General features: G+C 39.3%; 4 protein-coding genes across 9 annotated transcripts; 1 reads left to right on the forward strand and 3 right to left on the reverse strand.

Moving 5' to 3' along the window:
- Nucleotides 1-14,355: 14,355 nt before the first annotated feature.
- Nucleotides 14,356-48,293, reverse strand: nfyc (nuclear transcription factor Y, gamma). Of its 4 annotated transcripts, none has more exons than XM_063013915.1 (11): nt 48,206-48,293; nt 32,665-32,774; nt 29,391-29,462; nt 28,303-28,416; nt 25,607-25,702; nt 24,090-24,266; nt 19,621-19,692; nt 17,990-18,151; nt 17,621-17,683; nt 17,315-17,374; nt 14,356-15,593 (listed from the first exon to the last, which is right to left on the reverse strand). In XM_063013915.1, exons 2-11 carry the CDS (start codon nt 32,761-32,763, stop codon nt 15,471-15,473), a joined length of 1,038 nt encoding a protein of 345 aa, XP_062869985.1. In that variant the 5' UTR covers nt 32,764-32,774; nt 48,206-48,293; the 3' UTR covers nt 14,356-15,470. The 4 variants fall into 4 exon arrangements, with proteins under 4 accessions (XP_062869985.1, XP_062869993.1, XP_062869976.1 ...); XM_063013923.1 differs by lacking the exon at nt 48,206-48,293 and adding an exon at nt 47,806-47,875; XM_063013906.1 differs by lacking the exon at nt 48,206-48,293 and adding an exon at nt 41,374-41,549.
- Nucleotides 48,294-51,720: 3,427 nt separating this feature from the next.
- On the reverse strand, nt 51,721-65,792 carry si:ch211-13c6.2 (uncharacterized protein LOC100000125 homolog). Its single transcript, XM_062990661.1, has 13 exons — nt 65,584-65,792; nt 63,163-63,231; nt 61,419-61,443; nt 59,375-59,461; nt 58,473-58,621; nt 58,268-58,381; nt 57,197-57,239; nt 56,366-57,116; nt 56,176-56,206; nt 55,306-55,377; nt 55,105-55,206; nt 54,312-55,023; nt 51,721-52,258 (listed from the first exon to the last, which is right to left on the reverse strand). Exons 1-13 carry the CDS (start codon nt 65,638-65,640, stop codon nt 52,101-52,103), a joined length of 2,370 nt encoding a protein of 789 aa, XP_062846731.1. The 5' UTR covers nt 65,641-65,792; the 3' UTR covers nt 51,721-52,100.
- Nucleotides 65,793-72,235: 6,443 nt separating this feature from the next.
- Nucleotides 72,236-229,452, forward strand: trioa (trio Rho guanine nucleotide exchange factor a). Of its 3 annotated transcripts, XM_063013962.1 has the most exons (57): nt 72,236-72,414; nt 103,997-104,050; nt 132,625-132,699; nt 140,029-140,143; nt 145,754-145,946; nt 157,391-157,939; nt 160,184-160,306; nt 165,553-165,744; nt 168,921-169,052; nt 170,752-170,982; nt 173,335-173,457; nt 174,384-174,575; nt 174,756-174,925; nt 181,286-181,460; nt 182,261-182,456; nt 188,025-188,191; nt 196,249-196,368; nt 196,984-197,175; nt 198,334-198,483; nt 198,571-198,685; nt 199,923-200,038; nt 200,373-200,495; nt 202,263-202,457; nt 203,462-203,577; nt 204,104-204,170; nt 204,314-204,423; nt 204,971-205,040; nt 205,130-205,219; nt 205,315-205,407; nt 205,524-205,635; nt 206,870-207,060; nt 207,165-207,266; nt 209,121-209,260; nt 209,489-209,588; nt 210,722-210,965; nt 211,255-211,553; nt 211,650-211,820; nt 214,846-214,941; nt 216,665-216,813; nt 216,900-216,966; nt 217,047-217,150; nt 217,288-217,357; nt 218,450-218,539; nt 218,691-218,783; nt 218,876-218,926; nt 219,031-219,108; nt 219,213-219,404; nt 219,490-219,670; nt 220,180-220,952; nt 223,992-224,239; nt 224,354-224,492; nt 224,609-224,636; nt 224,746-224,908; nt 224,995-225,116; nt 225,203-225,482; nt 226,076-226,214; nt 226,917-229,452. In XM_063013962.1, exons 1-57 carry the CDS (start codon nt 72,345-72,347, stop codon nt 227,460-227,462), a joined length of 9,282 nt encoding a protein of 3,093 aa, XP_062870032.1. In that variant the 5' UTR covers nt 72,236-72,344; the 3' UTR covers nt 227,463-229,452. The 3 variants fall into 3 exon arrangements, with proteins under 3 accessions (XP_062870032.1, XP_062870014.1, XP_062870023.1); XM_063013944.1 differs by lacking the exons at nt 72,236-72,414; nt 103,997-104,050; nt 132,625-132,699; nt 140,029-140,143 and adding an exon at nt 208,989-209,018 and having other exon boundaries at nt 145,869-145,946; nt 209,121-209,272; nt 224,354-224,480; XM_063013953.1 differs by lacking the exons at nt 72,236-72,414; nt 103,997-104,050; nt 132,625-132,699; nt 140,029-140,143 and having other exon boundaries at nt 145,869-145,946; nt 209,121-209,272.
- Nucleotides 229,453-237,730: 8,278 nt separating this feature from the next.
- On the reverse strand, nt 237,731-265,271 carry tinagl1 (tubulointerstitial nephritis antigen-like 1). The gene is made up of 12 exons (XM_062990668.1): nt 265,034-265,271; nt 259,785-260,094; nt 257,987-258,053; nt 250,214-250,306; nt 249,226-249,340; nt 246,146-246,269; nt 245,899-246,049; nt 245,483-245,669; nt 244,913-244,958; nt 243,550-243,673; nt 241,307-241,352; nt 237,731-240,373 (listed from the first exon to the last, which is right to left on the reverse strand). The coding sequence occupies exons 2-12, from the start codon at nt 260,092-260,094 to the stop codon at nt 240,200-240,202; spliced, it is 1,437 nt and encodes a 478-aa protein (XP_062846738.1). The 5' UTR covers nt 265,034-265,271; the 3' UTR covers nt 237,731-240,199.
- Between the last annotated feature and the right edge of the window lie 19,603 nt (nt 265,272-284,874).

Genomic DNA, 284,874 nt, shown 5'->3' on the forward strand with positions numbered 1-284,874 from the left:
ACCTACTGAAAAGTTTGTTAGCAGCGTCCAGCGTCATGAGCACATGCATCACTAACTAAATACGGATAACGGAAGAGAGTCCATGCTACATGTAAACCATCTGCGCTCTAGTCCTCTAGTTTAATGCGCAGCGGTGCAGAGCAGTGAATCAAATTCAAAGGCAGCGCCGCTCCTGGGTTCCTACACACTCTTACGAGAATCAGAGAGACGCGCACTGAGTCTGCGCACAAACATCCGCTCACTTCTGCTCGCGCGCGTGTGCATGTACAACACAGCAGCAACAAACAAGCAGAGAGACACAACAGCACAGCAAGTACCCTAGTCTCACTGTTTACTGCTTCTAATCTACACTTAAGTCTCAAACTTGTTTGAAAGTAGCTTAGACTTCACTTAAAGAAGCTCAAAAAGAGATTGAGAGTGTAATGGACTGCCGCCTTGGACAGGCGTCTTTGGTTATAATCAAACAACCCCTTCAGTCTGTCTGTCTGTCGCCATGGGATTAAAGATGGCCGTGCTGAGAATCTATATTTTCCACTTTCCTGCTTCTAATCCACAACTACAGCAGTGTATTAGGGCAATTGTTTTTTTATTATTATTTTATTTTACTTTGATAATAAGGTCATAATATTTCAAGAACAAAGTGGGACTATTTACATCTCAAAAATAAAGTATAAATATTTCAAGAATGAAGTAGTAATAGGTCGAGAAGTAAGTTGTAATATTTCAAGAATAAAGTTGCAATACTTTGAGAATAAAGTCAAAATATTTTAGAAATAAAGTTGTAATACATCAAGAATACAGTCACAATTTTTCAAGAATAAAGTCATAATATTTTAAGAATAAAGTCATAATACATCAAGAATACAGTCATAATATTTCAAGAATACAGTCAATATTTCAAGAACAAAGTCAAAATACTTCAAGAATACAGTCAATATTTCAAGAACAAAGTCAAAATACTTCAAGAATACAGTCATAATATTTCAAGAATACAGTCATAATATTTCAAGAACAAAGTCATAATATTTCAAGAATACAGTCATAATATTTCAAGAATAAAGTCATAAAAACATCAAGAATACAGTCATAACATTTCAAGAATAAAGTCATAATATTTCAAGAACAAAGTCAAAATACTTCAAGAATACAGTCATAATATTTCAAGAATACAGTCATAGGCGCTTAGGTGGCGCAGCGGGATATTCCGCTAGCACACCAGCACAGAGTTTCTGAACTCCTCGGTTCGAAACTCGGTGTTGCCTCCGGTCGGCTGGGCGCCATCTAGCGGGCATAATTGGCAGTGCCTGCAGCAGATACTAATTGGCCACCGTATCTGCAGGGTGGGGGCCGGACTATGTGTGGGTGGGTGGGTCTTCATACGCTGTGTAAGGACCCTGATTGGCGGAAGAGACGCCTGTGCAGAAAGCAGGGGCGAGAAGAGGAGGGCTGTGCACGTATCAGAAGAGGCGTGTACAGCGACGTGCTCTCCTCGGATGCAGTCTGGTATCTCTGGTAGCAGCGGAAGACAAAATTGAGTGCGCCAAATCGAGAGGAAAATGCATTAAAAAAAGAAAGAAAAAAAAGAATACAGTCATAATATTTCAAGAATACAGTCATAATATTTCAAGAATAAAGTCAAAATATTTCAAGAACAAAGTCAAAATACTTCAAGAATACAGTCATAATATTTCAAGAATACAGTCATAATATTTCAAGAACAAAGTTATAATATTTCAAGAATACAGTCATAATATTTCAAGAATAAAGTCAAAATATTTCAAGAACAAAGTCAAAATACTTCAAGAATATAGTCATAATATTTCAAGAACAGTCATTATATTTCAAGAATAAAGTCAAAATACTTCAACAATACAGTCATAATATTTCAAGAATACAGTCATAATATTTCAAGAATAAAGTCATAATATTTAAAAAATAAAGTCAAAATATTTCAAGAATACAGTCATAATACTGTACATCAAGAATACAGTCATAATATTTCTAGAATAAAGTCGTAATATTTCAAGAATAAAGTCATAATATTTCTAGAATAAAGTCGTAATACATCAAGAATACAGTCATAATTTTACAAGAATAAAGTCATAAAATTTCTAGAATAAAGTCGTAATATTTCAAGCATAGTCATAATATTTCTAGAATAAAGTCATAATCCATCAAGAATACAGTCATAATTTTACAAGAATAAAGTCATAATATTTCAAGAATACAGTCATAATTTTTCAAGAATAAAGTCAATATTTCAAGAATAAAGTCATAATGTTTCAAGAATACAGTCATAATTTAAAAAAATAAAGTAATAATACATCAAGAATACAGTCATAATATTTCAAGAATACAGTCATAATACATCAAGAATACAGTCATAATTTTTCAAGAATAAAGTCATAATATTTCAAGAATAAAGTCATAATTTTTTTAAATAAAGTCATAATACATCAAGAATACAGTCATAATATTTCAAGAATACAGTCGTACTACAGTACATCAAGAATACAGTCATAATTTTTCAAGAATAAAGTCATAATATTTCAAGAATAAAGTCGTAATACATCAAGAATACAGTCATAATATTTAAAAAATAAAGTCATAATATTTCAAGAATAGTCATAATTTTTCAGGAATAAAGTCAATATTTCAAGAATAAAGTCATAATTTTTTTTAAATAAAGTCATAATACATCAAGAACAAGTCAAACTATTTACATTTTAAGAACACATTTGTAATATTTCAAGAATAATGTTGTAATATTTTAAAAATAAAGTCAAAATACATTGATAATTAATATGTAATATTTTAAGATTAAAGTGGTAATACTTCAAGAATAAAGTCATAATATGTCGAAAATGAAGTTGTAATACGTCATAGCACTATTTTGATTTTAAGACAGTTTTTCCTGCATTACATCTGGTCACCCGAGTGTTTTGGCAAAGAAAAGAAAACAACTAGGACAGGTTACTAAAATATCTAAACATAATTAAATATGCAGGCTAGAGTTTGTAAAATGAAAAAAAAAAAAGTTTTAACATGATTTAATAAACATTCAAAGAAGTGAGAACAATGTTGCTGAATGTTTTTATTATTTTATAAGAGACAAAAACAGACAGAACCACTAATTATTCCAATATTACATTATTTTATTAAACGGCCACTTCAAACTCTTCATTATTTAATATATAAAATGTCATGTTTTAGGTTAAAAAATCTGTGTGTCTAAAACATTTGAACTGTGAGTAAAATAAATACAAGTTGTTTATATCAATGTAAGACTTTCCCACTTGAACAGGTGCTGGAGATGTGCAGGGCAATAACCTGAATACTGTAAATAAAACAGGGTTGTAAATCAGTACATGCTAATGCTCTCTGCATTAGGGGTGCATAATCAATTCAATTGGCAGAATGTTACTCCACAAACACAACTGGCAGTCAACTGATTTATCACGTTAGTGCACTTGCTACACCTGTGCCAGAATGTCAGCTGTTTGGAAATATTACAGTGCAGTGTGTAGTGTTTGTAATTAAGAAGTCATTGAAGAAAACATTCAGGTTATTTAAACAAATCACATTTCTAATCTAAGAACTTAAACAAAAACATTTAACAGTAGTACAAAAATATTAAATTTAGCTTATATGTTATATGCCTTTATATTCTCTAAAGAAATTAAGGGAATGTCAATGCATCCTCAAAAATAAAAGAATTTAAACATTATGCTAAACACATAACCATTTTAAAAAGGAAGGGAGTGTATCATGACTCAAATTCATGCATTAATTTTGTGAATTAGCTTATTCTGATAATCTCTTGGCATTCATGACATTTGCAGTGTATTGGAGGAAGTCTGCAATTTCTTAATCACATTTGTTAAATGTACACTGGTCCCTATTTAATTGTTCTTAATAAAATACAAAAAATGTGAAAGTATCTGGTGAACATGATAAAAATGTTGAAACAATGTACCTAATAAAGGAAGTGTATTATAAGCCTAAGAAAACACAGATCTGGGCTGGCATCTTTTCTGCCAGTTACTAGACCTGCAAAATCCTTCTAGTCCACCCTCAGCTTTACTGCTTACAAATGCAAACATGACAAATGCTTCCACTAAAGGGTTTGTAGCTAAATATATAGTGCCATTGTTGAGGAAAAACCCTAATCTTCGAAAACCAATGATACTAAAAAAGATAAGACAACCCATGAGCTGAATTGGGTTTGAGATGTGGAAACTTACTGTGTGTAAAAACAATGAAGTCTAAGTGGAGGGACTTTGTGTACAGATGCATGGATGTAAGGTGTCTGAAAGTAAACAAATCTTATTAAATATTATAAGTAGCCTACCCTTAAACCACTAGAATCAAAAGTCTGTTCAATAACACCATTAAAAAGTGATTTGTCATCACGTCCTGAAAAAATACAGTTTTCCAGTTCAGCTTTTGAATTTCACCTGAGGATGTTTCAACTTGTTAAAGTATCATGCTCTGTCACTTCTTTAGTCCTGCTACTATAGTATTGCAAACACTAAACAGTGCACACATAGCTGCCAGCCTTTACCCCGAGACTCTGATGGCATACAACAGCTGGGACTAGTCACTCTCTAAACCCAAATGAAACATTCATCCTCAGACTAACATACACAGAGTAATGAACAGATGCATTTCTTTTAATGTAGCCGTCGGATTAGGTAAGCTCTGATGGGTTAAAGAAATTCTTAGAATTAAGAAAACCATTAAAATGTAACAATTTATTTATTTATTTATGAACTTGTATTCTGTTTAAAAGTTTTGAAGTGTTTCTTTCATTTACTTTGACTTTTATTTAATTGCAGACAGGATGAGCCTGAGATATTTCATGTTTTGCCTGACCAACTTCATTTCATGTATTAATAAACATCCATTCCTGCATTTCAGGTCTGCAACACATTCCAAAAAAAGTTTGGATGGTAAAGCATTTACCACTCTGTAATGTTGGCATTACTTCTCACAACACTTAAAAGACATTTTGGCACTAATGGTACCAAGCGTTTCAGATTTTAGATGTTATTTTGTCCCATTCTTCTTGTAAACAGAAGAAAACGAGAAACAAAATTCTAATTTCAAAATTCTTTACACAATCAGAACTCCAGACAGACCTGAAATGCAGGAATGGAGGTATATTAACAAATGAAATAAAGTTGACCAGACAAAACAGGAAATATATTGGGTTCATACTGTCTTCAGTGATATAACAGTAAACATGAAAAAAAAAACCATTTTTTATTTGCATTTATAATACTGTCCCATTGTTTTCTGATTCAGGCTTGTAGATGCATTATTATTTTTAATGAGACAAAATGAGAATTTTAAGATTTTTTGAGAGTGCTTCTCATTAGAATCATGTCATTCTCCAAATCCAAATGTTGCTGTCATCAAATGGAAAAGCTGTGTGAGAAAGGGTTAAGAGTCACACCTACTAAGTTGGACAGACACAGACATTTCCTACCTACAAGTGAAAGAGAGTCTTTCAGAGATCAGTAGTGTGTCTGCAAGTGTGCCAGGCTCAATTTCCAACTGAAAAGGTCTTTTGTACTCTGATATTTTCCCCCTACCTACAAGTGAGCTAAGCTTAGCCATGACCACCTTACATGTTACTTCAGCTATATCATAAGCTAAGCTATACATACTATTCATAAAATGTAGCTTAGCTACACTTACATTATTCTTCAGTGAAATGTAAATAGATTCACTACTGAACAGCCTGCACAACTCAAAGGCTAAACAACACTAAAGGTACACAGTATTGGTGGAGTTTTTTGCTAATTGCAAATATCTAAGTTGCCTGATATTATTATTATAATTCTTATTTTTATTATTATTATTATTAGTAGTAGTAGTAGTAGTAGAAAAAGTAGCAGTAGTAGTGTAGTAGTAGTAGTAGTTACTCTATTTTTTTTTTTTACATATTTATCTTACTCTATTTTTTTTTACATGATTAATAGTTATAGGCTATTATATACACCGATCAACCATAACATTAAATCCACCTCCTTGTTTCTACACTCACTGTCCATTTTATCAGCTCCACTTACCATATAAAAGCACTTTGTAGTTTTACAATTACTGACTGTATTCCATCTGTTTCTCTGCATGCTTTGTTAGCCCCCTTTCATGCTGTTCTTCAATGGTCAGGACTCTCCCAGGACCACTACAGAGCAGGTATTATTTGGGTGGTGGATCATTCTCAGCACTGCAGTGACACTGACATGGTGGTGGTGTGTTAGTGTGTGTTGTGCTGGTATGAGTGGATAAGACAGCAATGCTGATAGAGTTTTTAAACACCTCACTGTCCCTGCTGGACTGAAAATAGTCCACCAACCAAAAATATCCAGCCAACAGCGCCCCGTGGGCAGCGTCCTGTGACCACTGATGAATCAGAATCAGAATCAGAATCAGAATCTTTTTTATTCGCCAAGTAGCAGATGTACAAGGAATTTCTTTAGGTGCAGGTGTCAACATACATACAAGTTAAATAGTAAAAGGTACACTATATCTAAACGTATAATAAACAATAAACAATGGTATATATATACATAGAATAAAATAAACAATATAGTAGTGATAAAAAATTGTGCAATAGAGATTATTTACACATAAGGTGCATATGTGCATTAACTATTAAAATGCGGGAAGCTTGTGTGAAACCCAGGAACATTTATTAAAACGGAGGGATGTGGGAGTAGTCCTTGTTGAGTAAGCTGATTGCCTGGGGAAAGAAGCTGTGGAGGTGGCGGTTTGTACGAGTCTTTAATGCTCTCACTCTCTGTCTCCGCTGATATGAGAACCTCTGAAAAAATGAGTGACCGGGGTGAGAAGAGTCTAGAAGATGACCAACTCAAACAGCAGCAATAGATGAGCGACCGTCTCTGACTTTACATCTACAAGGTGGACCAACAGTGAGTGGACATGGTATTTAAAAACTCCAGCAGCGCTGCTGTGTCTGATCCACTCATACCAGCACAACACACCACCACCATGTCAGTGTCACTGCAGTGCTGAGAATGATCCACCACCTAAATAATACCTACTCTGTAGTGATCCTGTGGGGGTCCTGACCATTAAAGAACAGGGTGAAAGCAGGCTAAGAAGGTATGCAGAGAAACAGATGGACTACAGTCAGTAATTGTAGAACTTCAAAGTGCTTCTATATGGGAAGTGGAGCTGATAAAATGGACAGTGAGTGTAGAAACAAGGAGGTGGTTATAATGTTATGGCTGATCAGTGTATGTTATATAAAATCAGTGAGCAGATCTACTACAATAAATTCATTTATTATAAATACTAAACAGATTAAGGCAAAAAAATTTAGGCAAACTAATACATACTACAGATACTGCAAAACCACCATATGAATAACAATCATTCAATTTTAAAATGATGCTGTGTTTATTACCTACCTATAAGAAACATAATTTAAAATTAGTAAAATTACCTCATTTGTTTTGGAATACGTATTTGAACTAAATAGCCACTTCTACCAACACTCCTGTCTAACATTGGTAGAACTTAATACCTTTAAATTCAACATGGAGTCTAGTGATGATCCCACTCCAGCACAAGACTAAAGCAGAATATGCCATTTACTGTATATAATCAGTGATGTAGCAGGTAGTGTGCATTCCACACAGCACTTTATTCTGATCAAGATTTAAGGTGAATGATGAGTCAACATAGCACAAGTAATCCTACTGACTTATCCAGAAGTAAGTCATTGCTAATAAACCTAAGCCACTGATCAATACTTGGTAAATGATGCAGTGTACAGGCATATTTGCTTTTTAAGTGATTCCACAGCCGATTGCATCCTTTATGCATAGCCACACGGAATAAACAGCTGCTAGTGCTTGCTATAACCGCACGGAAACACTACACATACCGGAAAAAATGCTAAATGAGCACAACAGCACTGGCTTTGCATCAGTACTGGCAATGAAGTTTTCCTGATACACTCAGAATGTTATTTAGTTAATCATCCAACCATTTCCTACCAGGCCACAAGAAACAAAACGTATACTAGCATATTAAGAAGGGAGCAAAAATAACCATGGTTTGAATGCATGCAGCTTTGAAATACTATGTAGTACAACACCTCACATTTGTGGGCATAGCCACAAACACATTGATGTTTCTCAGTGTCCGGGCTCTTAATGAGGGCATTGTTCAGTGCGTAAAGGCGATTAGGAAGGAAGGAGGGAAAACAAAGAGGCAAACTGAACCTGAGCACTAGCTTACACGAATGGAAAATATCAGACCAGGGCTTTTGAGCTTCTCCTAAATTAAGAACCTATTTAAAATATTAAAAGTTAATGTAATACTCAACATTTTAACCTAATCTAAATTGCTAGCATCTATGCCACTACCACAGATAGTGTTTAAGGCAAAATTAGCTGTACTGAGGAAAATGTTAAACTTATTTTTTACATTTATAATAAAGGTCTAAGGGTAGTTATTAAAGCTTTTAAACAGTAAAGCAACAGTGTTTCTGTTACCTGAACATTTTGTAGTATGTATGCAGGATCCAACCAACACTACTATGTTGGTAATTCTAGACCATAATATTTTTTTCTCTAAGAATTTGACACATTTAGGCCTAAACTCATGGTTCATGTACATGTTTATTGACAGGGAATCATGCAGGGATGCAGGCTGCACGTGTGTTATTAAATGTAGGACTGGAAAATTTTGGAACTTTGTACAGGTGATGTCATGATTGTGTGAAAGGAACATTAATATGTGGCTTAGATGAGCAAAGATGTGGCAGGTTTTGCTGCTTTGTGAAAAACTTCGTGAGCAAATAGTCAAACAGTTTAAGAACATTTCTAGACCCGATTGCAAAGAATTAAAGAATTTCTTTATTAGTTGTACTGAAGAAAAATGTTAAACTTATTTACTTAAGGCACTGTCGCCTCACAGCAAGAAGGTCCTGGGTTCGATTCCCAGGTGGAGCAGTCCTGGTCCTTGCTGTGTGGAGTTTGCATGTTCTCCCCATGTCTGCGTGGGTTTTCTCTGGGAGTTCTGGTTTCCTCCAACACTCCAAAGACATGCAAGTGAGGTGAATTGGAGATACAGAATTGTCCATGACTGTGTTTGACATTAAACTTAAACTGATAAATCATCAAAATCGTAAAACATGACATTAAAATCCTAATAAATAAATAAAACGTTTAAACAATACATGTTTATTGAAATGTCAGGATTGTGTAAAAGGAACATCAACAAATGGCTTAGTTTAGCAAAGATGTGGCAAGGTTTCACTGTTTTGTGAAAACAAAATCTTTGCAAATCGTCAAACAGTTTAAACACGATTGACACGATTGCAAAGGGCAATATTAAATGCAATATTAACAGTATTAATTGCAAATGACTTTAAATCTCTCAGACAGCACTGCATTAAAAACCAGCTTAATTCAATAACATTCAGAAACACCACCAACCTCCCTGGGCTCAAGTTCATCCAAGATGGACTAACACAAAGTGGACATTTTCAGTTTCAGTCTTTTTTGGAAATAACATTGCGTTCTCTGGGTCATAGAAGAAAAAGAGCCAACCCAATTGTTACCAATGCAAAGTTTAATGGCCAGCATCTGTTGTGGTATGGGGGTTTGTTAGTGCCAGTGAGTTGAGTAACTTGCACATTTTAAAGGCACCATTAATCCTCAGGGTACACATACACATTCAGATGCAGCATATGTTGCTATTCAGACAACTTATTTTTCAGGAAGGTCTCTGCTTGTTTCAGCAAGATAATACTAAGCCACATTCTGCTGTTATTTATTATGTACGAATAGGTAAAATGATTAGTTATTTTCACAACTACAACACTTGGTGTCCCTTGTTTTTAAACGATTACTGAATGTTGATAAAAGGAATGGTTTTGTAACAGTGTTAAACATGCCCCTGTTTCTTTTTGGGTAATGTCTTTAGAACATGTTTCAGCTTTCAAATTTACAATATGTCAATATATACAAAAAACTATGAACTATTAAATAATTTTGTCATTGTATTGTTTTTATTGAATACAGGTCAGAATGGATTTGCAAATCATTGCTGTTTTTAAACTGGGGTTGTAATACTTGTTATCCTTATATATTTAAGCACAACTGGCTAGTCGATGCCAATGATATTCAGCAAAGGAAATCTTTTAAAATGATACCAATGATTGAGCATCTGATCATGTTTTTTATTTTTAATAGATTACGTTTTTAAAAATGTAATAAATGCAGATTTGAATCATTATTGCAGCTAAAAATCCAAGACTAAATAACTTCTATTGTGGATTTATTGCATTTTTACAAAAATAAAGAGACCTGTGGACACCTTTCAGCATCATGATATGTGGTGGATAAGGATTATGATTTTAAAAAAATGCATGCATATGTTTATCAGTCCTCCTTAGGTAAGACTGTCTAGAAGCTAAGAAAATTCAACATTGCTGAGGAGTAAGCATACTGTAACAAGAAAATAACCAGTACACAATACACAATTATTAGAAAAAGAGCAAACATCTGTAGACTTTTCTAAAATCTAATAAAGCACTTGAGTTGGTGTCCAATATAGGAAGAACACTTTAAAGCATTATTATAATAATTATTATATTATAATAATTATTAGTCGTAAAAAGCTTTAAAGCCTGGGCAGTTTGCAATTACTAAGTGAAGAATTAATTGAAATGGTATGAAATGATCTTACTAAGGATGGGAGTGTATCCGCCCATTCTCTGAGGTTTAACAAAAGTTGCATTATGCAACAAAGTAGTGATTTAAAACACATAAGTGAGTCAACCACAGGATGGTGTAAAAAGAAAATAATGATAAATTGTGTTTTGAAATGACCAGACTCCATACTCAAACCCAGTTGAGATGAAACCCAATATATGACCTACAGGGTTCTTAATGCAAACAAACCTAAGTCTAAAATTACATGCATTGTTATTGTTGCTGAATAGTTGTAGTTCTACATGCTATTAAATACTGTACAGTAAATAAAGGGGTGTTATTATTTTTAGGCAGAATGTACACACATAGGCAATTGACCATTAGCTTGTTTGACATCCCATGGCCATTTATATGTAGGAAACTGGAGTACTCAGAACCCTGGCATATGTGACACACTACATCTGCTCAACCATCAAGCAATATGTGGACAAGCTGTTAATTACAGTAAAAATCTGAGCTATCATGACATTTTTAGAGTGGAACATTTTCACAGGAATCCATTACTGGCCAGTGAAAATGAAATGAGCAAAAGCCCAACCAAAGAAACTGTTAATGTGATCAAAGTAAATTGCAATCATAATCTGAGGTTTTTATTGTTTACTAAAAGTAATATGCTTAGGTCATCGAAACACATGCTATAGCACATTCAATCAGTAACATAAATCACTATATAGCAACACACACATATATGGCCAAAAGTATGTGGACACCCCTCCTAATTCTTATTTTCAGGTGTATAGCAACACATATTGCTAAAGGGTGTATAAACCAATTACATAAAATGATTAATATATTTAACTTTCTGACAACAGTTTGGGAAAGACCTTTCTCTTTTCTAGCATGACTGTGCCACTGTGCACAAGGCAATTTTTCATAAAGGACATGAATTGACAAATTTGGTGTGAAGGACCTTAGGTGGTCTTCAAAGAGCCTTGATTACAACCCAGTTAATGACCTTCTCCATTCATAAATGTCAGTTCTCTTTTGACTGAATGGGCACAAACATTCCCACAGTCACTTTTCAATATTTACTAACTCAATATTAATGCAATGGTATTAGAATGGAATATCCACCAAGCTCATGATAAGCCAAAAACAGGCTTTTGACCATATTGTGTATGTTTTAACTACCAAGCCATATTCCTACATTTCATCTGGGCAAATTTTCTTTGTGATCTTTAAAAACAATGTGATGTCAATGTAAGGACCAAGCAGCTGTATTAATGGTCACAGTTGAGTGCAAGGTATGTTTTTTTGCATTATAAGCTGACTGCTGGACATTGGATAAGGCCAAATTCAATAATACACATCTCACAAAACTGAAAAATGTAAATTTTAGTAAATGGTAAAGGAAATTGTTTAATAATGATATAATTACATTTTTATTAAACGAATCATTAATGAGCGAGTAATGTCTTTCCAAAAACCACTAACAATTCTATCATTACAACTGTGTCAGTTAAAATAAGTCACAACAACAGAAAATCAGTTAGGTGCATGTGCTTGAATCCAGGAAAGAAAATTTAAACTTAGAACAAGGACAGGAAACACAACACCCACAGTTATAGTAAACATTACCAAATGCACCAGGGTTGCCAGATTTCAACTATGGAAAGATGTTCAAGAAGGCACAAGAACCTGTGGTTATGCCCCAGCATAGATGTAAGAAATTGATAACAGTAGTTTATCTAACTGGTGACTGTATGCTATATAAGACTTGATTAAAGTGCTACAACACATTCAACCATTAAATACATTTATCTTGGTTTATGTTTGTATGTGACATTAGCTTTTTGGATCATTTAAAGTTGATTTTTAATAGGGCCACAGGGCTCTGTTGTCGTGTAATTAATCTTTAAGAGAATTGAACTGAAATGTGTACGGAACAGTGAGCTTACTCTAATAAAACCATGCACTTGGGTTTTGAGAACTTAAGAGGTCTGAGGATTAAGATCACTGAAGGACTGTAGACTCATAAAGCTTAGCAGTCTGTGTGTAACTCGTGATTCAACTGCTCAACTCTTTCAACACACACACTTACACATACACACCTACCTGATAATCCAACAAACAGCTGAGGAACGACCCCAAATTCCACCAGAATCGTTCCAGCGCTGGTACGTTACTGGCGCTTTACATTATAGCTTATGGCGCTACCATGTGGTTAAAACATGCATAGTGTCCAGCAGTGCTCGAAAGTCAACATTGCTAAAAAGCTGCAATTGCGGCATTTAGCAGACGCTTTTTATTCAGAGCGTCTTACAGTTGTGACTTAATACACTTAAAGAAGCAAATGGGGGTCAAGGGCCTTGTCAGGGGCCAACATTGGCTCATTGGCGGAGGAGAAGCTCGAATCAGCGACCTTGTGATTACTAGTCATGTACCTTAAATACTGTTATGTAAATTTAAGTAGATTCGAACATTAAAAGTGTTAACAAGCATCGTATCGGACACAACACACTTTGTTTGGCCAAGAACCACCATTAATACATTAACTATTTTAAATTATCACAAAAAAAAAAACATTACAAACGAAACAAACTGGTACTACATCGACCAAATTACTTCTTATGTACTATTCCGCCCCAGCCTGTGAGCCTGCGCCGAACGATACCGAGCTGTGATAGTCAAAAATGAATTTGACTTGGTAAAACCTTTATCCTGTTCAGGGTCGCGGTTGGTCAAGCACTTTCCGTAAACGCTGGATGTAAGGCAGGAATGCACACTAGACAGTCGATCCATTTCAGCGCACCACACAATCACACAATATACCAATGTATTCACTTGCACAATTTAGAATAGACAATTCACTTTCAGTGTTTTGGAGATGGTAAAACCTAAATACAACCAAAACTCGGATGAGAAAACATGCCAAACTCCATGTAGAACGTAATCAGAGATCAAAACTAGGCCCTAAGAACACATCATCTTGAAAAGGCTGTCCCAAAAGTCAAATTTTAACCTTTTTAGCCCTTCTAAAATTAGTATGGTGTGTGCTTTTAGTCATTGCATCATTATTTTTATAGTAGCAGAGTATATCGTTTATTCTACTCTTTGGCAATTATTGAACCCCCACAAAATACCTTATTCAGTCAACCACTTTATCCTTGTCAAGGTTGCAGCAGGCACAGTTCCACAGGGAAACACTGGGCTCAAGGTTAGTGCGTCCATTGAGCTACTACTGTCGAACGTTCATTTCTTGGTACTGCTGTCAGTTTAATAAAGCATGTTTTTGTTTTATTACATTTTACAAAATGTCCCAACTTTTTCAGACACAGGGTTTGTATGTTTATTTAAAAAATAAGTGATTTAAGCTTATCATAATAGCTAGGGCTATTTGTGTAATAGGTAGCTCCTCGTGCTTTCATGTACATATTGATATTGATATATTGATAATATATGTCTAGATGTATTTCGGTTTGGTGATTCATTGGTGAAGCTTGGTGTGGTAGCTGCGCTGATAATGATTTTTAAGCCCTTAAAACATAGATCAATGTGTATTATGTGTCTAACATGCATATACAAAATAAGTTAAGGCATGGGCTGACAGAAAAACAATTTTCAGCCAAGGACAAAGAAAATCAGAGACAAAGTCTTTAAATCTAGTCCCAAGGGAGGCTTTAATGCACAGTATTAAACACTAGGGATACATACACAGTTCCACTCACACACCCTGTAGCAAACCACCCACAGATACACTTTGCATGTAGAAATTCCCTTCCCCCCCCATTCAAAGCCCTTTAAACAATCACATTTTCAAGTCTGAATCTATACAAGTAACTAATAAAAAAACTAATACAATTAAAATCAACTAGTTACACAAAACTACAAAAAGCACATACAGAATGTGTAGAATATGGCTTCATCATTACATTTTGAATTAAACACAACATGGCATGATCAACAAACTGCATGAATAAGGACTTAATAGAAATTTGAGCCAGGACAGAAGCAACACATTTTTTCTGTACCACACAATGTCCAGATAGACTGTTCTTTAGGCCTTGTACACAAGGTTTTTAAGGATCTGTGCCCAAAACAACAGGGAGCTTTCGATCTAAATATTCATCAGATGCAACCAAGACATGCTCTACCTACACCAAAACTGTTTTGAGGAAAAAAACATCAGAGACCATTAAAGATCTATAAATGGTTTTTGATGCTTGAGTGTTTAAAATTATGCTCACTACTATATAACCACACTAAACACTTAAACACAAGGTTTCTACCAGTCATTATGGGAAAAAAACATGTCAGCTATGCTGATTGGCCACATTAAGACCTTTGGAATTATGCATACACCTAATGACTTAGTTTGGCTGAAGATAGTGGAAATGTATAAATGTGTGTTGCCAGACATTTCAGTGCAATGGAATGGCAAAAACTACCCAGGATTGGTCCCAGTGGGGAAGAGTAATAAACGTCTGGCACAGTGTGATGATCCAAACTTTAACATTACAACTTCTGAAAAGACAAAGGTAAAATTTTGATAGAGGAAAAGTAATTTGGACAGTCAAAGCTTAGTGCAGATAGAGCATTGGGCCATACTGTAATTGCATATTGCTCTTACGCAAGAGGCCTAAATAACTGCGAGTTGTTTGATTGTGCCTTGTGGGTATTTATGGTGGTAATCCCTCTGATCGAGCTGGTTTGAAACAGTGTGGTTATTGCGCTGGCAGTGCCTGGGCATCAGAGAGAAGGTGAAGAGCATCAGTCAGCGCTGACCTGCGTGCTGACCTGGCCATCAGCCGTCTGGCTCGTTGACTGAATGAACATGGGCTGAGTCAGCTCCTGCCCCACTGGCATCGTTACCTGCTGGATCTGATACAACTGCTGCAAAGTCAAGAGACACAGACAGAGATGCAAAAATTGAGAATACAAATATGATGGGGGGTTTAATGTCTCACTTCCACAACTGCTAAATCTTTAAAGGTAATACATCAGAATTAGAATTACACATCTACCACAGAAAAAAAACTTGTTCTGTATCCAGGTAGCACAGCTTTATTGAATATGATGGCAGCTGGGACCAGACATACACATGGCACTTCATTGGTCTGGTGACATCTGCTGGTAACCGTATGACTGCTCCCTAAACTACATTTGCTTCATAAAATAAAAACATGAAGCTTATGATACAATCAAAAAAGAAATGCTGTTGCAAATTATGAAGAGAATAACTGTTTAAGATAATGTTTATTTCCTTTAAGAATGCTTTTAAAGTATCATTTGACCAATAATATATCTTTTGCACCATGTTGTACAAAATACTTATTTTGCTTTCATTTTACTTTGCAATCATGAAAAATCTGGAAAACGGCTCCATAGCTCCATTCTCTACTATGTACATAGATTGTCCTATATATAAATAATACAACCCATACATGTATTTAAAATGGTAAAAGCTTTCTATTCATCAAGGGGACCAGACAAATATCCACACAAGGCTAAAATTACATCTAAGTACGAAGTTTCCGCACTTTTTTTTAAAACTCTATTTATTAAGAATTTCAAACACACGACATCACTTTTCTACAGTCACTTTCCGATGCATTTTTTCCAGCATCGTACTAACTTTTAATGCCATCAGCAAATAATTTGAGTGCATAGCCACTGATGCACTGCTGATTTCACATCATCACATGAAAATCTTCTTCCTCTTAAAGCTTCTTTGAGCGATCCAAAAAGGTGGAAATCAGATGACACTAAATCCACACTATAAGCTCTCTCAGTCACGACCAATTACTACTCCTCCCACCCTCACCGTTTCCAACCAAAATATAAAAGTGCGGAAACTTTTTGAAGATCCCTCGTATTAATATTTGGACATTTAATCCCAATAAATAATGCACAGCAATGTTCAAACATAACTGCACGAAGAAAAAGGTTAATTTTTGTGCATCACATGCAGTTGCAAACGGAAATTCAACCCCAACAAAAGAATTAGGATTTATAATAGAAAATGTTTCTGCAGAGCAAGATGAAGTATGCTTTCTTGTTCTCAAATTTGCACTTAGAAAATCTTTAGTAGGGCTTACAGAAAGTGGCTACAGTACAAAAACCATCAAACCTCAATGAGCTGGAAGCTTTTACACAAGAAAAATTGGTTAAGATTTTACAAGAGAAGTTTCGGAAACTCAAAAAATTGCTCAATAGGGGTTATCAAAGCAAAAATAATAGTGCTCAAGGACATCCGTCAACAGAACTATGCTTTTCATTTAAACTCAAAATTAAGTTGTTTGCTTGTATGAATCTCTAAACATTCTGTTTACTGAGATGTCTTTTTATATCTTTTCATTTAATTCTATACACATCACCAGTTAAGGTGAGGAGAGAATATTTGATTTCAGCTGTAGATATAAAACAAATCATTTTACATTTTACAAATCATTTTACAAATAAAACATTTTACATTTAAATGGAATCATCAGTAAGGAGAAGTCAGGGACTAATAAACATTAAAAACTGCACAGGCCCAATAAGAATTGTGATTTTAAAAAGAAACAGAGAAATAATGAAGTAATGTGACCAAGTAATGTGAATGTGGTCCTTACCTGACCATCAGTGAACTGACTGAACTGCTGTTGTCCTTGCTGCACTTCTGTTTGTGATATCTGCCAACAGATTTAGCAAAATTATTCATATGTTCCTGTTCTGTGTGAAAGGTATCCTGATAAAAGCAATAATGTGGTCTAATTTTAAAAGGACTGTATGTACAGTAGACTGTATGCACTAGCAGTAGAACAAATACATCAAGTGAAACGATAGTTTTGGTGTATATACAATACATTTGTGCCTTAAAATCGATGCTTTACCTGCTGAGTGTTGGTTGCGAGTGTGTGTATTTGTCCTTGAACTACCTGTGTTCCTGAAATTGGCTGAGCTAGGCGGATGTACTGCAGCCCTCCTGTATTCAGCTGCACCTGCAAGATCACCATCAACAGGAGAAGAATGTAAGCACATACAATATCATTTAAATTTTTTCTTTAAGAGAAAGAGTCTAAACAATCTTAGCTGGGGTATTAATGTTTAGGGCAATGATAAAAATATACATGATGATATAATAAGTGTTGATAGTATTTTTTCCTGTCAAACAACATTCAAAAACTGCAGTAGCTCAAAAGACACAAATTAAGTAGCTGATTTAAAGTTTACAGAAAACATTAGAATAAAAAAAATCCTTTAGATAAAACCAGTGGCACTGAAAAGCATATTGGTGCTGCCCTTACAGGGATCTGCTGAATCTCTCCTGTGTTGGTGATGATCTGCTGCATGACTTGCATGGTCTGGCCGGTCGGCTGCACCGGCTGGGCCTGAGCCTGCCCCTGCGCAGCCGCCTGCACTATCTGCACCTGCTGGCCCTCACCCACCTGCATGGTCACTGGAGCGCTCTATGGCAGACAGACAGGACACAAGAAAGAAGCGGGACAGTGCGAGTGAGGCTTATGAGCGATAAGCTTGTCAGCACACCAAGCATACTTCATAGAACATTTTGCCCTGTGCAGCAGCACGCTGATTCAGCCTGCTCCTTTCCATGGTGATACTAAAGCTAACAGAACAACCTGTTTTGTACAGCACAGTGAAAAAGCACAGAAAAGGGATGCAAGAGATAGGATAGAGGAGTCAGGAAAGTTTGTGACACCTGTGCTCTTACAGCAAGTGAGGAAACCTAGACAGCAAATCACCCAACTGTGAAAGGTGATCAGTTAACCGTTCAGATAAGGACACCAGATACACAAGAGCAGTTTATCCAGCAGCCTGGCATGATCTGCTGCTGCAGCCTCATGCTGTATTAATTAAACAAAATATACAACATATAAAGGCTAATTTAAGTGAAAATTAACTGATCCGATCACGATTTACAAAACATTTAATGACCATTCAGTGCCACGACAGTGAAATGATAGTATGTGATGTATCAGGTGCAGCAGTGTTGTTGGAATTTTAAGCACCTTATTGTCAATGCAGGGAGAAGAATAGCGCTTTAAAAAAATTCAAAACCACCAGCATCCTGTGATTAGAACATCTTCACTGATAAACTATCAGAAAAAGATTAACACATGTTGTGCATGACAAAGTAGATAGCTCTTGTTTCCAACTGGACACTTAAAACGAGGTAACAGGGTATTTGTTTCTTATAACCAGACAAGTATTAACACTGCTGCTCTTGACACAGTTACTCCAGAACAAACACTACCTAAATGTGACAAGATGTACAGCGGAACATATGGGCTACAGTTGGTTTGTTTGTTTTTAGAATGCCATGTTTTCACATTTGTGATATTCATGGCAGAAATCTGTGTTTTGTGCTTGTTGTATATGTATTATTTATATGAACTTGTATTATATGTTTGCACTTAGTCCTACATTATTGAGCAATTTGAGGATTATTTCTGTATTATAGCAACAGTTGGTAACAGTATACCCACAAGGTTCATCTGCATGGTAAATGTAGCTTAATAATAATAAATGCAAGTACCAGACAGGTATACATAATAAAAAGCTCAGTAAGTGTATATAGTGATTAGAAAGCCATATTAATTTTTGTATAACCATTCTGCGGGCTACTAACTTAAAGAGCTAAAACCAAGCATGGACTTCTTTAGGCTGAGCCAGTCTTTGCCATCGCAATGTCATGCTTATACTCAGAAAAAAACAGGGTTAATAACGCTTTTTTTGACTCCCTGGCACAAATGGATAAACCATTAGACGGCCCTATTCCATATTGTATTAATATTAAAGTACTGGCGGTGTTACAGTTTGTTAGGGGTATAAAAGGAGCACAGGGCATAACCCTTAGAAAAGAGAAGGTGCAATATTAGGGACAGTTAAGGCACTGGTTGGGGTCTAAATAGTTTACCGTGATGGGAGTATCTTGTGACTGAGCTACCTGCACCTGCTGTAGCTGCTGCATGGTGGCCCCCTGCAACACCTAAGAATGAACACATGGCAAAGGGAAAACACATAGAGACAGAGCAATAAGCACATGCAAAGCAAACAGTAAGGGACTTCACTCAGAGACCAAACATGCAGAGAGTAACAGCAAAAAAATTGTCTTTATAACAAATAAACAGAGCGGAAGCTGGTTAAATGAGCCAAAGTATTTAGGCACAGGTGTTACTGGGAAAAAGATGCATGGGGATGAATGATAGCAGTACAGCCACACAAAAGAGTGACAATTTGCACCTTTTTCAAGATGTAAATTAAAAGAATTAACACTGACAAGCATTGTATCACATTGTATCACCTCTTATTGATCCTTAGGGGGAAAACATACACTGCAGTAGCCATTTTCAGTTTAAAAAACTATAGCACATGACTAGATTTTGAACTTTTTAGAGGAAGTGATGATCACTGATGGTCTGTAACGCGTTACTTAGTTACTCTAATCTGACCACATTTTTCAGTAACGAGTAATCTAACGCGTTACTATTTCCAATCCAGTAATCAGATTAAAGTTACTTATCCAACTTATTGTGCGTTACTATTTTTGTCATTTTCCTTAGTGAAAAGATATTTTTGCTTTCTTCTTGGCAGGGGCGGAGCCAGGGGGTGGCCAGTGGTTGCCATGGCCACCATAAAGTAATCTTCGGCCCCCCCCCAGCCCCCCACCACCGCTTTGCCGGCCATTTTTTTGCGGAAGCATTTCTGCAGGCAGGAGCAGCGCACCTCAGATGAGTAGTTCTTCACCAAAACAGTGCAGTAATACACTCAACATAAATGTCAACCACCAACACAATTGCAGAAGTAGTACTATTTAGTAGTATTCGTGGCGCGCTACGAGTAAAAGCGCAAGCTGGCTCTGCGCATTCCAGTGTTGCCAGATTGGGCGATTATCCGCCAAATTGGGCGGATTTAGTTGGAAAACAATTTAATAGCAGGTAAATAACACTTCTATTTAAAAGAAAATCTTCCGTTTTAAGAAGCTCCAGCATTGTAGAAGGCTATTAAAAGTAAAGTCAATTTTCAATGCTGATTTAGTGTAAGTGTTGGTCAGTCTGTATCATATTCTTGAAAGAAAATTTAAATTTGTTTTCCATGTATTCACACTAGCATGTTCTGGGATTCAATTGAGTCTCATCAGTACACACAAGTTGGCAGCCAAATGATAAAGTATTGCAAAGGAATATCTTTGAAATATTCCGCATTATATCACTAATAAAGTAACTTGTAATCTAACTTAGTTACTTTTAAAATCAAGTAATTCATAAAGTAACTAAGTTACTTTTTAAAGGAGTAATCAGTAATCAGATTACTTTTTCAAGGTAACTATGCCATCACTGGTGATGATATGGTATAACATAATTTAAACTGCATCATAACATTACTGAAACGATTTGATCTAGTTAAAGTAAATTACCGACACAGCTGCTGTAAATCCCATAGCCGTTCTCTACATATGCTAGGCTGAGGATTTTACCTGCCGAGTTAAATGTTTTTGGCACCATACAATATTAGATGCAATATGACTGCATAATGTAAAACATGATATTAAATTTTAATTCAGTTACATTTTGGATATAGCTGTTGGATATTGAATGACAGGTCAGAACCTGATTAGATTACACTAATCAATTCTGCACTAGAACTGCTGAGCTTAAGATGGACATGACTGATCTATAAAAAAATTACGTAAAGTATATTTTTGTATATTTTGTATATTTACATTTAATTTATGATTCAGCTTTTTACACCATTTTTAGTTTCTAGTTTGTAACCAGCATAACCAGATATGAAGTTAGCATAATCATATCTTTTCTAGCCTATACACAGCCTACTATTTAATAATTACAAACATTTGACAGTTTCTATGATGAATCATTCAGAATTTTTGCATGCATATGTAATAAAAATAAGTATTAATTTATAGTTAGGACAGAGTATCTAGTCTGAAAATACCAAAAATGTGATGTTGGGGTGGACTATGGATTAACAGTGACCTGATTAATTGGTGCCCTGACCAGGGTATTCTTGCCTTCTGCTTAGTGTCTCACAGTGGAACAGGACCAGCTGTGAACCTGACCAGGATAAAGCAGTTGATGAAAATGAAACGGGTAAAAAAATGACTGTATACTATTAATCATTTAAAAATGCTATGTAAACAAATGTTATTGAGAATTTTTAAATTAATATTTTATTGTTTATTAATATTATATTAATAATAAAATAAATTAATATCTTAATATTCTACCACTTATAATTTAATAATCAAGTAAATAATTAATAATAATAATAAATAGGCAATTAAATTATTGCTAAACCTATTATATTAGTAATTAAATTCCATCTAATTAATTTGCAAAGATTTTAGCACTTTAGCACAAAAAAGAAATGCATAATCATAACCGTCAAAAAAGCTTTTTCTTTCGTTTTAGATCACGAGCGTAAAAAGTCTTGATTTTGTTTAGAATCAGGCTTAATCTGGAGTGTGTGCTGTGCTTGATGGTTTAAAAAAGTAAACGCTTTGCAGGCATGCTTCTCTCTATTATTTTCTGTCCATCTATCCACTCATCTCATTGATCTTCCTGTGACCCCTCCCTTCCTCCCTCCCACCCTTCTCTTGTTCCATTGCTTGTTCTTGGATGTCCCAAGTGCTTTAGAAGGTGACTGCAGCAGCACTGTGTCCAGGTCTGACAAGTCAGCGAATTACAGACCTGCTGAAGCAGCACTGACCCTCAGACGGAATGAGGTCCAGCACTAAAGGAGCAGATTGAGTAGTGGTTGAATGAAGCTGAATTAGAATAAAGACAAGGGCCGAGGGATTGGGAGACAGAAAGACTGAAAGTGAAAGGGCTCTGTAAAAGGTAGAAGAAACTGTGAGTGAATCAAAAGGCTGTGTAAGTGAGAATGGAGAAAGAGGATTGGGTGTGATGGAGACGGGGATGCACTGCCAAACAGAAAGTGAATACAACTGAAGAGAATAGAGAAAGAAGCCAGAGGAGCAGGGGCGCAGAGTTCACACTCCAAGACTGGGCTGACATTACACCGAGGAGAAAGGAAGTGACTGAATTCTGTACTGGTACTTGATAAGAAAGTGTAAACCACACGTCTCATCATCCACAGTTAAAGCATGGATCGAATGATTAAACGGGGATGAAACTATCCTTGCTTGGTTTAACAAAGTCTAAAGTACTGTATGATACAACAATCATAAATACGTGGATTTGAATACAGCCAGAAAGCGCATGTTTGTGCAGTCAAAGTCATGCGACTTGTGCCCTGACAACTGGCCACAAAATTTGAAAACTAAACGCAGATAATGGTGCGGTGCCTCTGCTGTTCACTAATGATACGAGCAGTCAAAGTAAGTTCATGCTGTATGCTTTATGTTATCTGTCAGCTATAGTTTTGAGAACTTGAAAACTATAATTTACAATGAACTCCCAAGAATCCTATTTTTTTTCTTTTGGCGCCATAGCAGACCTGATACACATACCAGACTTAACACAGGTTCCTGGCACAACCCTCCGAAAGCACCCTGACAAGTGCACCTCTCACTGGCTAGGCTGTTTCGGCCTCTACCTTAGACGCCATCCAATCATGTCCGTGCAGATGCCTGACAGACCCGCTGGCAGCGTATCTGAGATTTAAACCCTGGATTCCTTGATCTGTGTCGTAGTGGGCTAGTGTACTTTACCGCTACGCCACCCAAGCGACCCGCTGTCACTTATGAGAAATAATACAAATGTAAATAATGTTAATTTATCTATTTATTTATTATTATTTTAACGCCATGTTTTACACACTTTGGTTACATTAATGACAGGACAGGTAATTACTGTTTACAGAAGATTCATCAGTTCAAGTCATGGACAATTTTGTATCTCCAATTCACCTCACTTGCACGTCTTTGGACTGTGGGAGGAAACCGGAGCTCCTGGAGGAAACACAAGAAGACGCAGGGAGAACATGCAGACTCCACACAGAAAAGACCCTGACCACTCCACCTGGGAATCAAACCCAGGACCTTTTTGTTGTGAGGTGACAGTGCTACCCATGTGCCACCCAAATAATGTAAATAATGCCAAAGCCTATTTACATTATTTACATACCTTTTAAAAGACACTTTTACTAATGCTTGAGAGAGTGTTTCTGTTAAAGCCAATGTTAAAACAAGAGTGCTGGCATAGCACACTATTTTGGTGTAATTCATAGCCAACTTCTTGTTGGAGATCTTCCCTGGCCCTAAGACTAGTTCTTTTGTCACTACGCCATGATAATTTACACTGCAAGTGTGAGACTATTTTTTTCTGTAACGGTTCACTGTGTGTACTGTAAGTTTAACAAGGCCCATCAAAAAATAATAATTATAATAAAAAATTTAATTACCTGGCCTTGCTGGGGCTGGGCGATAATTATTTGGCCTGGTTGAATAGTGGTGGCGGTGGGTGTTGCCACCTGCTGGCCTTGTTGCTGGCCTTGCACCTGTACGGCTCCAGGCTGCTGTGCCAGCGTGAAGTAGTACTGCACTGGCTCTGTTGAGGCTACAGTCTGACGAACCTCCTCCTACACACACACACACACACACACACAGAATAAAGCTATCACTGGCTTACATCTCCATGAATTATTTTAACACTGTAATACTAGAGGAGGAACTTGAATAAATAACTAATAGGAATGGCTAGGCAGAGTAATGTGAGAGTAGAACACACACATTCATGATGTAGACCAAGTCTGAGAATTGATGAGCCTTGCACTGAGTAAGTTCTTTTAAGTTCCTCAGTACATGTCATTTAGATTAAGAAGGAATTGCTTAGGAATTGATTAGCTGATGAGGTGTGTCAGTTATGTTGAACACTTGAACATCTGCAGGGTAGTGGACCTCCAGGACTAGAGTTAAGAAACCCCAGGTTAGATATGCAGGTTTTCATGTTATTTTTTAAATTAAGCTCTTCAATGTTCACCATGTAGCTAAACTTTTACTAAATGCTGAAACATTGCAAAACTTGCTCTGCTTTATATATTTTACATAACAGTCATGGTTCCCAAAGTGCAGAGGAAATGCTATACTAGAGCTCCTCCAGTAGCAGTCAAGTTCTTGTGCTGAATAATTTCGGTTCATTTTGTTTCTTTACTGTAATATTCATGTAATATGGACAGTGGTAGCCTAGTGGGTACATCTTTGGGCTAGTAAATGAACAATTGAGAGTTCATATCCCAGTTCCACCATGCAGTCACTGTTGGGCCCTTAACCCTCTCTGCTCCAGGGGCGTCGTGCAACGGCTGACCCTGTGCTCTGACCAGCTTCCTAACAAGCTGAGATATGCGAAGAAAAAATTTCGTTGTTCTGTACACGTACTGTATAAGTGACAAATAAAATTCAAAATAACTCTGGCCACTTACTGCTTCAAACAGTATTTTATATAATAGATAGTATCATTCATTTTTATGCAAACATAAAAGGTACCATAAAAGGTTTGCTGAAAAAAACCCCAAAATAAAACGTAGATTCATTTGTGACAAGGAGCGTAAACACCCCTCTCCCAGCTTTGCCATTTTACAGCTGAGAGTGTAGGATGTTTACACACCTGCTCACACATGCAACCGCACAAACAGGACCTCAGTACCATGATCCGTGTCCTGTGACCTGACGAGTAACACTTCTGTGTAACAAATGTGGATCCAGCCTCTGCAGTTCAGGGGAAGCTGGACGTTGCAAACATCCGACTGAAAGCCTTCTCTGTGCCTACCACCAGCTTCCAGTCAAGGATGTTTACAGCACCTTCAAGCTACCAGCAGCGGTGTTGCATAAAGCTCTTCTTCTTGAGCGACCTTTCTATCTTTCAGCCAGTTTACACTATTTAATTAATGAACATCTGTCACCAACGCTAAATTTACCACACCTGTCGTTTAGGCGGCTTAAGGTCGTCTCTTGGAACAATGTCGATTAGGAAGTCAAACTGGTCAAACTTGGTGATGGCCATGGCTATGTCATTTCTCTGCAAAAGAAAAAGGAATGAGAGTTTAAAAAAGGCACAATCATGTCTGGCATTTTGCATAACTTGCTTACAGTATCTGCTTAGTTACTGTGAAATTAAAATCATCTCTTTTTTTCTTTGAACTGGATATGAACAAACAAGCCTTTTGATATACTATAAGTTTGTGTATTTAGTTTTGCACTGGAGCTATAAACTAAACGTCACCAACGTGAAATGGAAATCTGCCACCCAATCATTGTGATGGATGAGAAACTTCCCTCAAAACAAGATTACTACAGAGCTCTGACAGACCACCAACAGCATTCATGTGGTACTTTCCACATGATATCAGCTTCCAAGAGCTTCCACCCCTTCTAATTGTCACCCCTTACATGAAGAGATATTTTTAGCCTTGTGATTAATTTTTGGTGGCTAGGGCTCACGTCTTCCCACTTGTTCTAGTGGTGAGTGTTGTCAGGACGACCCTAATGGCTGCTAGGCCTTAACAATGGTATTGGCTGCAAACACAGTGCCTTAGCAACATGATTTACCTCATGACAAAATGTACATGCACCTGATGCCTCGTATTCCCTTAAACTCATAATACTGCAGGCATACTTGTATCTGCAATAAGCAACCATATACACACCAGAGCATCTATCTGGTACCTGAATTCATTGATTATTATATTAGCTACACCTACTGTACAGATGAGTTTGTGGGTATACAATTACTGACTGAAGCACATCTGTTGGTTTGTACACTTTCTTACCAGCCAACTGTATATACAGCCATAGCCAAAATATTGGCCTTTCAGAAAAGTGTTGCAATTTTTTTTGCACTAGAACACACAAAAGGCTGATATAGTGTCACATAGAATCCCAGAAATGGGCTGGACAAAATTATTGGCACCCCCAACTTAATATGTGATAAAACACCCTTTGAAAACAACAACAGAAAATCACTTACTCCAACCATGAATGAGTTATATGCACCTTTGTATTAGAATTTTGCATTCTTGCCAAATACTCCAGGTCTCTCAGATTTGAAGGGTACCTTTACCAAACTGCTGTTTTGGGATCTCTCCATGGTTGTTTGACTGTATTTGAATCTGGACTTGCTGGTCACCTCTGAATTCTCCAGTGCTTTGTCTTAAGTATGTTTTGGGTCACTGTTCAGATGGAAGAACCTCTGACCTTCGACAGAGACCTGGCTTTCTAACACTGTACTTTATATTGTGCTCCAAAATTATTTTGTAGTCTTGAGATTTTGGTTCAGTTAGTCAGCACAGCATAGGCAACATTTATGCACTATGCACCTCAGCACTCGTTCTTTCACAAATGTTTGTAACGGCAGACTGCACGGCTAGGTGCTTAATTTTATACACCTGTGGCAATTGGACTGAATGAAACACCTGAATTTAATGATTAAGAGGTGTGTCCCAATACATTTCTCCATATAATGTCAATATATTCTGATATGTCTGTCATTTTAAACAGCATGGCTATTTTTGTTTTTATAAATTACAAATAAAACTAATACATTTTAAAATATTAAATCTATGAAAAGCTTTAATATACATCCATGTCCAGGCAAAATGGCATTGTGGAAGTGGGTCAGATGAGACACACTTTTAAAAGAGTTAGAATGGGGGAGAAACATGCTCTGAAGCATTCAAGGGTGGCACCGCCATATTTTTCTTAGGGTAACGTAGAACAAGTTACGTGTTTTTAAATAACAAGCCTTGCTAGTTTGCACAAAGTTCATAAATTATAAAGAGTTTGGCCACATTTCACCCAGGGTCAGTGGTGTAGCTGGCAATGAGTCTTGTTCTTAATCTTATCACATAAGTACATAAGTCCATGGGGTATATTCCAGAAACAGCTCCTGCAGACTATTTGGAGAATCTTGTGTATGTGAACATTGCTTTAAGAGCTTGCACTGAGCCAAGATATGATTACTGAAGTTTCTACTAGAGATGGAACATTAAGGTTCACAAAAGTCTAAATTTTGTGACAGTTTTGTTTTAACTTAATCGGCAAACGCTCAAGTGACCACAGAAAAGTATTTACTTTTTTATTCGGAGGTTGCAAGTTTAAGTACTGACCCAGAGATGGCCCTGCTCACTGTTTAAGAATGATCACATTCCTCTTTTCCCCAAGTATTTCACATGGATGAGGGAAAGGAACTAACTGTCTTTGCCTATACTGAAGCTCATAGAGGACCACCAACAAAGTGCAGTGAACTGTCCAATGTTATTGCATGAATCACACCTTCTAAAGGGCTAACAAAATAAGCTAACTATTTAATGATAATTTAACAAGGGTTCACAAGAAATCAGAATTTGGTCACTGCTGCCTGTATCTTCCACCACTAGTGTGATAACTGGACCAGCAGTCTCAGCATCCGTCCCAACTCAAATATCAAAACTAGAACATATCTTATATATTTGGGTCATTCCATACAGTGCAGCGAACATGTATTCAAACAACTGATCAAAAACTGTCTAACTGTCGTTCACAAAGCCCTAAAATTCCTCAAAATTGCATCCCAAACCTAAGGTTAGTGGAGTTGTGAGTATAGTGTTCAGCTGATAATCAAATAAAATGTAAATATCCAACCTGTAGTGTGCGGCGTTTGTTGTCCTCAGTGTGAATCCACGCTCTGAGAGTAAGCTCTGTGATGAAGATCTGAGCTGCTTTGGCAAAAAGCACTGGTGCCTCAGCGCTGATCATCTACAAAAAATTGGCACTGAGAGGGTTAAACACATAGCTGGTACATACACACAAACACAAAGTCTCATAACTAAAGCACAGAGGGCAGAGCAATCCTGCTTTCACTTACACATACACGAATGTGGCTGAACCACAGCATGCCCAAGGGTCTCTGCTCATGTCAGTGTTGCTGAGCTCTTAATTGTCTTGGCTTTCCGCTCCAGTTTACCCTGCTCTAAGCTGTAGGTTATTTTAGGTGTGTGAACAGCCTTCTGACCCACTGTATGCTGCGTACACAGGTCTGTCCCTAAATACACACAAACTTTACTGTCCACGCTACCCCACTCCCAACTGTTCACCAAGACAAACCAATCAGTCAAGATTGCTGACTGCAAAAATGCTGGGTTCCCATTTAGGTCCTACACAGGGATATATGCCAATATTACAGGTAAATGGTGGGCTGCAGGGTATAGGAATCCGGGTATGACTGTCACAAATGCATGGGACAGAATGATCTAAGCAAACTAATCACAGTCACTCTTTGTGGTGGCCAGTGCCTCTTTTTTGCTGTGGTGTACTGGGGTGGGGGTATCAAGACTGGAGAAACCAACAAACTAAATAAGCTGGTGAGGAAGGCCAGCTCTGGTGGGTTTGGACTGGGCAGTCTGGAGACAGAGCATGAGAAGAGGATAAAGGACAAAATCAGAGCCATCCTGGACAATCCCGCTCACCCTCTGAATAGGGAACTATGGCGGCTGGGCAGTTAATTTAGTCATAGGCTAATTACATACTACATATGTAAATATATAGTATATATAGTGTTTCCTGTATAGTGTAATGTGTCATACTGCTGTATAATAGCATTGCATAGTCAATACTTTTGTTTTATTCTACTCTATTCTATTTACTCTAACTGCATTTACTCTGTGCTGGAGCTGCTGTAACACTCGAATTTCCCCCATGGGGATCAATAAAGGAATCTTATTCTATCTTACCTTCACATCCTCATCCAACTTCATGATTTTCTTGATGCGAGCGAGTGGAAGCTCCTGCACACGAAAATCCTTCTGAAACAAGAGTAACAGCATGTCACAGCATAATAATCCACATTTAATCCTACCAAAACAGGCCATAATACAAAGATAGGTACACAGCAGCAATGATTTACGGACTGAAGTGTTATTGTTGAACTATCTAGGGTGAGGGTAGGTGTAAATCATAGCTTCATGTGTTGGTTTTTGTATGGCAATACTGCTTTTGTAAACCAAATCAATCAGTGTTTTAAGCTAGATCTCGGTTGAAAAAAATAAACATCAAATGTTGTAAAAAAAAATCTCTGTGTCCATGTACACTATTATTCAACTTCTAGTCTCAGTACTTGGTTGAACATTCTTTTGCCTTGATAACCTCTATTGGGGAATTTTGCTGGGGAAAAAGTGCTAACAAGCTTCTGACACCTCTATTGTAGAATCTTCATTCATTATTCTCATGCAAAAGCTTCCAGCTCATTGATGCTATTGATGCTTGATGGTTTTCATGCTTCAACCTCTATTATGAATCTAAAAACTGAGAAGGCCACTCCAGGATATTCCAAGACTGATTATTTAACCAAGCTTAGGTTGACTTGGAAGTGTGCTTTGGATCATTGTCTTGCTAGAAGGTTTTATTATCACCAAGGTTCAATTTCAGCACAGAAGACATGACACTCCTTTTCAAAATGCCCTGGTAAATACTGCCAGTTCCTGCAGCAAAAACACATCCCCACATCATCAATGACCCACATCCATGCTTGACCATGGGGAAAGTATTCTCCTGATCATAAGCCTTGCTTTTCTTGAGCCAGACAAACTGCTGATGGCAAAACATTTTCAGTTTTTATTGTCATGCTTTGTAGAGTTTGGCCACAAAGTCCTTGGTTCCTAATTGATGATCTTATGGTTGCCACTGACATATTTCTGACATATCCCTTCATCAGGCCATCCTGTGAGACAGTAAAAAAAAAAAAACCTCGTTTTTCCTGACACTGCTAAGGCCTCTGGACAAAATTGTAGGCTTTCTTCCATGGCCAGGTAGGTTTGTCGTTTGTTTGTTTGTTTATTAAGAGTTTAACGTCATGTTTTACACTTTTGGTTACATTTAGAGATGGGGCGATCGATCGACTTTAAATCGATATCGGCCGATTTTCAATCAAAATATGCTATCGACGATCGGACGATATTTCCCAAATGTAGCCGATCCGATCACTTGATATATAAAGATCATGTTAAGCTTAACAGCTCAGTGAATTGATCCAGACTTTGAGCTACAAAACACGAACCATCACATCACCATTCATCAACCATCGTACAGAAACCACAGTGAAAGCTCTTCACGACCTAAAATAACAGAATTAACGTTGTGCATCATACATACGATGCAATTTTGCTGACTGAAATATTTACTTTAAAAAGATAATTCAACCCGGTCACATCTGAGCCGATTCTATCAGCACGTTATTCAAACTCGTGTTCAGTTTGGTAAATCGTGAGCGGTTCTTGCTTTTGATGTAAATGAGAACAAAAACGTTACAGAGCCAATCAGAGGCAAAAGTTTATTCATTACCAAATTCGTTAGTTCAGGATCATCTGCTAAACTTTTAGGGTAATCAGAACTTTTAGCTCCACAGACGGAACGAGTCTGACTCGGTGACCGCTCTGTGGTAATAGCGGTTTAATTAAGCTTTTTAATTAAGCTTTTTAATGTAAGAAAGTCACACAAAATGTTCTGTAGTAGCTGGTGTTTATTTAAAACCACAGCATTTATTAACAACAGTAAAAACGGAGAGAGAAACTTACGCGTCACATTCGACTCCTGAATCAGAATCATTTAAAGCGACACTGTGAACAAAGCGTTTTTTTAAAGAAACACACACACGCTGTTGCTTTCGGTTTATCTTCACTGTGAGGCTCTTTTTAAGTTTTTTTCAGACTAAACTGGATAACATTAAACCTGTGTGTGTGTGGTCAGTTAGACTAATAAGATATGTCTCCTGTGGGTGAAAAAAATAATTGTTTGGTTACTTTATTATTTACTGCTGATTTTGTGCTAAAAATTGCATGTCACACCCCCCCCGCCCCCCCACCCCACCCCCGATCGAAATCGACTATTGGCCGATTGCCCTGAAAGGAGATCGGAGATCGCAATCGATGCCAAAAAACCCGATCGGTCCATCTCTAGTTACATTCATGACAGGAACGGTAGTTACTCATTACACACAAGGTTCATCAGTTTACAAGGTTATATCAAACACAGTCATGGACAATTTAGTAACTCCAATTCACCTCACTTGTATGTCTTTGCACTGTGGGAGGAAACCGGAGAACCCAGAGGAAACTCACGCGGACATGGGGAGAACATGCATACTCCACACAGAAAGGACCCGGGCCTCCCCACCTGGGGATCGAACCCAGGACCTTCTTGCTGTGAGGCGACAGTGCTACCCACTTAGCCACCGTGGGTAGGTTTGTTGTTGCACCAAAAGTTTGGAACTGCTGGACAGTACTCCCAATGGTGTCTCTAGGCACACCCCTTGAACACGGTCGGACCTTGGACGACGATTATAAAACACATTACACATTTAAGGGTTGCTGTTGAGTCTCATTGGTTTAATCATGTTGTAACCTAACTTATACAGACTAGCTCATACAGACTAGTAGTAGGTTTTCTAATCAACAATACTATGTGGGGTTGAATAATTGTGACATAGTAGTAGCAACAAAATATCCTGCTACTCTAAAATACATCATTTATTTGCTGCATCATTCAACTGATAGACAATTTAAAGGAAAATCTAGCTCTACATAAATGTTTAGCATAAGTGAATATAAGTGGCCTGAGTATGTCTAATTGCAACTGTATCAACAATATAGATAATGATGCATGTAAGCCAGGGTGGGTTAATAGTGAGTAAGGAAAGCACAAAAATCTTTGTATATATTAAAATGCCTAAGTCAATCAAAGCAAAAGAACATCTTATGTAACAGCAAGTGTGTTAGTCTTGTATAGCATTGTGTTGTATGTCTTTTCATTATGAATGAGAGCATGAAAACTTAATCCTATTGAACAAAGACAAACAAGTTGTAAACTGCTCCAAAAAAGCAAGTGAATAAAAGTCTATTCACCAAAGAAAGAAAAAGGAAAAAAAAAAACTCGCACACATAAATAAAACTTGCGCGTGCTCAAACGCACTGTGTGTGTGTGTGTGTGTGTGTGTGTGTGTGTGTTTCATACCTGGGTGAGGTTCCTGATCTCCTCCATGACTCTGGGCCAAAAGGACTGCAGGTTCTGCTGGGCATCGCTTCCCCCTGCACCAAAAGAGTCCGCTGACATTTTCAGGTTTGCTGTAAAAACGAGAGAGAACAAGAAATTCTATTTTAAAGTCTATACTTAACATTTCTTAGGCTTCTTAGGTATAATGTTCATTCTTGTTCAGTTTAGACCCCAAGGAGATAACTATCTAAGTAGATACAAAAAGTACAAACCAGAAACTCAAGTGTAACTCGTTAGTGAAGCTATGTCAGCAGTGGAAATCCAAAATTGCTTCACATACACTGCAAATGTCACTACATAGTGTACAAAAGTCAGTACTGCGTAAAGTGGAAAACCATTTGGAAAGCATTCAACTCAATTTGGCTTCTGCATCAAAAACAACAGAGGCAGAAATGACAATGATACATTATGGCACAGACTTCTGTAGATGTCCAAGATACATTTTCTATTGTTTTAGATCCCTTTAGTGGGCAGGAAACTTTTGGAAGACTGATAAGGCTAGTGTGGTTTAAAAAAAAACACAAGCACACACACAAAAAAGCTCTCTTAATAAATCAGTGCTATTAATAAATGGGTAGAAAACAGTTCCTTTAAAAAATCCTGTCAAGCCCTTCTTTACGTAATCCACAAACATCTAAACATCTTCCACATATTTAACTTAAATGTTGTAGTGTTCATTTATTTTAAGATGTGTATTCCAGCTAAACTTCCATTCCATGAAATTCACACAGTAGCTACCAACAGTAAAGAAGTGATCAGGCTTAAGCAACAAAAGTGGCTGCTACTCTGTGTATATCTCTAGAAGTAGCCCTGACAAACACTAATGCCACACATTTAAGCACACACACATTTAAATCAATTGCAAAATTGGTGGGCCTGGGCTTTCATGCCAGGCACTCAGAGTAACGCTGGCAGGTTACTATGGCATGAGTGGAATTCTTCTTAGAAGTTTAGCCAACTTGCCTGAGCATGTGTTCGCGAGAAGCTCAATGTTGCTTGCTCCCCCCCGCCCCTTTTTTTTTGCTCTCTGGAAGAAAAAAAGTCAGCCAAAAATAGCTGGGTGGGGTGCCACTGGTGCAGGAGCACAAGAGTGAAGACAAGTATTGCCTTGTGCAATACAACTATAATCCAAAGCAGGACAATACGCCAAGGGCTTAGACTGAGGAGCTGCAGACAACAGCAATCAGACTGCTGTGTGGCATCATTATATGGGTCAAACATGAAGAAATAAGCACAAGCACAGACAACAGAGACCTCTCCTTTCATTTTGGTGGATTCATTGCTTTTAGTATGCGAATCTGAATCAATAGCATTAGGGCAGAAGCAATACTAATAAATAAATCATGGGCATCGACTGGGATAGCTGTATGCAGTAAACTTCGGTGTCATTTCAGAGTTGAAAGAAAGGTGTAGCTGCAGCAATCCTGGTACAATGAAAAAGAGATGAATGGATTTGGAGTAACAACAAATTTAATGAAAAAGGAAAATGACTTTGATCACAAGTGGTCTTTTATGATTGTGTGTGTCAGAGGTAAAAAAGACCAAAGGCATTGGTTATATAATTCAAAGCCATGAAACAGGTGCACAGGTGTTCCTAATAAAGTGGTCAGGGAGTGTATTTAAAAAAAAATTTATGTAATAATAATTGCATTTAGTAACAGACCCAGATGTTTATTTATTTATTTATTAGGATTTTAACGTCATGTTTTACACACTTTGGTTACAGGTAATTTACCTCTCTAAAAAACCTCTTTACCCAAGATTCTTTAGTTCAAGTCAAACACAGGCATGGACAATTTTGTATCTCCAGTTCAACTAACTTGCATGTCTTTGGACTATGGGAGGAAACCGGAGCTACTGGAAAAAACCCACGCAAACACGGGAAGAACATGCAAACTCCACACAAAAAGGACCCTGACCACTCCACCTGGCGATCAAACCCAGGACCCTCTTGCTGGAAGGCGACAGTGCTACCCACCAAACCAGCGTGCCACCCCAGACGTAGCCATACCTTTTATACAGTGTATAAAGCTGCACCTGATAATCATTCTATTCCACACAACAAAAGTTTGAATACATAATTAAACTCCTGTTGATTAGATGTTGGATTTCAAGAGAAAAGAACTAATTTCATACAGGCATGAGAAAGGTGTTGCTCTTCATAGCAGACCTTGAGAGTAAGCAAGGGGTTGACCAGGGTTATGGACTGGTATCCACTTTGGGCAGAAATGCTGGGGACACTGGTGCGAAACCGGTGTACCAGTAAGCTTATAACATTTAACCTTAATATATACTTCTTTTATTAGCATTGTAGGTCTTTATCCATTTAAACCCACTCTGAAATCCAAGTGTTATTGGGTCTGTTATTAATTACACAGTAACGTTGAATCTCCTTATACCTATATAATGTGCTGATGATAAACTGGCTGTTAATAACACAGCAGGGGAAATCATAATGAACACTCAGTGTACCCTTCTCTTCCTGAATAGAGAGCTAGCCAAGCTGCCTGCTTTTTTGAGCTCATGAGCGTTGATTGCTCTTGCCCTTCAGCAAGTTGGGCAGCAATGGTGGTGATGGATTTCTCCTGACCTGTGCGGCTGCCTCATACGCGGTTACCGCTGCTCCTCTGCATCTTAGAAAGTCAATGCTGCAAGCAAGAGCTAAGTCAGCAAAAATTCCACCAGCGGCCTAAGTCTGCTCCATGCAGGTTGGCATTTAGATTTCATCAGCACCTCAGTAAAGGTGTGTGCCGCCATTTCACACGGCCGACTTGAAAATGGTGGACTGAGGTGAACCGGTTGAAAAAGCTTAATTACGTGCTGCTGTCTTAAGTAATAATGTTCGGGTGCATTCACTAAGACAGATGTTCAAATCACAATGATGCTATATATGTTAATGAGAATGTCTTGAATCGCCCATTAGGAATTAAGCAGCTTTCAACTTTTGACCGAATGTACATCGTCATAATCATGTGCCCATCTATCAAAGACAAAGCTTTATTTCACAGCAGTGAAGGAGTGTCCAACACTGTCAGTTGCATCACATTATCACATATCATGCAATAAAACATTCAGGAGAAGTCCACTGCTTCCCGCTGAAGCCACAAAAATGTTCATGTAATTGCAGCTTTTTTGTTGCTGTATTTTTAATGTTTGTATAATGCAAGAAGACAAACCTCAAGAAAAGAAAGTCGTCTTAGGTCATTATATGTTCCAAGACTTACTACCTCAGTAGTAAAATAACCCTTATAAAACGGATAGTTCCGGTCCTAAAATCTGATTGGCTGAGCCGCGTTCGAAGCCGTTGTAAAATCCCCGATAAACGCACACCTAGGACCACCTCACATCATTCCATATTAATACGCCACTGAATAGAAAAAGTTAATGTTATTTTCGCCCTCATGTTGCCTAGCAACACTGTTAATCGAACTATTTTGCGTCGCGGAAGAATGCTTTATTGTAAGTTTATACACAATAAATACATTTATGAATTGTGTATTTGTTGTATTGTTGTATTTATTATATTTTATGTTGACCGCCGTTTTATAAAAGCAATAAGCCACTCGAGACCGTGCGTTACTGTTATGATAATGTACAAACAACAAAAAAATACTTGTACCAGATGGGTGACAGTGACAAATAATAAAGTCACAAATTCAATGCAAACGAGACACTGCAAATAACATCTACACAAACAAGTTATTGAATAAATTGCAAATGACCCAGCGTCGTCACAAGGTGAAATGCTGGAACTATTGGTATGGCATGTAAATAAGACAATGTAGTGTATAAAATCATGGAAAAGCTTAAAAAATATATATTATTTTATATATTTTAACATTATTTTTTATCTGATTAAAGCGATTATATTTTTATGGGTTTTAAATAATGTTTGTTTTTTTTGCTGACCAACAAAAAGTTGCAGTAGTTAAATTTTACTTTTCCTTATTTTTATCAAAAAAAAAAAAAAAAAAAAAAAAATTGACAAGTTTAAATGACAAAAGTTTTAAATTTAAAAGTGGAGGTATTACTGTACAATAAGAGAGTCCCTGCTTAAAACTAAACCACTAACCCCTTTAAGTTACACCTACAGAACGTTAATGCACACCAAGTCATAACACAGATGCTGCGGTAATGAAATACTGAAATGCTGGAGGTGTACCATTTAAAGTAGGAATGGCAATCTTTAAGCAATTAACCGTTAAAGGTCTGGTGCCACTGGAAAACACTTGGCACAAGGAAGAAAAACCCTCGACAGGAGGTAATCATGCCTGTGCAGAAGCCTGGCTGGCCGATAGCATTGCTGACTTTCGAAGCTGGATCTCGGCAGTGGTGGGCTAACGTAACAGACCTCTGCACCACCCGAGCACCACAAACAAGTACTTTTTTGATTATTTCAATTCATTTCCAGAAGCTGACAGCTGAGGTACAGATCTTGCATGCAAGTTGTAAATAGTACTGATTTGTGTTGCATTCTACATGCTCCATCCTTAAGTGCACATGCTCCAGTTGTTTCTAACTGTGCTAAAAAGTGTTGTAGTTGAAACCTGAACAGAGAAACTTCTGTGCATTTATGTTATTTAAACCATGATTGACAGAACTACTGTGCAACATATTTAATGGCTGACAGCATTTAAACTCTGATCATGTGGATTCATGTTTAGCTTTATTTTTAAAAATAATGTGGATATTGTGCATCATACCCAGTATAAAGGCTGATTATCTGTTAATAACTAAGCTTCTCAGTAAAAGCTTTAATAGGCTTAAATATCTTAATTATTTTTTCCTGATTATCATGCTTACCTGGCTTTTGTTTAAAATGTACATGCTATGTGGTGTATAATCTACAGTCACTGCTACACTGGTTTTTATTTAATAAAAGCATTATTGTTACAATACTCAATGATGCGGTTACCCGACGACTAATTGTCGGTTAATGGTTAAAAGAAACTGGATAAAACTGCATCCCTAACCTAAACTACAATTCTAGGACACACTAGCAAAAAAGAAAAAGGCAAAAACAGTTTGAGAGGTAGAAAATTTGAGGCTCAGCTTCGGGCTGTTATTGAATGTTAAGCTACAGCAATTTCCTTTATACCATGCTTACCTGCTACAGCTAAAGTAAGCCTTTGTAATTAGAAGGAATCACAAAGCCAGGATAACTGGGCATTACCCAGTGTTATTAAGAAAAGTTTGATCCTTCAGGATGTTCACACTTCACACGCACTAACACATTAGCACACATGGGACAGACTGGGGGTATGGAATTGTGCTAAAAGAGCATGAAAATATTTGAGCTAATTGTTTTAACTTTTAAGTACAAACTGCTTATTTACTTTTGTCACTCTACCTTCAGCTGTTAGGTCTACAGTCCTTGGACCATGCCAGTGCTACGCTGATAAATCAACAACCTCGGCTCTGCTGCCAAAAAAGTACATTTGTAAACTCTCTCCCTGCATCAGAAAAACTCACGAGCCCAACACATCAGTTAAGAAGTTTCCATTATGATGATATAAGGTTGAATTTTTACTAATTATTAGAGCATTAAATCTAGCATTTTAACAAAGCGGAGATAAAGAGCAGTCTCTCAAACAAAATCCATTAACATGATGCAAAAAGAGTCAAGTGACTATGTTCAGACAACATGGAGTCATTTCTTCTATTTTTAAATGTCCAGCAAATTTCAGTAACAGTTAAGAACTGTAATGATTAACTAATTGCCCGACAGTTGCTGGTTGAAATTTCTCAGCACCCCCTTGGCACTCATGCGTAACACGTTATCCAGCAGTGGGGTCATGCGCTCAGAAGAATGTACAGCCAATGTAATTACGTAATACACGTCATTTCAGTATTTTGTCTAATGCCTGACTTTGTTGCAATAAATAATATTGAGATGTTGAATTCTGCTTTGCTCTCCATATAGTTAATGTTGACAGTCTTTGTGTAAAAGCTGTCGTTTTGTAATGTCAATCAATACGTTTAATATGACTTCATAGAAAATTCAAAATCAAATAAACCAAAAGCATTTATATGCACAGACATACACCTGATAAGAGTAGTGTAGGGGGAGAGCTTTTAAAACTTCTGTACCTGTAATGATCAGTCTGTAGCAGCAAGTGGCACTCAGCAGTTCTTAAATGCTTGGGTGTTATCAGAACATTTCTACAACATTCATCTCCTGTTATATTTACTAAAATGAAAGAGTGGTTTAACTTTTGATTTGGACAAGTTTGAATTTAAATTATTGTTTTATTAAAAAAAAAAAAAAAAGAAAGTTCCTAGTTTAAGTGAGACAAAGAGAAAATGTTTAATCATAATGCCAACTGTTGTTCAACCTTTCATTACAGAGCAAAAACCATGTGAAAAATTAGGCATAAGTCCTTGAAAACAAAAAAGCATGGAAGCAAATGTGTCTACTAGACCAGACAGTTATTAGGAAATGTACAGTCCTTTCAATATTTGGTCTAATACCTGATCGTGTTGCAATAAATAACACTGAGATGTTCAATTTAGCTTTGCTCTGTTTGACTGTCATACCTCTTGTCTGTCTCTCTAAAATAATGTTTGTGTTTTACTCCAGTCAACTACCATCATCTGTGCCTGTGCAAGGACTTAGACCCATACACTTATCAATTACAAAAGCGGAACTAAAAATTGGCATCCGGCTGACCTTTCAAATTCATAAAATAAGCAATCATTTCGACCTTCAAAACGCTAACCAGTGATGTCTATACTGTATCATAATTTCTCATCCTGCTCCTCTCCTCCCTTGTTCTTGCTCTCTGTACAGGAGAACAGAGAGCTGATGAAGATGTAGATATGACAGTAGTAATACAACCTAATCTGACATCTAAGCGCTGAAAAGGAGGGGGATGTGCACAGCAGAATGGGTGAAGAACTGTGACACAACTACACTTTGTGTTCAGTCGAGTTAAACGATAAATTTTACATAGGATTTGCACTCTTAATGACATTGTATGGCATTTCCTCTCAAGCATTCCAAAGTGCCCTTGACTATGCAAACTGTTGGATGTGATAACTCAAAATAAACAGGGTGTTGAATTTCATGCTACCAATCTGCCTTTACTAAGCAAGAAAAAAACTGCAGATGGTTTGAAATGGAAACAAATCAATCTGATACGTAAAGGTCAGCTCAAGGGTACCAAACGAACGAGTCTTGCTACGTTTAGGACTCATTAACCACTGTGACATTGTCACACAGAGGACAGTGAGGGAAACGCAATGCTGCTGCTGTTTCTGGTTAATCATCAACTCAAGCAAAACAAAAAAACACAAACCAGCACGGAGCAATGCATTACGAATTAACCACCAAAAAACACCAGACACGGCTGCACTGACCTATGAATAACAGTACACCTATAACTCAAGCGTGCTAAACATGCCCTTGGTTCAGCATTACACCAACTCCAGGAAGCTGTGACTGAGCTCTCAAGGTCATTTCAAAGCACAGAGGGAGAGAGAATGGTAACGTAAGCAGGGATAAAGAATAGCAGTCACACTAACAGAAGGGATACAGGACTTGAGCTGGGGCGCTTGATGACCCCGCGTGAAACCCAAAAAGGCAGTATGTGTGTCGCCGTCCCCAGAGGGCAAGCCGATGAATGAGCTTCTGTTGTGTAGGGGACTGCAAAGCATCCAATGTCCTCTCGGCCTGTCTGCGTCGAGAGTGGCAGTGGGAGCCGCTCTCACGTTTTTGTGACCTTCATCCGCCAACAGGCCCCACTAGCACAGTGAGATACGAGCTAGAGCTTGCTCCCAAGTGTACGCTTGGTAAGCTTGCCAGCGAAATTTCTAAAGCTCCTGTGTGAAAAGTGCACCAGCTGAGTTAAAACTGCTGGGTCAACAGAACGAACGTGCAAAAGGTCACCTTAACCTGGAGCAGCAAGATGCCGCTCAATCATTTCTTTAATGTCTTGATCGCATTCTTCCAAATCTGTATTGCCAACATGCCACAAATTATATTCAAATCCAATGCAAACAAATCATGGAGAGAATTGGCAGTGACGGCTTCAACTAGTGGCTATTTTTAGTTCACCCTCCCTACATCAGGACACCGTCAGAGGCACCAATGGAAACTTTCAATTAGAGAGGGGAGCAAGGTATTATTTAAGGGTTATTGAGTGAGGGGAAAGTACCCTTCCAGACATACTGACACATGAGACGAGAAAAGACAAGTATCTGCCAAGCATCGCTCCCAAAGCACAAGCTCTCAGGCTTATCACTGGACCGTGTCAAGTTTGTCCCCTTAACGCTACCACTATATTTACTTTCTGCTCTACATCACTGTCAGGTAAATGTAAACACCCCTCGAGAGATTAAGCCTCGAAGGTAAAGCAGAAGTTGTGCAGGATGGATTATTACCTTACATTACTTAAATCAGAAGAGAAACACTGCAGACCTTTCCAGCTTTAACAGGTCAAGAATCAAACTTGCATGCAAGAACAAGGACAAAGCTCTATATAAAAAAGCAGGCAGCAAAGTCAAAGGATGAAAACATTTTTAAGGACAGAAAAGCATTTAAGCATTTAAGCTATTTAAGCTATTTAAGACTGACAGTGACAGAGAGACGGAAAAACAATCAGAAACAGAAAGACCACCAAAACAGGTTGCTTTGTAAAACTATTGTCCAAATGTAGTTGTCAGACTTACCCCGTGCTCTTCATAGCGCTCAGCCGGATTGAGAAGGATCGCAGTCTCCTTGAGAGGCGGACACAGAAAGTCCACAGGCTCTGTCCCAGAAGCAAACAAAGGCTGTGTGGGGCAGGCAGTCACCAACGCACTCCGAGCGCAAAGCAAAAGGGAATGCAATACCCCCACCCTTTTCAAACCCCTCCGCTTTCAATACCCTATCAACTCCAAATCCCCCCTTGTCTAAACACACAGCCCCCTTCCATCCTTTCTCTTAGTAAGTTTAAAAAAATAAAAAAATAAAAAGGCAGAGGAGTTTGTTTCAGCCTTGCCACTCTTTCGTTTGTCCACGCTGAGCAGGTGGGATGAAAACAGTGGAGAAAAGAGACAGAGAGAATGCATGACTTAGGATCACTAAAGCAAGTCCTGGACAAAAATCTCCAGCCTGCTTTCCCTTTAACACTTGAAAGTAAGCAATCAAGCCTGCTACATGATACTTTTGATCCGCCTCTCTTCCAGATCCCACCCATTTCTTCTCTTATCTTCAAATCCGCATGAGCCCGCTTTGCGTCTACTGGCTCAGCCGACTGTCCTTCCACTGACTAATTCCACCCCCTTCCTCACCCTTTTTCAGCTCCACCTCTTTTCAGAGAGTCAACTTCCTGTTTTAAGTTACCTTGAGAAGTGGAGTAGGGGTCAGGAAAGAAAAAAAGAAAAGAAAAAAACAGACAAATGCAAAGAGTGAAAAAAGAGCTGAAGGATAGTCTCGGTCCACGAGCCTCAAACTGTTTTCTTCCTGCTCAGCGAGTTCTCTGCTGGAGCTGCAATGAACAACTGGCTCCTCACTAACAACTGTCCCTTGCTTATTTACAATGTCAAACAAAATGTCTCTAGGGCCCACCCCTAAAGATAGCACAATGGCTGCCCATACGGTGACGTGAGTCAGATCAAAGCCACTGATTGGTTGCAAGGGGTGTCAAAGAGGATGCTGCATGCCGCTGCCGGATGATTTAAAGTGGAATGTCATCCAGGGCAGATCCATCACATACGCGTGCAAGGACATCTGTGCACCAGTACTGCACAGAATGTGCAAGTTGTTAGCAAATTTACACTTTATGATGCATACTGCACTATTTAAATGTAAAGAAATCAATGATTTTACAGGTGACCTTAAGACTAATTTAATCTCAGGTATAAGCAAACTTATTTATCCAGAAAAGATACAAGATTGTGACATAAAAAAGAATATATAATCATCTAGTAGTTGGTTAAATTATGTCATACGTGTAATATTCAACATCTCATGCAATTATTAGTATTTGATTAAGTGCAGCATTCTATTCATGCACAAATAGCATTTATTTGTAATTAAAAAAACATTCATGGTTGACTAATGCCTTGCTTAAGGAGGTTTATAATTATATCATAATCACAAAAACCCAAAAGAATACTTAGCAGCAATTAATATTTCCAACAAACATAAATGCAATCTAAACCATCTCACTAATAAGAAATAAGACCGTGCAGCAACCTTTTAGGATGCTGAAGATAGACCTTGAATGACCTCAAGGTTTATCCCTGTCATTACAGCAAATGTCCACTGTTTAGAGGAACCAGGCAGAAAAGCAAAACAGAGCAACATGATGGGAGGAGGAGAAGAGACAAAGAGTACAGATAGATTTACGCATACAAGTACAGAAATGCATAACGGAAAAACAGAAAAGAGCTAAAAAAAGAGGCAAAGTATCGCTGCACATAGTGTGCTGTTAGCAGCCGCTGCAGTGTGATAAACGACCATACAGCTGCTGAGCACATGGGATGGATTATAACAACAGCTGGCCAGGGTGGCATTGCAGCTTTCTGTGTGTGCTACAATGCTACCATTACCACTGTGCTCAATGAGGGTATTTTGTTTCCTTACCCAGTGCTACAAAAATTTACATGATGTCTACACTTGTACCTACAGCTCAGCTCTGTGTAGGGTATTTTGTTTGTTTGAGTTTATTGCCATATCCGCAACATACTGGCTATTTTATGGCATAGACAACTGTAAATCATTATATGTTTAGATCATTTGTTTTATATCAATACTTTTCAAAAAGTTAAGAATTTTAACTGGAGGAATCTTCTCAAACAATTCTTTTATGTTCTAAAAATTGTCTCTGATGGCTGAAACTATAAGACATTCTAATAAAATATGTTTGATTGTTAAAGGTGTAGCACAATTTGACAGGTTGGTGCCTGCTCGCCAACCAGGAGGTGTCAGTGGGTGAAGGCAGTATGACCAATTCGGCACCTGGTTATAATTGTCTGGTCTTCTGTGTAGGGTATAGTAGTTACTTAGTCCCATCACAAATCTATTGAATCGGATTGTTTTTTGGATTCGCATAAAAAAGACAAATTTAACTTGCATTTTAATTATAAATAACTAAAGAATATTATTTATCTATTAGGATTTTAACCTCATGTTTTACACACTTTTGTTACATACATGACAGGACAGGTAGTTACTGGATTCATCAGTTCACAAGTTTAATGTCAAACACAGTCAGGGACAATTTTGTATCTCCAATTCACCTCACTTGCAAGTCTTTGGACTGTGGAAGGAAACCGGAGCTCCTGGAGGAAACCCACACAGAAACAGGGAGAACATGCAAACTCCACACAGAAACACCCTGGAATCGCTTCACTTGGGAGTCAAACCCAGGACCCAGGAGGCGACAGTGCTACCCACCAAGCCACCGTGCCACCCCATAAGAATTAAAAGAAAACTGTTGCCCGTGGTCTCAAACAAAAACAACATTCAATATGTTAAACTAAAATCATCAAAACTAAATACTCAATACTCATTTGTTGCACTGTCAAGTTGTTGTTTTGTCTTGGCAGCAGTAAAACACACTAGCACACCAGAGCTGACATCTCAAATTTGAGAGTTTGAATCTGAGCTCTGCTACCGGCAGGTTGGCCTCCTATACAGACAGTGATTGGCTCATCTGTCGAGTCAGATGGCAGAGGGGATTCCTCATAACTGATGCAATCATGAGACTGGGGATAATGGAGATCAGTTCGGGACTCTCCATGCACCATAGACTGAGCCCCATATTAACCCACCTCCTGTGGATGAAAAAATGCAGTCGGCTAAAGCACACGTGCTGAAGGAGCAGTGTGGTAATTCAGGCTCTCCTCAGTCAGGAGTGGAAGTCAGCAGCAGTAGAGAGGAAGCAAAAAGCAATAAGGTAATTGGATATGACTAAACTGGGAGGAAAATTTAGGGAGGAAAAAAATCTACACATATATATATATATATACAGTGTATCACAAAAGTGAGTACACCCCTCACATTTCTGCAAATATTTCATTATATCTTTTCATGGGACAACACTATAGAAATAAAACTTGGATATAACTTGGAGTAGTCAGTGTACAACTTGTATAGCAGTGTAGATTTACTGTCTTCTGAAAATAACTCAACACACAGCCATTAATGTCTAAATGGCTGGCAACATAAGTGAGTACACCCCACAGTGAACATGTCCAAATTGTGCCCAAATGTGTCGTTGTCCCTCCCTGGTGTCATGTGTCAAGGTCCCAGGTGTAAATGGGGAGCAGGGCTGTTAAATTTGGTGTTTTGGGAACAATTCTCTCATACTGACCACTGGATATTCAACATGGCACCTCATGGCAAAGAACTCTCTGAGGATGTGAGAAATAGAATTGTTGCTCTCCACAAAGATGGCCTGGGCTATAAGAAGATTGCTAACACCCTGAAACTGAGCTACAGCATGGTGGCCAAGGTCATACAGCGGTTTTCCAGGACAGGTTCCACTCGGAACAGGCTTCGCCAGGGTCGACCAAAGAAGTTGAGTCCACGTGTTCGGCGTCATATCCAGAGGTTGGCTTTAAAAAATAGACACATGAGTGCTGCCAGCATTGCTGCAGAGGTTGAAGACGTGGGAGGTCAGCCTGTCAGTGCTCAGACCATACGCCGCACACTGCATCAACTCGGTCTGCATGGTCGTCATCCCAGAAGGAAGCTGACGCACAAGAAAGCCCGCAAACAGTTTGCTGAAGACAAGCAGTCCAAGAACATGGATTACTGGAATGCCCTGTGGTCTGACGAGACCAAGATAAACTTGTTTGGCTCAGATGGTGTCCAGCATGTGTGGCGGCGCCCTGGTGAGAAGTACCAAGACAACTGTATCTTGCCTACAGTCAAGCATGGTGGTGGTAGCATCATGGTCTTGGGCTGCATGAGTGTTGCTGGCACTGGGGAGCTGCAGTTCATTGAGGGAAACATGAATTCCAACATGTACTGTGACATTCTGAAACAGAGCATGATCCCCTCCCTTCGAAAACTGGGCCTCATGGCAGTTTTCCAAAAGGATAACGACCCCAAACACAACCTCCAAGATGACAACTGCCTTGCTGAGGAAGCTGAAGGTAAAGGTGATGGACTAAACCCAATTGAGCACCTGTGGCGCATCCTCAAGTGGAAGGTGGAGGAGTTCAAGGTGTCTAACATCCACCAGCTCCGTGATGTCATCATGGAGGAGTGGAAGAGGATTCCAGTAGCAACCTGTGCAGCTCTGGTGAATTCCATGCCCAGGAGGGTTAAGGCAGTGCTGGATAATAATGGTGGTCACACAAAATATTGACACTTTGGGCACAATTTGGACATGTTCACTGTGGGGTGTACTCACTTATGTTGCCAGCCATTTAGACATTAATGGCTGTGTGTTGAGTTATTTTCAGAAGACAGTAAATCTACACTGCTATACAAGTTGAACACTGACTACTCTAAGTTATATCCAAGTGTCATGTCTATAGTGTTGTCCCATGAAAAGATATAATGAAATATTTGCAGAAATGTGAGGGGTGTACTCACTTTTGTGATACACTGTATATATATATATATATATACAGCTTGGCACTGGTTACTTAGATTACCCACATAGTAGAAATAATAAAAATTACCCAAGTAGTAATAATAATAATAACAATAATAAATGTGTACACTGTAATGTATGCGAAAACTTGTACTGAGACAATGACAAATGTAAGGGGATTAGCAATACAAACGAACACGTTCATTTGTCAAACTGGACACACAAATATACTCAAGTTGACTAAAAGTTACTTATTATGTTTTTTTTACTATTTACTGTCCAAATAATACACTGCCAATTTCCAAGCTTTTCCATTTTGAGCTGTGACAATAAAAAATAAAAAACTATTGTTACAAGACTTAGGTCACTGCTCCTCTCAGGCTTGATTACAGGTAAACAAAGTGATTTTACTCTCTGTTAACAAAACTGCATTATGTATCCTGGTGCCATTTTTCACGAGTAAAAGTTGCACCTGTGTCTGGCTGTCCACATGAAACAAGATTCATTAGACCAGTCAACCTTCTTACATTGGTCCAGACTTTAGTTCCAGTGCTATGGTGCTCAGTATAGATGCTTTTAACAGCAGACAGAAGTATTTCATTTATTCATTTATTAGAATTTTAACCTCATGTTTTACACTCTTTGGTTACATTCATGACATGACCAGCAGTTACTCATTACACGTGATTATCAGGTCACAAGTTTTATGTCAAACACAGTCATGGACAATTTGTATCCCCAATTAACCTGACTGCATGTCTTTGGCCTGGTGGGAGGGAAGCTGAGCTCTCAGAGGAAACCCACGCAGACACTGGGAGAACATGCAAACTCCACACAGAAAAGACCACAGACAGAAGTAAGAATGGCCATTTCACTGGCCTGCAACTATGCAGCCCCATACACAGGTTTGATGCACTGTGTGTTGTGACACATTCACCTCATCACCACTATTAAAATGATCTGCAATTTGAGTCACAGTAGCCCTTCTAAAGTTCTGGAAAAATAACGCTTTACCAGATCGTTAAGATATATTGGTACTACATTATTTTTAGCAAAAAGAAAGTGAAAGATTTGATTTATTTTTAATGGTGACACTGGGTTATATGTTTTCTGTTTAAAGGAGATTGTTATGCTACAGTAGATAACAAAGATATTTTACATTTGAAGTTATAGGAAATCCTTTTTGTGATGTCAGGCAAATGATACAGTTCATCAGCCAGAAAAGGCATTGAGTTTACCAGCGGAAAATAACGATAACGCTGCATAGTGTTTAGTATAAAACGATGCTTGTTTTATAAACCGTTATCAAATAAAGTGTTTGAAATTGCGGTAAACAAAGTGGTTTTTGGATTATAAGTAGCTCGTCTTCAAAAAAGGTAGAAGCTTAACTAAAAGAGTGGCTAAACATGCGTAAAATGGACACAAGGTTAAAAGTTTCAAAACAATGCTCACAAGGCCCAAACATTTCTCGTATTGGTTAAAAGTGAAACAAGACTTAAAGACAAACAGCGTGCAAAGAGCACAAGTTTCCTAAAATGTTTGTACCGTGGTGTAAAGGAATACTAACCAATAAAGAGAACGTTTGGATCTGTCCTTCAGACCAATCAAACCTCGGACTAGATTCCCACCAATCAAGCTTTTTACGAGCTAAGGATAGTTCAGCAACTAACGCCATTGGGGCTCAACAAGGTCCTTAGCCAGAATAGTGCCCTATTAGTGAACAGAACCAAAATGGCGTAGCTTGTTACGCAGTTTCTGACTGCCTCCACTCCTTTCCACTAGCCACCAATAAGCGGCTCAGGGAGCGAGGAGGGAAATGGCGCCTGTATTCATCCTCCAAAACAATCTTCCATTGGACGAGAACGTTCATTGGACAAGCGGTCTCGCATGACCTCTACTTCATTTAAACTTTACACATGATAACAAGCCATTATAACGAAGTCAAACGTATTGAAATATCTACTTACTTTTGATGCAGAAATCGTACAGTAGTCTGGTTCTGCCTTGTTTATAATTTAATTCAGTGTGCTACAAGAGCCAAGATGGCCGCCGCTTTGACAACTTGTTTTAAAACCGGAAGTAGTGTGACGTACCTCGCGACGTCCTGATCAATTTTCTTATTATTTTGACACTTAAATTATATTGACACTTAATATATGTGACATAAATAAGATTTTATGGGTCAGATGCAAAATATAATCGCCCAGTTTTCAAAAACAACTTTAATTATCCTGGTCAGGGTCGTGATGGGTTCAGTACCGCCTACAAACACTGAGCGCGAAGTAAAAACGTACTGAAACACGGTGCACAAGAATTGACTTACTTACACGAAGGGCTGGGCGGTATGACCAAAAATTTGTATCACGATATTTGTTAAGATTCTGACGGTTTCACGGTATATCACAGTATGTTTGTATGACGGGGACTTTTTATATGCCTGTGGCTTATTCTTCTGTCATAAGTACATAGAATATAAAACTATTTAATTTCACCATGTATATAATGAAGGTTTTGAGTACTAGAAGCATTGCTTAGCCCCACAAAATGACACAATATACAGTGTATCACAAAAGTGAGTACACCCCTCACATTTCTGCAAATATTTCATTATATCTTTTCATGGGACAACACTATAGACATGAAACTTGGATATAACTTAGAGTAGTCAGTGTACAGCTTGTATAGCAGTGTAGATTTACTGTCTTCTGAAAATAACTCAACACACAGCCATTAATGTCTAAATAGCTGGCAACATAAGTGAGTACACCCCACAGTGAACATGTCCAAATTGTGCCCAAATGTGTCGTTGTCCCTTCCTGGTGTCATGTGTCAAGGTCCCAGGTGTAAATGGGGAGCAGGGCTGTTAAATTTGGTGTTTTGGGTACAATTCTCTCATACTGGCCACTGGATATTCAACATGGCACCTCATGGCAAAGAACTCTCTGAGGATGTGAGAAATAGAATTGTTGCTCTCTACAAAGATGGCCTGGGCTATAAGAAGATTGCTAACACCCTGAAACTGAGCTACAGCATGGTGGCCAAGGTCATACAGCGGTTTTCCAGGACAGGTTCCACTCAGAACAGGCTTCGCCAGGGTCGACCAAAGAAGTTGAGTCCACGTGTTCGGCGTCATATCCAGAGGTTGGCTTTAAAAAATAGACACATGAGTGCTGCCAGCATTGCTGCAGAGGTTGAAGACGTGGGAGGTCAGCCTGTCAGTGCTCAGACCATACGCCGCACACTGCATCAACTCGGTCTGCATGGTCGTCATCCCAGAAGGAAGCTGACGCACAAGAAAGCCCGCAAACAGTTTGCTGAAGACAGGCAGTCCAAGAACATGGATTACTGGAATGCCCTGTGGTCTGACGAGACCAAGATAAACTTGTTTGGCTCAGATGGTGTCCAGCATGTGTGGCGGCGCCCTGGTGAGAAGTACCAAGACAACTGTATCTTGCCTACAGTCAAGCATGGTGGTGGTAGCATCATGGTCTTGGGCTGCATGAGTGTTGCTGGCACTGGGGAGCTGCAGTTCATTGAGGGAAACATGAATTCTAACATGTACTGTGACATTCTGAAACAGAGCATGATCCCCTCCCTTCGAAAACTGGGCCTCATGGCAGTTTTCCAACAGGATAACGACCCCAAACACAACCTCCAAGATGACAACTGCCTTGCTGAGGAAGCTGAAGGTAAAGGTGATGGACTAAACCCAATTGAGCACCTGTGGCGCATCCTCAAGTGGAAGGTGGAGGAGTTCAAGGTGTCTAACATCCACCAGCTCCGTGATGTCATCATGGAGGAGTGGAAGAGGATTCCAGTAGCAACCTGTGCAGCTCTGGTGAATTCCATGCCCAGGAGGGTTAAGGCAGTGCTGGATAATAATGGTGGTCACACAAAATATTGACACTTTGGGCACAATTTGGACATGTTCACTGTGGGGTGTACTCACTTATGTTGCCAGCCATTTAGACATTAATGGCTGTGTGTTGAGTTATTTTCAGAAGACAGTAAATCTACACTGCTATACAAGTTGTACACTGACTACTCTAAGTTATATCCAAGTTTTATTTCTATAGTGTTGTCCCATGAAAAGATATAATAAAATATTTGCAGAAATGTGAGGGGTGTACTCACTTTTGTGATACACTGTATAACTGAATGAGTACGTGTGAAACAGGTGCAATAAATTAATTTTTTATTGTTTATTTAATATTTAAGTATTATACAATTACCCCTAGCTCTCCCTTTAACAAATAAAACAACGTTTGCAATCTCCACTGTACAACTTGACCACAGGTTTGTTGTAATATATAAAGTGGATGACTTTAAATATCTCTGCTTCCAGTTCGCTTATAACATTGGGTTAGCAACTGACCTAAAGAATTTCCGGCCCATAAGACATACCTGGAATCCACTGTTTTTATTATTGCTTTGAATCGTGTCCTTGCATATGTGGATTGTTACTGCGTTCATAATGTTGTTGTTTGCAACAGCCTTGGCTCTACAAACCAAACAGTATATAGTGTTTTAGTCTGTTCTAAACTGCCAACACACCTCATTATATGAAAAAAAATAGTTTGATGTAATTTCTATATGATTCCAATTCATTTTTTAGTCACAATCGCTGAATTTGCACATTTCTTGTTCAACTCAAGAAAGAGACATCATGTGAGGCAGCGACCAGATGAACTTATTCTGAATTGCACAATCCCTCAAACTGCGTAATTGCTGTGACTGTTGCTATCTTTTTGTGTATCAGCAATATAATGTTTGTAGACACTTTTGTTATACACTGATAAGCCATAACATTAAAACCACCTCCTTGTTTCTACACTCACTGTCCATTTTATCAGCTCCACTTACCATATAGAAGCACTTTGTAGTTCTGCAATTACTGAATGTAGTCCATCTGTTTCTCTGCATGCTTCGTTATCCCCCTTTCATGCTGTTCTTCAATGGTCAGGACCCCCCACAGGACCACCAGAGAGTAGGTATTATTGGGGTAGTAGGTCATTCTCAGCACTGCAGTGACACTGACATGGTGGTGGTGTGTTAGTGTGTGTTGTGCTGGTATGAGTGCTGGAGTTTATAAACACCTCACTGTCACTGCTGGACTGAGAATAGTCCACCAACCAAAAATATCCAACCAACAGCACCTGTGACCACTGATGAAGGTCTAGATGATGACCAACTCAAACTCCACTGAAGAACAGGGTAAAAGCAGGTCAAAAAAGACTGTAGAGAAACAGATGGACTACAGTCAGTAATTGTAGAACTACAAAGTGCTTCTATATGGTAAGTGAAGCTGATAAAATGGAGTGTAGAAACAAGGAGGTGGTTTTAATGTTATGGCTGATCAGTGTATGTCCTCACTTTGCATAATGTAGGTAATGTATTTCACGTATGTGTATAACATAGTTTATTTGTATTACAGATTTAAAATGTTTGGTCCAATAGAATATTTATTCCAAATATCCTAACAAAAAAAGTCCACACTATCAAGAAATGTTGCATACAAAAATCATTGAAAACATCTGCAATTCTTAATTTTTTTTAGTTCAACACAAGTCATTTATTTAAATAACTTGAAAAAAATCACATGCTTCTTTCAAAAAGCTTTAGACTCAGAACTCAATTTGAATCAAGTGATCCCTGAAGCTAAAAGAACTTTTAAAGATATGGGGTTTTTAATAGCAAGTGAATTTCATTCTGTTAAAAAAGATAAACAAACAAACAAACAAACATGACATCTAAACGTGGGCAGTTGTTGTTAAACTAAAAACACAGCCAATATAATCCTTTAATTGTTAATCACTAAACAGTTACAGTGCCACTGATTCTAAACTAAATCAAAGTGAACTTTTAATTCGTTTTGCGTGCCACAAGCTGCAGAAGAGTGGAAGCGAGATTATTGAGAGAGGAGGAGTGCCCCGCTTCCTTGTGTGATGATGAGGACTCAAACGTGTCAGAGACGTCTCCGGCAGATCCATAGTCATGCTGATAATGTTGTCTCCAGCGTTCTGGAAAAGACAAGAAACATAAAAAAAACAGGTTACTGCAAGCCGATTACATTTATTTCCTCAGAAATCTGACCTGCATTTACTTTTAGCTCTTACTATTAGGTAAGCATCCAGCTGAGCATTAAGGATTGTATAATTGTTTTATAATGCATGTTTACCCCTAAAGCCATAAACCAACTAGATTATCTGCTGGCCCATTCATCAATGGCTATGAGATGTCCATTCAGAACTTACAGTATAATATAAATAGATACTGTACTTCAAAGAAACTGGTGCCCCCCACAAGAGCGCAGACCAGTCCCGAAGTTCACATTTCACAGCAGCAGTGTGAAAAGACCCCATCCAACCTTCCAACTCTCAAAACATACAGTGTATCACAAAAGTGAGTACACCCCTCACATTTCTGCAAATATTTCATTATATCTTTTCATGGGACAACACTATAGACATGAAACTTGGATATAACTTAGAGTAGTCAGTGTACAGCTTGTATAGCAGTGTAGATTTACTGTCTTCTGAAAATAACTCAACACACAGCCATTAATGTCTAAATAGCTGACAACATAAGTGAGTACACCCCACAGTGAACATGTCCAAATTGTGCCCAAATGTGTCGTTGTCCCTCCCTGGTGTCATGTGTCAAGGTCCCAGGTGTAAATGGGGAGCAGGGCTGTTAAATTTGGTGTTTTGGGTACAATTCTCTCATACTGGCCACTGGATATTCAACATGGCACCTCATGGCAAAGAACTCTCTGAGGATGTGAGAAATAGAATTGTTGCTCTCCACAAAGATGGCCTGGGCTATAAGAAGATTGCTAACACCCTGAAACTGAGCTACAGCATGGTGGCCAAGGTCATACAGCGGTTTTCCAGGACAGGTTCCACTCGGAACAGGCTTCGCCAGGGTCGACCAAAGAAGTCGAGTCCACGTGTTCGGCGTCATATCCAGAGGTTGGCTTTAAAAAATAGACACATGAGTGCTGCCAGCATTGCTGCAGAGGTTGAAGACGTGGGAGGTCAGCCTGTCAGTGCTCAGACCATACGCCGCACACTGCATCAACTCGGTCTGCATGGTCGTCATCCCAGAAGGAAGCTGACGCACAAGAAAGCCCGCAAACAGTTTGCTGAAGACAAGCAGTCCAAGAACATGGATTACTGGAATGCCCTGTGGTCTGACGAGACCAAGATAAACTTGTTTGGCTCAGATGGTGTCCAGCATGTGTGGCGGCGCCCTGGTGAGAAGTACCAAGACAACTGTATCTTGCCTACAGTCAAGCATGGTGGTGGTAGCATCATGGTCTTGGGCTGCATGAGTGTTGCTGGCACTGGGGAGCTGCAGTTCATTGAGGGAAACATGAATTCCAACATGTACTGTGACATTCTGAAACAGAGCATGATCCCCTCCCTTCGAAAACTGGGCCTCATGGCAGTTTTCCAACAGGATAACGACCCCAAACACAACCTCCAAGATGACAACTGCCTTGCTGAGGAAGCTGAAGGTAAAGGTGATGGACTAAACCCAATTGAGCACCTGTGGCGCATCCTCAAGTGGAAGGTGGAGGAGTTCAAGGTGTCTAACATCCACCAGCTCCGTGATGTCATCATGGAGGAGTGGAAGAGGATTCCAGTAGCAACCTGTGCAGCTCTGGTGAATTCCATGCCCAGGAGGGTTAAGGCAGTGCTGGATAATAATGGTGGTCACACAAAATATTGACACTTTGGGCACAATTTGGACATGTTCACTGTGGGGTGTACTCACTTATGTTGCCAGATATTTAGACATTAATGGCTGTGTGTTGAGTTATTTGCAGAAGACAGTAAATCTACACTGCTATACAAGCTGTACACTGACTACTCTAAGTTATGTCCAAGTTTCATGTCTATAGTGTTGTCCCATGAAAAGATATAATAAAATATTTGCAGAAATGTGAGGGGTGTACTCACTTTTGTGATACACTGTATATATATATAAATATTTCTGCAGTAATTCTATGAAAAAGCTCATAAACCAAACCCTTGAAATAAAGAAGGGTACAAACAGAGACCACTTTACCTTGGTAACTTTTTTCATCAGCTGGATGACAAGCCGTGTAATCTTCAGGTTGCTCAGCTGTGCCAGTTCTGCTGACATCCCAGTGACATTTCCCATGCTCCTTTTTAAAGTTAGTTTGAGAGGAGGACCCGAGATCCCTTTGTGATGCCTTTGAGTGAGACCATGAATCTGTAAACATTTGATCATAATCTCCATGTCTAGATTTTTCTGAACCTCTGTTCTTCCTCCTGGGGTCTTCTTTACTTCCATATTCAAAATCCTGAGACCTGTCAGTAAATGCTTGTCTGTCCTCTATATAATGCCTTGTATGTAAATAGTCTTTGGTGCTGTCTCCAAATCCTCTTGTCTGCTGAAAGCTGGTTGGATTATCTTTAAATTTAAATTGAAAATCACTATAGTCACTTTTGTACCTCCCCGATTCCTGAAGTGTGCCGTTTTCATAAGACATCATGTCTGGAAACTGTCTGCGCTCCTCCTTAAAATGTTTTGCCTCTGGAAAATCTCTGGGGTTTATCTCGAACTGCTTCTGCTCCTGCAGACCGTTGAAATTGTCCTCAAAACGTCTTGAATCATGACCGTATCTTGCAGACTCTTGAAATTCTTGATGACTTGAACGTCTTTGCTCCAGCATATCTTTGAGCTGATCAATGTAGTTACTGCCCATGTTACTGTAGTCTGTAAAAGTGCTAGAACTCTGTAAAACCTGGCTCTTCTGGTAAGGAAGAAATAAAAATGTTAACAACACAATACAAATGTTATTTCTAAGACTGCAAATGACTGCTTGACTTCTTACCTGAGCTTGTAGAGCTTTATTTGATTGGAATTCTTTGATAAGAGTACATAACCTCTCCTTTAAGAAGTTGGCCTCTTGCACATTTTCAATTTCAATGTTATTCTACAATTAAATAAAGATTAAGATATTTAAAGATTGTTGGAAGATCCATAAACAGAATACAAGAATATGTTTGTCATATATCTGATTGTTAGCATTTACCAGTACGTCTAAAACATTTTCCATCTTTGGAGTAAACTGTGTTACACCCCAGTCCACATTCTTTCCAGTCACCTGTTAAACACAAGATTACGATAGAGTAATTAACCAAACTTTCTGTAAAACAGTGCTTTACTGATAATCACTTGAAACTCACAAAGTAAAGCATTATAAAAATGTTAAAGAATCCTTTCTTTAGTAAATGCTTTACATTGGTCTAACAAGAAGAGGGAGATTATACGCAAAGCTGAAGTGCTTGCATGGCCTAGCTGATCTCCTTACTTGAATCCCATTAAATATATATATATATGCACACTTTGGTTACATTCATGACAGAAACAATAGTTACTTGTTACACAAGATCTATCAGTTCACATATTTAATGTCGAACACAGTCACGGACAATTTAGTATCTTCAATTCACCTCAACCGCATGTCTTTGGACTTTGGGAGGATACCAGAGCTCCCGGAAGAAACCCACGCAGACAAACAAATATCCAGTCAGAGGAAGCCTTTGTATTGTGAATTCTGTCTTGTGCTAAGCTTCCTTTCCGTGACTTAGCTTAACATCTAAGGCCACAGGTCAACAGGACGCAAGGACATGAGTTAAATGTGACTAAATGTGACTAAAAACATGCAAACTCCACACAGAAAGGACCAGGCCCGCCCCACCTGGGGATCGAACTCAGGACCTTCTTGCTGTGAGGCAACAGTGCTACCCTTTGAGCCACCGTGCCATCCAATATACAGTTCCTATGGCAAAAAATGCAGGCTTTTTATATTACTGTATCAAAAACGAATCATACAGTGCTGAAAAAAATACAACAAAAACTATAATTACAATTTTCTACTTTTCTACTATTATTGACTTACTGTGTTGTCAGGAATTATTGCTTCAGTGGACCTAAAAAAAACACATTTTGGAAAAGTTAATAGCTTGCTGAACCTCTATTTTAAGATTTAAATTTAAGGTTCCTTTATCGATCCCCATGGGAAAATTTGAGAAATTTCATCCCTTATAGACTTGTTTAGTCATAGAACACATCCTAGGGTCAATCCTTACCTCTTATGTGCAAAGTCCATCTCTAGTGGTGAATCATCAGAAAACCTGCTTGTCCTGGGCTTTTTGGCAGGAATATCCTCATCTGGGAAGTAACGCTGTCCTTGTCTATAGCCTCGCATTTCAAAAGACCCCGCCCTTGCTGATCTTTCCATGGCTGGGAAATGTTCTCTTTCATCTTTGCTATACTGAAAGTTTTTGCCATGAATCTGCATTTCATCCATGCTAGATCCTCTTTCCTGATAAGATCCATACACGTCTGTGTGTAGAGCTGAACCAAACTCTCCATATCTGTTTTTAGAAATGCTGTCACGGTAGAAATCATGTTTCCTTCCGCTGGGCTTTATTTCTGGGCAATATTTGTCCTGACGCTCATCAGAATAAGACTGTGGAACGGCTTCATCAATGTAACGTCTTTCACGAGATGCAGGTCCTGAATAAGACCCCATGTTAGTATCCTCTTCTCCGTAAGGAGCTTCCCTGCGATAGTTATCGTCATAAGACCTCTTGTGTCTGCCATCTCGAGTATAAAATGTGTCATATTTGTCATCTTTCAAATTGGACCGCCGTCGAACTTTGGAATCTCTATAAGACTCATCATACAAGTTATCATCACAATAAGACAACGACCTCCCATGTGTATCGTCTGTTAAGTATGACCGTCTGTAAAAGTCTTCACCCCGACGGGATCGCTCTCGCTCAGTAGAGACTCTTCGACGTGCAGAAGGTCGGCTGCCTTGTTCTTTTTTATTGCCTGAAAAAATTAAAGATTAAACACAACTTATTTAAGAAACCGAGTTAAAAAGGTAAGTTTATATATAGTAATCCTTTTACCTTGATTTCTTTTATGTTTTGCCTTTTCTGGTCTGGGCAGTGGCTGAAAAAAAGAAAGTAATTTCAGAAACAGAACTCAGACATACTACATCTTGGACGTACACCGAGACCACTTATGAGGAAACATAAAAGACAAAGTCCAGGTTTTCAGGAAATTAAACCAAATTTTAAAGAATTGTACTCAATTGTTTTTCCCCCAGAGCCGCTCAGGTGGCGCAGCGGTAAAAACACAGGCTGGAACACCAGAGCTGGGATCTTGAATACATCGTATCGAGACTCAGCTCTGCTTGAAACATGTTGTTCAGATATGGGTGGGATATTAAAAGCCAGATAGGGACTCTCTCATAACTAATGCAATTCTGACCTCTGCTGGCTACAAGATGGCGACTGCACAGAGATGGGAAAAGAGTGCTGTCAGGGGTGTGTCTCTCCATACAGAGTGCTGATCCGCATTGCACTCGTCAAAGTGTAGGTGACAAAATGCATACGGCTGCTGCCCACGTGCCAGGTGGTGGGGGTTAGCTTCGTTCTCCTCAATCAGAGCAGGGATCGGCATTGATGGAGAGGAAGCATGATGCAATCGGGCAAATGGACACGCTAAAAAGGGAGAAAAAGGGGAGAGAAATTTTTGGGCACTACCTTCGTTAAGACAATAATAGTCCTTGAACACCCATGGCCAAGTTTAGTGTTTTGATCATTTTCCAAGTACTGTCATCTGGAAAATTGACAAGTCTATCCCACAATTTCTATTTATTTGGTAAAAAGATTATTATAAGATATTAAATGTGCCATAACAGTTGGCATTTATAGCTGCAGAAGGTTATTTCCTATAGAAGATATGGAAAACCTTTGCATAGGGCTGTACCTGCTATATTAGACTAAGGGTGGTTTCTTATTTTAAAACCAGTGAATTATATCAGACACTTCTCTACTAGCAGTCGCTATTAATAAAAAGCAAATGAGAACATAAACAAGATGCTAATGTTGCCAAACACGGCTGTATTAACTAATAGACATATTCATTAGCTATGCATAACACAAAGGTATCATAGTAACAGTATTTAGGTGTACCCCTGGCTCGCCCCATCCTTCTTGCTCTTCCACCACTGCAGCCGTAGCTTTTAAAAGTTCAGGTTGTTTTGGTGAATTCTTTGTCCAAGTCAGCAAGTCTGGCCTCTTTTGTTCCTAAAAAAAGATGCATCATGAGGCCAGTTACTGCCACTAAAAATAGAACACTAACCTTCAAATGTCTAAAATAAAAGTATTTCAGCCTTACCAGGTACTTCTGACGATGCTTGCGACCCACCACATGAATGACTGTGCAATACAAGTCTGTCTCTACTTCACATAGTGTACACCTGTACTTCAACAGGACTCTGCTATTGTCTGTGACCAAATCCTTAACTTGTTCCAAGGCACTAAGTCCTAAACAGATACAGCACAAATGTTCAATATCTCTGTACTTGATTAGCATTTAATTTTATTACAAAACATCGATTTTACCATATTTGTGTTGCAGTTATAATTACCAGTAATTTGTAAGTTGCAAGAAGACAGTTTGTTTCTCTTTAGATTGACTTACACATATGTTAATGGTTGGCAGGCAAAATGCAACTTATGAAAAAAACACTATACCTTTAACATTGTTGATGATGATGATACTCTCATCATGATACTCTTATAATTAAGTCTGGATCTTACTAGGGCTTTGTATATTCTTAATAGCAGTTGCTGGCCTGCTCCCCATTTGGTTCTCGCTAGGACTTTTATTACGTCCAAGCTATTTAGACATCTATTTTTTAATAGTTTAATATGTGGAATGATGAACAATTTATTGTCTAGCATGAGTAAATGTGCAATGTAACCCAAAAGATCTGGTTCAAGGTTATTTCCAGCTTCGGTTCCTAAACAGACTTTTCACTCATTCAAGTTTAAAGTTTAAGCCAGTGATCAAAGGCTGCAAATATAATGCATGCAGTGCACACTGATAATACCACACTGTGGCTCATTTGCACAATGAAAACACTTAATGACAGACAATGTGACTCAAAAAAGCGCAAGCGCGCGCACACACACTCACAAAATCTGCTTTCATGGTCATCACTACTGTTTCACTGTAATAGCACCATTTATCAATGACCTTATATTACATTATGTATTATATTTCAGAACTCTTACCAATAATTGGTTCATCCAGATTCAGGTACTTCAAGTACTGTGTGATATCGGTCCATTCTGGCAGTAGTGGTGGACTAGGGATGAGGCCTAACAAATCATTAAAAATTATTAAAACAACTATTAGGAAGGAAATTTTGTAACAGTACTGTTTCAGTGGATATATACATTTAGTTTAAGTATATCCCACTGACGTCTTTTATTACAAAAGCATCACTGACCCTGCTCTCCATTTAGGAGAAATGGACCAGTTAACACTGCACTTATGTAAACAGAATTATACAGTCCTCGCTGCAAGTTAAGCTGGCATACAACACTGCATGGGTAGAAGTTCAAGAATTTGCAGTGTCTGGCTTTGTATGTTGTGAAGTAAGCACAACTGTTACTCCCTCTTTACACTCATGATAGGTGTTGTGTAATAATGGTAAACTTAACAACACGGTGGAAACCGATTGTCACAATATTAAAAGAATATCTTGTTAAAAAGTACACTGGGCACTTAAATTAGGCACCCGTCCAAAATGCTGGCCCATTATTTTGGAGAGTTCAAGCTCCTGAGTTTGAGTCTCAGTGATGCTCCTGGCCTGGACACAGTTGGCGTTGTCTGAGGAAGGGAAGGTCAGCAGGGGTTTCTCCTTGTTGTTACTGCAACACCTTCTGATGTCTGGCTGAGGTAAGGTACGTTGAGAAAGAATACATGGTTCTCTGAGCTTGCTGCCAGAGCAAGGGTGTCAAGCAGCCAGCAAAGGTCGCCGAAGTGCCCAATGAAGACTTTTTCCAAAAATGGACTGCAAGAAGGAGGGACGGTTGAGTTCAGGCTAGCAAAAGATACTTTGAGAAATAAAATACCTCAATCATCAAATGCTTCCATCACTCATGTCTTGAACAGCAGAACAGCATGAATGAGATACCACCGTTTTAAGAACTGCATCAGGTTCCAAGCAAAAACAGTTGTGTGCAGGAGAGCAACTGAATCTGAATGTTCTGTTGATGCATATCCACTTAAAAACTTGGGTTCTTGGGGACATCAGTGTAGAACATGGTCTGAATTTGATGTCCAAAATCAGATTTAATAGCTGTTAAACAGAAAACTGTTCAACTAGCAGGAGTCCAGGTGCTTTGTAGGGGCAGACCTAAGCTGGTGATTGTCATGCGATCATAATTTGGTAGTTAAAAGGAAAATTAATAAAGCCCAGCTTGTTCCAGTATTAGTTTTGTGCATCCAGATGGCATTTCATTACCAGGACTTCAAGACTGGAGCAGACCAAACAGAGACTTTAGACAAGTAAATTGTGATGTCAGAGCATGTTACAAGCTGCTCAAAGACATCACTGGCTCTTGTCTTCGCTGGTGAATAAAACGCACCATACTCAATTATGTCATGGCTTTCACCTTCAGTGTTGCTGGATGCAACAACAGTACCATTTCAGCTGGTGGATCATACTCTTAAAAAACATGCCTCTTGAATGTGACAAACCTCTCACAAGTCCAGCACCTAGGTCTGCTTAAGTGTTAAAAGAGATTTTGGAAGTAGCACACCAGTGCTGGGATTCTGAACTCCCAGAGTCCGAACCTCAGCTGGGTGCCCCCTAGCAGGCACAATTGGCAGCGCCTGTAGGAGACAAAATCGGTCTGCTGGGTGTAAGGACCCTTGTTGCCCAAGGCGCCTGTACAGAAGTGGAGGAGCGCGGAGATCGGTCTGTGTGCAAAACCAACCTTACACTCAAATCCACCGAAGTATGGGAGAATAAGAAGCGACTAGTGGATTGCGCACATGTCAGAGGGAGCAGGTGTCAAGCGAATACACCCTCTTTGGACACCATCAGGGTCTCCAGCAGCAGAAGACTATGCTATGCAATTTGAGAAAACGGAAGGAAAGTGCATAAAAAATAAATAAAGTCAAATTAATGTTTAAAAAGATAGCTGTAGGATAGTAAATAATCTGAAAAAGCTCATTTGTATCATTTGTATCATTTTAAATACAATACTACCAGTAGTTGAGATTCAACTAATGGCGTAAAAAATTTAATTTGCTGTAATTACTTACCCATAGCAGCAAGGGCTTCCTCTTTCTTTGTAGAGATTAGGTCAAACGTGCAGAAAAAACAGGTACAGGTAAGTAATTACTATCAATAATACCTGTGAACAGTTCTTTCAAATATTACACTTACATTGTATTATGATTAAAAAAAAGGACTGCCAATGCATTCCTCTTTAAAACCGTTGGCTGTCACAGCAAAACATAATGTTTAATACCCACCTTCAATTTGTCCAATGTGTATGAAGAACACAAAGTAAAGAGACAGAAAGAGAAAGTGTTGATCAATCAAACCAGCAGTCCAGTCATGAAGTCAAGTCCATCTGTCTTCCCGTAATATCATTGCAAAGACTTGTAGAGTGCAGAAGAAAAAATGCTGGTGGGCTTAAGAAAAAGTATTTGTGGAAACACTCCTGTAGAACGCAGATCTGTGAAATTTTACTTAAATGATGGATTAACTGTTAGATTGTAGTAAAGACTGACAGCACTGCCAGCGCAATCTTCTTCAAACAGTCAAATTAACCTGGAAGTGCTGTCCAACACATGAAAAGGGACTGTGCACTTTCTTTGGACGTTTTAAGAAATGTCTGCAGCGCACAAAACTTCACTGTCCAAGAGGTAAGCTTTAGAAGTAAATCAGTTGCATTTCGACCACTCAGGTGGCACAGCTGAGTATCGAATCTCAGCTCTGCCATCCGGCTGGGCAGCTACATGAACAACGATCGGCTGTTGTTCACAGGGTGGGAAAGCTGGACCAGGGTTCCTCAAAACTGGTGCAACTGGTGCTGATTGATAGTGCCTGCGCAGAGTTGAAGAATAATGCTGTTCAGGGTGTGGCTCTCCGTGCATAAGGCTGATTCACATATGAACTCGCCTCGTGCAGGTGAAACGATGCAGTCGGTACTGCACATGTGTCAGAGGGGGCGTGTGTCAGTTGCGAAGCTCCTCAGTCAGCAGTGGAGGGTTGTATTGGTAGAGGTGAAGCATAATGCAATCAGGATAATTGGATACGACTAGATTAGGGGAGAAAATTGGGGCAGGGGGGTAATTGGAGAAAAATAATTTTAAAAATCAGCTGCATTTCAAAATCATCAATGCCAACCCATTCAGAAACTGACCAGTTCATGTCTTTCACATTGAGCTTGTCCAGATGCATGAGAAAAAAAAGCACTGGCCCGTATCTCGAAGATTCTTGGAATCTCCTGGAGATTTGGACACAAACTCTCTCGTATTCATGCTGTGCTGATCGAATGACGAGTGGAAATCTCTTCTGAGGGTTTGAAATGCCCTCTTTTCGATATCCTCTGCATAATTTTCAAGTTAGGACGTGAATGCCTTCCACGTCTCAAACAGCCCAAAATCGTTTGTCCAGCTCCAAACTCAAAACATAGACCAGAGCTCAGTACCTGGAACCACCAGTACCTAAGCTCACACATGCCGAACCTACCAAACCCAAGGTCCAAATGGAATTGGGTCTGGCACAAAAGTGCAAGTGTGAAAAAGCAATAAAGCTTGTTGTTTTTTTGTTGTGGTGGCAACAGAAGCTTCCAGAGAATTGACTGATACTTAAATCAGCATTTAATACTGGCTGGTACTGAGCTTTAATGATGGTATCACTTTGAAAATGAAAAAGTATAGGACATTTCAAGTATTGTAGGGCAGCCCAAGCTGGTGGAACAGGGTGACCAAAGCCCAAAGAAATTACACCAGTAATCACTTTGCAAATGTATTATCTCAACTGACATTTTCCTACCTTCAGATGCTGTAAGGTGGTCCGATGGATTTCATAGTGAATCCCCCCCTTCATTCTTTTGTTACAAGCCTAAAAAGTAAAAACAGTGTTATTGAGTAAAACATCTAGACACAATTTCATATATGCAGTCCACAAAACAAAGATTTTATACATTTCACTGTGCAAACACATGCAATATCAGTGCTAAATAATAAAAACATGATCAAAACAAAGTCTGGGTTGCATGATGCAACATTCAGATTGCTTTGTAAGGTTATTTGAAATCAAAATTCATTTTATTTTTTTTTCTTTACAGTTTATACCCAAAGTTGACATACACGTGTAAGTTACTGGCATACAGCTATTTTAATTATTCCAGCAACTATTCATTCTATGACTAAAGTAATGGAAGAAAAGAAATATGATTTTCAGTTTACAAGTGGGGTTTGCTAAGTGAACAACACAAGAACAGCAAACTAAATCTTAGCTCAGACACTTTTAATATTCATTAACAAGATTCTGGCACAGCACTAACTTTAACACCTCTACAGCACAGTTGGTAGAATTTAATCAAATTTGCTGATTTTCTGGCACATATTTGGCTGTTCGGTGGGTTGGTCACTGTAAGTCACTTGACTTTTCGGTGGGTTGGTCACTGTAAGTCACTTGACTTTTCGGTGGGTTGGTCACTGTAAGTCACTTGACTTTTCGGTAGGTTGGTCACTGTAAGTCACTTGACTTTTCGGTGGGTTGGTCACTGTAAGTCACTTGACTTTTCGGTGGGTTGGTCACTGTAAGTCACTTGACTTTTCGGTAGGTTGGTCACTGTAAGTCACTTGACTTTTCGGTAGGTTGGTCACTGTAAGTCACTTGACTTTTCGGTGGGTTGGTCACTGTAAGTCATTGACTTTTCGGTAGGTTGGTCACTGTAAGTCACTTGACTTTTCGGTGGGTTGGTCACTGTAAGTCACTTGACTTTTCGGTGGGTTGGTCACTGTAAGTCACTTGACTTTTCGGTAGGTTGGTCACTGTAAGTCACTTGACTTTTCGGTAGGTTGGTCACTGTAAGTCACTTGACTTTTCGGTGGGTTGGTCACTGTAAGTCACTTGACTTTTCGGTAGGTTGGTCACTGTAAGTCACTTGACTTTTCGGTGGGTTGGTCACTGTAAGTCAGTTGACTTTTCGGTAGGTTGGTCACTGTAAGTCACTTGACTTTTCGGTGGGTTGGTCACTGTAAGTCACTTGACTTTTCGGTGGGTTGGTCACTGTAAGTCACTTGACTTTTCGGTAGGTTGGTCACTGTAAGTCACTTGACTTTTCGGTGGGTTGGTCACTGTAAGTCACTTGACTTTTCGGTGGGTTGGTCACTGTAAGTCACTTGACTTTTCGGTAGGTTGGTCACTGTAAGTCACTTGACTTTTCGGTAGGTTGGTCACTGTAAGTCACTTGACTTTTCAGTTGGTTGGTCACTGTCAGTCAAACCCAGCATTCCTAAACAAAGTTTTGATAAATTAACATTATACTATTTTTATATATTTATAACATATATACAATGATATATTACATTACATTATTTTTTTTATGTACTATGGGTATTGTCTGGTTATTTTATAATCCACTTTTATCAATATTAAACAAATCCAAAGTTTATACTAATGTAATGCACACACTGAAATGACTTTTGCTTTGTGACATAGTGCATTAGCTTGCTGAAATACATATTCAGCAACAATACTTTAAAACAGGCTGTGAGATTCAAACAATGCTTTATGGTATTAGTTATACAGTATCAGTGTATACCAACAAAACATTTACCCACACCATTATACCACCGGCAGCCTAAACTGTTGACCTTACCACCAGCAATGCCAGAACAGAAATTAAGATTCATTGCACCAGGCAACTTTTTTCTGTCCAAACCTGTCTAGTTTTGGCAATCCTGTGTCCACTGTTTTTATATTTATGTTTTTGGCTGTCAGAAGTGAAACCTAATGTGAACTTCAGCTCCAGCTGTTTTGTAAGAATGGTTTTGAGTAACCATAATCCTTCTCCCAGCTTAAACTAGCAATACTTAAACCAGCCTGCCAGGCACCAAACAATGCCACTCACATAAATCACATTTTCTTATAACTGTAAACAATAACTAAAGCTCTTGAATTGTGTCTATATGTCTTTCTTCATTGTGGTGAGCCACCAGTGCCTGATTAGATCAATAATGGGCAGGTGTTCCTTTGAAGTGATTGTATGTATACCTATTAAAATATATAAAACATATAATTATCTAATAATAATAAGTAAATCAGAGCACGATAGCTCGAAGCAAGCCTGTCACATTCAATACATTTTGTAAATACAAAATACATCTGCATTTATCTTTATATAATGTATTATATATTTTGAATCGTATGAAGCTCTGATATTAACCAGTTCATTGAATTTACCGTGCAGTGTACGAAAGCGCCATCCTTGTTGTCGTGAACAGTCTGAAGGTCAGCCATGATCAATCCGCCACCAATATATAAGCAATGTAATCTAGATGTCAGATGTACTGGAGTAATAATCTAGAACAAATATATACTTCTATTCTATTAACACCAGATCACGTTCGCTAACACTATGCTAGGCTAGCATTCTAGCTAACACGGTCTATTCAGGTGACTGCGTGTAGGTAATATTAATGAAAAGTGGTAAAAGTAATCATATTCCAAGTATTTAATATAGTGTTTATAATAAACTTTGTATATAGAACTGTGCGCAAATCCAAAAAGAAGTCAGCACTGCTGTGTGAAGATATCAGTTGCTAATGTTGGCTAATGTCTGTTTAGCGCTGCTGTTCTAGCTCGTTGATTCTTTCGCTGTGTGCGTGTGTGTCGCCACCAGCCGTCTCCAGCGTTTACTCCATCAAATACACAATACAGTACTTCTTACTTTTACTCCTTCAGCTCCACTTTTCTGCTGAGCTTGTTGTTGTTTTTTCTCACAAACCCTGCTTCATCATACTGTATAATATGCTTATTATCAGAATAAGAATAGAGAACATTATCATTTATTATCATGTACAATGGCACACAGCAATTACATGCAATCAAGCAATTCAACCAAATTATAGACCTCAGAAAGAAAGCTCTGAATTAACCTGAAAAAAAAAATCTAAATTAAATTTGTGAAAATCTAGTGCAAACAGATTTATCCCAGATTTTCCCCCACAGTGAGAAGTGGAGTAGTACCCAGTACGGTAAAAATACAAAATTCAACTTGCCAGTCATTTAATATAAAAATAATTATCTCTAAAGTGGTGGTCATATTAACCCAGAATGGAAAAAAATCATGTGAACACCTATTAAAATGGGGGTAGCACTGTCGCCTCACAGCAAGAAGGTCCTGGGTTCGATCCCCAGGTGGGGCGGTCCGGGTCCTTTCTGTGCTGAGTTTGCATGTTCTCCCCGTGTCCGCGTGGGTTTCCTCCGAGTGCTCTGGTTTCCTCCCACAGTCCAAAAACATACCACCAGGCTAATTGGAAACACTGAATTGTCCTATAGATACCTAGCCGCTAGATGCACAAGCCGGTGCATTGTGGTGCCGGTCCCGGGTCCGGATAAAATTGGGAGGGTTGTGTCAGGAAGGGCATCCGGCGTAAAAATTGTGCCAAATCAATGCGGATCATGATTCGCCGAGAGCCGACCCTGCAACCGAACGGGACAAAGGCCGAGGAACAAGAAGAGTCACACCCATTGCTAACAGGTTTCTAAAAATAACTATATGTGCCCAAATTTGTGTCAAGAGTTTCCAGCATAAAGTTTCACAAAGATATTGTTTGACGAATTTGGTGTGGATGAACTTTAGTGACCTGCAAAGAGCCCTGATCCCTCAATTAAAAACGTAATAATACTCAATACTCAAACTTGATAATAATCAAAAGCATATATCCAAATCTTCACAAAATTGGTTTCATGTTGAATGTCCATTATAGTCCCTTAGCCTTAATCCAAAAGGATGCCTGTTACATGAGCTAAAAAGAGGAATCCTCTATCGATGACCTAGATGATTAAGGGCTCCGAAGAGAGTATTAGGTAGTCCTCTTGAACTCCTTGTTCTGTCTCCAGTCTCACCAACCATTTTACAAAAAGACTTAGTGCTGTTGACAGCAGAAAGTGCTATGCAGGAGTTTTATTGTCGAAAAGTTAGACTTGTTTCATAGTTTTATTCAAACAAGCTAATTAATCCAACATTTTATATTTTTTACCCATCTGTACCAAGGGTGCCAAAAATTCTGAAGCTATCTGTACCTTGCTTTTAAATTGAGATGCTATGTGTGTGGTATTAATGTTTAAAAAGATTATTTATTTGTAAACCAAACACTACAAGTTTGCTTGAAAAACTAAATTCAGACCTGTACTGCTTGATAACATACAGTATTTGCTTTCCCAGCTGTTTGGTTGGTGTTAAGGTACAGTTTTATAAAGTGTACTAATTATTACCTAGTTATATGTACACAATTTCCACCCTCTCAATTTTAATAGATTAAATCCAGGACAGAGTAAAAATACAGTAATACTATCAATTTTAATAGATTAAATCCAGGATAAAGCAAAAATACAGTAATACTCTCAATTTTAATAGGTTAAATCCAGGACAGAGCAAAAATACAGTAAAACCCAAGCAACATTGTCACCTAGTTATAGAAATAAATTATGCACAACTAGGCACAACACAAAATAAGATAAAAATACAAAAAGATAGAAAATATAAAATGTATACATGGACACTGGAACAGTATAACCTGTACAAATTGAAGTAATTTTATTTACAAATTGTTAAGTGATCTGTGCATTAGCAGCAGCAGCAGCTCTCACTCACATTCCCTCACTCAAATATGTATCTTAAATATTGTGTTTTATTGCTGCGTGTACAAAAATTAGGCTGAACAAATTTACCCACTTATACGCTAGTAATTATATTTCTGTCAGTGAAAACTGTTTAACCAGGGATGCCCAAAACGTCGATCGTGATCTACCAGTTGATCGCACAGTGCACAGTGCACCTCATTTAAACAGGTCAAAGGGGCGGCACGGTGGCCAAGTGGGTAGCACTGTCGCCTCACAGCAAGAAGGTCCTGTCTGTGTGGAGTTTGCATGTTCTCCCTGTGTCTGCGTGGGTTTACTCTCGGTGCTCCGGTTTCCTCCCACAGACATGCAAGTGAGGTGAATTGGAGATTCAAAATTGTCCATGCCTGTGTTCAATATAACCTTGTATAAACTGATGAATTTTGTGTAATGAGTAACTACCGTTCCTGTCTAACCAAAGTGTAAAACATGACGTTAAAATTCCAATAAACAAACAAACAAACAAACAGGTCAATGTGATTGACATAAAATGTGGCCACTGTTTCTTTAATTTGTTGTTTTTAACCATAGCTACACCTCAGCCCACCTAAAGCTCTGCGAATCTAGAAAGTTTTCATTCATCAGTAGCCAGTTTGCGCCATTTTTACATTTTTGCTTTTATAACCTGCACTGTTTGTGAAGATGAGTGGGCAACCAGGCACAAAGAAACCAAAAACGGTTCAATTTGGGCAAGAACACAGCAGAGACGGCTGTTCCGGTCATACGTGGAAGAAGCTGACAGAGTAATTTGATCTCTACAATCTGACATTTATATGAAGTCAAGGGCCTCTGCTAGACAATTTTGGAACTTGCTGGCTGAGGAAAAATATCCAAACACATGAATAAGTGATACATATTTGACATCATTTTTGGATCAACCTACTTGTGTGAATCAGCCTTTTCCCACATGAAAATATTGAAGTCTAAATATCGGTCCACACTTACTGATGAACATTTGGAAGCCTGCTTGAGAATTGGCATCAGCAGCTATTGTCCAGACTACATAAACCTGGCTGACACCATTCAGTGTAAATCATCAGAATAAGGTTAGTGTGGTTTTTCAGTCGCTTGCCCTGTAATGCTGGATATCAGTAAAGGCAACTGAAGCGCATTTTAAAAAAAGCATCAAAGCTTTTTTGAAAAATGATGAGGTCAACCTTACAAGTAGATCGCGATGACCTCAAGACTGATAGTAGATCTCAAGCCACGAAAGTATGTGCACCCCTGTAGTTTAACCCAGTGTTTCTCAACCTTTTTTCAGTCATGAAAGTATTCTAAATCTCAAGTCACCCCAGTCTAAAATGTATTAAAAAAAACGTACACGCTGCATCCCTCGGACTGCTAACACACAAAAACACTACAGAGAAGAGACGTACTGTGGTTGCATTGCATTAAGTTTCAGAAAAATTCTCTCTTGTGCAGAGATGTACCTGTGTTTGTTTCTGCTTTAAAACATACGCGCCATGAACCAATCAGATTTAACATCATTAAACAAGTTTATAGTTTATTTCTCAATTATTTGTCATTATACCACTGGCACTGCTCATTGTCTGCATGGTTTGCTCGGTTATGGCTCTCAAACTCAAACTCAAAATAAGCTTTATTGGCATGACAAATAAGGACATTCGTATTGCCAAAGCAAGTTAGAGAGAAATAATAAAAATAACAATAAAAAAGAACAAATATATACAAAACAGTGTGCAAAAATAAAAAATAGAATAAAATATTAATAAAAACTGCAAAATAATAACAATAAAAATTATAATATTTACATTAATGAGGTATACTCTCTGTATGTGTGTGTGTGTGTGTGTGTGTGTGTGTGCGTGTTGTTCCTTGCACTCTTCGCGATACTGAAAGTGATTTAAATTTAGACAATAAGCAGCTCTTATTATGACTGATTAATTTCCTCTACTGATGAAAGCGGAATGGATGAATTACAGCCGATAAGAACTACAAATATATATATATATATATATATATGTGTATATATATATATATACTGTATATATATATATATATATATATATATATATATATATACAGTGTATCACAAAAGTGAGTACACCCCTCACATTTCTGCAAATATTTTATTATATCTTTTCATGGGACAACACTATAGAAATAAAACTTGGATATAACTTAGAGTAGTCAGTGTACAACTTGTATAGCAGTGTAGATTTACTGTCTTCTGAAAATAACTCAACACACAGCCATTAATGTCTAAATAGCTGGCAACATAAGTGAGTACACCCCACAGTGAACATGTCCAAATTGTGCCCAAAGTGTCAATATTTTGTGTGACCACCATTATTATCCAGCACTGCCTTAACCCTCCTGGGCATGGAATTCACCAGAGCTGCACAGGTTGCTACTGGAATCCTCTTCCACTCCTCCATGATGACATCACGGAGCTGGTGGATGTTAGACACCTTGAACTCCTCCACCTTCCACTTGAGGATGCGCCACAGGTGCTCAATTGGGTTTAGTCCATCACCTTTACCTTCAGCTTCCTCAGCAAGGCAGTTGTCATCTTGGAGGTTGTGTTTGGGGTCGTTATCCTGTTGGAAAACTGCCATGAGGCCCAGTTTTCGAAGGGAGGGGATCATGCTCTGTTTCAGAATGTCACAGTACATGTTGGAATTCATGTTTCCCTCAATGAACTGCAGCTCCCCAGTGCCAGCAACACTCATGCAGCCCAAGACCATGATGCTACCACCACCATGCTTGACTGTAGGCAAGATACAGTTGTCTTGGTACTTCTCACCAGGGCGCCGCCACACATGCTGGACACCATCTGAGCCAAACAAGTTTATCTTGGTCTTGTCAGACCACAGGGCATTCCAGTAATCCATGTTCTTGGACTGCTTGTCTTCAGCAAACTGTTTGCGGGCTTTCTTGTGCGTCAGCTTCCTTCTGGGATGACGACCATGCAGACCGAGTTGATGCAGTGTGCGGCGTATGGTCTGAGCACTGACAGGCTGACCTCCCACGTCTTCAACCTCTGCAGCAATGCTGGCAGCACTCATGTGTCTATTTTTTAAAGCCAACCTCTGGATATGACGCCGAACACGTGGACTCAACTTCTTTGGTCGACCCTGGCGAAGCCTGTTCCGAGTGGAACCTGTCCTTAAAAACCGCTGTATGACCTTGGCCACCATGCTGTAGCTCAGTTTCAGGGTGTTAGCAATCCTCTTATAGCCCAGGCCATCTTTGTGGAGAGCAACAATTCTATTTCTCACATCCTCAGAGAGTTCTTTGCGATGAGGTGCCATGTTGAATATCCAGTGACCAGTATGAGAGAATTGTACCCAAAACACCAAATTTAACAGCCCTGCTCCCCATTTACACCTGGGACCTTGACACATGACACCAGGGAGGGACAACGACACATTTGGGCACAATTTGGACATGTTCACTGTGGGGTGTACTCACTTATGTTGCCAGCTATTTAGACATTAATGGCTGTGTGTTGAGTTATTTTCAGAAGACAGTAAATCTACACTGCTATACAAGCTGTACACTGACTACTCTAAGTTATATCCAAGTTTCATGTCTATAGTGTTGTCCCATGAAAAGATATAATGAAATATTTGCAGAAATGTGAGGGGTGTACTCACTTTTGTGATACACTGTATATAGCGGCTCCCAGAGGCATGACTCGGTTCCTTTTGTTCATTTTAAAGAGCCGTTCAATAGAATCGGATCGTTCGCGAACAAGCCATCACTATAGGCAACGCACGCAACCCGCATTGACGTTGTAGCATGGGGAAAGGGGCGTGTGAGACAAATTTTGATGTTTGAGGCGGCTAATGGTCTACATTTTCATGATAAGTTGACTTTTTTGTGAATTTATTTCATAGTATCAGTAACGTCAGAATATTTTTGACGGCACCCCGGTTGGCCGCGGCACCCCGGTTGAGAAAGGCTGGTTTAACCTCTAACAAGTGTAAAATGTTATGACCGTGCATGTATCTGGTTAGGCCAGTAGATGGCGCTGTGTATATGAGGATAGACATTAGCTTTAGCATTAGCTGGAGCGCTGGCAGTGTGCTGTGACCCCGCCCCGGTGTGAGTGTAAGTGTGTGAATGTGAGTGAGAGCGTCGCTGCCTGCAGTTGGAGGAGCAGCCGGTACACCGGCGCTACTGCTGCTCATCTGTATTATCCAAGATGGAGGATTGCTCATGGTGGCTAGCCTAGCAAGAACCAGTGCTTTTTTTGTCCGTGTCACAGCCTTGTTGAAGCGCACGACCGGACATATTTCCCACACCCGTTTGAGGGAACTTTAGCGTGTGGATATTGGTGTTTTTCCACAGCCATGAGCTCGGGGGAAGGAGCCGAGGAGGCGGTGAAGGACGCGGCCGACATCGCTGCCTTCTTCAAATCTGGTGAGTAGAAACTAGTGAGAGAGACTGAGATTGGAACCGGACTTGCTGTGCTAGCTTATTGCTTCAGATCTGTCTGGTTATTAATACAGACACACAGGACACATGGATCTGTAATCAGAACCGGAGAACAAGTCTGATCAGTGTTCCAGCACTCGTTCTGAATATTTGTGTGTGTGTCTAGTCTAAATGACTTAGTAATGAAAGCAGGTCTGTGGGTCAAAACCTAAAAGCTGTGCTATCGAGCTAGCTGATGTACCTGTGATTTATAGTGCCTGATCTTGATCGTGCAGGGATTTGGGTCCATACAATGGAAGATTTGTTTTTAATAACTGATGTCTATTGCATGAGCAAAGTGAAACACGCGGATATCTAATCCAGATCATTTTGCTAGCTGTGACCAGTAGCACTCGCATTTTTATTAGCCTCCAGCCTAATATGGGTGTGTGGGCCACCTTTTAGCCGGAGCATACCTCTTTCTCCTTTACACATATCGTTCAAGCCTAAACTATCCGACTAACCTTTGTTGTCAAGCTGCTTCAACTCGATCTGCCCTACCAACCCAACTAGGCTGAACAATTTCTATTACACTAGTTAACGTTTGATTTTATTACAGGCAATCATTTTGCAGTCGCGTTTGAGAGGTAATTTATGACCAGATGCAGTGGTTCTGTTCTGATTAAATTATTCCTAAAGAAGTCAAAATGTATTAAGATATTAAAGGTTGCGATGGAATAAGCAGCAATGCTGTACAGCTAGCAATGTAAACAATGACCTGGCGTGGCATGATACTCAACACAGATTGTTAGCATGCAGCTAATCGCTAATAGTACGAATAAGGTTAGCCGATTTTTACCACACATGCATACCGCGATATATTGATATAAAACATCACGGTTATTGTCGGTGTAGTCTGGTGTCGGTGTTTTCATTGTTCCTCTCTGTACCAGGAAGCTGAGTCAAAGCTAAAAAATTTTTTTTTTTCTTTTAATTGAATGCTGGGTTCAAAATATCCAAAGTATTAAATGTTCATGTTATTTTGTGTCTTAAAGTTTGTCCATATATTGTCCTGTTGTCTTAATTCTAAAATGTAATTAGCAGCACACAATAATCTTATTTACAAGTAGAGAGGTCAGGATTTTTGCTGATGTGTTGGTGACGTGAACAGCCATGTTGTGAAGTCAGGTTCATATTTTGATCTTCAGAGTAAACATTCCAAGTTAAACTGGTGATTTTCTTTGTTTTATCTAGTTAGAAGTTGGCAATACAAAATTGCGAACTCTAGCTTCATTTTCTTTAGTGGGTACTGAAGTATTATTAACAGGGTTATCCCATGTGTTTATTATTATTTAGCTTTCTTACTTGTGTATCATTTCCACAGCAACATTTAAATGATGCTTTACATTTACATTTTTACGTAGCCCAACATGACACAGATTAAAGTAATAATAATAAGTTCAATTTATATAGCGCCCGTCACATACCCGTGGATGCTTTACAAAGTAAACAGAACCATAAAAAATATTAATTAGCAATATTAAAACGATGACTGTAACTGACTGATAAAACACTGCTGGAGGCACAGACTCGAGTTTGAGCAGTGAATTTGTCATGTTTGTATTAAGCCAGCTGACTTTTTCCTTACAGTCTAATAGGTTGTGGATTATGGTTTCAGATTTTAGATGCCTTAAGAAAAGACTTTTATTATCCAACGGGGAAATTTGTAACGTTACAGCAGCTTTTAAAAATATACAGATATAAAAAGCATATATAGAATATATAAAAAATTACAAGAGGTATATAAAAAGATATAAAAAAATGACAAAAATACAAATCTTCGAAAAGCAGAAGACATATATTGCACTGTTTTATAAAGTGAACTGCACATAGTATGACTCAAAACAGGATTCAAAAATGTATTGCACATCGAATTGTACATGCAGGCATCAGCAATAAAGTTCCAAAACAGTAATCAGTAAAACCATTCTAATATGTCAGCTTCTAAACCATTTTTAGAATGGTGTTCTAGACATATTACCTTACTGTGAGTGATAGGTCGTAAAAGAGAATGTGTAACTATTTTGTGTCATTGATGTTCCACATCACAAAATTAAATTACAAGGGTTAAAAAAAGAAATGGTCTCAAGAAAGTTAAAGTATTATAAGAAAGAACATTATGTGCTGTGCTGTTAGACATAATACCGCATTATTATGAATTTGGACCATCTCCAAAATAATAACCTAGATTTTTAAACACTGGTCAGATGTTCTGTTTTAGATTCCATATGTTAGGATTCAAAAGGGTTTGTTTTAATTGATATTTAGCTAGCTGTAGCAAGCATAGCTGGGGAAGTAAACCTGAATGCTATGAAAAATGTATAAATGTGAATGCATTGTCGTGCCAGGGTGTACCCAGCCTAATGGACCATGTGCCAGTCAGCAAACCCTATTCAAATAGGAGATGCTAACCACAGTTTCCTGTTTTTATGCTGTAATTGTTGGTTTTATTCATTAATTTAAAGAAGCTTACCTGTTTTGTAACAGCACAGGCTTTATAGTGATGTTACAATATTAAATAGCAATGAATAGCAATTGGCTTTTAATTATATTTTAAAATGTTTTCTATGGTGGATTTTGCAAACTGCTCTTGGTTTCTAGAGAAACTGTAGAACCACTGGGTAGAGCAAGCAAAATACACACAAAATCACAAACAACAGATTACAATTTCACTGTGGTGGTGAATGTAACCACATGAGGAAGTGCTGCACCTCAAGTGTTTCCGTACAGGACGACTTGTGAGGTTACAAACTCTTTCAAGTACTCGGATTGAAATTGAATGGATTTGAGGGTTTAGTGTTTTGGACCACTGTTGCTGCCACTATCAATGGTTTGTTTTTAATAAGATGTCATTGTAATCTACCAATTAGAAGGCACTCTGTTTGCATTATTATTGTATTTTCTATAACTGTTTAAATAAATGTAATTTCTTGAACATTGCAAAGGGCAGTTCCGCTGTTTATGAATATTCTTTGAACCTTTTAAATGCTGTTTATATACAGTGCTTACTGCTTTTTTAATTCCAATATCAACTTGGGGTGCCACCATTTTAGAAGAGACATTTAGCCCTTCAAACTATCTGATTTTAAGATTTATTACATAGAATTGCAATTGCACAATTTCTTTTTAAGATGTTTAATTAGACAAACAATCACTATAAAAGTACTGGTTTATAGAGTATGCACTAAAAGTTAAATAAATTTTTTATGTTTACCACTGCTGCTCTTGGTCAGGGTTACGGTGTGTCCAGCTTTACCTGAATCACTGGATGCAATGCAAGAACACAACCTGGACAGGTTGCCAGTCCATTGTGGGGACTAGGCCCACCATCTCCCCTCAGACAAAGCCTGTATGCAGACTGGCCAATAGTGCTGTTGAGAATTTGAATCCTGGATCACTTAGTGCACTAGCGTAATTTACTACTATGTCACTTGAATGCCCAGATCTAATTTACTAATCTTAAAAGTGAGCTAATAGCATATATCTCATCCAAACAGGTTTAGTAATCTTATTTTAATTAAGCAAAAAAAAACGAAAAAAAACCCCAACAACATATGTTAGACAGTAAGGCACATGTGGTGCACATGTCCATAGTACAATGAGCAGGTTGTAATATAAAGCAACAGTTGGAGTTGTATCTAAGCATGGCTGCTGTTTGCTTGTGAAGAAGCTGTGGTGTTGACTGTTGACTTTGTTTGCCAGTGCTCTTGTTGTAAAAAGGAAGGCCTTGTTTGGTTCTAAAGTGAATTAAACCGTTTCAAAAATCGTGACCAGAAATCAGGAGCTTTATGGTGTTCTTTTACTGTATAAAGCTCACATTCCTGGACATTGTGACACTATAGTCACATATTCTTTTGTAGGTGTTTGGTCCTGGACTGGTCATGTCCAGATGTTTGTAGTCTTGATCAAACAACAATTAAGGATTGATTGATCGTCCTCGGTTTGGTTAGAAAATTTGCACTTTGTTGCATTGTGAGCATAGTGTGGTATCTTTGCATGTGGTGTTTTTTTAGCTTAACTTGACAGGTCTTTATGTTTTGGTTTACATGGATGGTCTAGGTTGTGGCATTTAAAATTCTACAAGTTGGTGGATCAATGGGAATGTATGGATGTCAAAGGGCACTACATCACCTCCTAGAAAGCTGTTTAATGTTGTGAAGGTCATGAATAATGATTTACATATTCATTTTGCTTAGAAACCAGCTATTGTTTGGCTGGACAGTGCACATTTAATGCTTATGGTTTTTTAATAGGATGTCCAACAAGTCTATGGTCAGGTGTTTACATATCTTTAACCATACAGTGTAGGCCAGGGGTTCTCAACCTTTTTTCTTTTAGACCCCCCTGTGTTAAAAATGTTCTGGGACCCCCTTAACACTGGTTATGATATTATTCTTATACTTTCATCAAGGATGACAAGAGGTATTGTCTTCATAATCCTGGTAATTATACTACTGGTGAATTTGTGGTGGGAGCTTCCTTATCTGGGTTTGCTTCATTGGGATCTACTTTAACAACTGAATCAGAGTCGTAGTCGCCTCCCACTGACGTTTATGTTGGGTCTTTGAGAACAGACAAATATGTGATTTACCCATCTCAAAAGTGCAGAGTATAGGTAGTTTATATCTCATGAGGTCTCTTGTCCCATCACATGATTATTTTTTTTTTATTCTTTTCAATCAAATGCAATATGGACCCCACTTTCTAGTAGGGATGCATCAATAAAAAATTTTCCCAACCGATGTATTTTTGTACTTGCCGATACCGATACCAATACCTATTGGATCAGATATCTGACATGCTAGAAAACTCGATCCGGTCGGCGAGCACTCGGCGAGCCGGTCGGATCGAGTTGTTGGATATAGGGATGATATAGGGCCGATCAAGGCATTTTTAACTGATCGGAAATCGGCTTTACTAATGCCGATCATAACCCGATCTTTTGTTTTACGTCAGCATGTCCGCTGTGTGGAAATACTTTAAATTGGAAAGTGAAACGAGTCCAACAGTGAAGTGTAATGTCTGCAATGTGAGCGTTTCACGAGGCGGTAGGAGCAGAGCTGCGTTCATTACTGTAGAATTTTACTATTTATATGGTGTGTGAGTCGAGGATCACTCCGGTTTACAAAACAATAACTTTTAATCCGAGTATGAAAACTTCAGGATCATAACATACAGCTTTTACAAGTTTACGTGTTACAAGACTGAACGACATCTCAGTATCAAGCTCTCTGATTGGCTTAGTTATGTAACCGAGCGTCGTAGTGATGCACTTGCTTAATAAAGAAATAAATACACGGTATATTCACTAATTGTCGGGAGCGGAACACTTTATTAACTTCTTCTGTTCCGAATAGCGGACAGCCAGAGCCGAGCACGCTATCCCATGCACTATGGAAGCCCCAAAGGGTCAAAACACACTCACTTTGCGTAGACCCGTCCATCAAACCATTGTCACAATACAAGCACTTTAAGAACTGGCTTTCCTTCATAACAAAAGAGTGACTTTCCATTTTATTTTGGTATTCAGGTTTTACTGTAATGCTGTTAAGTAACTTATTTGTTTTTTTATATTCAAGTTAAGCTGCTACACCACTTGTGAGTGGAGATTTTTGTTAATTTTTAGTGTATCACTGCATTAAACAGAATTATGTTCTTTGAATATAAAGTTCAAAGTGAAACTGTAATTATCTCACTTCATTTTTACTACAATGCTGCACTAGGTTTGTTTACTTTTATTTTGTAAAATAACATTAAGCAATAGCTTGAATGCAGCATTTTTCCCTTCAGCACTGCAGAGCTATTCAGTTGTTAAACATGTACAGGTACATTGGATTAATCTGAATAACTGTTATGTACTTGAAGTGTGTACTGTGTGAACAGTATTATCTAGTTCTTATCTAGACAATATCTAGAAAATACAAGTATCGGTTTGAGACTCGGTATCAGATCGGGATCAAAATTAAAGATCGGGATCGGGAACAAAAAAATGGGATCGGGACATCCCTAGTTGGATAGTTCACACTTAGCGATCGAGAGCCGAGTTTTGATCGCCGAGCGAACGCCGAGTTGCTCCCGAGCCGGCAAATCTAGCAAAAATCAGGGCAAAAAATCGTGTAGTGTGAACTAGGCATAACGCAGCAACGTGCACTAGGCACACGGTATCGGATGTTTAGTATCGGAGCCTCGTTTGCGAGTACGAGTACAAGTTAATAAGCGCGGTATCGGGCAAATACCCGATACCAGTATCAGTACTCATGCATCTCTACTTTCTAGGCTTACTGAGGCTCCTTGTGAACCACTGGTTTAGGCTATATGTGCAGAATGCTCAGTGGAAAAACTAAATATTTATAATAAATAATAATATATAGATTATTGAAGCTACTTGTTCTTCTGATCCAGTATTTTAAGCTCAAGTGTTCAACATCCGTTTGGTAAATGGCTGTGTTTGGCAAGACATTAAATTATTAAAGCTGAGGTTTTGAGGGTTACATTTCTGCCTGTTAGTGCTCATGCTCAATGCCTTTCTAATGTGCTATCACTTTTAGGTCTGCTTTCTTTCAGCATCTAACAGCTTATCACCACACACTTTAACTGCCTTCTTTACTCTCTCGTCTGGCTGCCTCACACTTTCAGACACTCGTTCAGTCTTTGTGTGGCAGAGAAAGGTCAGACTGACCTAGATTAGCTGGCTCTGAGATGGTGTACTCAATGCCCCCTTCTCAGTCTTCTGGCACACAGCATCGGATATCCATTCTGTACAGGCTATCAGACAGCCGCAAAAACAAGCAAAAACAAGCATCATGGCTGTTTATTTACTGGATTCCTGTAAGGGAAAGTACATAAGCCTTGCAGTGTAAGAGAAGGAAATGAGGAGACAGTGGGTGTGTTCGAAAACCTAGGGAGCTGCCTTGCTGTCTTACTGTCTACATAGGCAGCTGACTTGGTAGAGAGGATTCTAATAAGTCAGTGACTTATAAGGCAGGTTATTCGAACGCACTACTTAGACAGCGATTCCATCGGTTTTAGCATTTCGCGTTTAGCATTTAGCATCTCGCCATTAAAACCAATAAACTGAGGTAGCACAGCACGCTAACGTCAATATGTACCGATAACGGTTACATTTCCTGACAAGCCCGAACTTGCAAATAAAAACACTCGGTACAAGTTAAAAATCAGTAATATTTTATTTACGTTTGAAAATAACTCCATTCGTTTCTCCATGTCAGCCATGAATTCTGGGATGAATTCTGGGATTGTCTTGATCACTAAGGCAGCGTTCGATGCTCACTCGTTCTTGAGCCAAAATAACATTGAAATAATAAGATGCCTCAGAAGTGTGGATTTTAAGGCATCTAGGATTTCGAACAGCCTCCTTCTCGGGAGCGCGCACAGGATGACATAAAATGCTGCCTATGTAGAGAGCACACTAGCTTTTCTAACACACCCAGTGACTCTACCGTTGCTCTGTCTATAGGAATGTACGAGGCTGAGCTAAATGCTATGCTTTGGCTTGGGTGGTTTTTAGGTGAAACTGATGGGGGAGTTTTTATTAGATCACAGCTGTACCGGAATCTAATTACAAGACAGATCTGCTGCCACTGTACCCTAAGGCTGCATTCACATGATGCGTGGCAAAACCGTGCAGCTGTATAAAAACACGCTAACACACCAGAGCTGACATCTCAAGCTCACAAGTTTGAATCTCATCTCATGGATGAGGTTTTCATGGATGAGACAATGATTGGCTCATCTGTCGGGTTGAATGCTGAAGGAGATTCCTCATAACTGATGCAATTACAACCTCGGTTGGCTGATTGATGGCGCCTGCACAGAGATGGGAGATGGTGGAAATCAGTGCGTGACTCTCCGTACGTGAGACTGATCCACATATGAACTCGTCTCATGCAGGTGAAAAGGTGCAGTCGACTACTGCACACGTGTCTGAGGGGCGTATGGTAGTCACGGCCCTCCTCGGTTAGTAGGAAGTCAGGAGTGCAGAGAAAGTGAAATGCAATCGCGATTACCTAGTCATATCCGATTGTTTCCTTTGGAACCAGGTGGTGCAGCTTACCTGCTGCTGCCATACCTTGTTCTACATTTACCACCTCAATGCTTGGTTTTTACTGCTTGCTGCTGTGCTTAACGTACAACCTAAATGAACTTTGACCAAGTTTACTGCTAACCTTTTCAAAGCTCAGCTAATGAGATAAATTGTTTATATGACATAGACAAAAGCAAAGCATAGTAATAGTGAACAGTGAAGGGTGGTGAGAAACTGATTCTTACAGGCTATGCAACCTTTTTTTCCAATCTGATTGAATTCATTTTAATTAATATAGATTTTAAATCTATTTTATATGTACACTATACTCAACAATCTGATAAATCTCTGTTTATGCGATTAGTCTGATTATTAACAGATTATCAGGCTGAAAGTAAACGTGACTGTTTGCTTCACAAATCAGTTGTATTACTGTTTAAATTAGAACCTGAGCATTGTGAGAAAAATGCATCATGGTAAACAGTGACCAGGTTTGCATTTTGGACAGCAATTCTACACTTGATAATCTTGAAATTTCTTGTTGTTGCCTCGTAGCTCTTTATTAAGACTTGATGTGCCCTTTGATAGAAGCAATAAAGTTTCATTAACCTGCTTCCTTTTTTATTTTCTCACTTCTCCAAATGATGGCCATTCCCGGTGCTTTCTTGTTTTGAACCAAAATAGATATTATACAAAGCTGCATGTGAATAAACTGTCAGTTCTTTCAGTGAGTATTATGTATTGGGTTCAAGCATGTAGCTCAGTAGCACAGCAGGCGGAAAATGGTTTTGCTGCGTATCATGTGAAGCGTGAATGTGAAAGCAGCCAAACTTTGGATACGAATACAAGTACAACGAGATTCAGTGGGGCCTTCTCGAATATGAAATCAAGTCAATCGAATAGATATATAGAATGTAGTCCAGAGGTGAAAATATGGACTGCTTTCATATGTGCATATGGACATACATATGAGGTAGTAGAAGGCTCCACAGAGGTTAAAGCATGGCTGGGACATTGCAGTACTAAATGACAATGTACCTGGTTGAGAAGTACCCTTATAAAATGTCATGTTCATTCAATAAAAAGGCAATATAGCAATGGTCAGTAGCAATGCCAATAACTGTGTAGCAGCTTCATATTCTGTCAGACTTGCTGTAATGTGCCATTTCATGTTCCATCCACACTTTTCTTTTGTTTCTAGCAGTAAAGTGTCATTGGTAGTGTGTATTTGATAGTGGAATAAGGACAGATGTAACAGGTTCAGTTATATGTATTGTTTACCACTAGCCACCTGCTTTTTTAGTAAAGGAAACGACGGACTTGACTCGAAGTAAATTGTTCTATCCTGTTTTGAACACAATAGGTGTTGACATTACAGCCAGATGTTTGTGTGACCTGGGGTCCTCCGGAGTTCTTTATAAAGACTGGTGTAAAGTATATTTTTGGGGTTTAGTACAAACATCTCAAACAACTCATAAAGCTAATTTAAAGGGTTTTTAGGATTAGATTTCTTTGGTTACATGTTACCAGTACTTAAACAGTGATTGTCAGATTGTGAGATTTACAGCTGCTTCCTCTGCTTCCTGAAGCAAGTGAAGCCGGTCCGTGCCTCTTTTTAAACTTTCACCATTCACATGTTGTCACGGGGCAGCTGTACATGCCTGCAGCGGGCACTAACTGCCGTGTTCTGTATATGGAAGCTCACTGATCCCTAAAGTGGTGCTTTTATTAAGAAGAGGACAATTTATCCCTCCCACACATCGAGCAGGGCCAGATGTTACCTGTCTGCCTGCAGCCTGGTAGTAATAGTGAACAATAATATAAACATGTCTAATTTGCTGTGTATTTGTAGGACGTCCGGATGCAGTGATTTCTGTGAGTGAGTGATTTGGTCGCAACGCATTGTTTTAACAGTGGCCAGTGATAGCTCAGTGGTTAAGGTACTGGACTAGTAAACAGAAGGTTCCCGGTTCAAGCCCCGCTACCACCAAGTTGCCACTGTTGGGTCAACCCTGAGCAAGGCCCTTAACCCTCAATTGCTCATTGTGTAAGTCGCTTTGGATAAAAGCGTCTGCTAAATGCTGAAAATGTAAATGTAACAGTCAGAGCATTTTAGTATAGTACTGTTTTGTTGTAACCATGCTTTAGCCTGTTTACATTACACAACAGAGGCCTGTGATTGGGTGGTGTTACTCTCAATGATCTGGGAAGAAGAAATGTCATCCCAAAATGCAGAAGCAGTCATCGAGATTGCTCTTCTGTCCATGGCTTTTCTTTTTTACTGTTACTTGGTGGTCAGACAACCCAAATTAGATTGCCTGTGAGCTAACGACCTCTGCCTGCACAACATATGTGTTTGAGATAAGTGTTCAGATTGCATTTACTCAATTCAAACAAGTGGTACTAAGCTTTTAGTTTTCTGCGAGGTTTTTATTTGAAGCATCTGTTTGCTTGGTATTAAATCGTTTCCTTTCTGCTCTGTACTGGCACGACTGTAATTAGTACAGATGTGGTGGGGATTCTAGAGTTAGCAGGCGCTCTAGTGGTTAAAGTGTGACACTTTGCTGGCAAGTGAGTGTATGAGAGTAAAATTTTCATGCTGACCCACTTCTTCAGCAAGCTCATGGGTCCAGCAATGCCCTGTGGATTTATCCCACTGCCTCGGGTCATGCAACCAGATCTTACACTCTCATCTCTCTTCTCTTCCTGGCAGATTGCTTCTTTGTTCATTCTGTTTTTTGTCTATTTACGGCATTAACATTTACATTTGTGGGATTTAGCTGATGCTTTTATATTCAAAGCGTTTACAATTATGCTTGAATACAGTTTAATCAATTGAGTCTTAAGGGCCTTGGTCAGGCGCCCAACAGTGGCAACTTGCAGATAGTGGGGTTTGAACCAGCAACCTTTTGATTACTAGTCCAGTACCACTAAGCTAAAGTGTGGTGTCTGGGCACATTTTTATAGACTGGAATTTTGAATCCCAATGTTTTCCTGTCCATCTGTGTATGATACACTGCCACATGAGGGGAGTGGTCACATGATGGCTGGCTAATGGAGTTTTGAGTTTTTAGTAGCTGTTAACCAAAGTAGTGGGGTGGATCAGTGGGTAGCACTGTCGCCTCACAGCAAGAAGGTTTTGGGTTCGGTCCTCAGGTGGGGCGTTCCGGGTCCTTTCTGTGTAGAGTTTGCATGTTCTTCCCGTGCCTGTGTGGGTTTCCTTCCTCCCACAGTCCAAAGACATGAAAATGAGGTGAATTGGAGATACTAAATTGTCCATGACTGTGTTTGACATTAAACATGTAAACTGGTGAATCTTGTGTAACCAGTAACTACTGTTTCTGTCATGAATGTAACTTAAGTGTGTAAAACATGAGGTTATAATCCTAATAAATAAATACTTAAAGTAGTGGAAGATGCATGTCTTTCAATAGAAAAGTTTGCAACAAACAAAAGATCTGGATCGCAGACCACCCCCGCTGTGATTAAGGTCTTCCTTCAATGACTAGTGGCTCTGAAAGACTCTGTCTAAGCTCTCTAAATCTTTTAATAAAATAGCCAGTATCTGGATTTCAGTCCTTGCATGTTGCGGTGCAGTAAGCAGACTGCATTATTATGCAGTGCAGCAAAAACCCTGTATGCATCTTCAAACAAAATGTTTACCTTTTTCCAATGCAGTATTTACCATCTGTGCATGGCCTTGCAACCAATGCATGAACCAAAGAATCGCATCAAAAAATAGATCATGCTAATTGAGCACTAGGGCTGAGAACTGAACACCTCAATTAGTATGTGTCGAGCTTTAATACTCTGAAGACAGATTAAGAAGCCAAGCAAAAACCAAACAGAGATCATGCTGAAAGTCAACATAGTCAATCGATTTTCAATGTGGAAAGAATTATTGCATGTAATTGTGGGCAGTTGTAGCCTAACGATTAAGATACTGGACTAATGATCAAAAGGTCACTGGTTCAAGCCCCACCACTGCGAGGTTTTCACTGTTGGGCTCTTAAGCAAGGCTCTTGACCTTTAATTGCTTAGACAGTATACTGTCACAGTACTGTAAGTTGCTTTGGATAAAAGCGTCTGCTAAATGCCGAAAATGTAAATGATGTTTCTTGAGCTAGCTCCAAGTTTTTTTTCCTCTGGTGACCACTAAATAACTGGACTGAGCTTAAAACCATTTGGTGAACTGTCTGCAAGATTGTTTTCCTGTAGAAACAAAGACCATTGTTTACTATTTGTGTTTTTGAGCTGAGTCTCTGTCCCTCTACGGGGTGAGCCTGCACTCACAGGAAATGTAGACTAACCTGCTCTCTGTAAACTTTCAATCCCTCCTAAATCTTATTCATTCAGCCGTTGTAATCTGAAAGTGGTAAATTGCCAGATGGAATATCAAAATGCATGTATTGTGGGTAGTTCTAATCTTAAATGTGCAATTTGTGAATTTCTATTGTTTATACAGTCATTCGCAATTTTCTCGCTCTCGCTGGCTGTTTTAAATAGTTAGAGTAAACAGGGTGTGCCTGCTGTGCCACTATATGACTATATAATCTGCTGGAAAATATTGGCAGCACAGTGACTGATCAGTGTCTGGGTAAGTCTGGGTGCTGATCAGTGCACACAAGCACTACTCAAGGGTAGGGTTGGGCGATATTGCCGATTTTCATACCGTCATACCGTCTTCAGGAAATATCGCGGTATACGGTATTACCGCGGGGGCGGGGCGGGATGTCACTGTGGATGCGCGCATGTCCTAAAGTCTCAGTTATCAAGGTAAACCTGAAGCAGAAATTTGGCACTTCACAATTAAAAAAATACCGTCACCATTTTTGAATACCGTCACCATTTTTGAATACCGCGGTATACGGTAATATCGTCATACCGCCCAACCCTACTCAAGGGCATGTTCTAGTCTAGTCTCCAACCAAGGGCTAATTCAGGCAGCTCAGTTTGGGAAAGAAATTCAGGAGACCTGCTTTATCCCCAGGTCTTTAAGCTTCTTAAAATATGATAGATGTGGTAACAACTGTAAGTGTTCACACCCTGAGTGGTTTACTTTATTAATAAGCGAAAGTGACAGTAGAGAACGTTACAGTAGTTTATATTTTTCTTATTCTTTTCTTTTAACCACTGGTGCATTCTGATGTAACTACAATCCTACCATGTATTTAAAATAATTTTGGATTTTAAACAAAAGCTATTTGTTCGATTTGACTGTTTACTGCATAAGTATTATTCTGCTGAAAATGTCAGTTAAAGTCGAAGCCTCTCCCTTACGGGAAGTGACAAAGCTTGTATAGACGACTATTGTTCCCTTAAAACCACAGACAGCTTAAAAGAGGCTCTTCATTGTCTCATGACATTCTGAATAGGGCTGGGTATCGGCACTAATTTCCTGGATCGATTCGATTCCGATTCACAAGGTCCCGATTCGATTCGATCTTCGATTCGATTTTTGATTCGATTTTCGATTCAATTTCGATTCAACACATTTAGGCATATTTGAGTTACATTAACAGGTTTTGTTTAAATATGTAAAGATGTTCAGAGAACGAATGTGATAATTGTACAAAGAACACTCATTATTAAAAATATTTGTGTATTTTGTTTACATAAATAATTAATCCAAAACAGAAAACAGTAACATTCATTTTTTATTATTATTTTATATGTCTGACACGCTACAACATTGTAAATGTAATGTAAACATACACCTGGCTGTTGAACAGCTTATGCCAAGTTTACACTACACGACACTCTGATTAACACCTGGTCGCTGTAATGTTCACACTACACGACTGATGGGCGATGGGGGGTTTTACACTACACCATCTATCACCAGGGGGAATCACAGGCGAGCTTCTCTGGTCTCCAAAACTACGTTCTGTCACGAAAACACACGTGAGAAGTGATGAAAGGTTTAATGATACCACGTCCAAACATGCACATCAACAAGTAGCGAGCGATCAAAGTTTGTGCGCTGATGAAATAAATGAATCTGAGTGGATTTGGCAACACGAGCAGCATGGCTTGTTCTATAGTGAGTTGGAGGTTAATAAATATTTGGTTTTGTAGAGAACGATCAGGTCAAAAATACTGTAAAACTCGTGTGTGCTGATGTATTCTGATAGAAACTATATTGCGCTCCACCACCTGTTTACAACCTCTCCCCTGTGTTTCCCCTCGCTGTTTCACACATTGATTGAGAGCCGAGTTTTGATCGCAGAGCGAACACCGAGTTCCTCCCGAATCCAGCACCGACCCGTCGCCGAGCGAAAATCAGTGCAAAAAGTTGTGTAGTGGTCATAACTTGAGCTTCTGCCATGCTGGACTGATGTGCAGGTCAGATCTCATTGCATGAAAAAACACTGGCTGGTCACGCGAAATTAAAGGGGGTAACAGATTTCCGTGTGCACCGTAAAAAGGGGCGTATTTAAAAGATCGATCTCGCGTTTATATGAATCGATATCGGATCGTTCAAATAAAGATTGATTCGAATCGAAAAATCGATTTTATAAACCCACCCCTAATTCTGAAGACATCCTTTTAAAAGTGCAAACAGACTACGAAAACTGGTTAATAGAGCTTATGATAGAAGAGCTGATTTGGTCAGATAATATACGAAAAGTGAGGGTACAGTGGGTATGAGTGAGCGGAGGGTACCCAAGCCTTGCGATGGGTCTATTAAATGAAGAAAAAAAATCACTGTCATATTACAGTTTAATGATTAGAAAACAGCAACATGGTAAATGTAGTGAACATGGCAGTAATGTAGAACAGTAAGATGAACACAGTGAGCAGAACCAGCAACATAATGTACAAACCCCATTTCTGAAAGAGTTGGGACTCTTGAGAAACCCAATATAAAGATAAAAGTGTGTAAAATTTGGAAGAATATTTTCAACATTTTTACTCTTAAACATTATAGCATTTTGTAAACAGAAACACATTTAAAAGCTGATGCCTGTAAGACACTCAAGAAAGTTGGGACAGAGGCAAAATAAGAGTGAAACATTTATAGAATTACGTTAGTGTTCCACAATAAGCAGATGAGTTGGAAACAGGGAAAGGAATCATAAGAGGCTATAAAATAAGGATCCACTAAAAATCAGTCTTTACAAGCTATGATGGGCTGTGGCTCACAACTCAGATTGTCAGTCAGTTAAGAGAACATTTTCCAATGCAAAACTTCACCATCTACTGTTCATAATATTGTGAAAAGGAATCTAGAGAGATCTCAGTCCGTGTAGGGCAAAGCCAGAAACCACTGTAGAATCTGCATGAACTTTGAGCTCTCAGCATGAGAAACTGCCTTGTGACTGTTAAATTTAGCCACATTGGCTTTGGCGTACTTCAGAAAACCATTGTCACCTAATAATGTAATGCAACCTGAAACTCTATTACACCAAGAGAAAGCCTTACATCGATTTAATTCAGAAACGCCTCTGTGTTCTTTGGGCTCGAGATGAACCTGATGATCTCAGATGAACCTGAAGGCAGTGGAGACGTGCTGTGGTCAGATGAGGCCATAGTTCAGATTATTTCAGGAATAACAGATGTTGGGTTCTCATTGGCAAATACAGAAAGGACCATCTAGACTGTTATTAGTAAAAGGTGCAAAAGCCAACATCTGTCATGGTATGGGGGTGGATCAGTGCTCATGGCATGGGTGACTTACATATTTGTGAAGGTACCATTGATGCAGAGGTGTATATTGAAATATCAGCGAGATGTATGCTATGCTGTTGTGGATTAGTACTTGCAGCCCTGAAAATCTCTTCTATAGAAGTATTTCTATATGATATACTGCTCTGTCCTTTCATTCTATGCAGTAAGTATAGACCTGGTTCAGATGGATTGAATAAAGCCAGACTCATGCTTCTTGCTGGCACAGTGCTGCTCACCCACAGGTCAAAATGTTCACTTATTCAGTCACTCTTCAAAATGTCAGTACTTTATGTGTGTGGGCTGCTCTTTACCCGTCATAAGTCATGTTTTTATGAGCTCTTGATTTGCATAACTGTACCAGCCGTTTTTGTTCCCTGTTGCTCAGGGCGAGTTTTACAATAAGTGTTAATAACCCGTGAAGCTTTTTTATGTGGTTCTTAGTCTCAGACAAGTCAGTGGAAGCACAAGACAGATAAGTGTGGGTAGTTAATGGTTAACATTAGTGATTGTTTCCTGTGTTTAGCCTCATCACTTGAACTATTGAAGCCTCCATCCACTCTTTCTAGATTTCCCTCCTTTATCTTCCAATCTAGTCAATTCCAATTTCTCATTTTGAATCTGCTGCCATTTGCTCAACCAACAGTCTGACCGAGGAGTGCCAGATCACCACCCGTCCCCTCTGACACATGTCCAGCCTGAGGCTGCTTTTCATCACCTGTCAGTGTTGGGTACGGAGATCCACACTAATGTATATTACGATATGGTACTTACTGTCTTTTAAAATGCTGCTTGTGTGGTTTTGCAGATATTTGGTTTAAACTGACAGAGACGTAATACCTATTTTGCCTTTAAATGACACATATGTGTTAAACATGGTGTTTAAAACCAAAGTAAATAAATAAAAATTGTACATATTTAATGGAACCTTAAAAAAAAAAAAACTTATTTGGAGTCATGTTTGAAATCTCTGCTTTTTCTTACATTAAAAGTCTATAAGCAATGCTTTGTGACAATTTACAGCATAGCTGCAATGATCTAAATATTTATTGATATTTATCAGGTTGTAAGTTTTAAGTGTCAGTATACCCCTAGTGCAAATGAAGGAAAAAAAGACCTTGATACTTCTGATCAGCAAACAAATCCAGAATCAAGGTGTAATGACCTAAAACAACCTTAACATTTTCCTTTAATGACATTTATTGTAGTATAATTGCTAAAACTTTCCATTTGAGTCTCTGTAAAGTTTTGCGTCCACATGCTAGTAATTAAAACCTTAGTAATGTACTGAAACCCTTTTTTCACTGCACATTACTCTATGATATAGTACATTTTCAACCCCTGATCACACATTTAGTGGTTGTTTATTATTGCCAATTGCTCCATACTGTAACTATGTACTCTTCCTGACCAGGGACCAAGCACACTAAAGCAGGCTGCGTGGGTGTGACAAGAAACAGTGCAGACTATTGCTTACTCATATAGAATCATTACTGCAGTGAGAAAATACAAGCAGCACATTTAAAGACCAAATGCACTTCATTTCAAAATGTAAGTTTAAAGCAGAATTAAGAAAATTAAAAACCATAAGAACTGCAGTGTGGCAAATTAAAAACCGTCCTGTTGCTTCTACTGCTATTGTTAACAGTTAACATAGGCAGTTGTAGCCTAGTTGTTAAGGTACTGGACTAGTAATCCAAAGGTTGCTGGTTTAAGCCCCACCACTGCCAGGTTGCCACTATTGGGCCCCTGAGCAAGGCCCTTAAGCCTCAGTTGCTTAGACAATATACTGTCACAGTACTGTAAGCGTTGTTTAGCTTGTGGGTTTTAATGAGATAAGCATTATTAATTTAATACATTTAGCAGGATGCTGTGATTTCCACATTTCAGAAAACAAATACCATTGGGATTAAATTAATACAAGTGCAAGCACACTGCCTTCTCTTTCTCTGAACTTTTCAAAAGTGTTACAATACGTCTGTGTTCTTACACACTCGCTCCCTTTTAGGAGCTGAAGCCTAGTAGAGATGAGGCCAAATTGGAACACAGTCTTTGAGTCTGGCCTCACACTGGTGTTACCATTGACTACAAAAGTCTTGCCATGACACTTCATCAGCCTCTGTACCACTACAATAAACACAATAAGGAGTATAAACCATGCAATAATGATAGTCCTGACAGCCAAATCACTACTCGAGTCACTCCAACTTGGCATCTCTTTCACATACAATCAAGTCTTCACCAACACTGAACAATGAAAAATCATAGAGTGCATATAATTACATGCAACAAAAGCTATAAGATTATTGCAGCTGAATGCAAGTCAAAACCAGGATGTGCATGTTAAAAATGTCAATCATTTACACAAGGGATTCTTAACCACTTGGCAGGGGACCAGAAGTGGCCACATTGTTTTCTTTTTTAAATTCTGCTTCTGCATTCGTCTCTTAATTAAGTTTATGCTTTAATATACAGACTACATGCTTTGTTAGTTTTTGTAATGAAGTCTTTGCTACTAATTATTTAAAATCCACATTCATGCTGCTGGTACAACTGGTTCTGCTAATGGTGTTTATGTTCATGTTTCTGTTCATTATGTTCATTCTGTTTCAAGCTTTGCTTCTATGATTTAAAGAAATGTCAGTCAGTTTAGTATTTTGGCATTATCTTTTTAGATAGATAGATAGATAGATAGATAGATAAGATAGATAAGATAGATAAGATAGAATAGATAGATAAGATAGATAGATAAGATAGATAAGATAAGATAGATAAGATAAGATAGATAAGATAGAATAGATAGAATAGATAGATAGATAAGATAGAATAGATAGAATAGATAGAATAGATAGAATAGATAAGATAGAATAGATAGAATAGATAGATAGATAGATAGATAAGATAGATAAGATAGAATAGATAGAATAGATAGATAGATAGATAAGATAGAATAGATAGATAAGATAGATAAGAGGATAGAATAGATAAGATAGATAAGATAGAATAGATAGAATAGATAGGATAGAATAGATAAGATAGATAAGATAGAATAGATAGAATAGATAGAATAGATAGATAAGATAGATAAGATAGATAAGATAGATAGATAGATAGATAGATAGATAGATAGATAGATAAGATAGATAGATAGATAGATAGATAGATAGATAGATAGATAGATAGATAAGATAGATAGATAGATAGATAGATAGATAGATAGATAGATAGATAAGATAGATAGATAGATAGATAGATAGATAGATAGATAGATAGATAGATAAGATAGATAGATAGATAGATAGATAGATAGATAGATAGATAAGATAGATAAGATAGATAGATAAGATAGATAAGATAGATAAGATAGATAGATAGATAGATAGATAGATAGATAGTTTGTTTGTTTGAGGCGCAGCACAGAGATGATCATGTGTGTAAAGAAACACACTGTTCCATTGATTATGAAATCCCCAAAGGTACAAAATGCACTCAATAAGTAAACAAATACATCAAACATTGTCAGCACACTACACCACAGAAAAGGCTCTAGTACTAACTTAATTGCCGTATGTATGATTGCTAAGACCGTCTCATATTGCATATTGCCCCTCATATTTCATACGCTACACTAATGAAAAATGTTAAATCGCTAAACACAAACCTGGCCAGTGTATTATGATATCCCGACACAGTGAAGAGGTGTTATACAGTGTAATTGCTGTTACAAACCATCTCCTGTACTGTTCCTTGTTATTATTCCTTGTTATATCAGTGAGGTTATAATTTCCCCACTGTGGGACTAATAAAGGATTATCTTATCTTAATGACATTCAAAGAAGCAAAGTTGACAAATGTGGTAGTTTCATCTGTCATGTCATGTATTTTGGGTGCTCGGATGACGCAGTGGTAGTTTACGCTGCTCCACTAATGCTGGGTTCCAGGATTTTATTCCCAGCAGTGCATGCTTGCATACAGACATGTTTGGCGATGTCTAAGTGCGTCCCCGAGGCCCCACGATAGATTGGCGTCCCACCCGTACCGTGGTACTGCATTACGCCCAGTACTTCTGGGGAAATTTAAATGTCATGTATTTGAAAGTGCACATATCGAACTGCCTGACTGTAGCAGCGACTCAAATCAAACACTAGTCTACTCAGAGATCGTATATAAGCTTATTGGTTTTACACACTATTTAGCGCACTGCATAATGGTGTTTGGTGTTTTGTTTCAGTGGGACGTTCTCTGGACTGTGCATTTCTGTAGACCGTGTCTCTTCTCTTTTATGTTGCATTTATATATATTTTATTATTCACAATCAAAGAACTAGCTCAGCTATTCTAGGCTTGGCTTGAATAACATAGTGACTCAGCTATTAAAGAGGCTAAGGATAACGATTTTCTCCAAAGACTCCAAAAAAGTGCTTTTTTTTCCCTCCTTCGTTAAATTGGTTTCAAAAGTAGGACATCCTCTAAATTATAGAGCCATCGTACCTTGTTGAGCTGAGTCCATAGAGACATGTTAAACTTTAACTGCTCTGACCTCTCTTTGTCTTTCTCTCTTTTGATTTCCCTCTCACTCAAACTGGGTTGTTGCATAGTAACTTGGCCTTTAACCTCCTTTTTAACTCATACAGCTGTCCCCTGGACATTGTGCTGGCCTTGTCCTACGGGTCAGCTTTGCCTACGTCAGGGTGGCAGTAAAAACAAGCTGCGTCACACTAGGCTTTTTCTTGAGGCTATGGAGTGCTTTACCTGGTCTCCCCAGGCCTTTGGGTGGTGCTCTGTGGAGACTTCCTAAAATAGTGCAGTGACGAATGTTGCATTCATTCAGAGCTGGGTGTTTATGCTCACAGGCAGTGGGAGGAAAAAACAGAGAAGACTAGGTATAAAGGCTTCCAGAAAAGTCATAAAAGTGTGGACTATACATATTGAACTCTAAATGAGGTCAACAAAATCGACTGCAGTTTGCCCACAGTTTGATTTACGTCATCCAATAAAGACTCAAAGATGCCTAAATCAGGTGATTAAAGAAGCTATGGGAGGTGCTTGACCTGATTCTGAGTAACCTCAGCACTTTAAATCAGGGCATCATTCGGAATATTGAGCATCATTAGGGAATTTTTTTTGTATTGCATAAATGACTGGGTGAACCATGTGGTGCACTGAATGGACCTAATACTTTCTCCAAATGCTGCCTGTACCAGGGTATTTTAAACTCTGGGTCGCGACCCTTGGGTGGGTTACAAGCCAACAAATTGGGTTGCAGAGAAAATAATAATAATTAACTCTGATGCCACTGACATGGTAATGGCATGGTAGTGTGTTGGGTTTGCTATGGGTGTAGTAGGTGCAGCAGTGTTGCTAGTATTTTTTAGGCTTTTAGGCTTCTTTCTTAGAAACACAAACTCAGTTAGAGAGTAGAAAGATGAACACACACTGAGCACGATAAGAAAAATGGCTCTATTCACAAGACACAGTTGTGTTCTGATTCACTCGAGGTGGTCTTTGGATGCGTAAGACTAGGAAAAGAACCTTGTCAGAACTGAAGCGAGTCTCTATTTTCTCTTCACAAAGATGAGGCAGACTGAAAACATGCAGCAATGAGAGGCCCCTGCTTTCCTCCTCATGATTCAGCTATGAATCAGCTTCATGATCGCTCCGATCATAGGGTGCGACGGGGGCCGTATTACGTGGATTGCGCATAAACCGATGCTTGTTTTAAGTTGGTATGTTGATAGAATAGAAGCAACTTGTTTATTACAGTGAAACACATGGTCGTGAGCGGAACACATGTTGTTGACTCAGTATGGTTCATGCCATTGTTTTTCCCCCTTTGCTCTGGCTCACACGGGGGCTTTTTGGACAAGACTGAATAGTTTAATTTACACTCTGCACTACAGCATGAGTGTGTCTCTGGTGACACTTACATCCTGCTTGGTCACAATAAAAGGAATAGCACAATTCATGCTGTGTAGGTCTCAGACCCTATTCATGCCTCTGCATGCCCTATGGAATATAAAGCAACCCCAAATTTTGAGTCTTGAAACTTAATATATGTGCTGATATTCACATAATGGCTGATTCAGTGTGCTTAAACATTTAGTGACATGTTGTAATATTAAATTATTATATTATTATTTTAAGTAAAGCGGTATTATTAAATAAATCCTCTCTCCAGTGTAGCTACAGACCAGACATGATTGGCTATGTCTGTCCATTTTTATCAGCTCCACCTACCATAGTAGTAGTGTAGTTCATCTGTTTCTCTGCATGCTTTGTTAGCCCCCTTTCACCCACTCAGACACAGCAGCGCTGATGGAGTTTTTAAACACCTCACTGTCATTGCTGGACTGAGAATAGTCCACCAACCAAAATATCCAGCCAACAGTGCCCCGTGGGCAGCATCCTGTAACCACTGATGAAGGTCTAGAAGATGACCAACTCAAACAGCAGCAACAGATGAGCGATCGTCTCTGACTTTACGTCTACAAGGTGGACCAATTAGGTAGGAGAGTCTAATAGAGTGGACAGTGAGTGGACACGGTATTTAAAAACTCCAGCAGCGCTGCTGTGTCTGATCCACTCATACCAGCACAACACACACTAACACACCACCATCATGTCATTATCAATGCAGTGTGAGAAAGACCCACCACCCAAATAATACCTGCTCTGTAGTGGTCCTGACCATTGAAGAACAGCATGAAAGGGGGCTAACAAAGCATGCAGAAAACTAGATGAACTACAGTCAGTAATTGTAGAACTACAAAGTGCTTCTATATGGTAAGTGGAGCTGATAAAATGGACAGTGAGTGTAGAAACAATGAGGTGGTTTTAATTTGTGTGTATATATATATATACAGTGGGGCCAAAAAGTATTTAGTCAGCCACTGATTGTGCAGGTTCTCCTACTTAGAAAGATGAGAGCGGTCTGTAATTTTCATCATAGGTACACTTCAACTATGAGAGACAAAATGAGAAAAAAAATCCAGGAAATCACATTGTAGGATTTTTAAAGAATTTATTTGTAAATTATGGTGGAAAATAAGTAATAAGAATAATATACTGTCATAATGATAGTAACTATGTGTTGTGTAATCACTATCTCTGCCGTGTTAGCGGACAGCCGGTTCCTCTTCTCATCATATGAAAATAAACTCGCTGTATTCGGCTGAGTGTTTATTTTTTAGGTGCCGTATCAAATTGGTAGTAATTGTAGGTCATTTGGTTAAATTACATCTGGTTTGTTTCTTATGAGCCACCGTACTTGTATGTGTGTTGTAACGCTCGGTGTAACAAACTTTTCTGTGGTTGTATTGTGACAATGGTTTGATGGACGTTTCTACGCGAAGTGAGTGTGTTTTGACCCTTTGCGGCTTTCATAGTGCATGGAATAGCGTGCTTGGCTAACGTGATGACTCTAGCTGTCCGCTATTCGGTACCGTAACAGAAGAAGTTAATAAAGTGTTCTGCTCCCGACAATTTGTGAATATACCGTGTATTTACTGTATTTCTTTATTAAGCAAGTGCATCACTACCACGCTCGGTTACATAACTAAGCCAATCAGAGTGCTTGATACTGAGATGTCGTTCAGTCTTGTAACACGTAAACTCGTAAAAGCTGTATGTTCTGGTCCTGAAGTTTTCATACTCGGATTAAAAGTTATTGTTTTGTAAACCGGAGTGATCCTTGACTCACACACCATATAAACAGTAAAATTCTACAGTAATGAACGCAGCTCTGCTCCTACCGCCTCGTGAAACGCTCACATTGCAGACATTACACTTCACTGGTGCTCTCGAAGGATCGACTTAGGATCGGGCTTAGTAAAGCCGATACCGATCAGTTAAAAAAATTCCTTGATCGGGCTCGGGACATCCCTAGTGCCAAGTCTAAGCGTTCATGTGTTTCTTGGTCATCTCTGCCCTGCTGCTGTTGTGGATCTGACATTCATACCATTAAATTCAAACCAGTTTGAAGGTAAGGGCAGGACTAAGCTTGACTCGGCAGCAGGTTTGACATTTCTTCCTCTACTCAGTCTCTTCTCATTTCTGAGGCTTTGGGGCCTAAAGGTTGTTGTCTTCAAGTTCCTTGGCGTCCACCTAGCTGAGGATCTCACCTGGTCACTCAACACATCACACGTCATCAAAAAGGCACAACAACGTCTCCACTTCCTTCGAAGACTGAGGAGAGTCAACCTGCCACAGCAGCTTCTCTGTAACTTCTATAGATCCACTGTGGAGAGTATCATGACAAGCTGCATCACGGTCTGGTACGGCAGTGCCACAGCTGCTGAACACAAGGCTCTTCAAAGGGTGGTGAAAACTGCCCAGCACATCACTGCAACCGCACTCCCACCCATACTGGACATCTACAATAAAAGATGTCTGAGGAAAGCCAGGAACATTTCCTCTGACCCCACACACCCCAGCCACTTCCTGTTCCAGCCACTGCCATCTGGGAAGAGGTACCGGACCATTCGAGCCAGAACCACCAGACTCAAGAACAGTTTCTACCCACGAGCGGTTAAACTAGTCATTCCTACTATAACTACCAGGACATAACCACCTCTACGACTGTTGCACTCGCACTTTTACTGCACTCTTGCTGCTAATCCACTACCTCGAATTTGTTTACCCAAACCTAGCTGCTAAATCCAAATCCACTACCTCAATCTGTCTATGCACCTTGCTTTTGTTCTTGCACCTTGTTTTGTTCTTGCACCTTATATTGTTTTTGCACCTTATATTGTCTTGTCATTGCACCTTGTCTATGCACCTTATGTATGGTTTTCTTTTGGTAACTTCCCCCATCCCCTCCCCCATTGTTTTTGCACTATTGTCTTTCATTGTCTGCACTGGAGATGTAGCCTGACAGTGTTTCGTTATACTGTACAACCCTGTATTGTATAATGACAATAAAGTTGAATTGAATTGAATTGAATTGTAGTGGGAAATGAAACTCCTTTCTTCTCTGTGGTGGATTAGAACCAGGCCTCTCCACTTAGTCTCTAAGCTTTTGTTTCCTTATTTGGACCATAATATCTAGCTTATGCCTAACCCCTTAAACAACTTCACTTCAGCTTACTTTTTAATGCTATTTATGTTGCTTTTATGTGCTGTTTATTACATTTTCCAGTGTAATAGCTTTTATAATCATAACACTCGAAAGTTGGCCTATTTGTTTAAATATACAGTGTGTCCACATTGAGCAAAATGTATTACATATTTATTACATTTCATTTTCATGTTTTACCACCACTTTATCTTTGTCATGGTTGCAGTGGGTCAGGCTTCCCTGGAATCACTGGGTGTAGTGCAGTAACACACTCTGGTGCCTTCGGCTATCCCCGCTCCACAGACCACCAATCATGTCTGCATGTAATGCCTGACTGGCTGACAGCACCGCTGGGGATTTAGACCCTGGATCCCAGTGGTAGTGGGCTAGCATAATTTACCACCTGCATAATGGACCACCTGAGCACCTTATATGATATGATTTATTTTTATTTAAGCCATTTAGCAGACGCTTTTATCCAATAAATCTGTTCAAAGTTTATTGGTTCAACTTTAGGCCTAAAAGTGGCAACTTGGTGGCAGTAGGGTTTGAACTAGGGACCATCTGATTACTAGTGCAGTACCTTAACTGCTGAGCTCTCACTGCTCTACAGATGGATAATAACTCTCATACTATGTACTTATAAAGGGAATTCTGGTTGAAAAGTAGAACTAGTACAAATGTATGGTAAGTTAAGCTGGTGTATATTTCTAGGCAGAGTATAGAAGTTTGATGTCGGGTTTCTGTTTGTATGGGTAGCACTGTCGGTGCACTGTCGGTGGGTAGCACTGTCACCTCACAGCAAGAAGGTCCTGGATTCGATTCCCAGGTGGAGCAGCCTGGGTCTTTTCTGTGTGGAGTTTGCATGGTCTCACCGTGTCCTCATCCTCATTAAACTTGTGAACTGATGAATCTTGTGTACCCAGTAACTACCTGTCCTGTCATGAATGTAACCAAAGTGTAAAACATGACGTTAAAATCCTAATAAATAAATAACTGTTTGTATTAGCAGTGTATTTCTGGAAGCACTGTACATGTAGACTACAGTACTAGGAGGAACAGTGTCAGGAATGCACTTGGCATACCATCGGTGCTATGTGTAGTGTTTGGTCTCCAGTTTCCTGCTCTGACTCTAGCTGTCTGGCAGCTCACATTGCCCTGGAACATTAGGAGGAAAATTTCCGATTGCGGACCATAAAGAAGCTGCACTCCTGTCCTGGAATCTCTGGAATTCCATCATGTTTTATTATCTCTGCATCTCATTCCTGTACACTTAAGCTTCAGCAGTAGATTTTCCACTGTGCTTCTCTGTTTGTACCTGTGGTGATGTCACTGGGCAGCAGATGAGAGAGCGTGTAGGAGGAGGGCTTGTCACTCATCTTGACTGATAATGAGCATCACACTGACGAGGTGTAGCACTTTCTATAGGCTTCAGATCATGTGTGTGATAAGACATAGATACCCCCTGTGTATCAGTACAGACGCTCCACTGCAACACCGCCCCTCCTCCCACCGGCAGCCCAGATTAGGCTTTCTACACATCTGCACTCAGTTAGCACGTACGCTTGACACATCTATCCCGAATCATTTTTACATAACGGTTTAGATTACCATATCTGCAGCTGGAACTGGAAGGGATACATTTCAATATTCAAATACACTCTGAAGAAGTGAAAAATGCCATTTAAAAGCAAGGATAACATGCTTTTCTTTGTATGTATTTGCATATTTCATTGTTGTTTAAATTTTTACACATGCTATACCACTATCAAATACATGTAGTGCATAAACGTGCCCACATAATGTCATCAATTGTTGATTAATGATATAAAATTTACTTGCAAATAACACTATTCTGTTATAGTGGCATCCTGTATGGGTTATTCCTGCGACCAGGATAAAGCAGTTGATAAAAATGTGGGGAAAAAACTATTGTGAGCTTAAGACATTACTAAACTAAGCATATTTTCTATCAGTATCTAGACCAGTGCATTTACATTTTCGGCATTTAGCAGACACCTTTATCCAAAGCGACTTACCGTCTAAGGCTAAGCAAGTGAGGGTTAGGGGCCTTGCTCAAGGGCCCAACAGTGGCAACCTGGCAGAGGTGGGGTTTGAACTAGCGACCTTCTGCTTATTAGTCCAGTACCTTAACCACTAGGCTACAACTGCCCTACAAGTATAAGTACCAGTATCAAGTTGGTTGAGTGAATTGGTAGATATCAAGATAATTCCAAGTTAAAAGTGCAGATGCAATAATACTAAACAACTACAATTATATATACACAGATCAGCCATAAGATTAAAACCACCTCCTTGTTTCTACACTCACTGTCCATTTTATCAGCTCCACTTACCATATAGAAGCACTTTGTAGTTCTACAATTACTGACTGTAGTCCATTTGTTTCTCTACATGCTTTGTTAGCCCCCTTTCATGCTGTTCTTCAATCATCAGAACTCTCCAAGGATCACTACAGAGCAGGTATTATTTAGGTGGTGGATCATTCTCAGCACTGCAGTGACACTGACATGGTGGTGGTGTGTTAGTGTGTGTTGTGCTGATATGAGTGGATCAGACACAGCAGCGCTGCTGGAGTTTTTAAACACCTCACTGTCACTGCTGGACTGAGAATAGTCCACCAACCAAAAATATCCAGCCAACATCGCCCTGTGGGCAGCGTCCTGTGACCACTGATGAAGGTCTAGAAGATGACCAACTCAAACAGCAGCAATAGATGAGCGATCGTCTCTGATCTACAAGGTGGAGCATCTAGGTAGGAGTGTCTAATAGAGTGGACAGTGAGTGGACACGGTGTTTAAAAACCCCATCAGCATTGCTGTGTCTGATCCACTCACACCAGCACAACACACACTAACACACCACCACCATGTCATTGTCACTGCAGTGCTGAGAATGATCCACTACCTAAATAATACCTGCTCTGTGGGGGTCCTGACCATTGAACAACAGGGTGAAAGCAGGTTAAAAAAGGATGTAGAGAAACAGATGGACTACAGTCAGTAATTGTAGAACTACAAAGTGCTTCTATATGGTAAGTGGAGCTGATAAAATGTACAGTGAGTGTAGAAACAATGAGGTGGTTTTAATGTTGTGGCTGATCGGTGTATATACATATACACACAATCACACTCCGTTCCCTTCAGTTTAATCATTTCCCTTATTGCAATTCCTCTGCAACCCTGCTGGTTGAGGAGAGCCACTGCCTAGCACCCAGTCTATCACCTGTGTAAAGTCACCGGTCAGTTTATGAATAGTCTTGTTTTGTAAATGACAAGCATTTCATATTTTCCAAAAATATATATTAACAGTATAAGTACTTAAAATTTTAAAAGCTTAACATTTCTAGTGCAGCTGAAACAAGATGCAAATGTTATACTGGATGTAAATCCTAAAACCTTGACCACAGCTGGAATAAGTTTAATTATTAAAACAGATCTTATCTTGACATACAGTTGCAGTCTTCCCAGAATTCTGCAGGCCTATCCAAATTCCTTTTGGTGTGTTTCAGTTGACCATTCCATTCCTGTGCTACCAGAGTGGTCGAGAGTGGTGTGTGCCATGGATTCCACTGACACATTTGTGGGATAGTATGGTATTGCTTAGGTCTCTATTTTTGACCTTCTCTTATGGCCAGTCAGGTTTGCTGCTACGCCATAACTTTGGAACTTCCAGACAATACATCTTCTTATACCCATAACCCTTTTGGTGCAATAAAATGATTTCCTTTCTCACCCTTTGTGACAGCTCCTTAGTTTTCTCCATGGTTTCAACACACCTTGAACATTTGAGTCTTTGGGTGGTGTTTATATAACACATCACAGCTGTAGCAAATTTAGGGGGGTTATTGAGGTCTTAATTGTTTAATGATGTTGTAACCCAACTTTATCTCATATAGACTAGCAGTAGGTTTTAGGATCAGCAATGTTATGTAGAGGTTGAATAATTTTGACATGGCAGTATCAACAAAATGCCCTGCTACACTAACATACTACATTATTCATTTTCATTGTTCATTTGATGCATCAATTAACCTTAAGACAAATTAAAGCAACATCTAGTTCTGCATAAAAACCCTAAGGTTATATTTTCTTTGTATACATACCTATGTAGACAGTAAGACAGCAAGGCAGCTCCCTAGGTTTTCGAACACACCCATTGTGTGCCGGCACCTTAACCAGACAGTTGGAGACGCTGTTGCAGTGGCAATAAGAAAAACCCCAACTGACCCTCCCTTTCTCAGGCAAGACCAATTATGTCTTGAGTGCCCCCGTCGGCCAGCAGACTCAGACCCAGGAGCTTGAGCTCACCCGAGCACCAGCTTGAATATTTGGTTGGGATTGAATTTTTAACATCTCATAACCTTATAGATTTTTGGGGGGACTTATGTGGAATATGTGCTATATACACCAATGAGGCATAACATTATGACCACCTCCTTGTTTCTGCACTCACTGTCCACTCTATCAGCTCCACTTACCATATAGAAGCACTTTGTAGGTCTGCAATTACTGACTGCAGTCCATCTGTTTCTCTGCATGCTTTGTTAGCCCCCTTTCATGCTGTTCTTCAATGGTCAGGACTCTCCAAGGACCACTACAGAACAGGTATTATTTGAGTGGTGGATCATTCTCAGCACTGCATTGACACTGACATGGTGGTGGTGTGTTAGTGTGTGTTGTGCTGGTATGAGTGGATCAGACACAGCAGCGCTGCTGGAGTTTTTAAACACCTCACTGTCACTGCTGGACTGAGAATAGTCCACCAACCAAAAATATCCAGCCAACAGCACCCTGTGGGCAGCGTCCTGTGACCACTGATGAAGGTCTAGAAGATGACCAACTCAAACAGCAGCAATAGATGAGCGATCGTCTCTGATCTACAAGGTGGAGCATCTAGGTAGGAGTGTCTAATAGAGTGGACAGTGAGTGGACACGGTGTTTAAAAACCCCATCAGCATTGCTGTGTCTGATCCACTCACACCAGCACAACACACACTAACACACCACCACCATGTCAGTGTCACTGCAGTGCTGAGAATCATCCACCACCTAAATAATATCTACTCTGTGGTGGTCCTGTTGGGGTCCTGACTATTAAAGAACAGAGTAAAAGGAGGTTAAAAAGCTTGCAGAGAAACAGATGGACTACAGTCAGTAATTGTAGAACTACAAAGTGCTTCTATATGGTAAGTGGAGCTGATAAAATGGACAGTGAGTGTAGAAACAAGGAGGTGGTTTTAATGTTATGGTTGATCTGTGTATGTGTACTGCTAGTCTTTACCAGTGATCCTCTGAAGCTCTGCTTTTCCTCTTTCATTTGAGTTACTGTGGTGTTTTGCCCTGACTGCGGTCACATGGTAATTCAGCACTGAAGCCCTGCGCTAAAGAAAACCAAATAACCTCAATACAGTTTCAGAAAAACAGCATCACAGAACTACGTTTGACCCGTGATCATAGGAGGCCGTTTGGCTCTTGCGATTTGTGGGCTGCTGTAAAGAGCAGGCAGTGTATTTAATCTGGCAGGGAAAAAAGCTCAAGTCATCCCAGCAGATCAGACTAGCTACAGAGAGACACTCGCCTCTTTTATTCAGCCCTCACATGCTCTCCAATTTGCTCGTAATCACCACTTCATCCACCGTCAGCCAGGACTCTGTAAAAACACAGATGCTATGTTGTTCAGCACTAAACACATGATTAGAGGTCATTAGCTCAGTGTGATTAGTGCACATGGGTGATCAGGCTCAATTCCACATTGTGCCACCAGCAGTATGTATTAGGGTCAGTTGAACTTGGACAAGAAAAGCTCACTGTTCCCTAGTGTAGGATTATGTGGTGAACGCAGGATACATACAGAACTCTTCTTTGTGAGAGGAGCCGGATGATCTTGTGCTGATCTTACTTTGTCCATCGTCCTTACCTTATTTATTACTGATTGGTTATTTTTCTAAATAATGATAAATTATGAGTTATGAATAACTCAAAATGAACTACACAGCAGTAAACTAAACTAAGCCCACCTGATATCTGGGTTCGGATTTTAGTAGTACTATTGTCTGGTCAGACATAATTGGCTATGCCTAACAGCCCAGCCACTGAGAGGTGCATTTGCCGAGGTGCATTTGCCAAGGTGCTCTCAGTGTCGGTCCCAACATTCTACTATTTTTATAGTCATCATCAGTAACTGTTTTTTCTTTGATGGAAGAACTCAAGTACCAAGATGGGACTACTTAAGATGGTGGTTAAGGTTTAGGCATAGTTCCAAACAATCTTGGTACTGTGTGATTCTACTTCAAATCTAAACAATGCTTTTTTTATATTGTCATTCTATTTTTGCAACCCCTCCTCTGATGTGGGTTGTAGCCCGATGCTTATTTCACCTGCACAAGGCGAAGGATCAGTATCATGGATGTAGAGTCATGCACTGATCCCCATTATTGCACGTCTCTGTGCAGGCACCATTGACCAGCCAGCAGAGGCTGCAATTGCAGCAGCAATATGAAACCTCTTTCAGCTGCCCTTCCTCAGACATAACCAATTATGCCTGCGTAGGCGCCCGGCTGGCTGGTAACAACGCTAAGGCCCTGAACAATGCTTTAGATGTTGTGTTATTTAAAAGTCTTGCGTTGCTGATATACATTTTGCCATATGACCCACACCTAACAGTAACCAAGACAACTGTGTTTGTTAAGGAATTTACAGTACGGTGTAACATTTTGCTTTCTTTCTGTTCTTTTAGATGGCTCCCTTCCAAAATGTGAACCGAAAAGTGATATTTGCAGTCAGAAAACAGGTACGTTTTAGCTTTTTTTTCCATTTGTGTCTTGCAAATCTGCAGTTCATTATTATATGACTACACTGACATTCAGTTTTCTGCTCCAGTAAATTTCACTAACATGACTGAAGCTTATTACTGCCCAAATCAGAATGATTCGCTCTATTGGTTATTGTGAGCCGTGCAGTTTGCTGTGGATGTGATAGATTTCATAGCAGCATAAGCATTACTGTCACTGAATTATAATCTGAATATTGAGCCTATTGGACTAGATTTGAAATTTAGTGTTGAGGATGTTTTACTGCTTGATGTTTGTTGAAACTTGAGTTTCACATCAACAAGTCACACATGCTTTATTAATTAATAAATAGTGCAGTGAACAGGTCAGTACACACATTACAAGAAATAACTAAACATGCTTATAGAGATGCACATGGTATATTAAAGCAATAAGCCACGAGAGGCCTTGCATTACTGTGATTTTAGCACGGGGATGACGTTTTTGAAACTAAAACTTCTTTCCCCGTGCTAAAATCATAACAGTAATGCACGGTCTCGAGTGGCTTATTGCTTTTATAAAACGGCGGTCAACATAAAATATAATAAATACAACAATGTTTAATTCATAAATGTATTTATTGTGTATAAACTTACAATAAAGCATTCTTCCGCGACGCAAGGTAATCCGATTAACAGTGTTGCTAGGCAACGTGAGGGCGAAAATAACATTAACTTTCTCTATTCAGTGGCGTATTAATATGGAATGATGTGAGGTGGTCCTAGGTGTGCGTTTATCTGGGATTTTACAACGGCTTCGAACGCGGCTCAGCCAATCAGATTTTAGGACCGGAACTATCCGTTTTATAATAAAGCTTTTCTTGACTACGTTAGTGTAGTTATTAAAAGATCAGTAGAGTTTTACCTTTATACTGCAGCACAATGTAAAATGTTCACGTTTTGGTTAAAAAAAAAACCAAAACAACACATTATATACAGAACCGCAGTGTGTGTTAAATGCTGTAAATGTACATTTTTATTTACGCCACTTTAGTTTTAATAATGGTGTAGGTTGAGTTTCGTATTGTTGCTAACTTTATAACTAGGTACACTAGTAGGGTATTGCTTAATGGCATCTACAGTCTATGTGGTGCATGGTTTTGGATTTGCTTTGTTGGCTAGGTTTGTTAGCTATAGATAGGGTCCTACTAAATTCACAGGAAAATGTGCTTAATTTTAAGGACCTCGTTTTTCAAAAATTACAGATTTGACAATTATTTAAAGAAAAGTGCCATTAGTGTAATTAAATAACATACATAAATTGAATGATAGAATCAGTGGAAGCTACAATACACAGCACAGCTCACCCTAATAGCTCCATTTTAAAGACCAATATTCTCATCCGTGTTTTGACACACCTCTGTGTCCACTGATTTTTGTAACCGTTTGCTGAGTTTATAGAGAAAGAAATCAACTTTACATAGACAAACTATCGCAGCACAGAGATGATCATGTGTGTACAGTAGAGAAGCACACATTATGGAATCCCCATTGGGGACAACATGCACTCAATACGCAAACACATACATCAGACATTGTCAGCACACTAGACCACAAAAAAGGATCATTTTACCGTCTAAGCTATAGAGCTGACTAGTTACTCCTGATAATAATTTTCATAATTTTACCTTATCCACACTAAGAGATGAAAACTATATTTTTAATTAATGCATTTACTTAGCAAGGGTAATCTAAAAAGTTTTGGGCAGAAATAACCCTGCTTTGTATGCATGAAAAGTATGAAAAAAACAGATATGTGTTCATATTTATTTATGCTACTGTGTCTGTTTTTTTTTTTCCCTCTACACTGTTAGTGACACTAGGCAATTTTGGAAATGTGAGCTCATGTACTTAAAGTGGCATTTAGCATCCTCCTCCAAGCATGTTAAATTGACCAATGATGATGCATGAGTCGCGGTCAAAACCCAAGCTGAGGGATTAACGGTAATTTCTGGAATTTGCCTTGAGTTAAGCTGTTGCTTTTAGTACAAGCTGTTTTATATTATGTTTTTATGCTCAGCAACACTGTTTTACTCTTGTGACTTTCTGATCTAATCCATGATTTAGTGATTTGTTTTGTTCCTGTGTTGTTTGGAGTTCTGTCTGCTATCCACAGAGACGTATGTACATGGCTTAGACAAAGTTCAGGTCATGTTTACAAAATTAGCTTGCTAATGTTTCTTGTCAACAGATCTGTCCTTCACGTTACCCCCATTTCAACAACATGGGATTCTTTTTGTCTGGCTGAATGAATAAAGCTTGTGTAGAAAAAGCTGAAGCCAGTTCTTTATTTTCTGTCCTTATGCTATAGTTGGACAGTGAAGCTAAATGTTTCTCTGATTGCTTGACTGATTGTAGGGAGTGCTGGGAGCTTCACAGATTCGTGCTGTGAAAGGAGCATGTTTGTATGAATAAGTGTCTGGCTGTTAGCAAGCTAAGCTTATATGGTATCGGCAAACAGTCCAGCGCTCCGACACATCTAGTCCAACCCACTGACTGACTGAACTGTGTTGATAAATTTGAATGAAATTGTTTGCAGTCAGGTTTGTTATTAATGGATTAAATATCATCTGCTTTACTGCTCTTGTTATCGTTTCTGCCCATAATCAGCTGAGATGGAAAGAAGCAGGTTTCACACGCTGTCAATTTGTTTAAAATAAAAAATGTATTACAAAGTAACTTCAGTACTTTTATGCATTCTGAAAAAATACAAGTGAGTGACAAATTAAGGTGAGTGTTCAGTTATTTGGAAATTGTTCAATAAAATAAAGGGAAAGGTTTGCCAGTGACCCTTATCCTTTTATTTTGCGACTGACAAACTACTGAAAATGTGCCGGTGTGTGAAATAGGGTTATAACTGTATATAAACAATAAAAACATCCTAAAAATCAGCTTTAAAGAATTGACTAATACATTATATAGACTAATGCATTTTTACTAGGGCTTTCACACGATTACAATTTTTATTTGAGATTAAAGAACAAAATTAATCGCGATTAATCTCGATTAAAAATTTTAATCGTGTGACAGCCCTAATATATACTGTATGTATTCATCTCAATTAATCGCAAACTAATAATTAAGCAAAATTTGAACAGTTATGCACATTGTTATTGCAAGAACGTGTTTACCAATAAAACATTCATAAAATATGATAAAATTGTTCAATCTAAATTCATTGTAGAAAGCACATTATCTGACAAAAGTGAGGATCTTTTCCTGTTCATGACCCTGACACTGAAAACAGGTGCACCAACCATAATGTTTTGATCTAATATAAGGCATCAATAAAGCATCAAAACACAGATATGATTATTTCATAGATCTATTAAGAAAACCCTTTAATACTGTGTTTGTGCAGAAAGAATTCTGGGAAATACTGTTCTAAATTACCATTTAAACACCTATAAATACCTGAAACAGTCAAGTTAGCAAACATTATCTATAAGTAATTGACTGTAGCTATAAAAAAAGTGTTCATTAAAACAGTCCATGTAAACGCTTAGTCCATATAAATATCAGATACGAATGTGTTTTTAAACAACTACTAACATCACAAATATAAATCATGTTTATAACCATGTGATAGAATAAGCTGAATAAAATGTAGAGATGAAACATCACACAGAGTTTCACTTTTTACCTGAGGGGGAGGAGGCGGAGCTACACGGTTTTGATGGACAGCTCTAGCAGCCAATGGAAATACTCGTTACAAAGCCTGCATGATTTCATTCATCTTTTCATTAACACGTAAAAAAAGTGAAAACCGCTAAAAGTAGTTCATGTGCTTTACATCCTAATTCATCTGAAATACAGTTCATTACCACAGAGACACACATGTATGTGGCACAAACAGCCAAATAAAAATAGTTAGATGAAAAATTTTAATCTTGATTAATTTTTTTAATCGCGAATAAAATTTTAACGCGTTAATTAACGCGATTAACGACAGCCCTAATTTTTACATTAAGCTTGTTGTTTGAATTAATGTTATTCAAATAGGCAAATATTTTTACGTAAACACTTTTCTTTTGTTTTTTTATGTTGCGTAGGGACTTTTATAAGTAAGGCAGATAAATAACATACAAGGAAATCATTGTACCGTTACTGCTGTTGGTTACCAGCAGCTGATGCTTTCTTTACATTGATAGCGGAGCTAAAGCGCTCTCTCTCTCTTTCTCACTAAATTGTGACTCTCTGTGTGCTTGTGTTACTTCTAAATACAACCATGAAGAGCGCTACTGTTCCTATTGTTAAACTGCACATGTGGATCTGTGTTTAATAATGTGGATATTTGCGCTCAGGTGGCACAGCACAGTAGTAAAACGCGCTAGCACACCAGCTGACATTTCGAACTCATCGGTTCAAAACTCGACTGGGCTGGGCACCTACATGCACAATGATTGGCTGTTGTTCATACAGGGTGGGAGCCTGATAAAGGACTCCTCATAACTGATGCAATTACGACCTCTGCTGGCAGATTGATGGCGCCTGCACAGAGTCGAGGAATAATGCGTTGATCAGGGTGTGACTAAGTACACAAAGCTGATCAGCATATGAACTCGGTAAAAAGATGCAGTCAGCTACTGCATGTGTCGGAGGGGGTGTGTGTCAGTCTCGCTCTCCTTAATCAGGGTGGGGATCGGCATCAGTAGAGAGGAAGCATAATGCAATTGGGTAATTGGATATGCTAAAAGTCAAGAGAAAAATGGGAAATGCATGAACAGAATTATATAAAAAATAATAATATTTTTGCATCATGCATAGCAACTAAACTAATGGTGTCAGAAAGAGCTTTAATATATGGACTGTATGTTTATTGTTTGATCAGCAGGTTGTGTTAAAGCTTCTGTTTGCTACTGCCTCTGTTTAAAATCTACATTTGGAAAGCTAATCGTGTCACATTACTGCTTCTTTGTGTTTATACTTTAATGGGATGCTACAAGTTTGTAACCGTTGACTAATGACTGTTGGTTATCGGTTAAAATAAATGTGTGATTCTAATGCCGTCGTTTTAGTATGTTTGTGGTTATTTATTCAATGAAAGAAAGGATGAATGTTTTGTTTGAACAGAACAGCAGTGCATTAACATTATGCAAGGCTGTGTAAAGCATATATTAGTCAGTGATTTTAAACTATATTTAATCACTTCCCAGTTAAGCTTGTTTTTGTTTATGATAAACATTATGAAATGCTCCCTTACTGTTGAATCAAGTAATAAACAGTGAAAGGTCTGGGCTTATTGGAGCTTTCGCAGGGTTGTTCACACATTCTCCAGAACTTTTACACACTCACCATACACACTTGCGGGGTTAAAAAAAGCTGTAGCCTCACCCTCGCATATAACGACAGGCTCTTGAGCTATGAACATTCAGGTCAGGTTGAGTGTGATCAGCCAGCTGACCCTGTAACACACCCGCTACCCTGCATTAAAATCTACAGCAGCAGCCAGCACTTGCACCATTGCTATATTGGGTTTTGCGGGTACTATATTAATGAATGAAATTCTATGCCCTTATTGCTGAGTCAGTCCTTATTTATGTAAGGAATGTAGAAGACTGTTTTAAAGGTCTAGTGAATGATGGTGTGCATTGGGTTTTCACATGGTTCAGCAGTAAAGCCTTCACTTCGTCACCTTTCCCAGCCAACCAGTTTCTATATAGAGCTTGTGTGGGACAAATGCTCATGTGCCAGAAAGCAACTGCTGTTTGAAAACATGAGACCCCAAATAACTGCCCCTGCTGTACATTCTTGGCTTCATTTGCTAGCATAATGTAGCAATTCAGAACACATGTTCAGTAGAGAACTAGAGCTGCCATAGTATCTGTAGGACTATCAACCAATCACATATTAGAAGCTATTCTGGAATATTTCATTTCTTCTATGTGTGACATTGTAAGGGCTTATGTTTTCAGTATTAATAAAATAAAATAGAATAGAAGAATAGAATAGTATAGAATACAATTCCTTTATTTGTCATACATACATATACACATGGACAGTACAATGATATTATTTTTCTGCATATTCCAGCTTTATTTGAAGCTGAGGTCAGAGCGCAGGTCAGCCATCGTACGGCGCCCCTGGAGCAGACGGGGTTAAAAGCCTTGCTCAAGGTCCCAACATGACTGCATGGCAGAGGTGGGATTCAAACCCACAATCTTTTGATTGATAACCCAAAGCTCTACCCACTAGGCTACCACTGTATTTACTGAGTTTTAGGTTTTAGCATTTACATTTATAATCTTTCCACTACAGCTGTATTATTATTAGATAGATATTGATGTGGAAGATGTGTAGACTGTGAGCTGCACATCTACTACTAATTATAAATGGAACATAAACTTCCTCTTGCGTACACAATATGCTAGTTTTGTATGTATTTATATATGTATTTTCTAATTTAGCACAATGCTGCCACCATGTTTTACTGTAGGGATTGTAAGTCATGTGATGTGTTGTGCCTGTAGAGTGACCACTGGCATTTTTGCATTTCCCCTGACCAAGGCCCTTTGTGCCTGGATGCCCAATTTAACCACAATTTTGAGAGTCTTAGCAAAAGAGTCTTGTAATGAAATATTTTTTTAAATCGTGTTTTTACTCTGTTGTTGTGTGATTAATGTAGGTTGATGGGTGAAAATGGCTACTGTGTTTATCCACAACACTGAAGTCGGTCTGAACACATTCTAAATCCATTATGTCTTCACATGAAGCTTGGACACACAAGCAGTCATAGCAGGAGATACAACAAGCTGTGTAAGCACTATGGAAGGGTCAGGGGCCCTGCAGCTGTTTTCTCTAGAAATAGTTAGAACTCAGCCAAACAAAGAGTCTCTGACCTCACCATACACAGAGCGCACCAACATACACAGAGCGCTCACTGACATCATAAAGTGACTGAAGATAAGAGTTCAAACAGGACACAGATGCCTGCATCAGTGTAGCCCTGTGCACACTGTACTGTGCTTATGGCACTCTGACTCCACATGTATACGGGCCATTCCACACAATGGGTGCCATTTGCGTGTAGTAACTCGATGAAATTAAACTTCATTTTTTATTTTTGTTCAACACTGAATCTAGTAACACACATACGTAACTACTCGGAATGTGTATTGGTCAATCTCAGGCAACTTTCTTTAGCTTTTACATGGTTTCTAAGTGGAAGATGGTTGTAAAGGAGTAATAGGACTAAGTTTTTAACATGAAATGTACCAGAATGGAGTTTATGATAAAAGCATGAGAACACTGGGCACAGTCTAGTGATTTATCAAAAAAAATATTACAATAATAATAACAACTAAGAAAATATTAAGCTAACAGAAATATACAGTCAGAGTTCTAATATTATTAAACATACAGGAAGGAAAAGGGAGAACTTACTTTTGGTCTTCCCGTGGCCTTTTCAGATCATGTAAATTTCTGTTAAATGTGACTTGTAGAATATTTCACATTTGTTAGGGTAATAGGACTGAGTAAAACCTTGGAACTTGACTAAACCATGTTTCTTAACTACATTATTATACATTTCTTTTTTTTTTTTTTCTTTTTTTCTTTTCTTTTTTTTTAAATAAATTTTTACCCCTTTTTCTCCCCTTTTAGCGCATCCAATTGTTCAATTAGCGTCGTGCTTCCTCTCTGTCTATGCCGAACCCTGCCCTGACGGAGGTGATTGAAGCTAACCCGTATCCCCTCCGAAACACGAGCAGCAGCCAGATGCATCTTTGCCACCCACACATTGACGAGTTTTGGCGCCACCTAGCGTTGCATGCGGAGAGACACACCCTAAGGGCACCCCCTCCCATCTCTGTGTAAGCGCCTCCAATCAGCCGGCAGAGAACGCAATCGCATTCTGACAGAGAGAGACCCACATCCGGTTCTTTGTCCCACCCCCCACATGAGCAACCGGCCAATCGTTGCTCATATAGCCACTCAGCTTCGAACCGGTAAAGCAAGGCTGGATTCGATACCACGCTCTCAGAATCCAGCCCTGGTTGCAGCGCGTTTCTTTTTACCGCTGCGCCACCTGAGCGGCTATTATACATTTCTTATGGAAAATAAATAATAAAAACATAAAGTCACCAAACAATGCAAGGAAAAGAGGATTTCTAAATGTAAAAATTGTACTCATTATATTTCATTGTAAGTGTAGTGTTAGAGAGTGGAGACATACTATTTTTTTTAGTGTTATAGGGAGTTTTTATTAACGTTTTAAATTATATATCCTAAATTTGCAATTAGATCACTTTGCATAATTAAATGAGCACAGATTCGGAGGAATGGCCCGTACCTATTCTCCACCGACTGCACTGGTGCTGAAGCTGATGAATGATTCTCACATTTTCTTTAGATCACATGTACGCAGGACATTGTTCAGTTTTGTTGGCAGAGTTTACATCTATATCTCATCTACAATTTAAATTCTAGAAGACTTCTTAAGTTTTTTATATGACATACTACGTTTTTATTTTATTTTATTCTATTTATTCAATTACATAGTGTGTACAACATTACTTGTGTACTTTAATTCTTTGTACTTTAATACTTTTTGCTTTAATGTACCTGGAGCTGCTGTAATAACTGACTTTCCCTATGGGATTAATAAAGTTATCCATCCATCCATCCATCCAATCCATCCAATCCATCCAATCCATCCCATCCATCCGAAGGAACTCAATGTAGAAACATTTGGATTTGTCTTTTATGGTTCTGCTGTTGGTAGAGGCTCAGTATTATTACAGCCTGTTAATGTGAATGTAAAATGTTTGATTGTTACTGAGTGTTAGATGAAAGCAAAATCTGAATTTGTTCATATTTTACATGAGGTTACATTTAAAACAGCCTATGTAAACCCAGCAAGCTGTTTTCTCAAGAGCATTTGATAAGTCCAGAAACAGAAATGTCTAAGGCCAAAGTGCAAGGCTGGACTTTTATTTGCAAATGTATTGCTAAAGTATGAATTTTTGAAGAATTTATTATTTTACATGACTGATCCATTTTGAGTTTCACTCTACTTGTAGGTGCTAGTACTGCTCTCAGCTTCATTTTTAATAAACACTTAACTGTCATTTCTTAAAAAAACTCATTAGCTCAGCTTAACAGAAGCTTAGGAATCTGAGTAATGATAAACACTCCATTCATGTCATGCTGGAATGCTGTCCGTTGAATTGCTTTGAATTATTTAATTTTGTATTTTTTCTTGGTTGGCCTGGGAGGAGTCCTTGCTTATTGGTTGCGCCGGCTACTTTTAAACTTTGCTGCGGCCACCCTTCTTCCCTGCGCGGGCCTCAGGCTTTTACATGCAGGAAAACCAGAGAGAGATCTGTAAGCAGAAATGATTTTCAGGTCCTGAGACGTGAGGCCTAGATCAGAACTACTGCAGTGTAGCAACTTGGCTTCTTTAATAGGTAATGAGTGTGGAACCAAAAAAATGAGGGATCTTTGATGGTTTTCAAATCCACTTTTTCATTAGCAGTATATTTTGGCCTATGGACATGGTTATGAGAAAACATCAGAGACCGCAAGAGGAAAGATGCCAGGCTATGTAATATGAGAAGGATAAGTTACAAGGATGGAGGAGGGGTAGAGGTGAAGCAGTTGGAGCAGTTATTGAGCAGGACCACTATGCAGGTAGGATAAGGGCTTTCTGTTAGCACAGAATGGTGGGATGGTCTGTCAGACCTCCAGCAGACCTCAGACCTCCTTCAGGCATGAGACCTACAGCAGTTTGTGTTGCAGTTCAAACTGGTCTGGATAAACAAACACTGACTGGATGACACTTGCACTCTCCATTCCATCTATATCCTACAAGCCACACCTCAAAATCTTAAATAATTTTACTACATATAGCAAGGTTTACTGTAAAATACTAAATGACTATATCTGGTTTTTGCATTTAGGAATAATTACACCCTTGATCCTGTTTGTAATGCACTCTGGAATACCGCTGTTGTTTCTTGATGCACATACAGTCATACCAAACACTGTCTAATTAGCTAATATTTAATTTCTCTTGAGTGAATACCCACTGATTTTAGACACACCCTATAATACTGCTGAACAGTTTTCACAAGTAACTTTGTTTTATGGTAATGCTTCAATAAACTACAGTAATCCCTCGCTATATTGCGCTTCGACTTTCGCGGCTTCACTCTATCGCGGATTTTATATGCAAGCATATCTAAATATAAATCGCGGATTTTTCGCTGGTTCGCGGATTTCTGCGGAAAAGGAGTCTTTTTATTTATGATACATGCTTCCTCAGTTGGTTTGCCCAGTTGATTTCATACACGGGACGCTATTGGCGGATGGCTGAGAAGCTACCCAATCAGAGCATGCGGTTAAGTATCCTGGGTGCTGATTGGCTCAGCGAAGGAGAGAAGCATTAGATTCCGCTTTATGCTGTATAACTGTGCGGGAAATGTTTATAAGAGTGTGGGAGGGTTTATAAGGGCTTACAATATATAAAAATAACCATATAAACACATGGTTTTTACTTCGCAGATTTTCACCTTTCGAGGAGGGATTACTGTAATTGTAAATGTAAGATCGTTGAACATATGTATAGGACTGGGCGATATGACTGAAAATCTCGATATGCTTTATAGAAGTAGTGATATACGATATGACGAAAACCTAAACAATGTATAATATTAAAGTATCAGTATTATGTGTAACACCAAAATAGCATGGTGTATTATAACTGTATAACAAAAACTGTGTGCAATATAGAAAAGATAGAGGCACAGAGAGAGACCTTTTTTACCCGTCCGTTCCTCTTCGCGGTATTTCACTGACTCAGCAATATGCAGTGGATGATGATTAAGATCATGAAATAAATTTGTCATGCCGTCACCTTTAGTTGCAACGTTTTACAGCATAATTTGCACAAAACTTTACTGTTGTGCATCATCCCTGTGGAAACCAAACCATTTCCACACAACCAACTCATGCATTTTTAATTAGATCTTCGCTACTGCTTTCGTTGTCCTACATTTTTGAGTTATTAGTTATTTCTTTTTAAACATTGTGTTCAGTCCTTCAGGGAATGATAGCGGCAACCCGGTAATAATGTTGATCAATGCATTAGTGAAGAAAAAGGCTGTGACGGTGAGCGACACCATGAACGAGTGAGGTAGACCCAAGCGCACGTGATGAACGTGGTGTTGCTTCAGCGACATACGCAGACCAACGTAGCCTGCTTCTGTGTGCGTGTGAGAGTACGTGCGCTCGCTCTTGCGAGAATGGTACTCGAATGGTATACACTATATTGCCAAAAGTATTCGCTCGTCTGCCTTCACACACATATGAACTTGAGTGATGTCCCATTCTTAATCCATAGGATTTAATATGATGTTGGCACACCCTTTGCAGCAATAACAGCTTCAACTCTTCTGAGAAAGCTTTGCACAAGGTTTAGAAGTGTGTTTATGGGAATTTTTGACCATTCTTCCCGAAGCGCATTTGTGATGTCTATCGGGTTGAGGTCAGGACTCAACTTGAGGCCAGTCAAGTTCTTCCACACAAAACTCGCTCATCCATGTCTTTATGGACCTTGCTTTGTGCACTGGTGCGCAGTCATGTTGGAACAGGAAGGGGCCATCCCCAAACTGTTCCCACAAAGTTGGGAGCATAAAATTGCCCAAAACCTCTTGGTATGCTGAAGCATTAAGAGTTCCTTTCACTGGCACTAAGGGGCCGAGCCCAACTCCTGAAAAACAACCCCACACCATAATCCCCCCCTCCACCAAACTTTACACTTGGTACAATGCAGTCAGACAAGTACCGTTCTCCTGGCAACCGCCAAACCCAGACCTGTCCATCGGATTGCCAGATGAAGAAGCGTTATTCGTCACTCCAGAGAACACATCTACACTGTTCTAGAGTCCAGTGGCGGTGTGCTTTACACCACTGCATCCGACGCTTTGCATCGCGCTTGGTGATTTAATGCTTGGATGCAGCTGCTCGGCCATGGAAACCCATTCCATGAAGCTCTCTACGCACTGTTCTTGAGCTAATCTGAAGGCCACATGAAGTGTGGAGGTCTGTAGCGATTGACTCTGCAGAAAGTTGGCAACTTCTGCGCACTATGAGCCTCAGCATCCGCTGACCCCGCTCTGTCATTTTACGTGGCTACCACTTTGTGGCTGAGTTGCTGTCGTTCCCAATCGCTTCCACTTTGTTTTAATACCACAGACAGTCATCTGTGGAATATTTAGTATCGAGGAAATTTCACGACCGGACTTGTTGCACAGGTGGCATCCTATAACGTTACCACGCTGGAATTCACTGAGCTCCTGAGAGCGACCCATTCTTTCACTAATGTTTGTAGAAGCAGTCTGCATGCCTAGGTGCTTGTGTTTTTTTTTACCCCTTTTTCTCCCACTTTTTAGCGCATCCTATTTCTACCCGTCGATCATCCTCTCACTAATGCTGGTCCATGCTCCCAATTGTTGTTTTTTTTTGTTTTTTTTCCCCACCACCACCCCCCCTCTTCGAGGGACCAATTAAACTTTATTATTGTTAATGCAAAGTACTAAAGTGTGGTCATTACGCACAGGGAAGATATACATTACATATAATAAGGAAACAATAATACAAGCAAAATAATGAACAAACTGAAAAAAAAGGGGGGTGAGAGCGGAGTGTAAAAGAAGGGAACAGACATGAGCAGACAAAAGGGAGAAGAAAAGTAATAATAATAATAAATGAAGAGAGAGGAAAGAACAAAAAAAAAAAAAAAGAAATTGCTCCCAATTGGGGAGGACGAGGCTGCTCCACGCCCCCTCCGAGACTTGCACATCAATCGAACATCTTATCACCTACACTTGACGAGCGCAGTGTGGTACGGTGCTGTGCGTGGAGGGCCACACCCCCTACCGCACTCCTTCCCCATCTCCATGCAGGCGCCACCAACCAGCCAGCAAAGGTCGTAATCGCACTAGTCTGAGAGAGAGTCCCCATCCGGCTTTTAGTCCCGCCCCCTATCTGAACAACCTGCCAATCGTTGTTCATGTAGCCACTCAGCCTTCAGCCGACAAAGGCAGAGCTGGATTCGATACGATGTATTCGAGATCCAGCTTTGGTTGCAGCGTGTGTTTTTTACCGCTGCGCCACCTGAGCGGCTAGGTGCATGGTTTTTTACACCTGTGGCCATGGAAGTGCTTGAAACACCTGAATACAATGATTTAAATGGGTGAGTGAATACTTTTGGCAATATAGTGTAACGAGTATGGACATTTTTAATATTGTGTAAAAAGTACTATTGAATATATTGATATTCACGATATACCGTCCAGCCCTAATTATGTAATATATTTAGAGTAATCCTTAGTCAGTTATTTGTGTCAGATTTTCATTTTGAAAGTTCACAGTGTTCATGTTGATTTTACTGCTCTGCATCACTGCCATTTTTGCAACATTTATAAAGTTTTTTTTAATCAGTAAGCATGTCGGGCTTGTTGATATGAAACTCTTACACTTTGCAAGTGAGAGTTCAGCCAATAGGTTGAGAGAGTAAATAAAATGCATATAGAGCCACATCAAAGTCACCCTACTGTTGCCTGAACTCCAAATCTTCACCAGAAACGATTGGTTATTAGTTGCTTTGGATTGTATTGCTGCTTCTTGCTGTCTTTACCTAAATCATACTTGTTTGTTGTCTTATATTAGAATTCTGTCTCTGTTTGTCTCTGTTGGTCTCATTCTAAGAGATCTTTTTTTCCCACCGTCACATTTTACATTTATCACAATTAGCAGACGAATTCAACTGCAACTAACACAATGCCAGCAACTGCTGGTTAAGAGCCTTGCGAGTGTTAAATTGGGAATGGCGGGATGTGAACCAGGGACCTTCTGATCCATAGTCCATAACCTTAACCGCTAAGCTACCCCTGCACTACCAGTAGTAATTATGCAAGTCACTGAGGATTTTCTTTTCCTCTTTCTTTCCGACCCAGAGTCTGCTGAGCTATTTTTATTCTCCCTCTCCATGAAGCCGCGCTCAACCTTTGCTTTGGCCTATAATCCTTATGTACTGCTGTACTGAGAAGCGCTAGGGTTTATGTAGCACTGTTTGGAGTTTGCGATCTTGCATGGCCTATTAAGCTAATAATGGTATCACGTTTAACTTTTCTCCTCTCTCATTGCTTTGTTGCTTTTAAATGCTAACTTTGGGCGCTGTGTATACAATAGCATATTTAAGAGAGGAAGCCATTGATAATATAACAGTTATGTAATTGTTATAATTGTCTAGTTTTAAGCGTATTCCTAGCACCAAATGCTGTCCTTCAGTCTGTCTTCTGCTTATTTTTTTTAAAGTGTGTGCTGTTTGCATAGCGTCTGCTCCTGTTTTCTCTACCCTGTTATTAGGGGGCCAGATCTCTGGGAACTAGCAAGAAATATTACACAGACGTTAACAGTGCGCACCTACTCTTGTGAAATATTTATTATAGCTGTTTTTTTTCCACTCAGTCCAGTTGGAGCTTATCTCTCTCTCGTCACTGCTGCCACCACTCTCTCAATGTTAAACATTGCCACTCTCTCAGTGTAAACACATGTGATCAGGTGATGGAATAATTAAAGCTTGTTTGCAGTTGCACTACAGCCTCTCTCACTTTCTCTTACTATGTCTCTCGGTGTTGTGCAAGTCATGTGATAAGTCCCTTGAGCTCAATGTGCTCCATACTTGAGAGTACCTAAATGTGTAGATTTGTAATAATAATGATAGTCCTTTTTCACTGCCACCTGTATTAAAATGTATTAATAATAATAAAAATGTCATTAGAATAATTAGATAATGTCACACACAAATAACTGGTCGTTCCTCCAGTACGCCATGTTTCATCAAGCAGTGATTACATAACACGCCTGCATAGTGCTTAACAAACTTGTAGACTGAAGGAAGCACATCCACTAGTATCCAAGTCTGTTCCTCTATGTGTGTTTGCGCATGCCACACTGTGTGACCCGAACAGAAACCCGTAAGTGATGGAAAGAGAGTAATTGATCTAGAGAGACTATGCCCTGCAGTACCACCTCACTACTCTTCTAGTCATTTTCTGAAATAGGAGTGGAAAGCAATGCCTGAGAGACTGTGGGTGATATGTAGCACAAAATTACATGTGTGTGCATGTGTGTATGTATGTGTGTGTGTGTGTGTGTGTGTGTGTGTGTGTGTGTGTGTGTGTGTGTGTATCAGCCATAACATTAAAACCACCTCCTTGTTTCTACCCTCACTGTCCGTTTTATCAGCTCCACTTACCATATAGAAGAACTTTGTAGTTCTACAATTACTGACTGTAGTCCATCTGTTTCTCTACATACTGTTTTAGCCTGCTTTCACCCTTTTCTTCAGTGATTAGGACCCCCACAGGACCACCACAGAGTAGATATTATTTAGGTGGTGGATCATTCTCAGCACTGCAGTGACACTGACATGGCGGTGGTGTGTTAGTGTGTGTTGTGCTGGTATGTGTGGACCAGACACAGCAGCGCTGCTGGAGTTTTTAAACTCCTTACTGTCACTGCTGGACTGAGAATAGTCCACCAACCAAAAATATCCAGCCAACAGTGTCCCGTGGGCAGCGTCCTGTGACCACTGATGAAGGTCTAGAAGATGACCAACTCAAACAGCAGCAATAGATGAGCGATCGTCTCTGACTTTACATCTACAAGGTGGACCAACTAGGTAAGAGTGTCTAATAGAGTGGACAGTGAGTGGACACAGTATTTAAAAACTCCAGCAGCGCTGCTGTGTCTGATCCACTCACACCAGTACAACACACACTAACACACCACCACCATGTCATTGTCACTGCCACCTAAAGAATGCCTACTCTGTGGGGGTCCTGACCATTGAAGAACAGGGTGAAAGCAGGCTTAGAAAGTATGTAGAGAAAATGGACAGTGAGTGTAGAAATAAGGAGGTGGTTTTAATGTTATGGCTGATCAGTGTAATGGACTGTTACAGTTAAGGTTTTACTTTTGGAGGAAATTTTTGATTTACACGAGTGACATGAAATGTTGAAACATGTGCTTTCACATCTGTATTTACCCATTTGTATGTTTGTCTCGAGCCACTTTGGGCTTTAGTGCAATGTACACAGGAGCATGCTCTCCATTAGAGCAGTAAAAAGTGTGTTTTACAGACCTAATACTGAAAATGTAGCCTGCTGCGACGTGGCATTTTCAGCCCCCTCCATACCCTTAAGTACAGAAACTAAACATTTTCCTAAATACCAGCAGTTCCATTTGTCAGTCTTTAAAAACCAGACTGCTTTTATGTTAACAGACCTGCACACAGTATGGCTTCTATAGATCTGATTTACTGTAACCGACTTTGTTTACTGCTGTTGAGTTGGTTGTAAATTGATTGACAACATATATATAAATGTGTGTGTATGTATATATATATATTATTTTATTTCCGCATTTTTTTAAATTTCTTTTGAAATAGGGAAATCTATTTATACAAATTATGTGTTATTGCTGTGGCAAATTGTATTTTGTATTTTTCTGCCTACAACACACTCAAAAAAGTTGGGACAGGGGCAAAACAAAAGTTTATATAATAAAACATTCAACTAACAGCTCGAAACATTCTATAATGAGCAGGTGATGGTGGAAACGTGTGCAGTGGTCAGATGAGTACATGGGTCTGTCTGAAAACTGAGTGAGCTCTCTACATAGATTAATTTTACATCATTCTATGCGCACTCCTTCCTATACTGCCTACCAAGGTGTGTTATTTCTAAGCTATAAACTGACTGAATAACAAGGGAGCATCTGTAGGCAATCCCAGCATTCAGTGTGGCACAACTGTAAATAAATTCTCATTCATTTTTAATTCGTACAAAGGTGCGCAAGTGTAATTTCTTTGCAAATTTGGGCTTATTGTCAATAACAATTTAACCGTTTTTGATACACGGAGGGAGATGTTGGCTTGCGTGCTAGTGGGTTGTGTTGCCTCAGCTCAGTGTTTTGAATGCCCCGAGGCTAACTGTGTTGGTAAGTGAAAACTGCAGTGATGTAATCACTGTTTAAGTAGTGTGTATGAATAACCTGCCCTATAAGTTTGTTGTCTTATTAGAATCCTCTCTACTTAGGCAGCTGTCTAGGTAGGAAGTAGTCAGCAAGGCAGCTCACTAGGTTTTCGGACAGACCCCATGTTTCAGCTTGTTTTGAGGAAATACAGATGTTGAGTTCTTTGTTATCAGTGAAAGGTGCAACACCCAACATCTGTCATGGTATGGGGGTGCATCAGTGTCCATGACATGGGTAACAGACTTTCATATATGTAAAGGTACCATTGACGGGGTGGCATATATTTTGGGATTTTAAAGAGACACATAGTACCAGTGACATGACGTTTTTTCTGGAAAGTCTATGTTTATTTTAGCAAGGTTTCGTACTCTATGTGCTACAACAGTGTGGCTCTGTAGTCACAGAGTGTGTGTGCTTGAGTGGCCTGCCTGCAGTCCAGAACTATCTGAAAATATATGGCACATCTTGAAGATGAGAATTAGACAACATTGACAATAGACTGTTGAGCAGCTGAAATCTCTTATCAAGAAAGAATGGGCAAAAATTCCAACAATTAGTGTCCTTTTTATAAACATTTGTATTTGTTGATTCTTAGTATTCTCATAAACCCAGCCACTGACCACAATTCTGAGAGCTGGGCTCTATAGAGTGGGGAAAGGTCACTACAGAGCTCTTGAGCCTCCTTTGACGCTGTTAGCATTTTGACCCGGTTGCACTTTGGAGATGTTTGGATTCCTATTAGTGTTTTGAATTTATGCTTGAATGTGTCTAATAGGAATCATGTCAGCTGCTGTTAAGCTAAATAAGCACTTATTGAAGTGGTGCAAACTGCAGTGCATCCACACACTGACAGCTGTATGACAGCTCCACAGCTGGGTCTGGACCATTTGTTTTTTCATAAGCTGGTCCTCAGTCTGCGTGTTGGAATTGAATTGACTCACTTGTCCAGTCAGCGCTTTGAGTTTGTAGGGCTGCAGTTGTATTTTCATGATCTCAGTGTCTTTGATGTGTCTACATGAATGACATATGTGGCGACCTCAACACACACACACTCACGGTTTGGACAGTTGGTTGGTGACCTTTGCCCTCGACTGCTCCTTAGCAATTATTCCTTTTGGTAGGAGGGACAGCTGTAAGTCACTCGCCAATTGTGTGTCCATGTAGGCGCCATGCCGGCTGAGTCAATAGATTTGTGATAGTGGGGTGCTTCAGTGTGATTTGTATTTAATGATTACATGAATGAATGGCATTAAACATGTGAATGGATTGAATCAGAAAATATTTGAAGGCTGATTCCATACTGATCCTGTGTAGGGTCAGTGTCATTGGTTCAACCTGGTACTAGGTGGGAACATTCATGTTTAATCATTCTAAACACTGCTTTGGTTTCCTTTATTCGTAAACATGTATTAATTTTACTAGTTTTCTAGTTATGTAGTTTATTGTAAATGACATTCATGTGCCCAGGTGGCGCAGCAGGATATTCCGCTAGCACACCCTAGAAACTCGGTGTTGCCACCGGTCGGCTGGGCACCATCTAGCGGGCGTAATTGGCAGTGCCTGCAGCAGATACTAATTGGCCACTATACAGTGGGGCCAAAAAGTATTTAGTCAGCCACTGATTGTGCAGGTTCTCCTACTTAGAAAGATGAGCGAGGTCTGTAATTTTCATCATAGGTACACTTCAACTATGAGAGACAAAATGAGAAAAAAAAATCCAGGAAATCACATTGTAGGATTTTTTAAGAATGTATTTGTAAATTATGGTGGAAAATAAGTATTTGGTCACCCACAAACAAGCAAGATTTCTGGCTCTCACAGACCTGTAACTTCTTCTTTAAGAAGCTCTTCTGTCCTCCACTCGTTACCTGTATTAATGGCACCTGTTTGACCTCGTTGTCTGTATAAAAGACACCTGTCCACAGCCTCAAACAGTCAGACTCCAAACTCAACCATGGCCAAGACCAAAGAGCTGTCGAAGGACACCAGGAAGAAAATTGTAGACCTGCACCAGGCTGGGAAGAGTGAATCTACAATAGGCAAGCAGGTTGGTGTGAATAAATCAACTGTGGGAGCAATTGTAAGAAAATGGAAGACATAGAAGACCATTGATAATCTTCCTCGATCTGGGGCCCCCACGCAAGATCTCATCCCGTGGGGTCAAAATGATCATGAGAAAAGTGAGCAAAATTCCCAGAACTACACGGAGGGACCTGATGAATGACCTGCAGAGAGCTGGGACCAAAGTAACAAAGGCTACCATCAGTAACACACTACGCCGAGAGGGACTCAAATCCTGCAGTGCCAGGCGTGTCCCCCTGCTTAAGCCAGTACATGTCCAGGCCTGTCTGAAGTTTGCCAGAGAGCTTATGGATGATCCAGAAGAGGATTGGGAGAATATCATGTGGTCAGATGAAACCAGAATGGAACTTTTTGGTAAAAACTCAACTCGTCGTGTTTGGAGGAAGAAGAATGCTGAGTTGAACACCATACCTACTGTGAAGCATGGGGGTGGCAACATCATGCTTTGGGGCTGTTTTTCTGCAAAGGGGACAGGACGACTGATCCGTGTTAAGGGAAGAATGAACGGGGCCATGTATCGTGAGATTTTAAGCCAAAACCTTCTTCCATCAGTGAGAACATTGAAGATGGAACGTGGCTGGGTCTTCCAGCATGACAATGATCCCAAACACACCGCTCGGGCAACGAAGGAGTGGCTCCGTAAAAAGCATTTCAAGGTCCTGGAGTGGCCTAGCCAGTCTCCAGACCTCAACCCCATAGAAAATATGTGGAGGGAGTTGAAAGTCCGTGTTGCCCAGCGACAGCCCCAAAACATCACTGCTCTAGAGGAGATCTGCATGGAGGAATGGGCGAAAATACCAGCTACAGTGTGTGCAAACCTGGTGAAGACTTACAGGAAACGTTTGACCTCTGTCATTGCCAACAAAGGTTATGTTACAAAGTATTGAGTTGAACTTTTGTTATTGACCAAATACTTATTTTCCACCATAATTTACAAATAAATTCTTTAAAAATCCTACAGTGTGATTTCCTGAATTTTTTTTTCTCATTTTGTCTCTCATAGTTGAAGTGTACCTATGATGAAAATTACAGACCTCTCTCATCTTTCTAAGTAGGAGAACTTGCACAATCAGTGGCTGACTAAATACTTTTTGGCCCCACTGTATCTGCAGGGTGGGGGCCGGCCTATGTGTGGGTGGGTGGGTCTTCATACACTGTGTAAGGACCCTGATTGGCAGAAGAGACGCCTGTGCAGAATGTATGGGCGAGAAGAGGAGGGCTGTGCACGTGTCGAAAGAGGCGTGTACAGCGACGTGCTCTCCTCGGATGCAATCTGGCATCTCTCAGCAGCGAAAGACAAAATTGACTGTGCTATTTCAGGAGGAAAATGGGCGAAAATGCATAATGTGGACATTGCACATGCGGATCTGGTGCAAAAATAACGTGGATATTTTGCACCATTCTCTGGACTCAGTTTATCATCTTATAATAACTACAATAATGTTGTCAGGAAAAGCTTCAATATACCAACTGCATCTCTGTTATTTGCATGGTGTGTTTAGTTAGCTCTTGTAATAAATTGTAAACTGTTTGCTAATGACTGTATGAGATCTGCATTCATGCTGCTGAACTGGTTTTGCTGATCGTGTTTGTGTGACTTGTTGATATGAAACTCTGTGATGTTTTTTAGTTTAATGGGACGCTTTAAGCTTTTTAGGTGCAACACCCAACATCTGTCATGGTATGGGGGTGCGTCAGTGTCCATGACATGGGTGACTTTCATACGCGTGGAGGTACCATTGACATGGAGGTGTATATTTTGGGATTTTAAAGAGGTAATAGAGGTAACTTAGTGGTTAAGGTACTGGACTAGTAATCAGAAGGTTGCTGGTTTAAGCCCTACCACTGCCACTGTTGGGCCACTGAGCAAGGCCGTTAATCCTCAATTGCTGGAACTGTAAATTGCTTTGGATAAAAGCATCTGCTAAATGCTGTAAATGTAAAGAGACACATGCTGCCATTCACAAGACTTTCCTCAGAGCAAAGACAGCATTCTGTGATATCCAGTAGGTAACAGGTAACTAGGTGAGGTACGAGGGATCTTCAGAAAGTTTGGGCACTTTTATATTATGGTTGGAAGCGGTGAGGGTGGGAGGAGTAGTAATTGGTCGTGTCCGAGAGCTGCTTGTAGTCTGGATTTAGCACCACCTGATTTCCACCTTTTTGGACCTCTCGAAGAAGCTTTAAGGGAAAGAAGTTGCTATCAATGCTGTCGTTAGCTGGCCGACATGTTTCCACAGGCCAAATTCAAAGTTGTTTGTGCTTTGTTTCTTAGTGTGTTTGGGAGCATGCAGCTGTTGTCAGCAGGTCATCTCAGCTGTCTCCGGCGCCAAGTGGACCTACTGCAACTGGCCTTGCTCTGTACTTCCCCAGCTCATTTGCTCACTTGCTCATTCACTTCCTTTCTCACAGTCTCTCTTTATTTCTTTCAGTTTCTATGTCTCAGCCTGCTCTCGCACCCCGTTTCACTGTTTATTCCTCTATCCCTCCTTTGTGATGATCACTATATGCTTACTGTCTCTGCCTCCTGGCCTCCTGCCACACACAGATTGAGCTTTCTTCTCCTTATTCAGTGCATCATTGCTTTTTGCACTCTTTCCGTTAAATCGCTCCTTGCTTTATATATTACCAGTGGAGAGAAGAAACCCACAGCTTGTCTAAGCTGTAATATACTATTAAAATCATTGCTTGGACATTGTCTCAGTCCTGGAGGTCAGAGTGAGCTGCTAATCAGACTCTACTGAGCTGTTTAGTCATGTGTACAGTTTAATAGGACATCATCAGCACTGCCTGGAGTCAGTGTATGTTAGCTTATTTTCCAGTGGATGGCACTGTATAGCTCCTTTTACACTTTACATTTGCATCATTTACTCCTGATGAGCAGTCGTTTACTTAGAGGTGGACGAAACACTAACCCAGGCGCCTAGAATGTCAGGCAATTCCCTGCATTTAGGGGCTGCACGATGGGTAGCAGGGTTTGATTCCTAGGTGGAACGGTCCGGGTCCTTTCTGTGTGGAGTTCTGTGTGTATGTTTCCCCTGGGAGCTCCCGTTTCCTCCCACAGTCCAAAGACATGCAAGTGAGGTGACTGTGACTGTGTTTGATATTTAACTTGAACTGATGAATCTTGTGTAACCAGTAACTACAACTGCTTTGTGTTAAAAATCCTAATAGAAATAAATACAATTCCCTGCATTAAAAGAACTGGATTAATTTTCTCTCCAGAACACTGCTTTTATATACATTTGGTTAGAATTTGTGGAAGAAATGAGAAACTACATATGTTACAGGGCAGTAATGATTTGATCTTGCACTGAATTGTCGACCTTTATTACACTCCTGTGCCCTCAAGGCTTCAGTCACTTTAGCTGGCTTAACACCACTTTCATCTAGGCTTTGGTCTTGGCCTACTAATAAGCACATTGTATGATTATCATGTTTAATAAACACATAATTTAGTACTCAGCATTTTTAAACAGCACTAGTTTACAGGCTTAAATGTTTAAAATCTAATGCTTGATCTCAACCACCACAAAAGGGATCAGCACAAGGCTGTAATCACGATATGTACTAGGGCAAATGTCTCCCTTTCACTATATTTAGGGCGGCACGGTGGCTCAGTGGGTAGCACTGACGCCTCACAGCAAGAAGGTCCTGGGTTCGATCCCCAGGTGGGGCAGTCCGGGTCCTTCTGTGTGGAGTTTGCATGTTCTCCCCGTGTCTGCGCTGGTTTCCTCCGGGAGCTCCGGTTTCCTCCCACATCCAAAGACATACAAGTGAGGTGAATTGGAGATACAAAATTGTCCATGACTGTGTTTGATATAACCTTGTGTGAACTGATGAACCTTGTGTAATGAGTAACTACCGTTCCTGTCATGAATGTAACCAAAGTGTAAAACATGACGTTAAAATCCTAATAAACAAACACAATATTCAGATACCCCCCCCCCCCACAAACACACACTTTAATATAATGATGTAGAAATTAGAAATGAACACACCACTCACTAGCTTTGTGTAATGTTAGGATCTGTTAGTGTTTCCATCAGTTGTTGATATGACAGAAATGTTTTAAAATGCCCCCAATCCAATTAGATTTGACCACCCCCACCCCTCTCCAATGTTCAATTCGTGGTTAAGTCCTTGGGTCAGCATGTCCTACCTGATTGTGTATCAGCTTCAGATCACACACAAGCCCTGGTTGTAATTATCAGTGAATAGTACTAGGACACAAGTTGTTCTAGGTCATGCCATTCAGTTGGAACTTGATGCGTTAAGTATAAACCAGCCTCACTGTCAAGGTGCCCTTTATATTTAGAACAAAGGGACATGATGATTGATGCTGAATATTAATAAATCATCATATCGTCCTGCCTAAGCATATGAATAGTAACAATAAGATAAAGATTTCTCCCCCAAATTCTTTATTAGAGGTAAGGAACTTACCTGTTGGACAGTTTTACAGGATAGTAGCTTTGCTTTACTTATGTCTCAGTCAGGGATGTCACTGATTAAGACGAGACAAGTGTTTGTTAAAAATGCCATTTAAATTCATTGCCAGGGGTGTCACAATGCCTTACAGCAGATAGGTCCTGGGTTTGATTCTCAGGTGGAGTGGTCTGCGTCCTTTCTGTGTGGAGTTTGCATGTTCTCCCCGTGTCTGTGTGGGTTTCCTCCGGGACTCCGGTTTCCTTTCAGTCCAAAGACATGCAAGTGAAGTAAATTGGAGAAACTAAATTGTCCATAAATGTGTTTGATATTAAACTTGAATCTTGTGTAACCAGTAACTACTGTTCCTGTCATGAATGTAACCAAAGTGAGTAAAACATAACGTTAAAATCCTAATTAAATAAAATGAAATAAATTTTTTTTGCCAGCAGCTGATGCTTGATTCCAATCAAGAGCTCTGCTACAGTCTGTACAGATAAAGACCGCTGATTTGAAACACATCCCGATCCACCTACAGAGTGCAGCTCCAGCTCTGTGTACAGCTACATTCAGGTCTAATTTAAACAGGAAACTTTTTTTAATGCCTTTATATTATTTAAATAATGAACAGCTGAACTATTACACAAGCTAGTTTGTCACAGTATGGAATATAAGTGCTTTGCACATGTGAATCTGGTGCAAAATGATGTGGATAATTTGCATCATGCAACAAACTGCAAAAATGTTGTCAGGCAAAGCTTTAATATACCAACTGCAGCTTTATAAATTATGAATAGCAAGTTAAGTTAGCGCTTGTAGTGAGCTCTTTGCTGCTGACTTGGTGTTAAATCTACATTCATACTGCTGAACTGGCTCTGTGTTTATGTTCATCTTACTCGTCTACATTACTGCCATGTTTTTTCACTGAATAAACAATAAAGGCTCATTAATATGAAGCTCTGTGATATGTTTTGTATGTTGATGGGACTCTATAAGCTTGTGGCTTTATCAGTAAGGCTCAACCTAATTCACGGCCATGGAGCGTGAAATTAGCAGTTTCTTGTGTAATATGCAATTTGCTGTGAAATTCAAAATGTAAGGTTTGTGTTTAGCGATTTAACATTTTTAATTCGTGTAGTGTTCAAGTGCCTCACGTTTACTGGTTAATTTGCACTATGAGGCAATCCTACAGCAATTTAGTTAGCAATCGCTTATTTAAAATGTCTAAGATGTCTAAAGCAGCTAAAAACACTTCTAGGGTAATTGAGAATTCTGTAGATGCAGAGGTGGGGGTGTCAAAACACGGACAAGTATTTTTATCTTTGAGACAGAACACGAAGCCTCGCACTGTTGTTGGATGTTCTAGCTTTACATTTAACCATTTAGGTAGGCTGTGCTGTGTATTGTAGCTTCCCTTTATTATATCATTCGATTTATTGAATGTTATTTAATGACTGTCATGGAATGTTTCACTTTTCTTTAAAAATCGGTAAAATCTGTGATTTTTAATAAATGAGGTTCGATAAACTAAGGTTCGATAAACTACATTTGTCTGTGAATTTAGTAGGGCCCTAATTATCAGTTAAATGAGCAAAATTGGCATCTTTAGTTCTAGTACAAGCATAAATAGTTGGGGTTCTAATTTTCTTATTGTAAAAGGCTTCAAAGCTAATATACTCACTTAAACCTTCAGTTTGGACTGTCGGAGGCAAGAATTCCTCATCCCACCATTAATCTGTTGTGTGAGAAGTTTATTTCTCGGTTGCTGGCAGCACACAGATGATTGAGTCAGTAATATATTTGCTCTTTACTGTACCACAGTCCATGAGCAGCACCCTGTCTAGCATTGAGAAAATAAATGTCTAGGTGAGAGACTCTGTTTGTGGAGGAAAGTGATAATCTCTTGTGAGAGTGGCTGTAAATAGAAAATGGAGAGAATTGTTTGGCTGGCCTCCATTTTTCTGTGTTAAAATGAAGCGATGGCCTTCTAGCAAAAGCTGCAAATAAGAAATCACATTTTAGCCCTGAGGAGCGCCAGTTTACAATTACCTTTACACAATCTGTGACCCTGTGTGGTGAGCCTCATGTTGCTGTAGATTAGCGAGCTTCAAGGCTTTTACGAGCGGCAGATTGTGAGAGAATAACGTCATGTGGTGACTTTGTTTTAGTCTGTTCAGTTCTTTTACACGATTCAATCAATACATTCATTACATATATCACATGTTTAACATGGCTTTTTCATTGCTTGGAAATAGTAAGGTGCCAATTCATTAAAGGACATCTCACATTTACTCACTCACTCACTCTTACCTACTCACTTACCCACTCACTCACTTACCCACTCACCCACTCACTCACCCACCCAATCACTCACTCACTCAATCACTCACTCACTCAATCACTCTATTACCTACTCACTTACCCTCTCACTCACTCACCCACTCACTCAACCACCCACCCAACCACCCACCCAATCACTCACTCACTCACTATATTACCTACTCACTTACCCTCTCACTCACTTACCCACCCACCCAATCACTCACTCACTCACCCAATCACTCACTCACTCACTCACTCTATTACGTACTCACTTACCCTCACTCACTTACCCACTCACTCACTTACCCACTCACTCAACCACCCACCCAACCACCCACCCAATCACTCACTCACTCACTCTATTACCTACTCACTTACCCTCTCACTCACTTACCCACTCACCCACTCACTCAACCACCCACCCAATCACTCACTCACTCTATTACCTACTCACTTACCCTCTCACTCACTTACCCACTCACTTAACCACCCACTCAATCACTCACTCACTCACTATATTACCTACTCACTTACCCTCTCACTCACTTACCCACTTACCCACTCACTCAACCACCCACCCAATCACTCACTCACTCACTCTATTACCTACTCACTTACCCTCTCACTCACTTACCCACTCACTCACTTACCCACCCAACCACCCACCCAATCACTCACTCACTCACTCACTCTATTACCTACTCACTTACCCTCTCACTCACTTACCCACTCACTCAACCACCCACCCAATCAATCACTCACTCACTCACTCTATATTACCTACTCACTTACCCTCTCACTCACTTACCCACTCACTCAACCACCCACCCAATTACTCACTTACTCACTCACTCTATTACTCACTTACCTACTCACCTCTCACGCCCTCCCTCACTCACCCACTCACTCACCCACTCACTCACCCACTCACTCACCCACTCACTCCTTCCTTCACTAACTCACTCCCTCACTCACTCACTCACTTACTTACTTTATTACTTATTCACTCACTCACTCACTTACTCACTCACCCTCTCACTCACCCCCTCACTCACCCCCCCACCCACTCACAATTTCTGTCATGTCAAATACTATTTAATTTGTGTAGCTATTTTACAATAAAATAAGTCAGGCTGCTTTAGAAAGACCAAGGTGCAACATTCTTATTAAGCAAGTTTAATGCAACAGTCGCAAAGAAAAAAGCCTCAGTGTAATAAGGAGTAAAACTGAAAGGAACAAGAAGCAGAAAGCCTCCCAGTCTCGCTGTGCAGCATGTACATTCCTCTATACACCAGTATAATAACGTGAATAGCTCGTGAGATTCTGTTCTGTTCTGTTCTGTTCAGAGGCAGATTAGCATGTTTCCTGTGCTCACGTGTCAGAAAAAACAAACCTGCACACACACTGATACAGACACACACCCACCACCAGCCATTACATCATACAGCTGCGAGACAGACTGAGAGCAGAGAGAGAGAGAGAGAGACTCACAGACAGAGAGAGACACACAGACAGAGAGAGATAAAGCTACTTTGAATCTTGATTGGGAGACAGGGACACACATTTAGAGACAGAAACACAGAGACAGAGCAAGAGACAGAAAGACAGACAGACTAAATCATCAGAGAGAAAGACAATAAGATAGACATACAGACAGAAAGACAAAGTGAGAGACAGACAGACAAAAACAGATAGACAGACAAAAATACAGACAGACAGAGTGAGAGACAGAAAGAGAAACGGACAGAAAAGCAGACAGACACACTGGTAGGCAGGCAGATACCCAGACAGTAGCTTGGTTATTGTGCTCACTACACTCTCACATTCTCAGTCAGTGATTGGCACTTTCCCTGAGGCTCACAATGAGCTCCTGATATTTTCACCCATCGTACCTACACACACACACACACACACACAGCAGGTCAATCCTCCCCCATTTCTAAGCTGCACAATTACCCCCTGTTAACCTAGTCCTAGTACCACTTCAGGTTCTATTACAAGCTCTGTCACAGTTTTGATTTTATAATCATGGTAACTGCAGTGTTACTGTTTATCCAACATACAGTGTTCACATTTTTCTATTTACAACTGATGATTGACATTTTTATTATTGTATTATTTAACATCTCCTGAGCCTCTCCATATGAACATATTCCTCATTCTATTTTTAATGCTATCAGGTTGCATTGTAGTTATTCCTCCCATTGTGCTCACTTTGTTTCAGTATGGGTTTCCTCTTTGTGAGTCACGATTCTAGTTCGGCCCTGACCTGATCCTGCCAATGTGAGCACAGATCCAGTCTGGTAGGAGCGTATGAGTAACTTTTCCAGCTCACCCTTAACCACCAGAGCCAGCCACTGAATCATAGAAAACAAGTGCTGGAGCAGAAGGGCCAGTTCAGCCCGGTCACTGCTGAGGCATTAACGACTGTTTAAACTGAATCCTATCCAAAGTCTGATGTAGCTAGCATCATTTATTAAACAGGAATGAAAGAATAAAGAGGTTCTGCCTACAATAACTGAGGTTCAGTATCAGTGCTGTGTGCAGTACTAATTAATAGCACTTTATTATATCAGTATTCCTGAATCCTGAAATCATGTGCTTATTGTGTTGCTGATGATTTTATTCCTTTATTTCTTACATGTGTGTTTCTTTTTCAGGATTTCGCCGTAATGAAGACATGAAAGCAATAGAAGTTTTGCCTATTCTAAAGGAAAAAGTGGCCTTTTTGTCAGGTGGGTGTTTGATTATATAATACTGGGTGATGGATGTATATTGTTTGACATGTGAGCATGAAGTTATTGATTTATTTGCAGCTGAATTGGCTGATTGCATTTTTTGAGGGTTGGGGCATGGAAATGAATTTATTATTATTATTATTTTAAGCGGCCAAACAAACACTTAAAGCACATTTTTATTGCTTGCTAGATGAATTTGCTCTTTTAAAGGCTACATTGGATTGTTAAAGTCTTGAATGAAATCAAAGTACATAATAATTTACACATCAGTTTGGTAAAAGCTCACCACCTTTGGGCTCTCGAGCTTAAATCCCAGGTGGTGCTGTTGACATGGCCGGGTTTCCAAACAGGCACATTTGCTTGTGCCTGATAGAGGGAGGTCGACTGCAGTTCATTGCCGCTGTACAACTGCGATTTATGCATCTCTCTCTAAGACATGCGACTCCACTGGCAGGTGAACAGGGCAGTGTTAGCTCAGTGGTTAAGGTACTAGACTAGTAATCAAAAGGTCCCTGGTTCAAGCCCCACCACCACCAGTTTGCCACTTTTGGGCTCCTGAGAAACAGCTGTATCAACCGCAATTGTAAGTCGCTTGGGATAAAAGTGTCCTGTAAATGCCATAAATGTAAACGTAATGTCAATGAAAAAATAGTGCGTGACTGAGTGGTTAGGGAAATTGGGAATAGGGAAATTGGCATTCAGATTAGGTTGGGAGAAATATGTAATATGTTGGGGGTGGTTGTATAAGCTTTTACAACTACAGCTTTTCACAATTTTCTGCTAAGCCAATCAAATTCAGTGAAGACTTGGGTCATTGATTGCTTACATAGCAAAAGCAGTTTGTCATTAAGTCACAGAGAAACAACTGGTGCAGAAATGATAAACATTTCAAGACTGTCACAGCACAAGTGTGTGTAAAAGTTTGACTTCATTTGCTTTAACATTAACATTTAACGTTTAACATTTGGCATCACATTCGGGTACCAAAACGGCGTCAGTTTTTGGCCGAGCTGAGTTTAGCTATGTCACTTGCCGTATCACAGATTTAAATTTCACCATGTTTCAATATTGTTTTTGTTTACGTTTTTTGGCAGGTTCTGAGCAATATTAAATCTTTGCAGTATTTATACAGAACTGCAGTAAATATCTCTGAGATAGTGGTGCAGAATGTAACTAAACACAGCTCAGCTTTAATTGCCTCTAGCTGCTTATACTCATCAGGTAAAAACCACCTCACACAGCTGATCTATTGATTATTCAGACTATCAAAGACAGGATGATCTTTGAAGCTCTGGTCTGACTGTAGCTGTAACACAAGCAACTTACCCTCTCCTTGTCCTTGCATTATCTCTGTGCTCTATGTTTATGGAACATCTAATGCCTAGTTCACACTACATGATTTACATGATGTAGGGCAAGTCGTAGCCTAGTGGTTAAGGTACTGGACTAGTAATTAGAAGGTCGTTGGTTCAAGCCTCACCACTGCCAGGTTGTCACTGTTGGGCCCTTGAGCAAGGCCCTTAACCCTCAATTGCTCAGACTGTATACTGTAACTGTAATGTAAGTCGCTTTGGATAAAAGGCGTCTGCTAAATGCTGAAAATGTAAATGTAAAATGTAAATGATTTTTGCCCTGATTTTTGCTCGCTGACTGGTCGACACTAGATTTGCCGGCTGGGGAGCAACTCTGCATTCGCTCGGCGATCAAAACTCTGCTCTCAATTGCTATGTGTAAACTACTCAACAACTCGATCCGAGCGGCCGAAGAGAGATATCTAGCATGTCAAATATCTGGATCTGAGAACGCAAGATACGGGGTGAGGGGAAACGAAGGGGAGGAGTTGTAAAAAGGTGGGACAGGGGCATAATATAGTTTATATCAGAATACATCAGCACACCAAGTTTTACAGTATTTCTGACCTTATCATTCTCTACAAAACACCAACAATGCATTGCAAAAAATACTTATTAACCTCTAACTCATTCTAACTCCATGCTGGTCACATAGCCAAATCCACTCAGATTTATTTATTTTTTCTTTATGATTTTCCACTGCACATCAGCGCACAAACTTTGATTGCTCACTACTTGTTGACGTGTATTTTTGGACGTGGTATCATTAAACCTTTTGTCACTTCTCGCTTTTGTTTTCGTGACAAAACGTAGTTTGGGAGATCAGAGAAGCTCGCCTGCGATTCCAGTTCGCCGATCAGTCGTGTAGTGTGAAAGCCACATCGACTTTAAAGACTCCTGATTTACAAGAGATCCAGTTGTGTAGTGTGAACTGTACAGCGACCTGACGACTTGGAAAGTCGTGTAGTGTGAACTTGGCATAATACACACTGAGACATGAATTTCCAAGTCATGAGGGCAGAAAAACGGTTACTCTTGTATATTTCAGTGTGTGCATGTGTAAGAACTGTTTCACATCTGCTTCACATTTTCTGATTCCTGATTTTTGCTTGTTAGTTATAATTTATGATCTGTGAGCTGGTGTGGTGTACACTACTGGTATCAGCAGTGCCTCGGTTCCATGGGTTTGAATCTCAGACTGGGCTCACAAATAAAGAAGACAAATGGTTATGGTACTGGACTAGTAATCAGAAGTTTGCCTGTTTAAGCCCCACCACCTTCAAATTGCCACTGTTAGGCCCCAGAGCAGGATCCTTAACTCTCAGTTGCTAGAACTGTCATCACTGTAAGCAAATGCTGCAAATTGAAATGGAAATAGAAATGCCTAATGTGAACTGCCAAACAGCCAGTCTTAATCCTTCAGTTATTATACAGATGCTTTCTAAATAAGATAAAAGTAATAAAAATGGGTATTACAGTTGCAAAATTACTGTTCTTATTTATTTACTTATTTTTAAAAACAATTTGTTACATTTTTAAACAAGCTAACTAACCTCATATCACAACCATTGCTTTTTTAGATTTTCTCTTTATTCTTTTACACACACACACACACACACATACACACTTACTCATGCTTTCCAGCTCAGCTAGTGTAGCTCTCTGTCCTCTTTAATGCCTTGTAGGAAAACAGCACAATAATGACACAGCCGGTCCGATGTGACCTTCTCAGCTCTTCATACAGAGAGCTTTTGTTAACGCAGTAAAAGTTGGATGATGGAAGGGATTATATACTTGAGCTTCACTGCAGGGCTGCAATCAGGAAAAACCAGAACCGTCTCTGTGGCTCCGGCATACGCCAAGGTCACCAGACTAACAGATAACAAGTACAGACAGGACAATGTGAAGAGTGTTTCCATAGAGATGGGAGACTGTCAGGTGTGCATCTGCTGAAACCATGGGGATGAATAACCCACAGAGAGGAAGCATCAGCAACCACACCAGCCTTATTTAAAACAATCATCACGGTCCACATGTGGGAACACCTGGCCGTTCTGCTGCTTTTTCATGCAAGCAGATAAAAGAGTTGATCCTGTTAAATTTAACTGTGTTTTGGCAGCTTCAGCAGTTTATTGTTTTGGAAGATCCACTGGGATGTCCTGGCAGAGCTGATTAGTTCTGGTCTTGTTGCTGTACTTCACACTTCTTTGAGCCAGGCTGCTGAGCACAGGACATTTTTTAAGTGGGAAGGAAGGAACTGAAGCAATTAATGGCTACAAAAGGATTAAAGCAGTCTTATATCTTTAATCCCTTGTACCCGGTTTGTTGTTAAAATAATAGTCATGATGCTGCATTTTTTTTTTTTGCCTTGTTTGGGTAGCTTTGTCGCCTCACAGCAAGAAGGTCCTGGGTTCAATTCCCAGATGGAGCGGCCTGTGTCCTTTCTGTGTGGAGTGTTCATGTTCTCCTTGTGTCTGCGAGGGTTTCCTCCGGGAGCTCTGGTTTCCTCCCACAGTCGAAAGACATGCAAGTGAGGTGAATTGGAGATACAAAATTGTCCATAACCATGTTTGACATTAAAGACTTGAACTGATGAATCTTGTGTAACCAGTCATGTCATGAATGTAACCAAAGTGTGTAAAACATGACGTTAAAATCCTAATACTTGTTGTTGTTTTTTTTTCCAGATTTATTAGGGCAGCAATAACAAATTTAGGAAATTGATGATCAAAACAAGTTTTAGTCCAGTTTAAGTTGGTTTGATTGCTTATAGCAAAATGATCACATTTAAAGCACAGTTTTTTTCATCACATTAGTCATGGTGTTAATTCAGTATTTTAACCTGTCTGTTCTACAAGGAACCCCAAAAAACCTTTTCTCAGACAGCCTGAATCCCAAACGCTGCCTCATAATGTAATTCTGATACACTTCACCTGTTCACACACATAATGACTGCCTAAGAATTCTCTATCAATCTTGTTTTATTCTGAAAAATCATTAGTGCAACATAGGGCAGCATGGTAATATAAGTAGAATAGGTTCAGCAAAGGGGGTTTCTGTCCAACTCTTTTATTGGAATTAAAAAATACTAAACTAAAATCTCCCAATCAAAATACTTCTGCCAGCAGTGTTTACATTGTATGTTTGCTGTTGACTGTTTATTTACTCTTTAATTAACTTAAGGCTGGAAGGTGTGTAAGTCAACAAATGTGCATTTGTTCTAACTGAACACAAGTCTTTTCTTTTCCTGAGTGAGAGTGCGTGTTACAAATGAACAAGCTAGCACTAGTTAGCACTATGCTTAAAAATAAGCATTGACAGGAATTCATTCCATGGTATTAACCGTGTAAACTGAGAATACAGTTGTCTTCTGTATCAGTACAGCTTTGATAGATAGATAGATAGATAGATAGATAGATAGATAGATAGATAGATAGATAGATAGATAGATAGATAGATAGATAGATAGATAGATAGAAGGGATATTCAAAAAGTTTCCGCACTTTGTATTTTGGTTGGAAACAGTGAGGGCGGGAGGTGTAGAAATTGGTCGTGTCTGAGAGACTAAGAGAGATGCTTATAGTCCAGATTTAGCACCTTCTGATTTCCACCTTTTTGGACCGCTCGAAGAAGCTTTAAGGGGAAGAGGATTTTCATGTGATGATGTGAAAGCAGCAGTGCATCAGTGGCTACACGCTCAACCAAAGACAGTTTTAGCTGATGGCATTAAAAAGTTGGTACGACGCTGGGAAAAATGCATTAGAAGGTGACTATGTAGAAATTCTTAATAAACAGAATTTTTAAAAGTGTGGAAACTTTTAAAAGAACCCTCATAGATAGATGATCAGATAGATATTTCATGCGGCTTTTTAACAATGCAACCAAAACTAACAATATTTCAGTAAAGTAATGTTTCACTAGAAGCAACCATGTAAATGATTCTCTTCTTCCAGTTTAGTCGTTTTCAGTTGAGCATAGCCCCTAGGACCATAGACTCTCGGCCGTCCTCTCAGACATGTGCAGTAGTCAGCCAAATGCCCACCGATATGTGACCACTGTAATACACAAATAACCATTGAACATTTATTGACAAAGTGCACAAAATATAACATAGAAAGACAAAGACTTGCAATACCAAATACAATGGTTGAAATTTTTAACAAAACCAAAACAGAGACATTTTTTTTTTTTTTTGAAAAATACAAGACTGATAATGCACATCTAGAACTAAACACAGAAAGGACACTAGACAAAGAACATGAATAAATTACCTGTTAAACAACAAACAAACAAACAAACAAACAGTAGCCGCTTCTTATACACCAGTCAGCAGTGGATTCTCAGGCACAGTTCTGTTTGTTTGTGCTGGATCTTTGTATTTGAGCCGTTACTACTAATAACAGCAACTGTTATGAGATTGTTATTTTATAAGGTGTGGGTGTGTTTAACTTCTCTGGCACAAACATGGACTTGCATAGCACCCTTACATGTATACAGTGTGGCACATGCTCGATCACATCGTATGAGTTTTGTTAGTGCCTGTGCATAAACATGTCACACCCGCTCCGGCATCACAGAGGGCGTAGCTGTAAACAGCCAATGATAATAAAGCTCCTGTTCATACCTGTGAGTGTCGGTTTAAATATTCTGACAGTTTAAATAGTTTAGCTCACAAGTTGTCTAGAGTCATAAAAATCATAAAATGATTGTTTAAATAATGCCCTAAACCCCAAAAATTCAATTTTATTATTTTGCTCTTAGAATGTGTGATCCTGATTTCTCTAACAAACCCTTACAGCAGTTTAGTGGGGCTGAGGTCAGGGCTCTGTGCGGGCCACTGGGGTTTCTTTAAATAATGATTGTGGTGGCTGAAACATGTAAATTCTAAAAAAAGAAGGGGTGTCCCAATACTTTTGTCCATATAGTGGATGTCTAGCTGAAACCATTGAAATCAGTACTTAGTAGGGATGTCCCGATCCGATCAAGGCATTTTTTAACTGATCGGTATCGGCTTTACTAAAACTGATCCTAATCCTGATCTTTAGTTTTACGTCAGCATGTCCACTGTGTGGAAATACTTTAAATTGGAAAGTGAAACGAGTCCAACAGTGAAGTGTAATGTCTGCAATGTGAGCGTTTCACGAGGCGGTAGGAGCAGAGCTGCGTTCATTACTGTAGAATTTTACTATTTATATTGTGTATCAAGGATCACACCCGTTTACAAAACAATAACTTTTAATCCGAGTATGAAAACTTCAGGACCAGAACATACAGCTTTTACGAGTTTACGTGTTACAAGACTGAACGACATCTCAGTATCAAGCACTCTGATTGGCTTAGTTATGTAACCGAGCGTGGTAGTGATGCACTTGCTTAATAAAGAAAGAAATACACGGTATATTCACAAATTGTCGGGAGCAGAACACTTTATTAACTTCTTCTGTTACGGTACCGACATAACGGTTTCCTATGTCAACGCGTTAGCCAAGCACGCTATTCCATGCACTATGGAAGCCCCAAAGGGTCAAAACACACTTCATTTTATTTCTAGTTTTACTACTACAATGCTGCACTAAGTTTGTTTGCTTTTATTTTGTAAAAATAAAAGAACATTAAGCAATAGCTTGGATGCAGGCAATTTTTTTCTACAGCACTGCAGAGCTATTCAGTTGTTAAACATACACATTGGATTAATCTGAATAACTGTAATGTACTTGAAGTGTGCACTGTGTGAACAGTATTATCTAGTTCTTATCTAGACAATATCTAGAAAATACAAGTATCGGTTTGAGACTCGGTATCGGATCGGGATCAAAATTAATGATCGGGATCGGGAACAAAAAAACGTGATCGGGACATCCCTAGTACTTAGTAGAAGTGTCCACATACTTTTGTCCATATAATGTATATATTGTCCTGTGGCAACAGCTGGATAAAGATGTAGGCTGACCATGTTGCTCTTTTTTCCCACCAGGTGGCAGAGACAAGCGCGGCGGTCCAGTTTTAACATTCCCATCACGTACCAACCACGACCGAATACGACAGGAGGACCTGCGCAGGCTCATTGCTTATCTGGCTGGCATCCCCAGGTACTCTCCGCTTTCTCAGTAATCACTCCCTATCGTTAGTGATTATAGAGCACTAGCATGCTGTGTTCTCACACGCTGCATGGAGAGTGGATAAGAAGAGTTCTCGCTGCATTTTGTTCTTTGGTATAAAGCACTGAAATGTGCTGGTGTGGTGCATGAACATGCAGAGCTTGTATTGTGCCAGCTGGACTGTGAGATGTTGCATAAAGTAGGGTTTAATAGTGCTGATGAGCAGAAGCACTTTGGTGCATGGTGGGACTTGTAGCACAGCATTGCTGCTTTAATTAAATGGATAATTAAAGATGCTCCATTATGGAAAAAAAACATGTCTGTACCTTCATTACCTCTTAAAATTGCTTTTCCCCACTCTTGTTAAGTCTGAATACATACAACGTGATTAGTCTCATCACATTAATCAAAGCCTTGTTTGCTGGTGTCTGCTTCTGTATACTGCTTATGTGACAAGTCTCTCCTAATGTAACACAAATCTGTTCACACTGATCAGCCATAACATTAAAACCATCTCCTGTTTTCTACACACTCTGTCTATTTTGTCAGCTCCACTTACCATATAGAAGCACTTTGTAGTTCTACAATTACTGACTGTAGTCCATCTATTTCTCTACATACCTTTTCAGCCTGCTTGTTTTTCAGTGGTCAGGACCCCCACAGAGCAGGTATTATTTAGGTGGTGGATGATGGTGGTGTGTTAGTGTGTGTTGTGCTAGTATGAGTGGATCAGACACAGCAGCGCTGCTGGAGTTTTTAAATACCGTGTCCACTCACTGTCCACTCTATTAGACACTCCTACCTAGTTGGTTCACCTTGTAAATGTAAAGTCAGAGACGATTGCTCATCTATTGCTGTTGTTTGAGTTCGTCATCTTCTAGACCTTCATCAGTGGTCACAGAATGCTGCCCACAGGGTGCTGTTGGCTGGATATATTTTTGGTTGGTGGACTATTCTCAGCCCAGCAGTGATAGTGAGGTGATTAAAACTCCAGCAGCGCTGCTGTGTCTGATCCACTCATACCAGCACAACACACACTAACACACAACCACCATGTCAGTGTCACTGCAGTGCTGAGAATGATCCACCACCCAAATAATACCTGCTCTGTAGTGGTCCTGTGGGGGGTCCTGACCATTGAAGAACAGGGTGAAAGCAGGCTTAAAAAAACATAGAGAAACAGATGGACTACAGTCAGTAACTGTAGAACTACAAAGTGCTTCTATATGGTAAGTGGAGCTGATAAAATGGACAGTGCGTGTAGAAACAAGGAGGTGGTTTTAATGTTATGCCTGATCGGCACACACAGTGGAACCTCAAAGGGGGGTGCATCATAATATGCGAGGTAAAATGAACAACGTAAGTAAATATATAAATATGTAATGTTAAAGCTGGGGAGAAATATCATTTACCTTGTGTGGTGGAAGAGATGTTTTTTTTACCGTCATCGTCTGGTGGGGACTCAATCTATTATTCTGAGTCTGAAGCACAGCTGGTGGCTACTGGAGCAGTGCTGGTGCATAACTAAGCTCTAGAACTGCAAAAATTAAGCATAAAACACCAAGAACAAGGCGAGAACAAAGCAAATAAAGCTTAAGAATAAAATAAAGCTACGATTTGACAGTGCAATAACATTCCAGTACAGTTCCTGTGCTTAAAATGTAGCTTCTAGGTGTGTGTCTTTTATTTAGCCTTAAACATGACATTATTGATACACACAATGTGTTTAGCCAGTACATTAGAACCACCCCTAAAAATGTGCATGGTACTGCATAATTTGTAACACTTGAGCATATCACAGTTAGGGTATATTAAATGTTGGGCTTAGGGTAGTTCCTCATAGTCCACATATTAGATGCAGCAGATATGATTAGTGTAAAGACCATGGATAAAGACCATATTGTTATGGCTAGACAGCTGGGTTGATGTACCTCCAAAACAGCAGGGGGTGCTCACAGTGGTCCTACAAGAGACACGCCACAAACCATAGACCACATGCCACAACCATTGGCTGTCGAAGACTCACTAATGCCAGAGGATGTGAAGGGTAGGGTGTCTGGTACCGACCAACAGAAAAGCTACTGTGGGATTACAGTTAATTTTTGTACTGGTGATGGTCAGTGTGTCTCAACACAGTGTAAAAACATTTTGTGTACGAGGCCAGTCAAAATGCTTATGGTAGTGCCAGTCTGCTGTCAAAAGCACATACAAGGGGCATGCAGAGTTCAGAACAGAACATCGAAGCTAATGAAGAAGGTGGACTGGTCTGACAAGTCCTGTTTTCTTCAAGATCATGTGGACGTCCAGGCACAGGTGCATACACAGAAAAAGATGGGCACAAGGATGCACTGTAGGACGATTCACCTGGCAACGATGAGAAGTTAATGGACCTGCTTGTAATGGACATGTAGATATCTTGGTACCAGATACCACAGGTATCTTCAGATGTCTTGTGGAGTTTATATTACAGTTGGTTAGAGCTGTTTGGACATCATACTGGAAAAAGAAGAACGTACGCACATATACATGTGTACAGTGCATTGAAATTCTTTTACCACATATCCCAGCTTGTTTGAAAGCTGGGGTCAGAGCGCAGGGTCAGCCATTGTACCTCACCCATGGAGCAGACAGGGTTAGGGCCTAACAGTGGCTGCATAGCAAAGCCTTGATTTGAACCGACAATCTTCCGACTGAAAGCACTACACATTAGGCTACAACTGTCCCATACTAGGCAGGTGGTTCTAATGTTTTGGCTCATCTTTGTTTTTGGTTAAACAGTTAGTGGAGCTGAATGCAATATTGCTTGTCACAAAGGTGAAAAATCATAAAAGGAAAATGAATTTTATTCTAAATCGTGATCTACAGTAATGAGGCATTTGAGTCAGGGCTCTAGACTAACTTTTTGCACTGGTTGCACTGGTGCGCCTAACTTTTTTTCTTAGGTGCACCAGCACAAAAGTTAGGTGCACCCAAATTTTCAACCACATCGCATTTAACACCGCAGTTTTACAGGGTTTTTTTATTTTTTATTAATTCGCTGTCCATATAGGCAATATTGACTTGTAAATAACTAACAATCTCTTCAATATAAAGTTCTTTATTTGAAGCACAAGTCTACAAGAAAGGGGGGGGGGCACGGTGGCTAAGTGGGTAGCACTGTCATCTCACAGCAAGAAGGTCCTGGGTTCGATCCCCAGGTGGGGCGGTCCGGGTCCTTTCTGTGTGGAATTTGCATGTTCTCCCCGTGTCTGTGTGGGTTTCCTCCGGATGCTCCAGTTTCCTCCCACAGTCCAAAGACGTGCAAGTAAAGTGAATTGGAGATACAAAATTGTCCATGACTGTTTGAAATAAACTTGTGTGAAATGATGAACCTTGTGTAATGAATAACTACTGTTCTTGTGATGAATGTAACCAAAGTGTAAAAAACATGACGTTCAAATCTAAACAAACAAACAAATAAGAAAGGGGGGGGGCGCCAATACCTGTCTGGGGGAGCGCGAGTGCCTGTCCAGGGGGCGCGGCATTATGAGATGTTTTTTTTTTTTACTTTTAAAACTAAAGCAATTCATTTTTCATCCACAGGAGACACATTTGATTAGTCTTGCTGACCACGCACAAACGCACGTTTAATGTTATCCAGATTAAAAATACGGCTAACTGTGAAGATAAATCGGTGACTAAACAATGAGTGCTGTTATAGTACGTGTGTGTGTCTTTAAGAAAGGTGTCGGAGATGCTCTGTTCACAGTGTCGCTATAAGTGAGTCATGAGTCGATTCATAAGATGCGAATCGTAAGTTTCTTTTCACAGTTATCTCTTTTACTGTTATAATGAATGTTGCGGTTTTAAATAAACACCAGTTACTGGAACATTGTGTGTGACTCGCTTACCTCATAAAGCTCAGGCTTAATTACACTGAGTATTACCACAGAGAGGTAACCGACTCAGACTCGTTCTGCCTGTGGAGCTAAAAGTTTAGTCAGTCAGAGCAGATGATCCTGAACTAACCAACTTAGTAACTGATGAACTTTTGTCTCTGCTTGGCTCTGTAACGTTTTCTGCTCTCATCTACATCAAAAGCAAGAACCGCTTACGATTTACTAAAGTGAACCACGAGTTTATATCATGTGTTCATAGAATCGGCTCAGATGGGATGTATTATCCACATGAAGTAATACGTATTTTTAAACATCAAAATTGCATCGTGTGTATAATGTGCACAACGTTAAATATTTTGGCTTGTCGAGAGCTTTCGCAATGTTTTTTGTGCGATTGGTGACGTGGGGGGTTTGGCGAGTTTGCGCGTGCGTGCGGGTGTGTGTGCGTGCGTGTATGTGTGTGTGTGCAAGTCCGCGGTCGGCACACGGAGCGGGGCGCATGTCCAAACCCCTGGTTTAGACCACGATATGGACCTAATGTGTGAGATGTCAGAGTCGCGGACACTTTTTTTCCCTCGAATGACTGGTCGCACCGGTGCGACCTCAGATTTTTTTTAGTCGCACCATTGAGAAATTAGGTCGCACTCTAGAGCCCTGCGAGTGCGTTTTGGGAAAACCTGCCTGTGCAGGCAGAATACAACTCCAAACCCAGACAGACAGGTTTGTGCTTGAATATATAAAGAACCTATCTTCAGATATTTTAAAATCAGGTAATAAATTGGAAAGTTTTGTTATCGATGCAGCCCTAATTGGCAGACCTGAAATAATTGTGTGAGAGATGGCGTGTGCATGAACAGGAGCGTGGGCCAGACCCGAAGCGGTCCAGCTTTTGCCAGCAGATCTTCCTCCTCCTCAGCATCATCGCTTTCTCTTCTCAGCTCTGTTCCCTGCACCCACACAGTCCAACCAGAGAGAGACAGAGCTGGAGTATCTGAGCAAATCCTATGGGATGGAGAGTTGAGAGAGAGAGAGAGAGAGAGAGAGAGAGAGATGGGAGTGACAGAGAGCAAATGCAGAAAGAATTGGGGAGGGCGAGTGAGGGAGTATGTTGTGAGGCTTGAGTGAGTGGGTGGGAAACAGAGAGGGAGAGAGCGTACGGGAGGAAAACGGTGTCGCAGTTACCCAGGCGATATGTGCATCTTCTGATGCCATGTTGGGTGGTCAGTTAGGTTTTGTTTCTCCATCCTTGCATGCTTCTTATCTGCTGAGGGTTGATTTAGTGATGATATTCTGCCGTCAGTGATGGATGGACAGGAGGAAATGGATGCTGGGTTTGATTGACAGACTGATGCTACATAAAGGCTTCTAGCAGTCGTTTATTTAACAGATGCTTATCATTTGCATTATGAAGCTGTTCACTGTAGGTAAGCAATGATTTTCTAAAGCTTTTGCTTGGTTCTTTTTCTCCTTCTCACAGCCTGTTTGTTGTTGCATGCATTGTTGCGTTGTGCTGTTGCGTTAATGATACATATTATCTAGAATTTGACAACTGTACAGTCCAGTTGCATTGCTGTGAAGCGATGTCTCTCAGTGCATCTGTGCAGTGGAAGAAAAATGCTGGATACATTATGTAACACAGGGCAGATTAAAGCTCACGCATTGATTTTGTCCACCCCCCCTCCCTCTTTTCCTCTCCATCACCCCCCTTCCCCAATGTGTTTAGCGAGGACTTGTGTAAACATGGCTTCACGGTTATCGTGGACATGCGGGGCTCGAAATGGGACTCCATCAAGCCTTTGCTGAAGATCCTACAGGAATCCTTCCCCTGCTGCATCCACGTCGCCCTCATCATTAAACCTGACAACTTTTGGCAGAAGCAGAGGACCAACTTTGGCAGCTCGAAGTTCGAGTTTGAGGTATGAGCCTGTTGTGTACACTTACTCACAGGAATTTTGCAGGTGGCTCTTTTGGGGCTTGTTATTCACGATGGATGGTGCACTGCATCAGTCAATGCTCTTGTTAGTTTATCATTTGTTAAACGTGCAAGCTAGGTAGCTCTGTTTAACGATCTTGGGGTGCTAGGCATGGCAAAGCCCATTTTATTTTAAATACATTTAACAATGATTTAGTCTAAAGTGTTTGCTTACTTCCTTGCATGTTTAAAACATGAGAGTCAGTACTGAACTAAATGGCTGTATAATCTAATAACCAATACGGCTTAGAAGGGAAACTCGGCTTCGCTGTTAGTGTTGTGTGTGTGTGATAGGAATTGCAGTTCCGGCTCTAGGTGTTCTTTAGGCTGGCTGAGAGCTGCACTCAAATACTTTATCGATCAGACGAGGCTCCACACATCCCTTTCTAACACTCATGCAATTTTTAATTAAGTCATATCAGAAGGGTTAGTGATGGGAGGTCAGGTGGCACATGATCACTGAGACCCGGGGTTTGAATCACAGCATTGTTTGGCATCTACACAGGCCTGATTATCTATGTCAGGAAGGGTTTGGGGTGGCTGACCAGCCTAGCCATTGGGAAGTGCACTTGTCAGTGTGGTTTCAGTGCCGGTCCCAAGCCTGCATAAAATAAGTGGAGTTGTGTCAGGAAGGGCATCCGAGTTACTCTGGCAACCCCTGAATATGGGAGCAGCTGAAAGAAAGAAAAAAATGTTGTTGGTTTATGTTGCTATCAGCCGACCTGACATCTACACAGACATAATTATGTATGTATGATGTGGGGTGACTGAACAGCCTAGTCATTAGGAGGTTCACTTGTCAGTGTGCTCTCAGTGACGGTCACAAGCCTGAATAAAATACGGAGAGTTGGTTTATGCCAAGTTCACACTACACGACTTTCCCAGTCGTCAGGTCGCTGTACAGTTCACACTACACGACTGAATCTTTTGCACTCGGGAGTCTTTCAGTCAGTGTATATTTCACACTACACGACTGATCGGCTATCGGGGGTTTCACACTACACGATCCATCACCAACTGGAATCGCAGGTGAGCTTCTCTACGTTTAGTCACGAGAACAAACGCGAGAAGTGACGAAGGGTTTAATGATACCACGTCCAAAAATGCACGTCAACAAGTAGCGAGTGATCAAAGTTTGTGAGCTGATGTGCAGCGTAAAATCAAAGAGGAAAATAAATGAATCTGAGTGGATTTGGCAACACAAACAGTATAGATGGTTCTGTAGTAAGTTGGAGGTTAATTAATAATTTTGTAATGCAGCGTGGGTGTTATGTTTTGTAGAGGATCAAATCAGAAATACTGTAAAACGCGTGTGTGTGCCGGTGTATCCTGATATAAACTATATCCTCTCCTGCATTTCCCCTCGCTGTATCCTGCGTTCTCATTGGCTGTTCGACATGTCACTCATTTTCAGTCGTACATCTGAGATCAGATATCTGGCTTGCTAGAAAACTCGATCCAGTCGCCGAGCGCTCGGCGAGCCGGTCGGGTCGAGTTGTTGGATAGTTCACACATAGCGACTGAGAGCCGAGTTTTGATCGCCGAGCGAACGCTGAGTTGCTCCCGACCCGGAAAATCAATCGCCGACCAGTCGCCGAGCGAAATCTGGCCAAAAATCGTGTAGTGTGAACTAGGCATAAGGAAGGGCAACTGACTCTGTGTCAAATCTGGTTTGCGGACCAAAATGAGCTGCTTTGGCAACCCCAGAACATGGGAGCAGCTGAAAGGAAGAAAAATGTTTTGGTTCTTTATGAGAATTGACATAGCCAACACTTATCACTGCAATGTGTGACGTCAGCATTCCCTCTCTCGTCTTTTAAATGGCTTGCCCTTTATAGCCGTGGTAAGCAATGCATTCCTCAGCGGTCCCAGCCAATCTGATAGAATTTCCTCTCTTGGTGTTTAATATGCTAAACCAGCTATGTGTAAAAGGATCATTTGTTAAACAAGCCTAAAAGAGCATTGCCTTTTTTTCGTAAAGAATATTGTGCTAATGCTGTTTAGTATTGCTTGTCAGTAAATAAAATTAATTCTTTAATGTATCACTTTGTTGGTTTTGGAGGGGCTGCATCATTGAAGAGTAATTAATTGATCATTCCAAAAGAGTATAATTTGACCTGCTCTTTGAACAGAAAGGGCCAGTTGGTGTTATTTTTTATTATCAGGTTAATTTGCTTAAATCTTGCGGAGAGACACACCCTAAGGGCACTCATTCCTCATCTCTTGTGCAGGCTCCTCCAGTCAGCCGGCAGAGGCCGTAATCGCATTCTGACAGAGAGAGACCCACATCCGGTTCTTTGTCCCACCCCCCAACTGAGCAACCGGCCAATCGTTGCTCATACAGCCGCCCAGCCTCGAACCGGGGAGGCAGAGCTGGATTCGAAACGATGTACTCAGAATCCAGCTCTGGTTGCAGCGTGTCTTTTTACCGCTGCGCCACCTGATCAGCAATTTGCTTAAATCTTGTAGAGAAGCTTAACAGAAATGTATAAATATGACACATTGTTTTTAAACAAAACGCTACTAAATTACTGGATGGCAAAATCTATTTTATGCAGCGTTTATTATTACTAACCACACTGAATACTTGAATTCCTGCTATTGTTTGATAAAACTACCTAAATATGTAGCTTTTTTAATATGTATTACCATTTTAGTTTTAAGTCACGGTATCTTATCAAATCGTCATTAAAATACCCAAAACAAACAAAAAAATCCATTGTCATATTGAGAATTGTTCGAAATGTTTAAGTCTGTCTCACACTTAACCCCAGATTGGTTTCAATTGTCAGAAGCGGTTCTCTAGTCATGTTTATGAATTTGGATTTTACAGGGTTTAATTGTGCTGATTGTTAAAAGCTAGAGATCAGTTTCATTATGTGCCGTTTGTGACGGGACTTTCAGACGCTGGTGACAGAAATATTGACAGAATTTGATTAATCATTTTCTGTGCTGTAGTATTCAGCCAGCATTTGATAAGATTGTGTGTGGTGATGAATAATTTGGATGTTCCCATATTTTAGGCATCACCAGCATGGCTCATTCTCATCCATATACATGGTTTGGCACAGTTTTTATGCCGGATGCCCTTCCTGATGCAACCCCAACCCATTACATTATATTGATACATACAATACCACCTAATTCATTAACAGGAGTGTATTTACTTATGATAAATGATCCAAGTCTGGTGCACATATTGTAAGCCCTTCTTGAAACCTTTTGTGTAAACAATATACATGGATACATTTACAATACTCAAATGTGCATATGTTTTCATGATCAACCATTGGTGACAGGAGTACTTGAGCATCCTTTTATTATATTCAGTGGTGTGTGGGTTGCATTTCTGAAAGGGTAGGTGTGTGTGTATGGCTGCAATCTGCATTGTGTGGATATCTGCACAATGTATTTGTGTATTCAGTGTTTTCCTGGAGTACAACAGGCTGCAGTTTTGCTCTCTATATATTGAAACACAGTGTATGGTTAGATTGTGTGTGTGTGTGTGTGGGGGGGGGGGGGGGGGGTTGTTAATAAGCTGGAGTATGGATACAAATAAAGGGCAGAAAAGGTTCTTTAATGAAAACGCTGATGAATGTACTAGTGGAAGTGGTGGGTGCAGGGTCAGCAGCCTTGGGTGTTTTCTGAACATCAGCATATTAATAAGCAAGAGTACAGAAATTTTAAATGTATACAAATTATACATTGACTAAATAAGAACACATGCTGTTCTTTAACTGTAATTTACAGTATATTTCGGAATTAATCTGCTTATTTGTAACATAGCCTTAAATCTGTTTGGCTTATATGATGCAGCCAAGGTTTGGAAACCTCAGCTCAAATTCAGGTGGAAATAAGTTACCACATAGTTTTCAGAAACAAACATTTGCACATCTTTATACACACTTGTGTTTACATGCTGAAATTGGCATGAGAAATATTGTTATACATGCAAATGTTATTTTAAATGTGTACTTATTTATTTCCTGCACACATTGCTAATTTTGCCACTTAAAAATAAGCTAAACTTCAAACGTTGGCATATAGGTTATGATTGAGTGAGATGAATGCATAAATAAATAAGTTCATTAATAAATGAATGCCTCCATAAAACAACCTGATTTTGCCGTTGAACTAAACACCACAATTGAGGAACCCAACTATAATTTGCAATAATTTCAAATGACTATGATTGGAGCAAATAGGTGAAATTATTATTAAAGTAATCATTGTGATCAGCTTGTTGATAATTATTAGTGTGTGTACACACTTATCAAGTATACAAGGCACATACTGTTCTTGACTTTTTTCCCCAGCCTTCTTAAAAGCCGGCTAATGGACTAAAACCCTGTTAGCTTTTAAAACATGCTGCCCGGCAGGTAGGAGGTTTTGTTTGAGCTGAAGGACTTGATTGGAGGAATAGCAGTTGGCTGATTTTCATTTGACTCAAAACAAGAGCCAAACAGCTCGTCCTTGCTTTTTCACACAGCCGTGCTGAAGCCCACTCACTTGCTTTTGTCAGTCCATCTGCTCTCTCTCTCTCTCTCTCTCTCTCTCTCTTCATTTCAGTCTTTCTCCATCGTTCCCTCTTTTTAAACCATGTAGAGCAGTCTGTGCTTTAACTCTCCCACATGGGTTAGAACTAACATCTGTGATCAGGCATGGAAATCGAATGAGAGTCTGTGATTGGCCGAACACTGGCTTCTTCTCGTCTAGCATGTTTGGAGGAAGCAGGGCTTTATAAGAAGTAAATTGATTAGCTACACTGGATTTATTTGTACAAAATTTTTGGCCTGCTACTAATATTGTAGACTGTAATTCTTACATATTCTTACATATGGCTTTACAGCCTGTTTGTGTGTGCGGGGTGGGCTTGGTATTAGGGGTGGGTTTATAAAATCGATTCATATAAACGCGAGATCGATCTTTTAAATACGCCCCTTTTTATGGTGTACATGGAAATCTGTTACCCCTTTAATTTCGCGTGACCAGCCAGTGTTTTTTTGCGCAACGAGATCTGACCTGCACATCAGTTCAGCATGGCAGAAGCTCAAGTTATGCCTGGTTCACACTACACGATTTTTGCCCTGATTTTCGCTCGGCGACGGGTCAGCGCTAGAGTAGATGGGTCAAAGACGAGACGTAACTTTTTAGTGTCCCCACTTGATAAATAATATACAATTATATTAATATAAGTGGATATACCTTCAATCTACTCCATTTGTACATCTTTACTGAAACCTAAAGTAATTTTTACGGAAAATGTATGATTTTTGAAAAAATAACCCTTGAAACCCCCAAAATGTCATTCAGTGCAACGGTCCCCCTACCTCTTTAAGTAATAAAACATTAAGAAAAAACTAATTAATCTTAAGTAAAACTTAAAATTTACTGCTTTGGCATAATTGTACAAATGTCATGTGTGACATTAAATAATATTCAATCAGATGTGTTTTTTAATATTAATAATATTCAGGATACTTTCAGTCCCCATTTTCCCAATCTTCAGTTGTCATTCAGTACAACGTTAATAAAAAGCCTTATTTTAATATGCAATCAAGCTACTGCAGTCATGTGACCAATTATAACAAAAGAAGAAGACTCCTGGGGACCCTTCAGCACACACACGAGGTCAATGCATTTTAACATTATTTGATAAAAATGTCTTTTTACTGACAGTACATTAAAGAACAAAATTGAGTGTCATTCAGTACAACACAGAAAACGTAATATTACGGTTAATCTTGTAAACAAACAAGGTTATTAACATTTAAATGTGAATATGTGTAGAAATGTCTTTGAGCTAAGGTCAATGTTAGCCTTTGCTAACCACTGGGATAACTGTAAAATGTGCTAAAGTAAAATTTCTGTCATTCAGTACAACAACAGTCATTCAGTGCAACAGAATTTCGCTGTTGCACTAAATTGACAATGACATTGTTATACTGACTTTATAATGTTTTAAAATTATTTTTAAATATTAAAACCACTTTTTTCCATTCTAGTCTTCCTTAATAAGAGCAGTAATTACAATGAATATTAATAATTATGTTTTTGATGAAGTGGTCCCTGAGATTTTGTTATTGTCAAGTACGATGACCTGCTATTCGTTGGGCAGGTACTGCTGTCTGTAGGAGATGAGGTGCAAGTTAGCTGCATGCTACAAAATTGAAACAGAAATTCCTTTGTGTGGCCAAATCCACCTGATGAAATTTACAACCTTAAGTCTGATGTCAAAATCATAATCGCAGAACCAAAGCCATGTACAGCAAAAACCTCAAGGTTAACAACAAAAGACTGGAAAACATTTGTTCTTCCACACTGTTCTGGTGCCTTACAAGTTGTTATGATGGCTTCATTAGCTATGTTTTTCATTGCCTTACTTTTTTCATGATGTAGTAATATTATAACACATACTTGCCACATGGCATAATTTCATTCTACTACTGCTACTTTAATCAATAAAGAACTTAAAAACAAATTAAGTCATGAATATTCTGATGTAACAGGATAATTTGGAGTATGTCATTCAGTGCAACATAAAATCATCATACAGTGCAACAAAAACATTTGCTTAAAATAACTGTAATAAGTAATTATTATATATTTTTTTCATGTGAATGCAAGAGAATCAAGGCCTGCTTCATAAAAAACAAAGTTTGATTAGGTTTCAAATAGAATAGAATGTGTAGCAAAAACGTCTTGTATACAAATAAACAAAATCCCAAGATGCATTAGACTACAAACAATGCACAGAAAATTCAAAACAGAGTAAGTACAGTTTCTTCTGAGGTTTTAAATCTTTTGTAAGAGATATACTAAACTTATAAATTTGAAGTGGCTAAGATTGTTCCTTGTGTGTGTATTTTGTCATAAATTAGTCGTTGCACTGAATGACATTTTTGTGCCCTTGTTGTGTGTCAACAACACTAAAATTATCAAATAAGCAAAATACTGAGAAAAAAAATACATATTTACATAGGTGACACATTTGTGCACAATATTAAATGAAAAAATTATACAATTTAACCATTTTATTTTTTTGGTACTTGGAACACCCTATTCGTCTTTCACCCAGATTTACGGTTCGGGAGGAACTCGGTGTTCGCTCTGCGATCAAAACTCGGCTCTCAATCAATGTGTGAAACAGCGAGGGGAAACACAGGGGGGAGTTTGTAAACTAGTGGGGCAGGGGTGTAATATAGTTTCTATCAGAATACATCAGCACACGAGTTTTACAGTATTTCTGACCTGATCTTTCTCTACAAATCAAAATATTTATTAACCTCCAACTCACTACAGAACAATCCATGCTGCTCGTGTTGCCAAATCCACTCAGATTCCTTTATTTTTCTCCTTGATTTTATGCTGCACATCAGTGCACAAACTTTGATCTCTCGCTACTTGTTGAGTTGCATGTTTGGACGTGGTATCGTTAAACCTTTCATCACTTCTCACGTTTGTTTTCGTGACAAAACGTAGTTTTAGAGACCAGAGAAGCTCGCCTGTGATTCCAGTTGGAGATAGATGGTGTAGTGTAAAACTATGGAGGTAAATACTGTATGTAGCAAAAGTTTTGCACCTGTGAAAACGAAATCTGTATTACTTTACGAAATCTTTTATACTGGACATATTGGACACTCGGACTGACATTCGAGTTTCTTTCATCTCGTTCTCGGCTAATAAACATTCAAAAGCGAATAAACCTGCACGAACTGACTCTGCAGTAAACAAAGCACAAACTATAAGCAATGTAAATTGTATGATTTATCACTGCTGTAAGACTATTATGTAAAATAGTGAGTAATGCAAGTGCATGGTAACTACTACAACCTTTTTTGTATAAAAATGTACGTTTCTGTTATATTTCTACGTTTATATTTTATTCTTTATTACTATACCCACACTAGAGCTTTTTTTCTGTAATTTAGGGGTAGTAGGTGGTGCATGTCACTACATTGCTTATTACATTAAAATGTAAGTTTAGATTTCTTTTACACGATATGTATTTGACTGTACCTGTACTGTAGGACTTAATACAGTTGTGGTGAATGGTACATGTCACTAGGTAATACAGAACTATAACCGGGTTTTATGCACTTTTGAGAGGCTCCCTTGGCTTTTCAAGGCAGATAAAGCTCACAATTAAAAAAGCGTTAAATAAAAGTAAACAGAAAGACTTTTAAAAACATATTAGATTGTAGTTTGTGCTTTGTTTACTGCAGAGTCAGTTTGTGCAGGTTTATTCGCTTTTGAATGTTTATTAGCTGAGAACGAGATGAAAGAAACTCGAATGTCAGGCCGAGTGTCCAATATGTCCAGTATAAAACTAGCAGGGTTAAACGCATTAACACATTAACTAGCAGACAACACGCAGGCAACATCCAACATAATACCCACAGCAACACTAATAAGGAAGTTATGACATGAGTTATGATGTTCTGATCCAACTACACTGAAACTTTGTGATTGACACGCTTCTTGCTGCTCTAAAAACAAGCTCTTTTGATTGGTCGGTAATTACGTCTATCTCCCCAGTAGTCGCGCCCCTAAGCCCCGCCCCTGCAGATACAGATCAGTTTTGCAACACGCTGACTGAGATATTTGTTGCAAAACTCGTGGCGGGCAGATTTGAAACTGTGCTGCAATGTTTTTATTCTCACATCGAAAATAAAAGTACAAATCTTTTTTACAGTTACAGATTTATTTTTTACAGGTACAGATCTTTTTTACAGTTACAGATTTTATTTTTACAGATAAAAATTTTACAGATTTTTTTTACAGTTACAAATAAATTTTTTACAGGTACAAATCTTTTTCACAGTTACAGATTTTTTTTTTTACAGGTACAAATTTTACAGATTTAGGTTTCACAGGTGCAAAACTTTTGCTACATATTTACCTCCATATAAAACCCCCCATCGCCTGTGAGTCGTGCAGTGTGAACTGTACAGCGACCCGGCAAATCAGAAAGTCGTGTAGTGTGAACTTGGCATAAGCTGTTCAACAGCCAGGTGTATGTTTATATTACATTTACACTGTTGTAGTGTGTCAGACATATAAAATAATAATAAAAAATGAATGTTACTGTTTTCTGTTTTGGATTAATTATTTATGTAAACAAAATACACACATATTTTTAATAATGAAAATATTATGTACTTTGTACAGTTATCACATTCGTTCTCTGAACATCTTTACATATTTAAACAAAACCTGTTAATGTTACTCAAATATGCCTAACTGTGTTGAATCGAAATGAATCGAATCGAATCGAACCGGAAATCAAATCAAATCGGGACCTCGTGAATCGAATCAAATCGATCCAGGAAATTAGTGGCGATACCCAGCCCTAGTAGGTATGTGCTCGATTTAAGCTAGTATAGACTAGAGATGGAACGATCGATCGGCTATAAATCGATATCGGCCGATTTTTAAGCAAAATATGCGATCGGCGATATTTCCCAAATGTAGCCGATCCGATCGTGTGATATATAAAGATCATGTTAAGCTTAACAGCTCAGTGGATTGATCCAGACTTTGAGCTACAAAGCACCAACCCTCACATCACCATTCATCAACCATCGTACAGAAACCATCGTGAAAGCTCTTCACGACCTAAAATAACATCCTTAACGTTGTGCATCATACATAGTTCAGGATCATCTGCTCTGACTGACAGAAGACTTTTAGCTCCACAGACGGAACGAGTCTGACTCGGTTACAGATCTGTGGTAATAGCAGTTTAATTAAGCTTTTTAATTGAGCTTTTTAATGTAAGAGAGTCACACAAAATGTTCTGTAGTAGCTGGTGTTTATTTAAAACCACGACATTAATTAATAACAGTAAACACAGAGAGATAACTGAGAAAAGAAACTTATGCTTTGCAGAAAATGAATCAACTCATGAATCACTTATATCGATACTGTGAACAGAGCGTCTCTCTTAAAGACACACACGCTTCTGTCACCGGTTTATCTTCACTGTTCGTCCTATTTTTAAGGTTTTTTCAGACTGAACTGTATAACATCTAACGTGCGTGTGTGCGTGGTCAGTTAGAGTAATGAGATACGTCAACCCGTGGGTGAAAAATGAATTGCTTTAGCTTTAGAAGAAAAAAATCTCGCAATGCCACCACACCCCCTGGTCAGGCACTCGTGCCCCACAGGTTGACCCCCCCCGATCGGCATCGGCTATCGGCCGATCGCTCTGAAAAGAAATCGGAGATCGAAATCGGCGTCAAAAACCCCGATCGGTACATCTCTAGTATAGACTCCTGAGTGGCCAGGTTCAGTTGGATTTCTTATCTGTGTTACATTAGCCATTCCACTTCAGAGGGCTTGAGCAGATTTGGGAAGTAAACTGTGAAATTACATAGATCTTGGGGAGATCAAGGTGCTTTGGTGTGTTTTGATGCAACTAATAATACTGCTTTTGTTAAATTCAGCAGCTACTTCTTGTCCCAGTTGTTTGTTCATTCAGTCAATCTTTCATCTTAAATAACTGCCGTGGGTCTGGTAGATCCAAAGCCAGCCTGGAAACACTTGAGGCAAGAATTCACCCAGCGTACCAGTCTATCACAGGGCATCATGTACTTACTAGTTCACTTAATCCCTTACACCTATGGAGAGCGGAAAGCCTTCAAAGCCTCACAGACCCTACACACCCCAATTTTTTGGTGACTTACAGTACTGTGACAGTATATTGTCCCAGCAGTTGAGGTTTAAGGGCCTTTCTCAAGGGCCCAGAGGTGGCAGCCTGACAGTGATGGGGCTTGAACTAGCGACTTTTCCATTACTGGTCCAGTAACTTAACCACCCTTGTGGAGGGCTCTAGGACCCTGGTGCTGTGTGATACCCACACTACCTGTTAGCCTGGCTATGCCACCCCTAGTTTAGTCTTTTGTGCAATTACAGTAATGCCATACAGGCATCACAATAACTGATCTGACAGTTGTGTGCTTTCAAGACAGTTTACATTGTGCAGGAGGTAGTGATGATGCCACCCTGCTTCATGCATGAGGGTTTGGTTCCTTTCTCTAGCCACTGTTTGCCAGACCTCTCTGAAATTATGTTAGAAGGTGCAATGGCTACTCTAATTTGCTCCTGGGTTTGAGGGAGCAGTTGTGGAACCAAGGGACAGATGGAGTACCGTTGTGACAGACTTGCTAGATCGGAAAAGTATGGTCAGTGCAAGGATGTGACATGATAAGAAGAAGGCATGAAGTGAGGGAGTCCCTGTGATAAATTGGTGCTTTTACCAAAGTGTTGTACTCAGATCAGTTGATGAATTGATTACTGGATATTTTAGCTGTCCATCTATTTGCTTGTTATTTCGTGCTCATTACTTAAACATGCATGTTGTTTACTCTCTTTTTGGACCTCCAGACAACCATGGTGTCCCTGGAAGGCTTGTCGAAAGTGGTGGACCCGTCACAGCTCACAGCTGACTTTGATGGCAGCCTGGACTACAACCACGAGGAGTGGATTGAGATCCGTGTGGCCTTTGAGGAGTTTACGGGCAACGCACGTCACCTGCTTTCCCGCCTGGAGGAAATGCAGGCCACGGTTACGCGGAAGGACTTCCCTCAAGAGCTGGAGGGTGCGCGGCGCATGATCGACGAGCATGCCGCGCTCAAGAAAAAGGTGATGAAGGCACCGGTGGAGGAGGTGGATGCAGAGGGTCAGCAGCTGCTGCAGCGTATCCAGAGCAGCGAAAGTTATGCCAACCGTTCCGTACCCGCCGGGCCTGGCCAGAGAGAGGGCCAGGGACAAGGCCAGCCGAACGCAGACACCCAGGGCTTAGTGCCACGCGTCACCGCGCTGCTGGAGCAGCTGCACAGCACACGGCACAACCTGCACCAGGCCTGGCATGTGCGCAAACTGCAGCTTGATCAGTGCTTCCAGCTGCGACTGTTTGAACAGGATGCTGAAAAGGTGAGATGTGCACTTAAGCAAGAGACTAGACTGTGTATAGCTGCACTGCTGTATGATGATGCCACTGCTTTATCCTGGTCAGGGTTGCAGTTGGTCTTGGTGCTCGGCAGGAACACACCTGGGACAGGGAGCCAGTCAATCATGGAGCTTTGGCCATCCTCCTCATACATAGCCAATCATGTCTGTGTGTAGGCACTTGAGTAATAGCTCACCATCTCACTTGTGTTTTTGGCATACAAGCCTCTCATATTCATTGTAGTGTCTAGGACAGCAATCATTGTTTTATGTATTTAATAAAATGGAAACAAATATGTTCAGAAAAGATAAAAGCATTGGAGTAAGCTGCATTTCAAAGTGCATTTCAGCTCTAGTGGTCATAAGATTAACTTTATTTTCTTAATTATTAGAAATGAGGTAATAATTCAAAGGGTGACAAACATACCCAAGGCTGCTGACATTTAACATGGATGAATAACCAGCAAACTGGAACAGTGGTTGCATTTTTCTAAGGAAACCATCACGGTTCTTGTTAATGCTGCCTTAAAGCAGCAATATAAAACTGTCACGATTTTTGGGACAGCTAATGAATACACATTCCAGTAGTAAACCAGCAGTGACAAAAGTAAACTAACAGTTTCATTTATTTCTAGCTTTACCTTATTTATACGCAAGCCAAAATTGTACTCTCTTAAGGCCCTTAAGTGGAGCACTTATCACACTAGCGCCTAAACAGACATGATTGGCTATGTCTGGGGAGGAATATGGACGAAGCCCTGCGATGGATTAACACCCTGTCTAGGGTATTCCTGCCTTGCACTCAGTGTTTCCCGATGGCGCCTATGACCAGGATAAAGCGTTTAATGGAAAGAAATGATCTAAAATCATGAGTCACAGCTTCCTTCTGATGAACGAAACAGAACTATGTACTGCAGATCAGTTGTATCTGGGAAGCAAAAAAGAAAATTGGTGAAATGAACTTCCCATCTTTCTGTCTATTCAAACAGCTCATGTCTGTGGGGTCTCTTGTCGTCTTGGCTAGGACAAGATGCCTAAAGACCCACATCCAACCCTGCACTTAATAATTTAACTACCTATACTTCTGTTCCAACAGGGTTTCAGCAGGTTTGTGTTTTTAGGCTGGTGTCTATTTGTACTAGAGGAAGCAAATGTTTACTGAGCAAGCGCTTCTGCAATTTGCTCTGGATGATAATGCAATAATAATAATAATAATAATAATAATAATAAAAATTCAATGTAATTATAAGCACCTTTCAAAGTACCAAATGACACTGTATATATACATAACAGCAGAATAACAAAAATCAAGAGTAGATATAATACATGCCAGCAACAATAATATTAATTATATTACAGTTAAAATAATAATAATACAGTAATAATAATAATACAGTAATAATAATATTTTTTTCTAAGCATTTTTCAAGTTATCAATGCTGTACATATACATAAGAGCAGATTAAATACATCAAGTATAGATAAAAAAACAAGTAAAAATGAATGGTAATAATAATAATAATAATAATAAAATAATAAAAATGAGCAAAAATATCAAATTAAAAAGCATAGAGTACAGCATCAGCCTACTGGTATAAAAGCAAGCTGAAAAGATGTGTTTTAAGATGTGTGGGGTAAAGAAATTCCCACACAGAGATAAGAGCTAAATTATATTCATGTAAATGCAAAACTCAAATATCAAAAATAGTTAATGTATGTACCCAAGCTTTTGATTTGGCATTGTGGACTGGGCTTCTTTATTCACATTACCTGCTAATGCCCACTGAAAATTCTTCATATGATTTGCCATCAAGTACTGCTTTCCTTTAATAAATCCTCTCCCTATGTAATTATATAAAATACTGTAGGACTGTATATTTAATAAGGATTATATTTTGTGGTCCCAGTTTTTACTGGAGCCCTAAATAAATTACAGCTGTATCTGTATTCATCATTTAGAGAGTGTTTATGTTAGTGCACCAGTGCTAATAGAGCATTGTGGATGCTGCATGGAGTGGGTGGAGGATTTTGCAGGTTGCTAAGACACTGGGTGTTTTTCTCTCCTCATGAGAATCAGGTCATTCTTAAGCTTTCTATATTTATCCAGAATCCAGCAGCATGTACACATCCACTGTACACACATGCTCAAAATACTACATGCTGAACCATATCACAACACACACATGATGCGTTCAACTGCATGCTGACCTGTGTGCTGTTTCTCTACAGATGTTTGACTGGATCATGCACAACAAAGGCTTATTTCTGGCAGGCTACACTGAGATCGGAAACAATCACTCACATGCCATGGATCTCCAGACCCAGCACAATCACTTTGCTATGAACTGTATGGTAAGATCCTTCAACAACATCATTATTGCACATTATCAAGATCAGTAGCTGCTCGTTAGCAGATATTTCTCATACAGAGTCTGTATTAAAGCTCTGCTCATCAGCCCTGATTTTTACGCCTTCTGGATTTAGAATCTCATAATTCCACACAAAGCTGTCATTACCCAACAGCTACATCAAATTCTGCTGGATTCCAGGACACTGCAGTTTTAAAGGAAATGAGCAAGCAGACTTGACAGCAAAGCAAGCCGTAACGTCCCCGCTCCAACATCAGATCTCAGACCAGCCATAAAAGCACACACCAGAGAAGCTTGGCAAAAAGTGTGGGAAACTTTTACCACTAATAAACTCTACAAGATCTATCCTACTATAAAAACAGACAGAATTCAATACCCCAAAACACTATGGGAACTAATTATTTACGTAAGATGCCACATAGGACACACTAAACTCACTAATAACTACCTGCTAAAGGGAGACCAGGCCCCCACTTGTCCCGTATGTGGAGCAAGAACCTCTGTAAAACACATTGTCTACATGACAAAAGATAAACGCCACCAGAACAAAATTCTACAATACAAACAACTACAAATAAATTTATTAAATTCTTAGAAGCAATGACTTAAAAACAGCATACAAGTTATGAAAAAAATCTATTAAACTCTACACCCTCACAGTTACACAACATCCTAATCGATATAAAGTAGTTTTATAAATTCCTATAAAGAAACATATCAACCCCCACTTTGACTTTTTAAAGATGGAACTTATTCAGCCATGATAATAGTCAAAGCAGTTTCTTGGCATTAAGAATCGAACAAACCAACCCTGATTTTTACTGACATTGTCTTGGTAACTGAACTCTCTGCCAGCTTTTTTTCTCAGTTAAGACTGGTGTTGGCATGTTTTAAAATAGGACTAACAGAAATCAGTTGAGCACAGACAACACAAAGAAAGTGTGATACAAAAATGGAATAATAGACATTAAATATAGTCAGTGTTTATAAACCATATCCACTGCTTCCATGTCCTTATTAGCAGGAATAAAAAACATGATCTGTCATCACGCACTAATTTTGGCATTTTCAATGGTAGTTAAACTACAGTGCATTTGTTCACTTATTTATTTTAAATTGGGCGACCGTATATGGTAAACAGTTTATTTATTTTTTTTTTTTTTAAATCAGTCAACTTTTGTTTACTGTAAATTTACTGTAAATGAAATCCCAAAAATTCTGAAGTGTGTTTCAACAACTGTTGTGTTATTGGTCCTTTGGTCTGGGCCAGAAGTCATTAAATAGAATACTGTAATCAGACTCAGGTGCCAAACTCAGGATTAGGTCTATTCATACATTATTTTAAATCATTTTTGGCTTCAATTATATAAATATCAAATCGTTCTGTTCAAAGTTTTGTTTTTTATAACTGGGCCTATGACTTATTTGTTCATGCCTGTTTTGATTTGCCATAGTATTTAATGATAAAATTTGATGTAGTTAATAGGGACATTAATGATGAATAAATGCATTAATTATTATTATTATTGTTGTTGTTTCTAAAGAGGTGGCCACATTTCTAAATTTGACATGGCTCTAATTCTGTCAACCTGGTATCCGCTGGATGCTTTTTCAACCAGTTTATTTACAATGCTTAATCTTTAAAGAGACACTCTGCATCTGTGTTTAGTCATGGATTTTGGAATAATAATAGTAAATATTTGAATGATATTTGTAAATATCACTGATTACATTTCTCCTCATATTCCAGATTCCAGAATAAATGTATGTGTTACCTGTATGAGTTATGTAAGTGGTTTTGACTTGACTGAGCCCTCATGATTAGGAGTGAGGGATCAGTAATGGACTCACTGAAGCATGCACTGTACTGCTGCTCTGATATATTACTCCTACCATTGCAAGTTTACTCAGCGTCCAGTAGCGTCTCTGGTGCCTAACTGAGCCAGAACTGCATTCAAACTGCAGTCACAACAACTCCTAAATTACCCATCACAGATAACACTGGGACGAATGCTGCAGTTGTTCTGAAGTGGAATCGAGTCGAATAGGTGGTTTATAGCATGAATAGCTAAATTGCACATAGCCTGGCTCTTGTGTAGCTATGCTTTCTTATGAATAGAGTGGTAGAATGCTTAAGCAGTCATTTAACAGCCTTTGTTGAGTGCCAGTGACGCATCAGATGCTCAATAATGGAAATCAGCAATGATGCACCTGACTGTTTCCTGTGAGAGTGGCGTCTCGCAAGCCTTCCATGCAGACATGCTTTTAGCAGCCTCTTTAGCACAATTATGGATCAGTTCCTGTTTTGGAGACACTGAGAGAAAATGTAGGAGGGTCAGGAAGCCAACATTCATGTTGCGAAAGAGACAGCTGGTTAGATGTAGGGCTGCACAGATATTCATATTGTAATCGGGATCAGGATCTTTGGCTTTGTGCTTAATCAAACTTAATCTGTGTAGGTTTTTTATCGGGTATGTAAATAACATGAATGGGTAAATAAAATTATGCATGTAACGCTGTGTTTAACCCTTTAATAGTCTCATAGTATAAAGTTTACTTCTTTGCATTTCTTTGTTTCCTGGGACTATACCAGCAACAAACAATTGATATTTTTTACTATTTTTTAATGAGCCTCTACCAAACAGTTAAGATGATCACAAAAATGATGCAGCTTTCATGGATGATTTTTCAGCTGCTAGCTTTAAGTTTACATATAGGTTGTTTTCTTAAAACCATCAACTAATATTTTTGAGTTTAACACATCAACCAAGCAGTAGATATGGCCCGAACAAGATGATTTAAATACAGCTTATTTTTACCCAAGTATTTAGACTCAAAGTAAGCTCAACCAAATGCTTATGCAGACCAATAAAGTGTTAAGTGTGGATGGATGATGTAGGTCTGTTTATTCAAAAACTATATATTTTATGTATTAAAAAAACTGCGTTACAATAAATTGTTATATTATGTTACACATCCAACCACAGTAAATTTTGTTTGTGTAGATGCCCACTATGCAAATTTGAACACTCCACGATGGTGTGCTAGCATGTTACACTACAATATTGACATTAAACAAAATAATTGTTTTAGCCTTTATCATGGCTTTGTTGGCATAAACCCAGAAACATTAAATATCTGTTCCAGTAAACCTTCACTGACAATGTTCACTCAGCTGTGCTACTAAAATATCGCATTACAGTTGCAATCAGAAATATTCAACCCCCTCACCTAAGAAGACATTATAGTGATGTGAATGAAAGATAATGACAATAAATGACAAAAAAAACCTCATTAAATGACAAAACATATTTATTGATGCATATTTTAGTTATTTTGACAACAGAAGTTGACTTAACTTTGGAGTTCAAATGAAAAATATAAATCTTTTAACACATGTGCATGTGCATTATTATTCAACCCCCAGCTTCAGTACTTTGTGGAGCATCCTTTAGCTTTTATAACTTCTAACAAACATTTTCGGTAAGTTCTGCCAAGCTTCTTACACCTTTTGATTGGAATCTTTGCCCATTCTTCACATGCAAAAGCCTCTAGCTCAGTGATGTTTGATGGCTTCTGTACTGCAACTGTCTTCTTTAAATCCCACCAAAGATTTTCAATCATATTTAAATCTGGTGACTGAGAAGGCCACTCCAGGATGTTCCAGGATCTTTTTCTACACCAAGCTTTGGTTGACTTGGAGGTGTGCTTGGGATCAGTGTCTTGCTGGAAAGTCCATTGATCACCAAGGTTTAATTTGTCAACAGAAGGCATCACGTTCCTCTTTAAAATGGCCTGGTGTTTCTGGGAATCCATGATGCCAGGTACACGATCAAGATTGCCAGTTCCTGCGGCAAAAAAACAGCCCCACATCATCAATGACCCACCTCCATGCTTGACTGTGGGGATGGTATTCTTCAGGTCATAAGCCTGGCCATTCGCACGCCAGACATACCGCTGGTCCATATGTCCACACTGTTCCAGTTTGGTTTCATCAGTCCACAGAACTGTCTCCCAAAACTCTGTAGTCTTATCCAAATTCCTCCTAGCATATTCTAGTCTACTTTTGATGTTTCTTGTGGTCAAGAGTGGAGTGCTTCTTGGAGTCCAGCCAAGAAATCCTTGTTTATTCAGTGCACGTCTTACAATTGCCACTGAAGCACTTGTACCAACCTTCATCAGGTCATCCGGTAGGTGTCTTGCACCTACACTGGGGTTTTTCTTAGTTGTCCTGACTAACTTGCTAAAGGCCTTTGATGAAATGTTGGGCTTTCTTCCCTGGCCAGCTAGGTTTGCAGCTGTTCCATAAGTTTGAAACTTCCATATAATGCTCCCAATGGTGTGTCTTGGAATGTTAAATTATTTGGACATCTTCTTATACCCAAGGGCCTTTAGGTTTGATGAAATAATCTTCTCTCTCAGCTTTTGGGGAAGCTTCTTTGTCTTTTCCATGATTGCAATTGAACTTGAATACCTTCATGGGTGGGGTTTATATAAGCATCACAGCTAAAGCAAATAAAGGATCATTATAGAGTTCCCAAAGGCTTAATTATGTTTCAACTCTACTTTAGGACATAAAAAACTGTCAGAAAGCATTGAGAACAACAATATTATATAGGGATTGAATAATTGAGACATGGCTATGTTAACAAAATATACTGTTACACACAAATACTTCCTAGTGCATTTTCTGTGTTAAATTTATCTATCACGCAACTCATAAACAAGTCATCCAAAGAAGAATCTTGCTCTTACAAAAAAACTTTAATTGATAAATCCTTAGAATCTTAGGGGGGTTGAATATTTCTGATTGCAACTGTATATATTAGATTATAGAATGATGAAGCTGTCACAGCTGTCTGATATTAGCATTTAGAGCTTTTCCTCAGTATCTCAGGGCTGTTTGTGTTGTTTGATCTGCCTGAACTTCTAGATGTGTAGCTGGGTAATTGGAATAAACTGCATGATCGTTTTGTCTTCCCTGAATAACGAACAACCAATTTGTTAAACATGGCTGGAACCCTTCAAGCTTTTACTATTCTCTCTAGTTTCCATATATGGAACAAAACCACACAGCACAGAGGTAACTGCCGTAACAAATGGTTTATTTACCGTTGCAGTCGTTTCTGTGAATGTTATGTCTTCACATGTCATACTCTCACTGTACTCTTCTGCATGTGCTCAATACATTGCAGCTTGTTGTTGATGCTGTTCTCTTCTGCTTGACAGAATGTATATGTGAACATTAACCGCATCATGTCTGTGGGGAACCGGCTGCTGGAGGCTGGCCACTATGCTTCACAGCAGATTAAACAGATCTCAGGGCAGCTGGAGCAAGAGTGGAAGGCTTTTGCTGCTGCGCTGGATGAGAGGAGCACTCTGCTGGAAATGTCTGCTACCTTCCATCAGAAATGTGATCAGGTCAGAAACCTCAGAACACAACATACATAATTTCTTCTTTAGAACAATGATTTAATGCAGTCACTTTGCTTTAATATATACAAATGTATAAATAGATTTCTGTTAATTCACTTTACATTAAAATGACCACATTTATTAAAATACAATATATTTCATGTAATTCAAATTAAACCAGGCCATAGCTAAAGAAAATAATTGTCACAACAAAAAACACACACCACACAACACAACCTTTTTTTGGGCTGGCAACAAGGGAACCTTGCAATGGTGTGGCTTGAACAAACACCCCTGTTGTAGAATAGGTCCTCAGCACCCCTCCCCCCTTGCTTCTACTTTGCATAGACGAGAGGTTGGAGAGGCTCGCTCCAATCGATTATCTGGCCAATCGATTCCCTGGTTGTATATTATTTGAGATCCTCAAAGGGTGTTGACTCAGGGTCAATCTAGAGACGAAAACATCAGTCGCTCGAGTATGTCTTCCCTATGTCCCTGGTGCACAATGGCTGGATTTCTGCGACTCTATGCATCTCTCTGTGCAACTTTGTGGTGGCTTGGGAGCAGAAGTGATAAATCTTGAATGTCTTCAATATGGATCCCAAAATAACACCTACTTTAAATTTGAGAAGATGTTTGTGACAGTGGTGAATTCGATGAGAGAAGTATCGTGTCAGACATAGGTAGACAGGAAGAACCCACAGCCAGTTACTAACTTAAGAAGCATTTCCACCAAAAGCAAAGGTGCCAGCACTCTGAGCTCAACATTGCATAAACAAGCTCCTGTTAAGGCTCCAGTGTCGTATAAGTGACCCAGGTCCAAGCAGAAGTAAAAAAAAAAAGAAAAAAAAAAAAGGGAGATCTACTCAACAGTTCTACCAAGCCATTGCTCTGCTACTGCTACTGGCAACAGATATCATTACACACACCAGGCAACCAAAGTCAATCATATGGACTAAACTCCCTTAAACAAGACCATCATCCCACAGTTCACTTCGTAGACAGCAGACCAAATATTACACAAATAAGCCAGTGGAACCAAGTGAAATGCACCAGATGATGTACTGGCCATACAAACCTAATACACCTCTATCTGCATGCGCCGTCATGCCCCTTTAACAATCATACATACTGACCGAGAAGATACTGCCAAAAAAACAATGACGTTTACCTTGCTGAACATCATAGGACATATCTTAGCCCTAATAAAGATAACCAACCTTCTTAAATTACTGTTAGCAACTTAAACCCTGATCTGGATCATTGGCCACAATAAAGTTCACATTGGTAGTCCGGAGACAATGATGCAGACCCAGCACTACAGCTTTCTGCATTGGAAATGACCCACGGATAACCATAAATATATTAACACCTAACTAACAAGCCACCGTCCGATTACTAGTCCAGTGTTTTACGCTAACCACTGCCCACACAATAAAATGATCTCTGCTTTGTTACTTTGGGCAGTAAGGGGAATTTACCTGAAACCTGTACAGATGGCCGATATAGAAATCCAATACACTTGACAGCAAAGCAGTTTAATATGAATCAAGACACTGCACTGTAGCAGCACAGAAAAAGTACAACCTAGAGGTTTACACTCATTCTGTAATGACCTGGGAATGCTGCCAATTTGCACCTGCACACAATTTAATAGATGCTGGGATTCTTCCTGAGGGTAGAGCTGTAGAGATTTCCAATTCTTATTGTTGCCCTGGGTATAAAAAGTTAAATAAAATTCTATTTAGCGCCATTTACTGGTGTAAAATGACATAATTACCATGGTAAAGAGAACTGGGGCTAAGCTGATACTTGTTCCAAACACTCATCTTATTCCAGACGGTCATAAATGTCATGTAATGTTCTTCAGTTTATTTCTGTTTAATTGATTCCACTTTCCCTTGTGGAATATATTCCACTGGAAAATGTACAGACAGCAGCTAAGACTTCACTGTTGCAGAAGCATGAGCTGCCCTACTTTTCTGGCTGACGGAATATTTCTCTCATGTGTGCTGGCTTTTCATGTGACTGCAGCACCGGACCATTTTTCAGCGGCTTTCTGCCCTGCGCTGCATTTGCAATTCTCTCTCGGCTCACAAAGGCTGATTTCAGCTGCTCTAATGCTTGTATTCCGTTTGAGGCTGTTGCTTCTTTTTTATCTTGGGAAGGAGGGGGTCATGGTCAAGGATGGTGCGTTTATTAAGAGATGGAATCTATATTAGACTTCACTATTGCAGCCGGTCTCCGGTTGGTGCCACAGCAGTTTTCCTTTATTAGCGTACCTTGGTTTCATTTAGCTTGCTCTCTTTTAATCTTTTTTTTCTTTATTGGCCCCCAGAGAACAGGAAGGGTGAGAAATAACAAGCACAATGGCCTCTATTGCAAGGCATTGTGTAGTGAATCTCATTTTAAAATTGTTGTACCAGGCACTAAATGAAACCTAGCTTAAGATAGTATGAAGCATACATTAAGGTTATACTTTTATTATGAAATGACACAGGAACCTTTTTCTTTGTTTTTAATATAATACTGGGACAACACAGAAAAAATAAGAAATTAAATTTTAAAGTTAGATTTATTTGCTTTTAAGATGCACAGCAGGGATTGTGTGGGCAGTACAGCTCCCGAGTCCTTCTGGAAAGTGAGTAGGTGTGAGTGGTGGCTCAGCGGTTAAATTACTAGACTGTTGATCAGAAGGTTGCTGGTTCAAGCCTCACTACTGCCAAGTTGGCTCTGTCTGGCCCTTAAGCAATGAAGGTTATATATTAAATCTTTTTTTATTGCCAGACAAGGGTGGCACTATGGCTCGGTGGGTAGCACTGTCGCCTCACAGCAAGAAGGTCCAGGGTTCGGGGTCTGGGTCCTTTTTGTGTGGAGTTTGCATGTTCTCCCCATGTCTGCATGGGTTTCTTCTGGGAGCTCCGTTTTCCTCCCACAGTCCAAAGACGTGCAAGTGATGTGAATTGGAGATACTAAATTGTCCATGACTGTGTTTGACATTAAACTTGTGAACTGATGAATCTTGTGTAACAAGTAACTACCTGTCCTGTCATGAATGTAACCAAAGTGTGTAAAACATGAACAACGTTAAAATCCTAAGAAATAAATAAATAAAAATTGCCAGACTAAGCTACAGGTACTTCAGGACTCATGCTTGTGTGTCATGTGTATTGTTTTTATAGTACATGAGTAACGTGGACTCATGGTGTAAGGCGTGTGGAGAGGTGGATTTGCCCTCGGAGCTGCAGGAGCTAGAAGATGCCATCCACCATCACCAGGGCCTGTATGAACATATCACCACGGCCTACTCTGAGGTACAGTTCGGCCTGCCATTGCGTTTGTGTATTTGTGTTTGTATAAGTGTGACCTATTATGCCTAGTTCACACTACACGATTTTTGCCCTGATTTTTGCCCGGCGACTGGTCGGCGCTAGATTTGCCCGCTCGGGAGCAGCTCAGCGTTCGCTCGGCGATCAAAACTCGACACTCAGTCGCTATGTGTGAACTACTCAACAACTCGATCTGACTGACTCGCCGAGCACTCGGCAACCGGATCGAGATTTCTAGCATGTCAGATATCTGATCTGAGTTGCACGTCTGGCAATGAGTGCTATGTCGAACAGCCAATGAGAACGCAAGATATAGTGTGAGGGGAAACGCAGGAGAGGAGTGTAAACAGGTGGGACAGGGGGATAATATAGTTTATATCAGAATACACCAGCACACACACACACGTTTTACAGTATTTATGACTTGATCGTTCTGTACAAAACACCAACGGTGCATTGCAAAAATATTAATTAACCTTCAACTTACTATAGAACAATCCATACTGTTCGTGTGGCCAAATCCACTCAGATTCATTTATTTTTCCTCCTTGATTTTACGCTGCACATCAGCGCACAAACAACTTTGATCACTCTCTACTTGTTGATGTGCATTTTTGGAAGTGTATCATTAAACCCCTTGTCACTTCTCGCGTTTGTTTTCGTGACGAAACGTAGTTTGGGAGACCAGAGAAGCTCGCCTGCGACTCCAGTTGGTGATAGATCGTGTAGTGTGAAACCCCCTATCGCCGATCAGCCGTGTAGTGTGAAAGCCACACCGACTGAAAGACTCCCGAGTGCAAGAGATTCAGTCGTGTAGTGTGAACTGTACAGCAACCCGACAAATCAGAAAGTCGTGTAGTGTGAACTTGGCATAACTTGCTCGTTATGATTGTAGTGTAAGCTGCTGTTTATCCAATCTATACCGCTTCTTTTCACAAAGAAACGGCAAGTGTGTACTTTAAAAATAATTGATGCTATTAAAATGAAGATGAAGCACATCTCAGAATGATTTAAGTTGGAATTACAGCACAGTTCACTTAAAAAAGAATACATGGGACATTAAAAGAACTCACCAAGTCATATATCTGTTTTTCTGGTTTGGTATAGCAAGGGAGGTTAATGATTCAATGCTGAACCCTGTTATGTAAGGGGAACACACACACCCACCTATATGTGTATCAACCAAACGCACATGTATGAGACAGATTTCTGTTTATTTATTTCACATCATTTCCACTAGCTCCATTCATGCTAGCAATTCAATAGCATCTTTAAATTTAGTCTAAAGTGCCATGCAGATGTAACATCATGTTAACAAGACATAGGATGTGTTTCAATTCTGGCTCATCTACACCAGTTTGGTAACATTTTTGGTTGGGCATTAATGAGGCAGTGAAGGTGGAACAGAGGGGTGTGGAAGAATTGAAATACTGCTTTAAAAAATGTAAATTGTAAATAGATACAGAAACACAGGGGTAATACCCTGAACAGGACACCAGACCATCACAGGGCTCCTGCCGTCCCTTTATTCCAGACAAATCATATCTGTATAGACACCCGGCGGACCGATAGCACTGCTGGGATTCAAACCTGCTCACTTAATAGACCTCTGAAGTCATCAAACCACAAGGGCTAAAAAGCTGATCCAGTTGTAATTCACTTTTTTCTTGGTCTCCTTACACAGGTGAGCCAAGATGGCAAAGCCTTACTGGACAAACTTCAGCGACCCCTGACCCCTGGCAGCGCTGATTCCCTTACAGCCTCTGCCAACTACTCCAAAGCTGTACATCATGTCCTAGATATCATCCATGAGGTACTGCACCACCAGCGACAGTTGGAGAACATCTGGCAGCATCGCAAAGTCCGTCTGCACCAGCGCCTGCAGCTGTGTGTGTTTCAGCAGGACGTCCAGCAGGTAACTCTTATGTACTTATAAAATTAGTGGGAACAGCCAAGGACTTGTTCATTTTTTTTCTGAGCTGAATGGAGAATAAAAAAAAACATGGAATGTTTCAAAGCAATTTACATCAAAATATTGGCAATAGAATGGGCCATACTAAAAGATTATAAGGAAGGTGCTTTGTTATTACTATTACAGAGAGTGCTGGCAGGTAGAAATGGCTTAACAACAGCACAGCTGGTGGGTAGGTCATAAAAGCTCACAATACAAGGCCAGTGAGTTCTGAAGCACTAACAGTGTGCTCTATTACAGCACTTACTGTTACCTTCTGAACGATCCCTGAAGTCAGCATCAGCAAATCAACAACAGTTCAGTGAGAGCATCCTAGGTTGAGAGCTTTTCATGTCCTAGCGGCTGCCCACGAACGTCTGCTCAAGTGGTGTAAAGCACATCACAGTTGGTCCTTAATGTCCCATCTTACCAATGTTCTTTTAGTTAAATGGATTCCTATAGGCGCCCAGGTGGTGCAGCAAGATAATCCGCTAGCACGCCAGCGCTGAGTTCCTGGGTTTGAATCTCTGCTCTTAATTGGCTAATGTCTGGAGCAGACAAATTTGGCTTCCAATTTGCTGTGTGGGAAAAGAGCGGACTAAGGGGTTTGGGTTATCAACGCTGTGTAAGGACCTTGGATGCCTGTACAGAAAGTGGAGGAGCATAGAGATTGGGGCGTGGCTCTTCACACGCAAAGCAAAACCTCACGCTCAAATCCACCGAAGTATGGGTGAATAAGAAGGAATTGTTAGGGCTGTGCACACGTCAGAGGGAGTGTGTGTGTCAGGCAAATATACACCCTCCTTGAATGCTGCTAGGGTCCCCAGCAGCAGATTGGCTACGCTAAATTGGGAAAAAAGGGGGTAAAATGCATAAAAAAGATAATCAATAAAGGATCCTTATAGATATCTCTCGAGATCTGATGTCTGTTACAGACTCAAAGGGTGACAAAGCCTATATTAATGTCGATGTTTGAATGTTTGTCAGCCACATATGGATGTAGTGCGTTGGTGTTCACATTTTTTTGACATGTATGCTGTTAGAGGAAATCAAGAATGTACTCTGATTTTAAAGAGAAATATAGAATATCTATTCACTGGATTTTCCTCCTTTCATCTCCCAACCTAGTCATTTCTAATTCTCAATTGTGAATCCGCTGCAGCTTGCACAATGTCCGATCTGATCAAGGACAGTCGGACCGCAACACGCCCCCTGCGACGTGTGTCTAACCTGCGGCAGCTTCTTATCACCTGTTAGTGTTGGCAGGGTCGGTGGCTGATGTTCGAATACTCTGCGCTTTTACTCTGTGATTTTAAACACAACTAGTAACTGTAATAATTTTAATTAAAACTAATTCTTTTTGATTCAGTCAGATCTGACTTTTTCATTACACTTTTTGTTTACGTGAACAATAAGAACCCTTGAAACGGGCGGGGATTTAAAGAGCATTAGGGGAGTGATAGAAGATGAGAGACGGAAGGAAGGAGAGAAAGAGTTCTGAATGAATAATTAAAAGGAAAGCCTTCTGGCGGCAGGATGATGCTTTTGCTCATTTGCTGAAGTAGTGTTGTAATGTGGATGTATTGTATTTGCTCTGTGCGCTCTACGTGAGCTCTGCAGGATTTGCTTTTACATCTAACTGCAGGCTTCTTTTTTTTCTTTTTTTAAATGTGCATGTTTGTTTAGGCTGGCAGGACCCAAGTGTGTAATTACGGCCGGCGCTGTGCCTTTCATAAATGCACAAAACTTCCACTGCAGCGTCTTGGCAAAAGGGAGCAAAGATTTATATTTTTGAGTACACAGAAATAGTAATCCATAATTGTATGGCAGGAAAGTCCCCCGCCTTGTTTTTTTCTATCTTTTTTGGGTTCACTTAATTTTTTTAAACAGTACGGGGTAGATTTTCTGGCTTCACAGATATGCTTGATCTAGACTCACTCCACTGTGTGCATATGGGTGTAGGTGCTTGGCTTTGGACTAACTTGCTACCACTCTCCTCATTTAGAGGATGGGAAACAGTTGCTATAGAAACCCAAGTTCTCTGCAGCATTCAGGTGCAGTACGCTCGAAGAGTGACAGCCAAAAAGAAACACAGAGAGAAATAGAGATGGAACACATCACCTTTCCAGAGCACATCCGCTTATTTCTGGCTCTTTGAAACGAAGCCGATTTCTCCTGCTGTGCTGTACTTGTAGTGCACTGTCATTAACTTGAGATGTTTGACAGGATGTGTGTGTGGATCTGTCTCTTATGAGTAAAGACCTTCAAAGTTACATGCCTGGATATCTAATTTTGTATGTGTGTGTGTGTACCCAGGTGCTGGACTGGATTGAGAATCATGGTGAGGCGTTCCTTAGTAAGCACACAGGAGTGGGGAAGTCTCTTCATCGAGCCAGAGCTTTACAGAAACGACATGAAGACTTTGAAGAAGTGGCGCAGGTGTGCACCCCCCCCCCCCCGTTCCTCTTACTAGTTCACTTTCTCTTTTTTACTTGTCAGTGTTTCTACTTCCCTGTGCACTTATAAAAATTGTAATTCCACTTCCTTTTTATTGCAATTAAGTCATATCCAGTTTCCCAGTTGTATCTTCTTTACTGCTGCAGAAACATCCTCTTTCTGAGGGGAGAGCAGTACCAATCACACGCTCCCTCACACAGGGATCAGTATCACATACAGAGAGTCATGCACTGATCTCCGTAATGCCCCGTGTCTGCAGATGCCATCAGCTGCAAAAGCAATGAGCAATCCCTTTTGACCTGCCCTCCCTCAGACATAGCCAATTAGGGACAGTGGTAGCCTAGTGTATAGAGCTTTGCACTATCAATTGAAAGGTTGAGAGTTTGAATCCCAGCTCTACCATGCAGCCACTGTTGGGTCCTTGAACAAGGTACCTAACCCTGTCTGCTCCAGGGATGTCTGACCCGTCGCTCTGACCCCACCTTCCAAACAAGCTAGTATATGTGGGAAAGAATTTCATTGTACTGTACACCATGTACCTATGCATATATGTATATATGACAAATTAAGGCATTCTATTAATTCTATTCTAATTGTCTGTGTTGGTAGCACAGCTGAGTTTTGGACCTGATAGCTGTAGCTAGCAGGGAGCTAGTATTGTTAAATCAAGCACCCTATTTTAAATCAGGGTTTTTCAAACCCTGGGTGTTGCGAGCCGAAAAAAATAGGTCACAGAGAAAAGTAATACTGATTAAATAAACAAATTTTAACAGGCACGTAAACACAAAATTGTACACGAATGCCCCTTTGTGAAGGCTTTACATTACATCTGGTAAACCAGAAAGTTGTTGCCACCAAGTATATTTTGTTTTGTGTTTTGAGCTTTATTTTGTATCTTTATATTTTAGAACACATACACCAACGCAGATAAGCTGCTGGAGGCGGCAGAACAGTTGGCTCAGACTGGCGAGTGTGATCCGGAGGAGATCTACCAGGCCGCCCATCAGCTGGAAGACCGCATACAAGACTTTGTAAGGCGGGTGGAACAGCGCAAGGTCCTGCTGGACATGTCGGTTGCCTTCCACACTCATGTTAAAGAGGTGCTTTGGAGCTTTTATTACTATTTTCATTCATCTTTTGTCTGTTTGCTGCACTTTCAGTTCTACAGCACTAGTCTTAGATTTTAATTCTCTTAAAATGCTGCTGAACTAGTGCTGGGTTCAAATATCTGGCTGCTGGATTTCTAAGGCATTTGGTTTGTGTGTGGCTTGTGTGTGTAGCTGTGGACGTGGCTGGAGGAGCTGCAGAAGGAGCTTTTGGATGATGTGTATGCCGAGTCTGTAGAGGCGGTGCAGGATCTCATCAAGCGCTTTGGGCAGCAGCAGCAGACGACGCTGCAGGTTACGGTCAACGTCATCAAAGAAGGAGAGGACCTCATCCAGCAGCTAAGGTACACTCACTGTTTTCTCAGTCAGTGTAGTCATCAGGCATATGTTTTTATTGGATTTAGATCAAACCTCAGCTCTACTTACCACGTCTGTCAGTGAAATCAGCGATTACTTTGATCAGTGGAAGTTGTACCGAGAAATAAGTTGCTCTCTTGTGTTCCGGATCATGTTGACTCAAGTATATGCGATATCAAGAGAAAACAAGCAACACCAGCAGCTGTGGGCCCATGTATTCTTTCCAAGTGTGGCCTATTCTAAAGTCTAATAACAACCAGCTTTTAGGGTTTTTTATGTCGACCCTGTTATTTGACCTCCACACTGATTCAGCCATGGTCTAATACAGGGGTTTTCAACCTGTGGGGCGTACCTGTCCAGGGGGGGCGCAACATGACGAGATTTTTTTACCTCTAAAACTAAAGCAATTCATTGCCTACAGGACACGTTTGTTGGAGGAGATTAGTCTCACTGATCACGCACACACGCACGTTCAATGTTATCCAGCTCTGTGTGAGAAAAAAAATTAAAAACAGGGCTAACAGCGAGGATAAATCGGTGACAAAAGCAATGACCGCTGTTATAGGACGTGTGTGTGTCTTTAAGAGAGGTGTATAGTGGGAGATGCTCTGTTCACAATATCGCTATTAGTGATTCAGGAGTTAATTCGTCTGAAGCGAAACGTAAGTTTCTCTTCTCAGTAAGCTCTCCGTTTTTACTGTTATTAATGAATGATGAGGTTTCAAATAAACACCAGCTACTGGAACATTTTGTGTGACTCGCTTTCCTTTCAGGTGGGACACTTTATTAAACTGGTTATTACCACAGAGCGGTAGCAAAGTCAGACTCGTTCTGTCCGTGGAGCTAAAAGTTTGCTCCCCTAAGTTTTCGGTCAGTCAAAGCAGAATATCCTGAACTAGCGAAGTAAATATTTCAATCAGCAAAATTGCATTGTATGTCTGATGTGCACAACGTTAATTATAGTATTATTGGGGGGTTGGGTGGGCTCAAGTTTGAGGTCGGCACATGGAAGGGGGAGCATGTCCAAAAAGGTTGAAAAACCCTGATCTAATACACCTCAGTTCAGGTTTTGGCAGCCAATATGCATTTAGCTTAGCCATTTCACCTGTATGCAGTGCTGGTGGGATGCTTCCCTACGCATGGTGTCTAGAAATGTCAGCTTATTCTGTTTAATTAAGGAGGAAAACATTCAAAAAAACAACACAAATGTGGAGAAAGTCAACAGTTTAATACTGTACTCTGATTGGATATCAAGGTGAAAGCTAATAAGAATGGATTTTTAGCACCTTTTTCTGAGGTTACGTTTCATTTACCAAGCTTAAATATATTTACATAATTTACCCACTTTTGTCTGCTCCCATATTAAGGGGTCACCACAGAGGATCTGGGCTTCATATACGTTTTTATTCCAGATGCCTTCCTTGGCACAACTTTCTCTTTTTATGGCACTGAGAGTGCACTGGCAACTCCACCCACTGGCTAGGCTGTTTCTCAACATATTCTGTTTTTTTTTTAACATGTACTAAACATGTATTCTGTTCTTTTTTGAGTTCTGGTAAACATTAAATATATTACAGTACTTTATGAATTATAACTACTGTTTTTATAGCATTGTAAACACTTTTAAACAGGTTTGGTTACAAGCATATTACATTAGAATAAGTAAAGCTATTAAAATAGACTAAAATTAATTGTACCTAAAGCAGATTCATCTTGGACCCCCACTGAGCCAGGCTCCTTGTAGCTCACTTGTTTAGAACCCATTTGTTATTCATAATGCACATACATTGGGCCACAGAGAAAGGTGAGGCCTGAGTTACAGCAGGCCTGCTCATGTAAGCTTAGAGAGGGTGTGAATAATAATAATATACGTGAGAGACCAGGGCAGAGAAACTGGTTCTGGGTACTGGAGTCTCTCAGCAGCCTTCAGGCAGAATCCACAGCTTTGTAGATCTCATTCTTTTAGCTCTCACTTTTTCTGCACAACTTTCTTATTGCAGATTGTACTTTTTATATTCTCATGGCAGATCCTGCTGACTATCACTGCACCACTGCACTGCATCAGCCACGTTCATATAAGCAGTCTACCATGGTGTAACATTTTTTGCCCATTCCTTTTTTATTATTTTTTGTTTTTTTAAATGATTTAATATGAGAGTGCAATCATGTACAAAAAGATTAAGAAATATGTTAAGGATTTGTGACATACATTAATACTGACTACAAACTCCTGTTTAGGAATAATAAAAAAAAACATAAAGATCATTAATAATTAAAAACAATTATCATCAGCAGGTGTGCAAAAGTGAATAATACAATACCAAAAGAATGTGCCATGATACACTTTTATAACAGAAGGCAGAAGTCATTTAGAATAATAACAGACACGTCATGTAAACAAGACAAAGGCTGTGTTTGATTTCGGCCCATCAACACTACAAAGGGACATTTTGGTATTAGTGAATGTTTGACTTTGCACTGCTCAGAGGGACGCAGAAGTAGAAAAACATTGTTCATTTTTTATGCAGTTATTTTATAACTGAAAGATTAAACTTGCACTATATGGCCAAAAGTATTTGGACACTTGACCATGAGCAAGTTGGTCATTGCTTTTTAAAATCAAATGGTAAGGTAAAGATTTGTGTGATTTTTTTTTCAGTTATAACAACAACTCTCAGAAGACTTATCTCAAGAATTTGAAGTATGTCTGTTGAAATTTGTGCCCATTCAGGGCTCTGTGCAGGCCACTGGGGCTTCTTTATACCAAGCTTTACTTCACGTCTTTATAGACCCTGTTTCGTGCGCAGGGGCACAGTCATGCTGGAACAAGAAGGGTCTTTTCTAAACTCTTTCCTTTATATAACTGATTTATTACACATGTTAACAATAGTAAACACATGAATTTAACAATTAGAAGGGGTGTCCCAGTACTTTTGTCCATGTAGTACATTACAGATCTAAAATGCAGAACATTATGAAGTAATTAAGGAATTAATAATAATTAACATAAGCACAATGAGCAGAACCAGTTCAGCATTTAAAATGTGGATTTTAAACAGTCAGTAGCAACCAGCCCTCACAAACGCTAATTAAACATGCTAATCAAATAATAGAGATGCAGTCATTATATTAAAGCTCTTTCTGACAGTTATTACAAGATGTAATCAGAGTTTTACATCTGATAATGAGAGTATAAGATGAAAGAGAGTCTGTACACTCACTCTAGCTCAATTCTCTATTTATATCAAGCAGTATCTGTTGGGAAATGAATTTAAGTGTCCTTTTAAACCGACAGCATCAAACATTATGTAATAGTCCAACCGAGTAACCTGATTGGACAAGAGGTATCCGAAAAGTGTGATGAGTAATATACAGTATAACAGCGCAAGGACTTTTTTAATCATCTCTTTACTATCTGTCACTCTGCTTTACAGGGGTAATTACCCATAATTGGATCCATTAACAAAGGTTGCCACTTAGATTCCAGTGCAAAGACAAACATGAGTTCATTAATTACTTTTGATTAAAACTGTAAATGGTTGTCAGGAGATGGAAGAAGGGGAGAAAAGAAGCTTAAATAGTAACTGGAGACCAGTCACGAAAAGCAGCACAGGATGGAGCACCATACTGTTTATCAGAATTATACAGTGACTTGCACTATCAATGTAAATATACGAGGGTTCTTCAAAAAGTTTCCCCATTTTTTTAAACTCTATTTGTTAAGAATTAAAAAAAAAAATGACATCACTTTTCTACAGTCACCTTCCGATGCATTTTTCCCAGCACTGTACCAATTTTTTTAATGCCATCAGCAAAAAATGTTTTTTGGTTGAGCGTGGAGCCACTGATGCACCACTGCTTTCACATCACCATCACATGAAAATCTTCTTCCCCTTAAAGCTTCTTTGGAAATCAGAAGGCGTTAAATCCGGACTATAAGCTCTCTCTCAATCTGTCAGACACGACCAATTACTACTCCCCTCACCCGCACTGTTTACAACCAAAATATAAAAGTGTGGAAACTTTTTGAAGATTCCTCATACATTTGCATTTGCGGCGTTTAGCAGAGACGCTTTTATCCAGCGTAACTTACAATTATGACTGAATAAAATTAAAGCTTGAATTGAAGCTTTAGGGCCTTGCTCAGGAGCCCAGCACTGGCAGTTTAGTTGGGGGGTGGTAAGGTGTAGACCTAACCAAACAAAATAGGAATATGTTTGTTGCCTGGCAACAGTCACATGCCTACAACCTGTGCTGATACTCAGTGTAACAGCACTCCCTCTTGGGTGATATTGCTTTAATTACTCCTTTGTCAATTACTGGTTAATTGGTTGATCATTAATGTCCATACTATGGCAAATCCTCCGTTGTTAGCCCTCTAACAAGAAAATAAGTGCATGTTAAGTAACAAACTATGGTTTTGGAGGAGTACAAGGATGTAATTACCACCATAGTGTTTATGACCTGTCAGAAATCGAAACATTCAAATTCTGACAGCATTTTACTGATCTTGTGGACTTTTCATATCAGATCATACAGTATTTTTGGGTCGATAATAATGTATTTGTTTTCTCTCATATGCATTTGAGCAAGCGTTTATCAGGAGGTGGAGAGAACAATTTCATGAAGATCTCACATTTAGCCACTTACTGTAAAGTTTATTACTAATGAAACGGTTCACAGGGGGTTTGCCTCGTATAGCTTATATTGATTACCTATAAAGACTGTGGTTACTAATAGTGGTTAGTAAGCAGTTGCAGTAAGAGTGGGGGAGGTGTGAACATGTGAGGATAGATGAGCATGCATTAAAAGAGAACAGACTGTCTCTGGTAGAATAGATGCAGTGGCTTAGTCTGCTTTACCTCGCTCTGGCTGCAGTCATGTCATTTGTGTCTCATTTTTTCCTAAAATTTCTCTCTCTATCCCTCGACACTCACACACACTACTTTTATATATGTTATATAATCATGCTTTCATAACTATAGCTGACCCTGCTTTTTATAAGAGTAAATTAATCATGCAGAGAGTACTTAAACCACCCATGCACAGCGATACCAAACAAGCTCAGATCACAACCACACACCAGCATACATTTAACACCTTGTTCACAAGTCACAAAATACAACACCAAGTTAAGTCACAAGTCTTTAGACTATAGTCTCAAGGCAATATAATATACAAAAACATATGTAGTGTAAAGTTCATGTTACATATATGTACATATATATAATATATATATATATTTGTTGTATAATCATGCTTTTATAACTATAGCTAACCCTGCTTTTTATAAAGGTAAATTAATCATGCAGCGAGTACTTAAACCACCCATGCACAATACCAAACAAGCTCAGATCACAACCACACACCAGTATACTTAACACCAGATATGTTCACGAGGCACAAAATACAATACCGCAAACATACAGTATATGGTAAATGTAGTGTCGAGTTCATTATATGTATAATATACGTCTTTGTTATATCATCATGCTTTTATAACTATAGCTTTTTATAGGGTAGATAAATCATGCAGCGAATACTTAAACCGCCCATGCACAGTGAATACCAGACAAGCTCAGAGATCACAACCACACACCAGAGAAATCACCAGAGTCACAAAAATACAACACCAAGTCTTTAGACCAGTGTCTAAGTCAAGTCACAAGTCAATATAATATACACAAACATATATGGTAAATGTAGCATAAAAAACCATTAATGTATAAGTCCACATTAATATCTATGTATGTATGTACGTATATACAGTATAAGCACATGCAGAATTCAGCAAAACAGAGAGGATTCAAGGAATCCCACTAACATGCAACTATCATGGCATTTATTTTTTATTTATTGTGGATCTGTCACCTATCCGGGATTCACAGGGTCCATGCAGCAAAATACCATGGACAGGATGTTAGGCCATTGAAAAACCTATCTTACATCACTTAACAGCACTCACATTCAATGACCTTTAGGGGCAGTTTGCAAAAGCCAACTCATGACAAGCCAAGCATGTTTTTGTTAATAGAAAAAAATAGGAGTGCTAGACTTGGGAGAATACAGAGTTTGATCTGACATTGTAAATTTATGAAATGCAATTCAGCAATACTTTGTGGTGTTCCAATCTAGGTAGAACATGGTAGGAAATAAGCTTGTGTTGTGAAAGGAAAAATATATATATGGCTATATTTTTCTTTATGAACATTACAGATATACAGATATGACTAATATAACCCGGCTGTATGCTTGTTTTCACAGTACAGATTTACACAATGTCGAGAAATATGAAATTGGACTACAGTTAGTGTAATCGACCCTTTGCTGTGTTTGTTTTTCTGCAGAGATTCAGCCATTTCGAGCAATAAGACCCCACACAACAGCTCCATCAACCACATTGAGAGTGTGCTACAGCAGCTGGATGAAGCCCAGGCTCAAATGGAGGAGCTTTTCCAGGAGAGGAAGATCAAACTGGAGCTCTTTCTACAGCTCAGGATCTTTGAGCGTGATGCTATCGACGTGAGTCATTTCATCCACGTTACTTGGCTCCTAGTCCTTCACGTGTATATGTGCGAATTTAGTCTTGCTCTGTTCTAATCGGGGCGGCACGGTGGCTAAGTGGGTAGCACTGTCGCCTTACATCAAGAAGGTCCTGTGTTCGATCCCCAGTTGGGGCAGTCCGGGTCCTTTCTGTGTGGAGTTTGCATGTTCTCCCTGTGTCTGTGTGGGTTTCCTCCGGGTGCTCCGGTTTCCTCCCACAGTCCAAAGACATGCAAGTGAGGTGAATTGGAGACACTAAACTGTGTTCGATATAACCTTGTAAACTGATGAACCATGAGTAATGAGTAACTACCGTTCCTGTCATGAATGTAACCAAAGTGTAAAACATGACGTTAAAATCCTAATAAACAAAGAAACTGTTCTAATCTCATGCATCTGAAATTTGCACACTTTTGCATGTGTGTGTTTGTGCAATGATGTCTTTTGGAGAAATAAAGCCCAGCCGCAGTTGTAGTTGTGGCCTCCCTGCGGCCTCATTTTCATTAAATCAAGCGACGATTAATGATCCGCAGCCTTCGCAAGCCGAATAGGAGCTGTAGCCGAAGTGTTTGCTCGCAGAGCACACACTCTCCTTGTGCCCACAGTGCGTAAGGGTCAGAAGGAGGTCAGTCCCACAACATGCTGGCATGAAAGACATGTTGGGATCTAGCTGTCTGCTGGCTTGTGTTTGTCCTTTCATTCCAAGACGAAACCAATAACTTAGTACTGTTATGAGCACAAACACTAAACAGGCTCTAAGCTGTGTCTCTGCTCCACAGATTATCTCCGATCTGGATTCCTGGAACGAGGAGCTGTCTCAACAGATGAGCGACTTTGACACTGAGGACCTGACTTTGGCCGAGCAGAGACTGCAGCACCATGCTGACAAAGCCCTCACCATGAACAACCTCACTTTTGACGTCATCCACCAGGGCCAGGAACTGCTGCAATATGTCAATGAGGTGCAAGCTTCCGGTGAGGATCACTCTGTTACACCCTCACTACACTCAGCTCTGCACATATATAATTCCATAGAATAGAATAGAATAGAATGCATTTAGAAGAAGATATACTTTGTCATATATACAGTGTATCACAAAAGTGAGTACACCCCTCACATTTCTGCAAATATTTTATTATATCTTTTCATGGGACAACACTATAGAAATAAAACTTGGATATAACTTAGAGTAGTCAGTGTACAGCTTGTATAGCAGTGTAGATTTACTGTCTTCTGAAAATAACTCAACACACAGCCATTAATGTCTAAATAGCTGGCAACATAAGTGAGTACACCCCACAGTGAACATGTCCAAATTGTGCCCAAAGTGTCAATATTTTGTGTGACCACCATTATTATCCAGCACTGCCTTAACCCTCCTGGGCATGGAATTCACCAGAGCTGCACAGGTTGCTACTGGAATCCTCTTCCACTCCTCCATGATGACATCACGGAGCTGGTGGATGTTAAGACACCTTGAACTCTTCCACCTTCCACTTGAGGATGTGCCACAGGTGCTCAATTGGGTTTAGTCCATCACCTTTACCTTCAGCTTCCTCAGCAAGGCAGTTGTCATCTTGGAGGTTGTGTTTGGGGTCGTTATCCTGTTGGAAAACTGCCATGCCAGTTTTTCGAAGGGAGGGGATCATGCTCTGTTTCAGAATGTCACAGTACATGTTGGAATTCATGTTTCCCTCAATGAACTGCAGCTCCCCAGTGCCAGCAACACTCATGCAGCCCAAGACCATGATGCTACCACCACCATGCTTGACTGTAGGCAAGATACAGTTGTCTTGGTGCTTCTCACCAGGGCGCCGCCACACATGCTGGACACCATCTGAGCCAAACAAGTTTATCTTGGTCTCGTCAGACCACAGGGCATTCCAGTAATCCATGTTCTTGGACTGCTTGTCTTCAGCAAACTGTTTGCGGGCTTTCTTGTGCGTCAGCTTCCTTCTGGGATGACGACCATGCAGACCGAGTTGATGCAGTGTGCGGCGTATGGTCTGAGCACTGACAGGCTGACCTCCCACGTCTTCAACCTCTGCAGCAATGCCGGCAGCACTCATGTGTCTATTTTTTAAAGCCAACCTCTGGATATGACGCCGAACACGTGGACTCAACTTCTTTGGTCGAACCTGGCGAAGTCTGTTCCGAGTGGAACCTGTCCTGGAAAACCGCTGTATGACCTTGGCCACCATGCTGTAGCTCAGTTTCAGGGTGTTAGCAATCTTCTTATAGCCCAGGCCATCTTTGTGGAGAGCAACAATTCTATTTCTTACATCCTCAGAGAGTTATTTGCCATGAGGTGCCATGTTGAATATCCAGTGGCCAGTATGAGAGAATTGTACCCAAAACACCAAATTTAACAGCCCTGCTCCCCATTTACACCTGGGACCTTGACACATGACACCAGGGAGGGACAACGACACATTTGGGCACAATTTGGACATGTTCACTGTGGGGTGTACTCACTTATGTTGCCAGCTATTTAGACATTAATGGCTGTGTGTTGAGTTATTTTCAGAAGACAGTAAATCTACACTGCTATACAAGCTGTACACTGACTACTCTAAGTTATATCCAAGTTTCATGTCTATAGTGTTGTCCCATGAAAAGATATAATGAAATATTTGCAGAAATGTGAGGGGTGTACTCACTTTTGTGATACACTGTACATATACAGTTGTACAGTACAATGAAATTCTTTCTTCGCATATCCCAGCTTGTTTGGAAGGTGGGATCAGAGCGCAGGGTCAGCCACCTTACAGCGCCCCTCGAGCAGACAGGGTTAAGGGTCTTGCTCAAGGACCCAACAGTGGCTGCATAGCAGAGCCTAGATTTGAACTAATCTTCCGGTTGATAGCCCAAAGCTCTACCCACTAGGCTACCACTGTCCCAAATGTATTTGTCATATTTACATATACAATGAAATTTACATGTACAACGAAATTCTTTCTTACCATATTCCTGCTTGTTTGGAAGCTGGGGTCAGAGCACAGGGTTAGCCATTGCATAGCAGCCCTGGAGCAGAGAGGGCTAAGGGCCTTGCTCAAGGGCCCAACAGTGGCTGAATAGCAGAGCTGGGATTTGAACTCTCAACTTTTCCATTGATAGCCCAAAGCGCTACACACTAGGCTACCGTTGTCCCATCCAAAACCCTGTACATTACATGCCTACTAATGTCATTTTTCATTTTTAAAGTCTTTTTTTTATTGTAGCAATTACCTAATGATTCAAGTTAAGTAGCACTCAATATATGATGGTAATATTAAATTAAAGCTGTTACTGATTTTTTTTTTCTGTAACTAGTGTTTTGGTTTAATGGGCAGGTCATTTAGCCATGTCTTTATATTTTCTACAAACATAACCAGGTGAAATATTGCTTTGGAAGCAAAACACAACTCAGACAGACAACAGTTTGTGACATTTAATAAAAGCAGGAATGATAATTATATACTATCTTTCCTTTAAGGACAAAGGGAGTGAATCATGTAAATTCAATGTTTTCCCATTGTCAGATGAATTAAGTGGCTGTAAATGGAATAAGAAAGGCAATAATTCAGTGTGTCAGTACAGTAAGATACATGTCATTACTTGTAATTGAAAACTAAGTCTACATGGTTTAGACTGCAATCTTTCTAATACCTGACCTATACATCTGCTGTCACGGAAAAAAAGAAAGTACACCCTCCTTCAGTGCTGTGTTTCTATTCATCAGGGCTTAAATTACAGGGTATTTCTCACCAAAGTCTATAAACAAACAAATAGCCACAGGTGACAACAATTCAGCAGTTTTAATAGCTAGTCATTCACTCTTCAAAATACCCCAACATTTAGAAACCTTGTTCAAGTACCAAAACCACTGTTAGCAACAACAGCTGGAAGTAAATGTTATCTATATGAGCTTGAACAATTTGACCCACTCTTTATTTCAACATTACTACAGTTTATCAATGTTTGAAGACATTAGTTTATGTCCAGATCTCTAGGGTCAAGCTCTGGACTTTGACTTGGTTATTTTAACAGCATTTCCCAACAACAGGCTGGTGTCCTTTAAATCACTGTCCTGTTGCATGACCCAAATTTAATCCACCTCATACGGCTGGACATATCTCACATTTGTTTCAAAAATATTCTAGTATAAAGAGAAGTTTATCGTTGTCTTAAAGACTGCAAGTTTCTCTGGTCTTTTGGCTGCACAAGAAGCCCAAATCATCACCCCTCCAACATGCTTGACTGTTGGTATGAGGTGTTAGTGGTGATATGCTGTGCATGATGACTAGACATCTTTAGCTTGGTCTTAACCAAACCATAAGAATATTAAACCAAAATGTTAGTGGTGTGTTCAGATGGATTTCTGCAAAACATGTTGACATTTTTAAGAAAAGGAGAAGGGGATACTTCTCTGTTGTCATGGCTGATGTTCCTTGGCAGTGAGTAGAAGCACACCTGTGCTCCAGAGCACCAAACTGCCAAAGTTTATGCTTTTAAAGTGGTACCGACTCTTCTTGTTCAATAACTAGTTGTCTACTTTATTAAGAAATCCTGGAGGGAATTTGATTACCAAAAGGTGTATTGCAAAATTATCAGGGGAGAACAAAACTTTTTGTTCCCTACAAGACTCTTGTTTTAGCACAGGACTCTGTCAAGTTTGTTTTTGAGGAATGCAGGGCTCTTGGGGGACGTGTCTATACTGTGCCTGACAGGAAAACACAATTAGGAGTTCCTCCTGGACCTCTGTTTTTCAGATTCTGTTTTCTCAGGTGGATTGTTCACTTGCTTTGGTTTAAATTGTTTCAGTGATTTCATTTTATAGGAACAGTACTACAGTTTCTACAATTGAAATGTAATAACATTCTAGAGAAATTCTATATGCAGAAGCCATTCTCATAAGCACTCATGTTCACTACTATCTATGCATTCTGAAAGGGATGATAATAGTTTTTCTATGAGAGACCAATTTCAAATGCTAGTAAAATAGTCCAGTCCCATTTTCCTTCTGAATGGTTGGGCTTTGTTATTGCTAACTTTGATTAGATCCACTCGCTGTGTTGATACTGGTGTAATAGGAATTGAATTGTTCATATTGAGGTTTAAAAGTCATGGTTTGATACTCATATGGATCTTTACTGACTGAAACGATGTTAGGGCTGGTAGGCTACAAGCATGGTTGTGTCCAAATTTACATAATAGTGTATTAAATGCATGTCAAAATATTGTACTATCATCAGTGTTTTTATCAGGGATGCGAATTTTGCCAATTCTTTTAAACCAACTATGTGTCATTAGTAGATGGATAAACAACAAGCTTATAGCAACCCTTAAAATATTAAAAACATCACGGAGTATCGATTGTTTATGCTATTTTACATAGAAAACTAGTGTAGGGAACAAGGTAGTAATGTCAAATAGTACCACTAAACAGTTCCTAAACATGCCAGAAGAATAAAGTGCAATTTTCTTAAAGCTTTTCCTGATAACATTAGTGTACTAATTATTAGGTGACAATGTTCTATGTTTATACTGGGCCATGATGCACAGTATTTACATGACTACATTTACATTACATGAAGAATAGCAGCACCTTTACCCAAGGACGGATTAAGGATAGTCTGGGCCCCTGGGCAAAGAGCATGGCTAGGGGCCCCAAAAGCATGGCTAGGGCCCCCAAGAGGCCCTGGGGTCAAAGTCCCTAATAGTCAGAGGATCCTTAAAATGGAGGGCCCTCGGAAATAAAAATATATTGTATCATAAATGTTGATAGGCATCGCAAAATGTTTTGGGCCAGGGCCCCCCCGGGGCCCCCTGACCTCAAGGGCCCCTGGGCGCTGGCCCCACTGGCCCAGTCAGTAATCCAGCCATGCCTTTACCTAAACAGTGTAAACAGAACTGCCCAAGCATACCAAGAATGGGAAGGGGAAATCACGGGTACAGCTTACTCTGTTCTCTTACTACCACTTGTTTTTGTGAGAAATTTCCTTCAGTTGTTGGAAATGAATGTTGCAACATTAACCAAACAATGACTTCTTCAACTTTAATACATCTGAACTATTCAACAACACAAAAGCAGAGACATACCTAAATGTCCTGTCAAAAGCAAAACTAAAGCAACACATATAACGGGCATACATAGACAACAGACATAACTTCACTAAATACAACAGAATAGCCACTCCTAGCCTTTTTGTTAACCTATAAAAGACGTATAACAATCTTTCCTGCCATGAACGTGGACCAAGGGCAGACATGGCATTAGAAACTAAACACAACTAAACTTCAATACATTTAGTGTAATGTTGGGGGCTTACGACAGGAGCTTATCAAAGATGTGGGGCTTATAAGCTCTGCCATAAACACACCAGGAACGCACCTTTGCATTCCCTGTTGGATGCCAAGAATGTTCATGAACACAGTGGTATCCTATTCTGCCCAGCCGTTCTTCAGTGTGCTGTAAAGCTTTATCATCGCTGTTGGTTCAGGTTGCAGGTAAGCACTGCTGTTAGAATTGCTGTAGCACTGAATCAGTTCTGTCTCTATAGGAGTGGAGTTGCTGTGTGATCGGGATGTGGACATGGCTGCACGCGTTCAGGATCTGCTGGAGTTTTTGCATGAGAAGCAGCAGGAGCTGGATGTGGCTGCAGAGCAGCACCGCCGCCACCTGGAACAATGTGTGCAGCTGCGCCACCTACAGGCAGAGGTCAAACAGGTAACGCGTCCATGGCTTTGCTCTTATTCGTGTGTACAGTGTTTTTCCTAAAGCAAAGCTCCAGTCATTCTGCATGCTCACTTTAAATAAATACAGCTTGTGGTGCAGCCTGCCCGTGGAGTGTTTACAGGATCTTTTCTGTAGTCCCATGGACTGTAAATGGTCCCACTATGGCTTTATATGCTGTAATTTCCTCCTTACTTTAGTGGCACTTCCCTGAAATACCTGCTGCTGGCAGTGCTTTTGAGAAGATATTAGGGTGTAAAACAAAGCTTTAACGTGCACGTTACAAACTGTACCTGTGTGGTTTTGGCTTTCCTGGCTTTTCCTTTACTTATAAAGAAATGTGACAAAGCGGGAACAAACACACTGATTGATTTTCGACAGTTTCTTGTCCTTGTAACTTTTAAAATTAGGTTACATGATTAAATTTACATTATGCTAGTAATTACATGACACGTTGACAACTGCACCTCCTTATTGGATGTGGATTTTATTATATATATACAGTGTATCACAAAAGTGAGTACACCCCTCACATTTCTGCAGATATTTAAGTATATCTTTTCATGGGACAACACTGACAAAATGACACTTTGACACAATGAAAAGTAGTCTGTGTGCAGCTTATATAACAGTGTAAATTTATTCTTCCCTCAAAATAACTCAATATACAGCCATTAATGTCTAAACCACCGGCAACAAAAGTGAGTACACCCCTAAGAGACTACACCCCTAAATGTCCAAATTGAGCACTGCTTGTCATTTTCCCTCCAAAATGTCATGTGATTTGTTAGTGTTACTAGGTCTCAGGTGTGCATAGGGAGAAGGTGTGTTCAATTTAGTAGTACAGCTCTCACACTCTCTCATACTGGTCACTGAAAGTTCCAACATGGCACCTCATGGCAAAGAACTCTCTGAGGATCTTAAAAGACGAATTGTTGCGCTACATGAAGATGGCCAAGGCTACAAGAAGATTGCCAACACCCTGAAACTGAGCTGCAGCACAGTGGCCAAGTTCATCCAGCGTTTTAAAAGAGCAGGGTCCACTCAGAACAGACCTCGCGTTGGTCGTCCAAAGAAGCTGAGTGCACGTGCTCAGCGTCACATCCAACTGCTGTCTTTGAAAGATAGGCGCAGGAGTGCTGTCAGCATTGCTGCAGAGATTGAAAAGGTGGGGGGTCAGCCTGTCAGTGCTCAGACCATACGCCGCACACTACATCAAATTGGTCTGCATGGCTGTCACCCCAGAAGGAAGCCTCTTCTGAAGTCTCTACACAAGAAAGCCCACAAACAGTTTGCTGAAGACATGTCAACAAAGGACATGGATTACTGGAACCATGTCCTATGGTCTGATGAGACCAAGATTAATTTGTTTGGTTCAGATGGTCTCAAGCATGTGTGGCGGCAATCAGGTGAGGAGTACAAAGATAAGTGTGTCATGCCTACAGTCAAGCATGGTGGTGGGAATGCCATGGTCTGGGGCTGCATGAGTGCAGCAGGTGTTGGGGAGTTACATTTCATTGAGGGACACATGAACTCCAATATGTACTGTGAAATACTGAAGCAGAGCATGATCCCCTCCCTCCGGAAACTGGGTCGCAGGGCAGTGTTCCAGCATGATAATGACCCCAAACACACCTCTAAGACAACCACTGCTTTATTGAATAGGCTGAGGGTAAAGGTGATGGACTGGCCAAGCATGTCTCCAGACCTAAACCCAATAGAACATCTTTGGGGCATCCTCAAGCGGAAGGTGGAGGAGCGCAAAGTCTCGAATATCCGCCAGCTCCGTGATGTCGTCATGGAGGAGTGGAAAAGCATTCCAGTGGCAACCTGTGAAGCTCTGGTAAACTCCATGCCCAGGAGAGTTAAGGCAGTTCTGGGAAATAATGGTGGCCACACAAAATATTGACACTTCAGGAACTTTCACTAAGGGGTGTACTCACTTTTGTTGCCGGTGGTTTAGACATTAATGGCTGTATATTGAGTTATTTTGAGGGAAGAATAAATTTACACTTATATAAGCTGCACACAGTCTACTTTTCATTGTGTCAAAGTGTCATTTTGTCAGTGTTGTCCCATGAAAAGATATACTTAAATATCTGCAGAAATGTGAGGGGTGTACTCACTTTTGTGATACACTGTATATATATATATATATATATATATATATATATATATATATATATATATACAGTGTATCACGAAAGTGAGTACACCCCTCACATTTCTGCAAATATTTCATTATATCTTTTCATGGGACAACACTATAGACATGAAACTTGGATATAACTTGGAGTAGTCAGTGTACAGCTTGTATAGCAGTGTAGATTTACTGTCTTCTGAAAATAACTCAACACACAGCCATTAATGTCTAAATAGCTGGCAACATAAGTGAGTACACCCCACAGTGAACATGTCCAAATTGTGCCCAAATGTGTCGTTGTCCCTCCCTGGTGTCATGTGTCAAGGTCCCAGGTGTAAATGGGGAGCAGGGCTGTTAAATTTGGTGTTTTGGGTACAATTCTCTCATACTGGCCACTGGATATTCAACATGGCACCTCATGGCAAAGAACTCTCTGAGGATGTGAGAAATAGAATTGTTGCTCTCCACAAAGATGGCCTGGGCTATAAGAAGATTGCTAACACCCTGAAACTGAGCTACAGCATGGTGGCCAAGGTCATACAGCGGTTTTCCAGGACAGGTTCCACTCGGAACAGGCTTCGCCAGGGTCGACCAAAGAAGTTGAGTCCACGTGTTCGGCGTCATATCCAGAGGTTGGCTTTAAAAAATAGACACATGAGTGCTGCCAGCATTGCTGCAGAGGTTGAAGACGTGGGAGGTCAGCCTGTCAGTGCTCAGACCATACGCCGCACACTGCATCAACTCGGTCTGCATGGTCGTCATCCCAGAAGGAAGCTGACGCACAAGAAAGCCAGCAAACAGTTTGCTGAAGACAAGCAGTCCAAGAACATGGATTACTGGAATGCCCTGTGGTCTGACGAGACCAAGATAAACTTGTTTGGCTCAGATGGTGTCCAGCATGTGTGGCGGCGCCCTGGTGAGAAGTACCAAGACAACTGTATCTTACCTACAGTCTAGCATGGTGGTGGTAGCATCATGGTCTTGGGCTGCATGAGTGTTGCTGGCACTGGGGAGCTGCAGTTCATTGAGGGAAACATGAATTCCAACATGTACTGTGACATTCTGAAACAGAGCATGATCCCCTTCCTTCAAAAACAGGGCCTCATGGCAGTTTTCCAACAGGATAACGACCCCAAACACAACCTCCAAGATGACAACTGCCTTGCTGAGGAAGCTGAAGGTAAAGGTGATGGACTAAACCCAATTGAGCACCTGTGGCGCATCCTCAAGTGGAAGGTGGAGGAGTTTAAGGTGTCTAACATCCACTAGCTCCGTGATGTCATCACGGAGGAGTGGAAGAGGATTCCAGTAGCAACCTGTGCAGCTCTGGTGAATTCCATGCCCAGGAGGGTTAAGGCAGTGATAATAATGGTGGTCACACAAAATATTGACACTTTGGGCACAATTTGGACATGTTCACTGTGGGGTGTACTCACTTATGTTGCAGCTATTTAGACATTAATGGCTGTGTGTTGAGTTATTTTCAGAAGACAGTAAATCTACACTGCTATACAAGTTGTACACTGACTACTCTAAGTTATATCCAAGTTTCATGTCTATAGTGTTGCCCCATGAAAAGATATAATGAAATATTTGCAGAAATGTGAGGGGTGTACTCACTTTCGTGATACACTGTATATATATATATATATATATATACATACACAGTGTATCACAAAAGTGAGTACACCCCTCACATTTCTGCAGATATTTAAGTATATCTTTTCATGGGACAACACTGACAAAATGACACTTTGACACAATGAAAAGTAGTCTGTGTGCAGCTTATATAACAGTGTAAATTTATTCTTCCCTCAAAATAACTCAATATACAGCCATTAATGTCTTAACCACTGGCAACAAAAGTGAGTACACCCCTTAGTGAAAGTTCCTGAAGTGTCAATATTTTGTGTGGCCACCATTATTTCCCAGAACTGCCTTAACTCTCCTGGGCATGGAGTTTACCAGAGCTTCACAGGTTGCCACTGGAATGCTTTTCCACTCCTCCATGACGACATCACGGAGCTGGCGGATATTCGAGACTTTGCGCTCCTCCACCTTCCGCTTGAGGATGCCCCAAAGATGTTCTATTGGGTTTAGGTCTGGAGACATGCTTGGCCAGTCCATCACCTTTACCCTCAGCCTCTTCAATAAAGCAGTGGTCGTCTTAGAGGTGTGTTTGGGGTCATTATCATGCTGGAACACTGCCCTGCGACCCAGTTTCCGGAGGGAGGGGATCATGCTCTGCTTCAGTATTTCACAGTACATATTGGAGTTCATGTGTCCCTCAATGAAATGTAACTCCCCAACACCTGCTGCACTCATGCAGCCCCAGACCATGGCATTCCCACCACCATGCTTGACTGTAGGCATGACACACTTATCTTTGTACTCCTCACCTGATTGCCGCCACACATGCTTGAGACCATCTGAACCAAACAAATTAATCTTGGTCTCATCAGACCATAGGACATGGTTCCAGTAATCCATGTCCTTTGTTGACATGTCTTCAGCAAACTGTTTGCGGGCTTTCTTGTGTAAAGACTTCAGAAGAGGCTTCCTTCTGGGGTGACAGCCATGCAGACCAATTTGATGTAGTGTGCGGCGTATGGTCTGAGCACTGACAGGCTGACCCCCCACCTTTTCAATCTCTGCAGCAATGCTGACAGCACTCCTGCGCCTATCTTTCAAAGACAGCAGTTGGATGTGACGCTGAGCACGTGCACTCAGCTTCTTTGGACGACCAACGTGAGGTCTGTTCTGAGTGGACCCTGCTCTTTTAAAACGCTGGATGATCTTGGCCACTGTGCTGCAGCTCAGTTTCAGGGTGTTGGCAATCTTCTTGTAGCCTTGGCCATCTTCATGTAGCGCAACAATTCGTCTTTTAAGATCCTCAGAGAGTTCTTTGCCATGAGGTGCCATGTTGGAACTTTCAGTGACCAGTATGAGAGAGTGTGAGAGCTGTACTACTAAATTGAACACACCTGCTCCCTATGCACACCTGAGACCTAGTAACACTAACGAGTCACATGACATTTTGGAGGGAAAATGACAAGCAGTGCTCAATTTGGACATTTAGGGGTGTAGTCTCTTAGGGGTGTACTCACTTTTGTTGCCGGTGGTTTAGACATTAATGGCTGTATATTGAGTTATTTTAAGGGAAGAATAAATCTACACTGTTATATAAGCTGCACACAGACTACTTTTCATTGCGTCAAAGTGTCATTTTGTCAGTGTTGTCCCATGAAAAGATATACTTAAATATCTGCAGAAATGTGAGGGGTGTACTCACTTTTGTGATACACTGTATATATATATATATATATATATATATATATATATATATATATATATATATATATATATATATATATATATATACAGGGGCTGGACAAAATAACTGAAACACCTGGTTTTAGACCACAATAATTTATTAGTATGGTGTAGGGCCTCCTTTTGCGGCCAATACAGCGTCAATTCGTCTTGGAAATGACATATACAAGTCCTGCACAGTGGTCAGAGGGATTTTAAGCCATTCTTCTTGCAGGATAGTGGCCAGGTCACTACGTGATGCTGGTGGAGGAAAACGCTTCCTGACTCGCTTCTCCAAAACACCCCAAAGTGGCTCAATAATATTTAGATCTGGTGACTGTGCAGGCCATGGGAGATGTTCAACTTCACTTTCATGTTCATCAAACCAATCTTTCACCAGTCTTGCTGTGTGTATTGGTGCATTGTCATCCTGATACACGGCACCGCCATTGGATGCACATGGTCCTCCAGAATGGTTCGGTAGTCCTTGGCAGTGACGCGCCCATCTAGCACAAGTATTGGGCCAAGGGAATGCCATGATATGGCAGCCCAAACCATCACTGATCCACCCCCATGCTTCACTCTGGGCATGCAACAGTCTGGGTGGTACGCTTCTTTGGGGCTTCTCCACACCGTAACTCTCCCGGATGTGGGGAAAACAGTAAAGGTGGACTCATCAGAGAACAATACATGTTTCACATTGTCCACAGCCCAAGATTTGCGCTCCTTGCACCATTGAAACCGACGTTTGGCATTGGCACGAGTGACCAAAGGTTTGGCTATAGCAGCCCGGCCGTGTATATTGACCCTGTGGAGCTCCCGACGGACAGTTCTGGTGGAAACAGGAGAGTTGAGGTGCACATTTAATTATGCCGTGATTTGGGCAGCCGTGGTTTTATGTTTTTTGGATACAATCCGGGTTAGCACCCGAACATCCCTTTCAGACAGCTTCCTCTTGCGTCCACAGTTAATCCTGTTGGATGTGGTTTGTCCTTCTTGGTGGTATGCTGACATTACCCTGGATACCGTGGCTCTTGATACATCACAAAGACTTGCTGTCTTGGTCACAGATGCGCCAGCAACACGTGCACCAACAATTTGTCCTCTTTTGAACTCTGGTATGTCACCCATAATGTTGTGTGCATTGCAATATTTTGAGCAAAACTGTGCTCTTACCCTGCTAATTGAACCTTCACACTCTGCTCTTACTGGTGCAATGTGCAATTAATGAAGATTGGCCACCAGACTGGTCCAATTTAGCCATGAAACCTCCCACACTAAAATGACAGGTGTTTCAGTTATTTTGTCCAACCCCTGTGTATATATATATATATATATATATATATATATATATGTATATATATATGTATATATATATATATATATATATATATATACTGTATATATTGAACTAAGAAATGCTTTTCTTCCTCCTCAGTGCACTTGTTCTGCTCTGTTGCTGTTGCTTTTCCACTGTGTTGCAGGAGAGATGTGATTATTCCTGTCACATTGCATCTATTTATAATTTTTCCATTGAAAGGTTTTGCTGCATTTAATTCCCTCAGGACAATCAGATTTGTTAAATGTTTCTTTAAATAACCATTTACATGACGGAAAATCTTTCATACAAAAAAGACTTATCAGACTACGCTTATTATGCATTAATTGTCACCTTAATAGTTGCTATAGTTTCCTTTACCAAATGTATTATCTAGTAGTTGCATTCTGTATTATGATTCTATGAATTATCCCACTGCATTCAACCACTTTATCTTCGTCAGCGTCACTGCAGGTGAAACCCATGGGGAAACAATAGGCTCAAGGCAAGATTACCTTGGACAGGGCACCAAGCCATCTAAGGGCTTTATCCACCCCCCTCTCCCTCCTCATATGTAGGCAATCAAGTCTGTATAGATGCCCAGCTGATTGATAGCAGTGCTTAGATTTCAACCCATATCTCAGCACCACCCAAGAGCCTTTCTACTACTTCACCAATAATAAAAATAATTTCATTAAATACCTGATAGAGGACGGCACGGTGGCTCGGTGGGTGGTATTGTTGCCTCACAGCAAGAAGGTCATGGGTTTGATTCCCAGGTGGGGAGGTCTGGATCCTTTCTGAGTGGAGTTTGCATGTTCTCCCTGTGTCTGCATGGGTTTCCTCCGGGAGCTCCGGTTTCCTCCCTCAGTCCAAAGACATGCAAGTGAGGTGAATTGGAGATACTAAATTGTCCATGACTGTGTTCGATATAACCTTGTAAACTGATGAACCTTGTGTGTAATGAGTAACTACCGTTCCTGTCATGAATGTAACCAAAGTATAAATCATGACGTTAAAATCCTAATAAACAAACAAACAGCGGTGGTGGGCCAGTGTAATAGACCACTGCTCCACCCAAGTGCTTTTCTACTATTTTACCAAATTTAACATAAATAAGAAAAATTGCGTTATATACCTGAGAAATACTGCTAGTGTTTATGAGCAGCCTCTACTACATTCTGGTTGGATATAGACAGCACTGTACAAGCGTTTAAGCATGAGCAATGTCTGCATGTGTGAGCCAACAGTATAATTCAGCCTGTGTGTGTGTTTCAGGTTTTAGGTTGGATCCGGAACGGAGAATCAATGTTAAATGCTGGTCTAATCACAGCCAGTTCTCTTCAGGAGGCCGAGCAGCTGCAGAGAGAGCATGAGCAGTTCCAACATGCTATTGAGGTATCTTCATTCCTTCCAACAGTCTCTCTTAAAGAATGTTTTTTCACAGTCTATTTTTTCAGCTTTTTGTTACAAACTTTAGGAATAGGTAAACCAAAGTAAACATGTTTTTTGTGGAAGCTGACCGTTAAGCTAACAGCTTTGACTCGGCAACCAAGCAAACTTGACCCATACACAGAGATTACTGGCTTCATGCATTATAGGCATGTAAATAATATGACTTTAAAAGTTTGCTCTTTAAAATATAGTCGTTGTATACATTTGGAATATTACAATCCCAAGAAATGTCTTGCCTCATTGTCTGTTGTAAAACATAAAAACTTGCCAAGTTCTTATTTTTTCTTCATTTATTATGACACTGCACATTAAATCATCTGAGGGAAGAACAAAGCAGTATAACAGGATGAATTCTGTAGTAGAGCTATAAATATCCATCTTACAGTAGATGAATAGAATAAATAAATACTCTGAGAGTTCTGTCTGCTTTCGCCAAACCCAAACATACGTTCATTTATTTTTCAGTTCACATCAATCTGGCTTTAATTTTTCCTCCTCAGTGTTATTTATCTAACTGTGTGTGTGTATGTGTGTGTGTGTGTGTGTGTTTCTGAGCAGAAAACCCATCAGAGTGCTTTGCAGGTGCAGCAGAAGGCCGAGGCACTGCTACAGGCCAATCACTACGACATGGACATGATCCGTGACTGCGCTGAGAATGTGGCTTCCCACTGGCAGCAGCTCATGCTCAAGATGGAGGACCGGCTTAAACTGGTTAACGCCTCTGTGGCCTTCTACAAGACCTCTGAGCAGGTGAGGGCCATAGATGCCTTTGCTCACTGCGGTTCTCAGATCTGTCGTTTGCTCTACACATAAAGATATGATTCCTTTTATCTGGGCAGTTTTTGAGTGAATAATCGTTTTAAATGATTCATTTTTCACCTCTTTAGGCTACACATACTATATGGAGGAACTTGGGTATATCATTACTGACTGGAGCCCATGTTGCTCTGTACACCCTTCTTCCCCCACTAATTACCTCATTTATCAATTTTATGGGACTCCCAATGAACAGATGTTATGTGGGTTGTGGATTATGACATGGTAACATGTGTTGTTCTGATATTAGTGTAGCAGGTGCAGCAGTGTTGTTAGGATTTTAAACAACTTGGTGCTGATACTGGGAGAAGAACAGTGCCCCAATTAAAAATATTAATCAGTGATAAGAACTTGTCACTGATAAAACACAAGTGCAAGTTCTCTAGCTATACACTTGCAACCAGTGCTTACAGGGTATGTGTTCCTAATAAAGAGGCCAGTATGTTTAGACTGTTTAGAAAACCCCACTAACACTGCTGTACCTGATACACTTATACCAGAATAACACACATGATCATGTGATTACCATGTTGGTGGCAATGCAGAGCTTAAAATGGTCCACCACCCGAACATGGTCAGTAAGGGTCCTACAGGAGTTCCTTTTTATTGATAAATGACAAAAAGTGGACAGAACAACAGATGGAGTACAGTTAGCAACTGTATTCCCACAAAGATTATCTCTGTGGTAGATGTAGCTTATAAAATAATCAGGTCAAACAACAGACTTCAAACTTCCCCCATCAGTTGCCAAACCACTTATTTCTGTCAACATTAAAAATATGTGGCAAAAAGAATTGAACACACAATGCAGAAATAAACTTTATGGAATGTCATTTTCACCGAAGTAAAAATACAACCAGAGAAACGTATTAAGGTGGTCTATACCAGATGCTGCATTGGACGCACACACTTAACACAATCGTATATTGTAAGGGGGGGAAGCTACCCCATTCTGCCAAATACATATTTCTATCAAACATATACTGACTGAATGCCCTAAAGTCTTACAGGAACGACATTTCTATTTTCAGTACTGTTTTCAGGCAGTTGTGTTATTATTGTAATTCTTAATGGTTTGATGTTGATATACAGGTGTGCAGTGTTCTGGAAAGCCTGGAGCAGGAGTATAAGCGGGAGGAGGACTGGTGTGGAGGAGCAGACAAACTAGGTCCCAATTGTGAGACGGATCACGTCACCCCTATGATCAGCAAACACCTGGAGCAAAAAGAAGCCTTCCTTAAGGTACTGTACCCACAGGCTACATCTGATCTGCTTTCTGTGCTGTTACCTCTTGCTGACTAACCTGTGTTTATATGTGTATCATTTCAGGCATGCACCCTGGCCAGACGCAATGCCGACGTGTTTCTCAAGTACATGCACCGGAACAGTGTCAACATGCCTGGGATGCTGAGTCACGTCAAAGCACCTGAGCAGCAGGTCAAAAGTGAGTGTGCAATACACGTCCAGCGTGGAGTCTAGACGGTAGTGCAGAATTGAAGAGCTTCTTTGGCTAAATTCTGACATCTAGTGGACATTGTAAAAAATGTAATGTTGAGTTTAGATTGGAGCAGCTGGCCCAGTTAGATTCAGTTTAGCCCAGTTTTGGAGTGTGCCGTGTGAATTTTCTTTCCTGAGCTTTAATGACTCACAGATCTGGAAACAGAAAAGTGGGTCAGGTCTCAGCACTGCGGAGCTACTCGCTCTCAAAAACACAGCTTAGTATCAAGCACATGTTCCTTATCTAACAATAGATCTAATTGACTTTTGCTGCCTCTGTGTCACATGGAGTTTAGCATGGTTTTCCGTACAAAATAGAGCTCTGTGTGGGAACCCAACACTGGCAGGTGAAAAAAGCAGCAGCATTAGATACAGTGCTTCTTGATCAAATTGGACAGTGAATTCCTAATCGGGTATAAAGGAGATTCTAGTTCATTACACTGAAATCCGGGGTGTGAATATCAGCTGTCGGCCGGTCGGGCATCTACACAGACATGAATGACTATGGGTCTGTCTGAAAAACAAGTGAGCTGCCTTTCTGCCTACAGCCTACCTAGGCAGCTGCCTAAGTAAAGAGGATTCTAATAGGACATTGAACTTATAAGGCAGGTTATTTAGACGTACTACCTAGACAGCGATTACGTCACCGCAGTTTTCGCTTACTACATTCAAACCAATAAACACTTGTTTTATCTGCAGTGACCATGTTTTATAACGGTAATAGCCAAAAGCCAGTGGAAAACAAGTAGCGCTGGGAACTAAACTGAAAACTGCAAAACTGAGCCTTCTCAGTATAGTTAGAAATGTCATCATGCTCGGTTTACTAAGAAGCTGATAGGTGAATAACGATTATTATGTTAGAGCTTCCTTCTGGTCACCAAATTTACTGGGGCTGAATCTTGGTCTGTTGAACGCAGCACTTTGTCTGCTTTGCTGCTCAGGGAAACAAGCTGAAATTATCTGTCATGGCTTCACAGGGCACTCAAGTTGAATCTCGGCAGTGCTATCAGTGGGTCGCGCATCTAGACACACAGACATTCCCAGTGGAATTGGACCTGCCACGACCCAGACCAAAATGAAAATAAGATTAATGCAGAAACGAATAAATGAATGTCACATATTGGAATGGTAGTAAGAAGCTGTATCGAGTTTGTAAGCCTGTTTCTCTTTATGCTTTTGTTCAGACATCCTGAATGAGCTGCTGCAGAGGGAGAATCGAGTCTTGCACTTCTGGACGATGAGGAAGAGGAGGTTGGATCAGTGCCAGCAGTACGTGGTGTTTGAACGCAGCGCCAAACAGGTTTGGCTCGCACTTACACATGCAGAGCTTCTCGCCTGCTCACGCACGCCATCTTTGTCTGTTTTTCCAGCTTTCCCTTTCCCGAGGCAGTGCCTCACACAGCTAGAGATTCATACCATGCTGTGGTGCCTTTTAATAAGCCTCTTCAGTGCTGTATTCTCATTAGGCTAATTAGTTCTGTCACCACACAGTCACTCACATGTGCTGCCTGTTTTTACTGACCACTTGTCTGACTGCAATCTCAACATCCTGAATCCTCTTGTGTAATGCTGAGATTCTGAAAGACACAGTCAGAAAACAAACAGCTTTTAATGTGTGTTGTTGAATTGTGCAGGCTCTTGAGTGGATCCATGACACTGGTGAGTTCTACTTGTCTACACACACATCCACCGGCTCCAGCATCCATCACACACAGGAGCTGCTGAAAGAGCATGAGGACTTCCACATCACAGCCAGGGTAATTTATGTTCTTTTTCCACATGCAAGCAGCTTTAATGTTATTTGGTAAAAAAAAAAGGCTAGGAAGAAAGGATTAGCTTAATTATACCTTATGTTCACACCGGCTGTTCTTTTGATCTAACTTCTCCCAAATCAAAAGGCTTGATAAAACATCTAAAACCTCTAGTGAAAATGCTTCTAACTGGCTTTTCCCCTGATTTTATTATGATGTTTTCCCAAGGTTGAATCTCAGCCATGCTATCGGACAGTCTGGCATCTGTACAAATGTCAACTGTTTATTCAAATTACAATGTTGATTTTATCAAATGTAGTGAAAGAAATTGTGTTAAATTCATGAACAGTGCAAAACAAAAGCATTTTTGCTAGTGACCCCAGACTTTTGGATGTCTTGATACGTTCACGTTTTCTTACAAACTCTATAGCTTAACGTGATCACTTTTTAAAAAGGTCTTCCAGGTGCAGATTGATTCACTATATGGTCAAAAGTATCTGGCCACCTGAACATGAGCTTGTTGGACATTCCATTTCCAAAACAAATGTTATTTATATAGCGTGACCTTTATTTGGTCTTTTCAGCTATAACAGCCACTCTTCTAAAACCCAGAATACCAGCGTTCATGAGCTTGAGCGATGTACCGCTGTGCCACCCAAATATACACTGAAAATAAAATCCATTTGCTAAATATTTGTTTTTATTTTCTGATATTTCAGTAAATTCGTTTCACTTTGCTGCTTTGATTTATGTCTTGCCCTGTTCACATGCTGGCATACTTGGTAATTTTTAGGGCACAATATGCACTTTTCTTTTGCTTTCTGTCTACAATAGCACACCCCAGAGTGTGTACATTATTTTCATGTGGTTATTATTAAAGCAATAAGCCACGAGAGGCCGTGCATTACTGTGATTTTAGCACGGGGATGACGTTTTTGGCACGACACGAAGCGGAGTGCCTAAAACTTCTTTCCCCGTGCTAAAATCATAACAATAATGCACGGTCTTGAGTGGCTTATTGCTTTTATAAAACGGCGGTCAACATAAAATATAATAAATACAACAATGTTTAATTCATAAATGTATTTATTGTGTATAAACTTACAATAAAGCATTCTTCCACGACGCAAAATAGTTCGATTAACAGTGTTGCTAGGCAACATGAGGGCGAAAATAACATTAACTTTTTCGATTCAGTGGCGTATTAATATGGAATGATGTGAGGTGGTCATAGGTGTGCGTTTATAGGGGATTTTACAACGGCTTCGAATGCGGCTCAGCCAATCAGATTTTAGGACCGGAACTATCCGTTTTATAATACAGTTTTAATTATAGTGCTAGTTTACATCCACCTACAATATGCCTCTTACCTATTACGATAAAGCACATCCTGATAGAATGCCCCAAATACACAAAGGAAAGACATCAAGTACACATGCCTGAAACCATAAAAGAAATGCTTACACAAGACAAAACAAAATATTAAATATAAAATATACTCACAATATAAAGACAAGATACAATAAACAGACTGAAACATACTGATCATGCCATAAAATGACACAAATTTGTGTTAAACATAGCATTAGCATAGCAAATCCAAACAAACGAACAATGCCTGTTCATGAGAGGTTTTTCATGGTAGTAAGAAGTCTTGTTTGCAGCAGATTGGTTAAAGTTACACCCATTGCACCTTCTTATACTTTAAATGAAACTCATTACACAGTTCAGCATGGTACATTTTCATGACTGGGTCTCTCTTATCTCGCTTAGCAAACCAAGGAGCGTGTGAAGCTGCTGATACAGCTGGCTGATGGCTTCTGCGATAAGGGTCACGCTCATGCAGCTGAGATCAAGAAGTGGGTGACAGCTGTGGACAAGCGCTACAGAGACTTTTCCCTGCGCATGGACAAATACCGCACCTCACTGGAAAAAGCTCTGGGGATCTCCTCCGACTCCAACAAAGCGGTATGTTTCCCCTGCTCTCACTCTGCTGTGAGCTCTGGATTTGGTTGTCTTCAGTGTTGTGAAAGTGCTATAAACTTACTGTTTGAGGAAAGATGGCACAGATGCCTCATCGGATATTACAGTGCAAACACTGCTGCAAAAGAGGTAGCTTAAGTTAAACCCTTGGTTTGAGGATATTGTACCATCCAAAGTTAAATCCATCAGTTTTTATACACAACAAAAAAAGAGATCACCATAGACTACCAATAGACAATGCAGATGTGCAGGATGAGAAGTGCTTTTATTGAATTGAGCCTTTGGTTTCTGGTATGTAGTTGCATGGTTTTTGGTGGAGCTCTTATTTAAAGGCTTTCTATAAATGATTAATAAATGTAATAACACAGTGCATTCACATATATGGCATTAGGCAGACCCTCTTATCCAAAGTGATCTTCAATTGTAACTGAATACAGTTCAAGTAATTAGAGATTATGTGCCTTGCCCAGGATGTTGCCAGCTTCTTAGTCTTAATTTTAATGCAAGTATTGAACCATAGGAAGCTGCAACAGGGGTGTTGGTAGGCGGTTTGACATAGGCTACTGACAGATGACAAAAGAATCAATCAGAAAAGGATTAGGCAAATGCACCATGTCTGTGGCAGAGGGCTACTAGAAAACATTTGCATTGTATCCAAACTCTGATCCTAGTGTAAGGAGATTTTACCAATTTTACCATTTTTATGAATGGCATTAGAAGCTGTTCTACATTGGACTGCAACAGTGCAGGTCTTAAGTGCTGCACCAAAGCTGTATAGTAATATTAGGCCTTAACTATAAAAATCGGGCTGCACCTCAGTGCCCCACAGGCCACACAAGTTCTACAGGCTGTGGGCTTTTCATTACTTAAATACTTGCTTACTACATATTACAATAATTCATGCTGGTGACAATTTATTGGAGCTGAAACATTGTGGCCATTCAAAACCATTGCTTAATGGTTTTGTTCTTGCATGTTCTCTTTTCCAGAGTAAGGACCTGCAGTTGGATATCATCCCTGCCAGTGCTCCTGGGTCAGAGGTCAAGCTAAGGGATGCTGCCCATGAGCTGAATGAGGAGAAACGCAAATCAGCTCGTAGGAAGGAGTACGTGTCTTCAGCAGTGTTATAATACTTTTAATTTTAAAATTATTTAGCATTTTTAATGTTACATTTTTGTTTTACGTTTAGTTTAGTTTGTTAGTTAATGGTTGTTTTTGCTTGTCTATGTAGCTGATGAGATTATTAGGTGTCCACATTATTTTGGCTATATTGTGTGTACACACACACTCATGCTTATATTTATATAGACACGTAAACTCTACACTTACAGTACTTGCAGTTGAAATGTGCTGGTTTATGTTTTTGCATGAGTGAAATTGGTACATCAGTACTCTTATGTTTTAAACATTATTTATGGCTCATAACATCTGTTTCTGCTTTGTTCTGCATTGTACTGTAATGTGTTTCTAGGCAGCAGGTGTTTTACTTAGAAATGATGATAAGTTGAGCCATGCATAAACCTGTCATAAGATATTATAAAAGATGTGTGATATGTAATTTCTTATCAGTCATTTTAATGAAGCCTTTAATTTTCACCTTTGTTTAACTATGCCTTTGTATTTCCTTCAAGTTTTATAATGGCAGAGCTGATTCAGACAGAAAAGGCCTACGTGAGAGATCTGAGGGAATGTATGGATGTACGTATAAGAAGTCGTTCCGTAATATCATTTCAGCATCATTGAAACAGTGTTGACTGTTTTAACATTTAAATACTTTGAGTCATTATAGCATCATAAAGTCTATATTTACACTATATTTCATTATGGTCTTTTTTTTCCAGACATATCTTTGGGAGATGACTAGTGGTGTGGAGGAAATCCCACCGGGTATCGTCAACAAAGAGCACATCATTTTCGGCAACATGCAGGACCTCTTTGAATTCCACCACAAGTAAGTTTTCAGGCATGAATAGGTCTCTGTTTCCAAGAATTTGGGTTATTATATTCACGTGAAACCTTTTCTTTTTCTCCAAGCTGGAAATCTAGATTACATCATATCCAAATCAAAACACTCTCAAGCCTGCACACACACACACACACACCGACAGTTAAACTGTGACTATATTTGCTATCCACAGGACGTATAGAGGGTGGTTGCTGCTTGTGTCATTTGTTTGGCAAATTGCTTGTGTCCAGGTTTAGAAATATTTGCACAGGGTCTGCCTTTGTACAGCAGTCCTGAAGTCAAGAGGGTTAAGGGCCTTACTCAAACCCACAACCTTTTGATTGATTATCCAGAGCTCTACCCACTGATCTACCACTGTTCCAGGCTTACTTATTAAAAATAAGTAGCCTCCTAATATACATTTAGTACACCACTTAAACACCGATCACCTATGATTGATTAAAACAATACAGTGATTGGCACTATGAAAGTACTCATTCGGTTACATGGGCTTTTTGCACACCTTGATTAATTCTGTCTTTATTCCTGGCAGTATCTTCCTTAAAGAGCTGGAGAAGTATGAACAACTTCCAGAGGATGTGGGTCATTGTTTTGTGACCTGGGTAAGTTTCTCATGAATGTATGTTGCAAATGCAAATAGATCAAATGCATTTCAAGTGTCACTAATACCCATTTAATTTGTGTTTTATAGGCTGACAAGTTTCAGATGTATGTAAACTACTGCAAAAACAAACCAGACTCTACTCAGCTGATCCTGGAGCATGCTGGATCCTACTTTGACGTACGAAGTTAATTCAGTAGTAATTTTTTCTAGTTGGATTGTTATTAAGACATCTTGGTTGCATTAAATGTGGATTAATGTCTCTGCTATTACAGGAGATCCAGCAGAGGCATCGTCTGGCTAACTCTATCTCCTCTTATCTAATCAAACCAGTGCAGAGAATAACCAAATACCAGCTGCTGCTCAAGGTAAACACCTCGCTGACTGCACTGTATCTCACGTGCAGACTAAACATAGTCTTATCGAAAAGCTATTTAAACAGGAATTTTTACAGTACTGGTGTGTCGCTACACTCTGTTTGTAGGAACTACTGACATGTTGTGAGGAGGGCAAGGGAGAAATCAAAGATGGTTTGGAGGTCATGCTCAGTGTGCCCAAAAGAGCTAATGATGCCATGCACCTTAGTATGCTGGAAGGTAAGATTATGAACATAATGAACAATGTATGCAGGCACCCAGGCATGTACAGGCTTTTTATTTCGGTTGCATATGGCCTGATGGGATTGTTACAAACCCCCAATCTGACATGTGGATCATGTCTTACCCATGTATTCATGCTGTGGGAAAAAACTACCTAGTAAGAGTCAATTTCCTCTTGGCAAATACTATACAAACTGCTTTACAAAAACTTTAGATTTTTTTTTTTCTTACTGCTGATGTTAAACTTGCATTTGCGTTTCTGCTTTACATAATTCAAACCCCTATAAGTTACACAAATCACATAAGGCTTCCTATTTACTGTGTATTCTTAAATAACATAAAATACCATTTAGTTTTGCGGTAAACTTATGGACAGCTAGTTATTTTTTGGTTACTTGTGTCCTAATGATTTCATACCAGTAAAACAAGCATTGAGGGTTTGACTAGATTAATTAGTAGGAAGCAGCATGTGTGCTTTATAAACTACTGCCAGCTGGATACAAAGAAAACAAACACTTATCTATTAAGCTATTAAACATGGGGGTCCAGATGGAACAGACATGGCATGTAAACACAAAAAATTTGGTCAAAGTTATGGGCAATTAAAGAGCCATTTATTCCTTCAGTGCAGCATTTATTAATATGTACTTCAGAGTAAATATAAAACAAACTGAAAAAAGTATTTAAAATGCCAGCTTACACACATCTGTTTACATGTTTAATAATATAATCTTGGACCAGCGCCGAGATTCTGAACTCCTCGGTTTGAAACTCGGCGTTGCCACCGGTCGGCTGGGCACCATCTAGTGGGCATAATTGGCAGTGCGTGCAGCAGACACATCTCTGCTAGGGCGGTATGACCGGACTATGTGAGTGGGGTCTTCAAATGCTGTGTAAGGACCCTGATTGGCAGATAGAGAGGCGCCTGTGCAGAATGCATGGGTGAGAAAGGGTTCCGCTAGGGGCTGCGTCTGGGTTGGAGGAGGCGTGAGCATCAATATACCCACCTCGACTGCAATTGGGGATCTCCCAACAGCGGAAGACAAATTGACTACGCTACATTGAGAAAATAAATGGGAGAAAAAGCATAAAATATATGTATATGTGAGTGCACCATTGGCACTAAGATGTATGTAGGCATAAAAGCAACCTTACTCCGTACTATGCTGCATTGTATTATGATGTGAAAAAGCTGCATTCATATTCTGATGGGATTGCTGTCTGACCTTAGGTTTTGATGAGAACATCGAGTCTCAGGGAGAGCTGATCCTGCAGGAGTCCTTCCAGGTGTGGGACCCGAAGACTCTGATTAGAAAGGGCAGAGAGCGTCACCTGTTCCTCTTCGAGATGTCTCTCGTCTTCAGCAAGGAGGTCAAGGACTCCAACGGCAGGAGCAAGTACATCTACAAGAGCAAACTGTTTGTAAGTGATGACAGCACCTTTATACAGCAGTTTAAAATGTACGGTTCATTATTTACAGGTTTGCACAGTCATAAACTTGAATTTCTGTTTGTGTGCGTGTTTAGACCTCGGAGCTGGGTGTTACTGAACATGTAGAGGGCGATCCATGTAAATTTGCCCTTTGGGTTGGACGAACTCCAACTTCTGACAACAAAATAGTTCTTAAGGTAATGTCTGTCAGGCTCTTGTGTTTGTGCTTACGTTTTCTGTTGTGCTTGTGTTTGGTTCAATAGCATGGCTGTGGTTTTAAGATCTGAGGTGGTTGCCTAGCTTTTTGTTTTGTTCTAGTTTCTCCTCTTTCTCCGCTGTCTCAGGCTGCTGTCCAGGCTGTTTCTATTTGCCCTTTTGCTCATGTGCCCTGCCAGTGCTGTTATATAAATGTTTGCATCTCTGAGTTCTAACCAGTATTGGTGTCTATGATTACTTGCTTTACTTAGTGGACACTGGACTATAAGCCTTTTGGTCATGCCATTTCAAAAACAATAATGTAGCACAATGAAATCTGAGCGCATCAGTCTTTAAAGCAATGCTTCCATTTCTCTCCTGGGCACAAAAGATTAAAAGAGATGTCCACTAGAGGGCATGACAGCACCGCAATGGTGTGTGGGGAAGGAGAGGGGGTTGTTTTTTTTAACAATCACAGCCTGGGTTTCAGCAGATTACTTGTGGGCTATATTAAGTCACTCTAGTCCACCCACTACAGGCCAGTCAAACATCTACACAGACATGATTGGCTATGTCTGAACGGAGATGGCCAAACAGCCTAGCCATTGGGAGATACATTTGTCAGTGCACAGAGCCAGTCCCAAGCCCGAATAAAACAAGAAGGGTTGATTTAGAAAGGGTACCCAGTGTAAAAACTAGGTAAAAGTTGGGTATGCAGAACAGAATGATCCACTGTGGTGACCCCTAATACTGGAGCAGCTAAAAGAGAAGGTGCCCAGGTGGCACAGCAGGATTATCCGCTAGCACAAAAGTGCCAAGATTCTGAGCTCCAGGGTTCGAATCTCAGCTCTGATACCCTTGGCGCCCTCTAGTAGGCACATTTGCTGCCTAATGCCTGCAGCGGACAAAATTGGCTTACATTCTGCTGGGTGGGAAAGACCAGACTAAGGGGTGGGGTTATCAACGCTGTGTAAGGACCTTGGTTGCCCAGGGTGCCTGTACAGAAGTGGAAGAGCGCAGAGATCAGGGTGTGGCTCTCCGTATGCGAAGTTGACTTCATGCGCAAATCCACTGAAGTGTGGGAGAATAAGAAGGGATTGGTGGACTGCGAGTGTGTGTCAGGCGAATATACACCCTCCTTGGACACTATTGGGGTCCCCAGCAGCGGATTGGCTACGTTAAATTGGGAGAAAAAGGAGGAAAAGTGAAAAGTATGGTTTGGGATTTAGCACTGTGTAGAGGCATGATTATTAATTTTTTTTTAAAAACATACAATGAATTTTCTTTAAAATGCTTTAAAAAGGTTTGCTATGCTTTTGTATGTAAGATTCAGTAGATTAATACAGATAGATCAGAACAAAAGTTGCCTAATTAAGGTGGCAGACTAAAACATTTAGTTAGCACACCTTAAATGTACGATAGCAGAGATAGCTGTTACGCACTTTATCAGCTTGTAACTGAGCAGTTACACCCTGTCTTACAATGTTATTTAATGTGTCATTTATAAAATACATCATTGACAAGACTGCTAGATAATGAACTCAGTGCAAGCATGCAAAATAAATAAAACATATGAAGGCGGAGTAGACTCTACATAAACCCTCTATAATGCATGATTAAACTGGCATCAAACTTTCTGTTGTCGGTCTGTCCTCAGTCACTTTGTTACAGTTCTATTATGTAATAAAAACGTAGTGAAACTGTCTTCTATATTTCAAATAAAGCTAAGTCAGGGATGCAAACATGGAGCAATGGTAAGTATAGCCCAGCACTGACAGTTAAACAGATTATATTAAAACAAAGTCATGTTTCTTAACCTGCTACGTTATGTTTTCTTCTTTCTCTGACAAACACAGGCGTCCAGTATTGAGAACAAGCAGGACTGGATCAAACACATCCGAGAGGTGATACAGGAGCGTACGGTTCACCTAAAGGGTGCACTAAAAGAGCCTATTCACATCCCCAAACCTTCCACATCCAAACACAAGGGTCGCAGGTACAATCCCAGGCCAGTGAAACCTTTTTCTATTTTTTTCTCTATGTTCATATTTCTGATATGCATTTCTGTATATACACCTCTATCCTGCAGTGTTTTTATTTGCAGCTCTTCACTTTAACATGTACAGTGGTCACGCTGTATTATTGCTAATATTTAGAGCAAGAATTTGCAGTCGTATGATTTGTCTGGCCTGTGGGTTTTTATTAGCTGTTTTGCTGTGTACAGAGATGGAGAGGATCTGGACAGTCAGGGTGAGGCCAGCAGTCAGCCGGACACCATCTCCTTGGCCTCGCGCACATCTCAGAATACACTAGACAGTGACAAGGTCAGTTCATTTTTTCCCACCCAACACTTTCTTCTCTTACTTGAGAAAGTCATATTTGCACTAATAATTAAACACTCAGTTAATTGTTTGACATGCCAGTAGACTATTAGCAAAATAACTGGTGCTTATAAACGAGACATACAGTGCCTAAAATGAACTGTTTCCACCCAGAGCAATCAGTTAAGCCAGAGATAAGCAAACACCAATAATAGCATTTAGTACCAGTGGTCAGAAACATATAAAAGCTTAACTCAAGTGTCTGTAACAAAGCTTGAGCTTGGACGCTGACAGATGGAAATAATCTTTTATTGTTGTGCATATTTTAAGTTTTCAAATAAATGAATTTTTAATTAAATTGATTTGTTTGTTTTTGCCAGGTTTGTCAATACAATTGATTCATTGGAATTAAATTCATGGCTGGCAGATCAACTCCATACACACTATACAGATTTGTACTGTGGAAGTTTGTTGGTACTTGTCCCAGTTGGTTGCTAGCTAAGCTATGCATTTATCATTTATAAACAGTAAAACACATTCAAATAATGGAATTTAATTCAGCCTTCTTGCTGACTGTTTTATTATTACTATTTTTTATTAAAGCAATGTTTGTTTGAGTTCTAAAAAGAGTTCTGTTACTGGCTAATACACAGATTTGTGGGTCAGAAAGAATGGATTTGCACTAGAGGTCTGCGTTCTGTTTGAGATTGTTCCAAAATCAAAATCAAATAAGCCTGACCATGGTTATAGTATTATGTTCCAATATGAGTCTACTTGTTGGTTTTTTGACCAGACAAACAGACACTACACTAGAAACAACCAATCAGTAGCTTAAAGATGTCTAACTGATTGAAGTGTTGTCAGCTGTAGCTTAGGAGATACTCCTTCCTTAAGTTTTGACAATAAACAGTAAGAAAAGCTTGAGTTACGCCCCAGTGTACCATGCTCGCATATTAGATCTAAAACTATGCATGTTGGCATCCAATAAAGCTTTTACATTGTGCCTTTATACTCAAATTTGCACGCAACTTTTCCGAACGCTTCTGTCATTTGAGAAGATCTTTAATGTTCATTAATACATGAATATTATTGCAGTCCTCTTGACCTTGCTGTATTTTTTTCTTTTGATTTCTCAGCTATCTGGAGGCTGTGAGCTGACCGTGGTTATCCATGACTTCATGGCTGGAAACAGTAATGAGCTGAGTGTGCGCAGAGGGCAGACGGTGGAGGTGCTCGAGCGGCTCCATGATAAGCCTGACTGGTGCTTAGTGCGCACAACAGACCGCTCGCCTGCTCTTGAGGGCCTCGTGCCCTGTGCCATGCTCTGCATTGCCCACTCACGCAGCAGCATGGAGATGGAGGGCATCTTCAACCACAAAGGTAAGCTGGGGAAAACAGACCAACCTTTACTCTGAGCAGAATAAAGCAGAGGTAAAACGTGAAAAGGAATAAAAAATGTAATGATAGTGTATTATATTATTACTGTAGTCTTGCTGAATTAGCTGATGACTTAACACTTTTGAGATTGTATGTTCTAGTGTATAAAGCAGTTTTGGATATTTTTGGTAAAACAGCTAGATAAATGTTGTTTTTTTACCACTAGCTAATATAATCTGTCTCTAGTATCATTTTATATTGACCTTTATTTCTTGTGTGTTTTCCCCTTCAGATACACTTTCAGTTTGCAGCAATGATGCCATCCTCCCTGGCTCATCTGCCACTCTGCAGCCTGGCCACATGATGGGTTCTCAGAGTTCTCCAGGCCCCAAGAGACCAGGCAACACCCTGCGCAAGTGGCTCACCAGCCCTGTGAGGAGACTGAGCAGTGGCAAGGCTGACGGCCACGTCAAAAAGCTTGCACACAAGCACAAGAAGAACCGAGCCGACGTGCGCAAGAGCGCCGACATCGGCTCACAGAAAGACTCGGACGACAGCGCTGCCACTCCGCAGGATGAGACCATAGAGGAGGTTAGGATACAGTCTTTCTGTTGACACTTGAATACTGTGCCCTGTGATGTTAAAATATTGATCTCTGATGATTGTGTGCAATGATTCTGTTTACAGAGGGTGAGAAACGAGGGTCTGAGCAGTGGCACACTGTCCAAGTCCTCTTCTTCAGGCATGCAGAGCTGTGGAGAGGAGGAAGGTGAGGAAGGGCCTGACTCTGTACCTCTGCCTCCACCAATGGCCATCCAGCAGCATAGCCTGCTCCAGCCTGATCCTCAGGATGACAAGGTAGGTTTCCTGAAGTAGAGTAGACTAGAGATATCAGATTGTTGCTAAGAGTGGGTGAATGAACATTTTTCTAGCCTATTCAGTATTATTAATAGGTAAAGGTGTTTGTGCACAGTGGATTTAGACCTTTTGACCTTTTGCACTTTGAGTCTAAGATTTAATTTTGAATTGATATAATTTGGCTATTTTAGCCATTAATCTTCAATTTATCATGCATAATGACAAGGTAAAATGTTTTTTATTAATTTACTTTATTAATTACAAACCCTATTTTTAAAAAGATAGGATGTTTTGTAAAACAAATTTTTTATTTAACTGATAGGGCGGCACGGTGGCTCAGTGGGTTGCACTGTCGCCTCACAGCAAGACGGTCCTGGGTTTGATCCCCAGGTGGGGCGGTCCGGGTCCTTTCTGTGTGAAGTTTGCATGTTCTCCCCGTGTCTGCATGGGTTTCCTCTGGGAGCTCCGGTTTCCTCCCACAGTCCAAAGACATGCAAGTGAGGTGAATTGGAGATACAAGATTGTCCATGCCTGTGTTTGACATTAAACTTGTGAACTGATGAATCATGAGTAATGAGTAACTACCTGTTCTGTCATGAATGTAACCAAAGTGTGTAAAACATGACATTAAATCCTAATAAATAAATAAAGTAAATAACTGATAAAAGTAGAAAGAAAAGATTTTCAGTGTTTTCACTGATCAGCTTTATTGAATTTTGTAAATAGAAACACATTTAGAATTTGATGCCCGCAACACACTCCAAAAAAAGTTGCGACAATTGTAACTGTAACAATTAGTGTTTTCAGTTCATAAACCATAAAGTCTTATTAATAGAAAAGGGTGATGGAACATGACATGATGTAAACACGCCTCGGTCCCAACTTTTTTGGAGTTTGTTGAGGGAATCAAATTCTAAATGTCTTTCTGTTTACAAAATAATTGGAAATCTTTTCTTTCTACAGTTAATCAAGGATCCAAAGAAATTAACCGATCACTGATTCTTTTTTTATTGCGTTTTACAAAACATCCCAACTTTTCTGAAAAGAGGGTTTTGTAGATCTAAAACTGAAATGTCTTATTTACAAAAGTATTCAGTACTTTGATGAAGCCCCTTTGGCGCCAATTACGGAAACAAAATAAGAACAGTTTGTAGGCGGGGCTAGCATGGTGGGTGCTATGTTGGCATAACTGGTAAAGTGGATGACTTACAGCAGCATGAGTCCATATTAAATCATGTATGTTCTAGTTTATATTGGCGAATTCTCTTACATCGTTGTCTAGATTTTTGATGTGGACAGTTGATACATTTGGTTATATAACAGGAAATCGTCCAAGTCAAACCTATTGCAGATCTTTGTAAGTACTTCTTACAATGTGGAATTTGAATGGACAGTTTTTACAGACTTCATCCTATTGTTTTCTCCAGCAACTCCAGCAAAAAAAGAACAGCTTGTAACACTAATTTGTTTTTTCTCTTTTGTTCTGTTCTTGGCTGTATTGTTTTCCATTAGCATTATGTTGATTTGTGTCCTGTCTTTGTTTTATCTCAGTTTCCATACCTTTCCATTTAACTTCTACCCTTTCTGGCCTCCCTCCCCTCATGTCACTTCTCTTTCTGTTCCCATACTTAAGCTTAGACACAGCACCTATTCCTTTGACATTTTCTTTGCATATTTACTTTGATCTTAATTTAATTGGATAGTAGATACATAATTAGTGATGCACAGTTTGAGAGATAACGTCTCTCCCATGGCCTCTCATGAACATGCACTTTAAGAGGCACTCTCACCTTTCTTTTTTTTTTAAATTCCACCTAGACACAAATCTGCTTGTTTCGACTTTAGCTAGTCCTCTATTTTTTGCTATTGTTTTTATACTTTTGTACTGACTTTTCTATTTGTCATTTATTTCTATGTATAGATTTTTCATATTCAATTAAGCATTACCAAGCCCAATTCCTCCTAATCTGAATTTTTTACCTTGGGGAATGGATGCCTCAGTCAGTGTGTGTCCTTACTTGAAAATAGCTTCAGAGTACTAGCAGGCACATACGCTGTGAAGCAGAGAGGAATTTTTGGCTGTATGTGAGCATGTGGGGTCACGTGCCTAATGACTCTGAAACTCGGAGAGCACCTCTTGTTCCAACCCCTGTAATAATCCCCCATTCCCCATTGCCCCTTCCCTTCCCTTCCTCTGTGCTTTACCCCTCATTATCCACTCTGGTGTCTAATTGGCCCGTAAAAGCTAAGCAGACCAGAGGCCAGTCCCAGACACAAATTGGAAAGTCTGGAAGGCACAGCAAGGGTGAGATTTTCTGCTGGATTTCACTCTACTTCTATGTCATGGCTTGACTCTTGCCGATTATCTGTACTTCAGACACCCAAACTTAAAGGAACATGCCATTGCTGTTCAGTATCATGTGTCTCACTTCACACCATCAGTAGTAAACCAATCATGGGATTAGCATTACGGCTTTCAGGATTAAACCTGCATTATTTCACTTAACTTTTGCTTTTAGTTTATATTGGACATTAAAGCACAATTCTGTTCGGCAATGTTTGATAGTGGTGTGCTGCTGAACATAATGCTCTTAGTGGAATGTTCCTTTAAAAGGCATGTCAATGTACCTGATGAATGTATTCATAACAGTTGAGCACAGTATCAAATGAGTCACTTAATGTTTTAGAATATGTTAATGTTAATAATGTTTTCTGTGCAGAATAGGATAAGGCAAATAAGAAAGCATGCCAAAAAAGTGTGCTGTAGTTATTGTTTTTTTTAGATTATCTATTGTCCACCCATAAAGTAACATTGCTCTAGAATCAGCTTTATTATACATGTATGTATATATGATTGTGTAAACATGAAACATGATGTTTTTGGTGTCTGAAAAACTAGGTGTATAAACATTCAGCATGACCGTATCAGGTGAAAAAAGTGTCACGTCTTACAGATTTGCATGATATTTTTTTATCAGTCATGATGAAGCCTTACGCATTTTTCTACTCACTGTCGTATCCACAGACATCATCCCGTCTTTCAGTCCGTCCCTCCAGCTCAGAGACGCCCAGTGCTGCAGAGTTAGTTAGTGCCATTGAGGAGCTGGTGAAAAGCAAGATGGTAAGTGTGTTTAATAAATTTAGTAAACAAGTGTATCCATTTGACATCTTAACCTTATTACACACTGTGTGTTTTACAGCAGGGGTTTGCAAACCCTGGGCTAAAAAAATGAGTCGCAGAGAAAAATAATAATAATTAAATACACAAATTTTTTTTTTTGTTATTAACTTTTTATTAAGACACATGTCACATAATACACACAAGCACATTTACAGATACAATTTTTTTTAAAGTGAAAGGAACGGAGAGAGAAGGGTCCCTATAGGCAGGTATAAGAGAAAAAATATAAAGATAAAAATATACAATCATGAGATATCACAAATAAAAAAAAAGTACAATACATATACATAAAAAGGAAAAACAAGAGAGGACAAGAAAACCCCCTCAAAAAATAAAATCATTCAAAGATTTCCAATGTAATTCCAAAGAGGAGACCATATTCGCCAAAATTCTTCAGTTTTCCGATGCAAGTCAAAGGTCAGCTTCTCAAGAGGGAGAAAAGATGCTATCTGAGAGAACCATAAATTTACTGATGGGACCCGGGGGGTAGCCCAAATCAGCAAAATACATTTTTTTGCGATGAAGACCAAGAGGGTGAAGATCTGCTTTGCATTGTTGTCAAATATAGTTTCTAATTGACTATAAAGCAGGTATAGTTTAGGACACAGTGCGAACTGTATATCAAGAATTTCCTGTATAGCTATATGTACCTTTTCCCAAAAAGCTTTAATTCTATTACAAGTCCAAAAAGAGTGAAAAAAAGTGCCTTTGTGAGATCGACATTTGAAACATGAATCAGATCTATCTGGAAATATCCTATGTAGACGCACTGGAGTAAGATAAAACCTGTTAATAAACTTAAAATTAAGTTCATGTATATTTATTGAAGTACATTTAGGGTATAGATTAGAACAAACAGAACACCAGACCTCTTCGTCTATGACCTCCTGCAGGTCCCTTTCCCAAATGCCTTTAAGGTTTACAAAAGAAGACTGACATCCATCAGACAGTATAACATAAAACCTCGAGATCAGACCTCTCAGGTCATGTTGCTTGGATATAAAATACTCAATCTCTGTCACATCAGTTCTCAAAGTCTTGTCATCCAACTGAGCTTTAATAAAGTGTCTAAGTTGAAGATATCTGAAAAAGTCTGTCTTTGGCAAATTATACTTATTCGAAAGGTCCAAAAATGACATCATGACACCCTCTGAAAATAAACAAGAAATCTGTGATATACCACGTCTACTCCAATTAGGGAGCCCAATATCTGATAATTGAGAGGGAAAATCTGGGTTGAATGCCACTGGGGAAAACTGAGAGAGGCCTTTTGGTACTTTAAGAAATTTTTTTATTTCTTTCCATGCACGCAATGTATTAGATATAACAAAGTTCTCCGAGACATTCTTTAATTTAAATACACAAATTTTAACAGGCACATAAACACAAAATAAACTTGTACATGAACGCCTCTTGTGGAGGCTTTATGTTACATTTTGTAAACCACAGTGGGCCCAGATTGCCATCATTTTTATTAATCAAGTATGTTTCGTTTTGCGTTTCGTTTTGATGCATTGTTTGTGTTGCCTGAATCATGTGTGTTGGGTTCTTGGATGAATGAATAACAAAAATGATTTTGGACTAAAAACAATCTGGACAGCTGTTAGTGTAACAGATGTGTAGAAAATAGTGGAGTGTGTGTAACTGTGGTGTCTCTTCTCAGGCTTTGGAAGACAGACCTAGCTCTCTGTCTGTGGAGCAGGGTGACAGCAGCAGTCCTTCCTTCAATCCCTCTGACAACTCCCTTCTGTCCTCGTCCTCTCCCATGGATGAAATCGAGGATCGCAAGACGGGCTTTCTCAAGAGACGCCAGTAGGACTTTACCTCACTACCTCATTTTTTATCCTATTTAAATGTATATTATTTATCTAAATGCTATCCTGTTTGTCTGATTGTAGCTACATACTTCTGGAGCTGATGGAGACGGAGAGGGACTATGTAAGGGATCTTGGGTTGGTTGTTGAGGTGAGTGACCAGTAGCTTTTAGAAATGATCTTAAAATAAGCCTGTTCTGTATTACAATGTTGTTTTTATTGCTTTTGTAGGGCTATATGGCCAGGATGAAAGAGGAAGGTGTTCCAGATGACATGAAGGGAAAAGACAAGATTGTATTTGGGAACATCCACCAGATCTATGACTGGCACCGAGAGTATGTACTCATTCATTCAGAATGTACTGTATCTATCTATCTAGATTAATATATGGAGATATATGAACGGTTGTATGTATATTTGTAATATGTGTCACAATTAATGTTTTTTATAACTGCAATCTTCATTATTTCAGTTTCTTTTTGGGAGAGTTGGAGAAGTGCCTTGATGACCCTGATCGTCTGGGCTCTCTGTTTGTAAAACACGTGAGTTCATTCACTTGTATGATGTATTTATTTATATTTGGTGGGAGGCATCACAGCATGGTATCATTAGCACTGTAACGTCAGGGTTAGTGGGGACTATTAAAACATGTCTGGCTACTAATAAAGACAATTCTGAGAATGTAATCTAAATCCAGAATATAAATGTGCACAGAATATAAGGATTTGACACACCTATACTAAAATCCCCCCCTTTGTTTAAGCCCCTAATTAATTTCAGTCTAGTACACAAGGTAACTGGTGGCCTAGTGATCAACAATATCCACTGGGCTACAAATCTTACAGTTATGGGACAGCTGCATGCAGTTTGAGACACAGCCAAACTGCTGGATGTTTTGGTTATTTGAAGCATCACTGAATAAATGTGGCTGCGAAATGTAACATAAAATAATAAATAAAATATTTTTACTTGTTTGACTGCTTTTAAACAGAAATCTGAGAATTTCATCATAGAAATTAAAATCACACTCGTGTCTACCTGAGACAGATGAGCTTTAATGTTTAGCAAGCTAGGTGGCCTGGGGGGCATTTCCAAATTATAGTAGGGTTCTTCAAAAAGTTTCAGCACTTTTTAAACTCTGTTTATTAAGACTTTAAATAACAAATGACATCACTTTTCTACATAGTCACCTTCCGATGCATTTTTCCCAGCGTCGTACCACCTTTTTAATGCCATCAGCAAAAAATGTTTTTGGTTGAGCGTGTAGCCACTGATGCACTGCTGCTTTCACATCATCATCATCACATGAAAATCTTCTTCCCTTAAAGCTTTTTTGAGCGTCCAAACAGGTGGAAATCAGATGGCCCTAAATCCGGACTATGAGCATCCCTCTCAGTCTCTCAGACACGACCAATTACTACTTCTCCCGCCCTCACCGTTTCCAACCAAAATATAAAAGTGTGGAAACTTTTTAAAGATCCCTTACATATCAAGAACTATTTATTGATTCTGGTATTTTTAATGAGGGTAGATAAAAAGATAACATTTTAAGTCATTTTAGAATTTCAGATAGATAATTATAATATCTGATTATTAGACGTGCTAGACTAACAATCACTTTCTTCTTGTTGCAGGAGCGGAGGTTGCACATGTACATTGTTTACTGCCAAAACAAACCCAAATCTGAACACACTGTCTCAGAGTACATAGACACCTACTTTGAGGTATGTGTGTAACAAATATTTATTGTGGCAATTGTACATTTGTTGATGCCCATTAGAGTTCATTTTTATTATGGTTGTATATTGTGTTGCTTCTATTTTCCGTTTGGTTTTGAGATCATGCAAACGTTTACTATTTGTTTGTCACTGGCAGGATCTTAAGCAGCGTTTGGGTCACAGGCTGCAGCTCACTGACTTGCTCATCAAACCAGTGCAAAGAATCATGAAGTACCAGCTGCTGCTCAAGGTCAGTTCATTACAACCTTACTATTAGGAATATGCTGTCTGTATCTGGGCTTTCCAGTAGTCTGTACAATAAATCTTTGCTTATTTTTATAGGATTTACTCAAGTTCTCCAAAAAAGCTGGGCTAGATTTACTGGATTTGGAGGTAAGCACATGACCTCACATCATGCACCATTTAAATGTCCCGGTCATGTCTTTGTTTACTTTTAGGTTTTCTGTAGATTGATCAGTGATGTTCTTGTGTTACAGAAAGCAGTTGAGGTCATGTGCATTGTACCAAAGCGTTGCAACGACATGATGAATGTCGGGAGACTCCAGGGATTTGATGTAAGACAGCCAGTCATTGATCAAAATAAAAACAGCTCTAAAAGTAGCTGAGTAGCATGTTTTACCATTTATACAAGTCTGAATTCAGTTTTTTGTCCCCTCAGGGAAAAATAGTGGCTCAGGGACGGCTTCTATTGCAGGACACCTTCATGGTGTCAGATTCTGAAGGAGCACTGCTGGGCAGGATGAAGGAGAGAAGAGTCTTTCTCTTCGAGCAGATTGTAATTTTTAGTGAGCTTCTGGATAAGAAGAGAGGTTTCTCTATGCCTGGTTTCCTTTATAAGAACAGCATCAAGGTGAGTGCCCCCCGAATGCTACTGAATCATTAGAATGTTGTGGTATAACAGTGGAAATGAGTATTTGTGTTGTGTGTGTGTGTAGGTGAACTGTTTGGGCCTGGAGGACAGTGTGGATGGTGACCCATGTAAATTTACACTGACCTCCAGAATGCCCAATGGCAGCATCGAAGCCTTCATCCTGCACTCCTCCCACCCTGGAGTCCGGCAGGTCTGGACCCTGCAGATCAGTCAGATCCTAGAAACTCAGCGCAACTTTCTCAATGGTATAACACGTTTGATGTATTTATTTCATTTGTAGTTAAGTTGCATGCCCTAGCTTTTTAAGAATGGTGTTTGTACATTTTGTAAATGTTTTTAAGCTGTTAATCAAAGTAAACAGTTTTTGCACAGCAGTTGTAGCCTAGTGGATAAGGTACTGGATTAGTAATCAAAAGGTTGCTGGTTCAAGCCCCACCACTGCCAGGTTGTCACTGTTGGGCCCTTGAGCAAGGCCCTTAACCCTCAATTGCTTAGACAGTGTACTCTCACAGTACTGTAAGTCGCTGTGGATAAAAGTGTTTGCTAAATGCAGAAAATGTAAATACCTGAATTCACCATGACTTGTGGCTGGCCTCTCATGCTTTAGAGGAAGCATATGTCAGCCCTCACCCTCTTAAACCCTCTTAGTAGCTTGTGTGTGATACAGAAGTGCACGCTTTTGGAGATTGTTGACTATATTGGTGGAAGAAACTTCAACTTAACTTCAGATCTCTTGCTCTGTTCTTGTTTCCAGCGCTTACTTCTCCAATCGAATTCCAGAGGAACCATGTGGGAGGGAGTGCGAGTGCTCCAATAGGTTCTTCTGTCAGTGGTGGAGGACAAGGTGTGGCTCCCGGAGGGGGCGTGGCAACCCCAGTCGTATCGGGATCGCGCTCTCGCCCCTCCCGTATCCCACAACCCTCGCGCCTTCCTCAGCCACTTCGCCACTTCTCCCCCGCCCAGGGTCCCGGAGTCAATGAACCGGACGGCCCCGACAAAATCTCAGGTACGCCTTCTAGGCCCCCACCCCCTTATCCTACAGACTCTGCTACAAGCCAAGACTCCGCTAAGCTAAAGCAGTCAGACATCCCTCAGGCTAAATGCAGTGAGTCTGTGGAGGATGCTTCCAAAGAGAAAGAGAATCCGGATGGACCAAATCCAGCCCCTATCCCTCGAGCCAAAGTGCCCCCACTAGCACTGGTAAAGCCAAGGTCAGCACCGGTCACCCCAGCAGGCACTCCTATAGCCCCACCAGCTTATAAAGACTTCCTGGCACCCTGCAGTCCCGGCCCGAAAAACGGTGGCTGCACCACTCCTTCTTCTTCTACGACCTTCTGGAGCTCCATGCCAGGCTCTCCTGCCAGTCGACCCAGCTCCTTCACCTTCCCTGGAGATACTTGCGAATCGCTGAGCCGGCCCAATCAGAACCAAAGCCATCGGCATTCCAGCCACAGTAAAGACGCAGACCGCATGAGCACGTGCTCCTCGGCCAGCGAGCAGTCAATCCAGTCCACCCAGAGTAACGGGGTAAGAGCCGTGCTTCAGCGCTTCCTGCAGCTCAGCCCCAGCTCTCCTGCAGCTCTCCTTTACAAGATCTTGCTGCTTTATGTTCCTCTTTTGTCTACTTATACACTTACTAACCCCACTTAGAATCTCTCTTCTCTCTGCTGCTGATGACTGGGATTTTCAAACTCTGATCTGCCTTCCTCGACTGTTACACATCTTCACTGCTACCCAGTACTAACCTCTGCATCTGTGTATGTGGGGGGTTCTTGAAAGGTTTAAAACTAAAAGAAAACACCTATCTTCTCATTCAAAACTTCTCCCAGCTTTATCTCTTTTTATCTGTTTAATGTTTGAGGCCAAATCTCTCTCTGGCTCTGTCTGGATTGCTGACTTGTTAACATTTTTTCTTCATTTTTATGGAAACTACATTAGAGCATTTGGTTTTCCATTTTTCTGCGATTCAATGTGTTTTAATAGAATTTTAGGCTGAATCAGACTGTTTCTTAAAGGAAATGCAGTTCCACAGACTATTCACATTCATTATTCACATTGTTATTGTATTGATAACATCTGCTGGTACAGCAATGGAATAGCAGCTCTTTCACTTTCAGTCCGTATTCACGCACTGCACAGTTCATTGCGCTATTACTTTGCACCACAAACCAAGAACCATTGTAAATTAGGAACAATCTTGGCCACAGACACAGACTCTGTGGATTTGGGATTTATTTCCTCTGGAATTCCATATGCTCTAAGTAAAACTATACAAAAGCCAACACTTGATTCATTCTAGATAAACATTAATTTAAATTGATTAAATAAAACCCCTCAGGTTCAAAAGTTTATGCATACTTGTAAGGGACGTGAACTTCAACATGGTCAAGCAGTCCTGTTATTTCAATGATTTCTCCAAGTGTTCTCCTTTTCAACTGTTTTCTTTTCTTTTTTTAGAACACTTTTTCTAACCCCATATTCCCTGAAAAAACATATTTGTTCATTTAACTAGATAATTGGGCGGCACGGTGGCTAAGTGGGTTGCACTGTCGCCTCACAGCAAGAAGGTCCTGGGTTCGATCCCCAGGTGGGGCGGTCTGGGTCCTTTCTGTGTGGAGTTTGCATGTTCTCCCTGTGTCTGCGTGGGTTTACTCCGGGAGCTCCGGTTTCCTCCCACAGTCAAAAAAACATGCAAGGGAGGTAAATTGGAGACACTAAATTGCCCATGACTGTGTTCGATATAACCTTGTGAACTGATGAACCTTGTGTGAAGATAAACTACCGTTTCCTGTCATGAATGTAACCAAAAGTGTAAAACATGACGTTAAAATCCTAATAAACAAACAAACTAGATAATTTCCTTTCTTTTTTTATTTGATCAACTGCCTACTTCAGTTGACATTTTTGTTGCATATTTTTAATACCTTGGACTTCCAATAAAGTGTGTTCCAGTAATTTGGTCATACATTTCCAGGATTGCCTTGACATACGATTCCCTTAGAAGTGTGTTTAAATCTCAACTGTATGAATGATGTGATGAGCCGCTCAGGTGGCGCAGCGGTAAAAAGACACGCGCTGCAACCAGAGCTGGATTTCGAAGGAGCGTCGTTTCGAATCCAGCTCTGCCTTCACGGTCGAGGCTGGGCGGCTATGGACAACGATTGGCCTGTTGTCCGGGTGGGGGGCGGGACTTGAGACCGTAGGGGATGCTCTCTCAGGAACGGGGCGGTTGCGCCCTCTGCTGGCTGGTTGGTGGCGCCTGTATGGAGACGGGAGGGGGGTGTGGCGCAATGTGTGATCCTCCGTGCACAATACTCTGCCACGCTACACTCGTCAAGTGTGGGTGATAAGACGGTCGATTGGCTGTGCACGTTTCGGAGGAGGCGTGGAACGGCCTCGTCAGCCCCCAATCAGGAGCAGGAATCCGCACTAATGAGAGGATGATAGATGGGACGAAATTGGACGTGCTAAATTTATAAAAAAAAAAAAATAAAAAATAAAAAAAAAAAAATATGAATGATGTGATGAGTACTGGGGCTGTATGTGTGAAAGGTGTACATGTAAAATTTGGCCAACCCACTATTAAACATTTCTAAAACCTGGCATGTAAATTTATGTTGTGCACGGCATTTATTTAGAGGTGTAGTATGCATATTGAGTGACAATTTTTCAGTTTGCAAAAAGGCCAGATGCAAAATTTACTGGAATCATATACTTATAAAAACTCTTCCACATGATGCTTTAGTGTAGATTTTGAAAAGAACCTATACACCTATGGCCAAAAGTATACCGCTACAGATTCTTGGCTTCAGTTTTTTAGCCACATTAGTTGCTAACAGCTTAAATCAGTTTTATAAAATAAATATATAAGTGGTAGCCTAGTGGGTAGAGCTGTGGGTTACTAGAAGGTTGTGGATTCGAATCCTGGCTCTGCAATGCAGCCACAGTTCAGCCCTTAAGCAAGGACCTTAACCTCTCGGCTCCAGGGATGCCATCCAATGGCTACCCCTGCGCTGTGACCCCAGCTTCCAAAGAAGCTGAGATATGGGAGTAAAGAATTTCATTGTACTGTAAATGTGTATATGTTTATATGACAAATGAAGGGATTTCATCTGCCCTTGATTATATTTATCCATAAATGTATGCCTCCAGCTTTGTGGCAACAGTTTAGGAAAGGCCCAAGCATGGATGTGCTTGATTTTACTACCGTGCTCTGATTTATGATCAAAAACAATCTAAATAAACAATTAAGTGATAATTGTGGGTATGTTTGTACACTTACACATATGGCCCCTGGTCTCTCATTGCATCCTTTCCCTTCTCTGTGGGACCTGTGTCAAATTCTATTATGCATGGCTTTTCAGGTTTTCTTCTAAACCTCAGACACTATGATGGAGCATCAAAAAGCTAATATTAATGATAAACTGTATATTTGCATGGTTGTGTAGGTGTGGTTGGGTTTTGCACTTTAAAATGTGTTTTTCTGTTTTAAAGTTTGACCTTTGTTTATATGATTAGTTCAGCTAAGCATATTTCTGTGTGTGTCTTTCTGTCATACTTCCTCAGAGTGAAAGCAGCAGCAGCAGTAACATTTCCACCATGCTCGTGACGCAGGACTACGTGGCTCTAAAAGAGGATGAGATTAATGTGTGTCAGGGTGAGGTGGTGCAGATTCTGGCCTCCAACCAGCAAAATATGTTCCTGGTGTTCCGCGCCGCTACAGATCAGAGCCCAGCCGCTGAGGGCTGGATCCCCGGCTATGTATTGGGCCACACCTCTACCAGCAACCCCGATGCTCCAGAGTCTACCATAAAGTAAGAGCAGAAATTTTTACCAGTAATGTAGTACTCGAGTCGATGTAGTATGTCTTGGCCAGGTGGCTGGTTGTTGGTTAAAAAAAAACTAATAAAGGGTTTGTTTCTGAGCAGGAAATCATCTTCATGGCACACATCCCTACGGATCCGTAAAAAGTCAGAGAGAAGAGAGAAAGAAGGCAAGAAGGAGAGCAAACTGGAGAACGGATACAGGAAGTCCAGAGAGGGTTTAGCTAATAAGGTATCTGTAAAGGTAATATGCATATCCCATTTGATCTTGCTTTTGTAGCAAGCTTGGTTCTCTGATGGCCGTTTTCAAAGCTGCTTATGATTGTCACTGATGCAGTGCTCTTCTCTTTTTATTTTCAGCTTCTGAATCCAAATTACATCTATGATGGTAAGCTTTCTGATTTATTTAGCCTGTCGATCCATTTCATTTTTCAAAAAGCCTTATTCAAAAGTGTAAAATGAAGTGAATGTATTAACATATTGTCTTGTGTGTCCAGTCCCGCCAGAGATCCTTGTTCCACTGAGTGACGTGACCTGTGATAAAGGCGAATGCGTCACACTAAGGTGTAAAGTGTGTGGCCGCCCCAAAGCCACCATCACTTGGAGAGGCCCTGACCAAGACCTGCTGAGCAACAATGGTCACTATGGCATTGCCTACAGGTGAAAGCTCATATACTTTTATTCTGTTATACAAGTTACAGTCTGTTGTGTCTATTGATTGATTAATCATGATTTCCATATCGCAGTGACACTGGTGAGGCCACATTGCGCATTGTGGGTGTGGCTGCAGAGGATGATGGTGTTTACACCTGTATCGCCACAAATGATGTAGGCAGTGTCAGTACGTCTGCCAGTCTCAGAGTTTTGGGTAAGTTCACACAACTCAGGCACACTTGTTTGAATTGAACTGTAACATGAACAAACTAGACAGTCACGAACTTAATCTTCTTATAGGCACTTCAAGTGATGGAATCCGGGTGATGTGGAAAGACAACTTTGAGACTTTCTACACTGAGGTGGCAGAGTTGGGCAGAGGCCGCTTCGCTGTGGTTAAACGCTGTGACCAGAAGGGATCTAAACACACTGTAGCTGTTAAAATGGTTAATAAAAAACTTATGAAACGGGATCAGGTCACTCAGGAACTCAGCATCTTAAAAAGACTACAGCATCCTCATATAATCTGCCTGCAGGATGTCTTTGAGACCCCCAGCAGTTATGCACTCGTACTGGATATGTAAGTATAAAAAAGTGCATATACGTATATGCACATGCATAAACACCCTTGATGTACAGTATGACAGTACGGTATAGCATCATATATTACTTATCCAAATCCAAAATGGTTTGTAATTTGGATAACTACATACTGTAGGTCTAATTCCCATCTGATCAAGGGATTACTAAAAATACTAAAATTGATTTCACCTCTAAAAAGTTGTCGTTTTAGATAATGTTTCATTTATTCATCCTGAGTAATTCCAATATTCAACAGGTCTGTAGTCTAGTGGTTAAGGTACTGGTCCAGTAATCAGAAGATCACCGGTTCAAGCCTCACCACTGCCAGGTTGCCACTGTTGGGCCCTTGAGCAAGGCCCTTAATCCTCAATTGCTTAGAATATATACTGTCACAACTGTAAGTCGCTTTGGATAAGAGAATGAATGTTAAAGAATGTCTGCAGTCTACTCTAGGTACACACAAATATACTCTTGGTACCAAATGTGCAAAATATTTGCGTATAGCTAAGTAGCCATGCTGTACCACACTGTCAAATAAAGTGTTGAAAATTGCCTTACATTACTTTTTTATTGCTGTGTGTTTGTGGACAGGGCTGATCAGGGACGTCTGCTAGACTTCATAGTCAGCTGGGGGAACCTTACTGAGGAGAAAGTTGCCTTTTACTTGCGGGACATTTTGGAAGCTTTGCACTACCTTCATAACTGCAGAATAGCCCATCTGGACATGAAGGTCAGTTTGAAGATTTCATTCTACACCATATGCAGATTATATTATACTATAATGCAGAACCAAACTCTGTCAGTAATGTAAAGTTTGATATATACATACACATATAAAAATGTAGTAGAAAGGCTTACATTACAGTGCCAGCCAAGATTGTTTACTATATGAAATCTGGGGAAAGATTTTACGTGATCGACTGTGATTTAACTCTGCAGTAATGCGAAAGCAACTGCACAATTCTTGCCTTGAAAAAACATATATAGATATTGTACACCATAGTTAGGCCCAACTTCATATTTAGCTAATGTTATCTGGTGTTTTTTAGCCTAGAGCTTTTATCTGTATCTATTTCAGGAGGGCATTGTGTATACTGCACATGCTAATGACATTTTGGCTGTGTTCCGAACAGTATCTAGTGTGCTACATAGTATGAAACAATATCTTTGGTAAAGCTTTTATCAGGCATACTATTTATTTATTGTGATAGGGTGTGGATTGGGACATACGTTTTGGTCACTGCCATTTTTTGAGCCTCACCTTTAGAAACCACAAATTGTGTTATAAAATTTCTCAAATTTTTTTTTAGATATCATTAAAGTCTAGCCCTAAAAAGCCTAAGTATATCCATAACCTTTGACCATAAAATGAATATTTATATTTAGCTTATGTATGATGCATTTCCTAATTCTCAAACATTTCTTTTCTAAGCCTGAAAATCTGGTGGTGGATCAGAGCTCTTCTCAACTGACAGTAAAACTGACGGATTTTGGGGATGCAGTGCAGCTAAACTCCGCCCATTATATCCACCCTCTCCTGGGCAGTCCTGAATTTGCTGCCCCAGAGTTGGTGCTAGGAGAGCCTGTTTCTCTTTCTTCAGACATCTGGAGCCTCGGGGTTGTAACCTACGTGATTCTGAGCGGGGCTTCACCCTTCTTGGACGAGAGTGTGGAGGAGACGTGCCTGAACATCTGTCGTCTGGACTTCAGCTTCCCTGATGATTACTTTCAGGGTATAACCCAGGAGGCACGGGACTTTGTGTGTTTGCTGTTGAGGAAAGAGCCCAGCAGACGACCCACCCCAGGTGTTTGCCTACAGGAGGCCTGGCTGAGGCCAGGGAGCAGCAAAGGCTCCACAGAGGGCATCGACACCTCCAGACTCATCTCCTTCATTGAGCGGCGCAAACACCACAATGACCTACGGCCCTTAGGAGCCATTAGGCCTTTCCTGCACAGCAGACTTCAACCCAGAAGCTGAAAGTGGAGATTAATTCATACAAAGATACACAGATCTCATCCTGTTTTAGCGGCCTTGAAAGAAATGTCCTGAGTCATTGTGAGCATGTGGAAATAAGCACCTCATTTAATCCGAGCCGTGTAGAACACAGTTCAGAGACGAGCGACGTCCGTGGATTTATTATTCTTTCCCAGTCTTATGCTACTGGCTGGTTTAAAATGTAATGAAGATTTGTAAGAGATTTAACGAATGAATATATATTGAACTATTTCACTGATCGATGATCCAAATCCTCCACATGGACTGATCATTGTGGAACAAATGTACCTGCACAACAGTGGCAGAGCTTTTCTGTAAAGAAAGTCATGCACCTATCATGGAGAGAACCTTTTTTTCCCCTTTTTCGTCTGAGCCAGGGGGAGCTAGCAGTTTTTTTGCGCTTTTACAGTATTCAAGTCAAAAAAATTCAAGCGGAAGGGTTCCTGTAAATTAAAATAACGTGGTAACTGTATCCACAGTTACATACATATGAACAGAAACTAAACAATGCAAAAAGGAAAAAAACTAAACAAAGAAATAACAAACGTGAATGAGTTTCTCGCCAGTCTGAATTCAGGAAGAAATATGACTGTTTATTTTAAGTCATTTGAATTAAAATCAAAGCGTGTTTGGTTGCCTAGCTTAAGTTGCTTTGTCAAAAATAACTATCATATGCCATATAGTAACGATTTTAAAGTGCAGCAAGTGATTATTTTTCGATTGCTTTAACTAGAACAAATTGTGTTGTGCAGTTTAAAGATGTGTAAGCCTTTTTTTTGTACAGTCTGTGTCTACCATGTTTTAAATGTCTTGATTTTTAAGAAATCTGTTCACTAAGAGCATCCCAGCGTAAGAGAGGCGATGAACCCGAGGGAAGATAGCCATAGGGCTGCCAAAATTCAGAGTGGCAGTTCATTTATGAGCTCAAAGCAAGACTGAATACTGTAAATGCACTCACGCTGTATGTTCTGTTCCAGATTCTTATCACGTGCAATGTTGCGGCTTTAACGTTTTATGCAACTATTTATGAAGACATCTGTTGTACCTGTAATAAATATATAGACAAGCATGTACTTGGTACTGCAAGTTCTGCTGATAATTGCTTTATTTAACCTGGACTATCTTCAGTTGAGTATTATTTCCCTGTCTCACCACAGGGTCTTCACCTACATGGCACTTATGCGTTCTTGACACTTTTTTTGTTAATGTCGTTATGGGTGTACCAAAGCTCTCTAAGCTTTCTGAGACTTTCTGTCACATTTCACTTTTTTTTAAGTTACACCTTCTTAGCCGTGACAGATTGTTTACATGTGTATACCATAGCTTTATATTTTAAGTTTGTAGACTTCTCATAAATTTTATTGACCATTCACAGTGTCATTGATTTGTCTGCAGTTTGATTGGCAGTCTTGGTCTTTTAATGTGGAGCCTTCGTGTGTTTGATACAGATTATGGTTGTATCACAAGGGCTTCAGATCTTTTCAACAGTCCGTGCTAAAACTGGCATGAAACTGAAGAGATTTCATTATATGAGCTGAGCTGCCGTTCTTATCCTCAGTAATCTGCAGTGCTTGCGTCACCTTATTTGGCTGGCGCTCAGTTCCTGAAACTCAGTCGATGGTGAGTGCACATATGTTTTCTATAGTAAGGAACACAGTGGCTTCATTGCTTCGTACCATATCACGTCTTCTAATTTATTGTCATTGTAAAGTTGTACAGATGCTGATACATCATGGGAAGTCAGACTGGATGCTTTTACATGTTGCGTTAAATTGATATTTTTTAAGTTTGTGCTCATTGTTTTTTACGGTCTGTATGATCATGTATGATCATTGTTAACTTTTATTTCAGTTATTTTATACTTTTGCATGTATATTTCTTTGTACAGACACCATAAGTGTTTACACAGTATGTGCTGTAAATAGTTTCTGTTTTGCCATCAGTTATTTTGAAATTAAACATACAAAACATTTTGTAGACTACTGTGTTTATTAGAACAGAGTTTTCTAGAGGTCGCACATCTTTACTTACCCTCCATGTGAGCACAAGCTGCATTCTGAGCATAACAGCGAGATGGGCTGTAGCGGCTGTATGTCTTCTTTTACTCTTGAGTGTGAGTGTGTTTATCTCCAGTCTGTCATGGCAGAGCAGTTTCTTAAAAATCTCTCAGAGCCAGAGCTCGTTCCACTCTACAGTTTTATTGATGACACTTTAGCAGCTCTGAATGGACGGACAAAAAACTGGTAAGTGAAAGTCAACTGATATTCACCGATGTTTTATATGTACTTTTATCTCCAGAATTTGTAAAGCGTTGTAGGCAGGTACAGGGATTGTTACACTTCAATTCAGTTTAATTTAATTCAAATGAGCTGCTACATAAAACACTGTAGGACACACATTAACTCTGCATGGCAACAGATGAGTAAAAAATCAGGGATATGCCAGCTATAATGTATGCCAGCTTTTAATCTGCATGTCTAATTATACTAAATTTCTCATTTTCTAGGCCTTACTTAAAAAAAAAACAGTAAAGCCTGGCATTGTAATATTTTGCACCTTAGCCTTTTCTATTATTTTTGAGAGATTTTTGGATTTTCACTCTCATTAATTTATTATTAAATGCAGATTGTAAGATTGGTTAGTTCTACGATATTGTTCATATTGCAAATATGGTGTTACCTCTCTGCTTGGTGTTTTGGTACTACTTGATTCCTTACTGGATTCTGGTGGGGGGGATCTCAGCTACAAAGGATACATCAGGGAAAAACTAAAACACATGGTAAGTGCTACAACAAATGCATATACAGTATAATCAGTATTTTCCTTAAACATTTGCAACCTTTACAGCTGAAGCTGCGTCATCTTCTGTGGCTTGTTCATGAGCACAGCAAGACTCGACATCCAGCTAAGGGGTCTGCAATGGCAAAGACAAGCCACAGATTTGACAGCTTGCTATTGCCATTTTTTTGGAATTCTGGTGCATCCATAGGAAGGAGGTGATGTGTCTAGTTCATCTTCAGGAGAAACTACGCACATCCGCTGGCAGATTTTAAATAATGGGCAAGCAGATTATGTTTTGAGTGAATGACTTTTTTACATTGGGAAAAAATATTTAAGAAATATTTAATGCAACATGGCTTTTATTGGTTGGTACTGCAAAAATGTTATAGCTCTTTCAAAACCAATAGCTGAAATCACACGTCTTTTACTTGGATAACTTTATTTACAGGCAATCAAAACTTAAAACCGAGCAAGTTTTAAAGCATTTAGTTGCCCAGAAGTTTACATGTAATTAACAAAAAGTCGTATTAACTATCAATAGAAAAAGTGAGAAAAATTTGTGATTTGACTGTCAAGTTTTACTGGAAAAGCAAGGCATAATTTTTGGCACATTTGCAAATATTAGACATTGAAAAACAAGATTTGTTTATTGATTCCTAATACAGAACTGCAGATTGGTTGTGTACTACCATGAATATCCATTGGGGGCGCCACTGTGGCTTAGTGCGGCAGCCCCCAACCTTTATTGCACCACGGACCGGTTTCATATAAGATATCATTTCACAGACCTGTGGGGGCGGGAGGATTTAAAATAGAATAACAATACTGCTCACAAATGAGCTTTTTTCGCTGCAACAAGACGATGCTTCCACCTAGGGGTGACTGGAGACAATAACACCTGTGTGTTGGAAATGGAAGCTGTGTTTTTATTGATGTAGCAATCTCTAATTATTTATTCTTTCTGTGTGGCCCGGTAATAAATGACCAACAGACCAGTACCGGTCCACGGCCCGGTGGTTGGGGACCACTGGCTTAGTGGGTAGCCAACTTGTGAACTTAGTGAACTTGTGAACTGATGAATCTTGTGTAATGAGTAACTACCGTTTCTGTCATGAATGTAACCAAAGTGTAAAACATGACTTTAAAATCCTAATAAAAAAAATAAATCAATAAAATATACACTGTTTTCTCCCACACAGATAAACTTGTGGTTATACAATTACTGACTTTGGCCCTGCTCTGTACTTTTTGTCACCCCCCACGATCTGACCAGATGACGTTTGGGTGGTGGACCATTCTCAACAGTGCAATTACACTAACATGGTGGTGCTCATACCATTGTTCTGGTATAAGTGTAGCAGGTGCAGTGATGTTGGGATTTTTTGAAGAGACATGGCCAGAATGAGAAATGTAAATGAGAAAAAGGTGGTATAAAAAGTGGGTGGAGCCTAAATTCAGCTGAAACGTCCTGTCAATGTTATGATGTCAGAGTTCTGAGATGATGATGTCACATTTTTCAGGTGAGGAACTTATGCTGAATATTTGAGAGGAAGCTCAGATTTGATTTTGCATCAGTAGTGTAAACATTGCTCTACTGACGAGAGCAATTTATTTCGATTTAACAATGGTGGTGTTAATGATGTCCTTCTACAGGACAATAATGAAACGCATTGAGACTGAGAGGAAACAGCACGGTGAGCAACACATCAAACACAACAAGAGCTTAACAAGACATAACAAGAGCAGATTTACTCTAAAGTTAAAGACATATATATTGTACTAGCACGTTCATGGCAGAAGTGCTTATGTTGCTTCTTGTGGCTAATGCAAAATTATGTTTATATTTGTCGAAACTGATTGATGTTTTGAGAATAAGCTGCTAAATTCGTCAAACTGATCAATAAAACTGTTTATTGGTATGTTACAGATGGTCGATGACCCCACTGAAAACCTGGTGGAAGTTGCTTTATGTGATGCCACCATTAAGGGAAACCTGCACATGCGCCAGCTGAGCTCGGACAAAGTAACACACATGAAAACACACACACACACACACACACACACACACACGTTAGATGCTGTATTTGTGACTCTGAAGATAATCATGGTCACATTTTGACCTGAGGATCTTTTCTAGGCTGTTAAAGATTCAATTGATCCATTTAATGCTTTTTAATGCTGGTATTTCATTTAAAATGATTCAGCATTGATTCTGTAGAGGGATTGAATCTAAGATGCTTTAGTGATGTGTCACTGCAGTGATTTGATCCAAAATGATTGAATGCCCTCTGCTAAGATTCAGTAAAGTGGTTCATTATGTAATGATTTGGTTCAATAATTGGATCTGAAGTAAATCAGCACAAATTTAGTGCAGCAATTCACTCTGAAGTGATTCTGTGATTCTTTTTCTTTTTAGTGATTCAGTATAAAATGTTTCTTTATTGTTTTGTCTTTTAGTAATTATATCTAGAATGAATCGGTGCTGATACAATGCAATTCGGTCTAAAATGACTCTCTGCTACTTTACTCCAGTGATTTATTCAGATATGATTCAGTGCAGAGTGAGATATGATACGATGAGAACTCTACTTGTTTTTACTTTAAGCGCTTTATTCTGGTCGCGGCCGGTCCTGTTCCACTCGGAAACACTGGGCACAAGGCAGGAATACCCTGAACAGGGCTCCATTCCATCAGAGGGCTTAGATCAAACCTTAGACATAGCCTATAATGTCAGTATAGATGCCCAGCCGTCTGCCAGCACTGCTGGGATTCAGACCTGTAACGGGCTAACAGAATAGACACGCGCCACCTGAGTGCTTTCTATTTGCTCTAGCAACGTACGTAAAAGTGATAAACCAAGAGAGTCAGCAATGAGAAATAAAAACTATAGCTACACCATTCATATTCTTATTTCAGCCCTAATAACACGTCATTGTTTGTATAACGAGTGAGCGTAATACACAATAATGATAAATGAAATGAATAATGAAAAATTATCTTAATATTTTTTAATTGACAGAATGTAGCCAGAGCCAAGCAGAAGTGGAGCCAGGTGTATGCTATACTCTGTGGCCCCACCCTTTACCTGTACAAGGAGAGGAAAGAGGGGCAAAACTTCCAAATGGGTAAGGGGTGTCTGAAAATTGACACAGAGGCCTGCCTGGTGGACATTTCATATACTGACACAAAGAGGAAGAACGTCCTGAAGCTGGGGACTCGAGACAGCAAGTACCTGTTCCAGGCTCAGAATAAAGATAATATGCTCGCCTGGATCAAAGCCCTTCAGCAGAACAGCAATATAAATGAGGAGCTGATTGCTCACAAGATCCAGCAGCAGCTGCTCAAGAAGAACCAACAGCAAAGCAAAACCATCCTCAAAGAGACCACTGGTTTAGATGAAGAGAAGGGAAAGAAGATGATGATGGTGAAATGGGCGAGGAAGTGGTTAATGAGCAAGGAAGCTCCTGCAGTCCACTCGTTTGGAGTAAAACTGGACCAATGTCCTCCTGCTCACAACAACTCAGTAAGACAATAAACTACAGCTGGGCCTCTAATCATCCACTGTACTGTGTGGTAAAAGTTTGGACATCTTGCTCATTCTGTGTGTGTGCGTGTGCGTGTGTTTGTGTGTGTGTGTTTTTAAATAGTTGGTACCCCTTATTGTACAGATCTGCTGTAAGCTTGTGGAAGAAAGAGGACTTAATCACACAGGCATTTACAGAGTGCCAGGCAACAGCAGCGCCATAAGCAAACTCCAGGAAAAAGTTCACAAACGTGCTGCAGACATCTGCCTTCAGAATGAAGTATTACATTAACACAACTACACAGCTACACACAAGTATCAAACTATACAATTACAGAACTATGTAATTACACAAAACTATAAAACTACACACCACTGCACATAGATCTTTTATGATGATTATTTACAGTAATGCTTTATTTATATTTAATGCTGTCATTTTTGTTTTGATTATTTAAAGTACTTGAACGTGATCAGTAGTTTACTAAAATCATTCTTCAGGAGTCTCCCTGATCCACTTTTAACTGACAGTAAGAAATCCAACTAAACACCTGCATCTTTATTATTATATCTTTATTAAACAATTAGCATCTACAACAAAACCTACTACCTGTGTGTGTGTGCTCTATAGAGAAATACAGTGAGTTTATCGGTGCCAACAGAGTCGTGGATTCAGTAGAGAGACTAAACGCCCTAAAGAATCTGGTGAGTACATGTTCATTTTTGTCCTTGTAACCAAAGCAGAAAATCCTCCCGCTTTTAGAATATTGTTTTGGAATATTTGGAAACAGTCTGTGTATCAATGTAATAATTAAATAGAGAAAGGCATACAGGTGCTAGATGAAAAATAAGCTAATCCATAAAACCTATTTTTCGAACTTTAATTGTTAATAATAATCGTAACCAAGATTTGATTTTTTAGGTCCTCGGGTTGCCAGCACACCATCTCAAGACTTTAAAGTTTCTTATAGCTCACCTTAAAACAGTGGCCCAGAATTCAGAGAAGAACAAGGTACACAAAAATAATCATCTTCAAACTGGTAGTAGAAAGTAGGGAACTAGTTACTTGTTTGTTTGACACCATAACCTTCCTTGTCATGTCAGATGGATGTAAAAAATCTTGCCATCGTTTTCGGGCCCACACTGGTTCGTACCTCTAAGGAAAGCCTGGATATCATGCTTACCCACATGGAAGATCAGCAACAGATCATAGAGACTCTAATCCAGGAGGTAAGAGACTCTGGGTTTTTGTTCTCTCATCACATTAGTGTCAAATGGGTCTATGGGATGTCAAATTGGAGGTTCTGCTGGAGTTAAACTGCACTGAACTTGGCTTTTGTTTTCTTTTACAGTACGACCTGTTCTTTGCTGAATCAAATGAGGCTGTGATGAGCCTGTAATCAGATCAAGAATGCAGTTGAGACTCATTCACTAGCTGATCAATACCGCCAATCAGCAGCAACTGAAGAAATCAATACCATTCAGTACATTAGTCTAGATCACTAGATCTAGTAATTAATATCAGAAATGAATGTAAATAAAATAGTGCATTTAATAAATGCTCTCCTGTAGTTTCTTCTACAGTTAACTGTTTAGTAGTTTTCAGTCAGACCATTTTTACATTAAAAAGGTAAATCTGTCTGAAAATCAGAGAATCATTTTGGTGTTGAACAATCCACTCTCTGCTTTACACTTCTCAAATGCTGTAATTGCTGATTGAGACACAGCCGTTCACCTGGTCACCTAAGCAGTGTCCTCTCTGCTCTGTGTGCAGCATAATACAGCAAGTTTTGAATTATTTATTTAAATATTTTAAGTGGTTGTATATCGTCTTAACATTCCTCACATTTAAAGTGTTTGTATTAGTTTGTTGACACATTGTTTACTTGTATCTGATAATTTATTAAACAGGCTGTATTTTCTGCTTGTCCCAAACATCTTTCCTTTGTTCTAATTGCATTAATAATTTTTGTAATTGATAGTTATTTTTAGGTGTTACATTGATCACATTTATTATAGATTATTATTATCTAATCAAGGGCATTTGCTTTTACAATGCACAAGAGGTTGCCAAATCTTCGCATCCACAACTTGGACTTTGCTGTACTGTATAGTGAAGTTCATAGAGCATTTGCATCACAGCTAGGTGCTAGGTGGGATCTTTTAGAACAAACATTTATATATACCTAGCTGTGATGCAAATGCTCTGTTTTCAGTGGATGCTACAGATGACATTAGACAGGGCATTGGAGAAAGCTGACCCATCTGTGCTAGTGACATGACGTAATAGTGTCATTTGCCTTAACACCTTACTGCCTAAAATGTTTGCTGGGTTGGCTTTATTTTAAACTTTATGGGTTTATTCTGTTTTAAACGTTTTGTTTAAGGCTTTGTAAGCACCTTCCTTCCCTGTATTGTGTTTGTATCCCTTTCAAATGCCACAGAACATTTCAAAAATCTGGCATGTGATCATGTGATCAACCTTGTCAGAGAGATTAATTGGCCAGCAGCTTTTTTTTTTTTTTTTTTTTTAATAGTGGCACTGTGGCCAATTCTGATGTGTTGAAGGGTTTTGTTTGAAATGAAATAAAAGAGCTACTAGTACAATGAAATTGAGGGTAAACACTGCATAGTATGTAACAACAAAATGTGTAAAATCCAGCATGGCATGTGATGGATCAGTGCCCACCATATGGGTGATCTACATATACTGTATGTGAAGGTACCATTGATGCAGAACCTTATAGTGGTATTTTAGAGAGCCTTATGCTGCCATCAAGACAACATCTTTTCCCAGAATATCCATGTCAATTTCAGCAGGACAATGCCAGGCCTCATTCTGCATGAGGTACAACAGCGTGGCTTCATAGACATAGAGTGCCTGTGCTTAGCTGGCCGGGCTGCAGTTCAGATTTTTCTCCTATTAAAAATGTATGGTGCATCATGCAACCATGGACTGTTGAGCAGCTCGTGTCTTGTATACAACAAGAATGGCAAAAATTTTACTTGCAAAACTACAACCATTAGTATCTTCAAATCCTGTATGATTAAAAAGTAAAGGTAATGTGACCCAGTGATAAATGTGCCTCTGTCCCAGCTTTTTTGAGTGTGTTGCAGGCATCAGTTACTAAATTTGCTTGTGCTTAATAAACAGAATTAAGTTCTTTATTAAAAATGCTGAAAATCTTTTTCATTTACATTTTCGGCATTTAACAGATGCTTTTATCCAAAACAAATATTTTATTGGTTCAGTTTAAGCTGTTTAAGAGCAAATGGCAGTATGTTATAAATGTACATGTTTTTACATACATGTTTTTGTTTGTTAGTTTTTTTTGTTAACAAGAACATGCAGAATAATACTAACAAAATATTTGTACATGCATGCCACAGAGGCATCAAATCTGTCAAGTGCTATTCAAACATTCGATGTCCAGACCTAGTATCAGTAGAAACCTCATGGAAATTGAAATGTTTTCTATTACCAATGTTTTCTTGTTTATACCCTGCCTACCAGATCCTAATAAAAAAGTTAAACATAAAAAACATTTAAACCATAGGCCTCATTATATTTTTTTATTTTTACTTTGCAGTAAGTGGTCTTTGGTCCTGAGTCCTGAGTGGTTTGAAACTGAGCCCTATAGCTACCAGCGGGGGCTTGTGATAAAATTGGAAGCATGTTCACATCATGCAATGCTAGACTTCTCTGTACAAACACTTTGATTGTTTACCATAAGCATTCATTACATTAAAGAAAAGGAAACTATTACCTTTCACCTATAACTGTTTAATCCATAATTGGGTAATTTTTCAATGCAGCACAGCCGAAGCTTAAACAAAAACATCACTTGCTTAATAATCTATAAATAAAAAAAAAAGAGTATGACAAGCAAAGCAAATTGACAATGTGTTGAATCGCTAATGTAAAACCAGATAAATGTACAGAATGTTGGTGTCTAAAATAGATTTTATTGTATTACACAGGTAAACACGAGAGTGGTTTGTACTGCACACATACATACATACTTACAGTATAACAGGATGACAACACACATTGCACAAAAGACTAGAAGAATATATTCTACAAAGTTCTACAAATTTTAACATTAGGTACACTAATACAGGTGTGTCAGCCAGATGAAAGTAACTCCTGCAATGCCAAACATTTATTCATGCAGAAATAAACAACATCTGGTCAAGCAAAATGTGTCTGCTTGTTTTAGGTTCGGCCAGTAAAAGATTTCTCTCTGGTTTGAATGACTAAATTAGTAAATGTTATAAATAGGTGAATGGATGGATGGGTCTATGAAAACTTTAAGAACAATTTCAAGTTGAGGTTTGCATGATTTAAATGAATAATACAATAGCTTGTAATGGTAATAATGCATCACAAATAAATAAATGAAAATGATGTATTCAGGGGCAGTTAGTGTGAAACGCAGCTGCAGACTCAGTTGAAGAGTGAAACATTCAGGGCTGTATTGCTGTGCAAAACATTATTCATAGCAGATTAAGGAAGTCATGAATATAGCATGACGTGCTATAGATTAAGACATTTGCTGACAGATCCCATTGCATTATGGGAATGATTTTGCAATAATATTCTTGTTAAAATAGGCAGGTTATGCTTATGTTTTGGTTATGTATTGTGCTGCTATAGTCATTTTGCACAAATATAGACATTATGCATTAGAGATTAGTATCAACTGTAATGCTCTATTATATGAATACAAATAGCTGAGGAGAAATACACATATTTACCAGGGTGTGTGTGTGTATATATATATATATACATATATAGTATACAATATATCACAGCATTATGGAATTGGATAAGTAATAAAGATCAGCGTTATTAAAATACAGGTTATGTATGTTTCTTTAACAACAAAGCAAATAAACAAATTACATTGTCTGCGCAAACAGTCCTAGTGAAAGAAATCTAGTGAGAACATCATGGACTAGACAAAATGTCTACAAAATATAAAGAAATATAAAATTGTAGCCATCACCAAAAATGACTATTACTTTTAACATTTTGATCTGAATACCGCTGTGATATTTAAACAAATGCATGTGAACTACAAGATGATTAATGGACAGCTTGTGTCGAATTGCACCAGTGTAGTTAGAGCTCCCTCTATTGTAGAAATGAAAAACTCAAACACTGCTGTACTTACTAAAGTGCTACGTTCTCTTGGATGGCTAATTTTATGCCTTTCTGCGTATTTTGGGTCAAATTAGTTATCACAACACAGAAGTCACATTTTCTTCTTTAAAACTGGGACTTGACTGCTTTTCTGATATAACTTTTAGCCAATCACACCTTTTTTTCAAGGTTGATGAGCTCTCCAGAAACTCCTAAATGACTAATCTGGGAGAGGCTAATTAGGCAGTATCTGCTAACAATAATTTAATTATGGTTTATTATAAATTACTGAGTGTAATGATTAATGAGTAAATTCAAATGAAATGCTTGCAACCACTGTAAGACTGTGCAGGCGGCCTAAAAAGCTGTAAAAATGGCTCTGCCTCAGATTGCAACACATACTAAGATCATTGGTTATAATGTTCAGTTTAGCACTAGTGTAAAGTAAGTTACCATTTACATTCTGATACTTTGGAATGGCACACAGGATACTTTTAAAAAAGATTTAAACTTATTTGATTTGAAAAGTGCCAAGTCAGGCATCCTGTGTCATTTTTGTGTCATGGTAAAAGCCACTGCAGTCTTTTAGCAGCCAACACTTAAGGGAAATATCTACAACCATTAACAAACTTAGAATAAATACTTAGTCACCAACCAGATCTATTAATTACACGCTCCTCCACTTTGTATGTTGCTGTTTCCAGTTGGAATTAATAAATAATTTATACTGTATGGTTATACTAAACAACCACCTTGTTTATACCCTGCCTACCAGATCCTAATAAAAAAGTTAAACATAAAATACATTTAAACCATAGGCCTCCTTATATTTTTAAGTGAGGTGAAATGTCTTTGCAGTAAGTGGTCCTGAGTGGTTTGAAACTGAGCCCTATAGCTACCAGCGGGGGCTTGTGATAAACTCACATTGGAAGCATGTTCACATCATGCAATGCTAGACCTCTCTGTACAAACACTTTACCATAAGCATTCATTACATTAAAGAAAAAAACTATTACCTTTCACCTATAACTGTTTAATCCATAATTGGGTCAAAAAGCTTAAACAAAAACATCACTTGCTCAATAATCTGGTATTAAACATCCATTAGCACTGATGGGAATAGTGTTTTTTGATAGATCATCAGTGAAGATTGTTTTGATGGAAATCATATCCTGAGGTTCTGTTATCCTGACTGAATATGAGGCACATATTGAGTTGTTCATGGATCTCGCTGGAAAAAAGCCTGCAAAAATCTCGACTCGACTGTCCCTATTTACGTTTTCTGTGGTGGTGGTGGTGGTGGTGATGGCTGTACATGTCCTCCATGGTTATCCTGCCCCACACGCCAATCACAAAAGCCTCAATGTCACATTCATTTTCTCCTCGTGCAATGCGGAAGTAGCCATCTTCGCCCCAGTTCTTGCCCCATGAATTGGCAGCAATCTGCAAAAAAGCAACAGGGATCAATCAATTGTTAGATATAATTACAAATGTTATATTTTAACACAACTAAAACCAGTGATGAGCATTTCTAGTAAATCTGTGGTAGTCAGAAATTTAAAATAACCAGGTCAACATCAGTACATCAGTATCATTTTTTACAACCCAAATGTTTCCTTTGCAGATAAAAGGCAGCTGATTGAATAAATGACCAGGTTTACTACACATTTTATTACAATTACATTTAAGAAACAGAGTTTGGTTTGGTCAGTGCCACATTTGTGCCTAAATATGCATGTTTATGTTTAGTATATATAGTTAACCTTTAAAATTCTACACTAAATAAATTGTAGTGTAAATAAAGGTCAGATGTTTACACACATTTGTAAGACACATGTATGGCATAGCAGTCTTAAAATTTTAATAATTTCTAAAAGTTTTCCAATTACTAAATGGTTAGAATACACACTTTTGAGTTTTATAAAAATATAACATCTAAAATATACATTCAACACTGTTTGAAAAATGTCCCTTAGTTTTTTTCACCTTCAATCTTCAACCCTTTTGCATTCTAAACTCAATTAAAAAGCAGTTAATTCCAATTTTATTCAAAATTTAATCCAAAATAGCTTGGGAATGTGCTTGAATTTTAAGGTTATCTTTCTTCTTTTTTCTTCCATCCCACTTTCTGCTTTGTACTGGCAGCAATTCTGGAACCACAATACTAACATAGCTATGCTTGACAGAACAGCTGTTCATTAGCTGTATAATGTCTTGTATTTTGTTTTATATTTATACTGTCTGAAAAGTGAATCTTTGAATAGTGAAGTGTTTTATTATTCAAGCAACTGGTTACAAAAGTATTCAACCGGTCAACTGTTTGTGGCCTTTATTAGCTGTCAAATCTGATGTTTGAGCACTGCAAAAATGTCTTACCCAGTACTTGTGTGTTCTTCCACTGTAGTCTCTTTCTTCTCCCCACCTAGACATATTGGAAAAGTAGTTATTATTTGCATGCTAATTTTAGATAGCAGATTACTAGTGACAGCAAATTTTAAAATATGGGCTCTCCTTTTCTTAATTGTCACACTTTACAACTCCAGTTTTTGACTAAAATCATGATTTACAGATGTTTAAACCTGTTCTCATGTTTGAAACTGTTCTCACAACATCTAAATATATCATAAAACAGTGCACCGTCAGTGGCAAAATTCCACACAAAGGCTAATAATGTACAGTATATTAGTACATCAACTTTTCTGAAGCGTTCCAAGTTAAAGCATATTTTCCTCCCTTATTGCCATTTTTTGTTGTTCAAGCATAATTTACAGCAGGCTGCTGCCTATGACTTTCCCAAGAGTCAGTCTAGAATGTTCCTCATTTTCAGCATGGAACAAAATGTCCGTCATCTGCCCCTGTTGGGGACTTGTCTGTTATGTTTTAAGAAACAGGAATGTTGTAAATATTCTATTCCAGCAAGTTCTAGAGATGTCAAAGCTTGGGGCATGTCAGCAAACCAGAAATAGACAAAAACAAACAACTGAACAGAGCCTACTTAAAAAGCAAAGACAGAATGTCAGTAAGGGTTACAGTTTAAAAGGAGTGGGTATGGGAAAAAAATCTAAGCATGCTGCAAAGTTGCTAGCCCTTGCCCTAACAGCAAACACCATGGTCTACCACTACCCTGCTGTAGGTTAATGGTGTACACAGGATCAAGAGTGCAGACTAAGTGCAGACAATGCCATTCCACCACACTGGACATCAATGCACTTTCCATAAACTTTCCCAGACACAAAGCTTAACAGGGTACACTATGGTAGGATTTTCTTCATACAAACATTGTAGTTGCCCCATTCCCAAAATCTATAAACCCTGAGCCTGTTTCGCTCCAAAAAACGCTGCGTCAGCCAATGGCACAGGCTAGAGAAAAGCCAGGGTCAGGCGGCTGATTATCTCTACTGAATCACTGGAGCATGGTTTACATACAGAAACCAGACAAATGACAGTCATTAAGGTACTGGACTAGTAATCAGAAGGTCATTGGTCCAAACCCCACCAACACCAAGTTGCTACTGAGGGGTACCCTGAGCAAGGCATTCAACCTTCAATTGCTCACATTATATTCAGTTGCCCATTCTTGCCTGATACAAGACTTTAACTGCTCAATGTGGTCTAATTCCCCTCCTCCTAATGTGCCATACATTTTTAATATGAACTGAGCTGGACTGCAGACAGGTCAATCAAGCATAATCATTCTGTCCATGGCTATTTTACAAAAGTCAGTGCAGTTCTGGTTATTTCAGCAACATGGTACATTTACACATATGAAAGCCAACCATGCCATGGACACTAATGCACCCATATACCATGGCAGATTTTAGCTTGTTTTTTTTTTCTCCAAAAACAGCCTGAAACATGGACTCATCTGACCACAGATCACATTTCCACTGTCCTTCGGTCTATCTGGGATGACCTTTCTTCTTGCATTACATAATTTTAGGTTGCATTTCTTGATGCAGTGGTGGATTGTGTTAGGTAATGATTTACTCCACAGCTTATGTGGCTATATTTATCACAGCACAATGACAAAGTTTCTTATGCAATGCTGTCTGAGAGCTCAAAGGTCACGTACATTTAACAATGGTTTCTAGACTATCCGGTATGTGAATTCTTTCGATTCTTAGAATCTTTTCACAATATTATGTACATACATTCATGTACTATAAAATGTTCTTATTGGCAAACTGATTATCTCACAAACAATGAAGCGTGGTGAGCTATTCACTCATCACTGCTTGCACATATACACATTTAAGTATGTATACGGGAAGCTTGAGGGTAGGACAGGGCATTTTATCAGGGATATAACTGCTGGGGTGGAGTTAGATATCCAGGTGTTGTGTCTGCATATTTGTGGTGGCCATGGTCACGAGAAGTATGTATGGAACCCAGACAACATGGTGCCTTCATATCTTATATCTGGGCACAGTCCCTTTGTTACTATTACTATTTATACACATAGAACAGATTTACTAATCATTAAGCTTTTCTGGTTTATCAAAAATTAAGAATAGACATTTTTATCTCGTCCTGGTGAAACTTTACAAGCTCCTGCTTACTTTCAGTACAGGAGAAAGGTCAGTCTGCAAGTTAGTGCTATGGGAAAGGGCAGCTCTTACCCTGTGATCTTTACTGAGTGTGTACCATGCTTGCGGTACTGTGGTGCTTTGTGTGAGTTCACTGCTGTGTGTCGATAGATTCCACTTTTGTACACAAAGAAGTCTTCATGCACCTCAATTATCGCTAAAAAAGGGGAAAAAAGACACACCCATTATATATAGCTCAACCACATCCATCACATTGTTCAAAAAGAATAGCTTTTGAAAGGTGAGGCTATTTATAGTAGTTTATTGCTGAATAAACCTACTGGCCTTTGAGACTACAGTCAATTAAAAAAAAGTCAATCTGAACGGAATGAGCAGTGAATCAAATGAAAACTTTGTGACAACCTTGTTTAATATTTTTGATGTACTATCATACAACATTAAATAAAAATCAAATTAAGTAAATATCGAACAAATCCCCGAGCTCAGTTATTCATAATATGACTTTTTTGCAACTTGGTGATTTACTGATATGCATTTCAAGAAGCTTTGAGGTTTTACTAAAAGTTTAAAAATATGTAATTTTATATTTTATATTTTTAATCCTTAAAAGTGACATGCCTTTTATAGATGCAATAATTACATGTGTTGGTATTATTATATAGTATTAGTAATTTTCTTTTAAAAAGGAAAATATCTACTATCTACATTGTAAAATCAGAGTTTTTAATTCTCTTGAATCTTTATTTAACTGAAAAAATAGAAAGAACATGTGAGGCCTACAACTCACTCCAAAAAGTAGAGACAGAGGCATGTTTACCCGTGTTTCATTCCTTTTCCTATTGATGAGACTTTTTGGTGATTTGAGAACTGAAGACACTATTTTTTGCTTGATATGAGACTTCAGCTGCCCAACAGTCCGTGTTGTCTGATTCTTCTCTTTATGATGAACCATACGTTTTCAAAAAGAGACAGATCTTTCAAGCACACACATTCTTCGTCTACAGTTGTAGCACGTAAAGAACGAGGCCTGGCATTTTTTGCTAAAATAATCATTGATTTTATGGGAAAAGATGTCACCTTGATGGCAGCATTTGTCTCTCAAAAATCCCAATACATGCCTCTGCATCAGTGATACCTTCATACATATGAAAGTCACCCATGTCCTGGGCACTGATGTTGGCTTTGCACCTTTTTACTGATAAGTCTGAACTTGTAATTTTCATTTTTGACTTGGAGAACTCCATGCACTCTGAGAAGAATAGGGGAAAATGTTTTTAAATCAAAATCTTTCTTTTGCAACCCTAATTAACATTTGCTCAGCAGCAAAGGTAATTACAGTTTAAAATAGCCTCATTCACATTTCACAATTTCACAATGCTAAAGTGCCCATTATCACTTCATTACTCTCAAACACTTGTTTACCCCTAGCCCATACCTTGCACAGGTCCATTATCCATGATCTCTTTCATTATCTCTTTCTCCTGAGACAGAGAGAAAAAAGTCCATTGAGTTTATAAACTTTGTTGGATGTTACATAAATATAAAATCCACTTTTTAGATCCTGCACTCATTCATTCATTTCCACTAACTGTAGTTCCACACAGGCTTGGTTCTGGAAAGAGTTCAAGTGTGAAAAGGTTTTTGCAATGTGTGGAAGATGGGTGTGTTTTGGGTCTTTGCAGTACAGCTGTTCTTGATATTCCATATTTGAGGATTTTGTTATTCACGGGTTTGCCATTGATAACTAAATGGATTTTTTTAAAGAAAGTACAATAGAAATGCATATACACATCTGTGTACTGTACTTGTTTTGTGTGTTTAGAGGTAGAAGTAATAGGCCCAGGGAAAACCTAGAGCCCCCTAACCCCCATGAATGTCGAGTGACATTTTACATTTTTGTAAAATATCTACAGCAGTATTGAAAAATGAGAGAGTTTGTTCTTATTGGCATACATATTAGAGGTGCTGTAAGTATTTTGTTTAATTTGAGAGAGTGTGTTCTTACATTTGAGGACAGTCTGTAGGGCGGTGTGGACTGGTAGATTTCATTGTGGTAGCTATAGATGTTGGGACAGCGTGCTGTAGCCTGCCGTTTTCCTCGGCCCACTGAGCGACTCTGCATCATACAGTGGCTCACCTGAACAGGAGTCTGCTGGGGAGGAGAAAATGGATAACACTCCTCTGTCACCACCCTGAAACAGAGGATGAGAAAGTAACAGATAAAACATGCTGAATTTGGCATAAAGCTGAATGACTGGGGCAGTGGCAAAACCTATTCTTTTTAAATGTGGAGTATTTGTTGGGGGAAGGCTTATGGATATTTATCAGAAGTGTAGGAGCTCTGCCAAATACTTTGCGTATGACTGGACTAAGATTCCTGCATTACACAGCTTTAAATACAATGGCAAAAAAGAAGCTTACCCTCTTCTCCTCAGGTACCACCAAGCCCCATCAATGCGCCCTCCATCACAGCCTCCTTGGTTACGCTTGTCACAGGAGATCAGATTCTGTGGTGAGAGCAGTGGGGTCATGTGTCCCATGGACTGAATGGAGATTCGGTCGGATGCTACGGCTGCAAGAATAAGTAAAAAAAAAAAGGTAAAGTGAATAATGGTTGTAGGACTTGAGTGTAGGAGCATGTGTTTAAATAGAACACAGTATATCTAACCTGCGGTGGAGAAAGCCCATGAGCCTGCACAGTTACCCTGGTCCAAAGGCTCGTGGATCTTTCCTGGCCACTTCTCAGCAGCTTTAAAATAGCTGGGCAGATATTCATTATTATCCATGTTCATCTATCAAAAGTAACAAGTGTTACTGTCAGCAAGTGGTGGTAAGGACGCTAATGATAACAATAATAGTTGTATTCAAATAATGATTTTTCAAATTTAACAGGTGCAAAAAAAGTTTCAAAACCTCTTGAATATAATTTAATTTAGCTTAAAATAATTAATATGTATTGAACATTTATAGTAAGAGACTCAGTGAGTAACACACCAACAACTGTACTATTTCATTTTTACTGAATATATTAATTAGTCTAAGCCATTGTATTTAACAGACGGTAAAGATCTCATGGCAGAAATAACATTCCCCATAGCTGGCAGACATTCACAGCTTTAAGAAATATTTAGACCATTCTTTAATTCTATGCATTTACAACACCCATGTCAGGTCACAGGGGGTAGTGGTCCGTCACCTGAAGCTAGATGCTGGGTGATGCAACAAGACAAACACAAAAGTATATTAAGAACAGTCCACACCCTATTCACCTGTAAAATCCCTGGTAACATTGTTTGCTTAGTGACTAAAAGCTGTACTGTGCAGCCAAGTAGCCTAAAACCATGATGCTTCACAGCTGGGATGAGATTTCTGAGTTGGTGTCTTTTTTTTTCCTCTACAAGACAGTGAGCAAAATGTCTTGTCTCATATATCCACAGAACTTTGTATTGGAAGCTTAGTTAAACATCTAGGTGGTCTTTTGTAGATTATCGATATACAGCTTTGTTGAAGTCATATAAACAAACCTTTTGTGAAAAGTGCAAAAAAGTCTAAATCTTGTGTGAGAATGGTTAATCATTAAAGTCATGTTATGTAACGTTTTTAATCTTAAAATGTCAAAGGTCTTATCACTGAGTAACTAAAGAGGCATGTACATGACACAGCTGTGCAGTTAACCTTTAAATGCTACTGGATTAAACCCTTGTCCAGATCCTTGTTTGGAAATGCATCATCTCACTTTGCTTTTCTCCTGCATTCCTGATGTTAATATCTAAACCCTTCATGCTAATAGGTGCTAGATGTAAATCTCTGGAATGTGGGCTATTCTTATAGTGGTAAAGTGTAGTAGTTTGAAAGTCTGACTAGCACAACGGAAATAAAAAAAAAATAAAGGCGTGTGTGCTGGTCAGGTTTGTGTATGTCTGTAACTTTGGGATTTTTAGTTGGCTGTAGATGAGTACTGGGCTCAAATGTGTTTAAGCATCAGATAAAGTTCCTTATGAATGGAAGTGAGCAGCTCAGCTCCTGCTGCAGACACAGGTAGAGACATGTTGGTAGACAGTGGGTGTAGGGGATGCAGGTGTTGGGGATGTTTGTAGTGTCTCGGCAAGCTTTCATACATTTCCTCTAATCTCACTCCAATTCAGCTTGTTTAAATGTGCTCATGGAGAATATGCAGACTGTGTTATAGGGAGACTAAAGGCCTCATCGGATCTGATCCAAACAAGCTAGTGGAATGATGTGGGAGTCCCAACATTAAAGCTCTTTCACATTCTCAGACAGAATAATTCACTATCAACGAGATCAAACACAAGTCATGTTGAGAAATAGAAGATGCTTCTGTTCACATGAATAATTTCTAGTCAGCGATGTACATTACACTAATTACTGTTTGTGAAAGCTTCAGCCAAGATTGAGAGGATGAGCAGAACTTTGCATGGGCACAGTGCTCAGGTTCTTTCACTAAAGTGTCATCTGTAACAGTTTTGCTTTAGAATTCATTGTCCCTTGATGTTTCTCTTTGAACAATAAAACCATTCCCTAAATGTTCAATGTTTTCTTTGAAGTAGTTGTTTTCTCATACTAATTTGGATGAGGTAAATTCAAGATTTTTATTTCAATCAGTATTAAAATTTAGTCAGGGCTCAGTGCTGGGTAGCTGTTATCTCTGCTTGTCTACAATAATAAGGAAATGAGAGACAGGAAGGTTTAATAGTTTTAGCATTAGCCGTGCTTGCTGTTATTCTTTTTCCACCTTTCCAAGTCATGACTGACAGAGATTACAAGTGTTTACCCTTATTAATGCAGCACATTTTAATGACACGCTGGAAAGGATATGTAAATATTTATAGCTAAAATAAATGTTAAATCAGTGTAAAACTGCATATGTTTTTTCTGACCTATTTACATAAACTGGTACCCAAAAGTATGGACAGAGATGTGCAGAGATGACATTTAAATAAAACGATAAGATTTTCTGAGATTTTCTTATAATCAAATACATTTTTGTAATTGCAGTAATTGCAAAAAACACCACATTTTATCATTCTTATAAGTTTTAGTTTGGTGTGGAGAATGAATAGCAAGTCAGAAGTACATTGTATGGAATACTTCAATACCAAGTTATGGTTAAGTAAGAGTAATCTGATTGGTGGAATTCAATGTGTACAAAATCTTTTGCGTAACAAAAAGCATTTTGCAAGACTTTTACAGCACAAGCTCTTAATTTAAAAATATAGAGAGCTGCAAGGCAAAACAGCACATTATAGTAAGTGTACCAGTCGAATGTAATAAAGTTGGGACACTTGCTATGAAACATTCACTGTAGGAGTTCATTTATAATACATAAGAGTAGTTTTAGATCAAGTTTATGCAGTGTAATAAAAAGCTTACTAGAGTAACTTTAGTAAATGCTAAATTCCTAAATCTGTGCAGTGTTTATTTACCCTTTACACATTACAGAAGGAGACAGACTTTAGAAGCCAGTTATAAAAATAATTTTTTTTTTTTTCTTTTTGTTCATGGAATAACTGAATATTGGCACACCATTGTTACAGACATACTGTTAAAAACTTGCTATCAGCAAAAGTTTAAGCCCTAGACCAGCATAGACAACATGTTATCAGTTTTCACGCCTCTCATCACCAAAAAATCTCTCTCAACTGTAGTCCAAAAATGTCTAGTGTACTGTGCAGGTCCACCATTACTGAAAGCTTAGTTTGACATCTTTTATCAGATAGCGCCACTTACTTGAATCTCATTCATGCTCATGATGGCTCGCGAAGGTCTTCGAGTGCCAAGACGGTAGCGCAGACCCTCATCCAGGTTCATGCCCCAAAACTTACTGTAGTTTGCTGCCTTCCAGCTTCAACACACATGTACAAAAGATCTCATTATTGTTAAAGGAGGTATGTTTTTAGGCACAGATTAAAGAAATACTTTTCATTTTCAACCCACACCTTCCATGGAATCCATAGAGAGGTTTTTACCAAAAATTTTTTTTTTTTACACTTTTCAGCAATAAGAGTAAAAAACTATATACAGTGAATTTAAAACCACAACACCTACACTTGAGTGTAGGATTTTAGGATGTGAGTAACATGACAGGATATCTGACCCAAACACTTCATATATAGTTGTGTATTACTTTTTAATACTGGCCAGATGCAGTAAAAAGCTATTGTTATTATGGTTAGAATTACTATTATTGTTACAATGGCATGGTGGCAAGGCTGGCAGGGTACCACACAGCAACATGGGTCCTGGAGACTGGGGTTTTATTCCCGCCTCAGGTCACTGTTTCACATGTTCTTTCAATATCTGTCAGGGCTTCTTCTGGTACTTTGGTACTTTTCTTTTACCACCCAAAGACATGCTAAAGGTGGATTGGTTGCTCTTAAGTGCACAGTAAATTGCTGAAAGACTTATGAAATGTGTGATTTTGTCCTGCAATCATTTGTGTCATATGGTTAATGCAGATAAATAAATGAAAACATAAGTGATTTTTCCCCTCAGTACAGGAAAATGAGTTAAAATTATGTGTATGTTAATTAAACATACACTACAGACCCATAAGTGTTTCAGCTGACAAAGATTACTGGAGTATTTCTAAAAGCCCTACCTTAGACTAAAGACTAAATGTCACCCACTCAGTTCAAGGTCATATAGCTTTGAAAGGGTGTAGTATGAATGAGAGCTGTATTAGTGGCGGTAGAGTCAGTGAGTGCACAGCTCTTACCCATAGTTACCACGGTTCACTGCCTGAATCATGTCATCTTCTATCAGGCAGACATGCTGCTCACAATCCCAACGGCCATTTGGACTACAGGTACTGAAAAAGAGATGATCAGGCCATGGTTATCTATAATCCCCTAAAATAATAATGTACAGTATATGCAGTGTATGTGGCTCTGTTTACACACATGTAGAGCTAGTAAAAAGGTGTGTGTTTTTTTAGACTATAAGCAAATTAGAAACAAAGAATTAGACAGTAGAAAATAAATCCACTTGACATTCCTTTCAAAAAGGCAAAATAAAAAATATAGCACTTAGTTTTACTGAAGAAAAGGAGTGGAAAAAAGAGAATAATGGGTAGGACTGAAAGTGGAAACCTTTTAAGAAAGCAGTGCTCAGAGATATACCCATTTTTAGGCAGAGAAAGCATACTTGTGCCTGGTACTTGAAAAAAGATTTCCTTACACTTTTAATAGACATATGCCGTACCAATTAAATTGCAATTATTTAGGCAACAGTTCTTAATCCATCTTCCACTGACCATGTTTACAAGATGACCTGAACAAAAAAGGAGCTACTGAACCATATTGAGTATAAATTAGCTGAAGTGAATAACATTATCAGGGAATAGTTTGATACAAGTGACATGAGAAACATAATGACATGTTTTGTACTTGTATAAGGGTAGCAGGTGCATAAATTCATGTTATACACCAAACCCAGATTCTGACTAGGGATGCATCAATACCATTTTTTCCCAACCGAGTACAAGTACAAGTATTTTTGTACTTGCCGATACCGATACCTATTTAGAATGATGGAGTTAATGAGTTAATGGAGTTAATGAGTTGGAGGTTAATAAATATTTTTGCAATGTTGGTGTTTTGTTGTTATGTTTTGTAGAGAACGATCAGGTCAGAAATACTGTAAAACGTGTGTGTGCCGGTGTATTCTGATAGAAACTATATTATCCCCCTGTCCCACCTGTTTACACTCCTCTCCTGTGTTTCCCCTCACACCGTATCCTGCGTTCTCATTGGCTGTTCACCATGTCACCCAGTCGCACATCTCAGATCGGATATCTGACATGCTAGAAAACTCGATCCCAGCGAACGGCGAGTTGCTCCCGAGCCGGCAAATCTAGCGCCGACCAGTCGCCGAGCGAAAATCAGGGCAAAAATCGTGTAGTGTGAACTAGGCATAACGCAGCAACGTGCACTAGGCACACGGTATCGGATGTTTAGTATCGGAGCCTCGTTTGCGAGTACGAGTACAAGTTAATAAGCGCGGTATCGGGCAAATACCCGATACCAGTATCAGTACTCATGCATCTCTAATTCTGACAGATCCTAATATGTAATAAATGTACAGGGGTTGGACAAAATAACTGAAACACCTGGTTTTAGACCACAATAATGTATTAGTATGGTGTAGGGCCTCCTTTTGCGGCCAATACAGTGTCAATTCGTCTTGGAAATGACATATACAAGTCCTGCACAGTGGTCAGAGGGATTTTAAGCCATTCTTCTTGCAGGATAGTGGCCAGGTCACTACGTGATGCTGGTGGAGGAAAACGTTTCCTGACTCGCTTCTCCAAAACACCCCAAAGTGGCTCAATAATATTTAGATCTGGTGACTGTGCAGGCCATGGGAGATGTTCAACTTCACTTTCATGTTCATCAAACCAATCTTTCACCAGTCTTGCTGTGTGTATTGGTGCATTGTCATCCTGATACACGGCACCGCCTTCAGGATACAATGTTTGAACCATTGGATGCACATGGTCCTCCAGAATGGTTCGGTAGTCCTTGGCAGTGACGCGCCCATCTAGCACAAGTATTGGGCCAAGGGAATGCCATGATATGGCAGCCCAAACCATCACTGATCCACCCCCATGCTTCACTCTGGGCATGCAACAGTCTGGGTGGTACGCTTCTTTGGGGCTTCTCCACACCGTAACTCTCCCGGATGTGGGGAAAACAGTAAAGGTGGACTCATCAGAGAACAATACATGTTTCACATTGTCCACAGCCCAAGATTTGCGCTCCCTGCACCATTGAAACCGACGTTTGGCATTGGCACGAGTGACCAAAGGTTTGGCTATAGCAGCCCGGCCGTGTATATTGACCCTGTGGAGCTCCCGACTGACAGTTCTGGTGGAAACAGGAGAGTTGAGGTGCACATTTAATTCTGCCGTGATTTGGGCAGCCGTGGTTTTATGTTTTTTGGATACAATCCGGGTTAGCACCCGAACATCCCTTTCAGACAGCTTCCTCTTGCGTCCACAGTTAATCCTGTTGGATGTGGTTTGTCCTTCTTGGTGGTATGCTGACATTACCCTGGATACCGTGGCTCTTGATACATCACAAAGACTTGCTGTCTTGGTCACAGATGCGCCAGCAAGACGTGCACCAACAATTTGTCCTCTTTTGAACTCTGGTATGTCACCCATAATGTTGTGTGCATTGCAATATTTTGAGCAAAACTGTGCTCTTACCCTGCTAATTGAACCTTCACACTCTGCTCTTACTGGTGCAATGTGCAATTAATGAAGATTGGCCACCAGACTGGTCCAATTTAGCCATGAAACCTCCCACACTAAAATGACAGGTGTTTCAGTTATTTTGTCCAACCCCTGTACTTTCACTGCTACAAAATCCAATAGCAGTGTGATTTAGACCCTATCTGTTGACACCTTGTGCATGGGGATCTGATCAACTAAGTAAAGCAGCTTTCAACAGTGCATACTGGAGGTCACTGAGAGCTCTTCAGTGTGACAAATTGTACTGTTAATGTCTGTGAAGACTGCTTGGCCATATGCTTGAATTTATGAATCTTTTAACAGTGTTTTTTTAAATGTAGAAGCATAGGCAAAAGTAAGAATAAAATTTAAATTCACATTTTCTTGACTTGAAAAAACATATCAGTAGTGCCAGTGAAACAGTGAGTTCAAGTGTCAGGAAGCTGGATATCAGTGGAAAACTATATTTCACATTCCTTACTTTACCACTACTTACTTTACCACTACTTCTTGTTTTAGATACCTGACCCCACTGTACAGTCTAGTATGTAATATGCAAACACAAATACACACACATCTCAAATGTACACACATCTCACCGGTCATTCTGTAGAATCATGCAACTAAGCATGTGTGTGTCAACATATAAAAAAAATCTCGGATTACCCTTGGTTGGGACATTAACATGTGTCCCACAGTGATCCCCTAGACTTAATCTCAGGAAACCCTTGGTTACAGAATAAGACATTCCATGAAAATGTCCCTGAAATTCATGCCAGTTTCTTACCCTTGCCAACTTGTCTGAAAACACAGGAGTATGTAAATAGTCATGAACATAAAGTTTTAAAAGAAACATGGCATAATGACAGTGAAAACAAGACTGGAGAGGAAGGAAGCATGTGTCTCTAAAACGATTATATTAAACTTAGTCCATACACCATATTATATCACTGATCATTTTTAGACATTTATTTAATAGTACTCAATAAATATTTCATAACAGCTGTGATTTTTATGATTATAATGTGGGCAAATTTAAACAGAACTGTGCTGTTAGTAGAATTATTAAGTGTGGTAAATGATTCATTTAAATGAACCCACAGTTCTTATTTCATAATATATATATGTACAGTGTATCACAAAAGTGAGTACACCCCTCACATTTCTGCAGATATTTAAGTATATCTTTTCATGGGACAACACTGACAAAATGACACTTTGACACAATGAAAAGTAGTCTGTGTGCAGCTTATATAACAGTGTAAATTTATTCTTCCCTCAAAATAACTCAATATACAGCCATTAATGTCTAAACCACCGGCAACAAAAGTGAGTACACCCCTAAGAGACTACACCCCTAAATGTCCAAATTGAGCACTGCTTGTCATTTTTCCTCCAAAATGTCATGTGATTTGTTAGTGTTACTAGGTCTCAGGTGTGCATAGGGAGCAGTTGTGTTCAATTTAGTAGTACAGCTCTCACACTCTCTCATACTGGTCACTAAAAGTTCCAACATGGCACCTCATGGCAAAGAACTCTCTGAGGATCTTAAAAGACGAATTGTTGCGCTACATGAAGATGGCCAAGGCTACAAGAAGATTGCCAACACCCTGAAACTGAGCTGCAGCACAGTGGCCAAGATCATCCAGCGTTTTAAAAGAGCAGGGTCCACTCAGAACAGACCTCGCGTTGGTCGTCCAAAGAAGCTGAGTGCACGTGCTCAGCGTCACATCCAACTGCTGTCTTTGAAAGATAGGCGCAGGAGTGCTGTCAGCATTGCTGCAGAGATTGAAAAGGTGGGGGGTCAGCCTGTCAGTGCTCAGACCATACGCCGCACACTACATCAAATTGGTCTGCATGGCTGTCACCCCAGAAGGAAGCCTCTTCTGAAGTCTCTACACAAGAAAGCCCACAAACAGTTTGCTGAAGACATGTCAACAAAGGACATGGATTACTGGAACCATGTCCTATGGTCTGATGAGACCAAGATTAATTTGTTTGGTTCAGATGGTCTCAAGCATGTGTGGCGGCAATCAGGTGAGGAGTACAAAGATAAGTGTGTCATGCCTACAGTCAAGCATGGTGGTGGGAATGCCATGGTCTGGGGCTGCATGAGTGCAGCAGGTGTTGGGGAGTTACATTTCATTGAGGGACACATGAACTCCAATATGTACTGTGAAATACTGAAGCAGAGCATGATCCCCTCCCTCCGGAAACTGGGTCGCAGGGCAGTGTTCCAGCATGATAATGACCCCAAACACACCTCTAAGACGACCACTGCTTTATTGAAGAGGCTGAGGGTAAAGGTGATGGACTGGCCAAGCATGTCTCCAGACCTAAACCCAATAGAACATCTTTGGGGCATCCTCAAGCGGAAGGTGGAGGAGCGCAAAGTCTCGAATATCCGCCAGCTCCGTGATGTCGTCATGGAGGAGTGGAAAAGCATTCCAGTGGCAACCTGTGAAGCTCTGGTAAACTCCATGCCCAGGAGAGTTAAGGCAGTTCTGGGAAATAATGGTGGCCACACAAAATATTGACACTTCAGGAACTTTCACTAAGGGGTGTACTCACTTTTGTTGCTGGTGGTTTAGACATTAATGGCTGTATATTGAGTTATTTTGAGGGAAGAATAAATTTACACTGTTATATAAGCTGCACACAGACTACTTTTCATTGTGTCAAAGTGTCATTTTGTCAGTGTTGTCCCATGAAAAGATATACTTAAATATCTGCAGAAATGTGAGGGGTGTACTCACTTTTGTGATACACTGTATATGATTTGATGTAGGTAACAATGTATATGATTTGATGTACTGTAGGTAACAATAGAACACAGTTAAAGTTATAGTTCAGAAAGATTATTTTCATTATCTAATAATAATAAATATTTGCATGTCAGATATTTGTGGCACTTATGAAGTGAGGTTGCAATAAAAACATGCTACTTTTGCACTCTGATGAAGTTTTCCCCAAAACCCACTTCATATAAAAAGAATCAGCCATCCAATGTGTTTTAACTGTTATTCTGTTGTATTTCAGAGTCACGTTAAGAAATATGCACACTATTGAATGTGTTAATTAAGTAGCATGAGAGGGAGTATGAGTGTTTAAGATAAAACTTGTGGAGGAGAGACTCAGGACAGCAGGAGGAGCAAGCGGAGGAGAGGAAAGCTGGATAAGAACTGCCGGACATCCTGCACTGTTCCCAGAATACAGCCTCTGTACTGAGTTGCTATCCAGGGAGGAGGTGTGTACTTAAAAAATACAGAGGACAGTTTACGTAACGGCCAAATTATGATTGAAATGTATTTATGGATGTTTTCCTAACTGTTCATGGACAATTTCTGCATGTCATTTAAATGGGACTTGATTGAGTACTATGAACGTTAATTGTAAACTAAATTAAAACAATTAATTATTTTATGTTTTTGCTTAGGACCTTTACCTTTGCTCTAACAGTGCCTTTTTACATCTTTCTACGTTGTCATTTTCAATTAATTCTAACTGTATGCAAACCCTAAACAAATGCTCTTAATTTTATGTAGTTAATACTAGTAACTGCTAGTTAATAATGTTTGCCTACTGCTGGTAAACTAGTTTGCCACTGTCAGAGGTATTACAGATAAGTGAAAGTGAAGCACTGCACATAATTTTAATGTAAATAGACATTTTCATTTAACCTAGTTTTGTTTTGTATACATCATCTTTTAGTTGATTGTCAGACCAGTATTGGACTTAAACACCAGTTTAGGAACTAAACTTTTAAGTACATTTAAATTTATGTTCCATAAATGATCTTACATTCTACTGAGCATTTCAGCATGAATAAGCAGTCTTGTGTTAGTGGGGCTGACCTAAAGCAGAGATACAATAATGCAATAATGGTTTGCGCTATGTCACTAGTTAAACTTTTACCATGTTTTTTAGAGTGGGATTGCCTCCTGGTTGCAGATTCCTTCTTAGTGCCAACTGAGCTTACATTTACCACCCACCTGAACCTAGGTGTTACTCAAGCATTAGCATTTAAGTAACGAATTTCTTTATCTTGGCCTCATAATTGCCTAGTAATTTATTCCCTCTCTACTTCCCACACTTCATATACATGTAATACATAGAAGGAACATAAGTATATTTAGTAGCCCTTTGTCGATATCTTATATAATATGGTCTGTTGTGTCCCAGTATAGGGCAATGCTGATTTCTTTTAAACCAATGCCAATACAGAGTTTTAGGCCAACACTGACTCTAGTATGAATCCTCTGTCAGGTCAGTACAACCTGATATATCTAACAGCAGGTCTAGCAGGAAAGTGATATTAGAAATTTAAATAAACTGATTTTGATCAAGTAACTAAAACTTAGTTGGCTCTAAAAGAGAATTTCATCAATAAGCATAGAGTTATTGGGCAATGATATGCCGAGTCCGGTCTTGGACATACAGTTTAATCCTCTTCCTAGTCCAGTTTTTTCATGCTTTTTTCATAAACAGCAGAAAGTACATGATTTCAGACCTACTACTCCCTAATTTGTTCCCCGATTGATTCAGTTACATGCATGTTGTAATGTATATGTTGTGTGTATTGGATTACAACCAAACCTAGTAAACACTGAGATTAACCCGACTTTAGATTCCACATGTGATCAGCATGACCAAGCTTTAGCTTTCTTGTCCTATATGTTTTGGCGCTGAAAGTGTCTTTGAACTAATCTCCCTCCATACCATAAATTTTATCTATGATTTATTGATCCCTGCCTCTTAGTTTAGTCCGCCTCGCAATTTGAAATTTTTGTATTTTAAACCCTTAAAACTAGACACCTTATACTTCTCTGATGCAAGCACCTGACTTCAGTAAACCGAGTGTTTAAAGTTTAGTCTTAGGGGCTGGTACACGAGCAGTAAAGAAAGATCTAATGTTAAAAGACAATGTGCTATTATGGAAAAACTAATCTCATTAGTAAGGAGCTTATGTTAGAAAGGCGAGAGGCAAACACACAGGGCAGAGGCATGTTGTGGAATTCTTGGGTATGTAGTTTGTGCTGCCCACATTTTCAGCATAGGCAAATAATTCAATAAGTAAAAATGAAAAGATAAGAAATGCATCTCAGCCTCAATCCTTACTAAGCTTTTGTTGTCTGAAAATAAATCTTGTAAAAACACAGGAATGTACAGAACAATGGCTGCCTGCTTTACAGTCCTGGTATTAAGAGTATATACAAAAGAGAGAAAGGTATGTGTGTGCATGTAGTTTAGCCTTACCATAAATTGCAGTTCTCTTTGTAGGTGGCACCTGAGTGGAACTTGTGACCATTTCGTTCACAGATACCTGAAATAAACAAGTTAATGGAAAATCACTCATCTGCAATGCATGTTAGATTTTTTGGAAGCACACGTTATGACCTTTCTGTAAATTAGGTGACATTCATATAGCACTAATGTGTTAGGAAAAACATGCTTGCCTTCTTTCAAGGTTAAAATTTACTTTGGTAAACATTTTCCCTTAGCTTTCTCATACAGTTGAAACATTGCTTCACTGGCTGGCTGTAAGTAGGCAGTGCTGTAAGCTGCCACAAACTAGCCTTTACAGCCGCTTCCCTCCTCGCCATTGCACATGTTGTAATAAAAGTACAATACACTCATAAATTGGAATAGTGTGTACAGACAAGTGCATTAATCACTGCCATCACTGCCCTCTCATTCACTGCCTATCATATGTCCACTCTGACAATGTACACATTCTAAATATTACACATCAAGTTACTGTTTAGTGAAAAACAAACAGAGATGCATCAAGGTTCATCGATAGACAAGCATTGACTTTGCCCAGTAAAACTTCCTCAGATCCTCAGACTTCCCAGGAAAACACGTTGCTTTGATATCAGTGTGTCTCTCTAAAATTAAAATATACACATTCATTAATTTACATTCACAAATATGCAAGTCACCCATGTCATGGGCACTAATGCACCCCCATAGCATGACAGATGTTGCCTTTGGCAGCTTTCATTGATAAGAGTATAAATGTTCCTTTTCATTGTTCTGGTTTTCTGGTTGCATTCCTTGACACAGTGGTAGACTGTTAAGTGACCTGAAGTTTTCTGAAGTACTCCATGTGACTATTTATCAGAGTAGCATGACAGTTTCCCTTACAAGGTTGTCTGAGGGCTCGAAGGTCACACACATTCAGTAGTGGTTTTCGTTCCTGCCCTACATGGAACCTGGATTTCTCCAGCATTTGAGAAATGTTCTTTTAGAACTGATTGACAATAATAATAATAATGTTTGAAACACACCAGTGAGCCACAACCCATTATTGCCTGTACAGACTGAGCCTTTGGTGAATCCTCCCTTTATACCCAGTCATAATTCCCTTAACTGTTACCAATTCAGAGTTATAAATTCTATAAATTGGGTTAAAAGATTTTAGCAAAAGTCACAAAACAGCTTCAAAGAGATTTCAATCTTGATTCATAAGATGCTAGACAAAAGGACAATGGCAAAGAGGGTATAAGAAGGTAATCTTGTTTCTGATCTTGATCTGTGCTACAAAGAGGAACCCACTCTGCTCTGAGTAACAGCGGACATGGATTAATAAAGGTGTGACTAGGCATAAGCAAACACTTGTCTGGTCTAGCCTACACACATACCTGCCATGATCTCTGATCTTTGGCTTTCCCCTGTCTCATCTACCCCAATCCCACCTCCCCACAGCTCCCTCTGCATTACAAGCATTCTATCTGCTGAACTTCATTCATCGCTCTTTCACTGTCCCCCTCTGTTCATAAAAAGTCCACTGTTTTCTCCCCATTCTCAGGTAGATCCAACATTCCAACACTGAACAACCAGACTACAGACTACGGTCATTACACAGAAGAACACAGACATGTTAAAACACAAAAGTGAAATGCCATTTGTTTGGTTTTATTCAAATTAATCTCCACTGCAACATATTTTCATATCAATTTTCCACATCAATAAAATGAGAGATGATTTCAAACAGTGTAAAGTCATACTAAATGGTTTACACACTTACTACTATACGTACTACTATACATACCTCTGTAGGGAGGTTCGATTCCCAAACACTGGTTCCAGAAATCTGGGCAGCAGTCACTCACGGTGCGGTTGCAGAAAAGATCACAATAGCATATGGTGTCTAGATAGGGCACGGTACACTGGTCATCTCTTCCAGGGCAACAACCTCCTCTCCTTTGGCAGTAGGAGCCAAAGGGATCCCTGATGCCCATTACATGCAGCGGGTTGGCAAGCTCCCTGCGGCTACGGGACAGAGACCTTGCGCCCATGGTACCATCCGACATCAGGACAAGCGCTGCACTGACCACCAAAATCAGCCTCATTACCATCATCTGCGAATAAAATTCACATGTACAGCATAATTAAATAAATTAAGACTTGGTGCACAGTAAAATAAGGATAGGATTTTGAATGCTGCATAAATGTCTAAAATTTTATTTAATTATGTGATATGATTATCAAAAATGTTTATGCTTTATCACATTTTCGCTTCATGCTGGTCAAAGTCATGGTTGCATATCAAACTTGGATATGATGTCAGTCCATAGCAGAGGTTCATACATGCACCCACTTACTTACACTCATATACACCCAGGAATTTAGCATAGCTAGTTTACCTACCAACTTGTTTTTTGCAGAGGAAAGCCAGGTAATTTTACACTGACTGCACTAAACATGTTCAAACATTTGTTTAAAGCCAAAAAATGGGAGTAAATGCTTGTCTCAGAAACCCTGCTTCAGATAAAAGTTGAGTCTGTCTGTAGTTCAGAAGCTGGAGACTTTAGACTGGTATAAAGAAGCACTATGGCATAAGACATAAAAGTAAGCAAGAAAAAGAGTGCACAGTTTTGGACACGATGAGGGCCACTATCAACATCAGTGCAGCGGAAACAGCAACTTCCTTCTGTCATGATAACCAATCATTCAAGCAGCCAACTTAAGGGATACAAAAACTCTATTTTGAGTAATAATGCAATTGCAAACCATGTTGTTTACAGTGACAGTGGATCTGGTGCCCCCCATTAACAGGAACATATCCTGGACAAGACAATAATTCATTGCAGGGCAACACACACACACACACACACACACACACACAATTACTTACACAAACCAAGGACAATTTCCAGCAGCCAATCCACCTTTAGCATGTTTTGGAAGGTGGGAGTACCCAGATGTACTCATGCAGACACGGTAAGAAGATACAAAACACAGTGACGGAAGGCAAGATTAAAACTCATATGCTACCAAGCCCTAAGACAACATAATCTACAAAATATTAAAACTATGACTCACTTTTTTTCCAGTACTTTAATTTTACCCCATGTGGCAGGCAACTGATTGGGAATTTTAATACAAGCAAACAAAAAACTCTAACGTGGTCATTCTATGCATTCCAAGCTTATTGAAATCACTGCTGATTATGTAAAATGAGTTAAGTCAGCAAATATCATAATTAATGAAGTATAATTAATTGTGTAGCCCTTCTATATGATTTTCAGGAGCAGCAGGAACTACTCAAGGTTCAGGTTTAACAGATAAAGAATTTACAGCCCTTCTGGGCCTCTACTTATAGTGTGTCTCTGTCTCCTTCAACATTTGGCCATTTGTAGCACAGCTTGTTGTTCTTCCCTCTCTGGCTGGGTAACAATGGCATAAGACCACACATGACTGCTTTTGAAGTTTCTGTAGTGGTTTCAGGTTTCAAGAACAGCGTCCTGACAAAGACGCAGGGGATGCAAAGAACAGGTTACATAAATAGTGTAAATAAGAATCCAATCAACTCAACAGACCATCGTGCCACCAAGGACAAAGCCTACATCTATGCAGAGAGCAGATATATTGATTTGCACTTTCCTGCATGGCTGCTTTTCCCTATCATGGAGTCATCGTCTCTCTCTCTCTCTCACACACACACACACACACACACACACACACATTTATACACAAATGTAGCTGTCTTGACGTTCACTGTACCAACTCATTTTATTGACTTTTATGAAGCATTAAAAGCTTAAGAAATCCCAAAGAGGGTGACATTCTGACCTCACTGATATAAATGATTCAGTGTCAATCTGTGACCAGAGCAAATAGGATGTGTTAACCACAGAGTATACACCAGGAAAATATACATACGGACAGAGAAAGTGTTTAGCAGCAAGATTACGGAAGAACAACACAAAAATATAAATTGCATTATCTGAACACCTATTTATAATTCTGCAATTGATCTAAATTATGAAAAACTAGAGGGGTTAAAAATGAAACATTTAAAGAAAATGTAACAATTTAATTACAAGGCATAAATTAAAAACCTATAACTACAAATATAGATTGTAACATCAGCTACTTTTTACAGTATATTAGACCTGGCAATGAGACTAAGATCTTACAAAGCTTATAATGTCCAAGAAGTGTTGATTATAAAAATATGGACCGGCTGTTCTAACTTCTCCCTAGGTGTTACTTAATGAGTGAATGTTTGTTGCCTTGCCAAGGGACTGGTGCACTGTTCCATGGGTTTTCTTGCCCTATGCCCAGTTTTATGAATGGCACTGGACCCACAGAGACCCAGACCAGAATAAAGTACATGGTATATAAACCATATAATTTAAAGAAAGCAAATACATATGTGCCAAAATTATAGCAATGTATCAGAACATGTCATCAATCATTTTATTCATAATAAGCACTCAACATTCCTTGTATGCAACAACCAGTTTTGACAGCAGATGCTCAGCAATGTTTTTATGCTTTGTATGAATAGCAAAATGTTCTGCAGTTTATGCAACAGTACTAACATTTGAAAGCTCAACCCCTCCAAGAAAGAAAAATCAATATGAAGTCCAAATATAACCAATCAATGATGTCAAAAATATGTGGTGAAATAACCAAGGTGAAACAAAGGTCTGTGAGATGCAGGAGGTGAAACACTGTAGTGTCCATAATGAATCAGTCAATACAATAAGATGCACTCTGCTGTACAAGGAATCAGTGATTTTTATTGCTTCCAAAACAGGTTAAAAGGCACACAACTTTTAGTGGACAGAGCACAGCTGCTCCTGCACAACGTAAACTAGTGACCCATGAGTAAACCTTTTTACACCAGGAAGAGGGCAGATGGACAAACTAATTCTGTAGTCCACCATCTGCTGGATTCCTTACCATATTAGCTCCAATTAGACAATTAATATCATATCTGCACTCAGCTCAAAGCCGCACAGCCTTTAGCTATTACCATGTTCCAGAAATGTCTTTAAAGCTTTTATAACCTAAAAACTTAAAATTTAATAGTTTACCATGTCTAAGATTTGTAAGTGAGTGGTAAAAATATGATACAGTAAAAAAAGTTATTTCACTATACAATATGAATAACCATGCATTTACTAACATGACCATAAAACACACTTATTCATCTTTTTTAAATTTATGTTAAGTAGATGCTTATCCTGTTCCAGTGAATATAGAGACAAAAATAGTTCTTGTTGGACATCCCATTCCAAAACCATGGGCATTTATATTGAATTTATTGGAAGCCTTTGGAATGTGTCTTTGGGAATTTGTGTCCATTCAGACAACAGAATTAGTAAGATTCTGATGGTCACTGAGGGTAAAAGAGAAGGCCTGGTTTGCATATGATATACTAATATATGCATTGTATGTGTTTTAAGCAAGGTCCATGGTCCATGAGTTCACATTCAGGGCATTGATATTACAGAGGTTAAAGTACTGGCCTAGTAACCGGAAGGTCAAGCCCCATCATTGCCTTTATACTATTGTTCAGCTCCTAAACAAGGCCCTTAACACTTAATTGCTTATATTGTATCAGTCACAACTGTAAGTTGCTTTGGCTACAAGCATCTGTTAAATGCTGTAAATGTAAAAATATTCTTGTGGATATTTTTAATAAAATTAAATCGGTTTGTCTTATCTTAGGATAAAGGCATTTCAGGTGAGCAGTGTCTTACTGATCCAGATATATGTAAACAATAATAGGAGTAACCATTTTCATTTTCCATGTACAGGATTTCCAGTACCTCACTTCATTAAACAAGCTTTCTCTGGCATGAATACAGCATTCACAACAATACAAAAACTAAAATAACAGCAGTGTCTTTACAAAAGACTGAACACAGCACAGTGAACTTTCCTAATCCGTCTGCTTTGCTCCATGTGTATTGTTCATTTAGTCCTTAACTGAGGGTCAATAGACATCCAGACATAAAGCTTTAGATACAATGGGTTAAAACTTTGCTCTACTTTAAAGTTAAATAGGCCCACACAAAAACAGGTCTGATTAGTAAAGCTGGTGTTCTAAAAGTGGATGTAAAGTAACTGGCTTTTATTCTGTGTACATTTAATCCCCTTTTATTGACATTAATTTATGTCATTCAGTAATTGCTATCAATCATTTAGCACCTTACTGTAATTGGAATGATAAATGAGTTAAAGTATTGGAAATTTTATTTGTATTATTTCTCATCTCCAAGTGTTTTTTTCAGTCACTTATATTTGATAAATGCTTTATCCTAATCAGGGGTTTTGTTGGAGCCTATACTGAGAACACCGGAGACAAGGTAAGAGAACCAGAAAAGGGCAACGGTCTTTCTCACAGCATCAAACATTTTAAAATTCAGTCTCAAATTTAGGGGCAATATAAAAAGTAGCCAACACACCCACATGCATGTTACTTGAGTATAAATATTTATTTACACAGTTGACATGATTTTGTTTTTAAAACATTTAAATTCATGACAAAAGAATCAAGCAGCTTTACAAGTATTTTATTCATTAAAAGTTAAACCTTGTCCTACATTTTTGTATTTTTGAGTGAACAGTGATGCAGTGACAAGGTCAGTAGCCCTTTGACAAGCTTGGACAACTTGTGTTTAATGTACATTGTACACCGAGCATGTGTTTAAATTATTATAATATTATTATATAAATATTAGTTAACCATATTTTCTGTAGAATAGCCCAGTGTCTGAACAGGCTGTGTACTCTGTAGGAAGTAACTATTTTAAAAAAATTACCATAAGTTCTAAGGTAAATATTTTACTGGTATTCTGTGATATTCTATGAGTATTTCATTAACTAGAATACAAACTTTTTAGTTCAATGTAGAATAAACATGACCCAGTTTTACAGTTTATGTTGAGCTTAAAAAAACAGTTCATCCATAGTGTTACCTGTGCTGCACACCTGCTTGTAGTGGAAGCAGGAGGAAGAGCTGTAGTTAAAACTACAAAAAGAATAGAATGTGGTTCCTACCTTGTTGCTGTATGAAATAAATCCTTAAATGTGTTACTCAGGAGTCTAACTGCAGCTCTGTTAAACGCCAGGTTAAAGTTCAGACAGCTCAGTTCTGTTCTGTCTCTCACTCTTTGTACTGTCACTCCTTTTGCTCCCTCAGACTCAATGTAAGGTCTTTTATAGAGAGGGTGGGAGGACCGTCTACTGTTCTCACCCTGTATTACTCACGCACACACTCACTCACGTACTCACACACTCACTCACGTACTCACTCACTCACTCACGTACTCACTTACTCACTTACTCAGCCCTCCTGCCTCATTAGCTTCCTACAGAATACTCTCACCCTTTTCTTTCTTTTTCCTCTTATTTTCTAAGCATGACTGCAATGACTGCTAGTGGCCACACAAGGAAGCATCGAGAAACTTCTACCAATGTCACTGATAGCCGACGTACACTAACCAACCAAAAATACATGTGTACAGCTTTTCAGGTTTGCATTTATGTTAAACTACTCTAATATTCATCAGTATAGTTTTAATGCGGATAAAATGTTTATCATATACAAAATAATCTACCATGTATTATGGCCCATCTAATTATCCATGTATACATAAACAAAATAAAAAACAATAAAAGCCTGTCACGCGGTGTCCAAAGCTACATACTACTTTACTAAATAACCATATGTCAATCAAAAATTCTGGTAAATAAGAACGTTATGCAGGTAAACAAACATGTAAAGGAATAGGTTTTTAATTAAAACACTTCACAAAAATTGACATTTATTTACTTCATAACTTAATTTTTGTCTACTCATTTAGACAAACCTAAAAGCATGCTATTTTAATTTCATTCAATTTATTATTTATTCAATAAATTGAATTAAACAAATTTTCTAATAATGTGTAAGTAAAAAATTAAAATGTATACACTACAGAAAAAACATCAATTGGTCATTTTTGTGTAAGTTTCAGTGCACTGTTTTCATTTATTTGGTAAATTTAACAATGTGGGAAAAGTAAAGCTTAATATAAGCACACATGCACACATCTGCACATGACACAGCGTGTTTAATTTAGCAAATAAACAGCAACTAGATGCACTGCTATACAGTATATTATTTACTTTGTACTGGTAGGAGGAAAGTTTAAAAGTTTAGGAACTTTAAAACATACTTAACATATAAAAAATACTCACACTAAAAGAAGCTAAAGATACAGCCTTCAAACTTGAATTAATTCATTATTGGTGATTGACCACAGTTTGGATAGTGAAAAAAAAAAAAAAAAACTGTAAGAGCATGACCTTCACCTGATCATAACCTAACCTTATTGGACATCCAATTTTAAAACCATAGTCACTGGACTTCCTCCACACCAAAATCATCAAACCATCTAACCATGTTATTATAGTATACCCTTTACTTGCCTAAGGGCACATCCGTGCTAACAGATACAACTGTTGGCACAAGCATATTTCTTTGCAAGCATATTTCTTTAATATAAAATGCTAAAGCACCTAAAGTGTTGAAACACTGTAGATAGGTAAAGACAATAAAATGGGAATTTGTTGCAAGAAAGTTCTGTCAAATAATCAATAAAGAAAAATCAATGCACCCTGACAAAATGTGGACAGATTAGGGATGAAACAGGTTTTACACCTGGTAAAGATCATACCAAGATCATATCCAGCAAATAAATTATTTGCAGTAGAAGAAATTGTCTAAATAAGACAAAGTATGCTGCAATAATTGTCATGAGGGAGCTCTTTTAAATCATGTAAGTAAACAGATTACAGCATTCCTTCATTCCATGTTGCAATGATTGTTTTAACATGAATTGACTTGCTCTGCAGTATTCTGTTTTAAATGCCTGCCTACGGGTTGGTCATAGTAAACAGTAGCCTGAAATCCTTTCATTACAACACTCTTCACAAGTATGTCTGTAAGTGGTTAGGCATTTTTATTTGATCTACACTCACACACATTGGAATGACAGATAAGTAAAAAAGGAATTTAATTTCAGAGTACATAGACCTGTATAAGATGAATCGTCAACATAGCTTTTTATAAAGAAACTTCCCTTTTTACTGTCTCTTTTGACTTCTGGTTTAGATGAGGACGTTAGGGTTCAATTCCCCACAGAAGGACACGAAATGAACTAGATTAACCCACTGGCCAAATGTAGTCATGATAGAAGCTTTAAGCTTAAAGACATATAACACACTTTGAACCTACAGGAACTTCTTAAAGAATGGACAATATCTAACAGAGATGAGGCAGAGATACTGGAGATTGGATGTAATGTATAGGCAGCAACTAATTTTGGAACAAACAAGGTCTTTCTTTATCAGGCCTGAGTGGATAGTAACACACAGCACAACTTATCAGTCCTGAAAAGCAGATGGAAATTATCAGCATGTATCTTGTGTCTATGTCATTACTTCAAGCACAAGTCAAAAGCTTATTGTTTATTTTAGATTGCATTCATATCTTTTTCTGCCCCAGTTTCTCAACATGAAAACCTAAAGTATTGAAATTTAATAAATTGAGAATGAAAACCCAAAAAAGTACTGTAAATAAGAACTGATTAATCAACATCACTGTTTAAAAATTTAGAATAAAAATAAGAATTTTCCAGCAGTCGTAAAGTCAGTGTACGGACCGAACAATCCATCTTAAAGCAGCATTTATTCACTCATCCACTTATTGAAATACTCTTCGGGACAATTTATAGTAGCCCAACCATTTCTGACTGGACTTCCTGATTTCCTCCAGTGTTATTTTTGATAGTTGAAGGGAAACTCACACAGACCATGGAAAGAACATGTGAAACTCCTCAAATTCAGTGACAAGCAGTGTACCGGCAAGCAGCTTATTATCAGCTATACTACTTTATAGCTACATTGGTGTATTTTCTTAATATACATGATACATTTATGTTTTAATCCAGCAAATTATGTATTTGTTATTCATTCATTTAGAGAGTTCAGCTGTAGTCATAGCTGCAGCCACCAAGTACCTCTTAGTATCTGTTTTTTATTGTTGTAAATTGTACATAATGTTGTCCTACGTTATATTGTTGTAGTTGGCGTGGTCATTGTATTCAACACATTGTTTTGTATGCGGTATGCTGAGAAAATATTTTGTATATTGATCAACAGCCTAAATAGCACACTGCTTACATTAGCACTTAAACAATCATGACTATGATTATAACTATAGAAATCATGTTCATGCAAAACATGCTCAATGTTAAAAACAAGTCTTTGCTAGTGAGATATAAAACATAGCTAGCAAGACCGCGAAATACCAGAAAAAATACATCAGTACATACAATATATCACCTTAAATGTGGCCATGTAAGAAATAGATCACTGCTTCAAAGAATTGTTGGTTCAAGTCCAGGCTCTGCTATGCAGCCACTGTTGGGCCCTTGAGCAAGGTACTTAATCCTGTTTGCTCCAGGGGTGCCGTATAATGGCTGACCCTGCGCTCTGACCCCAGCTTCAAAACAAGCTGGCATATGTGGAAAAAAAGTTTAATTGTACTGTACACGTGTAAATGTATACAGGATATATAAAGGCATTCTCCTTGAATGTGAGATGTTTAAACCCAGTAACACAGCACCTACTGGTGGGGCTGTTTTGCTGCCTGTAAACCTAGTGCAGAGAGTTAACAGAATAATGTAGAAGGAAAATCAACATTCTGCAGGCTTAGACACTGTTGGATATTCTAATAGGACAACGACCACAATGACCCAAAACACAGTAGCTAAATCAAGCTACTGGAATGGTCTTCATTAAATCCTGGTCAAGAATATGTGGATTGTACTGAAAAGTAAGGTCTATGCCAGAAACCCAATCAATTAGATTAAGTTAAACTAGAAGCTTGTTGATCGCTGCTTTTATTTTTGAAGGTTTTGTTCCAGTCAGTCACAGAAAAGAACAGTTGCAGAAATTACTAGTGGAATGGAATGAGGAAGTTGTGTAGAGTCACTGCCTCTTTCATCAAACTGAGTTCCATGACCACGTATGGATGCAAGTAAAACTGTCTTACATATCAAACCCTTTCAGATAATGGAGTTTCACCACGTAATAGAACAACTGCATAAAACATATTACTAAAGCTTATTAATTCATTCAAAGTTTATTTGTACAGTGCTTTTTTTTTTTTTTTTTACAATAAAAATTGTCACAAAGCAACTTTACAGATTCCAGATTCCAAAACCTGATGAATTAGAATTAGAATTAAATAATTTGAACAAGAAAAATATGAGATGGCTAAAAATAAAAACTATTTTAACAATAGGGATTGCAAATAAAAAGAATAATAAAAGTAATTCATATATTCAAGTATTTCATTCATATGTTATAGTAATTCATATAATAAAAGGAATTCATCATCCATCGGTTCAGTCTGTGATAAAGTAGTCTATCAGTGAGTTCTTGACATCGTGATTGCAGAGACCCAACACATCCAGGGGTCCAGCAGGAACAGCATTTTTGTCATGGCGGCCTCAGTTTTACTGGCTTCAGCCCCAGGTGGTTAAAAAGGTTCACTTCAGAACCACTTTGGATAAAAAAACAAAAGATGTAGTTGCAATATGATATATCCAAAATCATTAATACTAATATCAATTGTGGAGAGTACATCATGAGACCCCGGCATCCCTAAGTCTTTAATTTTTTATTTACAACAGTTATTATATAGATAATACAAAGTTTAAGGTATGCTTACAACAGTGAATAATTGCCATTTTATTCTGGACAATGTTCATATATGCTAAAACAGAATTAAACAGTGCTCATTTTCGTAATGAATAATAAAGGCACCAAGAGTTAAAGCTTAACTTGTTGTAATGGAGTTGGTGAGGTGGTGAGGCTAAGAGGGAAAGTGCTAGGTGGAACTGTAACCAGTGCAGTGACACAGTGCAATGCTTCTCCCTTGACCCTAAGAAAAATCTGGCTGATCTGAACTTCAAGAGCTGTTAGTCAAATACAGGAAGTGAAACTGTGGAGGCAGAGCAGACATCAGTTTACAAACAGGTAAATTAACTAGGAAGAGTGCTCTCTGAAAGTTAGCGAGCAATCACAGCACTCGCTGTCTACCTTACTAGCAAAGCAAAGACTCAGCGCAGCTTTGTGTTCCAGGCTTCATTACATTTCCCTGGAGTCAGCTGTGGCACATTAGCACTAATGAGTGCTGTCACCCCTTGGATGTGTAGTCTTCTTTAAACTACAATAGGCTGTTCTATGCCTCCTGCTTTGGGAAAAAGCGGTTAAAGAAAACCAACTTGTTACACTTGTTAATAATGCTACATTAAATAGCAAATCTTTAAAGAAACTTAAAATAAGGACATGACAAAAGCACGTTTATTAACAGGTTTCTCAACGGGTCAGTCGCTAAGTAGGAAACAACTGTAAGACTCATGGACCTGAAAAGTTTGGTGCATAGCCCTTTGGCTATGTTGCTGAGATGTCATCTATTCACCTCGCTGTTTGTACTCTAGTGACGGAAATGTGGATTCTGTCTCTGGACTGCAGTTGTAGCCTAGTGGTAAAGCTACTGGACTAGTAATCGAAAGATCACTGGTTCAAGCCACACCACTGCTAGATTACCACTGTTGGGCCCTTGAGCAAGGCCCTTAACCTTCAATTGCTTAGACTGTACACTGTCACTGTAAGTCACCTTGGATAAGTGTCTGGTAAATGCTGAAAATGTAAATGTCTTCCTACTAGTGCATAGGGTCAGCTAAAACTGTTTCTAGACCTTCTTCTTAATCACGGGCCCTTTTAAAGCCTGAATGTGCACTTTTTATGCTGAAATATTTCCTGTCAGACTAACAGCTAAACTACACGTATCATTTTTATTATTTTTATTTTCATCAACTGCTTTGTCAGGGCTTACAGTGGATCCAGTTCTATCTGGAATCATTGCATTAATACACCCTGGACAAGGTGCCAATCCATTAACCCCCACCCCGCTTCAGACTAAGCCGATCATGTCTGTGTAGATGTCCAGCCAGCCAATTGCACAGCTGATATTTAAATACCAGATAAATAAAATAATAAAAAATTGTGATTATGTATTCATGTATAAATGCATACAGAATAGTTGTTTCTGTATACATTTTAATAACCAGTCCCTCCATGATCTTGCAGCTTTTTTGTAATTATTGTAGACTTAAATGTTTAATTGTAATTAGTCTTTTCTTAAAATCTGTGACACGATTTGCACTTTAGGAATGAGATGCTGCAAAGAAGCCAATGCACCTACTAGCAATTTGTGGACGGTTAGAAGAGGAAAGCTGATAATTCATGGGAAATCCATATAAAACAGTGAGGAAAATCCAAAATTCCCACAGTCAGAAACCAAGGACAAGGATTAAACTCAGTTTTCAAGGACACTGGTGCTATGTGGCACCCAAACTTTCTTTTGAGTCCGTAAATTAGGAATTAAACTGAAAATGATACCTTGGGCATTTTAACAGCTTTGTGAAGTGTTGGCTGTAAATACATATGATTCATGCCTTCACTTCTGCACCTACTCAAAGACATTTACTGTAAATATGGTGTACAATGTATCTACAGTAAGCATGCATCACTTCTCCTGTAAAGCCATATGACAGATATGCAAGTCCATGAATGATCTGAGTTTAACCCTAAAACCCCACTGCACCCATCATCTTCAATGTGTCACTCTCAGGGGTGGGATTCAGTGATTACAAAACCACAAGTGTGATATGAGCGTCCCACGCGTGCATGAGTCAGAGAACGCAGATAATAGGATTGCATTATATACATTTCACTAGTGTGTGTGACCCACGCCAGGAATGAATCAGTCCCAGATGACCAAGCCGCTGAGCAAGGCAGGGCTTGTTTCCTCCAAAAAAGTGAAGTAGATCAATTTGTTTCCAGGAAGTAATGACAATTATAGGGGCAGTGTGAGTGTAATAAGAAAGAGATAGCATATCAATTCCATTAGAGATTAGAAGTAATGTGTGGACCTAGTCAACATATTCTTGAACAATCGAGCTCTTTCTACTTCATCAGCTCTCAGCAACAGCAGCTCACATCTGTCCTGGAAAACAAATACAGTGTGTCAGTATAGAAACACACATTCGCTTTGTGTATAGAGAATCTTTTTGTATTGAAATGCTCAGACTGAACTCTTCAAAAATCAGAAATGACAAGTGCCTGATGCAGTGCTCATGGTAAATAAGTTACAAATCCGAAATAATTTAATCAGATGTGCTTCCTAATAAATAAAACTGTATAACTAGTGAACTCCACAGTCTGTTTGTACATCCTCCAAGGAGTATTACGGTTAAGGACAAAAAAGATAACATTCTAAACAGCTATTTGCAGTTGCAGATATAAAAATCTATTAAAAATTGTTTAATAACAATTGTTTTGGTTTTATATCTTCATTTATTATGTCCTATTTGCTACAAACCCCATTTTCAAAAACACTGGGACATGTAAAATGTTGTAGAAATGGATTATGATTGAGTATCAAACGAGGATCTAACATAGGCTCAATCTGTGGAAGCAATGATGGGTTGTGGTTCACCACTGTGTTCCAAACCTCATAAAAGAATGTTCAATCAGTTCAAAAAGAACATTTCTCAATGCCTGTATCTTACATAATATAGTGAAGAGAAATTTTGGTACGTGTAGGGCAAGAACGGAAATCACTGCTAAATGTGTGTGACCCTCAGCTGACATTTAATGAGAATCCGTAATGCTGCTATGATAAATAAAGGTACATGGACTCAGAAAAAGCCAGACATCAATTCTATATAGAAACACACCTGAGTTCTCTAGGTCCAAACTCATCTTAGATGGACAGATGGAAGCGTGCCAATCCATACTGTTTGTAGTGAAAGCTGCAAAAGCCAGCAACTGTCATTGTATGGGGGTGCATCGGTGCGGAAAGCAAGGGTGACTTGCATATGTGTGAAGCTACCATTGATGCAAAAAGGTATGTTTGACTGGCCTGGCTGAAGTATCAGTCTGTCAATCTAAAAATGTATGGTGCAGCATAAAGTAGAGAATCAGACAACAATGACCACAGACTGTTAAGCAGCTGTTATCTTCTATCAAGTGAGAAAGTAAAAAATTCCACTTGTCCTCAGTATCCAAACCATCAAAATGGGTCATTAATAGAGACATTTATGAAGCACCATAGTACACACACATCTGTTCAAACTTTTTCGAATGTGTTGCAGGCATCAATTTCTAAATGTGTTTATATTTTGAAAATCCAATGGAGTTGATCAGTAAAAACTTCAGAAATATTTTCTTTCTGTTTTTGTCAGTTAATCATGCTGTAACACAATAGCAGTAAGTTTTAGAAAGTTTTACTTTTTAAGCAAAAGTATATAGAGGTCAAAATATCCTGCAACTCTAAAATAATAATTATGCTATAGACATGCAGTATGAGGCTGAAATGATGTAGGTAAAGTGATGTACTGGCTTATGATTCAGGCTGACGCAAAAAAAGATGACCTATTGACCTTCACTGTCAGCATATTCTACCTTTTAAATTTCCAAATACATTATTTCTATTCACATACTGAGTCATGGTCATGCCTGCCAATATGATTTTGAAATTGGACATACTCAGAGCTGACTAAAAACAAATATTGATGATCTGTGCTGTAAATGACCAGTATCACATGAAGCATGCTGAGTTATACATCTCTATTAACTAATCACACATTCCACCAGTGTCAGCTTTTTTAAAGGTATCTTCTGGCTGTATTTGGGTATGTTCTTTTTATTTTGATTGGGTGTGCATTGTTCACGTGAACATTTTTATGCAGTTCTATTCATGTTATGCTTTGCACTTTTCCATGTACTTTAGCAAAGCTAATCAAGTGTATTTTCTGTGCTAATTAGCCATAGGGTTCCTTTGCAAAGTACTGGCTCTCTGTTTTACTCTAATATGTTTGTTAAAAGAATATGTTTCCATTTGCATGTGTTGTCTTTTTCAGCCAACCTTTAAACATATCAAAGAACAGGGGGTTTCTGGATGTGTTTGTATTCATAAAATGTATACAGATTGCAAGGATACACTTACCCTAAATGGATTGTAAACACAGTATGAGCTTATGAAAGTCAAATGGTTTTGTATTTTACAGAGATCAGGACACAAGTGGTCATCTCTGACACCCACACCCATATTATCCAACACATCCCACTCCTGTCACTCCCATAATTTATTTATAACTGAAAGATAACTTTGTTTGATTAAACATAATGTCTTATATATATTTTATTTAGGTAACAGACTTTTTTAATTAATTGACAGGCATTGCTAGATTTGTGAAGTGGAAAAAAACAAGACACTAAGTATCAATGCTTTTCTTATATTTTATTTGGAACAACAGTATAATGTATACTTACTTTGAAGCAACACATCAGTAGTCAGTGCTTGGGTGGTGCAGTGGTCTTTTATGCTAGCCCACCACTGCTAAGATCTGGGTTAGAATCAGTGTTTCCTGGTGAAACCAGACCTGCTGTAACCCTGACCAGAAAAAGCAGCTGATGAAAATAAATAAAATAAATTAAACACTGGACTGTCTGGTTAAAATAACAACTGGTAACTCTAATATTAATAGAGTTACTCACTTACACTTGAGCAGAGGGGAACAGTCACGGCCCTCTATGCTGGAAAGAATGTTAGTGATTGGTTGTCAAGCTATAAATTTACAAGCAATAGGGCCAAGCAATAGTAATTTTAATGACAGACAAATTTCAAAAGACAAATGACCAATAATATCTTTTCTCTAAATGGATGGGCTTTGTTATCGCTAACTTTATTGACAACCTTAAAGTCATCGCTAACACTATGACTTTATGTCTACCTGTTCTGGGACATGGGTACAGTGCACATGAAGCTTATGTGATAATTTGTTAGGAGTATTTGTATTCTGCTTAAGAAAATACATTTTGGGATAAATTTTGTTTAAGTGATAGCCCTCTGTGATCTTTCCTTGTTGTATTTCTAAGGCTGACCTATTATCTTAATTTTTGTTTCTTAACCTTTGCAGTACAAGGTTTAAGAGTTACTTTTACTCAGTACCTTTCTTCTGTGAATTCTGATAAATTCTGAGATTGAACAAATTAAAAAATTAAAGTCAGCTGAGCATCTTCTGCATTTTTATAAAGACCAAAGAGCATGGTATGATTCCTCAACTATGCTCTGCATCTATGCTTATCATGTTTCTTCACACTAATTAAATGTTTTCTTATCTATCTGTTTGTGCATACACACAGCAAGAACTATCATAGATACTATTCATAATTTATTACCTTTGAAAGAAACAGCACCAATTTTAGTTCCCAGGTTACAGTTCAAGAAATCATAGGTCCTAAATGTCATGTGATGTCACTACACTTATTATCACTTTAGGATGATTGGCTGCACAGATGGGTCAGCTTTTTCCACTGCCCTTTGTCTCATGTTGCTTGTAGCAGATTAGCCTCTGATAATTCAATTCATGTTGTGATGTTGTCAATGCAGCCTTTTTCTTGGTCTTCCTTGTCTCCTGTGTCCTTTCACTAGTCCTGTCATAACTGTACCTTCACTCTTGACATGTGGGTGCCTTATCATATTGTCATTTTACAAATCAAGACACTTAATTAAAACTAGAGAATCTCCTTCCTAGGAGATAAGCTCCTAATCTTTTTAGATGGGCTTGTTTAATGTCAAGATTTAATAAATTGATGTTCTTTTTTGTTAACATTATATCTACTTTAATCTCAGTGTTCCAGTATTCCAGTACTTAAAGGATAAAACAACCAATTACATAACTTCTGTAACTTCAAATAATGGCCTCAATCCCAGGAATGATAATGCAAAAACTGTGAACATTTTACTATAGATAATTCAAAATCTCTCTAGTTCATCAGTTTTGTAACCTTGCCACTGTTTTTTTTAATATAGCTGGACACACACACACCCATTCACCTATAAGGCAATTCAGTGTCTCCAATTAACCTGATTGCATGTTTTTGGACTGTGGGAGGAGACCGGAGCTCCCAGAGGAAACTCACGCAGACACGGGGAGAACATGCAAACTCCAAAAGGACCCAGACCGCCCCGTCTGGGGATTGAACCCAGGACCCTCTTGCTGTGAGGCGACTGACCATCCTGACCCTGAAAATATATAATGCAAAGTAAAAGCCATACATCATTTCTAGGTTTAAAGGAAATGGAACAAGACATGATTGACATAACAGGCATTGTAGTGAAATAGTAAAATCAACAGCTAATAAATGTAAATACATTTTTAAACTATACCAATACAAAAATGTTATTCTGCACCCATTTTTAGTTTTTATTTTAGTTACTTAATTGAATCAGCCATTCTACACCCTTATTATTTATGTGTGTCCTATAGAGTGTACAGTGTAACAAACCATTTAGTGTGCTATACACCCAACAGAATGACATTTGACAAAAAACAAACAAACAAACACCTGGATCAACATGGTGAAATATTAAAACAGGTAAATCATGTTTTGTCATTACAAGTCCCTGGAACAAGTATGAAAACCTACCAAGAATTACAAGAACGTATAGACCCACCATGTTTTCAAAAGTTAATTCACCTTTAGTAAGCACTTTATTTTTGAGAAAGTTTTTACATGCTGGTCAACACTACTATTGTATGTCTTTGTATACCCATTACATTTACATGTCAGCAAGTGGATTGGTCACTTTAAATTGCCCTTAGTTGCGAATGACTGTAAATGAGCATAAAAGTGATGCTCCGCAGTGAAACAGTTCTCTGTTTAGAGTTTGTTTCATATGAATTTACTTTGATCCTGACCATGACAAAACAGTTATGACTGAGTTCTGAATGAACAAATTCAGATAAACTGACAGCAAACAGGGTGGAATACTGGCAACAAACTACTGACTGTCATTAGGCTGCAGTATGAATGCTTTTGTTTATTGGACTATGATTACTCTGATCTGTCTTTGATACATATAGGCCCCTTGTGGTACACATGAATGGTTATGTGGAAAGCTATTGTTCGGTGTTCCCAGGCCCGCTGCATTCAGCAAGGGTCTCCTGTGGAAAAAAAAACTCAGAGACATGCTTCCTCCGCAAAATGAACTTAGTTACCATAGTGATGTACACAGAAAATTATGTCAGAGACTTCTTGCGTTAGAACAGTATCTTATTGAAGAGTTTGAGAAAAATGTCACAAGTTCTAAGCATAAACAGCTATTATTAGCCAACAGTTGCGCAGAACCTCCCTAAAAATTCAGTGTTTTATCACTGTATAATCAAGCTGTAAAATAAATTTAAAACATGTTAAATGCATAAATGCTTTAACTTAAAAATAACTTTTAAAGTGATTATTTAGAGTGGTCTTCCTCATCTCTGTTTTGAAGGCTTTTAGTACTATAAGGGTGGCATAGTGGCTACGTTGGTAGCTCTGTCGCCTCACAGCAAGAAGGTCCTGGGTTTGATCCCCAGGTGGGGCGATCAGGGTCCTTTCTGTGTGGACTTTGCAAGTTCTCCCCGTGTCTGCCTGGGTTTCCTTCGGGAGCTCCGGTTTCCTCCCAAAGTCGTTTCTGTCATGAGTGAAACCAAAGTGTGAAAAACATGACGTTAAAATCCTAATAAATAAATTAGTACTGTAAGTGGGGCTTCTCAACAGTAATCTCTTGGTCACCTTGGACGGCAAAGAAAACAAATAAACGAATTCTAGAACCAATAAAACCTAACCTCCCACTCAAAGCCTAAGGATAGGATGTACTGGAGAAACACTGTTCATATAGTTGCCAGGAGTTGAAATCAACTTTATCACAGATAATATTAATAGTAATCTTTCAGGGTATGTAATAAGCAACATTTTATAAATGTAGTTCTAAGTGCATATATTTCCAAAAATACCAACCATATTGAATGTTAGATGCAGTGTTTCTAAACATTTTATCCTAAGTCTCAATGGCAACATGCAAAAATCAATACATTGTAGCCCTAATGTATTAATGTTTTGCATATGTGCAAACACCAGGAAGGAAGTATAATATACTTTTGTTTACTTATTATTTTATTTTATTTACTTACATTTACTTTTTACTTATAGTGTTTATTTAATTTTAAATAGTAATAATTGCCACGTTCCCATTAATCTACACTTAATCACCCAAACTGAATGGATTGGACATAGTTTGGAAAGGCACACACCTATATCTGTAAAAGCCCACAATTTATACTGCATTGTTTGAACAAAAACCAAGCCATGAAGACCTTTTTAATTTTTAATAAACTTTCAAAAAGATGTTTTCACTTGTTTTATTATCATTATGTGTGATTAAGTGTATACTGATGGCTAAAAATCTCAAATCTCAAATCAATGTTGTGTGAACATGTGCTTTAATGTAAGGGAAAGGAAGGAATGGACATAATCAATTTCACAAAAGACAAAAGTTTTATCATTAATTAATCATAATTTTTTCTTGCTTTCTTTCAAACAATACAGGCAATTTAACAGAGCCTTAACTGTCGTATTTTTAACTTCATAATGCATCATGAAGTCAGTTAACATTTAAAACTAGAACATTCCTGCATGACCTCTTAAAAATTCCTTGAAAGTCTTAGATACATTATCTAGTGGTGCAATGGAACAGTAAAAGCACCAAGCAAAACAATGGAGAGGAGAGAGCCAAAAAACTAATGATATTTCCAGACCTGTGGCAAAGGAGAGCATTGATATTGTATTTTCCTGAACAGAGAGTTCATAACAAACACAAAATAAGAACCACCTTCTGGAAAGAGTTACACAGAATATACCTGGGATAAGGGATTATGCTTTACTCATACAAACATCATTTGTTTATTTAAATAAATGCAAAATAAAATCTGCTCGCAAATAAAAGGTGTATTTTGTAATTTTTCCATAACAAAGGGTTACATTTAAAAATGCCAAATGACCCGAGGAAAATGTCTTTGATCATCTGGTTCAGCAGTAAGTTAAAATGTGTTTGGGTTTAGGACCCAGGTTACATACCCATATGGCATTAAGTATGACATTAAGAATGGTGACCCTTCTGTTCCATCATCTTTCATATTAATGATACTTTTTAATAGTTCAGGAACTGAGGGCACGAATTGCTGTAGTGTAGCAAGTGGAACTTTTCTCCATTTTCGATTGATACAAGACTTCAGCTGGGAAAAGAGGTCACCTTGATGGCAGCATGTGTCTCTCTAAAATCCCAATATACTCCACTCCGTCAGTGGTACCGTCACATGTACGCGAGTCATCCATGCCATGGGAACCAATGCACTCCCATTAATTTGATCAGTGAAAACAATCGAAATATTGTTCTCTACTATTTGTCTGTTAATTTAAGTTTTAAAAGAATTAACAATTCACAAATTAATATTTTATTGCCTTTTATATGTCCCAACTTTTTCCGAAATGGGGTTTGCATTTAAAGAATTCTTTAGTATATGTAACACAGTGTAATATTATTCTGTTAACTAGGAGGTATAAGAGGATGTTTTAAATGTAAGAAAAAAGCAAAAACAATCACAGATCATAACCACTAAATTTGACTGAATGTGGAAAAGTCATAAAATGATTAGGAACAAAGCAAGCTAAGACAACAAAAAATGATCATTAAAACAGCCAAAATACTTCTCACTAGTAGTTTTGACTTTTATATTTGTATAGCCTTTAACATCACTGTGAAGGACATCTTCTTCTTTCTGCCTTGGGGAAGATAGACATCAGTGAAGAACATTTCAACAACCCAAAGATCTCATTACATGTCAACTGAATCACAGCGTAATGATTCAATTGTTTAATAAAGAGACAATAATCTTGCTATCCAAAGCAGGATCTAGGTATTGGCACAGTCTAATGGACATAATAGATGGCCTAAAGCAGCGGTGTCAAACTCACGGCCCGCGGGCCAGATCCGGCCCGCCACGTCATTTTCTGTGGCCCGCGAGAGGTTTAACGACTGTATGATTGTTGTGATGGTTCGTGTCGTTACAGAGACGCGCTTATAATTTAACGGGACTCCTGCGCCTTTAAATAAATGTTACTTACTGCGCCTTTAAGAGACAACCGTGACATCGTAGTCATGGCAACTAACTTTAACCTTCGCTAAGAAGCCATGTCACTTTTACGGCAAAGAGAACGCGAAGTAGCGTAGTCAGTAATGTAAACAATAATAAATAAATACAAATAATTATATTGCAATATAATACCAAAGCATCGTCTGTAAGTAGTGGCGTTTATATTCTCAGTTGTTAGTAAATGTTTAGTGAGTATATCACAGCGTTTTAGTTACAAATTTACCGTAATTAAATACTGTTGTTACGTTACTATAGCAGTTAGTATCTTTACACACAATTTTAACTCCTTAGCGCTATTTTACGTTTGGTTAAAGCTCATATTGTACCAGATGTAACACTTGACTACAGCTGTGTGCTTTTTACTGTATTAGGTTCTTTATTGTTTGTATTTTTACTTCATTCTGGTGCACACAGTGTATCACACAGCTGGGAAGTAAATAAAACCGACTGTATTCTGAAGGGAGCTGTCTGTCTGTCTGTCTCTCTGTCAGTCTGTCTAGCTGGGAAAGGGGGATAAACTATTAGTGAGGGCAGAATGATTGTCTTAAAAATACACTGTAAAATCCTAAACAAACTGCATCTTTCAAAATGTATGCTGATTTTGTGACCTGCAAAGTGACACAGCCTGCCAGTAGATGATGTTACACATATTTACACATGATCCTAAAATGTACAAGAAGATAATTAAGAAAATTAAGCAGAAGGAGGAAATGTAATGAAAGTGAAAACAAGTTTGTGCTTCAGGAAGAGAAACCGGTGCGTCTCTTGTGTTATGAGGTATTACGTGTCTGTGGGAAAGTAGGACAATATAAATGCAGAATTCAGCCTCCAAGAAAAACAGCAATGTGACTGCAATCACAGCAGGATACGTTACAATCGGCCCTTTGAGGGCCACAATAATGCTGATGTGGCCCTCGGTGAAAATGAGTTTGACACCCCTGGCCTAAAGGATGGCATGGAACACTAAGTACCTGTTGTTTTGTACAGTAAATGACATTTTGTTAAATAGACTGAGGGAAATCAATAGCAAACCTTTTAGATGTCTCATGGGCAGATGCCAGTTCCCTAATTCCCAAATCCCAAATGCCCTTGGGTAAATGCACTATTGATTAAAACCAAGGTTCAAATTATATACAGTGGTGTTCAAAAAATAGCAGTGATTTTAAAAAAGTGAATAAAGTGCAAAATCATTATAGTAACTTTTATTTCCATAAATGCAAATGCACTGAAAATACTACACTTTCAATTCTAAATCAAAACACTAACAAAATTTAGCCAGTTTGTGTTAATCCTTTACAGAAAGTTAAGAAAAATTAATATTAGGCTGTTCAAAAAAATAGCAGTGCCAGCATTTTTCTTTAAAAACTCAAAAAAATTATCTATAAACTTAAAAAAATGGTTGAGGTTTCACTTTACTTTAAATTACTGAACTAATATTTAGTGGCATAACAATTGTTTCCGAGATCTGTGTTGCATGGAGTCGACCAACTTCTGGCTCCTCTGAACAGGTATTCCAGTCCAGGATGATTAGACGACATTCCACAGTTCTTCTGCATTTTTGGGTTTTGCCTAAAAAAAAAACGTGTTTCAGATGTCAGAACACAAGTTCTCTCTTGGATTGAAGTCAGGGGATTGGGCTGGCCACTGACTCAAACCTCAAACTTGTTTATCTGTAACCAAGATGTTTTGGGTCATTGTCATGTTGAAACACCCATTTTAAGGACATTTCTTCTTCGACATAGGGCAACATGATCTCCTCAAGTATTCTGATATATTTAAACTGATCCATGATCCCTCGTATGCCATAAATAGACGTAACACCATGGTATGAAAAACATCCCCATATCATCATTTTGTACCACCGTGCTTTACTGTCTTCACAGTGTACTTTTTGGCTTGAATTCAGTGCTCAGGGGTCGTCTGACATACAGTGGGGTCAAAAAGTATTTAGTCAGCCACTGATTGTGCAGGTTCTCCTACTTAGAAAGATGAGAGAGGTCTGTAATTTTCATCATAGGTACACTTCAACTATGAGAGACAAAATTAGAAAAAAAATCCAGGAAATCACATTGTAGGATTTTTAAAGAATTTATTCGTAAATTATGGTGGAAAATAAGTATTTGGTCAATAACAAACAAGCAAGATTTCTGGCTCTCACAGACCTGTAACTTCTTCTTTAAGAAGCTCTTCTGTCCTCCACTCGTTACCTGTATTAATGGCACCTGTTTGACCTCGTTATCTGTATAAAAGACACCTGTCCCCAGCCTCAAACAGTCAACCATGGCCAAGACCAAAGAGCTGTCGAAGGACACCAGGAAGAAAATTGTAGACCTGCACCAGGCTGGGAAGAGTGAATCTACAATAGGCAAGCAGGTTGGTGTGAATAAATCAACTGTGGGAACAATTGTAAGAAAATGGAAGACATACAAGACCATTGATAATCTCCCTTGGGGTCAAGATCTCATCCCGTGGGGTCAAAATGATCATGAGAACGGTGAGCAAAAATCCCAGAACTACACGGAGGGACCTGATGAATGACCTGCAGAGAGCTGGGACCAAAATAACAAAGGCTACCATCAGTAACACACTACACCGAGAGGGACTCAAATCCTGCAGTGCCAGGCTTGTCCCCCTGCTTAAGCCAGTACATGTCCAGGCCCGTCTGAAGTTTGCCAGAGAGCTTATGGATGATCCAGAAGAGGATTGGGAGAATATCATGTGGTCAGATGAAACCAAAATGGAACTTTTTGGTAAAAACTCAACTCGTCGTGTTTGGAGGAAGAAGAAAAACCCAAGAACACCATACCTACTGTGAAGCATGGGGGTGGAAACATCATGCTTTGGGGCTGTTTTTCTGCAAAGGGGACAGGACAACTGATCCGTGTTAAGGGAAGAATGAACGGGGCCATGTATCGTGAGATTTTAAGCCAAAACCTCCTTCCATCAGTGAGAGCATTGAAGATGGAACGTGGCTGGGTCTTCCAGCATGACAATGATCCTAAACACACCGCTCGGGCAACGAAGGAGTGGCTCCGTAAAAAGCATTTCAAGGTCCTAGTGGCCTAGCCAGTCTCCAGACCTCAACCCCATAGAAAATTTGTGGAGTCCGTGTTGCCCAGCGACAGCCCCAAAACATCACTGCTCTAGAGGAGATCTGCATGGAGGAATGGGCCAAAATACCAGCTACAGTGTGTGCAAACCTGGTGAAGACTTACAGGAAACGTTTGACCTCTGTCATTGCCAACAAAGGTTATGTTACAAAGTATTGAGTTGAACTTTTGTTATTGACCAAATACTTATTTTCCACCATAATTTACAAATAAATTCTTTAAAAATCCTACAATGTGATTTCCTGGATTTTTTTTTCTCATTTTGTCTCATAGTTGAAGTGTACCTATGATGAAAATTACAGACCTCTCTCATCTTTCTAAGTAGGAGAACCTGCACAATCAGTGGCTGACTAAATACTTTTTGGCCCCACTGTACTGTCTACGATCACTAGACCCAAAAAGAACAATTTTGCTTTCACCAGTCCACAAAATGTTGAGCCATTTCTCTTTGGACCAGTCAATGTGCCTTGGCAAATTTTACCCCATTCAGGGCGTGTCTTTTTCTTAACAACGGGACTTTGCAAGGAGTTCTTGCTGGTAAATTGGCTTCACTTAATCATCTTCTGTACTCACTGGTAACTTCAGATGTTCCTTGATCTTTCTGGAGGTGATCATTGGCTGAACCTTTGCCATTTTGGCTATTCTTTGATCCAATCGAACAGTAGTTCCACGTTTCCTTCCGCATCTTTTAGGTTTTCGTTGTCACTTTAAGGCATTTGAGATCATTTTAGCTGAGTAGCCTATAATTTGCTGCACTTCTCTGTTTGTTTTTCCCTCTACTATCAACTTTTTAATTAAAGTACGCTGTTTATCAGAACAGTGTCTGGAACAACACATTTTACCCAGTATTTCAGGAGGAAATGCACTATGACCAACCTGTGCAACATTTGCCACCCTCCTACCTTAAATAAGGGCCAAAATTTACACCCGTTCTTCTGCAGAATGAATGACTTCACCAATTGAAAACCTCACTGCTATTATTTTGAACAACCCCCTTTCAATCAATGCTTCGATTACTCAGAATGAACGGCATGCATGTCCTAATTGTTGGGTTTGTTTTGTTTTCATTACTCTACTACACTTTCAAGTAAATTTTTTGCTATGTAAAAATAGCATTTCTACTAAAAACAGTGATTTTTCAGGTTAATGATGTTGGACTGCTATTTTTTTTGAACACCACTGTATATATAGGTCCTAGGGCAGAAAAGTTTAACCAAAGTGGGCTTAACCCAGTTACTTTAGTTTTTAATTGTCCATATGCAAACTCCATTTCCAGAAAAGTTTAGTAAAATGCAATAAAAACAAGAATCTGTAATTTCTTAATTCTCATGAACCTTTATTATTTAACTGACAGAGGTACCAAAATTGAACAAAATGTCTGTAACACTCAAAAACTTGGAACAGAGGCAAAATCAGAGTGAAAAGTTTATATATTATTAAAGTTACACAATTTTGAAACATGTAACAGGTAAGGGTACCACTTTCTGCCAATTTAGAGAATGAGAGAATTATTAGTAATTTTAAAATAATATATTATTGCTAGTAATGTAGGTCTTTTAGCATCTACTTTACATATTAGTTTCATGCTTCAAATTGTGGGTTTTTTTTATATTTACAAAATACAGTTAGG

Source organism: Trichomycterus rosablanca, chromosome 2, assembly GCF_030014385.1.
Source record: "Trichomycterus rosablanca isolate fTriRos1 chromosome 2, fTriRos1.hap1, whole genome shotgun sequence".
In the NCBI taxonomy this organism is placed as follows: domain Eukaryota; kingdom Metazoa; phylum Chordata; class Actinopteri; order Siluriformes; family Trichomycteridae; genus Trichomycterus; species Trichomycterus rosablanca.

Bases quoted from the DNA above. Each gene is read 5' to 3' on its own strand.
- trioa (XM_063013962.1), top strand. From the start codon at position 72,345: ATGAGCTCGGGGGAAGGAGCCGAGGAGGCGGTGAAGGACGCGGCCGAC. The intron at 204,171-204,313 runs GTACGTATAAGA...TTTTTTTTCCAG, and splicing joins ATCTGAGGGAATGTATGGAT to ACATATCTTTGGGAGATGAC. The intron at 218,927-219,030 runs GTAAGCACATGA...CTTGTGTTACAG, and splicing joins TAGATTTACTGGATTTGGAG to AAAGCAGTTGAGGTCATGTG.
- nfyc (XM_063013915.1), bottom strand. From the start codon at position 32,763: ATGTCAGCGGACTCTTTTGGTGCAGGGGGAAGCGATGCCCAGCAGAAC. The intron at 19,693-24,089 runs GTAATTAAATTT...GTTCATTCTTAG, and splicing joins CCCAGCCCCAGCAAGGCCAG to GTGTTGCAGGGGGCCACCAT. The intron at 18,152-19,620 runs GTAAACTATTTA...TGTCTGCCATAG, and splicing joins CACAAGATACTCCCATCACG to AGCGCTCCAGTGACCATGCA.
- si:ch211-13c6.2 (XM_062990661.1), bottom strand. From the start codon at position 65,640: ATGGCTGACCTTCAGACTGTTCACGACAACAAGGATGGCGCTTTCGTA. The intron at 59,462-61,418 runs GTAAGTAATTAC...ATGATTTGTTAG, and splicing joins GGAAGCCCTTGCTGCTATGG to GCCTCATCCCTAGTCCACCA. The intron at 55,378-56,175 runs GTAAGTCAATAA...TGTGTTTAACAG, and splicing joins CAATAATTCCTGACAACACA to GTGACTGGAAAGAATGTGGA.
- tinagl1 (XM_062990668.1), bottom strand. From the start codon at position 260,094: ATGATGGTAATGAGGCTGATTTTGGTGGTCAGTGCAGCGCTTGTCCTG. The intron at 258,054-259,784 runs GTATGTATAGTA...TGTTTATTTCAG, and splicing joins AATCGAACCTCCCTACAGAG to GTATCTGTGAACGAAATGGT. The intron at 246,270-249,225 runs GTAAGTGGCGCT...TACTTTTGATAG, and splicing joins TGAGCATGAATGAGATTCAA to ATGAACATGGATAATAATGA.